General features: G+C 55.9%; 5 protein-coding genes across 6 annotated transcripts; 1 reads left to right on the top strand and 4 right to left on the bottom strand.

Annotated features, from left to right (window-relative positions):
* Window positions 1-14,610: 14,610 nt before the first annotated feature.
* Macrod1 (mono-ADP ribosylhydrolase 1) lies at window positions 14,611-154,716 on the top strand. Of its 2 annotated transcripts, XM_042675984.1 has the most exons (11): window positions 14,613-15,039; window positions 23,884-23,985; window positions 25,660-25,776; window positions 142,287-142,316; window positions 153,179-153,295; window positions 153,626-153,747; window positions 153,877-153,907; window positions 154,025-154,098; window positions 154,227-154,308; window positions 154,375-154,407; window positions 154,565-154,716. In XM_042675984.1, the coding sequence occupies exons 1-10, from the start codon at window positions 14,739-14,741 to the stop codon at window positions 154,377-154,379; spliced, it is 981 nt and encodes a 326-aa protein (XP_042531918.1). In that variant the 5' UTR covers window positions 14,613-14,738; the 3' UTR covers window positions 154,380-154,407; window positions 154,565-154,716. The 2 variants fall into 2 exon arrangements, with proteins under 2 accessions (XP_042531917.1, XP_042531918.1); XM_042675983.1 differs by lacking the exon at window positions 154,375-154,407 and having other exon boundaries at window positions 14,611-15,039.
* On the bottom strand, window positions 52,718-55,095 carry Flrt1 (fibronectin leucine rich transmembrane protein 1). Its single transcript, XM_042675982.1, has one exon. It carries the CDS (start codon window positions 55,058-55,060, stop codon window positions 53,036-53,038), a length of 2,025 nt encoding a protein of 674 aa, XP_042531916.1. The 5' UTR covers window positions 55,061-55,095; the 3' UTR covers window positions 52,718-53,035.
* Window positions 154,717-155,496: 780 nt separating the features above from the next.
* Window positions 155,497-163,991, bottom strand: Otub1 (OTU deubiquitinase, ubiquitin aldehyde binding 1). Its single transcript, XM_042675986.1, has 7 exons — window positions 163,885-163,991; window positions 160,509-160,570; window positions 160,159-160,257; window positions 156,507-156,625; window positions 156,300-156,384; window positions 156,000-156,194; window positions 155,497-155,864 (listed from the first exon to the last, which is right to left on the bottom strand). Exons 1-7 carry the CDS (start codon window positions 163,940-163,942, stop codon window positions 155,667-155,669), a joined length of 816 nt encoding a protein of 271 aa, XP_042531920.1. The 5' UTR covers window positions 163,943-163,991; the 3' UTR covers window positions 155,497-155,666.
* Window positions 163,992-172,050: 8,059 nt separating this feature from the next.
* On the bottom strand, window positions 172,051-175,091 carry LOC122104940 (cytochrome c oxidase subunit 8A, mitochondrial). Its single transcript, XM_042675975.1, has 2 exons — window positions 174,890-175,091; window positions 172,051-172,374 (listed from the first exon to the last, which is right to left on the bottom strand). The coding sequence occupies exons 1-2, from the start codon at window positions 175,001-175,003 to the stop codon at window positions 172,279-172,281; spliced, it is 210 nt and encodes a 69-aa protein (XP_042531909.1). The 5' UTR covers window positions 175,004-175,091; the 3' UTR covers window positions 172,051-172,278.
* Window positions 175,092-180,560: 5,469 nt separating this feature from the next.
* Naa40 (N-alpha-acetyltransferase 40, NatD catalytic subunit) lies at window positions 180,561-194,984 on the bottom strand. Its single transcript, XM_042676545.1, has 8 exons — window positions 194,859-194,984; window positions 186,572-186,667; window positions 185,985-186,037; window positions 183,822-183,917; window positions 183,574-183,732; window positions 183,332-183,415; window positions 181,758-181,835; window positions 180,561-181,556 (listed from the first exon to the last, which is right to left on the bottom strand). Exons 1-8 carry the CDS (start codon window positions 194,862-194,864, stop codon window positions 181,415-181,417), a joined length of 714 nt encoding a protein of 237 aa, XP_042532479.1. The 5' UTR covers window positions 194,865-194,984; the 3' UTR covers window positions 180,561-181,414.
* Between the last annotated feature and the right edge of the window lie 15,746 nt (window positions 194,985-210,730).

Genomic DNA, 210,730 nt, shown 5'->3' with positions numbered 1-210,730 from the left:
GGGCAGAGTCTTAGCCCCGGTCCCTCACGGGGGCGGGGGGGGGGGAATGGGAGGCTGGGGGCGGCGGGGCGGGGGGACCGAACGGTGCCCGCGGGATTGGTCGCTTCTACTTCCGGGTCAGTGAGCAGCTCCTGCGCGGTAGAGCTATGGAGGGCTGTCTGGGCCTCTGCTCCCCAACTCCAGCTCTGGCCGTGCCATTCCTCTCCAAGACCTGCTCCCCCCCACCCTCTGTGCCAGGAGCTTCCCTCCAAGCCTCCAGTCCACCCTGCGGCCTCGCCCATGTCAGCAAATGCAACTTCCTCGGGACCCTTCTGCGCCATTAAGGATCTCTTGGCTGCGGGGCACCTGTAATCCTAACTACTCAGGAGGCTGAGATCTGAGGGTCTCTGTTCGAAGCCAGTTCCAGCGAGGAAAGTCCATGAGACTCTTATCTCCAGTTAATCATCAAAAAGCCAAAGTGGAGCTGTGCTCAGGTGGGAGAGCGCCAGCCTTGAGGAAAAAAAAGAAACCTCAGGGACAGTGCCCAGGCCCTGAGTTCAAGTCCCAGGACACACACACACACACAGATCCTGGAGGAAGCAGGACGGGATGTAGGACCAGCCCATTGCTGGCGCATTGCTCAGCGCCTGGCACATAGCATGCTTTCCATCAATAGAAGTAAGCGCCCTATTTTGTGTTAGATAATTGTAGGCACTGGGGAAAATGTAATGAGCAAACCCAAAAATGGACACTTACTTTTGCTCATGCTCATTTAAATGAAAGAGATAAACTACAAGTTTTACTGTCATGGCAGAGGGAGGAGGATCTTGAGTTCAAATCCAGTCTGATCTAGATAGCAAGATGGCAACTTAAAAACATAAATAACAGTAAAAAATGAGTTTAAAGTATAGAGTATGTCTGCTTAACTACTGGAGAACGAAAAAAGCAGGGACCCTGAATTCTGGGTGCACTGGCCATGCAACAGTCCTGACTCTCAGTCAACCTATTTGTGGTACTGGAGCTTGAACTTGGGGCTTTGCCTGCTAGGTTAGCTTTTATTACTGGAAATAATAAAAGTTTGGTGCTTTATCACTTGAGCCACAGCTATCTCTGCTTCCAGCTTTTTGCTGGTCAATTGAAGACCAAGAGTCTTAGTTTTGTCTACCCTGGCTTGCTTTGGACCATGATGCTTAGATCTCAGCCTTCTGAATAGCTACTATGGGTCTTTAAAAATAAGAAAGCTGGGCTGGGAAGGTGGCTCAGTGGTAGAGCACTTGTCTTGCATGCTCGAGGCCCTGGGTTCAATTCCTCAGCACCACATAAGCAAAAAGAAAAAAGCCGGAAGTGGCGCTGTGGCTCAAGTGGTAGAGCACTAGCCTTGAGCTGAAGAGCTGAGGGACAGCACCCAGGCCCAGAGTTCAGGCCCCACGACCGGACCCAAAAAAAAAAAAAAAAAAAAAGAAAGCTACAGCATTAAAAAAAAAAAAGCTTGAGGGGCTGGGAAGGTGGCTCAGTGGTAGAGTGCTTGCCTTGCATGCTTGAGGCACTAGGTTGGATTCCTCAGCACCACATAAGCAAAAAGAAAAAAGCCCGAAGTGGCACTGTGGCTCAAGTAGTAGAGTGCTAGCCTTGAGCTGAAGAGTTGAGGGACAGCGCCCAGGCCCAGAGTTCAGGCCCCATGACCAGACCCAAAAAAAAAAAAACCTGACAGTAGCGCTGTGGCTCAAGTGGTAGAGCGCTGGCCTTGAGCCAAGAGCTCAGGGACAGCATCGAGGCCCAGAGTTCAAGCCCCATGACTAACAAAAACAAAAAAAAAAAATTAAGTGATATTATTCCCTGTTAGTATGTGGAGGGATGCACTATGGTAAGTTGAAGATCTTGGTAGAGTGCTCACCTTGAGCTGAATTGCTCAGGGACAACACCTAGGCCCAGAGTTCAAGCTCCATGACCTTCCCCCACCATCACCCCCCCCCCAAAAAAAGGTGAAGATTCTTGTATTTTGCTTCACTTTTTCTGAGAACTGAGTGTTGTGCTCAGGACCTTGTGCTTGAATGCAATTTAAAATAAAGGAGTATTGAGCAAGAAGGACCATGTGGCCTTTCAACAGGAACAAACAATCCTAGCAAGAATCCCAACTTTTGTGAGAAAATATGAAGAGAGGGTGAATGAGATTCATGGGAATCCTTGTAATGGCAAGTGCAGCAAGGGCTTGAGGGTGGCCAGAATGGCGGAGCTGGGCAAACAAACAGGAAACAAGGCAGGTAGGGTCTGCCAGGGAGACTGCTTAGCAGGACACTGAATAACCCAGGGAGCTGGCATGGTAGCGTGACCAGGGTGTGGGCAGAGGAGGGGTGAGAGTTGGCTTTTATGTGTGTTTTAGCTGAGCTGAAATGATCATCTGGTTCACTGCCTGATCCCTGAGGAAGGAGGGGTCAAGGGCCACCCTGTATAGCCTTTGGCCTTTTCTCCTATTGATTCGTTGAGGGTAACTGCTGATTTTTCTTGGCCTCGACTTTAGGCCACATACTTTGCTGCCCCAGACCAGCTCTGCCTCTGCTGCAGTGGCGCATACAGCCACTGTTGTCTTTCCACAGCCTCCCTCCCAACTCTGTCGTGGCCTGGTCGCCTTTCCCACAACCCCACCCCCCTTTTTTTTTCTTGTGGTTCACTGTTCTGAATAGAAAGCCTGAAGGAGCAAACAAGACAGCTGGCAAAGGAAGCTTATGTTCGTGTGTGTGTGTGTGTGTGTGTGTGTGTGTTTTGAATTTAGGGCCCAGGGACTTCCCCTGAGCTTTTGTGCTCAAGGCTAGTATTGTACTACTTGAGCAACTCCACATCTAGCTTTTTGGCAGTTAATTAAAGATAAGAGAGATCTCACTGACTTTGCTGGCTGTGCTGACTTTATTTTTTGTTTTGTTTTGTTTTTTTGGGTCTGATCATGGGCCCTGAACTCTGGGCCTGGGCGCTGTCCCTCAGCTCTTCAGCTCAAGGCTAGCACTCTACCACTTGAGCCACAGCGCCACTTCCGGCTTTTTTCTTCTTGCTTATGTGGTGCTAAGGAATCCAGGGCCTCAAGCATGCAAGGCAAGCACTCTACCACTGAGCCATCTTCCCAGCCTGCTGGGCTGACTTTGAACTGGGATCCTCAGATCTCTGTCTCCTGAGTAGCTAGGATTATAGGCATGAGCCACCAGCGCCCAGCTCAAATGCTGATAGTGGCCAAGTAGGGTAGTATGTGCCTATAATCCAGGTCCTCGGGTGGGGCAAGAGGATTGTGAGTTAAGGCCAACCCAGGCAAAAAAACAAAAGCAGTGAAACCCTGTTTTATTATCAACAAAACAAAGGTGAGGCGGGATCGAACTCAAATGGTAGGGCACTTAACTAGGAATGTAAAGTCTCTGAGTTCAATCCCCAGTACCACAACATAGCATAGTAGTGAAGGTTATAAAGAATAATGGCTAGCATATAGTTCAGCAGGAAAGTGCCTGCCTAACAAGCACAGGAGCCCAAATTTTATGCTGGCACTCTACCACTTAAGTCATGCCTCCTGCCCTGCTTTATTTTTGTGTGTATGCCACTGCTGGGGCTTGAACTCAGGGCCTTAGCTTTTTCAAAAGCTCAAGGCTGGTGTGCTACCACTTGAGCCACACCTTCACTTCCGGCTTTTTACTGGTTAACCAGACACACGAGTCTCAGATTTGTCTTCTTGGGCTAGGGCCAAACCCCAATCCTCAGATTTCTGCCTCCTGTGTAGCTAGGATTATAGGGGTGAGCTACTGGTGCTTGGCTTTTTCCTTTTTTTTTTTAGGTCCAGTCATGGGGCCTGAACTCTGGGCTTGGGCGCTGTCTCTCAGCTCTTCAGCTCAAGGCTAGCACTCTACCACTTGAGCCACAGTGCCACTTCTGGCTTTTTTTTCTGCTTATGTGGTGCTGAGGAATCGAACCCAGGGCCTCAGGCATGCAAGGTAAACGCTCTACCACTGAGCCACCTTCCCAGCCCTGGCTTTTTCCCTTTTTTCCAGTGTTGGGATGCAAGCCAGGCCTCCCACATGCGAGGCTAGGCAAGCACTCTACCCCTGCGTGTTTCTTTTTCCCCTGTCCTCTCATTGGGAAAGAAAGGAAAATTACAAATGAAACATGAGGTGTGGCTGAGGAGGGCCCCATCCCAGAGCCTCTGCTGAGCACTGCAAAATGCCATCTCCTCTGACTAGGCTTTCCCATCCCTCCTGGTGAAGCTGGAGCCCCACGGGAGGAAAGGGAGGCCGAGACCTGGGCCGGCCAGAGCCCCTCCTGTTCCCTTGATTTCCCTGCAGAGTCCCTAGGCCTGTGCATCAGGTGACAGTCCCTGTGTGATTCATGCTGCTATTCCAGTGTGGCAATGCAGGGGGGAGGGAAAGGACACAGGCTGAGTGGGGAGAACTTGAAACCCCGTGGCTCCTGCTGTGTGCGGTCACAGCCCAAAGGGGCCAGCAATCCCAGCAATTTCCTACAGAACAAATGCCTAGCTTTAAATTCCTCTCCAGATCAGACAGAAATAGCTGAAGCTCAGCATGGACAGCCATAGGTGGGAGAGAGGCGTGCAGCTCAGGATCCCGCTTCCTCCTTGCAGTGAGAACCAGATTTCATTGGGGTATGAGCAGGCCTAGAGAGGGTGGCCCTAATTGTGGCTGATTACACCCATGTATCTGATCTGCTGCTGCTGCCATAGTCTGCGTTCTGATTAGTAAAGGGAGGGGTGTTTAAAGTGGGGAAAATGGGTGGGGGGGCGGACAAAGGAGGGAGGGAGAAAGATAAAGGAGCCTGGAGGAAAAGAAAAATTCGGTTCAGTTGTATGAACTTACACGGAGAGCTGGGCACTGTGCCAGATGCTTCAAGGGCTGGGATGATGGTAATTATTATCTAATAATTATTAATCAGACAGCTCTGAGCCCAGTCCAGGACCTCACTACCCATGCTACTCTCAAGGCTATAAATACTAGTGCCAGTGACTCCCAGAACAGCAGCTTCAGCTCAACCTCAACTCCAACCCAGGCTTGTCTGTCCTACTGCCCCTATTATTTCCCCCTGGGTGGCAGACAGATCCAAAGTCTCCAAAGTCTCCCTCAACCTGTTTACATAGCCCAGGCTGGCTCTCAACTCTCCATCTTTGCGCCTCCTCTCCCCCAGGGCTAGGGGGGATTACAGGTATGTGCCACTACACTTGGGTTCCTTGACTTTTCTCTCCCTTTCACAGCTCTAAGCCATTAGCAAGTTCTGCCACTTCTTTTGGGGCCCACCTACTGTTAGCCACTCTCAGCTTTTTTGGCAATACCTAAAAATGACCAGGCACCTAGCTACTCAGAAGGCTGAGATATGAGGATCATGGGTTGAAGCCAGCCCAAGTAGGAAAGTCTGTGAGACTCTTTTTTTTTTTTTTGGTTGGTCATGGGGCTTGAACTCTGGGCTTGGGCGCTGTCCCTCAGCTCTTCAGCTCAAGGTGAGCGCTCTACCACTAGAACCACAGGGCCACTTCCCGTTTTCTAGTGGTTTATTGGAGATAAGAGTCTCCGGGACATTCCTGCCCGGCTGGCTTTGAACTGTGATCCTCAGATCTCAGCCTCCTGAGTAGCTAGGATTACAGGCATGAGTTACTGGCACCAGGCTCTATGAGACTTTTATCTCCAATTGAGCACCAGAATGCTGTATGCAGAGATGTGGCTTCAGTGGCAGAGCACTAACCTAAAGCAAAAAACCTCAAGAACAGGGCCTAGGCCCTAAATTCAAGGCCTAGAACTGGGTGTGAGTTAAGAATGGGGCTGTGACTCAAGTGGTAGAATGCTGGCATTGAGCAGAAAACAAGAATTCTCCCATCTCCATGTATAGATAGGATGTGCCATGTTGACTCTCTAACTTCCATTTTCTGCATAGGGAGCAGGAAGTTTTTGTCCCTTCCTTCCTTCCTTCCTTCCTTCCTTCCTTCCTTCCTTCCTTCCTTCCTTCCTTCCTTCCTTCCTTCCTTCCTTCCTTCCTTTCCTTCCTGTCTGTCTGTCTTTCTTTCTTTCATTTTGTCGGACCTGGGGCTTGAACTCTGGGCCTGGGCACTGTACCTCAACTCTTCAGCTCAAGGCTAGTACTCTACCACTTGGGCCAGTGCCACTTCTGGCTTTTTCTTGCTTATGTGGTGCTGAGGAATCGAACCCAAGGCCTCATGCAAGGCAAGCACTCTACCACTGAGCCCCCTTCCCAGCCCCCTTCCTTTCTTTCTTTTTTTTCCCTCCCTCCCTCCCTTCCTTCCTTCCTTCCTACTTTGTTCTGTTATACTAAAGGTCCTTGTTAAATCCACTGTGAGTAAGACACCAATAAATTCATACCTGTAATCCTAACCACTCAGGAGGCTGAGATCTAAGGATGTTGATTTAAGCTGGCCAGGACAGAAAAAGTCAATGAGGCTTGTATCTCCAATTAACTACCAAAAAAGGTAGAACTGAAGCTGTGGTTCAAATGATAAAGTGCTAGCCTTGAGAAACAAACAAACAAAAACCCCAACCCTTAGAACAATGCCCAAGCCCCAATTTCCCTCAGGCTTAGGAAAAACAATAAAAAAAAAAAACCTGTTGGGGCTGGGAAAGTGGCTCAGTCCTAGAGTGCTTGCCTTGCATACATGAAGCCCTGGGTTCAATTCCTCAGCACCACATAAGCAGAAAAAGCCAGAAGTGGGGCTGAGGCTCAAGTGGTAGAGCGCTAGTCTACAGTTGAAGAGCTGAGGGACAGCACCCAGGCCCAGAGTTCAGGCCCCACGACTCACACACACACACACACACAAAACTGTGAAACTCTTCTTTTCTTGGGCTGGGACTGGGGCTTGAACTCAGGGCCTTGTGCTCTCACTCATTTGGCTCTTCTGCTTCGGGTTGGCACTCTACCACTTGAGCAACAGCTCCACTTCTAGCTTTTTGGGAGTTAACTGGTGATGAGTCTGTGGGATGTGTCTGCCCAGGATGGCTCTGAAACATGATCCTCAGATCTTACCCCTTCTGAAAAACTAAGAGTACAGGTGTGAGCCATCCCACCTGATTTCTGGAATTTTTCTTGGCAAATGCCTAGACGTAGACAGTATGGGGCTGGAGCTGGAGGTCTAGCTCAGTAGTAGAAGGTTTTCCTAGCAAGCTCAAGACTCTTTAAGTTCAAATACCAGTACTGCCACCCCCCACCCCCCACAGACACACACATAATTGGACTGAGAGAGCTCCAAGTACAAAAAGTATCTTAGTAGCTGTGGGATACTGTATGGTCGAATCCTATTTGTAAAAGCAACTTATGTGTATAAATCTTATATAATGATTCTATATGCAGAGAAATTGTCTAGGGATCAGAGCCAACAGTACAATGATTAGATTACCGGCGTGATCCACCAGCACTCGGTAACTTTTTTTTTTTTTTGCCAGTCCTGGGGCTTGAATTCTGTGGACTGTACTGTAGAAGCCTGCCAAAACAAAGCAGCCTCATAGGGCACTGGTGGCTCACACCTGCATGCTTAGCTACTCAGGAGGCTGAGCTCTGAGGATCATGGTTCAAAGCCAGACCAGGCAGGAAAGGCCATGAGACTCCAGAAGTGGAGCTGTGGCTCAAGTGGTAGAAAACTGGCCTTGAGCAAAAGAAACTCAGGGACGGTGCCCAGGCCCTAAGTTCAAGTCCCAGAAGCAACACACACACACACACACACACACACACACACACACACACACACACACACGGATGGGGTTTGTTTTTTTTTTTGGTCAGTTGTGGGGCTTGAACTCTGGGCCTGGGCACTGTCCCTCAGCTCTTCAGCTCAAGGCTAGCAATCTACCACTTGAGCCACAGTGCCACTTTCAGCTTTTTCTGTGTATGTGGTGCTGAGGAATTGAACCGAGGGCCTCATGCATGCAAGGCAAGCACTCTACCACTTTAGCCACCTTCGCACCTGAGGATGAGGCTTAAACACAGGAAGTTTCAAGTTTAAGATCAAGGTATGGAGCTAGGCACTGGTGGCTCATGCCTATAATCCTTGCTACTCAGGAGGCTGAGATCTGAGGATGGAGATTTAAAGTCAGCCTGGGCAGGAAAGTCTGTATTTCCAACTAACCATCAGAAAACAGGAAGTGGTGCTGTGGCTCAAAGTAGTTGAGCACTAGCCTTGAGCAAAAAAGCTCAAGGATGGGCTGGGAAGGTGGCTCAGTGGTAGAGCGCTTGCCTTGCATGCATGAGGCCCTGGGTTCGATTTCCCAGCACCACATAAGCAAAAAAAAAAAACACCAAAAACTGTGAATTTTGGGGTTGGGAAGATGGCTCAGTGGTACAGTGCTTGCCTTGCATGCCTGAGGCCCTGGGTTCAATTCCTCAGCACCACATAAGCAAAAATGAAAAAAGCCGGAAGTGGTGCTGTGGCTCAAGTGGTAGAGTGCTAGCCTTGAGCTGAAGAGCTGAGGGACAGCGCCCAGGCCCAGAGTTCAGGTCCCATGACCAGACCCAAAAAAAAAAAAAAAAAGCTCAAGGACAACACTTAGGCCCCCAGTTCCAGCCCCACAACTGACAAAAAAAAAAAAGATAAAGGTGTGGGAAAGTCTGATTGTTCTCAGGCCCTTCTTCTGGGCTTGTATTGTAGGTAGCTCACTGGAATTACTTTTTTGTTGTTGTTGTTGGTCAGAGGGCTTGAACTCTGGGTTTAGGCATTGTCCCTGGGCTCTTCACCTCAAGGCAAGTACTCTATCGTTTAAGCTAATGCGCCACTTCCTGTTTTCTGGTGGTTTTTTTTTTTATTGGAGATAAGAGTCTCAGGTACTTTCCTGCCTGGGCTGGCTTTGAACCGCAAAGCCAGAACTCAGAGCTCAGAACTCAGTCTCCTTGAATAGCTAGGATTACAGGCGTGAGCCACCAGCGTTTGGCAACTTTTTTTTTTTTTTTTTTTGCTAGTCCTGGGGCTTGAACTGAGTGCCTGGGCACTGTCCCTGAGCTTCTTTTGCTCAAGGCTAGCACTCTACCACTTGAGCCACAGTGCCACTTCTGCCTTTTTCTGTTTATGTGGTACTGAGATATTGAACCCTGCTCAGGCTCTGGTTTATAGCTCTTCATCCATCCTTCCTTATATACAACTCAACATAATGACTGTACTATGTCCAATGAACAGACAGTAAAATGAAAGGGAGGCAGGTAATAAAGTAAAATATGAAGACATCTGTACATCTAGATGGATGGATAGGATGCAGGGAGGGTTGAAAGCAAAACTGGCATTACCTAGAGTGGACAGTAGAAGGACTTGAGAGGAAAAGAGGCACTGGCACCTGGATACTGTCCTTATCTTTACATTTTTGTACTGGTACTGGGGCTTGAACTTAGGGCCTTGTACTCCTTTTTATTTTTGTCACCGTGGGGCTTGATCTCTGGGCCTGGCGCTGTCCCTCAGCTCTTCAGCTCAAGGCTAGTGCTCTACCACTTGAGCCACAACTCCACTTCCGGCTTTTTCTGTTTATGTGGTCCTGAGAAATCGAACCTAGGGTCTCATGCATGCAAAGCAAGCACTCTACCACTGAGCCACCTTCCCAGCCCTCTCTTTTTATTTTTATTTTTTTGTGCTGGTCCTGGGGTTTGAACTCAGGAAAAATAGCACTCTATCATTTGACCTATAGTACCACTTCAGGCTTTTTGGTGAGTACTTGGAGATAAAAGTTTCCAGAACTTTCTTGCCCAGGCTGGCTTCAAACCTAGATCCTCAGATCACAGGCTCCTGAGTAGCTAAGATTACAGGTGTGAGCCACTAGCACCTGGCAAAACCTTGCAATTTTTTTTTATGGTTCTGGGGCTTGAACTTAGGGCTTAGGCACTGTCCCTGAGCTTTTGTACTCAAAGCTAATGCTCTACCTGTTGAATAACACCTCCACCTCTGGCTTTTGGTGGTTAATGGAGATAAGAGTCTTATGGAGGGGCTGGGAAGGTGGCTCAGTGATAGAGCGCTTGCCTTGCATGCCTGAGGCCCTGAGTTCAATTCCTCAGCACCACATAAGCAAAAAGAAAAAAGCCAGAAGTGGCGCTGTGGCTCATGTGGTAGAGTGCTAGCCTTGAGCTAAAGAGCTGAGGGACAGCGCCCAGGCCCAGAGTTCAAGGCCCACGACCGGACCCCCCCCCCCAAAAAAAAAAAAGAGTCTTATGGACTTTTTTTCCCAGGCTTGCTTTGAACAGCAATCCTCAGATCTCAGCCTCCTGAGTAGCTAGGATTACAGGCGTGAAACACCAGCACCTGGCCCCATCGTATTTTTTGTTTAGTCTATTAACATACAAAAGTTGCTTAAACGACTGGAAAACTAATGTGCTTGTTAGGTACAGATGTCTCTTCTGTTGTTGTGTGAGGTGTTTGAAGGCCAACTACTATATTTCAACTCTATGAAACGTAGTTTAAAATCTATTAGAGAATTTAATTACCTAAGTTTATCACTGGCATCCATTCTTAGAAAAATTTAATCTGTTGAACTTATGAGTTAATTAAATATTAATCACAGAATAGTGAAGCAATTGTTATTATTTTATAAAAATGGTAGATTTACAAATAGAAAACTAGATTTGCAAGTTGTACTTGGGTGCTTAAGAAAACAAGTTTTTTTTTTTTAAATTTATATATTTAATAAACACAGCATTAATTTAAACACAAGCAGCAGTAGGTGGCTTCTTGCTGCACAGAAGCCATTCTGCAGCATTGTAGAGACTTCTCTGCCTTTGCTTCTGTGGGTCTTTCTGCTTGTAATAGCCCCAAAACATGGGAAAGTTTGACTTTTCCCAAAAGGCCTGGCTCACATTCTTTTTTTTTTTTTTTTTGGGGGGGGGGGTGTTTGGTCGTGGGGCCTAAACTCTGGGCCTGGGCACTGTCCCTCAGCTTTTCAGCTCAAGGCTAGCGCTCTACCACTTGAGCCACAGCGCTACTTCCGGGTTTTTTCCTTTTTGCTTATGTGGTGCTGAGGAATTGAACCCAGGGCCTCAGGCATGCAAGGCAAGTGCTCTACCACTGAGCCACCTTCCCAGCCCCCTGGCTCACATTCTGTGAATACTTTCTCCCTAGCCTTATTAGAATCCTGCTTCTTAGCCAGAGGTGGTAGCATAAGCCTATAATCCCAGCTGCTTGGGTGAGGAGATAGGAGGATCATGGTCTAAAGCTAGCCTGGATAAAAAGGTCAGACTTTTTCTGAAAACCTAACTAAAGCAAAAAGGGTTGGGGAATGTGTGATTCAAGGGACAGAGTGCTTTCTCACAAGCACTGAGTTCAGTCTCCAGTACCATCAATCAATAAATAGATAAGTAAAACAATTCTGCTTCCTTGCTTACAATTACTTGTGTGTGTAGCCCAGGCCTCCTCTAGATCAGGCCATGGAGGGCTGCTGGCTGGACCATCACTACACGTGAGAACACAGCTGAGTCCTGGCCAAAAGAGAGAGAAGGGGCTGGGCAGCATTGGCTCATGCCTGTAATCCTAGCTACTCAGGAGGCTGAGATCTGAGGATCGTGGTTCAAAGCCAGCCTGGGCAGGAATGCCCATGAAGCTCTTATCTCCAATTAACCACCAGAAAACTGGAGGTGGTGCTGTGGTTCAAGTGGTAGAGCACTCGCCTTGAGCTGAAGAGCTGAGGGACAGTGCTCAGGCACAGTTTAAGCCCCACGACCAACCAACGAGAGAGAGAGAGAGAGAGAGAGAGAGAGAGAGAGGGAGAGGGAGACAGAGACAGAGAGAGAGAAGGGGGCTGGTACACAGTGGGCATCCATGGTACAAGGCCTTGAGTACAATACAGTTAATTTCAGTTATTTCAGTCCCTGGGTGGAAGGAAGCCTTCTCTCCTTTTTTTTTTTTGGTGAGTCATGGGGCTTGAACTCCAAGCCTGGGTGCTGTACCTGAACTCTTCAGCTAAAGGTGAGCATTGAGCCACAGTGCCACTTCCGGTTTTCTGGTGGTTAACTGGAGATAAGAGTCTCATGGACTTAACTACCCAGACTGGCTTTGAACCGTGATCCTCAGATCTCAGCCTCCTGAGTAGCTAGGATTACAAGCATGAGCCACCAGCGAGCTCCTGGCAGTAAGCCTTCTCTTTAGCCATCAAGATTTTCTTTGGCTGGGACCCAAAAGGTCCCCTCCTTCCATTCCCTGGGAAAGAGTGTAGCAGACAGAATAAAGGCCCTTCTGAGACACTGCCAACCTCAACCAACGGCAAAGGGCAATTAAGATTGGAAACCAGGTGAACCAAGTAAGAGAGCTGATCATGGATTATCTGAGTGGTCTTGAGAGTAAAGAGGGATAGAGAAGAAGCAGAAGGAGAGGTCTCAGTGCTACAAGAGATGGAAAGGAGATGCATGAAGCTGGCTCTGAGGCTGCAGGCAGGGGCGACGGGTCAAGGCATGTGGGTGTCTCCTGAAGCTGGAAAAGGCCCCGGAGGGTAGCTTCTAGGAACACAGCCCTGCTGATGCCAGGTTTCAGTGACTCATGTCAGATTTCTGTCCTACAGAACTTGAAGGTGATACAGTTGTGCTGTTTAAGCTGCTAGATCTGGGCTGGTATTACAGTACGACCCTAGGAAATGAAGTCCCACTGTCATTCTCTCCTGCCTCATTTCATGATCATGAATCGGTGACATCCACAGAGCTGCCCTGAGAGGCAGATGGAAGCTGAGGACCTCAGATCCTCAGGAGCTTGTGTCCTGCAGGTGTCAGGTATCTGTCGCCCAGGCAACCACTGCAATGGCTCCTCCTTGCTGAGGAGTGGAGGTGGGCACTCCTCCTCTCCTCTCTGCCCTATAAACCTTCCTAGCCTGAGTCTCTCATGTGACCTTTTTGGGACAGAGTGTGGGAGTTGCTGGGGTTCCTGGGATATAGCCCCTGTTTCTGGGCCCCTAAACTTCTGCCTTTGCTCCATCCCAGGCAAACTGCTCACTACCCTCCTCCTTGGCAGCTCTCATTCCCCAGGCACTGTCTCAATACCTCAGAGAGCACAGGAAGCTGGGGTGGACCCTAGGGCAGCGAAGCCAGCCCTGGGATCTTCTCTGAACCCTGGCTCCCTACTCCCAGACAGTGATTTCCCCTTCCTCTTCCAGGGCAATGCCGGAGGATCAAGCCCAGGGCTTCTATATACTAAGCAAGCTCTCTAACCCATACACATAATGTGTCTATTAAAAAGTTAGCTACTGAGTTTAGGCCCTACGACCAGACCCCCCCCCCGCCAAAAAAAAAAAAAAAGTTAGCTACTGGTAGAGTGCTTGCCTAGCATGCATGAAGCTCTGGGTTTGATTCCTCAGTACCACATGAATAGAAAAAGCTGGAAGTGGGCTGGGAAGGTGGCTCAGTAGTAGAGTGCTTGCCTTGCATGCATGAGGCCCTGGGTTCAATTCTTTAGCACCACATAAGCAGAAAAAGTTGGAAGTGGCATTGTGGTGCTGTAGCTCAAGTGGTAGAGTGCTAGCCTTGAGCTGAAGAGCTAAGGGACAGCACCCAGGTCCAGGGTTCAGGCCCACGACTGACCCCCCCCCCCCAAAAAAAAAAAAAAAGCTGGAAGTGGTGCTGTGGCTCAAGTGGTGGAGTGCTAACCTTGATCAAAAGAAACTCAGGGACAGTGCCTGGGCCCTGAGTTCAAGCCCCAAGACTGGCAAAAAAAAAAAAAGTTATCTCTGAGCTTGAGCGCTGGTGGCTCTGACCTGTAATCCTAGCTATTCAGGAGATTGAGATCTGAGGATAGCGGCAAAAAGAAAGTTCATGAGACTTTTACCTCCAATTAACCACCAAAAAGCCAGGAGTGGAGCTGTGGCTCTAGTGGTAGAGCACTAGTCTTGAGCAGAAAAAGCTCAGGGATGGTGCCCAGGCCCTGAGTTCAAGTACAGACACAAATGACATACAGAAAAGTTACTTTTCACCAGGTGTTGGTGGCTCCCGACTGTAATCCTAGCTACTCAGGAGGCTGAGATCTGAGGATTGCAGTTCAAAGCCAGTCCAGGGCAGGAAAGTCCCTGAGACTCTTATCTCCAATTAACCGCCAGAAAACCAGAGGTGGCGCCGTGGCTTAAGTGGTAGAGTGCTCGCCTTGAGCTGAAGAGCTGAGGGGCAGCGCCCGGGCCCAGAGTTCAAGCCCCACGACTGACAAAATAAAAATAAAAAAAGTAGTTTGCAAAGAGATAGGGAAAATGTCAAGAAACGTGTTACCCAGTTCCACTGGAGGGCTCAGAACCCTGGCACCCAGGTTTCTGACTTCTCATGCCACCATTTCCACACTGGCCTCCCCAGCAGCTCCCCAGCCCGGGGCCAAGGCCCGGAACAGGCCCTTCCCGTCCTCAAGTTCAGGGCCCCTATCATCTCCCCGCGGCCGATCGCCGGGACCCGCGGCTCCGGGGCTGGGCGCCGGGCGGCCCCGGGCAACACAAGCTCGGGTCCCTACAGCGGCCGTGGGAGCCGCTCGAGGACCGGCGGCAGCGCATTGTGCAGGAGGCCCGGGGAGAAGTTGGCGGCGCGGGCCCGGGCGCGGGCGGGGCGGGACAGGGCGGGACGGGGCGGGGCGCGCACGTGTGGAGACGAGTGCGTGTGCCCATCCGGCGGCCCGGACTACAAGTTCCAGGGTGCCCAGCGGCGCGCCCGGGTTCGCTGCCTGCGCCGCCCGCCGGTTCCAAGCAGGTCACCACCGGCTGGCACGAGCCGCCCGGTCCCCAAGTAGAGAAGGGAGCGACTCTCCCGAGCACCGGCCGCCGAGTCCAAGTGGGCGGGGACCCGCCTCGCGCCGCCCGCTCATGTCTCTGCGGAGCGCCGCGTCCGGCCGCCTGGCACCGCTGCGCGCCGCGGGGCAGCTGCTGGTCGTCGCCCCGCGCCCCCGGCCCGGCCCCTCGGCGGGGGCCACGCGAACCCGCGGCGCTGCGTGCGGCCCCCCGGCGTCCCCGGGCGCGCACGCCCCCCGCGCGTGGGCCTCGGCGGGAGTTGGGGCGTGGGGGGCGGCGGCGGCGGGGCGGAGAGCCGGGGTGCGCACCTGGGCCCCCCTGGCCATGGCGGCGAAGGTGGACCTGAGTACTTCCACCGACTGGAAGGAGGCCAAATGTAAGTGCGAGCCGCCGGCAGACACTTGGGGAAGTTGAGGCCCGCTCTGCCCTGGGATAGACACCCTCCCGCACTTCAGCCACGCTTCCCCTTCCCCAGAGTCCCCCTCCCCCCCCCCCCCCCCCCCCCCCCCCCCCCGCCCACCAGGTCTCATCTCCAGTCTGGGGCAGTGTGTAGCGCCTCACCCCTGCAATGAGTCCCAGGCACACACACCCCCTCCCCGCAGGGAGCACCCAGGATTTCTATCACCTTTACTCCGTCGTGCAGGGAGGGAAACTGAGGCACGGAGCCAGAGCCTCTTCACCAAGGTCACTCGGTGGGGTTAGCAGAAGGAAGTTCTGTAGGACTCCTTGACCAACCTCGGGCTGGGCCTGGAGTAGCTCTCCCGGGGTGTCTGAGTGGCAGGTCTGTGGCCTGTGGCCCGTGGCCCGCCTGGGTGAGGGGCAAGGTGGTTTCATGGGGCGGCCTCCCATGGCAGGCCTGCCCTGTACCCTCCCTCCCTGCCCATTCCCATGGCTGGCTTCGGGCCACCTGCTGGCGGTCTTTGCCCCATTCCTTCTGGACTGAAGTAAGAAGGCCAGGGGAAGGGAGAGCAGGTGGGAGATGTGTGTGTGTGTGTGTGTGTGTGTGTGTGTGTGTGTGTGTGTGTGTGTGTGTGTGTGTGTGTGTGTGTGTGTGTGTGTGTGTGCGTGCATGCACGTGACTGCCAGGACCTCTGTACCCCCAAGAAGCAAATTGCTTCACCTTCTGGGTGAGCAGGGGTGGTGGACCCGGCCTCCACTCCTGCACTGGCCAAGTCTCTGCCCTGGGGAGGGAAGAGCAGGGACCTGCCGAGCCCCAAATAGCCCTGCCTGGTGCCCAGCTGCCCCTGCCCTTCAGGCCTGCCTGCTGGAGCAGCTTCTGCCCTCTAGATCCCGTTTCCAGAGCACTAGGAGGGAAGCTCATTGGCTGGGCTGCTGGGGGGTGGGACCCTGAGCTGGGCAGGTGGCCTGACTGGCAGGGGTTGGGGATCAAGCAAGGTGGCCCATTTGGGACTGGTGACAGACGCTTTTGGCTCCGGGCCCTGGAGTCCTGAAGCACCAGATGCTATTCTGAACAGTCAGAACCTGTCACACTTTCAGTCCTGGCCCTGGAAAATGGCTCAGGACAGGAAGTGGGAGCTGCTGGTGGTGGTGGGGGACCCCTGGCAAGCAGGTGTCACTGTCTCTCCAGAGAATTTCTTCTTGTTGGAGACCAGCTCCCTGGGTTGGTGCAAGGGCCAGAGAGGTGGGGCTGACACCAGTTTCCAGTTCTGCAAAAGTTTCTATGACTCAGTTCCCCTTCTCCCAGCTCCCCCCATCTGCCTGTGACCCTAAAAATAACAGGACCCCAGGAAGCCAAAGGGGGGGGGGCAAGGGGTCCCAGTCTGCTGTGCTCTTGCTGTAGTTTTTCTCCTCTCTGCTGGAAGCTGAGATTCTTAACATTCCTTGAGCAAATTTGTGTGCCTCCGGTGTGGCCTGTGTGTGCCAGAGATTCAGCTCCTCTGGACGCCCAGGGCCGTCCCCAAGAAGCTTGTACTCTGGTAGGTGACAGGAATGTCTGGAGACGAGGGGCAGTAGGTGCTGTAAAGAAGCTGTTGATGATCTGGACGCTGGTGGCTCCCACCTGTTGACCTTTAGTGCTCAAAGCTAGTGCTCTACCACTTGAGCCACAGCTCCACTTCAGGTTTTCTGGTGGTTCATAAGGGTTTTATGGACTTTCCTGCCCATGAGATCCTCAGATCTCAGCCTCCTGAGTAGCTAGGATTATAGGCATGAATCACTGGCCTGGGCTATTCTCCTTTTTTTTTTTTTTTTGTTGGTTGTGGGCTTGAACTCTGGGCCTGGGCGCTGTCCCTCAGCTCCTCAGCTCAAGGCCAGCGCTCTACCACTTGAGCCACAGCTCCACTTCTGGTTTTTCTAAGTGCTTTATTGGAGATAAGAGTCTCATGGACTTTCCTGCCCAGGCTGGCTTTGCACCTCGATCCTCAGCTCTCAGCCTCCTGAGTAGCTAGGATTACAGGTGTGAGCCACCCGACACCTGGCTGGGCTATTCTCCTTTTGAAAGGCATTTTTGAGTTATATGGGAAGCTGCTCTGGCCCCACCCCACTCTAGGGCAAAGCCGAGTGCTAAGAGAAGAAAGGGTATTAACGTCTTCACACCTAGGTCCTGTTCTGCCCTCCTGGAGCCTGACTCCAGTCTAGGAGATGGGACCAACAGCACCTGCTATGGGACAGCCCTCCCGGGCCCACTTCTGCGTGGGGCCTGGCGCCCCTGGCTTCTTGCAGGCCTCACCCCCAGGGCTCCCATCACTGCTTACGCTGAGCTTCCCCAGTGGTTGAGGAGTTTGTGGGCTCCAGCTGCAGACACACTGGGCAGGGGTGACTGCCGAGTAGGTACAGTTTCCAGGCAAACCTGGGCAAGTAGCCTTGGCATTGTCTTGGTGTGGACTGTGGGGGGGGGGTGGTCCACGTGTCACTGAGTTCCGGGCACCCCCATCTTACTGGCCCTGCCACCCTGCATCCTGCGGAAGCGTGGCTCCCTGGCACCCAGCCTACCCTTGCCTCTCTCCACCCCATCTTGCATAGTGCCATAAAGATGCTTCTTAAAACACATCATTGAATTCCCGTTTGCCCGTCGCACTTTATGACTCTGGCGGAGCCTGCTTCTTCCCGCCCAGCTTTCGTGCCCAGAGCTCCTGGAAGCTTCAGCCCGGGTCAGGCCTCCCATCAAAATTTACTGCGAGCATCTTTTTACAACACCTGTCTCAGTGAGCTGTGAAATACACTTGCCTTTCCAAAACTGAAAGAACATGAAAATGCAGGTTTTACATCTTTTAGAAAAAAAAATAAAGTGCACTTGTGCTTTAAGTCCACATCTGTCCTGACACGTGAGAGGGCGGTGGGGCGCCGGGCTCCAGCTTCTTGCGGAGATGGAGATGGGTATGGGGGTTTGGCCCCTGACATGGGAAGTTGGGGTGATGAATGTGGTGCATGGTCCTCCAGGTGGAGAAATATCACAATTGGCACTGAGGTACCAGTGGCTCACGCCTGTAATCCTAGCTACTGAGGAGGCTGAAATCTGAGGATTGTGGGTGGAAGCCAGCTCAGGCATGAATGTCTGTGAGACCCTTATTTCCAGTTAACCACCAACAAAGCTGCAAGTGGAACTGTGGCTCAAGTGATAGAGTACTATCAGTGAGCAAAAAAAGCTCAAAGACAGCACCTGGTCCCTAAGTTTAAGTCCCAGGACTAGAACAACAAAAAGCCACAGACACCAGTAGCTCACGCCTGTAATCCTAGCTACTCAGGAGACTGAGATCTGAGACTCATAGTTCAGAGCCGGCCCAGGCAAGGAAGTCTTTGAGACTCTTATCTGCAATGAGCTACCAGAAAACCAGAAGCGGAGCTTTGGTTCAAAGTGGTAGAGTGCTATCTTTGAGCACAAAGGAGCTCAGGACAGTGCCCAGGATCTGAGTTCAAGCCCCATGACCACCAAAAAAAAAAAAAAGAATCACACTTGGCTTTTTCTTCTCCCATAGATCAGACCAGGCCAGAACACAGCTCCCGGCATGCCTGGCTTTTTGAGTCTAAGGCATGCACTGGGGCCTGGCCCAGGCAGGGACGGGTTGACTGATGTCCCCAAGGTCAGCACCAACTGACTGGCACCAGTGCCAGTGTGCAGTCTCTGGATGGCAGGGCCGACATTGGGCACTGAGGCCAGGCCATGGAAGACAGCCCCACCCCACGTTCCTTTCATTGCTGCGTCCAGGGACACGTCCCACTGCCTCGCTCTAACCCAACATGGAAATAGCTGACACAGGATGTCTGCTAGCAGACCTGGGGTGTCCCTGGGCATCTGGATTTATATCATGAGATGCCCAGGGCCTGTGCCAGCTGGTACCTCAGCATGTGTGTCTTTTGCTGTGCCTTGTTCTGTTGGCCCCATGGAGAATGGTCACGGGGCAGCGCCTGCCTGGTCTGTGCAGAGGTGAGGAGATGCAGCTGGAGGCTGAGCATCTCGCTAGTGTGGAGGGGAGCTCCGAGGTGGACTGGGCTGCTCTCCCTTACTCTGCAGCAGGTGTTAGTCTCCCTCCTTTTTGTTCCCCCCCCCCCCACCTCTGCACCTACACCTCTCTACCTGGGAGACTCATCTCTTTGGCCAACTTACCTTCGGCCTCACGTCTCAGTTCACCCATTTATTGATTCATCCTGCAATCATGCTGTGCATGGATTTGTCTGTCTGGGCTGGTTTTGATCTGAGATCCTCAGATCTCAGTCTCCTGAGTAGCTAGTATTACAGGTGTGAACCATTGGCACCTGGCTTTACCTGACTGAGAACTGAATGGTGTATGGCCAGGGATGGGGGGAGATGTATTTAGGAGGAGGTTGGGGACAGAAATAGGGGCGGTCACATGGGCCAGACCTTAAGCTTAGGGAGCTGGGTCTTACAGAAGAAGGGTAGGCTCTAGTTTGTAGTCCTAGGCTCACGCCTGTAGTCCTAGCTACTTGGGAGGCTGCGATCTGAGGATTGTGATACAAAGCCAGCCAGGGCAGGAAAGTCCCTAAAGCTCTTATTCACACTTAGCCAGCAAAAAGTCATAAGTGAGGGTGTGGCTGCCTTGATTGGGAAAAGCTAAGTGAGTGCAAGCTCCTGAGTTAAAGCCCCAATACTGGTAACACACACACAAAATATAGTCCTAGGCTCCCTGGGCATCTGTGAGGAAAAGGTCAAAGGGGAGATGCATGCTATGCTGGGGACAGATGGGGGACCAGGAAGTGACAAGGGGGCTCGCCCGAGGGGGTCAGAGGAAGGCTTGGTTTCTGGAGTATTGTGGGAAGAATGGGTAAATCTGCACCTGGATGAGCGAATTCTTCTGATCACCTGTGGTGAAGTGATCTTTTCTTTTGTGTGTGTGTGGGGGGGGGGGGGGATTTTGCTGGTTAATTAGAGACGATATTCTCACAGAATTACCTACCTGGGCTGACTTGGAACTGTGATCCTCAGATCCCAGTCTTCTGAGTAACTAGGATTACAGGCATGAGCCACAGATGCTGGCTCATTGTGGTGCTCTTGACTTTGACCTTGGTCTTGGTGGATCAAGGGGTGGGCCGCTGGGAGGTGGGAGGAGGAGCCGGAGGAGGCTTGGGAAGGAAGGAGGGAGGGAGGTAGCTGCCGCTGGAATGTGGGGCTGTTGGAGGGCAGTCAGGGCACCGAGGTGGGCGTGGAGCAGAGGCAGGGGAGCTGAGGGAGCACTAGAGGGTGAGCCAGTCTCTGGGAGGAAGGGTCCTCCTGCCCAATGACCTGAGGGAGGGCAGACAAGGTGCGGGTGGCAGGCAGGCTTGGGGGGCGGGGAGCGGGGGGGTGGGAAGTGGCCTCGGGTGACTGGTTTCTGAGTGTATGTCGGCAGGGGGTCCATTTCCTTGGCCCTGGAACTTAGAGGAAGGCTCTAACCCCAGGACCCCCTTCCCTCCTCCCCTCCCAGGAACCTGCCTGCACTCCTGGACACAGAGCAGAATGGTTGGATCACTTCTCTACCCTTCTCCATCAGGCCCCAGAACCTCAATTGTACCTTTGACCCCTAGACCTGGTGTCCAGTGGTGTCTCATAAATAGTTATTAACCGTTCCACAGGCAAACTGCCAGCCAGGGGCAGAGCCCCCGTGTGCCCTCCCCTGCACCGTGCGGCTCCAGCCTCCGACAGGTGCTGCCAGCCAAGCCCATCTGCTGAGAAGCAGGGGCAGGAGATGGCCCCCTCCACACCCCAGCCCTGCACCCCATCCCAGATCTGTACCCTGCCCCAGGAAAGGTGCCTTTAGGTGGGGCCTGGGCTGTTCCTCAGCTGCTGGGGTCCTGAGCCTCTGGGGAGGAGGGGCTCTGGATTTAGAGGTGCCACAGGAGCCCTTTCCTCACTGAAAGAATAAAAGGGTGGGGCATATGTACACCACACACGCACACACACAAGCACACATACACACACACACACACAGACACAGAGGGTCTGATCTTTGGGGAGCAATCTTAAGCTGTATCTAGTGAAATAATTTTGTTTTCTGGTTACCCATATTCGGACTTGAACTCAGGGTCTTATGCTCTTTTTTTTTTTTGGTCGTGGGGCCTGAACTCTGGACTTGGGCGCTGTCCCTCAGCTTTTCAGCTCAAGGCTAGCGCTCTACCACTTGAGCCACAGCACCACTTCCGGCTTTTTCTGCCTATGAGGAATCAAACCCAGGGCCTTGTGCACGCAAGGCAAGCACTCTGCCACTGAGCCACCTTCCCAGCCCCATGCTCTTTTTCTTTTTTTTTTAATTTAATTTTATTTGTGAACATACTGTACAGAGGGGTTACAATTACATGGGCAGGATAATGCGTACATTTCTGTTTTTTTTTTTTTTCTGTTTGGTCGGTCGTGGGGCTTGAACTCTGGGCCTGGGCGCTGTCCCTCAGCTCTTCAGCTCAAGGTGAGCACTCTACCACTTGAGCTACAGCGCCACTTCCGGTTTTCTAATGGTTTATTGGAGATAGGAGTCTCAGGATCTCTCCTGCCCGGGCTGGCTTTGAACCGCGATCCTCAGATCTCAGCCTCTTGAGTAGCTAGGATTACAGGTGTGAGCCACCAGCGCCCGGCTAATGCGTACATTTCTTACCAAGCATTGCAGCCTCCTCCTTTGTTTACCCTTCACCTCCCTTCCCAGCCTCCCCCCTCTCCCCCATCCCAATCCTTCTCCTTCCCCCCCTTCCCCCCCTCCCACCGACGTTGTAAAGCTCGTTTTGGACATGACAACTTGTACTTCTCATTGTTGCAACAGGTCCACCTGTATCCTTAAACAACTGGTTTTTCCCCATCTCCTCCACAAGTTATACTGACATCAAATATAGTGAAAGCAGGGGTTATACTGTGGGGGAGGGACATACAAAGCAACAAAGAGATAATCTTACAAATGCGTTAGAAACACATGCATGAAAGAAAAAAACATTAATCTAAGGGTTCATTTTCCTGACATCACATTATCTGACCTTTTCCGCTTGACTCATACATATACTAGATATTGCAAATAAGGGAAACCATGGGACCTATGTTTCTTTTCTTTTTTTTTTTTTTTTTGCATAAGGCTAGTGCTCTACCACTTGAGCCACATCTCACTACCCCTTCCATCTTTTTTGCTGGTTTCTTGAGTTCTGTTGGCTTGCTCCATCTGGACAGCCAGCCCATGGTGGAGGGGGGACGGGGCTAGCTGAGCCTGGGCACACAGGTAGCTTCAGGCCAGCAGGGGGCACCCATGAGCTGTATGTCTGCAACTTTGCTGGCAGAAGCCCTGGGGGGAGCTCGGGTTTCTCCGTCTGGTGCCCACAAAGGGAAGGAAGGGGACCAGGGGCCAGAGCTGCCGTGGGAAGAACCAACTTGGAACTCAGTTAGGGAACCTGTGGGGTCTTAACTCCCCACACTGCTCACTCACTGTGTGACCTGGGGTGACCTCCCAAACCCCTCTTTCTCCTTCTAAAGTGGGGAGCCACCTGCCCCAGCTGGGCAGCTATCCCTGGGGAGCCCTCAGCTGGTGCTGACCACAGGCTTAGGATCTGCTTGGCCCCTAATTTTATTTATTTACTTATTTATTTATTTTTGCTGGTCCTGGGGCTTGAACTCTGGGCCTGGGCGCTGTGCTTCAGCTCTTCAGCACAAGGCTAGTGCTCTACCACTTGAGCACAGCGCCACCTCTGGTTTTCTGGTGGTTTATTGGAGATAAGAGTCTCATGGACTTTTCTGCCCAGGCTGACTTTGAACTGCGTTCCTCAGATCTCAGCCTCCTGAGTAGCTAGGATAACAGGTGTGAGCCATCCCCCCCCAGCCCATGTAGATGTTTGGGACAGATGTAATGTGGTAACAGCAATGACCTTGTCACCAACTCATAACGATGCTTTCCATCTGCCTGGCTTTGCCTGTGTGTTTTGAAATTACTTCATGGATGGTGTAAATGGAGAAACTATGGGCTCAGAGAGAGGTGTCAACAGCCAGAGTGTGTATATGTGTGTGTGTATGTCTGTGTGTCTGTATGAGTATGTCAGTACTGGGGCTTGAACTCTGGGCCCTAGGCTCTTATTTGGCTTTTTTTCCATTCAAGGCTGGTGTTCTACCATTGAGCCACAGCTCCACTTCTGGTTTGCTGGTTATTTGGAAATAAGAGTCTCACCGAGCCAGGCGCCTGTGGCTCACACCTGTAATCCTAGCTACTCAGGAGGCTGAGATCTGAGGATCATGGTTCAAAGCCAGTCCAGGCAGGAAAGTCTGTGAGACTCTTCAATAAACCACTTAGAAAACCTGGAAGTGGAGCTGTGGCTCAAGAGGTAGAGTCCTCGCCTTGAGCTGAAGAACTGAGGAACAACGCCCAGGCCCAGAGTTCAAGTCCCAAGACTAACCAAAAAAAAAAGAGTCTCACTGACTGCTCAGGCTGGCTTTGACCAGTAATCCTCATATCTCAGTCTTCTGAGTAGCTAGCATTATCCATATGAGCTACCTATGCTTTGAGTTCTGAACAGGGTCTGCAGGGCCTAAGTGATTCCCTGGACCTCAGTTTCTTCTTCAGCAATGAGGGTGGGGTAAGATACTGGGCGGGGGCGGGGGGGGGGATGGTGGTGGTGGGGGGAGTGCTGCCCCTGTCCCCAGCCTACCTCCACTCACATCTGCTGTGAAAAGGTAGCTGGGAGGGCTGGCTTGCTTGTGGCTGGAGTGCTCAGGAGGAGGGGTAGGAGGAGGGGGCCTGGGTGTTAGCTGCCCTGGACCCTGATCCTCCCCAGGTGTCCTGACTCTCCTCCCCCGCCCCCCACCCAGCCTTTCTGAAGGGCCTGAGCGATAAGCAGAGGGAGGAGCATTACTTCTGCAAAGACTTCGTCAGGCTGAAGAAGATCCCCACATGGAAGGAGATGGCGAAAGGTAGGCCCGCCTGTGCTGCCCAGGTGGCCCCTTCACACTCAGGCTTGTAAAACTCTGCCGGGAAGACTCCAGGGGCATTGCTTGAGTGCTTGCCCTGCCCTGTCACCTCGTTTAATTATTAATACCGCCCGAGGCCAGTGCAGTTTGTATCCCCCCAGGACCCTCAGGAAGCCGGCCCTAGACCATGTAAGCCACCTGCTGCTGATTACCTGGTTGTTGGGGCTGGAATTAGAAGCTGTGGTGGGCTGGTTTGCAGTGGGAGGGCTTGGATGAGATACCAGGCCCTGGGATGCGGCCTGGCCCCCTCAGACCCTGGGGCAGGTCACTGCCCTCCCCCAGCCTCACATTCTCCTGTACTAGGGCTTGAAATCAGGGCCTGGGCTTTGTCCCTTAGCTTTATTTATTTATTTATTTATTTTATTGTTGTTGGTCGTGGGGCTTGAACTCTGGGCCTGGGCGCTGTCCCTCAGCTCTTCAGCTTAAGGGAGCGCTCTACCACTTGAGGCACTGCACCACTTCCAGTTTTCTAATTTTTTTTTTGGAGATAAGAGTCTAATGGGAGCTGGGAAGGTGGCTCAGTGGTAGAGCGCTTGCCTTGCATTGAGGCCCTGGGTTCAATTCCTCAGCACCACGTAAGCAAAAAGAAAAAAGCCGGAAGTGGCGCTGTGGCTCAAGTGGTAGAGCGCTAGCCTTGAGCTGAAGAGCTGAGGGACAGCGCCCAGGCCCAGAGTTCAGGCCCCATGACCGGACCCCCCCCCCCCAAAAAAAAAAAAAAAAGAGTGTCATGGATTTTACTTCCTGGGCTGTCTTTGAACCACCATCCTCAGATCTCAGCCTCCTGAGTAGCTAGGATTACAGGTGTGAGCTGCCTGCACCTGGCTTTTTTTTTTTTTTGCTCATGCTCTACTTTTGGTTTTCTTTTTCCTCCTCCTTTTCTTCTTCTTCTTCCTCTTCCTCTTCCTCCTCCTCTTCTTCCTCTTCCTCCTCTTCCTCCTCCTCTTCCTCTTCTTCCTCCTCTTCCTCCTCTTCGTCTTCTTCTTCTTCCTCCTTCTCCTCCTCTTCCTCTTCTTCCTTCTTCTTTTCTGGTTAACTGGAGATGAGACTCATAGACTTTCCTAGGCTGGCTTTGAATCTCAATTCTTGGATCTCAGCCTCCTGACTAGCTAGGATTACAGATGTGAGCCACCAGCACCAGCCTCACTTTGCACATTGAGTAATGGCATCAGTGTTTTTTTTTTTTTTTGGTTCGGTCGTGGGGCTTGAACTCTGGACCTGAGCCCTGTCCCACAGCTCTTCAGCTCAAAGCTAGAGCTCTACCACTGGAGCTAGTGTCACTTCTGGTTTTCTGGTGGCTTATTGGAGATAAGAGCTTCACAGACTTTCCTGCCCGGGCTGGCTTTGAACCTCGATGCTCAGATCTCAGCCTCCTGAGTAGCTATGGTGACAGGTGTGAGCCACTGGCGCCCGGCTGGCATCAGTTTTGTCCCTGCCCTGGCACGGTTAGGAAGGTCCCCAGACACCTGGCACCCAGCATGCGTGAACTCGGTGTGGGCTGTCATCATTGCAAGCTGCCCTGAGGTAGGGCTGGGCCTGGCATGGGGTTTCTGGCTGGGTCCTTTGGCAGGAAGAGGCCCTGTTTGTGACCCTCACATCCCCCTCCCCTCCCCATTCCAGGGATGACGGGAAAGGTGGAGGAGCCCCAGTACAAGAAGGACAAGCAGCTGAACGAGAAGATCTCCCTGTTCCGAGGTGACATCACCAAGCTGGAGGTGGACGCCATTGTCAACGCCGGTGAGTGGCTGGCTTGAGCCAGAGGCCCCGGGTGGCCGCTTTGTTTGCCTTTGCTGGGGTCCGCCGTGCCAGGGATGTGTGGGCGCCGTCTGGTTCCCCAGAGGCTCCGAGGTGCCGGGCGAGGATGTGCGGCTGGCGCCACGGGACCCAGCGTGGTGGCCACTTAGCTTCGGCATCCCTGGGATGCCTGACCTGCTGGGTCGGGGGCATGCTCTGCCTCGCCGCCTCGCAGCAGCTCCGAGACCCATTAGCGGCGGCAGAGGGGGGGCACAGCTGGATGGGGCGGGGCTGCCCTGCCAGGAAGGCGGAGGCCAGCCCCCCTTCTACCCCCCAGCCCGATCCATGCTTGGAGAGCTGTGACAACTCTCCTTCCACCGCCTTCCACCCGCCCTGCTCACTTCGGAGCTGGGCAGGTGTGGGCGCTTGTGGACAGAAGGGAGGGGCCCAGCACGCCCCCCCCTCCCCCCGCCCCCCTGGCGCCTTTCCAGCCCATGGAAGTGAGAGCTTCTCAGCTTCCTGCTGGCGGCCAGTCGCCTCTTGCTGGCTTGACAATTCATCGCGATGAGAAGTCGGGGTGGCTGCTCTGGGGGCCAGCGAGGGAGGAGGGGGAGGGGAAGGAGGGTGGGGAGGACGGAGAGGAGGGGGAGGAGGGCAGCTGCTCCTCCATCTATCCAGTGGCTGCTCCTCCGGCCCAGGTCACAGGATCTGAGGAAGGGCTTGGCTATGGGGTGTCAAGGCTACATTAGGTCCAGCAGGGGCTCAGGCTCTTCTTTGTAGCCACTGAGTCCCAGGCTGGAGTTGGAGCAGGCATCTCTCCTGGCTGCCCCAGGGTATCAGGACAGACTCAGAAGTTTCTGGAATCTCCTTGACTCCCCGTGGGCTTGTAATAGCGGTGTCTGACCCCCGTGTTGACTAGAGGGCCTGTGCCTCCACGGCCCCCATGCGGTCCTGCTGATGCTGTTGCTGTCCCCCTTTTCTCCTGAAGTGCCCAGGCGGAGGGGATGCCCGCTCTCTGGGTCCGCATGGCGTGCCTGGCAGTGGTATCATTGCGCTGTGTGTCTCCCGACTGGTATCCTACTGGCGTAAACTGTGTCCCCACCCCTGTCGGGCCTGCCGCAGGTGCGCGGTGCCGATCCACACACAGGAATTCATGTGTGTGTGGGGTGCACTTGGGTCATCGTGGTTCTCTGCTGGGGGTTCTCGTGTGCCTCCCTTGGGCCCTGGGCACGAGTGGGTGGGAGTGAGGTCTGCAAGCCCATGTGGAGAGACAGCTGAGGCGGCCACACCGGGGCTGGCAGCCACCTTGGTGGCTTTGTGGGGGAGAGAGTTGTTGTTTTTTGTCGGTTGTGGGGCCTGAACTCTGGGCCTGGGCACTGTCTCTCAGCTCTTCAGCTCAAGGCAAGCGCTCTACCACTTGAGCCACAGCACCACTTCCGGCTTTCTGAGTGGTTCATTGGAGATCAGAGTCTCATGGACGTTCCTGCCCGGGCTGGCTTTGAACTGCGATCCTCAGATCTCAGCCTCCTGAGTAGCTATTATTACAGCTGTGAGCCACCGGCACCGCACGGGAGAGCATTCTTGCTGCTAGGGGCAGACGGGGCTGGGCTGACTGAGGGACAGTCCCAAAGCCACGTGACTGTCCTGCTGGGGGCCAGGCATTGCGAGTCACTGGCAAGGGGGAGGGAGGCACCCGCCCAATGCTTTTCCTGCTGAGGCACAAAGGGGCCTGAGGGAAAAGTGTGATGTGGCTTGGGGTCGGGTGAGGGCCCTGGGACTGAAGATGCACAGGTTCCAGAGGTTCAGGCCCGGCCCCTGGCTCTTCCTAAGCGCCCCGTGACTGACCTGACTGGATGTAGTGCTCTCAGCGCCTTGCTGAAAGTGCGGTGGAGCTGGGGGAGCTCTCCTTCTCCCTGGGCCTGCCTGGCCTTTTTCCTCCTCTGCACAGAGGGGCTGCTAGGGAGTCAGCCATCGGGTTCCTGGGGCAGGTGAGCTGTGCGTGTTCACCCAGTGCCAGCCACCCTGTCCCAGGTTACTGAGACTAAAGCCATGGGCATTGTACTCACCAACTTCCCCCTCCTGCTTGCCTCAACTTACCCACATCTCTTGGTGTGTTTTCCCACATTCTCCCTATTCTAGAAAGGGCTTCACCTGCCTGGTAGTTGATGAAGCAGGTCTTGAATACAGATTCCTATCCAGAGCCTGTGTCCCCAGTGATCAGGACAGCCTTGGCCCTGGTCAGACCTTGGGGGCCCTCTGTGACTCCCCTCCATGTCCCCAGGGGTTCCCCTGGTGTGGACTCCAACCCCCAGCCCTGCCACCCACCAGGGGGCAGCAGAGATCAAGGTTCCCGAGGAGCTGTAAATCAGCCTGTTTATTAGTGGAATAAAAAGTCTTGGCGACGTGGGGCTTCTGGAGGCTGCATAAATCTGCGTCTGTGCCTCGTGAAACCCATATGTGCTTAATTCATATGTAAAGTTTCAAGCAGGAAGAGAATACGTGTCCATTAAATTCTATTTGACTTGATTATAATCATTAGCCATGAATAATTGCTTCTCAGCTCCAACCACGGAGCCACCACAATGGGCTGGAGGAGAGAGCAATTATCTCGGGGTGAGAATTTTCAAATTCTTATTTTTTGAAGCCAGGGGTAGCATTGGTCCCGTGGGGATTTGGTGGTCCATGGAGACGGATGGGGGCTCAGGAGGGGCTGGAGGCTTGAGGTCCAGCCGGAGCCTCTGGGTTTCGTGAGTGTGTGTGTGTGTGTGTGTGTGTGTGTATATGGAGGGAGGAGGTCCCTTTTTGTCCCTTCTGCCAAATGGGGATGGGCGTCACCACCTGGTCCTCACTCCAGCTGGGAGGACATGGAGAGGCGGAGCAGGGGAGTTGGGGAGGGCCTGTGATGTAAAGGGGGGGTCTGGGTCCCCCAGCCTGAGGAGCTGGGGGCGGGGCATGGGCATGTCCCTGCACCGTGGAAGGCCTCAGAATGCTTCCTATCTCCCACCTCATCCTTTCCTGGGAACTTGGAAATGGGACACGTGTGTGTGTGTGTGTGTGTGTGTGTGTGTGTGTGTGTTGGTTCTGGAGCTTGCACTCAGGGCCTGGGAGCTCTCCCTGAGGTTTTTTTTTTGTCTTGAAAGTTATTTATTATACTAGGCTGGCATTTTCCCTGAGGTTTTTTATTCAAGGTAAATGCTCTACCATTTGAACCACATTTCCACTTCCAACTTTTTTTTATTTATTGAAGATAAGAGTTTCATGGACTTTCCTGCTGCTGGGGCTGGCTTTTTTGGGGGGGTCGGTCGTAGGGCTTGAACTCTGGACTTGGGTGCTGTCTCTGAGCTCTTTAGCTCAAGGTGAGCACTCTACCACTTGTCTTTGAACCGTGATCCTCAGATCTCAGCCTCCTGAGTAGCTAGGATTACAGGCGTGAGCCACAGGCACTTGGCTGGGGCTTTCTCCCTGGTCACCTGGCATTTGAAGTCCAGGGCTGGGCTTGGCCTCTGCTTGCCCAGTGTTTGGGATGTGATGGGGCGGTGGAGGCAGGCGTGTGCTGGGAGATGCGCATGCGTGGTGTGTGGCTGGAGTGGGGATGCTGGGGAAGAGAACAGATCAGGGAGCCTGACAGGTGAGCAGCAGGGCTAGAGGTCATGGAGACACAACAAATTCACTGGGCCCTCCCCAGCTCTGTCCCCACTGGCTGGTGGCCAAGGCTGCTTGCCGGGCAGCACCCAGGAGAGTCACAGGCCCCTGCCATCTGTGCCGGCCACGGCTCCTGCCCACAGGGGCACGCCGCATCCATCTTAATTAACTTGGCCTGCCAAGCCATGGAGATAAGTCAGGGAGGCCCTGAGGCCCCGTGGTGGAGAGGGAGATTGCTAGAGGGTAGAGTCAGCTTCTCTAGCTTGGCCTGTGACCCCTACGGCTATGTCTGGGGAGAGATGGGCCTAAGGTCTGTGCACTGCATTCCTTTTTTGGGGGAATAGTCCTGGGGTTGAACTCAGGGCCTGGGCACTGTCTCTGAGCTGCTTTTGCTCCAGGCTAGCACTCTACCACTTGAGCCACAGAGCCACTTCCAGCTTTTTCTGTGTATGTGGTACTGAGGAGTTGAACTCAGGGCTTCTTGCATGCTAGGCAAGCACTCTACCACTGAGCCACCTTCCCAACCTGCACTGCATTCCTGACACAAAGAAAGAACCCCATTCTTGCTGGATGTGGGTAGCTCATGCCTGTAACTCTAGCTACTTAGGATGCTGAAATCTCAGGATTGTGGTTCGAAGCCAGCCTGGGCAGGAAAGTCCGTGAGACTCTTATCTTCAATAAACTGTGAGAAAGCCAGACATGGAGCTGTGGTTCAAGTGGTAGAGAGCTAGCCTTGAGCACAAAAGCTCAAGGACAGCGACCAGGTCTTGAGTTCAAGCCCCAAGACCAGCCCCAAAAAACAAAAACAAAAACAAAACAAAACAAAAAATCAGAGATTGCCATTCTTGGCCAGGCCAGGGGTCTGATTGGTGTTGGGCCTTCGAGATAGGAGACAGAGCAGAGGTGTGATACTTGAACAGACAGGAGTCTCTCCCTTCAAAGCAGGCTCAGGATGGCACCCAAGGTTCTCGGACACAGAGGCCAGGCTCCTGCTGGCACCTCGGAGTCTGGGAGGGGGGTGGGAGGGGAGAGAGAGAGAGAGAGAGAGAGAGAGAGAGAGAGAGAGATCTCCCCCAGTAAATTAATACTGAGGACGTCAGGAGCAACTAAGTAGACTATAATGTGCCAAAGCGCCGGGAGGAAGAAAGGTCTGAATAAAGTACGTGCGACGCCACAGGGACCAATTAATTCTGCGAGGAGGTGGCAGGCCGGCGAGGGGGGCCGGGGAGGCCTTTGAGGGGCCTGGGCACGCAGGCTGGGCCGTGAAGAACAGGTGGAAAGCTATGTTTCACCGCGACAAGCTGGGCGCACAGGGAGGCTTTTAAGCCGCTTATTTATTTAAAATAAGGCATGAGTGGCGCTCTGTTTCCTTAAGTCTTGGGGCTTTGATTTGTGAGAATCTGCCAGCCTCTTATCCGTGCCCCTCTTCTGAGCCCTCATAAACCCTCGCTTCCTGTCTTCCAGCCTGGCACGGCCTGGTGAGGAGCGGGCTGCCCAGCCGGGCCCCGCCCCTCCCCCGCCCCCCCCCCCCCCTGCGGCTGGACCCAGTGATTTAGAGACCGGCTTGATGGACTAGCAAGCTGGGGGCCACGGGGACGCGGGCTGCCTGGTGGGAAGTGATCTGACGCTAAACTGTCGTCGTAAATCGCTTTATCTGTCACTTCAGATTTAAATGCGTTTGCTGAGGCTTTCGGCCTCCAACAGCAGCAACACTTTGCGGTGCAGGGGGGGGGGGCGAGGAAGAGGGAAGGGGGCCCAGCCTGGCCAGAGGGAGGCCTCCGCCCACCCTGCTGCTGGACAGCAGCACCCACGGCCCCCACCTGTGCTCCCCCTCCCCTTGCTCCTCCCCCAGCCCCTCCGCCTGAGGCCACAAAGCGCTGACCCCTGACCACCCAGCCTGCGGGGTGATCTCACCATCCCCCCAGACAGAGGATAGTGGTCACACCCAGCAGGGCGCATGTGTTGAAGGGGTAGGTGGCAGAGCTGAATTAGAACGCGTGGCCTTTCATTCATCCAGCAAACCCAGATGGAAGGTCTTCTGGGCACCAGGAGTGTGTGTATGTGGGGGGGTCAGCCCGGGCTACCAAACACATAAGCTGTAATCCCATACAAGGGGCGGGCGGATGTGTGAATGAGAAGCAAAGCCAAGGGGGTGAGGCATGGGGGTCCGTCTCGCCTGATGGGGTGGGAGGCAATCTGGAAGGCTTCCTGGAAGAGGGGACAATTAAGTTGTAATGGGGGCTGAGTTGGAAGTTGGCAAGGCTGGCTGAGAAGGGTGAGAGGTAGGGTTACGGGGGTGAGCTCTGACGGGTTTGAGCGGTGTCGCTAGGTCCTGAGTTGTGAGGGGAGAAGGTGGTGGTGGGAGGGGTCAGCCAGGCCTGCTAGAGAAGTTTGCTGGGTGGAATTGGTAGGAGGTGGGGAATACAAGATGGTGAGGATGAGGGTACCCAGGGCGGAAAGTCTAGGCTGTGTTTATATCTCATGCCCACTCTGCACCATTGATATGATTGACTGCTAATGGGGGAACAAGCTCAGAGACATGAAGCAACTCACCTAAGGCCACACAGCATGGTGGTGGAGCTGGAGTGGGAGGTGTGCCAGACTCCTGAGCCCCCAGAGAATCTGTTGGTTCTTCGGTGAGGTGGGGTAGGGACACCTGCTCTTCATTCTCTTTTCCCTAGGTGAGAAATTTGGTTCTCAGACTGGGTTTTCTGTCCTTGTTGCTTGGAAGCCAAGAGTAATGGAGAGGGATGGGAGGCGTGGCTCAGGTGGTAGAGTGCCAGCCAATAAGTGAAAGCGTGGGATACTGAATTCAAGCCTGGGTTTGTGGGATCCATGGAACCTTGTGGAGGACACCTGCTGCCTGGTCACCCCTGAACACCTCCAAGTGAGGGCCCCCAGGGCCACAGCACCGGACAAAAGTCTGGGCCAGGAGTGAAATCCTGGTGCTGGCACTGGGAGGTGAGAGGGACATGGTCAGGACTGCCTTCCCTCTGTCTCCATCCTTCAGTGAGGGGTGAGTAGGGGGGGCTGGTCTGTCAGGAGGGGGGAGTTCAGACTCCCCCTCCTCCCCCCTGCTGAGCAGCCCAAAGCAGCCAGCCATAGCCAAGCCCTGATGTCCCCGCTCCGGGAGCAGCGTGGCTCACTTCCACAAGGTCGAGCGTGGTTACATAAATTCATAAATGATGAATCCCTGCTGAATTATTGAGGCTCCCTCCGGGCCTTCAGGACCTGGTCCAGTGAGCTGTGTGGGCCGGTGGGCGGGACTCGGGCGGCCCGGGAAGGTCCTTCCTCCCCAAGGTCTTGGCCAAGTGCCTGCTGATTGGCCAGAGTCTTCTTGTCATTTTCACAGGGATTTGGGCAGTGGGGGGGGGGGGGGGGCGGGTATGTGTAGGGGACCCTGGGCTCTGGGCTCTTGAACTCCGTCCTGGGTTTCAATCAGTGATTGGTGAATGAATGCGTGATCAAAGTTGGAGAGCTGGTCAGATGTCAGGACCTGCTGTGGGGGACCCCCTCTTTCCGCCCCAGCCTGGCCCTCTCCCCACTAGCTCTCTGGGCTGGAAGGGGGGCAGCTGATTTCGTAGTTGAGAATGTGGTTCCTGGGCTAGTCTTGGGGATACTCGGGGGTGGGGAGAGGTTACAAGGCAATCAGGAGCCTATCTGTAGCTCAGAGAGGTTTGGCAACTTGCTCAGGGCCACACAGCAGGAAAGCAACAAGACACAGCCTGAGACCCAGGCCTCCTGACTCTTGGCTGTGATCCTTTTGTCTTCTGGGCCCTTTTCTCCCATTCAGGAAAGACTCTCGGTTAGGAAGAGGGCAGCCGGAGCGCACTCTGTCCAGCGCCTCCCGTCCTTGGAGCTGCCCGGCCGCACCTGTGCGCCTGCCGTGTCCTCGCTGTCCGGAGCACTGGGCCATGGAGGCCAGAGCTTGTGGGAATGTGTGTGTTTTGAAATTAATGGGGGCTATTAAATTGGCCAAGCATGAAAGGGTTGGAGCTGCAGCCTTGGGCTTGCTCACCTGGCTGAGGCTGCCCGCTTAGCCACTGTGTGTCCCTAGGAGACGAAAGGTGGGTGGCTCCACCCAGCTGTGGGGCCCCTCTCCCCAGGGGCAAGCACCTGCCCCCATTCCACATAGCCTAGATGTAGGAGATCCTGGCTGCTCCCCCTCTCCCACGCCACCCACCACAGGCCGTCCACGGTGGGTCTGAGACCCAGTGTGGATCCCAGCCGCACTGCACGCTGACTCTGGCCTCCGGAAGTCTGCTCACCTCTCTGATTCTTCGTGGTCTTTGTCTGGAAGAGGGGTGGGTGTATGCCAGGCTTTGTCCCCCAGGGCCAGGAGTCTGAAGCACAACCCTGTGTATAAAATGCCCAGCACCGTGTGGGGGTGCACAGCCCCCCCCCAAAGGCAGCTTGTTCCCACTGCCCTTGCTGCATCTGGAGGCAGCTTTGCCCCAGGCAGTGGGGTTCAGTCAGCGGGGCTGCTCTGCTCAGCTCTATGGGGCTGTGGGACTGTGGGGTAGGGGTGATGGCCTCTTTATCCCCTGAGGACATTGTGGGCTGGTGTGGGGTGGTTAAGGGGATGGCGCCCCCTCCCCAACAACCACTGTCTTTCAAATTGGGGGTTTCCTGGCCATGAGGACATGGGGGTTGGGGGAATGCCCTCTGTCCCCTAGGTGGTATTTCAAAATGGCCCTTTGGCCATGCTTAATATTTTTTTTTTTTTGGGTCCTGTCATGGGGCCTGAACTCTGGGCTCAAGGCTAGCGCTCTACCACTTGAGCCACAGCGCCACTTCCGGCTTTTTTCTTTTTGCTTATGTGGTGCTGAGGAATCGAACCCAGGGCCTCAGGCATGCAAGGCAAGTGCTCTACCACTGAGCCACCTTCCCAGCCCCGGCACTGCTTAATTAATTAATTATTTGTACTGGTCCTGGGGCTTGACTTGGGGCGGGGCACTGTCCCTGAGCTCATTTGCTTAAGGTTAATGCTCTACCACTTGAGCCACAGCTCCATTTCCTGCTTTTTTGGTAGTTAATTGGAGATCAGAGTCTCGTAGACTTCAGCCTCCTGAATAGCTAGGATTACAGGTGTGAGCTACCCAGCTGCTTTATTTTGCAAATCACCTGTCTTGATGTGTCCTCAGACTCTGGTGACATCCAAGGTGGGTAGCATCATTGTAGCCCCTGCTCCTTGAAGTCTTACTAACCCAAGTGCAGCTTTCCAGGCGGCTGTGGGGGACATTGGCTGGGCTGGGGTGCCATCCCTGGGGGTGGGCACAGGCTGGCCTAAGATGGCTCTGGTGGCCTGGGCCATGACTGCTTACAAGGCACACTGAACTTTGGCAGTCCCTTCTCCGGGCCTTAGTTTCCCCATGTGGACCTCAGGATTCTGAGCCAAGAAGTAAGTCCTGCCTTGTTGCCCATTGTGTGCATAGGTACTGGGGTTACTGGTGAAGCCCACTAGACCAGGACCCCTCAAAGGACAAGGCTGGGCCTCTGACTGTGTCTTCCCTGACTGGGAGTGGGGGGGTCTCATGGTGGGGAGTCCCAGGTTGCCTGCACAGTGGGTCTCCAGGAAAAACGGACATAAAGGAACTGGGGGCTCCCCCCGGGCAGGCAGCCCGGCATAACCACCACACGTGGACTTCTCACCCACGCTCCCCTCAGCGGAATGGGGCGGGACCTGCTATTTATGCTGCGTAGGAAGACGGGGAGGATGAAGGGCAGAGTATCACTGTGGGGAGGCAGGCAGCAGAGGCTGAGAGCTGGGGGCGGGGGAGGGCGGTGGCTGGCTGGCTGTGGTGCTCCCCCTCCCAGTGGCAACAAGTGGTGATCACTGGTGTCCCCCTCCTTCTGCTCCCAGGCCACCTCCACCCTCTCCAGACGTTGAGATAGCCATCAAAATGGGAGTCGGGGTAGCAGGTGGGAGAGGAGCGCCTGCTGTCAGCGTCCTCGGCCAGCAGGGCCCGCGTCTGCTTTATTATTGCCGCCTGGCTGTATTTCACGTACCGCTTAAACACCATCAAACGCTACATCCCTTTTGAAAAGCAAGAGCTACCTTACTGAGGAGAAGCAGGAACATGAAAATCTACCAAGCAAATGGCCAGAATTGACATTGGCCATGGAGCTTCAGCAGCTATTGTCAAAGGAGCTAAATCTTTGCCTGCAGACAGAGGGACAGCTTCCTGGGAGGGAGGGGTCTGGAGGGCTCCTGGAGGGACCTCTGAGGGTCACCTCCCACCCCGTGGCCTCCGCGGTCTCCCCAGCCTTGGCCTCTGCTCAGCCTTGTTCTCATCCTGACAAGGAGGCAGGCACCCCACGGTGCAGAGTGGGGAGCCACAGCAGGGTCAGATAAGATAGGGCTCAAATCTTTCCTGACCTATCATTAATACACTTTCATGACCTGGGCCAGGATGCACCTTCCCCTGAGCCTCAGTTTCCTTGTCTGTACTCCAGAGAGAGGGAGGCTCAGGGTGAAGCAGTGAATGCCCGCCAGGTGCTTGGAATTCAGTGCAAGGGGGCTGCCGTGAGCAGGAAGTGGCATGTGAAATGGAATTGATTTTTGAAAAAGTGTTTAACCTACCGATTCCCATTGAAAAATAACCACAGTGAAACGAAGTACCATTAAAACAGCTCAGTGGTAGAGCGCCTGCCCAGCAAGCATGAGGCCCCGATCTCATCTCCAGTATCACATAAAACAAAAAAAAACTACAAAAAGCAAAAACAAAAAACCCAAACCTAACCCACAACAAAAAAAATCAGTCATTCAAGAGCTACTCAGGAGGCTGAGAAGGATGGGAGAAAAACTGTAAGACTTCCATGTCCAGTTAACCAATAAAAAGCCTGGCCTGGGGGGCATATTTCAACTGGTAGAACACCAGCTGGACAAGCAAATCAAGTGAGTGTGATCATGAATTCAAACCCTAGAACCACCAAAACAAAACAACCCAATAGATAAGGGCTCTATCCTAGGCATCTCTTTGGAACGTGGCCATGCTCTTGGCCATTCCTGGGACTCTTGGCCTTGGCATGTGCTTGCTGACCCACCAGCCTCTTGTCTAGTTGTGGACAGGCCCTCTGCTAGCTACAGACCCTGCCACCGCTGCATATGTAGGGCAGCTTGGTTCCCACCCAGATGACACCTTAGAACTAGGGACAGATCTGTTGCACCCGAAAATGAGAGGGGACTTGGAGTTTCCTAGCAGCTATCACAAAAAGGGAAACAGAGCTGGCCACCGAGGCTTACGTCTGTAACCCTAGTTACTCAGGAAGCTAAGATCTGGAGATTGGGGTTCGAAGTCAGCCTGGGCAGGAAAGTCCGTGAGACTCTTACTGGTAGCTATCAGAAAACCGGAAGTGGAGCTGTGGCTCAAAAGTGGTAGGATGCTAGCTTGAGTAAAAAGAGCTCAGGTGCCCAGGTCTTGAGTTCAAGCCTTAGTACCAGCACAAAAACAAAGGAAAACAGAATTTTAGATGTGTAATTCTCCATTTAGAAACCAATTTTAATTTTGGTGTAATAATGCCTTTTTTCTTTCTAGTCCTCATACCAACTGCTTTTTTTTTTTTTTTTTGTTGGTTGTGGGGGGCTTGAACTCTGAGCCTGGGTGCTGTCTCTGCGCTCTGCAGCTCAAGGCGAGTGTGTGTGTGTGTGTGTGTGTGTGTGTGTGTGTGTGTGTGTGTGTGTGTGTGTGTGTTGCTGGGGACTGAACCCTAACTGTTCCTTATTTCTTCCACAAATGGTTTATCCCTTGCCCCCTAGCCCGTCACACCTCACTCTTGAAGTGCGCCCCCCTGCACGGCTTTGCGGCTGAGTCAGGAGCCTCTCTGCCCTGTCTCTACCACTGTGTTCCTTGCCGTCCTTCTCGGTGGCTGGCCTCTGGGCCTCCGCCTTGCCCAGGCCCACAGGGTCTTGCTCCTGTGTGTCTCTCACAGGAGCCTGTGACTAATAAGGGTGCCCTCAGGGGGCCGGCGCAATCCTTCCCTCCTTAATATTGGAGTTTAAAAATGTGTCACCGTGGATTTGAAGGCAAGGCTTGTTCCTGCTGAGAGGAGCGGCCTGGAGATTGGTCTCGCCTTGGGAGTCGCACAGGCGGCTGCATAAATTCCAGCGCCTGGGAGGGGAGCCTTCCTCCTGGTCCGCACTATAGATAGCCCAGGCCCCTCCACAGCTGCCCCCCACCTCTCCAGCCCCCTGCCTCCCCCCGCCTGGCCCTTGGGTGCGCGCAGGAAGACGCCCGCTGGAGGACATCTTTGCAGTCAGGCTGGAGGCCATGGCTAATGCCATGTCATGCAGTTTTAATCTCAGGAGAAGATGAGTGACTTCTGGGGCTGGGGGGGGGTCCCCCACCCCTGACTTAAGGGCTCCCCTAGGCCTCCTGTTAGCTGTACAGCAGATGGCCCCAAAGGGGCATTTTTAGTCCCAGATGACTTCTGACCTCATCTGGAAGGGACAGTCGGGGGATTAGGGTGAGCCCCACCTCCAGGCAGACCCCCTCCCCTCTTCCCTCTTGCTGGGGGGGGGGGCACAGAATAGGACATGGACCGGTGGGTAGAGGATGGATGTGTGAGGGCTGGGGGCCCACTGCGTGTAATCTGGGGGCTCTGGTTAGTGACTTGGTGACAGCCCACAGCAGGTGTTGGGAGAGCTGAGCACCCGGCCCTTTTTGGCCACTGAGAGGCCACAGTGAGCAGCACAGGGCCATGTTCTGCACTCCCCAGCGGCCACCTCTGCACGCGGTGGGCCTTGCATGGCTGCCCCCCAGTGCTTCCTGGGCCGTTCAGCTCTGGCAGCCCACAGCTCTGGTGGTGGCAGAGGTGAACCTGGCCTCGGGGATGTGCCCTCAGACGGCCCCTGGTACTTGCAGGGAGCTGGTGGGAGGGTCGGGGGCAGCACTGGCAAGCTTCCAGGGCTGTCAGGGACCCGAGGCACCAGGAAAGAGGGTAAGAAGGCTGTTTGTAGGCACTCCGGCTTCTGCTGGCCCTGAGAGGGTGCCAAGTGGCCATTTACCACCTGGCACATGATGTCTGCAGGCGTCCAGAGAGCCACCCGGCTGCCGAAGGGGCCCTGAAGGCTCCCTGCAGCCTCTGTCTGGGAGAGGAGGGGCTTTGTTTTTCCTTCCTCCCTAAATGTTATTGCCTTTATAGACTTTGGAAATCAGTTTTATGGCCTGTGTTGTTTGTCTGCTGAAATCTGGGCAGCGCTGGGGGGTGGGAATACATGGCAGGCAGGCTTCGTTCTGGCCCTGAAAGGTTTGGAGACTCAGGGCAGGTATAGCTGTCCGCGCCAGGGTCACTTAGCTAGAGGTGGGGCAGGGGAGCTGTGGGTTGGGATTGGCAGGGGAGTTTCTTGCCAGTGTTGGCTTGAGCTTGGGGACCTTTCTTCTGATGGCTCCACCTGACTGGGAGCCTGAAGGTCTTTCTATTCTTGCTTTTGTTCCTTTCTTTTTGTGTGTGTATGTATGCCAGTATTGGGGGTGTCCCTTAGTGTTTTCCACTTAAGGTTGGTAGTGGTTCAGGCCACATGAGCCACAGCTAGCTCTACATCTTTTTTTTTTTTTTTTTCTTTTGTGGTTAATTGGAAAAAAAGTCTCATGGACTTTCTTGCCTGGACTGGCTGAGATCCTCCGATTTCAGCCTCCTTAGTAGCTAGGGTTACAGACGTGAGCCACCAGTGCCAGGCTAGCTTTCCTGTTCTTGATGTCTTCCTATGCTCAATGCCCCCCTAGGGCGCCATCTGGGGCACCCCGCCATCCACTAGCAGTTCAGACTTCCTATATAAGGAAGAAAGAAGCCTTCGGGGTTGGCGAGGCTGGTGGCAAGCCTGGCCAAGTACTCCATCTTCAGGCAGAGTTGCCTGTATTCCCAGGAGCCAGGAGGGGGACAGAAATCTGCCAATGCATCCAGAAACTCCCTCCCTGCCCCCCGTACCTTCCCCCCTTTCCCAGGACACCCTCTACTCCCACCCCAGGAGAAGTCGCTTCTCTGCCCCTTTCTGATGATGTGAAGAGCATCTGCAAATCAATAAGAAAAACGAGTGAGAGATGTGGACAGACGATTCCCAGGAGGAAGAAAACAAATAGCCTGTAAGCAAGTGAAGAGAGGCAGAATTTTGTCTGTAATCAAGAAAAGGCTAATTGAAATAAGGGGCATCTTTCTTTCCCTGCCAGGCAGGCTTTAGGGTGGGGGGAGAGGGCTGATGTCAGTTCTTGAAGCTCAGGTGCCATCTTGGGGTCACCCTTCTCTGGGTGTCTTCCAGGTGCCTCACCAAGCAAGTTGTAGATGCTCAGAAATACTTGCTTTAGCTGGGCGCCGGTGGCTCTCACCTGTCATCCTAGCTCCTCAGGAGGCTGAGATCTAAGGATCATAGTTTGAAGCCAGCCCAGGCAGGAACATTTTGTGAGATTCTTATTTTTAGTGAACCAGCAAAAATCTAGAAGTGGAGGTATGGCTCAAGTGATAGAGCATCAGCCTTGAGCAAAAAAAAAAAAAAAAGCTCAGGGACAGTGCCCAGGCCCTGAGTTCAAGCCCTAGGACTAGATATGCGTGCGCGTGCGCGCGCACACACACACACACACACACACACACACACACACACACACAGAACAAAGATAGATAGCGCCTTTGTACATGCAGCAGGACCACAGATGTCCAGGTGTCTCCCACCTGACATGCACCTGCTGGACATTCAGCACAGCCTTTCCCTGCCCCAGTTCTCCAGCCCCTCGCAGCAGAGTGCCACACTGTCACATGGGGTGACCTGCTCTGACCCTGGGGCAGACCTGCCTGGAGCATGGGGCTGGGGGCTGCCTCCCCCGGGGTTCCCAGCCTCGCCCTGGCACAGAGGCCAGAAAGGGGGCTGTGGACAGGCCCTGGTACTGCTCCTGCGGGGCCCAGGTGCCATCCTCGGCTGCGCCTAATCTGCAGAGCCCACTGTGCCCCCCCCAGGGGAGTCCCCATTGATGGAGAGTCTGGGGAGAGAGCAGGAGTCACACTTCAGTCAACCCCAGTCCTGGGGAGCGGGGGTCTCCAGAGTCTTTGAATCATTCCCACCCCCACCTCCCTGTCCACTGGAAATCAGACAATGGAGGGCTACTCCCGGGCGATGCCAGCGTGGAGCTCCGCAGTGGGGAGCCCCACAACTTCCTCTCGCAGCTCTAGTGTTCAACCTGCCGTCTTCCTCATTCAGGTCCTCCGACAGAGGCGGGCGCGGGGTCACCTTCCTCCTCATTTGGGGGCCCCCTCGCTGGTGCTCAGCTGTAGCAGGGTGGCAGGGTTACAGCACTGGTGCTCAGTGATGGATTCATGCGGGCCCAGGACTCAGGGTGGGGAGGGGGCCTGGCAGCCCGTGCCAGTGCCACCCCCGTCACTCCAGCCTTGGGCCCACCGCTGTCTGGGTCTCAGTTTGCTGACTTGGAAATGGCATAATCAGTCCTACGGTGCCCCCCGCCTTGCGGGTATAACACGGTGACAGCTGCCTGGCACCTGGCACCCTTGGGCCTCATACCCTGCCTCTCACAGATGGGCACCCCCTCAGGAAGTCCCCCCCACCTATGATGAAGTTATAGCTCCAGACGGTCACGTGGTAAAGATGCATGTTCATTAGGAGACCCAGGCGCACAGCCCAGGCTGTGCCGAATGTGTCTCCGTGCAGCAGCTTCCTGAAGACTGGGTTCAATAGAGAACACCTCAGCATCTTCCGGAGGGAAGTCCCATCTGCCCGTCCCCCCTCCCCAGGGAGCCCCTGACTGGGGCAGGGGGGCTGCTCAGAGGAAGTCCGTCTCCGGAGACAGCCACGGGGTCCATCACCCTAGGCTTGTAATCTCTGCTTTAAAGAGGACCCGGCCCCTCCCCCCTGCCCCCACGATGACTAATCCATTCGCCAGGGCCCCCATCCAAGAGAAAGCTAATTAAAGAATTTCTGCTCTAGGCTCAGCCTGAACTTTGAAGATTCCCCTTGGTCTTCTTGGAGTTTCTGAAAACAGGTGGGGAAAGGGGGTGTCAGATAAACCTCTAGAGCCTTCATAATAGGCTTAGTGCCCCCCCCCCCAAGCCCACCAGGCATCAAACAGCCTTCTGCCCAGTCCTGCTGAGCCAGGACCCCGGGCTGCTCCTGACCTAGGGCCCAGACCACAGGTTCCCTTGTTCTAAGCTCTTGGAGATCAGGCTCAGCCTCCTGAACTTTGGGGTGATCTGCAGCGCAGTGAAGGGAGTGGCTCCTGAGCCTCTCAGCTCTGGTGCGGAGATGTCCCAGGCCTAGGGCCAGGTTCTAGGATGCTCAGAGAAGCTGGGCTCTGCTTGCTACCCTTTCCCTCCAGGGCTCCCATGCCAGTCAACTGCTTGTTAGCCACTGGAGATCATAGCCTCTGTCTCTGTCTCTCTCTCATGCTGGGGATAGAACCCAGGGCCTTACACAAGCCAGGCAGGTATGCTACCCACTGAGCTACGTTCCCCAGCCAGATTTTCATTAACCAACCAGGAATATGTGTTTGGTACTTACTAGTAGAACGTGGCTCTGAGGCGTCCCTTTGCGTCCTGTGTCCCTGACCTGAGCAGAGCTCAGTAAGGACTTGATCCTGTGACTAGAATTTAGGCCTGTGCTTACTGACCTCAGACAATTTCCCGAGAGTCTTTGCAGGGGATCTCCGGGACCCCCAAATGTGGATGGGGTAGGGATCCCAGAACCTGACCATACGGTCCTTCTCAGCTTTGGCCAGGCATGGGGGTGGGGAGGTGGACCCACCCTCAGCTCCGCCCCCTTCTCTCCGCAGAGCCCCGAGGGAGTATTTAGACCCACGCTTCTCTGGGCAGAGATCTGGAGATGCGTTCTTCTGCATCGCAGAAATCAAAATGATAAAAAGCTGCCACCGAATTCTGGGTGGCAGTAAATTACTTAACACCTGAAACAGGTTGAAATGTGGCCACTGTGGCTTTTAATAAGCCCATCTCCGATGCGGCCGCTTCTTCGAGGAGCCGCCCGGGTCTCCTCTCCAGGCATAATTTCATCGCGTCCCGGCTTGGCAGCGGTGCAAATAAGATTTCACTTCCCCTGTAAATCCCGGCGGGGGGAGCAGGCTTTCATTCGCGCTGTCAGTTAGCGCTGAGAGAACCTATTTCCTTTGCTGCAGGGCGAGAGGGGCCCTTCAGAGGCACTGGGCGAGGAGGCTGGAGGCTGGGGCGGGGAGAGGCCGGGCTGTGTCAGCACTTGACCACCATGCGGGTGGAGGAGGCTGGGGAGGTGGCAGGCTGCTTAGCAGGGGGAGAGGGGGCGCTTTATTTTGGAACTGGATAAGCCAGCAACATCCACATCCGTTGAGTCTGAATTCTGGGGTTCACTGGGTGGCCTCACTTCCGGTCAGGACCTTCCTAAGCAGAGCACTGTGAATCAGCCACAGAACTTGGATGCTTATGAGACCAGAGATCCCCCTCCTAAGAAGTGGGGTCTGGAGAAGGGAAGTTCCAGAATCCCAGTGGTAACTGGGAAAGACCGAGGGCTGGGTACAGGGGAGAAGCCATGGAGGGGGTGAGGGTCACCCCCACTCCTCCCACTCCTGTTTGAACTGAGAGTTTATAAGATCTGTATCTTGTAAACGCACAGAGTGGGAGTCTGGGGTTTTAGGGCACCCCGTGGCCGGCAGGCAGCCATATAGAGTCTTACCCGGCTGCACCCTAACCATGAGCCAGTCTGGGAGATTTTCAGGAATTGGTAGGGCACGCTGAACCTTCCCGGGCCTTTGTGGAGAAGCCCAAGGACCAGAACCTAAGACAGGGCAGGGTCTGCCCAGAAATGATCGCTCCATGGGTCTGGGGGTGGGGTGGGGGCGCAGCCTGGGCCCCGGGCAGCTTGGCCCTCAGAGGCCTCCTGTCCCTGTCTCTACATCCTCCTCACCTGTGAGCACATCCTCTGCACTAACGCAACTCCCCTCGACCCCCCAGTTCCGGCCAAGACACCCCCCTTCCCACCTCGCCCCAGCCCTGGCCCTGGCCTGTAGTAGGTCCTAGGGAACTGGCACCTGACTGGTTGGCCAGCCATGTTCTAGAAAGATCCCTCAGCAGACCCAATCCTGTCCCCAATGGACAACAAGGGTACTGCTGGCTCTTTATTTTTTTGTGCTGTTCTTGGGTCTTTTTGGCTTAAGGCTAGCACTCTACCACTTTGGGCCACAGTTCCACTTATGGCTTTTTTGTTTGTTTGTTTTGGTCGGTCGTGGGGCTTGAACTCTGGGCCTGGGTGCTGTCCCTCAGCTGTTCAGCTCAAGGCAAGTGTTCAACCACTTGAACCCCAGAGCTACTTCTGGTTTTCTGATTCATTGGAGATAGGACTCTCACAAGCTTCCTGCCCGGGCTGGCTTTGAACTGGAATCTTCAGATCTCAGCCTCCTGAGTATCTAGGATTACAGGCCTGAGCCACTCGTGCCTGGCTGGTACTGAATCTTTAGAATGAGCTCTGCCCTGGCAGGATTGGGGGTGGTGGGGTTTGGGAGGTGGAACATGGGGTGGGGAGAGACATCTGTGGGGCCAGAGTGCCCAAGGTCACCCCAGCTGCCCTGGCCACCCCGCACCCAGGGACATGAAGAGAGAACTGCATCCTTGAAACCCAAGGATGAACCTCAGCTCCTCTCCAGACAGGAAGTCGGAGCTATGCAGAAGCAGGAAATTCTTATTTTATGTTAAATTTAGCAGAAATTGCTCTTGTTCACACCCCCCTGTGTGAGATACACAGATAAGATCTGTGGGCACAGTGGGTGTGCCCAGGGAACAGGGACATCTGAGGGACAGATCCGGGCCGGGGCAAGGGGGGGGGCGGCGTTCATTCAGGGTGGTTGAACGAGCATGTGTTCCCAAATGCCCAGACGGCTCTGCTCTTATCTGGGTGCCCACATGGTTGCTGGGGCCTCTTAGGGGATAATCCGCAGCTGTACTAATGAATCCTAGGTGGAGACCCTCTTGGAGGCCGCTCCCGCTGCTAGGCCTCCCCGCATGGCTGGGTTACGACAACTCATGTCCCTCCTTGGGCTGATGGTGCTACGAACTGCGCACTGTTTCCCCCACCCCCTGTACTCCCCCCGCCCCGCTCCCTCGCCCCCCCCTACAGCTGACCCAGTGCTTGCCACACCCTGTGGCAGTAGACCTCCCCCCTCCCCAAGCTGGGACTCCCCAGATACCTGGTCCCTGGTACTCTGGGCCACTGAACCAAGCTGAGTCGGCAGCCGAAATGACTGTAAAAGTTAAATCTTTCTATTTATTTCAAGAAAGGACGAGGCAGGTGGACTTGGACATTTTATATGAAAACAGACAAACAGAAAATAGGACCAAATAGTTAATCACATTCATCTCAACATTGAAGTTTTCAAGGCACCTACAAGAAGGAGGCCGAAGGGCGGTTCGCAGTGCACTTTGGTTTGTGTTGTTGTCGTGGTGGTGGTGGGGTTTGTGGGTCTCATGGCTGAGCCCCCCTGCCTGGTGGTGGAGTTGGAAACGAGGTGGGTGGGCAGTGGGCACCTGGCCTGGCTCCCCAGGCCACGTCAGCCCACCAGGTCTCAGATGGCGGCAGCAGCGGGGGTGGGGTGGGAGGTGGGGGATGGTCCCGTCACTCAGACCCTCGAGATTGCTTTGCCCTTGAGAGAAAAAGGAAACAAAAAAGACAAGGAGCATGCGGCCAGATGGTCCCACGGGGCTGACTTTGGAGGGGAGGAAGGCTTGGGAAGTTGGGGTAGAGAGGCCCTTCCCCGCCTATGGCATAAGGTGTATTAACCACAGGCCTGGGAGAGACCAGAGCCAGGCCTGCCCTCCCCCACCACCATGCCCTGGTGCCATCCACTGACAGAGGGCCTCATCCGTTGACCCTCCGTGGCCACTCCCTACCGCTTTACCAGTTGTTTTACCTCTGTACCTCAGGAGGGGATCGCTGATGCCAGCTGTCCTTAGGTGGGGGTGGGGTCCTGGTAGCTGACTTGCACTTTGTAGTTGACACTCTCTGTGCGTGCCTGCTGGCCACCCCTGCCAGCAGCCGCACACACATACAGGTGCATGCGCACACTCACTCTGGCCAGCCTGTGTGTCCAGCCCCATGGCCTCCCAGCCTTCAGCGCCCTCTCTTCCTGCTTCGTCTTGAGATGGCAGGCCTTTAGGCTGGGCCCCAGGCTTCCTCCCCAATATTCCCAGCCTCCCTGGGAGCTGGAGGGTACTGGGGTTCTCATTCTTTCTCCCACTCTGGATGCCCTGATGGCTTCTGGGATGAAGCCACTGGCAGGTGGCCATGCGGGCTGAAGGGAAATATCTAAGGCTACTTTTAGGCTTTGTGTGTGTGGCTGCCCCGCTTTGTACGCTAGCCTTTGGTTGGTCAAAGGTTAGCCAGAGGGGGGTGATCAGGAACTCTGCCTGCACATCTTCTGCAAGGACAGGTGAGACACCCTGAAGCCGAGCCCCAGGGAGAGGCGGTGGCGCGCCCCCCCCCCCCCCCCCCCCCCCCCCCCCCCCCCGCCGCTTTGATTGTCAGTTCATGTTCATGTTGCGTTTGTTTTTCTGTCTTGAGGAGAAAGCCTGATTAGCTCCTGTAGGCGGGTAGCTGGGGTGCGGGGACTCTCCGTGGAATGACAGACAAGGCTGGCTGTCGCCTGGGATCCTCTGCCTTCTGCCCCATCCCTGGACTCCTCCAGTTCTCTGCTGTCACCATCAGCAAGATTTGGGGAAGGGAAACAGAGTCACTTTGGGCCGAAGCCAGGTGCTGGTGTTGTTGCATCTTAAGCCGCAGATGTGTGGGGCAGAGGCAGCGGGCTGGGGAGCAGGGTGCTTCCAGGAAAAGATGCCCAGAGGAGACGAGCTCGCGTTGCTCCCGGCTGCCATGGCGGCAGGTATAGGACGAGTGAAGGCCGTTGGTTGCCAACCCTCGGGCCTTCTGCACGGGGATGTCAGTAGATAGCAGGGGGAGGTAAGCAAAGGAGAAGTGTGCCAGACGCTGTGTTGAGGCCTCTGTGATACAAGGGAGGGCAAGGCTCTGGCACTGAGGCCCGTGAAAGGAGCACAGGCATCTCACCCAAGTGGCCCCATCCACCTGACAACTGAAAAAGAGCTTTAGGGCCGGTGGCGGTGAAGACCTTGGTGGGGAAGGACCCTGGGGAGGGGTGGGGTGGGAGAGCAGAGTGGAGCACACAGCTTGCCATGCACTCTGATGGCTGGCTTGTAGGAAGCCCACCCACCAGGTGCGTCTTGTTCTCAGGTGTGCCATACTCCCGCCCTCCTGGCACAAGCTGATAAGGGGTGGGACGGGTGGACAGTGAGCTTGACTCAGGGCAGCTTCTGAGGCCAGGGTCGCCCCAAGCTGAGAGCTGCCTCCGGTGTGGTTCTTAGGCGAGGAGGAGGAGACCAGCGAGGCCCGCTCCGTGAAGCCTTGACCCCAGGGATAGGGGAATTTTCCAAACCGGGGCGGGGGGTGGGGGGGGGGGGGTGGGGGGAGGGATGTATATTACCATTCTGAAGGTAGGCGGGGAATGGAGATGGAGAGAGAAGGGAATCTTGGCAGTTTTGTGGTTTTTGTTTTTTTTTTAAGAAGCCAGCGTGGATATTTCAGGCAACTACTTGGAACATTTCAAAAGAATCAGTAAATGCCTCAAAACACAGAGTGAACGGTGCCCCGGGCGCTGTCAACTGGCCGTGATGGACGATTGCCTTGGCTGGTAGCCTTAGGGTGTTGGTTGTGGCCATGGGGTGACTTGGGCTCAAAGGCCCAGGCCCAGGCCCAGGGGGCAAAAGCTGGGATCTGGAGCTGCTGACCTGGCAGGGCCCTATTAGTCCCCTCCTTAATCCCTGCTGAGTTGGTATGGGGGGCTGTCTGTGTGCCCTCACCTGGGGGTGCAGACCTCCACTTGGGCAAGGAGGCTGTGCAGGTCCCCATTTAGTGCCTGGGAGCTTCTGGGGATGGGGGGGGGGGCCTCACTTCCGTCTCCTTTGCTGGACCAATGTTGCTTTCTCTTCCCTGCCTCAGTTTCCCTTTCCAGCCATCCACTCTTTCATTGACCACAGGGGACAGACTCAAGCACAAGCAGGGCAGAAGAGCTCTTTTTTTTTTTTTTTGTCGGTTGTGGGGCTTGAACTCTGGGCCTGGGCGCTGTCCCTCAGCTCTTCAGCTCAAGGCGAGTGCTCTACCACTTGAGCTACAGTGCCACTTCCGGTTTTCTGGTGGTTTTATTGGAGATAGGAGTCTCACGGTCTCTCCTGCCCGGGCTGGCTTTGAACCGCGATCCTCAAATCTCAGCCTCCTGAGTAGCTAGGATTACAGGTGTGAGCCACCAGCGCCCTGCCAGGGCAGAAGAGCTCTTTAAGTGAGGGCACTGGCCTCGCCTCCGCTGAGGCCTGAAAGCCTGGGCCACAGTAGTTTTAGAGGCCTGGGCACAAGGCTGTGGCTGGCACTGCTCAGCCCGAGTTTCCCAGCCCTGGTTGACAGCCCTCAGAGACCCCAACTGCCCCCAGAGTTGAGCAGGAGCAGGTACTTCCCCCACCCCAGCCAGCCCTGGAAAACTGCTGTATGCACGGCCTCTGGGACAGGTTCAGAAACTGTGAACCCCACCCCCCTTCTCTTTACCTCCAAGGAGTTTAATCTCTCCTAATCAATTTAGCCGACTCGCTTGGTTGTAAACGGTAATGATTTGCATTTTTGAGCCTTTTTATCTAACCTCAAGAAAAAAAAAAATGCCTCCACTCTCTGCGTGGTGGAAGGGCCGTGAATTGCTTGTTAGCGCTCACCCTGGCTCGCATCCAGCCTCCCATCGGCTGACTTCAACCAGCGACAAGGCACACGGGACACCTGCGGCTGACCCAGGCTGGCCCTGGAGCAAGGTCTGGCCCTCCCTCGGGGGCCCAGGCTGCTGCGCCTGCCTGAGCACCTCCTTTTTCTGCACGCGCCCCAGAGCTCCCCCCTCTTGCCTTTGCAGCCCTCGCGCTCCCCGTCTACTGAATCCAATTTTCCTTGTTGTATTTTTCATAAGCTCGAGGCTCAGAAGCCCAGGCCTCCTCCCTGGAGCCTCGGGCAGGAAACAGATTTCTGAAGTGGGCTGACTTTGGAACTTGAGCTGCCACTTGGGGTGGGAAGCTGTCCTGCGGGTGCCTCTGACTTTTGCCACCCCCCTTCCTCACGGTGGCACGGGAGGCTCTGGCCATGAGGCTGTGCTGGGTGCTGGGTGCTCACTTTACGGAAGCCCGGGCAGGCTGCACAGGCTTTGCTTTGAGCCAACTAGAATCTTCCAGAATCAGAGGGCAGGAGGGGCTGCATTCGGCTTTGGTAGTGCACAGGTGTCTGGGCTGAAGCTAGATCCCACCCCAGGACACCCATACTTTATAAAAATGGGGAACGGAGTCTCTAGATTTGCCAAACATACTCCCTGGCTTCCTCCACTTCCCCTTGCTGGGCCAGGCTATCGCTGAGAGACCGTGCATCCTGAAGCGGGAGAAGCAGCCGAGCTTTGGGTTCCAGAAGGGAAGTCAAACCCCTCCTGGCTGTTGCCATCTTCCTGATGACGTCACCTCTCCTACCAGCATGGAAGGGGCCGTGACCGTGCTGCAGCCCTCACACCTGCACCCCTGCCCTGTGGGAAGGCCCATGCGGTACCCTGTCATCACGGAGGCCACAGCCAGAGGAGCTGTTTGGGAAGATGGAGGCTTCCTCAGGAAGGGGGAAGCAGAACAGGGAAGAGAAAGGAGCTTTTGATGCATATCATGTCTGCAGAATTGAGTATGACTAATTAATAGATTTTATTCTTAGTAATCTCTTAAGTATTCCATACGTTGGGCCCCACGCCTGAGCTGAGCGAACAAGAGGCCTCATTGGCAAAATGCAAATGACAGGCGGCCCTGCTGCTGCCTTCGCGTCCCTCCTTGCCTTGCAAGCCTTTCCTCCTCCTCTTTTTTTTTTTTTTCTGAAACAGGAAATTTAAAGGAAAATTGCCATGTAATAGAAAAGAGATTCCAATCGCTACATCTAATTACCACGAAGGGTAAACCACTTAACCATAGAAGTGTCATGGGCTTTTTTCCCCCCCCTTTTAAACTTTAAACCTGCCTTAAATGTCACCAAAGAGCCTCATCACCGCCCAGGCCAGCGAGGTGGTTCTGGCTGGTTAGAAGCTGCGAGGGTCAGGCTGGCAGCTGACTTCGCTGTGCCAGTGTGGGCCACACAGATGGAGGTTTTAATGGGCTCTGTGGGGTCGCTGCAGGCCTGTGTCCCCACGCAGGGGTGGAGGTGGGGAGAGCAGCCCCCTGAACCATCTATCACGTGTTGGGAGGCCAGCTTGGACCAGGAGGAGATGGGTTTGTGTGTGTGTGGGGGGTGGGGTGGGGAGGAACCTGGCTTCAGGCCCCCTTTTCTGGCTTGGGGCAGGAGAGCTGTGCCATCTTCCCAGACAGGGAGTTGTCAAGACACAAAGGGACAGGACAGATGTAAAGAGCTCTGAGAGGAGGGCCCCCGGGGTACTGGCTGAGCAGAGTGGTCAGTATCCCCCATTGGTGGAGTGAGGAAAGACCTGGCCTCTCCAGCCTGGTAAAGAGGGGCTGAGCTCAGGGCAGAGGAGGATGTGGTGCCCAGGCCTGAATGGTCTGCCTGGGCAGCTGGTGGAGTTCTCATGGGCCCAGGGTATCTGGTCAACGTGGGAGACAAGCAGCACCCCTTGGCAGAGGCAGGAGGTGGTGGTAGTGACTTGGGGGCCAACTTTCTTTTTCTTTTTCTTTTCTTTTCTTTCTTGGTGTGCCGGTCCTGGGGCTTGAACTCAGAGTCTGCATGTTATCCCTAAGCTTTCTTGGCTCAAGGCTGCTGCTCTACCACTTGAACCATAGCCCCACTTCCAGCTTTTTTGGTGATCAGAGATAAAAATCTCAAGAGGGCTGGCAATGTGGCTTAGTGGTAGAGTGCTTGCCTCACATGCATGAAGCCCTGGGTTCGATTCCTCAGTACCACATACACAGAAAAAGCTGGAAGTGGCACTGTAGCTCAAGTGGTAGAGTGTTAGCCTTGAGCAAAAGAAGCCCAGGCCCTAAGTTCAAGCCCCAGGACTGGCAAAAAAAAAAAAAAAAAAATCTCATGAACTTTCTTGCCCAGCTGGTTTAAAACTACGATCCTCAGATCTCAGCCTCCTGAGTAGCTAGGATTACAGGCGTGAGCCACTGGTGCCAATCTCGGGGCCAACTGTCATGAGACATTAGAGAGGCCAGAGTGGGGTCCTCGAGGAAGGGGCTCTTATTTCAGAAATGGCAAGCTCCGGGCCTCCATCTCCCTGGCTGAGGGCATGCCTTACACAGTGTCTTGCCCCGGAGCTGGCGGCCGGGTGCCCTGTCCTCCGTCCTGAGCTGCCAGGGATGGGCTGTGTCGGTGATGATAGGATGTTTTCAGACCTGAAATTAGGGTTGTGGAACGTTTCTCCTCTAGGTCTCATTGCATGGGAGAGGAATTCAGGCCAGCAACGCTTATAAATGGTTGTGCCCACACTTCTTGGGGCTATTCCTTGGGGCTAGGGGGGGAGGGAGGAGTGGGTCCCGGTTCGGTTGGACATCCCTTTGGGCTGCAGTCAGAGCCTGCCCTTCCTTCAGCTTCTGTGAAGCGGCTGTTGGGTCCATTTTGCTCCCACCCCAGATCTTCAGTGAGGAGCCTTTGGCTCTGTCATCTAGCAAGCGGGCGGTGCCTGGGCACGTTGCGGGCATTCTCGGGACCACTGCCCAGCCTCTTCTTCATGCCTTTGCTTTGGTCAAAAGTGGCAGAGGCCTTTTGAAAACACCACTGCCAGGAGCCAGACCCCTTCTCGTCCTCCTGCCCTCAGACCAACGTCTCTTCTTTGATGACGCTTCTCCCCCCGGCACAGGACAAGCGGCGCATTGACAGATGGTGACCGCGCTTGCCGAGCGCAGGGCACAGCAGACACCGGAGCCCTGCGCCCGCTCTGCCCTCCTCCCCAGAGCCGCTGCCATTTCAACATCGTTTTAATCTCATGGCTCGCCACACCGCACTGTCGGTCGATGAATGAGGGCGACGCTGATTCCAGTGGGGAGGAAATAAAATCTCAGCTCTCTTCAGGGCCTGGTCAGAACCCTTTTGGAGACTGGCATTTTAACAAAGCCATCTGGTCTCTGGACAGCAGAGCACCAGGTATGGGTGCCGCTGCGGTTTTTTACATTGGTGTGTGTGTGTGTGTGTGTGTGTGTGTGTGTGTGTGTGTGTGTGTGTGTGTGTGTGTGTGTCGGGGTGGGGGGACTGCCACAGATTTTGTGAGAATTCTCTTTTTCTGGGCTTTGAGCAGCCATGGAAACCAATAGGTCTAAGTCAGCTGATTGACACATACATACGTGTGTGTGTGTGTGTGTGTGTGTGTGTGTGTGTGTGTGTAGAGAATGATAGATCCCTGCACTAATTACCTGTTCCAGGAGGAAGCATATAGTAAACGCTATCAAGGTGATTGTATCTAAGGAGCAGGGGGAGGGGATGAAGACACTAGCTGTCAAAAGTGGAAAGCCTTCTCTGTCTCAGAAAGGACCTTGGCTTCGGTGTGGCCAAACTGAAACAGAATAGAAGAGAAACAGCCTTGCCCCGCCCCCCTGCAGGCCACCTGCTGGCACTCACATGCCTCTGCCTCTAGGAACAGCAATACCCCCACCCAGATGAGGCTCCTTCCTCCACCTCCACTCCCGACCCCTCCCCAAACACATGGTCTACTTACTCAGTGATTTCTAGGAGAAATTACATGTTTGCAATTCTATTGTCTCAGGAAATGGTAAGAACTGACCCAAGAAGTACTGTAAAGATGGTGTAGGTCTCTACCCATCTGCACTGAGACATGCCAGGGACACGGGTAGAAGCACGCACCTCCGCGTGGTGGGTGGGTGGGCAAGGCTGCAGCTTCCATCGGGCCTTCTGTGGAGTGGAACTGAAGAGCATTCAGCAGAAGTTTGGGGGGGGAGTGTGATTATTTTTTTAATCGACTACATCATTGTTCCAAGAATGCAGCGAAAGACGCCCTATTTCTGCAAATCTGTAAGGGAAACGGCCTGGGAAGAGATGTCAGGACAATATCTCCATAGCAAAAGATCTTTTCTTTTCCTGGCTCCTTTGTGAGGAGCCTGTAAACCTTGTATCTCGTCCTCTCGTTCACCCTCACCGGCGAGCAGCCGGCTGTGGGATCACTGCATGGGGCTCCGCACGATGGCTGCTTCGCTCTGCGGTTCTTTTGTGACGGCCCTGAACAGAGTGTGAGGTGTACACAGACGTTGTACAGGTAGTATCTTTCCAGTTCAGCAATAAAAATAAAAATAAAAAAAATTCCCAACCCTTCCTGCAATATTATTTTTAGTCCTTCTCCTCCCCCACCCCCAGCTGGCATGGTTCAGTATAAATTAGGTCTCCAGCAATGTCGAATCTCCCTCCTGCCTTCTATCTGTTTAAAAAAAAAATTCTTTTTTTCCACTGTTGTGGTCTACAAAAAAAAAAAAATCGTCAACCCTCTCCAAACTTCGCTTCCTGCTGGGAAAGTCATCGCGGAGTTTCTCTTCCTTGTTCTCTCAGGTTGGCTTGGGCTGGACAGAGCCACGGGGCCCACACCAGGTCGGCCGCCGGCTGGGGCTGGGGCGTGGGGGCAGGTGGCAGCTGGCATCAAGTGTAGGAATAGTCTATGTCGGGGATGCCGCCGTCCCGGTAGCCCCGGGTGGTGCCGTAGCCGATGGTATGCGTGCCCTTGCAGAGACTGCTGCCGTTGGACGGGAAGATGGTGTGTACCACGTATTCCTCTTTGGCGCGGTACGGGTTGATGGGCAACATCTGGAGCCCGGGACCACGGATTTCCAGGATGGAGTTGTCCTTCTTTGTTCCTGACTCCATATAGTCATCCTTTTTCCTGCTGCCCCGGTTGTAGGCCCTCTCCCGGGTCAGCAGCTCGCCAGCCCGGTGCACGTACCAGCAGATGGCCCCCAGCACCAGGAAGAGGAAAACGAGAGCCACTGCCCCGCCGATGATGCCCGCCAGGGGCAGGCCCGCCATGGGCCCGGTGTTCTGCTCCTGGTTGAGTGTGGTTGTGGGGCCGTAGCTGTCGGCCGTCTCCGCCTTGGCACATACTGGGGTCTCATCGGCCACATAGGTGTTGCCCGTCTCCATGGTGACCATGCAGATGATGTAGGTGGACTTGGGCTCCAGGGCAGTCAGCAGGTACTCCGTCTTGTCCCCCTGCACAAGGGTCTCTGTGATGGAGCCTACGGCGGGGCTGTGACCCAGGCGTAGCCAGCTGAGGCGGAAGGAGGAGGCAGGAAGCGTGGCCTTCCACGTGATGCGGATGGAGTCTGCTGTCAGGGGCTTCACCTGGATGACCAGAGTCTTTGCGCCATCGCCCGTGGCCATGGGGTAGTCGATGTTGGAGTCGGGGAGGCGCAGCCCGGGCCTCTTGGCCTTGAGAGTGAACAGTGAGCCCTGGGGAGTGGTGGCTGAGGCGTGGTTGCTGGCTGTGGTCTTAGCAGCCGCGTTGGCGGCGCCTCCCTGATTCCCGCTCTCGAAGCACTCGTCCATCTCGCTGGTGATGTCCTTGATGGCCATGCCCCGGACCTTCTCCGGGCCCTGGCACATGAGGCCACGCACGTTGACCACGGCCGCCCGTGCCTTCACCCAGTCCCGCAGCCACATGAGGTTGCAGCCGCAGAACCAGGGGTTGTTCCGGAGCAGCAGCTGGGCCAGGTTCCCCAGGTCATCGAACAGGCCGCGGGGCAGCGTAGTGAGGTTGTTGTTGGACAAGTCCAGCCGCTCCAGCTCACGCATCTTGGCCAGCGTGTTGTAGGGGATGTGGCTGATGGCATTGTCCTGCAGGTAGAGCTTCTGCAGGTGGGCGCTGGGCAGGTTGAGGGGCGGCGCGGCCAGCGAGTTGCGCACCAGGGAGAGCTCGGTGAGGTTCTGCAGGCGGCTGAAGGTGTCGTCAGCGATGCGCTGATTGGCCAACAGGTTGCCATCCAGCACCAGGCGCCGCAAGCTGTTGAGGCCCTTGAAGGCATGCAGCGGGATGGTGGAGATGCGGTTGTCGTCCAGCCGCAGCTCCTCCAGCGTGCGGGGCAGCCCCGAGGGGATGCTGCTCAGGTGGTTCCGGCTGAGGAAGAGCAGCTTGAGCTGCTTGCTGTCGGCGAAGGCGTCCTCCTCGATGCTCACGGTGGACACGGAGTTGTCATCCAGGTGCAGCTTCTCCAGCAGCGGGATGCGGGCCAGCGAGTCGCGGGCGATGGTGCGGACGTTGTTGTCCTGCAGGTGCAGCTCCCGCAGCGATCTGGGCAGGTTGACCGGGAACTCATCCAGGTCGTTCTCGTACAGATAGATGACCTGCACGTTGACCTTGGTCTTCAGGTCCTGAGGGATGCCTGCGTTGTTGATCTGGTTGTTCTGCAGGTAGAGGGTGGTGGCGTCGTCGGGGATGTCCGAGGGGATGGACGTGAGCCCCCGGTCGTTGCAGTAGATGAAGCCGTTGTCGCAGCGGCACACCGAGGGGCACGTGGTGCTGTCGATGACCTCCGTCAGGAAGGCGATGAGCCCATAGCAGAGGAACAGCCAGTCCCGCAGATCCATGGTGGCTGTGGTCATCACGACAGTGGCCGTGACCGTGGCGGCAGGCGTGGCGGTGGCGGTGGCGGTGGGGTGTGCCACCACCATGGTGGATGGCAGGGGGAGCCTGACTCCCCTGACCTGGAGTCCGGACACCTGCAGGGAGCACGAGACAGGTGGGGTGAGGGCACCTCAGTGACAGCACCTGGGCAAGCGTCGCGGGCCTCCCTGCCACCGCCCAAGGGGTTGCCACAGCTAGTTGCTAGGCCATGAGCACAGCTGGTCTTTGTTCTAGTTTGTTAAATGACTGGAGTTTGAATTTAGGGCTGTGTATGGCTAGGCAGGTGCTCTACCACTTGAGCCATATTCTACCCTTTTACATATTCTGTGATTGTTCCAGTTTTGGGGCTTGAACTCAGGGCCTGGGCACTGTTCTTGAGCTTCTTTGGCTCAAGGCTAGTGTTCTACCACTTGAGCCTCAGCACCACTTCTGCCTTTTTCCGAGTAGTTTACTGGAGATAAGAGTCTCAAGGACTTTCCTGTTTGGGTTGGCTTTGAACTGTGATCCTCAGATCTTAGCCTCCTGAGTAGCTAGGATTACAGGCATGAGCCACCAGTGCCCAGCTTTCCTGAGCCTTTTTGTTCAAGGCTAGTGCTCTACCACTTGAGCCACAGCTCTACTTCTGTTGTTTTTTTTCTTTTTTGGTGGTTAATTAGAGATAAGAGTCTCAAGGTCTTTCCTGCCTGGGCTGGCTTTCAACCATAATCCTCAGATCTTAGCCTCCTGAGTAGCTAGCATTACAGGCGTGAGCTATCAGTACCACACACTTTTTAAAAAATTTTCAGAGAAGGTCTCATTGCTTTTCGCTTGGGGCAGCTTCAGACTGCAGCCTTCCTAACAATTCCTTCTGCACAGCTGAGATTCACCAGGGCCTCACCAAATGGCCATGCTCAGCTTGTTTGCTGGGATGGGGCCTTCACTATTTTTTATTTATTTATTTGCCTAGGCTGCCCTTGAACTGAGATCTTCCTGATCTCTTTAGAGATCAGGAGCCAGTGTCCAGCCCAGTGCAGCCCCATTCACACCAAGCTTATTAAGTCACAGTTCAGGTGACAGCTAGGGTTGGTCCTTGGAGCTAGTGTGCAAATCTCATCAGGAGCAAAGAACACAAAGAGGGGGCGGCCGACCAGCTGGGTGGGGGAAGCTCACTTCGTTGATCTGGCGTCAGTTTAGGCGGCTTGCCCCGGGATTCTGCCCTCTTCAGTCTTCCCAGCTTATGCGGAAGACGCTGGGCAGTATTTCTCACTGGAATGGGGGAGGAAGCTTCGCTTTCTGGCGTGGACCCAGGACTTGAAGGAAAGGCTTGTTTCTAGTGGCAGTGAGGACCTAGGGGGCGTGGCTAGGGCCCTGAGGCGCTGTGCAGCACGGTGTGGCTCCCCCCAGCACCACCTCCTACCTCCGGCAGGAGAGGTCACTCCTGCATCTTGTAGACAGGGAAGGAGGTGTGGGACGGAGCCAGGGCCTCCTCTACCTCACTGCGGTGTGCAAACTATTCCACACCTCGCCCCTCCCGAACCAGGTAACGTTCAGCTCTTTCGGAAAAGAAAGAGATGCGTATGTCTCTATCTCTCAGCGTCCTTGCGTTTCAGGGAAATGAGACACACAGCCGAGGGAGGTGTTGTCTCTGCTCCCAGGGAAATTGTCTGCAAGGTGTAATTTGTTTTCACAAATGGAAAAATTGCAGCGTACATTTTTCTCTTATTATTTTACTGTTCACCGTGGTTTAAAAAAATCAATTAAAGAGAAATTATCGTTCAATCTCAGTAGGCAAGACATTTTTACATGAGGGCCAAGGTCTGCTGTGAACCTCGGGGTCACCAAGAGTTCTGGTGTGGGACCGACAGCCTCTCAGCCCCAGTCTGAGGCCCTGGCCGGGGAGGGCGGCCCTGCAGCTTCCGTTCAGTGACCCGGCGGGGACCTCTCGTGTGCCCTCAGGAATGTGTCCACGTCTCCCCGTGCCAGTCCTCCTCCCTTCTCTATCCAGCAAACTCCTCCTCACCCTTCAGGACCCAGTTCAAATGTTCCCCCCTCTGCTAGGTCTTCCAGATGCCCCAAATAGAGCTGTCTCTGTGCTGTCCATTCATTCATTCATTCATTCATCAGTTTGTCCATCAAACCATCCAGCCACATGCTGCTCCTTCCATTCATCCTCCACTCATCCATCCTTCCATCCTTCCATTCGTCCTTCCCCACCTGTCCATCATCTGTTCATTTATCCATCGAGGCACCCACTCATCCTCCACCCATCATCCATCCGTCATCTACCATCCATCCACTCATCATCCATCATCCATACCTTGTCCACCCACCCATCTTCCACGCATCTTCCATTTATCATCCACCCTTCTTTCCATCATCCATGCCTCTGTTTATCCATCACATATCTGCCCACCCAACACATTTTTTTTTTTGAGCATCTGCTTTGCACCATCCCCTGGAGATGCCGTTCCCGTGGGCCACTGTAATGAAGATGTTGCCTAGGGTTCTCTGAGTTTTTCCATTTACTCCTCCCAGCAGACGGGAGTTGATGTCCTCCTCAGTCCCAGTAGGGCGCAGGGGAACACAGAAGCTTGCAGATGTCAATTTCCTCAAGAGATAAAAACAGTTGGGTGTCTCCCTAATAGGAGAGCCCTACTAGGGGGAACCCATGACCTCTGACCTTGGGGCTGGGCTGAGAGCCTCCTGGTGCTCTGGTGTGGTATCAGCACAGGGGGTGGTGGCAGGGACATTGGCGCGGCCCCAGCCTTACCTAACGCCTCACCTCTCGTTATCTTGGGATGGGGGGTTAGATGGGGGCTAGAGTAAGAGTGAAGAGGAAGGGTGCTGCTGACTCCCTGGTGCCTCCCCTCGCTGCACCTGTGATTGGCCATCACATAAACACAGGGCCTTGCTCCCCTTTTCCGGCTGCATAGCCCGAGGCTCTGATTGTGTGGGGGCCTCCACAGTCACAGCTGGCCTGGGTTTCAGGCGTGGGGCTTGAACTCTGGGCCTGGGCTCTGTCCCTCAGCTCTTCAGCTCAAGGTGAGCGCTCTACCACTTGAGCCACAGCACCACTTCTGCTTTTCTGGTGGTTTATTGGAGATGACAGTTTCAAGGATTTTCCTGCCCGGGCTGGCTTTGAACCGAGATCCTCAGATCTCAGCTTCCTGAATAGCTAGGCTTACAGGCGTGAGTCACTGGCTCTGGGCTTGGCCGGGTTTCTGATCTTACATCCCCCTTCGCCCTGAGTCAGGATGTAAAGGTCCCTGGTGGGCACCTGCCAGTGGGGTGGCGGGGCGGGGAAGGCTCAGGCCTGCTCAAAGCCCCCTCACCTCCGTCTCTGGGTCCATCTGAGCACAGGGCCCCTCTGCCTGGCTCCCAGGACACGAGGACACGAAGCTGCCTGGCCTAGCAGCGGCTGAGTCATGTCACAGGTGGCTTCTGCCCTTGGCTGTTCAGGGGGAGCACCCTGAGCAGGGAGCAGACTTCGTTCAAGCCAAAGCAAGGCCAGCCTTGGCGTTGTCTGGCATGGGCATCTGTTCCTGAGCCCGCTCAGCGCTCGGCCACGGTCCCTGGCCTCCCGATGCCCGCTATCATAATGGAGTCTAAATTGCACCTCTCACAGATGCTTGATGGATAATGGAGAAGCCTCAGGAGGCAGAGACCCAAGGCCTTTCCACTCCCCGGTCTGTTGGTCCATCCATCTTGCCTGAGTCTCCCCCACCACTCCCTTCCCCAAGGCCAGCCTGGGCTGAGCCCTGTGGTTCCAAGTCAGCCAGGGAGGGAGGAAGCAGCAGGCTGGACAAGCCCTTCAAACGTGCGGGTGCCTGGCGGCCCTTCTATTCCCTTGTTGTATGTTTGATAGTTCACGTAGCCATCAAATTAAACCTGGTAAATCGCCCATTTTTTACGCGATCCCTTGTCACCGCTGTGTGGATTCCACAGACTTCAGCCCGGGTGAGTTACGACCTGCCAGCGCTGTGACTGACAGCGGGCTCCTTGGCCCGCCCCCTGGGCTGGGGTGGGGGCGTGGCTTAGCGGACAGGGGCCTGGGGCGTCCTTCTTGGCTATCTGTCACTGGCTTCTGCCACCCTTTCAGAACAGAGAATTCTGGTTCAAGTCCTGTCTCTACCACCTCCAGGCTGTGTGCTGTTGAGCTGCGTGCTTGCCCTCTCAGAGGGCAGCTTTCTCACTGATGTAACAGTTGTTGGCACATCAGAATGAATAGCTGGGTGTTGGGCTTTGTGTGGCACTCCCTTCCTAAATGCAACCAGCATCCCTGATGCATTGTGTTTGAAAAGCTGCAGATTCCCTGGTCCGCCCTGTGGCGCTGCGATGCTGTCCTTCCCCGGCTATGGGGAAGCACTGGCCCCAGCCTGGGCCGCACAGAGCTAGCCCTGGCCGGCAAGCCAGGCTCTCATTAGGAGCCACCAGGCGCAAGGAGGGGAGGGAACAAGATGAGGTGCATAGCTTAGGTCTCCCTCCCCACACCCCCCCCCCCCCTCTTTATTCTGGGCCTGAGCTGTTTCTGAGCTCTTCAGCTCAAGGCAAATGCTCTACCACTTGAGCCACAGCACCACTTCCGGTTTTCTGGTGGTTCATTGGAGGTAAGAGTCTCATAAACTTCCTGCTCTGGCTGGCTTTGAACTGCGATCCTCAGATCTCAGCCACCTGAGTAGCTAGGATTACAGGCGTGAGCCACCGGTGCCGGCTAGCTTAGGTCTCTTCTTGGACCCTGGAACTCTGGCACCGGGCACACCCTCTCCTATCCCCTCTGCCTCCCCTGGGCCTTTGCACATGCCCATTCTACTGCTTCCCATTGGCCTCCGCAGCCAGTGCCCATGCCAGCCCCTCCCATCTCTTGGGGAAGCTATGACACGCTGCCCCTCCGCTGTTTCCCGCTCCACTGGCCAAGTGGAATCAGCAGGGGCTGAGCCATAGCTGACAGCCACCCAGCCGGACTCCCCTGCCTGCTGTCTTCCCTAGCCTGGGACATGCTGGGCATGGTGGCTGCCAGGGTCCTCTGCAGGCCGCACCCAGAGAGCTTCAGACCAAGGCCTGGAGCAGACTTGTGGTGCTTGCTGTTTGCTCTTAGCCCTGTGCCCACCCCTGCCGTGGGGGCAGAGAGAGGGGCCCACATGCACTCTCCCTGCAGGGGCCTGGGGCTGATGGGGGGGGCCCTCAGGCAGGCCTGCAGAGGGGCCTGTGGGAACAGCTCTGGGCAGCTGAGGAAGAGCCCCGTCTGCCAGACACTGGGGTCCTGGTGTGGGGGCGGGGCACTGAGCTGTGCAGCCCTCCTCTTCCACAACCCTTCCTACAGACAGGCCTCCGCCACCATGTTGCCTCCTCCTTTCCTCCCCACACAGCCAAGTCCTGCCCTCCCTCCGCGCTTCCACCTTCCCCGAGCCCTGATTCTACATGAGGGACCCCCTCTGGAGCCCAGAACTTTCTCACTTGTCTACCCCTGAGCAGACGCTTCCCTGCATGGAAGTGGGAGATGTATATGCAAAGGTCCTGGGGTGGAAAAGTGTGCTGGTAGAAGGCAGTGTAGCTGGAGTACCAGGGGCAAAAGAGAGGGAAGGAAGGGGAAGAGGGGACCATTAAGGGTCCATGCCAGGGGCAGAATCCACCTGCTGCGAGGACTCTGCTGTCTACTGGGGATGGTACTGTCCCCGCTTTTGAATACTATGGCCAGAGGTCCTCCCAGCTCACCAGAGCCCTTGGAGTTTGTGGGAGAGAGGGTGGGGAAGGGCTGCAGTCCAGGCCCCAAGTACATTTGAGGCCCAGCTGGGTCTCCTCTGCCTGGCAGCCAGGCTGGCTCCTGCCAGGCAGGTGTAGCCCTCCCTACCCCTTGACTAATACGTGAGCAGAGGTGGCCTGACCCCCTCCAGGACCGGCAGCCCCGCCCTGCCAGCCTGGAGGCCTCTGGGAGCCACGCGGGAGGGAGCCAGCAGGCTCTCCTGGTATTCCCGGTGCTAGGGTTTAGCAGGAACAGAGTGAGGGCATCCCACATCTGAGAAGCCATTGCAAGTCACTCCCAGCGTGTCACGCAACGCCTGTGCACCCGGCTCACCCTGCTTGGGCTGGGGGACACTGGCTGTTGCCTTTGGCTGTCATGAAACCTGCCATCTCTCTTTTCTTTCTCTTTTCCTGTCCTTCTCTTTTCCGCTCCCTCTATCTTTCGTGTGTGTGTGTGTGTGTGCGTGTGTGTGTGTGTGTGTGTGTGTGTGTGTGTGTGTGTGTGTATGCGTTGAACTCAGGGCCTGGGCGCTGTCCCTAAGCTTGAAGCTCAAGGCTGGTGCTCTACCACTTGAGCCACAGCGCCACTTCTGGCTTTTTTGGTAGTTTTAGTGGAAGAGAAGAGTCTTACAGACTTTCCGACATGGGCTGGCTTCAAACCTCAGATCTCAGCCTGCAGAGTATTACAGTATTACAGAGGATTACAGGTGTGAGCCACGGCACCCGCTCATGCTGCTTACTCATCACAGAGCCCATCTCAAGCACTTCCTGCAGCTGTGAGTAAGGAAAGCGCCCGGCTCTGGTCCTCTCATCTTCCACCTACATGAGGGCGTCAGCTCCGTGGCGTGGGGAGGGGAAGGGGTAGGCACAGGCTCCTGCAGATGCATCGTTTTAGAAGCTACATTGGCTTGTCCTTGCTCACCTGTCAGGGGCTCTAACCTCTCTACCAATCCCTAGGCTGGCAAATCCTGGGGAACCTGGCTGCCCAAGTGGCCCAGCATTGGCCCCGTGGCTCTGCAGATCCTCCAGCTCTTCCCACTGCAGCGCCACACCGGCTCTCCAGCAGGGGCCTTGCTCTCCTGGTCTCCCTGAGTCTGGGAGACTTGTCTCAGGGCAGGACAGACAGGTGGAAGCAGTGTTCAGTCCCCGAGGGGAACGGCTGGCAGGACCCCTCCCCGGGGAGCAGTGGTGGGCACTTGGCCACGTCCGGGAGTCCGTGCCTCTCCTCCGAGATGGCTCTGGGGGAACCTTTGTATCAGTTTCTCACCCACCAGTTAGCAGCTACTTCTGGGGACCAAGGACAAGGACCGGAGGCCTGCGGGAGCCCCTCCCTCCCAGGAGGCCCCTCGAGAGCCCAGCAGCTCCCGGCGCACTGGGTCCAGCTGTCCAGCCATCTGAGGGGTGGCCACCTCACGCCTCAGATCTTTTTGTCTGTGAAATGGGACCACACACGATCTAATTCTCTAGTCCGGCCCTTCTCTCCCTTCCCCAACTGGGGTTTGAACTCAGGGCCTCACTCTCTCCCTTAGCCTTTTGGTTCGAGGCTTGTGCTCTACCACTTGAGCCACGCCTTCATCTTGTCTTTTTGCTGGTTCGTTAGATTCGAGGATGGGGATTTGTCTGCCCTGGGTTGGCTTTGAATTTCGATTCTCAGATTTCAGTCTCCAGAGTAGCTGAAATGGCAGGGGTGAGCCACCACTGTTTCAAGGGGTGAAACACTTGGCGTGTAGCAGTTGACAGCAGGATTCAGAATGGGGGGAGCCATTCCATCATGAGCAAGAGGCATTGCCACTGAGCGTGCCAATGCCCCTGGGCCTGCAGGCACACAGCAGACGCCTCTCTGGGGCCCTGGGCCTTCAGGGACCTTCTTACCCTGGCTACCCTGTGGTGCCACCTAACCTCGGTGCCATCTCCCTGAACAACTTTGTTCTAGGATCCCATCCTGCGGGTGGCGCTCAGAACATGTCATGCATCGGGGTGGGGGTGGGGGGATTCTTTTAAACCCTAAAGTTAATTATTTTTCTAATTTCATGCTGCATGCATTATGCATCAGCTGTTATCGCTGGCAGTAATTGCAGACAGGTATGCAAATCCACTGCAAAAGCAGGGGGAGTTCACCTAAGCTGGTGGGCTGGTTGGGGGGGCAGCGGGGGGGGGGGGGGGGGGAATGTCCTGAGCTTCAGAGATTGTGAATCACTTAAAAAAAAAACAAAAAACAAGACTTTCAAATCTGTGTCTTAGGAGGTTAATTATACTGATAACAGGGTCCGATATTAAACCATGCCCGGCCAGGAAGGGGTGGGGGAGGGAGAAAGGAGACACGTGTAGTGTAATTTCGTTGCTTTCTCTCAGGTATTTAAGGAGATGTTCCCCCCTCCCCTACTTCTGTCCTGGTCCTTTTGTAGCTAAGCTTCCTAGACAGAAGACCTCATTCCTTCTAGAAGCCAAAAAGGAAGCCCAGTGGAGGTCTAGGGCTCGAGAGGAAAGAGACAGGAACAGAGTCAGATTTCAGCGGGGGCTTGTGACCATCCATAGACTAGGCCCTGTCCCTCATGGGGCTTGAACTCTGGGCCTGAACACTGTCCCTCAGCTCTTCAGCTCAAGGCGAGCGCTCTACCACTTGAGGCACAGCGCCACTTCCGGTTTTCTGAGTGGTTTATTGGAGATAAGAGTCTCATGGACTTTCCTGCCCGGGCTGGCTCAGATCTCAGCCTCCTGAGTAGCTAGGATTGCAGGCGTGAGCTCGGGCGCCCGGCTGGGAAGTCCTATTTATTTACCATCAGTTTCTTGGCCAACTACTGATCGGCACCTCTGCTAACATATGAACTCTTGCAGCCAGGTCTGTTCTGTTCCTGGCACAGAGCCTGGCATGGAAGGGACTCAGTCAACATCAGTGGGATTAACAAAGCCTGGAATTCGAAACTGAGAAGGGGGTAGCTGAAGGAAAGAGGCCAACCTGGCCCTTGGCCCTGCCACAGCAGCTCCGAGACAAAGCGACAGGTCTGAATCCTGCCGCAGGTGCTGGGGAGCCGGAGCCAGCCGGGCCGCAACCTCACCCGCCAGTGCTCCTTTCAGCAGCCAGGCCTGGCTGCCGCCCCCTCTCCCCGGGGGGGGGGGGCTGGCCTGGCACTGCCCAGCCTCAGACCCTTCCCTCAATCCTGGTCCCCCCTTCTCAGAGTGGAGTGAGGGTGCTATATGGGGGGAATAATGGGGTAGAGAGCGTGATAGAGGGTATATAGTAGAAACGTAGAAATGTAACAATCAAATTCTATCTGTATAACTAATACACACATCATGATGCTGCTGATGCTGATAGAGAGCAGAGAACAGGACCCTGGGATTGGGAGGTAAAGGACTGGTGGACAGTTTGCTTTTCTATTTTTTGTTTTATTTTTTGTCCATCATGGGGCTTGAACTCAGGGCCTGGGTGCTGTCTCTGAGCTCTTTTTGCTCAAGGCTGTTGCTCTCCCACTTTGAGCCGCAGCAGCACTTCTGGTTTTCTGGTGGTTAATAGGAGAAAAGAGTCTCATGGACGTTCCTGCCCCGGCTGGCTTTGAACTATGATCCTCAGATCTCAGCCTCCTGAATAGCTGGGATGACAGGCGTGAGCACCAGCAAGTTTGCTTTGTCCAGACAGGAGAGATCAATGCAGAGAGACAAGCCCAGCCTAGATAAGCCCCCCCCCCCCCCCCCCGCCCGGCCGCCGTGCGCTCAGCAGCTCTCTCAGCTGCCTCCTTGGGCCTTGACACCTTTTCCCAGGGGTCAGCATGGCAAGGTCCCGTGCCTGCTTCTACCTCTGGCACCCCCTGGGCCCGTTACCATCCACGGCAGCTGGCAATCACCAGAAGGAGCACCTCAGTGCACACTCAGAGAGGGGAGGGGCCCTGCCCACAACCAGAGGGCTGGTGCCCAACCCTGGGGACAGGTGGGCTGAGCAGATTCTCCATCACTACTTTGGGCTTTCAGCCTGGTTGGGGAAGTGTGTGTGTGGGGGGGGTTCTTAACCCCAGCTCCTCCTAGGAGGGGGGTGTGGGACAAGTACTGGGTGGTGGGGACCCAGGGCGGAAGACCGCGCGGGGGAGCTGGCCCGGGGCTCGGTGCACTCCCAGCCCTGCTGCCAGGGGCCGCCTCAATAATAAATAACAGCAAATAGCCCATCCGCAGGGCATCCTTCACGCCGGTGGCTAATAACACGGCTATTAATGCCCCCGCAGACGGCGTGCGCAGCTCGCGGTGCTGACGGATGTCCCGGGCCCTGGTGCAGTCATAAATCAGGCCCTCCCCTGGGGCAGAGCGTGGGGAAGTGTCATTTTCCATCTCGGTAATGAATTGGGGCTTCCCTGCCCTGCCCGGGGCGCCGCTGCTAGAGGTTGTTGAGGATTAGTGTTTGTGGAGGCCAGGCCCCTCCCTCCTGGCCCCCGGGAGCTGAGCGGAGTAGCCCCGCCCCGGCACCATGACTGTGGGGAGAGAAAAGGAGGCTCAGTGCCTGCTGTGTGATGTTGGAGCACTCACTGCCCATCTCTGGGCCTCAGCACACCTCCAAAAGAGACTGGCTGCCAGGGGAGCCAGGGGAGCTGGTGAGGACTCTGGATCTGCCCCAGCCCAGGGCTCCAGCAAGCAGGCATGGAAGGGGCTTGAGGACTCACACCAGTTCAAGGGTAGAAGGTGCCAAGGCCCAGGTCCCCAAAGCTCCAGCCCTAAGTCACGACCAGCCCTCCCCGCCACCCTCTCTGGGCAGGATAGTGAGTCAACAGCCCCGGCAGGGCAGAGCTCATTCCAGAAAGCTCTGCCCACACAGGGTAGAGCCCAGAACAAGGGGGCCACCAGGTAGCAAGTAATGCCTACCCCGCCAAGCAGTGCCTCCTGGAGACCAGGAAGCCCCCAAAGGCCCCTGGGAAGATCAAGAGCAGCATGAGTCCCACGCGCTGCCTGCGCTGGGTGCTCGGACCCCTGACCACTCTCACCGCCCTCCTTTTCCCACCCATCTCCCCCCTGTCCTTACCTGCTTTGCCGCTGCAGCCCTGGAGCCCCAGAGTCCAATGTGGGGTTGGTGGCTGCTCCCGGGGCCCCTGCTGATGTTCTTAGCAGTGCAGTAGGTCTGGGCTCCGCTCACATTCCTGGCCCCTGGGTTCTCCCAGGCCAAGCGTCACTTGGGGTACAGATAGCAGATGCAGGGCAGTGCTGGGGCATGTGAAGAGGGGGTCCTGTGCTTCTGTCTCCTCAGCCACCCCTGAAAACCACGTTCAGATCGGCCTGCGGGTCCCAAGCATCCTTGGTGCCCTAGGCCTGGGGCGCGGCTGGCATCTCTCGGGGAGTGCTGGGTGCACGCTCTAGTTACTCGCTGTACCCCTGCGGCCCCAGGCCATGCCCTCTGGCCTGCTCCCCAGAACCGTGGCCTCTCGCTGCTGACCACTTCCACGGCCCTTTGCAACTTTGCCCCTTTGTCTGCAGGCTGCCACCCCTTCTTTTCAGGCTGCTGTGTGGCTTTTACCCCTTTTTTCTTTACCAGTGTTTTCTTTCTTTCTTTCTTTTCTTTCTTGCTTAAATCCCTTTAAGTCACTTGGCAGAATGGGCTCGGTGCAGAGAGCGTTCTTGCGTGACAGAGCCGAGAGGGAGCCACTCTCCAAAGAATCAGTATTCCTGCCACTCAGGCTGAGTCTCGGGGGAAGGCAGGGGTCCGCTACCCCACCGAGGGGTTCAGATGTTCACTGCCGGGCTGGAGCTGCTGCCTTGCTGTGCACTGTTGAGCTGTCAGGCCGGGCGTGCGGATTTGGGAAGCGGCTGGGGGTGGCTGGGGGCTGGCTCCGCTTGGCTGCTCCTGTGTGGAGGCCGGAGGGGGCTGTTCCTGCTTCACCCCCTAGTCTTGCTTAGTCCAAAGAGGAGCCCTTCTTCTGTACTCCCTGGGCTGCCAGAAAAAAAAAAAAAGGTTTTAAGTGATGAAACTGGAGGAAGTTAGGAACATGCGGTGTCCAGCACCGTCAGGCAGCAGGCGGCCTGGGTGATCGTCCTCATTTCTCCCTTCCCTTCGCAGCCTGCTTGATTTTGTTTCTGCAGTGCTGGGAATTGAACCCAGGACCTCATATGTGTTAGTCAAGCGCTCTACAGCCACGCCCCAGATACTTTTTTTTTCCTTTTCTTTGCAGTACTAGGGTTTGAACTTGCGGCCTTACACACTGACTTGATAAGCTCTTTGGGCTTGTTTGTTTGTGGCTTAGATGAGACCTGCTAGCCCTAACAGCAGTCCTCCTATCTCTGCTGACTGCTGGTGTCAGCCAGCCAGCCCAGCTTCACACTAGCTCCTTCTGTGCAAGTGTGGTTGGTGCTGGGGTTTGAATGCAGGGTCTCATAGTTGTAAGGCAAGTGTACTGCCACTTGAACCACACCTCCAGCTCCCTAGTGTGTGTGTGTGTGTGTGTGTGTGTGTGTGTGTGTGTGTGTGTGTGTGTGTGTGTGTGTGTGTGTGTGTGTGTGTGAAGGTCCTGGGGCTTGAACTCAAGTCTCTAGGATTATTTTGCTCAAGACTAGTACTCTACCCCTTGAGCCATAGCTCTACTTCTGGCTTGGTTAATTGGAGATAAGAATCTCAAGAACTTTTCCTGCCTGGGCTGGCTTCCATCCATGATGCTCAGATCTCAACCTCTGGAGTAGCTAAGATGGCAGGCAAGATCACTATTTTCTTGCATATGGCTTCCCTATGTGCCTGGCAGGGGGCTGGGATTATTACTGTACCCCTCCCTGCCCCCTCCCCCCATCCCCCCCCCCCCTTCAAATCCAGACAAGGAGCAGCTGGCCAGGCCCAGTACCTTTTCTTGCAGCTACCTGTTTTCCTTTTCCTGGGGGGTGGGTTTGGAAGGATTTAAAAAGAGAAACATGAAGTTAGGGGAGCTGCTGGCCCTATCGGGCCACCCAGCCAGCCAGAGCTGGCTTTGTTTCCCTAGCACCTGCTCTTGCTAAATGTCATTCAAAGGCTCCCACTGGGCCACAGTGGCCTCCGCTTCCAGAACACACACTGCATCCCCCGTCCATGGGAAGTAGGATCGGCAGGGGGCCTGGCCCCCGTCTCAGGCCCAGGCTTCACCCTGCTGGCTGCCGCTGAGGTCCCTTCTGCAGAGAGCCAGGGCGGGGCGGGGCAGGCTGTGCCAGAATCCCAAACAAACCCGAGCCTTCCCATCCCTCTCATTAGTGTAAGCCGCTGCTGAACCGAACCACGCCGCCCGGTTTCCGCACTCCCCTGCAGGAGCCCCGCTTTGGAAGGGGGCTTTCATGACACATCTGAGAGCTCTCGCTCTGGTTTGAAATCAGATCCAGATGGGTTCCACTGCATCTGGGCCCTTTTTCTTTGTAGGGCTGAAGGTGGCTGATGTGAGAACTGCTCGTAGTCTGGGGTGGTGACAAATGGAAACAAGGACAGCCAGGATGCAAGGCCTATACTACACGCTGCAGCCAGCAGGGAAGGCAGCCTGGAGGAGGGGGGCATGCCGCCAAGGGGTGTGCAGGGGGGGCACAGGGTGGCGGAGAAGGGGAGAAGGGGGTCTTCTTACAACCCACAGCGGGCCTGAGCCTGCTTGTCCTGAGGGCCATTGGCTTTGCATGGCCAGGGCTCAGTCTGTTCTGTTAGGGTGTAAGCAGGCAGGTGGGCACAGCACCCCCCCCCCCCCGCCAGGGGCAGGGCCGGGATGGACAGGAGGGAAGAGGAGTGAGGACCATCCCTGCTGAGGGGGAAGTGGTGGCTGCGGCTCAAGCCCTTATTGCTATTACCACCCGCGTGATTTCATCCAATTATAAATTGTAATTTCTCTATGAAAGCGAGAGATGGAAAGAGTCCAATGAGGTCATCTGCCTCCCTGGCCGGGGTGAGGAAATTGTTTTAGATGGAGGGGGTGGGGGCAGGGTGGCTGCTTGTACAGAGGATGGCGGCGCGGTCCTCCCCTGCCCGATGCACGCACACACGCACACACGCCCATCCTCCCAACACACCCCCCCCACACAGGAAACCACAGCCGTCTTCTGAAACCACAGCCGTCCTGGCCCAGCAGCCCCGACACCCCCACCTCCCAGCTGAGACTCACTCCTGTACCCACGCCTCTCACACAGTGTACACATGCAGACACTCAAGCATGCATGTTGACACACAGGAATGTGCACCCGCGCATGCATTTACACCCCTGCCCACACACAAACACAATGTAGACACACCATTCACACCCACGCACATACTGAAGCACACACATAGATACACACAGGAATGGACCTGTGCATGCATAGTTGAAAGACACATATGCACGCAGTAATGTAACCACACACACATCAACGCCCACATTCACACACACTTATACACATAGCAATGCACCCATACAAACATTTATACACAAGCACACACTCATTAACACACATGCAGACAAACAGCAGAGCAAGAACACCTACCCCCATGCATACTACAAAGACTGGCACATGGGCACACATCTATGTGCACAGCTATACTTATGCAGACATGTGAGCAAAAACACAGTCACACTGCATAGAACAATGCTGCTATATAAAAACACACTGGCACACAAGAACACAGGAAGGTCCTCATGTAAGCACATCTCGGCAGACATGCATACATCCTTGTCTACATCCACACACCCTGCAAAAATGAACCCACATGCACACAGTTACAGCCATATGCATATGTGAACACACACACAGCTATACTCAGGGATGGACACATGTACAGTACACACACACACACACACACACACGAAATGTGAGGGGCCTTCTCTATGTTATTACTTCTCTCTCTCTCTCTTTGCCAGTCCTGGGCTTGAACTCAGGGCCTGAGCACTGTCCCTGAGCTGCTTTTGCTCAAGGCTAGCACGCTACCATTTGAGCCACAGCGCCACTTCCAGCTTTTTTTGTGTATGTGGTACTGAGGAATCGAACCCAGGGCTTTATGCGTGCTAGGCAAGCACTCTACCACTAAACCACATTCCCAGCCCCTCTATCTTGGGACACCATCCCTTTCTGGGTACCTGTCCCACAAACTACAACGGCAGTGGCATGATATGGGATAGAAAGTAGCTCCCTGACTTGCAGGGGGGACTCGAGGCTGGATTCCCAGCACCCGGCTCTGTGCCACAGACACAGTAGGTGCTTAGCAAGTGCATCCAGTCAACTCTTGCACTCTGCCTCATTGTTTAGAGCAGCCAGGCTCCGATGGGAGTTTTGAGCATCCATGGCCAAGGCCTCCTGGAGGCACTGTGTGTGGAGAGCAGGCAGGGCTTCAGCAGAGGTTGGGGTCTGATTTGGGGGCAGGCCTCTGGGATGTGTGCAGCTTTCTGAGTGGGCCTGGCTGGCAGTGGGGGGGGGGTTGTGGTGGGGCTGGCAGTGGGGGGGGTTGTGGTGGGCTCTGGGCAGCACTGTGGCTCTTCCCACATTGGGTGCATAATCATCATCATTAGTAGCCACCTGCAGTCACTGAACCAAATGTGGCCCAGGAATAAATATGTAAATGGGGCCGCCTGGCACATACCTTCCACCAGTCAGAGTCTCGGCGCCTGCAGAAGCTGCACCTAGACTGAGAGGAGCCCACACTGAGCAAGGTCAGTTTTCTATAGGGGTGTCGATGTCAGCCAGATTTGCCCAAAGCAAGAAGAACCTGTGTGGCCCCAGCAGGTCAGAATGGAGGAGGTCTCCTTGGTTCCTAGAGAGAGGTGTGGCTCTGGGCACTACTGCCCACCAGACAGCTCCTCTGAGCCCCTCTGTCCTGGGCCTTTCCTGTCCCCGTGGGCTCCAAGCCTAGTCTCTGCACCAAAGAGCCAGTTTTGGTATTATTTTGCCAGTCCTGGGGCTGGAACTGGGCATTGTCCCTGAGCTTCTTTTGCTCTACCACTTGAGCCACAAAGCCACTTGCAGCTTTTTCTATGTATGTGGTACTGAGGAATTGAACCAAGGGTTCATGCATGCTAGACAAGCACTCTTACCACTAAGCCACATTCCCAGCCCCTGTAGTAAATGCTCCCATTTGCTGGTTCTTTGAGACACTCACACATTTCTTCTTTTGTAACCAACAACATCACAACTGTGATGAAGATTCAAGAGGGAAGAGAGCCAAGCGCCCAGTCCCACAACTCCACTCCTTCCTTTGCATTCTGGTGGGATCTGCCCACGCAGACCTGCCTCTCTCAGGGAGACACGCCACGCCATCAGCCTCTTCCAGTGATTTCTGGTTGGCCCTCTCCTCCACGCCAGGGACAGCCCAGCCCAGCCCAGCCAGCAGGACAGGGAGGGTTGGCCCATTGGAAAAGTTGAGAAGGTGGGGAGGGATGTGTCCGAAGTTACACAACCTGCAGAAGAGCTGGGGCCTCATTTGCATTTGGCCAGATCTCTTCTCCCTGCACCATGCTAAGATCCAGCACAGATATACATTGGGTGGACCAGAAAAGGGTCCTTGATCTCCTGAAGCCTTTTCATGCACCCCTCTACTACCTCTTTTTTTTGTTGATCATGGGGCTTGAACTCTGGACCTGGGCACTGTCCCTCAGCTCTTCAGCTCAAGGCTAGCACTCTACCACTTGATCCATAGCGCCACTTCCAGGTTTCTGAGTGGTTTATTGGAGATAAGAGTCTCAAGGGCATTCCTGCCCAAGCTGGCTTTGAACCATGGTCCTCAGATCTCAGCTTCCTGAGTAGCTAAGATTACAGGCGTGAGCCAACCCCTTCTACTTCTTTATTCCTCCCTCTCCTTCCATTTCTCCATCAGTCCATCTTTTCAACCATCCATCCTCCATTCATCTAATCATCTGTCCATCATCCATCCATCCATTCGTCTCTCCATCTTTCCATCTATTCAGCCAGCCATCTCTTCATTGAGTAGACATACCTAGTCCGTGCTTTAGGCACTGTAAAGACATTGGGGACCAAAGAGGACCTTTATCTGTCAGGAAGTCTTAGGTTCGTGAGGAGGCCCCTAGGTAGCAGCAACAGCAGTGTAAGACGCAGACCACTATGGGAGCAAAGACCCTGCCTTGAGCATAGTAGGTGGGGAAGGGGACAGCTCCCAGGGGACTTCCTGAGGAAGATGGCACTGTGCTATGATTCTGGGCTCTGTCCGGCAGAGTGGGGCAGGCATGGCTTCATTTCCTTCTGTCTCCTCCCCTGTCTGTGTCCCAGAGTCCACCTCTGGCCCTCAGGGCTTGCAGCCCAAGTAGAACCAATCCTTCAGCTTTACAGTTCACGCTGCCTTAAAGACTGGTGCGCACAGATCCTAATTCCTATATTAGCAATTAGCCCTCCTGTTTCATCCCAACCTATGGCTCTTAGGGATGGACTTCTACATGTGCGTCATTAATCAGATGCCTGGTGTGTGTGCTGCTGGAGCCCAGGTGGGCTCTATGGCTGGTGACTTGTCGAGGAGCATTTGAAATGAACAACACATCACGCCCTCCCTGGGCAGCGCTGCCCAGTGACCAAGAGGGCGGAGTTTAGATCACTATGAGCAGGTCAGGGCTGCGGCAAGCCAGTGGAGCGGGCTCTGCTTGCATTTGGGGCCTGCAGACGGAGGTCAGTATGTCTGACCTTTCTAAGTGAAAAGGCCCTTTGTGATCAAATCCAGAGTTTGTTCTGTGATGGCCGACCCCTCCCCCCGATGGCCAGCCACAGGCCTTCCCTTTCTCCCCACCACCGAGGGGCCGGCCGGCTCTCCTCTCAGACCAGTCATGCTTCCTCTCCCCCAGGACAGCAGGGGCATAGGGCTGAGGCCGGAAGGGGGGGCGGGGGACGCACGTCCACTCAGGGCAGGACTGTGCCTGGAACAAGGAAGGTCAGCCGGCTAGTGAGTGGGGTGGGAAGAGCATGTGAGGCCACAGGAACAGAATGCACGAAGGCTCAGAGTGAGAGGGCTTGGCTCGGTAAAGCTGACTCCGTGGGGGCGGGGAGGGGGCAGTGATGAGCCGGGGCAGGGCAGAGCCCGGCCTTGGAGCTCAGCGCTGTGCCTGGAGGGCCTGGCCTGGTCTTCCTACCAAGGGCAGCCGCAGCCTGGCCTCCTCCCTGTGCTCTCCTTGCCCCCCACCCAGGCCTGGCACCACAGCCTGGCACCCAAGGAGGGGCTGAGAAGGGGCGGAGGCGAGAGCCTGCTTAGGCGGTGTGAACCTCTCAGCCTCCATTCTGCTAATTAGACCGCTTCCTGACAAAACACAGACTTTCAGGGGTGGATGTGCAGGCAAGTGTGCCAGCCAGGCTGGGGGTGGCTGCGGGGAGGGCCCACGTCGGCCTGCCAGCCGCCAGCACGGCAGAGTCTGAATGCCCAGGGCAGCTCCCGGGGTCCTCAGGGCCAACCCTTCCAGGACTTCCCAGTGTGGGCAGCTGTGGCCAGCAGTGGTCTCTGGGACTCAACTCCCTGGTGCTGGACCAGGCCGCACAGGTGATGGGCCTGTTTCTGCCAGGTCCTGGGCCCTAAGGTGCTGACCCACCGGGGCCGAGTGGCAGGACTCCTGGCATGGCTGCCCAGTGGGGTCCGTTGTCCTTGGGAAGCAGAGTGACAGGAGAGGGCAGGGGCCTGCTAGCTGCTCCTCTGCCTTTTACATCTCTGAGCCCAGGCTGCACCTGGATCTGGGGGCGGGGCTGGGCGGGGCTGGGCGGAGCCAGGCCCTGTGCTCTTCTGGCCTCATTAAGGGGATGGGCAGCTTCCTCAGCTTTTGAAGGAGAGGCCCTGAGGAGGTGTAGAGTAACTCCAGGCCCAACGGGGCCGGGTTGCAGCCTGCTGTGCGGCCTTCGCCCAGTGTCTGCAGGCTCCCAGGATGGAAGCTGCCCTGCTGGCTGGGCCCTACCCGGCAGGCCTTGCTGTACCCCGGCGCCAGGGCTCAGGAGGGTCTGCCACAGAACTGGGGAGCCAGGATGATGAGTTGAGGGCCACTGGCCAAGGTCAAAGCCTCCGATTTCAGGAAACCAGGCTGCCTTTGCCGGCAGGACTGTGACTTCCTGACCCCGCGCTGTCCGCCACGGTGCCCTTGCTGGGTCCCTCCGGCATCTGGGCCCTGCTGGCTGCCCTGGCTCTGAGCGCAGGCCCACAGCCCTGGCAGCCTGGGCTCTGGAGCAGGCCTGATGCTATCCACACACCCGCTCTCGGTCAGATGTTGGAACTGGTAGCTTGCCGGCCAGGGGTACTGACAGCAAAAGGCTAGGGGGTGCCAGGGACCTCTAGTTTGCTCTACTGTCCCCACCCCCTCTCCAGCCCAGCTCCTTCCAGAAGTGTCCCCCCTCCCCCACAGCCTCCCTTCTCCCCTCCTGCCCATTACTGTGCCAACCCCCAGGGACAGGTGTCCCCCAGCCTGATGCCCCCAAACCTCAGTTTCCCCTGTGCCACCAGGAGCCTGTGCCAAGGGATTTTTGCCTGTGTGTTGGAAATCTCCCGCCCGCCCGCCTTCCCGTAAGCATCGCTCGCTGCCCCGGAGATCTGGAACCCCGCGCCCAGGCCGTGCGGCCAGACTTTGTTAATATTTACGAGTGGCTCAGGAAGCTATTAGCTTCCTTTTCTTGTTGTTAATTGAAAGTGGAGAAAATGGTTGTAACACTTCAAAAGGACTTAAAGCACAGCCCAAGAGCCCAGCTGAACTGGAAGGAAGGGGAGAGAGGAGAGAGGATGTTTTAAATAACTAGTCCGTGCACGCCCTCGGGAGGAAGGATGGCTGCTTCCATTTTTGCCTCAGCTCCTTTTCCTCCCGTGCTTTCCCTATTGCTTCTTATTGTCTCTCCCTTTGCATCGGGGAGCCTGCTTCCAGGAGAGGAGGAAAAAGGAGAAGTGTTCGCTGCAGTTTTGTTAATCACGAGTCTCTTTGAAGCGGCAGCCAAGGAGGCCCCTGGTGCCTTCGCTCCGGAGCACAGGGGAGCAGCGTTGCCTGGCAGCTGCGGGCTCAGGAATGTCCCTGGCCGCGGTCACCTCCCACACTTGCGTGTGACCTCAGGAGAGCATGTTGGGATCCACCCCTTGTGTGCCCTGGAGAGAGTCAGGAGTGCCATGGTCTTGGTGGAGGTGGGAGGACTTTGAGGTCCAGCCTTGAGAGGCCTCTGGCCTGGGTGGTCAGCTTCCTGCTTCGCCTCCTCCTCAGCCCTCTTTCCCTCCCACCGCACCTGCGCACGCGTAGCTCCTGGAGGCTCTGCCCCGGGGTATGGTGTGGTGTGGCCCTGCCCAGGATGGCGTGGGGCTCGGGAGCTAACGGTCTTCGGGGCTGGGGAGGTGCACAGCGGTGGAGGGCTTGCCTGACGGGCTCAATTAAATTTTAAAGCCTCCTCCAGGAAGCCTTCCCTGCCCCTTACCTTGTTCCCAGCCTCCTTTACTGAGGCTGCGCAAGCTGCCCCCCACCTGCTCTCTGTCCACCTGGCTTCCCTGCTGAGCACAGAGGCCGCCTCCACCGGAGGCAGCCGGACGCCCTGGCCCGCTCTGGTTGCTGGGAAGGCTGCATTAAAGGAGGCACAGGCAGACCGCACCCCGAAGGAGGCGGTCGGTCTCCATCCTGCCTTAGTCTCACACACACGAGCAAGATGGTGTGTGTCCATGTGTCGTCCACCCCTCCTGGCCAACAAAGAACCGCTGAGCAGCCACTAGCGGAGACAAGGGTGAGCACCCCTGGAGCTCCCTTGGCCCGGGCCCCACCCTCTCCACTTGCTGGTCTTCTCCCAGGGGCCCGGGCACACAGACACTGGGCTTCCACAGACAGCAGTGCCTGTGGCAGACACTAGTCATATGTCCACATGCTGTGTCCACAGGCACTAGTAGTACTATTTCAGTTTTCCACCAGAGCAAACAGAGACACTCAAGAGCCTGCCCAAGGTCACACAGTGGGTCCAGCATAGAACCTGAAGGCAAACCCATTCCTGCCTCTCAACTCTGTGCCCTGGAAAGCACGCCAGATCTTCCTGAGTGGTCAGGGCTCAGACACCGGAGGCTGCAGGCCTAGCTCCTGCAGGTTCACAGGGCGCATGAGCAGCGAAAGGTTCTGAGAGCCAGGCGCGGAAGGCCACGCCTGTAATCCTAGCTGCTTCCAAATCTGACATCTGAGGCTTATGGTTCAAAGTCAGCCTGGGCAGTAAAGTCCACGAGACTCTTCTCTCCAATTAACCACCAGAAAGCTGGAAGTCGGAGAGGTATGGCTCAATTGGTAGAGTGCCAGTGTAGAGTGAAAAAGCCAAATGAGAGCGTGAGGCCCTGAGTTCAAGCCTCAGTACTAACATGCATGTGCACTCATGCGCGCGTGCATGCACGCGCACGCACACACACACACAGCTCTGAGAAGTCCCACAGCAAAGATAGCAATTGATGATGGCTTGCCCCAGCAGTTACCAGCTAAGTTTGTTTTCTGTGACACCCATTAACCTCCCAGGAGCTCTGTGTTCTTCCAAAACATGGTCCGGGGAAGCCAAGGGTTCCTATGTCCTCTTGCCCAGCCTTGGCAAGGCAGCGGCCCCAGGGGCTGTGACACACAGTGCTAAGAATGGCCTGTCCCTGCCTCTGCCTCCCTAGCTGATGCCCAGAATATAGCAGGTGCCCACACGCTCAGCAGGGGACGGCTGGGGCGGGGAGGCGTGGCCAGACAACCCGGGACGCATGTCCTGGTCCTGACCGGGGCCAGACACGGTTTCTGCCCCAAGCCATCCCTCCCCCCCCCCCCCCCCCCCCCCGCATACAATGGCAGCCACTCCGGCTATGGCTACATTTGACCTCTACCTCCCTGTTGTCTGTGCAGATCTGAAGCAGTCTGTCCCCCTGGACCCCCCCCCGCCCCCTCCCCACCCCCCTCCCCCTCTCCCACCCAGTCAGCGCTCCCTGCCCCAAGCCCGGCCCCAACCAGGCCAGCACCTCTGCCTCGCCCTCCCAGCTCTGGAGCTCCCGCCTCGCCATCGGAGCATATCCCAGCCCTGCCCGGAATACTAATTCTTCCTAGATGAAACCATCCGTGTTTAATTTTTTTAAGGACCAGGCAGAAAGAAAAGACGAGAAAAGGGGAGACATCATGGGCAGAAGCGGGAGCCTCCCTGAGGCTCCTTCCTAAAGGGTCTCTAGGAGGCTTGCCTGGGACTGTAGGGGGACACCACCCCGCCCCTGGCAGGGGCCACGGATGGAAGGTGGCCTTTTGAGTAAGCGATTGATTAGCTCTGGCTTGGGAGGGCTGTTTTGGTGGTCCCAGGCACCCACCTGTTTGCAAATTAGAATTTTTCCAGGTCATGGGGCTGGGAAGTTGGCTCAGTGGTAGAGAGCTTGCCTCACAGGCATGAGGCCCTGGGTTTGATTCCTCAGCACCACATAGACAGAAAAAGCCGGGAGTGGCGCTATGGTTCAAGTGGTAGAGCACTTGCCTTGAGCTGAAGAGCTGAGGGACAGCGCCCAGGCCTAGAGTTCAGGCCCCACGATCAACAAAGAAATAAAATTTCCAGATCTTATTAGCAAACAGAGCCCCGAGTCCCCCCAGTGGAAGCTGCTGTCACCAGGACAGTCCCCATCCCTAAAGCAACCTCAGCGTGGCCAGCAGGGTCTCAGGTGATCTTACCGGCCTTGGGGGGGTTTCTTGCAGCCCCTACATTGTGCCTGGGCCCAGGGAAAAGTGGGCAGAGGGAGGCTTGGCCAAGGAGCCCCTTCAGCCGAGTGACAAGTCCTTGGCCTCTCGGAAATAGGCTAAAGTGGGGAGAGCAGGTGAGCCTCACCTGCTGCTTCTGAAGCTGTGCTCCTGGGGGCCAGTGTCTTAAAGTCTCTGGTCATTTTCTTTATCTGAATGATGGGAGGGGCAGCACAGTCTGTGGGTGCAGAGGCTTATACCTCACGCACCCCTAAGTTACTACCCACCCCTGGCAGCGCCCTGAGCACAGCCCACCCAGCTGGCACTCATACAGGCTCCACCCCTCACTCCTCACACCCAGTCCCGCGTAACACCCTAGCGTCCCTGGAGGGACAGATGAAATTGTAACAGCAGAAAACATGACAGAACATGAAACATGCCGAAATCGGCCACGTAAATTATGAAATCCAGGTCAGCCGCTTCTCCTAAGGTGGGGGAGCGGGGGTCACATGCACCGCAGGCTCCAGCTCCACCTGCCCTTCCCTCCTCCCCCATCCCTCTTCCTGAGCCACCCACTGACCCAGACGTCCGACTGGCCTGGTCCAAGTACCACAGCAGGGCCCACCTTCCCCAGCCTTCCCTGCCTTCCTTCCTCCCATGCCCACCACACCTCAGACAAACCCCAACCTCTTTCTGGAAGTTCACTGCTACCCCCCCTGCCCCCGTTCTGTCCCTGCTGTCCCAGCCACCTGTGAGCCAGCTGTGAGCACGCACAGCTGGTCCAGGGAGGGTGAAGAGAAAGCTGGGGTGGGGGGGGAGGGAGAAGTAGTGGTTGGCCACCTCTCACCCATACACAGGCCCAAGTCATAAATTGTCATCGACCCAGTGCCAGCCCAGACTGGAGACGAGCTGGGGAAATAAAACGCTGGGCTCAGTAATTGTGCCCTGCTGCCTGGGTTTACTTATTTGTGGCTTTCCTACTCACCAGGAACGCCACGATAAATAACTGCTGACTATTAGACTCCCTGAGAAAAACACTATGTGATCCATTTTCTGAGGATGGCCAGCGCTCAAGCCCCACCCACCAGCTGCCCTCTCCCATCTGATCTCCCAGCCCCCTGTGCGCTGCACGCACAAGACCGGGGTTTGAGCCCCAGAACCAAGTCAGGCAGGGTTGAGTCCCGTATCCCCCGCCCCCAGGGCTCCTTTATAGAAGGTTCTGGGCTCAGAATGGCAGTTTTTATTGGGTCCCCATCACAGCTAAGTCTCTCCCTTTTGTTACTAAGCAGAAGATACTATCCCCCAAGTGCTGAAAGAACGAAGAGGTACCACCTGCTTCAAGCTTCTTTACCAAGAGACACAGGTTCAGAGAGCTGAGGTGGTTTATCCAAGGTTACACAGGTAGAACTGGGTCTCAACTCCGGCCTCCTCCTCCTCCTTCCTTTCACTTCATCCTCCCTCCTCAGCCCATGCCTGGGCCAGGCTCTCTCAGAAGTCTCCCTCCCCACTCAGGTGTGGCCGGCTAGACTGGAGCTGGGGCAGCAGGGGGGGTGGGAGAGGCTGCAGAGGAAGGGGCTTGCTCTGACCAAACAGGCCCGTTCAGCAAGTGAGGAAACGGAGGCCCGGAGTTTTTGTGTTCAGTGTTCAGTGGTTTGGCTGGGACTTATCAGGTTTGGTGACAAACCCTTGTGGCTGAGACAGCTGGTCACTGTGCCTTGGTCTCACAGTTGGTAAATCAGTGGTCTCAGCTCTGTGCTTCCACCCAGAGCCCTGGGATGCCTGGTACGGCCAGGTGTCACTCTTCACCACCACCACTGCCACTGCCTGCTGTGTCCCCCCCTCAACAACACCCCCTTGCCCCTCTCCCCCTTCAGAACCTGAGCCCAGTGTGATTCTGGTGGCCTGCTGATTTCCCTAGCCCCACCCATGACAGTGAGAGTTCCTGGGCCCGCCCCTTCCTTGGCTCCTCCCACAGCAGTGAGGACTCCTGGCTCCGCCTCCAGCCAATGCCATCTGATGAGCCAGCTCCTTTCTTGCTCTTAGTGACAAATGGAGACGTTCTGCCCCCCTTTCACAGACAAGGCAACTGAGACTCAGAAAGATTAAGTGACTTGTTCAGGGCCACACAGCCAAGATGATTATCCTGATTTTTTAGTCTGTGGTCCAAAAAAACTGTCCACTACTTAGGTAGAGGAGCCAGATCTACTCAAGAATGGGTGGGAGAAACCCCAAAGGGCCTTGCGCTGCCTGCAGATAAGAGCCCGCCTGATAGGAAAAGCTGAAGCTGTGGTTATTGTGTCGCAGGAGCAGGCTGGATAGGAAGAACCCACAGCTCTCTGGACAGTGGACTGGAGTTCCCTCTGGAGAGGTAGTCACGCCTGGCTACAGTTCCCAGGGCCCGTCCCAGAGAGGCAGTCCCCAGGTGGTCCAGCTCTGTGAAGAGCTCTGAGTCAAGAGTCCCCGGGCCCTGGGTGAGACCAGGGGATGCACCAGGAGCCAGGGACCCATGGAAGGAGCGAGGCACAGAAGAGATGGACAGTGGAGGGGCGGGGGGAAGGAAACAAAAAAAGAAAAGCAGCAACCACCAAGATTAACTTCTGCTAGGTGCAGTCTCACACCTGTCATCCTAGCTATTCAAGGAGGCTGAGATCTGAGGATTAGGTGAAAAGCCAGCCTGAGAAGGAAAGCCCATGAGACTCATCTCCAATTAACTACCACAAAAGACAGAAGTAGAGCTCTGGCTTAAGTGGTAGAGCGCTAGCCTTGAGCACAAAAGCTCACAGCACCTAGGCCCTGAGTTCAAGCCCCAGGACTGGCACCAACATAAAACAAAAACAAAGACAGCGGTAGGATGGCACCATCCTCGCCCACCCTCTACGGTCTCCACACCACACAGAGCTTGGCTTTCTTGGCTCTGCCTTGGGCCTCATAGTGCCTTCAAACTTAAGGGCCCTCCAATGGCCAAGGATGTTGGTCACCCCTTCTGACACAGCCCAGACCTCTGCTGCCTCAGCAGCGAGGCACCAAGCCCATGCCTCCTCCCTGCCTGTTCTTCTCACACAGCCTCTCCAGCAAAGTGGTCAGACAACATCGCACAAGGCAGAGCAGGCGGCTGTGGGCCAGGTTTCCAGCCTCCTGCTTAACACAGCCCAACACCTGAGCCCCACCTTGAGTGACGGGTTGGGAGGCATGGGAGCTGAACCCTGTCCTCGGGGAGCCTTGTGGCTCACAGGGCACAGAGGTCAGACAGATAATCACCTAGACAACTGAGAGAACAGGAGAGCAGATGAGAAAAGGGACTCGTGTGACCTGCCCCGTAAGGTGGCTGGACAGAGAACACCTGGCACAGAGACAGCACCAGCTGTGTGCACAGCCTGGAGCCCCGCTCCAGAGCTCCAGCCAGGGCAGCGATGGTGGGCCGGCTCTAGAGGATCACAGAAGACGACAAAGAGGCAGGCAGGGGTCCCCTCCCTTGGCCTGCCCCCGCCCCCAAGGACCCTGAGGAGGACAAGGGTTTGGGGCATGCTCAGGTTGGTGTAGGATCCGTAGCCCCAGGTGCCAGGCAGAGCACTGGAGATGAGCCTGACCTGGGCAGGAAGTAGTGGCATTGAGTGTCCCCCTCATGCCAAGGGCTCTCAGAGGGCCCCATTCTGCACTTGGGGCTCAGCCCCTCGGGAGCAGGAGGGCAGGTGGAGCCGTGGGGAACGTGGCCCAGGTGCACCTGTGCGCCAGGTACTTGAACCTGGAGCCTCAATGAACTGCACTATCGTTTATTTTAATGCCTTTGTGGCCTGAGTTTGGGTGCCAGTGAAATATACCCTTGCATTGGTTACCGTGTGTGTGCGTGTGTGTGTGTGTGTGTGTGTGTGTGTGTATGCACGCACGTGCGCACACCACTAGTGGAGGACCAACAGGAATTTGGGGGTGTTAGATCACTATGACAGCTACCCCAAAGGCCAGCAGAAGGCATGGCCTGGGGGCAGGATTTGGGGTACCTCAGGTTAGCCAGATGACGGATATGGGGGCTACCAGAATGCATTGCCTCTCATCCCCTATAAGGAACAAGTGGAGCAAGTGGGGGGGGGGAGATGGAGAAGTGTCCCCCTCCACCCCTGCATGCCTGGTTGATCTGTTTTCCCATGTGCTGTGGCATGGTAATGTTCCTCTGAAGTCTGGGAGACTCCAGCTCAAATTAACTAGCAAAATGCCAGACTGGAAGCAGAACTCAAGCAGTAGAGCACCAGCTACGAGCACAAAAGCTGAGTAAGAGTTCAAGGCCCAAAGTTCAAGCCCCAGCACCAACAAAAATAGAATAGATAGATAGATAGACAGACAGACAAGACAGACAGACAGATAGGATAGAAAGGAAAGGAAACTACAGCTTTGTCCCTACACAGAGGGCCTGGGGTAGTAGGGCCGGCCCAGGGTGCCAGTCCCCTGGCAGGCAGGCAGGGTGCCCAGCCACGAGGGCAGAGGGACAGGGCTGCCCTGTGCGCTACAGTTGACTATACTTGGAGGGAGATTTATGAGCTGGGTTAAAATTGAATTTGGGTAGAAGATCCCGGCTAGCCGAGCTGGCTGCCCCAGACAAATGGCCTGGTCCCTGCTGGCTTTCCTACCCTGTGCCAGCCTCCTCCTTCCTCCCCGGAAGGCAGCCCGCCACCCGCCCGCTGCCCGCTGAGAAATCATAGCACCAATTCGATTTGGGCAGCAGGGGCGGGCACTGGGGCTTGTTTGCACTTCAGTTTGAAATTGAACAGGACAGGGCGAGTGGCGGGAACTGCCTGTGCCCAGGCGGCCTCTCTGCGGCCAGGGGACCCCACCCTCCAGCCTCTGGAGGGAGGGAAGCCTGGGACCCCTCCTGTCCTCTCATTTGGACAGCTGCCATCTGACCCAGGCCCAAACCCTGTACCCCTGGTCCTCCCCGGGGCCTGGTGGCTGGGGCTTGACTCCCAGACATGCCTGGGGGTGGAGGGGGGCTCAGGCTGATGGTGAAGCCTCAGCGAGCCTCGAGTTCCTCATCTACAAAAAGGAGACACTAATAAGCCCAACTGTTATCAGATGACGTAGTGAGCCCGTCACAATCATGCCCCTGGATAAACACCTACACAACGATCATGATGCACTGCGGTCTTGCCCACACCCCCGGGGCCACGGCATCTTCTCGTGGGGCATAGCGGTACAGCTTTTGGTCTTCCTGGCCTAGAGTAGATGGGATGGGGAGCAATGCTGGTCCCCCCCCCCGGCCCCACCCGAGGGATGGAAGGACAGAGTAGCCCCTGGGTTCACCCTCTCCCTGCTGGCCATCATGCCTGAGGGCACCGTTCTCACCCCAACATTGGGTCCTTCCCGGTACTGCCTGCCCATTTCACAGATGAGGGAAAGTGAGGCCCAGAGAAGTGAGGCCAGTGCCCAGAGACTCATATCCTCCCTCACCCTGCCACTTCTCTGCCCCCCCCCCAGCTCCTGTCCACAGCTCCCGTGGGCAGAGCACGGGCCATGGGACGTGGCTGGAGGACAAGGTGCCCCAGGGCTCTTGCTGCAGGGTCCCAGGCCCGCCAACAGCTGTGTCACCTTCGGAAGCTGAGCGGCTGGGGTGGCTCTGTCCCAGGCTGGGGGAGGCAGAGGGAGGGCAGGTGGAGCTCTACCAGGCTGTGCAAGGAGGTCTGGCTCCCATGCTCACTTCACACATGCACGCTTGCGTACACACACAGAGGACACACCCCTGCATGCAGGACAGGGGACAGGCGGGGTCTCCTCCATCTGGCCTCTCACCTCCTGATTGATGGTCTAGAAGAAGACAGGCCTCTGTTAGCTACTCCCAGGTCTTCCAGGTCAGGGAAGAGGTGCCTGGTGGGAACAGGACACCCCTGGGCCCTCTGCTGCACCCTTGAGGGGTCCCTTTATCAGACACCCTGGAGTCTGGCAGCACCCCCCCCCCCCCCAGTTGTGCTCACCATGCCCTCTCCGTCTGGGCTCCTGTGGCTTGGGACAGCTCTGCTTCTCCCAAGTGCAGGGGTAATCCTCCAGAGCCCAGGAATTCAGGTGTCAACACATTCGCCCCCACCGTGCTCACCCAGCACCCTTCTGGGGCAGTCCTTCGCCTCTGCTGACCTTGCTTGACCTTGGCTGGTGTGCCAGCTCACCCCAGCAGAAGGCCCGGGGTGAGCCTCCCACTGGAGCCACCTGGCTCTGCCCCGTGTCGGCTTCTCGTTTGTTTTTTTAAACTCGTGTACTTATTTATGTATTCCCTGCTCGTTCTCCAAAGGATTTTCAGCCGCGTACAGAAATGCAACAGAGTACCCGAGGCTCCAGGGGAGGCAAGTGGGTGGGAAAGCCAGGCCTCGGAAGCAGCGTGGGGCTGGGGTTCAAATCCTGCCGCCTTTACTCATTCAGCCGCTGTGGGCAGAGTCCCTGTGCCGCTGCCGGCCATTTCCTCGTGGTGTGGCCTATTCCTCTAGGGTAGTCTTCCTGGCCTGCCCCCTGGAGGCTCCCAGCATCCCATCCTGCCTCCTGGGCCTCCCCACGTCACCCACCGGTGTCACCCAGGAGGGAGGAAGGCTGGGAGGCAGAATTTCCTGCCATGCCCTGCTGCCCCGTGCCAGTATTTTCTGGATGTTGATAGCTTAGGCTAGCCTGTCTGCCAGGGGCTCCCAGCCTAGCAGCCAGGGAGGGGTCTGGGGACCCAGACTGTCCCAACACCCCCATCCTTGCCCTGCGTCCTCCGCCCCAGCACATACTTGTAATCCTGTCATGGGAACCGAGCGGCCGCTCCGCTCCACATGCTCCGTGCGTGGCTGCTGTATTGACTCAGCTGTGGGGACCAAGCATCTATTTAGTACCCAGCAGGTAGGAAGGCAGCTCTCAGGGAGCCCGGGAGGCCAGTAGGGTGCAGAACGCTGCCGAGCCCTGGCTCCACCTCAAGCCCCAGCACCATGGCCTCAATGTCTGGGAACCGGGCAGAGTAGACCCACCTCAGCCCTCCCTGGCTTCTCTGCAGGCTTGTAGGGGCCACGGAGAGAGGCGCAGCCCCGTCCTGCTTAGCTTGGGACCTGGAGATCGGGGTGCCACGTGGCTCATCCCCAAGTGGGAACTGGCTGCCACCACCCTCTCACCTCTACATTTCTGGGGCACCAGCTGAACACTACAGGTCTCTACCCTGCGTAGTCTCCACCCGCCGCCTGTCTCCTGACACAGCCACCTGCTGTGATGTCTAGGGTTCCCATGACTTGGTAGGATAAAATAATTCCTGGCACTCAATTTTAAATAATAAAGAAGGAAAGAGCCGGGCGCTGGTGGCTCACGCCTGTAATCCTAGCTACTCAGGAGGCTGAGATCTGAGGATCGCGGTTCAAAGCCAGCCCGGGCAGGAGAGACCATGAGACTCCTATCTCCAATAAACCACCAGAAAACCGGAAGTGGCGCTGTAGCTCAAGTGGTAGAGCGCTCGCCTTGAGCTGAAGAGCTGAGGGACAGCGCCCAGGCCCAGAGTTCAAGCCCCACGACCGACAAAAAAAAAGAAGGAAAGTCCTGGCGGGAAGGGGGGGGAGGGGGGAACAATGGAAGAGGGTACAGTGCCGCCATTAATAATATCGTGGAATTCCAACTATGAGGAGCCCCTGTGTGTCTGCAGTCCCAGAAGCAGGGCCGGCAGACTCCCTGGGTGCCACTTGGGTCCACTCTGACCAGGGACCCACAGAGGCCTCCCGCCCTCCCCACATCATTTCCTGCCTCATTTCCCAGCCTGGGAGCTCAGCATCCTCAGTAATGTGGGTCCATGAAATGGACATGTGTGGAGGGAACTTCTACAGAGCCATGTGAGTGAGGGCCTCATTCCTGCACCATAAATGTTGCCCTCCCTTAATGAGTGCCTGCTGTGTGCCGTCAGCCCCCGCCTGCTTGTGATTCGTCCCCACGGTATAGAGAACAAGCCCTAGGGTGCCCTTCCGGCGTTGATGAAAATGTTCTGGCATTAGACAGGTGTTCATGCAACATTATGTAAACTCCAAAAACCACCGAGCTCTGTGCTTAGTGTATATAGTCAGTGCACACTGTGGTGAGCCTTGCCAGGCAGTGTAGCTCCTCCCAGGAGAGAAGGGGTGCTCACCCTTAGCTTTTTTCCTAGAGCCAAAAGCTCTACCACTTGAGCCACACCTGCACTTCCAGCTTTTTTCCTGGGTGTATGCCAGTCCTGGGGCTTGAACTCAGGGCCTGGATACTGTCCCTGAGTTTGTTTTTTCCTCAAGGCTAGCGTTGTACCATTTTTGGCCAAAAGCTCCACTTTTGGCTTTTTGCTAGTTATGTGGAAATAAGAGTCTCACAAAAAATTTTTTTCTCCCCAAGCTGGCTTCAAACCCTGAGCCTCAGATCTCAGCCTCCTGATTAGCTAGGATTACAGGTGTGAGCCATTGGCACCCAACTGGCTTTTCTTTATGGACACTGCCTCCCCCCAAGTCTGCGTGCTAGGAGGACATCTTGTTCTCACACTGGCCTCTACCCAAGTCACCTCCTCCCCACCACCTCCCCAGTCAGTGATCGGGATTCACTCTCCCCCTCCCCCAGTGTGGGCATCTCCCTGAGCAGACTCCCTGTCTGGCTGGGTCTGTGCACACCAGGCTGGGCCCTGGACTGAGGCTCTGTGGAGTAGTGGGATAAAGGAAGAAGAGGAAGGAGGGCTTCCCTGCCTATAGGAGTATGGCTGTCTCCAGAGAGGGGTGGTCAGCCCTGTGGCTCCCCGGGACCCCCTTGGGGACTCATGGTCCTGTTCTGCCCACCCAGACAGCACCCCCCCCCCCCCCCCGCCCCGGGTGTCCCGCCAAGCCAAGCCTGCAAGGGGAGGCGGCTGGGCCGGAATAACCAGATTAGCCTAAGCGGCTGCTCTTGTTTCCTGGCATAATTGGATTGAGGCCATGTTCGGTGCAGCTGCATTTAATATTGTAATTCTGCAGCCGCCGCGCCCCGAAAGCGGCCACACAGCTAGCTAGGCGGCCCGAGATGGGCCTGAAGTCAGGCAGGGCTCCGAGCTGTGGGAGAAGCTGGCCAGGTGGTAGGGTGGGGGATGGGCCTTGCAACCGGGCAGGCATCACCTAGAACCATGGTAGGGGCCGGCCACTTACAGAGCACCCCATGTCCCTGCCCCTTGCTGAGGGAGGGGCCGGGACAGGAGGCTGACCAGGCACAGGTCTATGGAGGTCATCAGCCTTCAGTTCACCAAGCATCTGAGGTCCTAAATGTAGAAGCTGTTGCTACTACACTGACACCGGGCAGCCAGAAGCCTTGGCCACCCACAGCTTGGAGTTCTTCCCTCTGCTAGATCAGCCCCATGTGGGTGACTTGTAGTGATAGACAGTGACCCCAGACACCTGCGCTTGAATGCCAGGGTCCAGGGTGGCTGCAGAGCTGCAGGGGTGCCAGCAGGTGTGTGTGTGTGCACATATGGCAGGAAGAGGGAGCCCACCTTTTGTACCCCACTTCTCACCCACAGCCTGATGATTTCTACAAAGCCCCCTCAGCACCTGGACTTGGGTCCTTAAACACAAAGGAAGTTGGAGAACAGAGAAAACTGGTCACAGCTGAGAAGGCAGAGGCAGAGGGCAGGCCTGGGACCTCCTGCTCGGACAACTTCTCTCCCTCCTGATGCCACCTGGGGGCTTCTGGAGGGGTTCCTGGGGGGGGCAGGTAAATGGCCGCGTTCCTATGGCTGGTACCCACCCTCAACAGCTCCTCCCAGAGGCTCAGGCCCAGCTCTGAGAACCACAGACACACAGCAGCTTCTGACCCACCTGGACTGGAAGGTGTCCCCTGAGAGGGGGCCCTGGGTTAGGGTCTGTGGCCCCAAACACTGCCCTCCCCATCCTCCCACCCACTCTGCACAGCTCCAGGGCCCGGCGACAGCTCCCATCCATCACTCAGCCCTATTTTTAGGAGGTGATAACCCAGCTGTGAAAATTCACTCCACGTGAGCAAGTCTTAGCCCCAAGCTGAGGAGATGAATGGGGGGGGGGGGGCGGGGAGAAGGGCGCTTGGGGAGTGGAAGGGAAGTGGCAGGGTGGAGTGTCAACAGGCCTGGTCCTGGGTGACTGACAGGAGAATGGGGGGGGCATCCCACATTAGCTCTGCCAGTGAGGAGCCCCTAGCTGCTCCAGGCCTCAGTTTCCCTGTCTGTCAAGCACACTGTCATCTTACATCCCAGCCTGGCCTTCACCTATCAGAGTCCTTTTTACTCCTTCCTTATAGGAGCCAGAGCCATAGAAAATACAGAAACCCACTTAAATGCATGCTTTAGACCAAGTAATTTTTTTAGTACAGGCTTGTCTCAAATCTTGCACCAGGTATACTTATACTGAAAAATCCTTTCACTTATAACCTGAAATTTAAATTTAGGAGTGGGGCTTCTGGTGTTTTTATGTAAAACCTAGCAACCCTGCCATTGCTCATGGCTCAGACCTGTCATCCTGGCTACTCAGGAGGCTGAGATCTAAGGATTGTGGTTTGAAGCCAGCCTGGCCAGGAGAGTTTGTGAGACTCTGATCTCCAATTAATCACCAAAATGCCAAAAGTAGAGATGTGGGTTGAGTATAAAAGTGAAAGGAGAATGCCCAGGCCCCAAACTCAAGCCCAAAGCTGGGAGTAATGCTCAGGGAGTGACTATACATAGAAACCAAAATTCTCTCCAAGCTGGGGCCTTTAAGGATACTAGGAGTTCAGCAGATAGAAAAGAGAGACACCTCTCTCTTAAACCTCACTCCTTGGTAGAGACAAGAGGCCCACAATCTGGATTCTGGGACCCTGTGGAAGCCCTGGCTTTCCCTGTGCCTCAATTTCCCCACTATGAAAGGAAACTGTTGCCCTCAACCAGCATCCGTTTGTGAAGCTCTAGGTGATTCTTCCTTTGGGCTGTTGGTTACCTGGTAGGGGCCAGGCTAGGATGCGGAGGGCTGGCCAGGCGAACCCCCTCCCCCCCCTTTGTGCCCGGGCCTCTAAGGCATCCCAAGGAGCCAGAATGGCAGTCAGCCACAGCCCAGAGGGGACGGGGCCAGATTTAGGACTCCACAGGGCTTTAGGGGTGACCGGCCCCCCCGGAAGCTTAGTGTCTCCTCTGGGGGAAGGCCCATTATGGGAGGCGGGGCGTGACACCCCGCAAAACATGTTTGGGAGGCAGGAAGCAGCCAGCGTGCGCATGCTCCCGCGCACCATCTGACACGCCAGGCTGCACAGGCTGGTGGCCCAGCGCAGATGTGTGCCCGGCGCCCGCCGTCTCTGCCCGCACCTCCTGTACCTGGGCCAGGGCAGGCGGCCTCAGCCCGGCAGGCAACTGGCACTAATTGTGAATTAATAAGTTAATTAATACGTGCCACATATGACCTCAGCTAATGCTTCCAAAACCTTCCAGTTCCATTCTGTCCACCTTAGGGTGCCAAGGTGAGGCTCCGGGCAAGACATAGCCAGCCGGGAAGCCAGGCAGGAGAAAGTGGGGGCCAAAGACAGATCTCCTGGTCCCCAACTCTGGCCTGGCTGCCTCAGGGGGATGGGTGTGAGGCACTGGGCGGGGAGGGGGCCTGCCCAGGTCACAGGACAGAAAACAGGCAAGGGCTGGGTAAGGGGGCATGGGCCACAGCTAGATTCCCCTCCCATGCAGGGGGTACACCGAGGAAGGAGGATGCAGCAGGGGGGCTATGCCCGGCGCCCGCGGCCCTCAGAGGCTCATGGTGGGAGCCCGGGCATGGCTCCGCCTCTAGCTGGAGGGGGTGGCTTCGCCCCCTCGGAGGCTACAGAACCCCTGAAACAGGGCAACTGGGCAGACCTGAAGTCTCTACTTTGAGGTCACTATGAGATCCTGCTCCACATAGAGCTGAAGGGAGTTAGGGTTCATGGGCCCCCAGAAGCTCAGGTTAGGGTCTGCAGAGCCGCATAAGGGGCAAAGCCACCACACAGGTCCGGGAGGACACAGGACCTTCCCTCCGCCCCCCACTCAAGAGCAGTTCTTGGTGCACCCTGAAACCTTACAGGTCTTTAATCTCAGCCCCTTGCAGCCAGGGCCAGGGCAAGGGCGCTCTCCCCGCTGACCCCACCCACAGCACGGGGACCCCACACAGGTGGGTGAAGAGCCAGCCAGGGCCGCACCACAGGAAGCGGAAGCAGCCGCCCCCAGTTACCCACTGGGTTTTGTTAGCATGGCGGGGTCACAGGGGCTTTGATTTTTCCGTTATGCTTCCTCATCTAGAGATGCTACATGTATTTGGGGGGGGGTATTTATCTAATGTTGTGTAATTATTTTAATTTCTTTTAAATAAAAGACTGGATCTGCTGGTCCTAATTTTAGCTCCTGGGATTCCTGCCTTCTGGCTCCCACTGCCTGCCAGGCAGCCCTCCTCCTCCCTCTCCCTCCCCCACCCCCCAGCACCCAGCAGCCAATGCGTGGCACCTGTGAGCCCGTGAGGAGGTGTGGCTGGGAGCAGCAACCCCCCCACTCTGGTGCCCTGGCAGGGCAGGCGTTATGAGTTCAGAGATTCGATTGGGGCCCACATCATCTTGTCTGCCGGGAGGATTTAGTGCGCTGGCTGCGGTCAATAGTGCGTTTGTTTTGCTATCGACCCACCAAGCAGCTCCCAAGCCGCCCGCCCGCCCCTGCATCCCTTCCGCTCAGGCGACTCCAGGTCCTGGGCCTGGAGTCATTGCTACACTACAGACCTGGGGCTTCTCAGTCCCCCCACCCCCCGGCCTAGGCCTCTCCCCACCACTGGTCCCTGGGTGGGCCTCAATTCTAACCCCCCCAAACATATCCTCCCAGGGTCTTGGATCGCCATAGCCCTGGGGAGGATGGGGTGGGCGGCTCCCTGGCTCTGACTCTAGGACCCCCAAACCACTAGGCTCTGTGGCATCTACTTCATAAATCGGCAAACTGAGCCCCAGAGAGGCAAGCTGACACTACCTGTGGCTGGAGCAGCGTTGCTGGTGTGCAACTGGTCTGGCTCAGTCCAGAAGCAGGAACTAAGAGAACTTTTCCTTGGCCACTCACTCTGCTCCGCCCTCTCCCTGGCCTTGGGAAAGGAAGACACTAGGCTTCACCTATGAGAGTCACTCAGTCAGTCAGCAAACAGGGTAGAACCTAGGAGCACCCTCTCACCCGGCGCAGCCCTGGGCTTGGTAGAAATGGATGTCGGTTCCCTGAGAGAGGGCTGGGGTGGGGAGTGGGGGCCTGGGAAGGCTGCAAGGGGAGCCTTTTGGAGGAGCTCTGAGGGGTGAATAGAATTGTGTGGGTGTGGGTATATATGCTGGTATATGGGGCTTGAACTCAGTTGAGGCTTAGGCACTATCCCTCGTTTGTTCCAGGCTGGCACTCTACCACTTGAGTCGCAGCTTCACTTCCTACTTTTTTGGTGGTTAATTTGGAAATAAGAAGTCTCACTGACTTTTCTGCCCCGCACTGGCTTTGAACTGCATCCTCCCAAGTAGCTAGGATTACAGCCATTAGCCATTGTCTCCAGGCTGAATAGAATTTGACAGAGCAGAAAGGCACCCAGTGATGGGCCCTATGGGAGCAAAAGCCAGCTGCACACCGCCCCCCCCTACACAGGAAGGAATGGATATGAAGATGGCCATTCCAGGCCACTCCATGAGCCAGGACAGGCTGTGGACTATGGACACGGTGTGGTGTGCAGAACACATACAACCCGTCCTGTCTCCAACTCCCTAGGGAACCAGAGACAGCCCCTTCCCCAGCTGTCCTAGAAGGGGCTCTGCCCCTCCCCTCCCCACGTCCAAAATGAGAAAGTGCCAAAAAAACAAAAAACAACGATTATCGTTCATGCCTCATCTCCCCCAAAAGTTATTAAATTTCATTCCACGAACAAATAAATCCATTTTTACTGCAGCAGGAGGCAACGGCAAAGGTTTGGCTGTTTTACCTTTTTTATTTTTCAAAGTCCTGTTAAATCTGCCCTGATCTGCTGGGAGCCCCCCTCTCCCCCAGCCCCAGCGCACCTGGGTTGCTTATGCTGTGTTGTTTTCTTCCTTCTGGCTGTAGCTGCTGCAGCCAGATCCCACCTGACCTGCTCCCTGCACTCTCCGGAGGCCTTCCCCATCCCCAGCCTGCCCACAGGGCAATGCTTCCCCAAACCCTGTTTGTTTGGCATTTTATAGTTTTCCTAACACTTCCCTGCACATGCCTCCCGCCCAGGTCCTGGTGGGGAGGTGTTGCCCACTCCCTTTTGCAGGAGAGGAAAGAAACAGAAAAGCCAGACGTTTGCCATCTCCGCAGCTCTCCCCCCCCCCCCCCCCCCCCCCAGCCAGTCGACATCTCTGACAAGTCACCTGAGGCAGCAGGAATCCACCTCCTATCTCTGTCACCTGGCAGCTCTGTCACGGTAGGCACAAGCCCTGAACCCACAGCCTCAACCTCTGTAAGGGTGGAAAGGGGCTTGGTAGCATCAGCTCCCCCTTCAGGCCACCATGAAGATGGCAGTAGTTCAAGAGCGCAGCCTATGGCTTGGTATTTGGCTGTGGCCTTTCTCCTTACTGCAGTCCCCCCAGTTTCCAGCCCCCCTGCTTGGATCCCCTGCCCCTCCACGAGAAGGCATGGATCTGGCTTGGGGAGGGGGCGTGTAGGCAGTATATGCCCTTTGTAGCTGAGGTCCGAGATGACTCCCAGGATAAATCCTCCTCCATCCCAGGATAAATCCTCCTCGCAGTTATTTTTTTCCCTCCCTCAACCATTTGCTAAAGACTTAATGACTGTCGATAAGACGCCTGTTGCTGAGCCTCAGGCGTCAGTGGCAACTGGCTGCAGGTTTCCTGGAGGAACATTAGTGAGCATGGGTGTCACCATGCCCCACCCACGTGTGCCAGGGCCCCTGTGGGCATCAAGGCCCGAGACTGCCTCCTTGTGCCAGGAGGGGGTCAGGCCACTGCAGGGCCCAGCCAGCAGCTGTGAGCCCAGCTCTACATCTGGGGTCTTGCTTAGGAGACAAAGCCCTTCACCTCCGTCCCGATCCAAGCTTCTCCCAGCTGTGCCCCCCCACCAAAACCCAGGACCAGCAACTTAGCAGAAATGGGCATGAAGACCCCCTTCCCAGAGACCAGACTAGGAGAGGGGAATCTGGCTCCATTCTCTTCATCTCCCGCTGAGATTACTGGGACTGGAACCAGAGAGGAACCCCTGGAGCCCATCTGCACCTCCAGCCCACCCAGCCTTGGCCCGTGACAGGGCTCCTGCCCCCCCACCCCCACACACACACCAGACGCTGACAGCTGACAGCCCATGTGCCACCAGGCCTGGCAGCACCTTCTCCTCTGGGTTGGGAGCTGTCTCAGGTGTCAGATGGGATTGTGGTTCCAGGTGACGACGTCCACAATGTGCACGCTCCTATACACACGCACACACACACACACACACACACACACACACACACACACCCCCCAAAGAGCCGCTTCTGGCTCTGCCCTTGTCTGGCTGGGGGAGGGGTGTGCAAAACCACCCCTCCCCCAGGCTTTTGGGCTCCCTGGGGATGCCCCCTCCTCTCCTCTCCTCTCCTCTCCAGGGCTGATTAGCACGCAGCGCTATCAGGCAAGGCAGCTCCAGATAGCGTTCCCATGGCTGGCTGGCTGGCTGGCTGGCTGGCATGTCCCTGGCTGAGGTAGGGACAAAGGGGCTGAGTTATTGCTTTTGAGAAAAGCCCGGAGGCTGACCCAAGCTGAGATGGGGAAGAGCTGCTGGGGGCTCGGCGTCATCTTGAGCACAAAGGTCATACCCTCGGTGGCGATGGGTTCAGAGTCCATTATCTGGCCACTCAGACTGGCAGCTGGCACCATGTGGCTTGCCTGTCCTCAGCTGCGGGACAGGAGCAGTGAAATCAGGACCTAGGGGACAGGCTGGAGGAGGCAGAAGCGCTGGGCCTCCCTGGCCTGTTTACCTGTCAATCAAATGGGAGCCGAGCCAGTTTGCAGGAATGTGAGGTTTCCCCCAGCTGTGAACGTGTGGGTAACCCTGTCACACACAGAAACTTTTGTGGGCTCTAGTCTGTGCCAGCTCAGCCTGTGCCCAAGCTCCTTTATTCTTGTCTCCCCCCTGGGACTCGGCGGGGGGCAGGGGGAGCTAACTCCCAGGGCATGCTGGGAGCTGGGTTTAAGGCAGGGATCTAAGCAGCTATGGGCCTGGGCCCGGGCAGGCCTGGGCTGAGCTTGCCAGGGCTGGGAGGTATGAATGTCCCCAAAGAAGGAACAAGGCAGGGACAGGCAGGTGCTGGGTGGGGGCTGGCCACCTCTTCCCGCTGCCTGGATTGAAGGGGTCCCTGGCACGACTCAGAGGTAGAACGTCACCTAACAGAAGGCAGACACCTTGCCAACAGCCCCCCATTGTGACTCCTGGCAATTCCAACGGCTCTCAGCACCATTAATTTACATTTTGATTCAACTTTCTTAATTTTCCTTCAACTTCATACGACTCCAGTTTGAGAATCATTTTAATGTATTTATCTGCAAGGCAATTTGTTAAATAACCCCCAAGACTCGGCGGTTTTCCGTCCTGAGCTTTTTATTGCAAGGCTGCTTTAAATTAAATTAGTCGTCAGGGCCCCTGAGTGCAGTGGAACGGGATGAGTTCACCGCCAGCCCTCTCGTAAAAGTTACGCAGACTGCCGGCTAAAAGCCGGCGCAGGAAATGGGTGCCCAGCTGCCACCCGGCCCTGGAGTCCATGGGGAGTGTAGAGGTGACGCGGATGCCTGCCACTTCTGAGCAACAAACAGCTCCAGGAGCCATCCCCAGATCACACATGGAGGCTGTGGGCCGAAGCTGGCGTGGGCTGGGACAAGCCCTCCCTGGACGCCCCATCGCCAGCCACCTGCTCAGCGACCCTGGCCAGCATGTGCCGCGCATGCGCCTCACCTGCCAGGGGCCACAGGGGAGGGCAAGCCTGTGTCCGGGTCTCTGTGCTGGGGAGCTGGGGAGGTGTGTAAGGCCCGTCCCCCCCCCCCCCCCCGGTCCCCGCTGTTCTCCCTTCCATCGGCAGAGCTGGCATCTGCGCTGGCTATCACCTGGGCCGGGGGCATGATTTGTGAGCTGAAAGGCGCAGGTATTGAATCTATATTTCATTTTCACGTCAGCAGCTGCTATTTTGCCCGATAATGGATTCCCCCCTCACCGTCCTCTGGAGACTGAGCGGTGGGGAGGAGGCTGACGCTCCCTCCCTCCCCCTCACCCCTTCTTTTCCCTCCGGCCCAGGCTCTTGTCTCCAGCTCCTGGGAGCTTCAATGGTCTCCTACCCCTGCCTATGCCTGTGGGGAAAGGGGGACATCCATCCTGCTGGGCCTCAGTTTACCCCTTCCTTGTGCCTCATGTTCCCCAGGTAGCCATTTAGCTCTGTGAGATGGCTCATGTTTCCTGTTGCCTGTAGCAGGACATCTCACGCCTTCCCCCGGTAGGTGAGTAGGGTGAGGGCTCCAGGGGGCTCTCTAGTATGGGGGAGGGGACTGTATCACGGCCCTACATCCTGGGACTTCATACTGACTTTGCTCCTCAGGCCATACACTTGGCAGTTTGTGCCTGTGGAAAAGGGGGTTCTCAGGAGATCTATTACTCAGGGAGTCACGGTACTCAGGGCACTGGTACTCAAGAGTCAGCCTCACATCGCCTTCCCATCCAGAACAAACATCGAAGGAGAGTGGTTACTTACTATGTATGTGTGTGCATGTGCCTACCTGGGCATGCCAGGACTACGGTGTGAACTTATGGCCTGGGCGCTGTCCCTTAGCTTTTTCTTTTCTTTTAGTCAGTCATGGGGTTTGAACTCTGGGCCTGGGTGCTGTCCCTCAACTCTTCAGCTCAAGGCTAGTGCTCTACCACTTGTGCCACAGTACCACTTCCGGTTTTCTGGTGGTTTGTTGGAGATAAGAGTTTCGTGGCTTTTCCTGCCTGGGCTGGCTTTGAACCACGATCCTCAGATCTCAGCCTCCTGAGTAGCTAGGATTGCAGGCCTAGCTCCTTAGCTTTTTCACTCAAGGCTGGTACTCTACCACTTGAGCCATGGCTCCACTTCTGGCTTTTTGGTACATAATTGTAAATGAGAGTTTCATAGGCTATCCTGCCTAGGCTGGCTTCAAACCTTGATCCTCAGATCCACTTAACTACTCCTAAGTAAAGATTACAGGCTTGAGCCACCAGTGCCAGCTATTTAAAACATCTTTCTAGCCACTTGGCAAGCTCCTATTCATTCCTCAAGACCCACACAAAGATCCCCTCTCCTGGAAATTTTTCCTGGGGAGTTCCCCCAGCACACTTGGCTGTGGGTGGATTCTTGCTGGGGCCTCCGTTCATGGTGGAGGATGTGGTCTCCATCGGATCTCTTCCGTGTGCACAGCTACCGGCAGCCAGGGAGCATCCTTAGGATGCGACTCTTGTCTTCCCCAGCCCCCTCGGTCTGGCTCCAGTGCCCACCCCGGGCTCCTTCACACAGCTCGCATCCCCAGCACATCTTCCATCACCGCCCAGTGTCTGGCCTGCCCGCCCCCCCCCCCCCCCCCCGCCCTCAGACAGTACTCTAGGTGTCTGGGTCACCACAGTGTCACCACAGCATCCCTCCTGCCTGGTGCCCTGCTTGCTGTGTCATCCCGGGCAGCGAATGGATGAATGCTCAAGGTTCGTGTGGAGCGGGGCTTTGGCCTCCCCGTGTCCGAGGTCTTGGCCAGCATTTCTCCACTGCCAGCCTTTGCCAGGCCCGGCTCCAGCAAGGAAGAATGGGACGGGGCGACCCCCCAGGCAGCCCTTCCTGCACTCCGCTGTGGAAGGTCTTGCCTGGGCCCTGGCACCTTGCATGCTGCCATTTAGGAGAGGACCAGAGAGAAGCCAGGCCCAGGTCAGCCAGCACGCAGGCCCCAGGAGAGAGCACGTCGTGTGCCAGCCAGGGCAGGGCCCAGGCCCCTGGTTCTGGCCAAGAGAAAACAGAGACTGACTGTCCTGATGCCCAGAGGCCCAGGGTCAGCCACAGCCTGTGACCCTGCCCAGCCTGGGGCCCCATGCGCCCCCCCCACCCCCCCGCAGAGCCTCCGTGGAGGACAGAGGAGTCTGCAGCGTGGCTCCGCGGCTTTTTGTCCCCGACCCTGGGCTACGCAGTTTGGGATTTTTCCCTTTGCTAATGTTTTATTCATGTAAACCCAGCCAGCATCTGTCCTCAGAAGAAGAGAGAAAAGATGCAGAGAGAGGGACTGGGGAAGCAGAGGCAAGAGAAGACCGGGGTTTATATGGGAGCTGCCCTTCCCAGCCAAGCAGCGGAGATGCGGTCTCTCCACACTCCCTGACAACCATCGCCATGCAATTCATTGTCACCTCTTCCGCTTTCACCGGCTCCTTTTCAAACCTCTCTGCAGCTCGCTGGGGACAGCCTGCTTGTCTCCTGCCCCCCTCTCTGGGGCCTGGGAGGAAGCGGGAGGCATTGTCTGTGCTAATTGCATTGTTAGACCGAAGGTGCTCATGTTCGGCTGTCTAATTTGGGGCCTTTATTAAACATGATTGCTGGCTGACAGCCGGCCGAGGACTGGCATGGCTGCCCTGGGGCGGGGGGAGTGCTGGTTTCACTGTATGCTGGCATGTTTCTTGCCACCCGTAGACACCCTGCTACTGCCTACAGCCCTCCAGCACCCAGCCACGGCACCCTGACCTCACTCCTGGGCGAACCTTATCCCCACGTAAGCTTTAAGAGGCTGCACAGCAGCAGCCGGCCTTTGGGTCCCTGGACTGTGCCAGGGTGCCCTGCCCCCACCCCTTGATGATTTCCTATTCATTTCCTCAAGAAACGACAGGGCTGGGCACCGGTGGCTCATACCTATCATTCTAGCTACTCAGAAGGCTGAGATCTGAAGATCTCAGTTCAAAGCCAGCCCAGGGAAAGTCCATGAGACTCTTATCTCCAGTGAGCCACCAAAAAGCTGGAAGTGGAGCTGTGTCTCAAGTGGCAGAGTGTCAGCCTTGCGCAAAAAAGCTCAGAGACAGCACCCAGGCCCTGAGTTCAAGCCCTACTACCAACACCAGAGGGAAAAAATCCCCAAAGAATAAAGATGTTAGCCAGGCACCGATGGCTCACGACTGTAATCCTAGCTACTCAGGAGGCTGAGATCTGAGGATCTCAGTTCAAAGCCAGCCCAGGCAGGAAAGGCCATGAGACTCTTATTTCCAATTAAACACCAGGAAACCAGAATTCAAGCCCTATGACCGACCAAAAAAAAGAAGAAGCCGGGCGCTGGTGGCTCACGCCTGTAATCCTAGCTACTCAGGAGGCTGAGATCTGATGATCGCGGTTCAAAGCCAGCCCAGGCAGGAGAGACCATGAGACTCCTATCTCCAATAACCACCAAAAAACCGGAAGTGGCGCTGTAGTTCAAGTGGTAGAGCGCTCGCCTTGAGCTGAAGAGCTGAGGGACAGCGCCCAGGCCCAGAGTTCAAGCCCCATGACCGACAAAAAAAAAAAAAAAAAGAAGAAGAAGAAAGAAAAATGACATGCTTTTCTATGAAAATAGTGTGTAACAGAAAATCCCATGAAACTATTGAGTCTTTCCTGTGGTTTGAGATCCACTGTGGCCACAGGCCCAGCAAGCCATTGAGAGCTCACAGCACTGGTTTTCTGAGAGACTTTGCTTCAGACCCGAGCTGGTGTGGTGCCCCACCCAAGTACACACACATCTCACACATCAAGGTGCAAACCCGTCACAGGTACCAACTCATCTCACCAAGGCGCCACACCCAGGTACACACGCCTCCTGTCCACACCCAAGTGTGCACAGGCCTCACGTTCACCCCAGTTTGGGTGTCACATGCAAAGGATGGGGAAGGGCAGGAGGACCAGGCTGAGATCTGTTGTGATGTTCCTTTCAGAGTCCTTTGAGATGCTATGGCTCCCCCCATTCCTTGGCTTCCTTTCCAGCATTCCCAGTTAGTCCTAGGATGTGGGCAGATCTAAGAAACTCAAGGCTTGGGAGAGCCTCTGAATAGCCCAAACCAGCCCACAAATTCAGGGCTTTGTCTGGGAGGCAGGCAAGGCTTATCCACAGATTCATACCTCTCCTGTTCACTGAGCAACTACCATGTGCCAGGCACCGTGCAAGGTACAGGGGTCACTGGAAGAAGTGATGGGGAGGTGCAGCCCTCATAGTGCCTCAGGACCAGGAGACTGTGGGAAATGATAGCATGGACCAGACAGGTGTCTGTGTGAAAAGACAACCATGGTGATCTCAGAAGTGCAGGAAGTTTTCATGGAGGAGGAGGCATTTGGGCGCAGCTAGGTGAGTGGCAGAAAAGGAAGTAAAAACACACCAGGCAGAGGCTTGTCCAAAGTTGTGAGCAGGGCAGGATTTAAAAATTGCCTTTAGAAGCCTGTGGGGGGGGGAGGCCGGGGTGAGGGGTATAAACCCAAGTTCAAGACCATCTTTAATTTCCCCTGGAAATTAAAGTTGGGACTTGTTGCACCCCCAAAGAGAGCATTTAAAACCGCAGAGAGAGCCAGCTACAGGTAGCATAACCCACAGAGCAGGGGTGGTACGCGGGACCCAGCATTTGGAGCCAGGCCTGGGTGGTGTGTGCAGGGCAGGCTCGGGGCCTGGCCTGGTGGGGGGAGGGGCCTGGCGGGAGGAGGCGGGGCCTGGCGGGGAGGGGAGGGGCCTGGCAGGAGGAGGCGGGGCCGGGCGGCTCGGGGTCTGACCTGGTGGGGCGGGGCCGGGTGGGGTGGGGCGGGCCGGGCGGGGAGGGGAGGGGCCTGGCAGAAGGAGGCGGGGCCTGGTGGGAGGAGGCGGGACCGGGCGGCTCAGGGTCTGGCCTGGCGGGGTGGGGCGGGGCCTGGTGGGGAGGGGGCGGGGCGGCCGGGCAGCGAGGCCCTGCGTGGAGAAGGGCGAGGGCGGACAGCCGCGGCGGAGGCCCGGGGAGCATCCATCCGCCCTGACAGCACGCAATTACACCGCGTGATCGCCAGATTACTCCAAATGCATTTATTACAGGGGTTAGAAGCGGGGGACTTATTTACTGGCAAATCCATACTCATTACAAGACTCAGCCTAGCCTGGACTGAAAACAGCTCAACTGAAACAAATAATTACCAAAGTCCTTCCAGCGCGAGGCTCTCAGGTGGTCGTGCGTCCGGGGAGACGCGGCCCCGAGCGCCCGCCAAGTGCGGGGAGAAGAGGGAGGCGGCAGCGGGCGGGCGCGGGGGTCGGGAGGGGAGGTGCGCATGCCCGCCGAGGTCATGAATATGCAAATGAGCCCGGACCAGCGAGCACGCCCCGCCCAGCCCCACTGGGGAGAGGGGGGCCCAGGGGGGGCCCACGGATGCAGGACTCAAGACTGGGCCTGAGGGCCGCCCCAGCCGGCATTTCTCTTTCTTTTGGAGGTGAACACATCAAGCTTGGCACAACACAGTCACTAGGCCACTGAATGAATGAGGCCAGGCCATGGGGGCTCACGCCTGGAATCTTAGCTACCTAGGTGGCTGAGATCTGAGGATTGTGGGGTTCAAAGCCAGCCTGGGCAGGAAAGCCCGGGAGATGCTTATCTCCAATTAACATTTTAAAAAAGAGCCCGAAGTGGCACTGTGGCTCAAGGGGTAGAGTGCCAGCCTTGAGCTAAAGAGCTGAGGGACAGCGCCCAGGCCCTGAGTTTAAGCCCCATGACCTGCACAAACACATGCATGCGCGTGCATGCACACACATACACACACTGGATGGATGGATGGATGGATGGATGGATGGATGGATGGATGAAAGTGAAGTCTAAGATTTCTCTCCAGATCAAACATGGGGGGCTACTGGCTGGCCCCAGGATGTCCCAGGCAGGAGTCTGCCCTGTCACAGGCTTACAGAGCTCTGCCCTGGGGTTGGGAAGGTGGCTCAGTGGTAGAGCTTGCCTCTCATGCTTGTGGCCCTGGGTTCAATTCCTTAGCACACATAAATGGAAAAGGCTGGAAGTGGCGCTGTGGCTCAAGCACTACAGTGCTAGCCTTGAGCTGAAGAGCTGAGGGACAGCACCCAGGCCCAGAGTTTAGGCCCCATGACCAACAACAACAAAAAATAAAGAGCTCTGCCCCGTAGGTTGAGAGCTGCCAGGCAGCTGGTAGGGCGTCGGGTTTGGGAGGAGGGGGTGCAGGTGGCACAGGCAGACCCCTAGCTCCTAGATGTCTTCCAATCCTCCTATAACTCCAGGACTAGCAAAAGCACTGGGTTTGCCTGGAGCCCTGCCTTCCATTTTACAGATGAGGAGACTGAGGTCTGTGTAGGCACAGGCCTGCACAGCTCCTTGGAGCAACAGGGTGGAGAGCTCGCACCTGGCAGTTGTGGGGCCTCCTAGCGGGCAGTGACAGCGATCAGTGCCCGAGTGCCCGCATGGGAAGCTGTCAGGCTGATTGAAATGTGGACCCGGCCTCTGCCCGCTGGGCAGATGCTGGCATTGCTGCCTGTGCCTTAAATATTCATTCACTTGACAGAACACTAATTAAACAAAGTAAGGTGCATTATTACTTGATTAAATTTTTTATTGGCAGCTTAATTGGTCTGTTAGTTGCCCCTTAGGGAGTTGTTCCACTCCTTCCCCCCCGAGTGTGGCCGGGGGCCCCTCACTGCCTGCACTGCCCTTCCCTGCCTGCAGCAGTGTCCAGGGCACCCAAACTGGGTCCCCCTCCCCTGCATCCCAGCGACCCCGGGCCTCCCTTGCCCTCTGCTTCAAGGGCAACAACCTCCTTGTTCTTTCAGGGGTAACCAGTCAGCACCCAGGAGTGAGCCTCTAAGGTCAAGCTCTCTCAAAAATGAACCTCTGAGACTCCTTGAAGAAGGCTTAGATCCAGACCTGAGGGAAGACCCTGCCCTTCTCAGGGACTGGGCCTGTTTCCCCAGCCACACCACGGAGGGCTGGTGGCTTTCCAGCCTTCAAACCATCTAGATTCCAAACTCCCTAGATCCTTACCCCAGCACAGATGCCTCCCTGGCCACAGTCTTGGTGCCATCTTTTCCCCAAATAAAAGTAGAAGTGTCAGCCCAGTGCTGGTAGCACACACCTGTAATCCTAGCTACTCAGGAGGCTGAGCTCTGAGAATCCAGGTTCAAAGCCAGCCAGGGCAGGAAAGCCCATGAAATTCTTATCTCCAATAAACCACTCAGAAAACAGGAAGTGGCACTGTGGCTCAAGTGGTAGAGCACTCGCCTTGAGCTGAAGAGCTGAGGGACAGTGCCCAGGCCCAGAGTTCAAGCCCCATGACCTACAAAAACAAAACAAAACTAGAAGTGTCTCCTGAGGTTGTTAAACAAATTACTTCCATCAGTATTAAGCCAGGAACTGAGGTTAAAATAACCATTACGATGCCTAGATCAACTATTTTAATAAACTGACTCAATTGAGAGAGGAGAGAGGAGACAGAGAGAGAGACACAGAGAGAAGTCTCTTGTAATCAGGAGTGGTCTGGGAGACCCTGAACACTCAGTGGGCCTTTGGAAGGGTCTGGAATGACCCCTAGAGCAAGTGAACCCGCCCTGCCCTGTCCAGTCTCCTTTCCCACTCCCCTACAGGTGGCAAGACAGGCTCTTAGGATGGGGCTCAACCCTTTCCATGTTGAGCCAAACAGACCTCTCTCCCCTTCCCCCTGCAGCTGGGAGCCACAGGTGCCTCTGTACCTGAGGCACCTTTACTGGGGCTCTGGCCCCCAGGGTGGGTGGGGCCTGACCACCACCCCCACCCCCCACCTTCTGGGGATGGCAAAAGGGAAGGGCCTAGGTGTCTGGGCCTTGCAGCAGTGGTCAAACCTGTGTATGAGCCTCAGTTTCCCCCAGGGCAAAATGAGTGTGGAAGGGAGAGGCATAGAGCCAGGCTCTGCAGGTCTGTTCACAAGTCCGCTCACCGGCCACTCAGCCATCTGGCAAACAGCAGACTTATTTAGGGAGAAAGTGGAGGCCTCCAGGGTGGCCTGGGTCTACATACCGGCCCCGCCCCACCTGGGCTATGACAGGTGCTCACAACAGACTGAAGTTGGAAGCTGCCCCATCTCGAGTCCTGCCCACTCCCAGCTGCCCTCTCCCTCCCTCCCACCCTCCAGAGAGGATCCAGGCCCCGCCGATGACAGAGGTATCGTCTGGCCACCCCAGAAGCCGCCGCTGGCGAGCAGGAGAGGCGAGGTAATTGGCATCGCGGCGGTGGGAGCAGGAAATGAGCGGCCGCAACCGGCGTGGAGCGGGAAGCTGTTCAGTGTCATGGGTCTTATCTGGGAACAGGCTGCCCAATTACAGGGCCGTGCCCGCTACACCCAGCAGCTGGCTGCCACCCGTCTGCCCCTCCCCAGCGTCCTCGCAGGATCTTGCAGGCCTGGGCCACCTGCTGCCCCTTCTGGAAGGCCCAACCCCACCCCCACCCCACCCCCCGTCCCCCACGTGCGCAGCCGAGGGTGCCCTCCCTGCCAGCAGGTGCAGGGGCCCGCCCAGGCCCGCCCCTCTCTCCTAGTCACCGAAAGAGGAGAGGATTGATAATTTCACGCGTGGAAAACACTCCTCCATCTATCTCAGAAAGGCCGCCACTGGGGGCTGCGATAGGGTGTCATATATTAGGAAAATAGGCCTGTAATGGGCTGGCAATTGAACATAACGCAGGCCCGTATTACAAGATTACACTGTGCATTACTAGCTGGCTCACAGATGGTGGAGGGACCGCTGTCCCAGGAGGGCTGATCTGAGGGTGCGGCTGGGCGGCTCTTCCGGGCCAGGCCGGGGCTGGGGAGGCGCTGGCAGCATTGTCTTGGAAGACAAAAGCAGCCCAGGGTGGCAGGACCACTGACTTGAGCATTGTGCTGCCTGAGGTCAAATCCTGTGACTTCGCCCATTCATGCCTCGGTTTCCATACCTGGAAAGTCAGCAGCTGTTGCCCATTCATGTGCGAATTATCTGGGCTCATGAGCACAGCACGAAGCACAGAGCAAGTGCTCAGCAAACCGTCTCCCTCACAGAGCAAGTGCTCAGCAAACCTTCCTCCCCACAGAGCAAGTGCTCAGCCAACCTTCCCCATCCTGGGCTTTGCCTGTATGCTCCTTGGTGAGAAAGTCTCAGGTCTGAGGACAGAAGAGCAGAGCAGAGACCATAGTGGCCTTGCAGTCCACTCTCCTGACCTTGACCGTCCAGGGGTCAGGACCCCTGGACATCAGGTCTGGCTCAGGCAGCAACAGATGGCCTCAGGATGTCACCCTGTCATCTGTACACAGAGCCCGGGAGGCTGTTTGTCCTGCAGAGCACTGACAGGTCTCCCTGCCAGGCTGCTTTCCTGGACAGAGTGTCCTGCAGGAAGGGACTGCTCTGGGTTGCTCTACCTCTGGGGGTGACAGGATCCTAGCTCAGCGTGGCTCACTCCCAGGGGAGGCTCAGTGGGTTGGTTTGTTGTCCTGGAGTTCAAACTCAAGGCTTCATACTTGCTAAGAGGTACTCTATTGCTTGAGACATGTCTTCAGCCCTTTTCTGTTCTGGTTATTTTTGAGATGGGGTCTTGCAGGTTCCCCAGGCCAGGCTGGACCATGATCCCCCTATTTGCATTTCCTGCAAGATCTGGAATGACTGGTGTGTGCCAGCATGCCTGCACTTTTCTTTTTTTCTTACATGGGCCTGGAACTGTAATCCTCCCTATCTTAGCCTGTATAACTGGGGCGACAAATGCATGACACGACTCCTGGCCCCTCCCAGGGCTTTTAGTTACACTTCAGCGGGCAGAACTGCCCTCCTCCCTCCCCCCTGCACCTGCTCCTGAGAGACCCTCCCTGCCCACCCTCACCCCCCTGTCCCCAGCCTGAGAAGAAGCTGTTCCATGTCTGCAGCAAGAAAGCAGCGCTGAGCTGCCCCATCCCTGAATTCAGCCCGCTACCAAGCCTGCCCCAGATACCCTGCACCTGTCCTTGCTCCCAGCCAGCTGTACAAGCCAGGGGCTGGGGGGAGGGGGGAGAGTAGCCTTGGGCTAAGGATGTAACTCCGGGGCAGAGCTAATAGGGTTTGATTCCTAGCATGGGGACTATTCAGAGTGGCCCAGATCTCCACCCGGGGGCCCCCAAGCGCGGAGGAGCACCCTGTTTGGTGGTAGCTGGTGCAGCGCAGCTGGTCTTTGGGGGAGACACTGGAGAAGAGCAGGGATGCTGGGCAGGCAGCAGAGAGCAGCCCAGAGCTGGGGCCCAGAGTGTGGGGGTGTACTGGTGATTTCTAGGATGGCAGGAAGCATTCCCGGGGGACAGCCCATCCCCGAGATCAGCAGCCCTGTGAGAGCCACCAGTGGACAGAGCCCCTGGTGGGCCTGTGTCTCCATCAGTCAGCCCTAGTGGGGAGGGCTGGGGGGGGCACCCACCTGGCCCCTGGCTGCGCCTCCACATGGAGCGCTGGGCTGCCTCTCCAGGCGTCTGTCCCTCTCTAGCTGAGCCTCCTGTTCACACAGCTGCTCCCTGTCTTCTCCTCCCCATACGGCTTGGCTGGGCTATGGTGTGGATTTCCGTGAGGAGGGGCCCTGTCCTTGCCGGCATTAAAGCAGAGCCAGGGGAGCAGGGAGTGGGAGGGGGCCGCCAGGGCTCCCTAGCCCCCCCCACCACCAGCTTGTCCGCAAAGCCCACCAGGAGAGGGCCTACCAGCAGCCTGTGGCTCCTTACTGCTGGTGGGGGCTAGGGAAGATACTGCCGAGTTCCCTCCTCCCGCTCCCCCTGCCAGCCTCCCAACAGGCAGGACAGACCACCAACCACGTCCTGCGGGAGGCTCAGGGCCCATGTCTGACGGCTTGTCCCTCCTGGCATTGGGCACAGGGATGGGGTGGGAGCCAGAGGGGCATCCATCCCACCCCGTAGCCCTGGAGGGACAGTGGCACACAAACAATCACCATCCAGGGCTGGGCTAAGAACTGGACCCTAAGGGAGGCTGAGCCTCATCAGTGCCCTGTCTGTCCAGGGTAAACTGAGGCAGTGTGAGGGAGCAAAGAATCCATCTGTTACTCCATTCCGTGCCCACTGTCTGTCTATCCGTCCATCCGTTCATCCATCTGCCCATCCATGGGTATGTGTTGCTTGTGTGACACCTGTCAGACCCTGAGGGACAGAAGACAGAGAGATGAGGCTCCAGCCTCCAGAGAGCTCACTGCCTGGTGAAGGCCAGTGGACAGAGAATGCCACGTTGTACCCCCTGCTGGGAAAGGACACGGGGGAGAGGCCCCCAACTCCTCCATAGTCCTCTTGGGGTAAGGCCCCTGGCCTGTGGACATTGGGCTTTTGCTCCCCAGTTCCATAGCTCCCCTCCTAGCCTGTGCAAGGCACTGGTCCTCCTGTCCCCTGGTCTCCTTGTCCCCGTCCCCCGTGGTACCTGCTAATGAAGGGCATCTCCACCCACCCAGAAACCGCCTGCTTCCAGCTGGTATTTAAAGAGGCGTCTCAGAGTGTGAAGATGGCGTTTGCTCCTGTTCTGCCTCCCCCCACCCTACAGTGTTCCTTTCAAGGTACATCAGAGACAGCTGCAGGCCTCCCTGCACCCCACAGACCCCCCCCCCCCCACTCTGCCAGGCTGCACTGCACACAGGCTCTGTGCCGGGCATGGCAGATTCGGTGACAGCACAGGGCCAGAGCAATGAGGGCCAATTTCTGGAGCAGACTGAGGGAAGCTGGGAAGAGATAGCTACAGTGGAAAGAGAGGTTCCGGGGCGGGCACTGTTCTGGGGGTCAAACCCAGGACCTCCTGCATGTTACGCAGACACGTGTCACAGCTCCACCACTGACATGGATCAGCTGAGGGGCTTACTTTACTTTTTTTGGGTGGGAGGCAGAATCACTAAATGCACCCCAGGCTGGCTTTGAACTTACTATGTAGCTCAGGCTGGTCTTGAACTTTATTTTTTTTTTCGGGGGGGGGGTTGATCCTGGGGCTTGAACTCTGGGCCTGGGCCCTGTCCCTGCGCTCTTCAGCTCAAGGCTAGCGCTCTACCGCTTGAGCCACATCGGCACTTCAGTTTTTCTAGTGGTTTATTGGAGATAAGAGTCTCACAGACTTTCCTGCCAGGGCTGGTTTTGAACCATGATCCTCAGATCTCAGCCTCCTAAGTAGCTAGGATTACAGGCGTGAAGCAACAGATGTATAACACCACCAAGGGGAATTATTTTTTTAATGAATGGCATTAGAAAGTCCCCACCTAGGAGGTGGGCACTTGAGGGTAGAGGACAAATGGTAGAGAGACTCACTGAGGCAAGGAGTGGTTGGCCAGGTGGGTGCAGCTAGACACAAGAAAGGGCCACTCTGGCGGGAAGAGTGGGGATTCCTGTGTTCCCTGAGAAGCTGGGTCACCTCAACCCACTTAGCCCATTTTCTTTCTTTCTTTTTTCTATTCTGCCAGTCCTGGGGCTTGAACCTAGGGCCTGGGCACTGTTCTGAGCTTCTTTTGCTCAAGGCTAGCACTCTTCCACTTGAGCCACAGTGCCACTTCTAGCTTTTTCTGTGTATGCAATACTGAGGAATCGAACCCAGGGCTTCGTGCATGCTAGGCAAGCACTCTACCACATTCCCAGCCCCCACTTGGCCCATTTTAAAGATGAGGAAACTGAGACCCACAGATGGTGGCTTGCCCTGGTCCATGAAGCTGCCCGAGGCTGCTGGTAGGCTGCCATTCTGCATGCTGTCAGGGACTCTGGGCAGACAAGAGATGAAAGGGAGGAGGGTTGCCAATGATTGTTTTGCAGGGAACCCAGCAGCCACTCTGTTGGTATTTACTGGAAGTGTCACCTGAATTTGTAGAACGTGTATTTTCTGAAGAGCCCCGAGCACACAGACTCCTGGGGGGGAGGGACACTTCCTGCCTTTGAAAACTTGTTAATAATCCTCCTTGTCAGGCAGTTCCTCCTCTGTCTAACCTAAATCTCTCCTGTCATGGCTTGAGCCAACTGTCTCTGCCATGACTTAGCGCATCCTCGCTGCTTCTGGGGACACAGCAGACAGCTGTCCCCAAGGAGGAGGGGCATCTTCTTTCCCCTGCTTCTCCAACCCCGGCATCTCTCCCTTTCCTGGGCTAGCCATGGGCTTCCTTCGTCTGGGAGAAGCTGGGCTCTTCATCCCCTGTCCCAGGCTCAGGTGACAGCTGTCTCCTCCTGCCACAGGACCAGAGCCTCCCTGCCCCAGCCCGGCTGGAGAGGAGCCGAGCAGATCACAGGATCACGGGGCAGAGCGCTCGGCATGGTGCCTGGCACACAGGAAACGCTGTGTGAAGATGTAACCGCGTGGTTCTGCCTGCGGGAAGCCAACCCCGTGCCAGCAGAGGTGGGCGGGTAGGACGCTGGGTAAGGAACCCAGGGAGACATGTCCCTGCATCCCCCGCTCTGCTGCAGCTCCCGGCGACCTCGGGCAGACCCCGGGGCTCCGGGTACCTTACCAGTCACAGGCTTTGCTCCCACTGGGCCGGAAGCAGCCAGGGCAGAGCAGCAGCTCCAGAGCCAGCAGGGCAAGAGAAGGAGAAACTGAGGACTCAAGCTCCTTCCCACAGACAGTGCACCTGCTGAGGGCCGCACTATAATCCCTCAGTGCCCAGCCCAGGGTCCCTGTCCCCTTTTGTGGCAGTTCTGGCCCCCATGGGTGCCAAGGAGACTATGCTGGGGGTCATTCCCACAGCCCTGGGTTCTTGGTCATACTCCATGGGGAAGTCTGACCCAGCACCTCAGCACCCCAAGGGACGCCTGTCCTAGCAGCCACCTCCAAACCCAGACCCGTAGGAAAGTGTGGGCTGCCATAGCCCCCCATATGCAGAGCCTGGCCTGGTTAATCTGCTTCATTAAAGGCACTAATTAATTGGCTTAATTAAAAGGCTAACCTCAAAGCCAGCAGAACTCCCTCCTAATGAGCAGGAGCAGCCAGAGATGGAGAAAGGGTCTCACCTACCTCTGTCCTCAGCCAGCCCAGCCTCAGCTCCCGGTATCTTATCCCAGCACCCAGGAAGCCCCCAGCCTGAGGCAGCCAGGTGACCGCTAGCCCTCTGGCTGGCTCACACACCCCTCCATGGGCCCTGTGGGCTGAAATAGAAGGTCCACATTCACATGTTACAATACTGCTTGGCTACAGTTAAGAGCTCAGACTGTAAGTGTTGTAATTAGATCGGAGCACAGGCAAGTTGCAGCCAATAAAGGTGACTGGGCCAGAGGGACGATGGCTGCCATAGGGAGGCTGAGGCAGGCCACGCCGTGCCTGTCTGGCGGGGAGCTGGGCAGAGCAGCACTGGGCTCCATCAGAGGCATTGCTGGCACTGTACGTCAAGAGCCTGCAGAAGGAAAAGGTCCTTGGATCACAAAGGGTCCAGGATCACAAAGCTCTGGAGTCAGGTTCAAATCCTGGCTCTACCCCCAGAGCTAAGAAGCTGTGTAGGTACTTTGCCACTCCCAAGTTCCAGTTCCTCGTGTACAGTATACCAGCAGCCAAGGGGTCCAGGCAGGTTCCTCTACCCAGTGTGCCCTTCCAGGCTCAGCAGGAGGCAGTGCTAGGGTCGATTCGTCATGTCTGCTAAGGGCAGAGGATAAGAAGTATAGGTTGGTATCCTGTTCTCATCTCATCCAGCCTGTCAACCCTCAGCAGAGAATGAACCTTACTACAGGCTGACGATTAAGCCTCTTCCATAGTCCCAGGGAATAATTCTCACAAATCCTCCAGTCTTTAAAGACCTCACAGCTCAGAAAGTTTCCTTTCCAGACAAGCTTCCTGCCACCCTTAACAATGGGATCTGAGCATTCCCAGGTTAGGACTGAGGCTCTAGGGAGTTGGCCTGGAGCGATCTTCTGCCCCAAGGTGGGTGTTTCTTACTGAGAAGAGTGATGCTTCCTCTAAAGTGGGATTTGCTTGGGGGAGGGGGGAGAGTCTCTGCCGCTTCCTCCCTCAGATGCCAGCCAGGTTCATGAGCAACCCCCCTCCCCCCCCCCCCCCCACGCCTCAGCTGTCCACACAGGAATGGCACAAATACATCACACAGTGCTCAGGGACCAAGTAGCTTAACATAGTCACTCCCTACCTCTCTTCTAGCCCTCCAGAAAAGAAAGACAGGACCTCAAGACAGAATGGCTCCTGGCATGTGAAAGCAGCCCAGTGAGGCCTTGTCCCCTGGGGGGAGAGGGCAGGGGGAAAAAGCGGGGGAGACAGGCAATAAGCCCAAAAACCATAGGCCCTATTCACATACATACATGGTACCCAAGGGCCTCAGTAGCCCAACTGATGGCCCATCTGGATGAACTGAGCTTGGGGGTGGCCTGGCCAGCCTCTGGGGGGAGGAGGAGGGGCCAGCCAACCTCAGCCCTGATAGAGAACCCAGTTGCTGCTCTGTGTGGGCCTAGGCCGGTGCTGGCAGCTGGCAGCCAGCAGGCCTGGCCATGCTGAGCCGGCAGCGGTTGGAGGCACAGCCGTCTGTCAGCCCTGTACAGATTCTGTCTCTGCACAAACAGCTGTTAGCCTGCCTGCCCGACAGCTCTGCCGCTCAGGATTGAGTTCCGGAGCAAGGCTCCCCCCGCCCTATAATGATGACACTCAAACAGCTCCAGCAGGGGGGGGGGCAGCTGTCACCACCAAGCATCAGGCTCAGCTGCCTACCCTGAGGAGGCCTTGAAAGTGCAGAAAGCAAGGCCTAGGGGTACAGCAGGCCCCGTTAGTCCTCAGGGTTTCCAGACCCAGTTTTCTTGTAAGTCAAAACCCTGCCCCTAGGCCTGGGTCCTCAGGTGGAGGTGGAGCCCTGGGTGCTCACAGAAGGCGGGGCTTACCCTGAGTCCCACCCACCTGTCAGGCTTTCCTATTAGAATTCTCCTAGGCCAGGCCAATCAGAACCCAGCACAGAGCAGGGCACAGACAGGGTCAGGAAGATTCCACTGCTAGGTTATAGTCACCAAATGTGTGACCTTCACTGTGCGCAGGACTGGCAGATCTCACCAGGGGATTGAAGCACAAAGCATACAGAGGCAGAAGGGCCCAGGGACACAGGGTTAGGACCAGCAGAGCTGGGACCAGAATCCAGGTCCTGGTGCATTACCACTATCACACTGGTGACTGCAGCAAAGTGAACGCCAGGCGGGTACAGACACTGGGGGAGGCCAGCCCTGTGCTGGCCTTGCCCGCTGCCCCTGGGTGGCCTGCGCTCTTATAGCAGGGTTAGCAGGAAGAACAATGCTCTTGGAGTGGAAGCCATAAGAGCTCGTCTAATGGGCAATGGGGTTATCAACTCTTGCTTCGCACTCCAGGTTGGCACCCAGGAAGGGAGGAGACGGCGCTGCCAGGGTGGAGGAGGGTGTGGGAACCTGCACCTGGCTGTCCCAGAGGCATAAGGGCCCAGAGCCTGGCTTCCCAGCCTCTGGGGAGAGGCTGGGGAAGAGTAGGCCGACCCCTCACCCGCACCATCATTTTATGAGGCTGCTCGTTATTAATATTAAGACCATTAATTATTTATAATCTAGCATTCAGACTTGGGCTGGCACAGAGCAGTCCCCGGGCTGCAAGGGCTCTGAAGGAGGCTTGGCCTCTTCCCCAGGACTACAGAGACCTGCTCCGGCTCAGAAGCTTTCCAGGGAAAGGCTACGAGCCTAGGAAGGGAGGGGGCTGAGAGGGCAGGAGGCACAGGGCAGCCAGCCCTGGCGCTCTCTGCGGAGGACGCCACACAGCCTCTGCACCCATTTCACGGAGGGAGAAACTGATCATGCCCGGCAAGAGCGGCTGAGCTCAGCAGCAACATACTGCTGGTCTGCAGCCCACCCTGCAGAAGGTAGCTGAGCTCTCTGCCCCCTAAGCTCCATCCAACCCCGGGCTCGACAGGCCCATGCTCCATCCCCGGGGATCCTGCGCCCGCACATTCCTCACCCTGCACCCACCTTCCCCACTACACAAAGGTCCTTACAGAGTGGGAGTAGCTCAGGCCTCCAGCACCTCAGTTGTTTGTTTTTTTTTCTGAGGCCTCGCCACATTTCTGTATCCTCTCCATGCTCCCTTATAAACTCTGGCTCATCCAAAAAGTACAAGCAACAGTTTCACCACCTCCAAAGCCAAAATCAAACAGGGCCTCTCCGCACCAAGCCCACCTCTCTGAGTGCTGTTTCCTTGGCTGTAAAATGGGGTGATACCCCCGCCCCATCGCTGCAGTCCTGCAGTGAGGGTCACGCCAGTGGCTGAGAGCTCTGAACGGTAGATGAGGGAAAGCTGTGGCTGTGCACACTTGGCGGCCGTGGTAGCAGTACATGGCAATTCAGACACTCCAGACCAGACAGTGCACGCCTGTCATCCCAGCTACGTGGGAGAAAGAGAAAGAATCACAAGTTTGAGACCAGCCTGTGAAAAGTTAATGAGGCTAGATCTCAAAAAAATAAACACAAAAGAGTTGAGGGCATAGCTCAGTGGTACGGAGCGTGGGCAAGGGAGTGGCTGAAGTGGTAGAGAATCTGAGTTCAAACCCTAGCATCACCAAAACAACAACAACAAAAAGGATGTGCTCAGGAAGGGACCCCACTCCAGCCCTAGCGTCGTGACTGGGTAAGTTTCCTATCCTTCTGGCACCTGCTACAGCTGTTCATGCACCGCACCCTGCTCCGCTTGCAGGGCTGCTGTGAGGGCTCGAGGCGCGCGTGGACAGTTTATCCGCAGCCCTGTCCTTAGAACTGCTGACATTGCCACGGTGACCATTAACCCTCCACAACACAACTTGGGCCTCTGTCTTCATGGCTAGATCTGTGACTGGAGCCTCCTGGGGTCCCCCGCCACGCCATCTGAGCCCATCCCAGGCCAAAGGCAGGTCCAGCACAGTCCTTCCCAGGACACCCCGGTCTCCCACAGACAGGGGGTTCTGTCCTGCTGACCCCAGGTCAAGGCAGGGGCACCAGCACTGGTACAAAGGCCGGGCTGTCTTTGCCTCTGGTGGGCCAGCTGCCCGTGGCCGGCCATCTTGCCACAAAGAGGCCTTTGAGCAGCTGTGGGCGGGAGCCTCGCTCTCCTTGAAGGCCCCCGGCTCTCACAAGCCCTGTCTGTCTGCAAGGCCACAGGGCAAGGGAGGCAGCTGCTGTGGGGGGCAGGGCCCATGCCCAGCCCTGCTCCTGAGCGTGCTCTCTCCCCAGCCTCTCCACGCTCCGCTGGGGATGCCAGCCTAGGCCCCCAGGCAGGCAGGAGAGCCAGGGTCCCGGCTGTGATGACCCCCGCCATGACGAGTGTGTGGCCTGGGAAAGCCCTGTCTTCACACAGGAAGTGCCCAGGCCTGGGGCTCTGCCTCTCTGCTTCCCTCCCTCCTGGGGTCAGTTTCCTCATCTGTAAAATGGAGGCTCCCAGTACACAGGGGCCGCTGTGAAGACTAAATGAAGCCAACTATAGTGGTGCATTCCTGAAATTGCAGCACTCAGTGGTAGGGTTCGAGGTCAGTCTGGGCCACATAGCAAAACTCTGTCTCAAAGAAAGTAGCTGGGTGCTTCTATAATCTTAGCTACTCGAGGCTGAGATCTGAGGGTCTCGGGTCAAGGCAGCGGGGTGAGTCCCCTGATCTGAGGTTTGATGCCAGCCCAGGCAGGAAAGCCCGTGAGATTCGAATCTCCAAGTAACCACCAAAAAGCCTGACAGTGGAGCTGTGGCTCAATAGGTGGAATGCTAGCCTTGGGCAAAAAAGCTCAGAGACAGTGCCCAGGCCCTGAGTTTAAGTCCCAGGACTGGCACCAAAAAAAAAAAAGAAAAGAAAGGGAAAAAAAAAAAAAACAGGCTTGATATCACCCATCCCCAGGCTGCAGTTCAGAGAAAGTAATTTATGAGCAGGCTTCAGCTCCGAAGCCTTGGGTGGGAGGAACTGGTGAATCTGATTAAACAGCACCTGTCTGGGGCCGGAGGCGTGGCAGTAAGGTGGGTAGATGTACGATGTGTAAATCTGAATGTGGAGCCTGCCAAGTGGCTTGCAGGAGGGCCGGGGGAAGTCTGGCCTTCCCTCAGTCAGGGAGGGCTGCACGTAGGAGGCGCGGTGAGGCGTGATGTTTGCAGATTCGGGGAGCACACAGTTGAGGGCTGAGATGCTGAGGGCCAGCGTGCCAGAGGGGCACAGACCGGCTGGAGATGAGGCTGAAGGAGGTCCGAAATGCCAGGACAAAGGCTTTGGACTGCAAGTTTTTCAGAAACGGATAGTCACAGAGCCACTGAGTACCTTGATTCCATTAGACATTAAAAAAACATCTGGCATTATCCAGGCAAAAGGATGGGGGTTGGGGGGCGCTCCTATACCGTGTCCCGTCTTTGCTGCCACTATGGTTTAGAGCAAGCAGACCCATGGGTCCCATCTACTGCGCGCCTCTGCTAGCTGGGGGACACTGCAGGCCTGGCTCCGCGCTCCCTCCCCCCGCCCCCATGTAGACGCCTCTCTGAGCCTCGGTTTCCTTACCTGTCAAAGGCAGCTATGATGACTGAGACTTTGTGGGGGGGAGGGGAGGTGCTGCTGGGGGTGGAACCTAGGGCCAGACCACTGAGCCACGTCCCCAGCTGACAACTGAGCTCTGTTTGGAAGGTTCTGCCCTGGGTGGCCCATCCCCCCCTCCTGGGGCTTCTTCACTTGGGAACTGGAGGCTGGGGTTGAGGAGCCTGGGGGGGGGGGGGGAAGGGGGTGTCTATGGCAGCGTGCTTCACCAGAGCTTGACATCCATCCATCCCAGCCACTTAAGACACTGCTTGACCCTGACCGGTCTGCCCCTGGGTTTCACAGACACGCTGTGAGTGACGCCATGTGACGGCAGGGCTTGGGCACGGCCCGCCCCCCCTCCCACCCCGTCCCTGCCCTTCTGGCAGTATTAGCTCTGAATTCCTCCCCACCCCTCAGAGAGGTGGTGCCTTGGGCTTTTGGTATTCAGGGTTGTGTGGATTTGTACACCTCTGACCAGCTGCAGGATGGTGATGCGCCCCCCCCCCCCCGCGTCGCCTTGTCCCCCCTCTTCCCCGCCCCCCCCCATACGTGTACATGCTGCTCCAGGAATCCTAGGAGCCTTCAGCCTCAGAACTCAGGCGAGGCTGCCAATTCCATGACCTGTGCCCAGGCTGGAGCCACAATCTGGGCAGCAAGAGGCCTTGGCAGAACTCGCATGCACACACACACACGCACACACGCACACACACACATACATACACACACTGAGCCATCAGTGAAACACAGTGGCTGGGGGGGGGGGGGCTGTCCCCTCTAGAGATGTTCCTGGCCAGCCTGGGCTGGTAGAAACTGCCGAGTAAATAATAACACTGCCCCCCCCCCCCCCCGCCACACACACACACCTCTCCTGAGTTCCTCACCCCTTTCCCTTCCACAAATAAATTATCAACGTGCCTAGGTCCCGGCGGAGCGGAGCAGATCGCAGGGAACAATGAAAAAGCTTTTAATAGGATTCCAGGAGCTGCAGCCACTCGCTCACCGCCCTAATGGAGATTGCTCTGTGACCGCAGGCTGCCAGCGCCCTCCAGGGCCCCCTCGCCTGCCCAGCACCAGCCCAGCTCCTCCCCAAAGCTCCAGTGGGCAATGCAGCCCAGTGGGACCACCTACTGACGTCATGAGCCAGGGGACACGGCAGACAGAGCACATGCCACCCCTATCCCTCCCTGCTGCTCCCCCTGCCCTCCAGGCCAGACCTCCTCTGATGGCCACATCTCTGCAAGGCTGTCCCCGCTCCCCTGTGAGGCCAGCCCTGCTGCCTCCTTCCACGCGTGTTAGATGAGGTATGTGGCCTGGCACGAAGGCCAGCACCAGGCCCACCCACTGTGGGGACTCAGGAAAGATCAGATCTAGGGCTCTGAGCAAGGCACGGTCACAGAAAAACAAAGGAGAAACCAAAGCTTTGGGTCCTCCATCATCTGTATGCCTCAGTTTCCCTTTCTGTTCTGTAAGGGAGCCCAGACAGCCTAGGACCAATTGCACGGCGATGAACCAGGAGGTGGCTCCCCTACCTCTTGCGTGATCTCAGGCAAGTCATTTCAACCACTCTGTGCCTCAGTTTATCCCAGGATATTTTCCTGGGATAAAATCAAGACCACCATAGCATCTCCCCCACAAAGCCTGCTGTGGCACCCCCAGCCGCCATCCCCACGGCAAGGGCAGGCCATGGTGTGGCTGCAGGAGAAAAGGCTTCTCCTTCTCCTGTGCACTGAGGAGCTGGTAGCATGTGCCGCGAGATGCCGCGTCCTACCTGTGGGACCCAGGTCGGGGTACTGTGTGTCTGAGGCTCGGTTTTCTCCTCTGTGAAACAGGCTGTGGGATTCTGCACAGGGGGCGTCCTTAGCCTGGCATCCCAGGAACTATGCGGTGTATGCAGTCAGCACTCAATAATAGCCTCTGCCACCCTCTCGGGCTGAGTGTGTGCAGTAGGAATAAAGTCACCCTGATGGCTGAGGCCCAGGACACAGGCAGGGCCCTGTAGACCCAACGGCATCCCACCTGGCCCAGCCCACGCCCGCCTGCCAGCCTTCCCACAAGTGGCCCGAACTCCTCTTCCCCTCTGCTATCTCCTGGTCCCCACTGCTTCCCAAAGCTCTCAGGAGTTCAGTTCCGCCCCTCCCCCCAGGTACTCACACCCCTACCTGCTTCTGCATGACATCAGTTTAGTGCCCCCCTTCCTGGATCCACCACACACACACACACACACACACACACACACACACACACGAACTGCTGTGCCCAAGCCCCCAGAAGCCCTACAGACACCCAAGAAGCTGTGTGTGTGGGGGGGGCGGGGAGGAATGCACCTCAGAGCCGGTCCCCAGGAGCCTGGGGCAGTCTACATCTCAGGCTGTAGCTCACTGGTTCCTGCCACACCCTCTCATGCCTTCTCTCTCCCTAGACCTGCCATCCGTCCACCCGCTTCACTGGCTTGGAGACTGGGGTACTGAGAGGGGGAGTGGAGTGCCCAGGGCACTGGGCTGATTAGTCCAAGGCCAGGGGCCTTCAGAGCCTGCCACTGTGCCCCACCCCCCGGAGCCCTGCTGCCTGGTATTGGAGACTCCCACATGACCTTGGACCAAGTTTTCCTCTGCCCGGTGCCTTCCCTCCTGCTCCCTCTCAGGGGAATGAAGTCAAGCCTAACAGTGGTACAGCCCAAAGGGCCTAGAATCTGGGGTGTGGTACTGCCCAGCCCCTCATTAGTCCAAGCCTGGGAGAGTCCTGGCAGGGCTCTGAGTCCTTAAGTCCTGGATGGTACTGTTGGACCACTACAGATCTTGTGGTCTGTCCAATCCTTGTCCAGCAGGGAAACTGAGGCATGAGGAGTCCCACTAGAGCTGGGTGCGGTGAGTAACCTATGGGGCTGTAGCCTCAGTGAGGTTTCCAAGACCCCCGCCAGCTCTCCTCAAAACCCCCTCTCTGCTGCATGAGCCTGAGTGTGCCAGAGTATGTGTGCAGTTGCATCCGGGAAGTGCAAGCACGGTTTGCACCGCTGTCCTGAAAGAGTGGGGGGGGGGGCTCTCCGCCTGTGTGACTCTATTAAACCTGAGCTCCCTCTGGGGGAAGGGGCCCCACCCTGCATTTTAACTAGACTCTATGTCTTTAGAAGCTTAGCTGAACTTCCATGATCCTCTGTCACCTGCCAGGCCCCTGGCACAGGGGGGCTTAAGTCACAACCATTCCAGAAAAGCCAGCAGGCAGCCGCTGGACAGGACCTGGGACGGCTCAGTCCAGAGGCGTCTCCACTATAACCAGATCAGACCTTCCATCATGATCACCCCTAAGGAGGCTAGGCACCCATCCATCCATATGTACACCCCCCCATCCATCTATCCCTCCCTCCCTCCCCCCATCGTCCATCTATCCTTCCATCCATCCAATCTTCCATCCACCCTGCCCTAAGCACAAGCCGGATCAGGGCTGCATCCCCAAATGCTATAACCAGGACCCTGTCCTCCATCGCTGCGGTCCTCACCGATGCCCAGGTGCCCTCCATTCCCCAAGCTCTCCACGACCTTGCCCTCCTCCCTCTACTCCACCAGGCAGCCCTTGGCAAACAACCGCCAGGAAAAGCCCATCCTGGCGCCGGCACCCAGCAGCGATTTTGAGGGCATTTTCCTGAGTAGCATTTCCCAGGCATCACTGGAGTTGGTGGGGGGGGGGGGGGGCGCCTTGGGGGACGGGTTCGACAAGAGCAATTTGCTTCTGTAGATAAATGCCATCTCCTCCGAAGTCACCCCCCCTCTCTCCTGACTCTCCCTCCCCCCCTCTCTGTTTGCTAAATCTGTTGTAATCTGGTGCCAACGATTAATTCAGGCAGAAGGAGGGAAAAGGCAGTGAAAAAATACTGCCATGGAACTGCTTCTCGGCAGCGATGAAGGCAGGTCTAGCCAGGACTGGGGCCTCGGCTCACCATCCCAACCACAGCCCTGGTTTTAATGAAGTACAAAGCCCTCCTGCCCCGGCCAGCCGCTGCCACCCACGCCACGCAGCCCGCCGCGCCGGATGCCTGGGTTCCGCACTCTGCCTGGGAGGCAGTGTCCCCTAGTGGTTAGCCGAGCCCCGTACAGCTGAGTCCTCCTGCCTCTGAGATACCCAGCCCTTGCTTGCTCCATTTTCCTTCTGCCATCCTCCAGCCCTGCATCCTGGTCCACAATCCCTTCTCCCAATAGGCAGCGTGCATTCACAAGGGGTCCACACGAGGCCCACCACGCCTGTCACCAGCAAGGCCAGTGAACTCTCGGCAGCCCCTCAGAATGTGGGTCAAGCTGACTGTGCTCCTGGGAACAGGAAACCTGCCCTCCCAGGGACGCTCAGTGCCACCTGGAGGGTCCTCAGGCTGGGAGTGGCCCAGCCCAGACATCCTAAGATAGATGGGATGGACAGGCCAGCAGAGACCTGCGAAGACCACCACTGGCTCCAAACGGTCCCTGTTCAGACCCTTCTGGGGCCTCGTGCCCTCTTCTCCTCCAGTACCTCACACACTTGTGGGGAGGGGGGGTGTCCTGTACACAGCCCCTCTGTCCCTTCTGCAGTCTACAGAGAAGCTGCTTTTGTTCTGCGCTCTCCTGTCCTCCCCGAGCCCAGCGCTATGCCAACAGCTCCTACTCACAGCTCTCCTGAGTAAAAAGTGAGTGAATGAGTAAGAGAATGAATGAGTGAGTGAATGAATGAATGAGTGACAGCTGTAGAGGAGGGGAAGGCAGAAGAGAAGGTTGCTGGGGATGCTGGGTGGGCTCCTCCAGGGTCCTGACCTCCCCTCCTCTTCCCAGTCCTCCCGGCTGGCCTGGCTCCTGAGCGGCCGGCAGGCAGCACACAAGCGCCCTGCTGAGGCTGTGGCAAACCCAGCAGGCATCTTCCACAAAGCGAGTAGAGGCCCCCAAATCTTGACATCATCTGCAGTGCCGCTGACCCCAGGGACCAGCAAGGCTCTAGGGGCCGCAGGCAGGCGGTGGTAAACAGGATCCACTGGGCTCACAGGCAAACACAGGCCTGCACAGACACGGCCAGCCCAGGAACCCTCTGTGCTCCAGCTGCTGCCGGGGAATGCCAGGCCAGCCAAGATGGGGAGGTACCCCGGGCCCTGTCCCTTCCCCCATCCTCCAGGGCAGGTGACCACTCATGGCATGAGACAGAATGTAGTTGCCTTGTGCCCAGACCACAGGCAGAGCGGGCTGGCTTCCCTGGTTGTCAGGGAAGACAACCCAGGTTTCAGGGAGGGGCACGCTGCCATCACACACTGAGGACCGTGCCAGCAGCCAGGACGGAGGCCTGCACCTGCCCCAGGCTCCCAGGCTCTCCCACACCCTTGCTGTACCTGAACACTGGCTCCACCCACACTCCTCTTACAACCTATCGGGGGCCTAGAGGAAGAACCCTTCCTACTCAGCCCAGTTGCTTTTGGACCTCCCCACTGTGGCTTGGGTCCAGATGCCCGCCCCGAGGGCTTCTACCACAGGAGTGAGATCCCATGGGAAATGGGCACTAGAGCTGGTCTGGGACTATGGGTCTGTCCTTTCCTGCTACCCCACAGCCTGAAGAAGCTGAAAACCCCAGCCCAGAATGAACCGCTCCAGCCCTGCAATGCTAGGCATGGACTCTGCCAGAAACCTGGCGGGGCCGGGTGAAGGGTGGCGGTGCAGGGGTTCACCTCTATAATCCTAGCTTCTCAGGAGGCTGCGAGCTGAGGATCTAGGTTCAAAGCCAGCCCAGGCAGGAAAGTCTGTGAGACTCTTTATCTCCAATTAATCACCAAAAAACTGTAAAGTAGAGCTGGCTCAAGTGGTAGAGTGCTAGCCTTGAGCAAAAAAAAGCTCAGGGACAGTGTTCAGGCCCTGAGTTCAAGCTCCTGGACTGCCACAAGAAAGAGGGGGGGAAGGGGAGAGGGAGAGGGAGAAGGAGTGGGAGAGGGAGAGAAGGAAGGAAGGGGAGAGAGGGAGAGGGAGAAATCTTGCAGGCATAGCCTGCTAGTGCTCCCCAGGCGGGTCCTGCTATTCTTTACAGATGAGGAAACTGAGGTCCTAGGAGGTCCAATGACTTGCTGAAGGTCATCAGCCAGGCAGAAGTCACCCTCCCCAGGAGCCACAGGTCCTGAGGACCTGGGACGACATCCCAGGAACACAATCCACTGGTGAGGGGTTTTCCACCATCCCCAGACCTTGAGGCAGGAAGGCCGGCCCAGCCAGACACCCCTTCGCGCAGCCCCAGACAGAGTCCACCTCCGAAATCAGCTTGCTCTCCAGTCCTAACTGTAAGGCAGCAGTCTGGCTGGCTGGGTTGCAGGTACCTAGCTCCCAAGGGACATGTAGTTGGGCCACCCATCTGCCCCTGACCAGCTTTCCCTGCCTCTGCCTATGCCCTGCCAGCCTGCACCAAGGCAGCTGTACCCAGCTGGCCCCTGGGGCTTTGTTGTCTCCCTGTACCCTCGGGAGTGGCCAGAGCCTCTGACTTGAGCCTCTTTCCTGCCTGCAGTCAGCCAGACCTAGGCCTGCCTCTCTGTCCCTCCACACCTGGGGCTCCAGGCCCTGTCTCACTGTGAATCCAGCGTCCAACCATCCTCACAGGCTGGGATGGCTGCTGGACCCTCGCATGCAGGCAGGGACTGGGGATTCCCCCGGAGAGGCTGCAGACCCAGCTTACGCAGCAGGTGACAGCGGCTTGCCTACTCAGTCTGCACAGAGCCGAATCCATGGGCCAACGCCTTCCCTGGGCAGCCTTAGTGGCCTGTGGCACGACACAGTAGCAGCACCCCCTCCCCTCCACCTCCTTAGAAACAAACCAGGAAGATCTTCCAGAGGGCGTTCCTCAGGAGGGGGATACAGAGGGTATGGCTAGTTAGGGGAATCTGACACCAACCCCTCCACTCCCCCCCCACCCCGCAACTTCTCATGGTTTCTACAGGTCCTTAGCCCTGCAGGACTCCTTCTCAGCCCAGGAGCTGGACCGGTCAGGACATGTACCAAACACAAATGCATGTCACAAAGCAGTATCCACCCCTAGCCAAGGCCCAGGAGGCCAGTACAAGTACACCTGTTTTACTAAGGGAAACTGAGGCACCGAAAGGCAGAAGGACTTGTAACTATAAATGGCAGAGTACGGACGCATGGGTGCAGGCAGGCACATAGACTGGGTCTAGGGGACGTCTGCTGCATCTGCCTAGGGACGTGGGCTGCTGAACGCAGCTGACCTGCCGGGTCAGAACTGCTGGAAGGGTTTGGGGTTTGGGGGGTTTTGTTTCCTTTGGATTTGTCTGTGCCTGCTTGAGAACTCAGGATGGAGTAGACACAAACACCTACCCTCCACCACACACACACACATACACACACCTGTACCTGTCTGCCTTCCTTCCCCTAAGATCAGCCCCTGGCTGACCCTTCAGCCCGGGGTGGCAGCGCCTCAGCTCCTCCTCAGCTCCTCCAGCCCCCTAGACCTCCCAGGGACCCTGCCCTGCCAGCCCAGCCCAGCTGCGCAGCGTCCCCTCCCAGTCACTGCCCTGGCAGCTCAGGCCATTTCCATTTTAAACCTTCTGAGGAAGCCCTGCACAGTCGCCCACGGAGCCCGAGCCGGCACCAGCTGACAGGTGATGTTTGCGCCTCTCCTCCTGGAGCTGGCAGGAAGAGACGCAGTTGGCTTTCAACTCCAGAAACCTGAGCCTGGAGCCCCTGAGCAGGCTGCGCCCCCCTCCCCACACGGGGCAGAGAGGGGGTACCCAGCCCACACCCCTCTACCAGGAGCATCCTGAGTCCTGCCAAGCTGTGTGTGCCCCCAAGCAAGCAGCGTTCTTTCCCAACTCCAGGGCCACCTGGGGAGGGGAAGGGGAGAAAGGGTGGGGCTGTCTCCCTCCTCTAGAAGCTGCGAGGATGGCCGTGAAGGGGAGTCTGGGTCAAGCCCCCCCACCCCATCTCTCCTGCCTTGACTTAATTCATTCCCAACAGCGCTCCAGCTTGGGCCTGGGGGGTGCCTGGCACCCTCCCCCCCCCACAAAGCTGGGCTTCAATCTCTTATAAACCACACGCCCCGAGAGAGCCCGGGAGCTCTCTCGGGGAGCCCCCCCCCCCCGGGAAGCTTGGGCCAGCTCCCTGATGTCGCCGGCTTCACAACTTTCTCCTCCTCTGAGAGCTCTGATGAGCCCCGGCTCCCTGCAGCTGGGCAACGGCGCTCCCCAGCCCCCCGCCCCTGGGCCTCCGGTCCCCGCGAGGAGGGGCCAGCGCTCGGTCTGTTGCTTCGCTGTCTTGAGAGCTGCGGGGGGGGGGAGTAGAAAGGAAACGGGGGACTGCACCCCCAGATCCTCTCTCCACCCGGCCCCCGCTTCCAGCCGCCAGGGCACGGCCCCAGCCTCGGGCCGCGCGGGGCTGACTCCGGAGCGCGCACAGGGAGGGAAGTTGGCGGCCGCCGGTGCCCCTGGAAGTCGGTTTAAAAATAAAAACCTGGGCTCTGACCGTGACTCACGCGGCGGCGGGGACCCGCGCGGCGCCCCGGCCCGGCCCGGCCCCGCCGCCCGCGCCGCGCGCGCCCCTCGCCCGCCCTCCGGGGCCGGGGCGCAGGGCCAAAGCCAGGGCTGACCTGGCCGGGCCGGGCGCCCCCCGCCCCGCGGCCGCCTGCGGGCCCGGCTCGGACCCCGGCGCCAGCCGCGCCCCCGCCCTTTCCAGCCTCAGCTCCCGGGAGCGGAGCCACCGGCCGCGAACCCCGCGCCTCCCCGCGGCGGAGCCAGCTCCCCGGGCGCCCGGAGCCCCCCCGCCGGACCCCGCATCCAAGCCCGAGGGCGGCGCGTTCCCCGCCGCCGCGCCGGGGCACCGCCGGGGCCGCTGGCTCCCCGCCGCGCGCCCGAGCCCCGCGCCCCCGTCCCGGCCCCGCGGCCCGGCCCGGCCCCCGCCCCGGGCGGCGCGCCCGCTTACCTGCGCCGGGGCCGGGAGGCGGGTCTCCTCGGGAAACTTTGCGGCGACGCTGGAGCCTCAGGGGTTATTCCAAGGGGCGGGCGGGAACCGGAGCCGGAGGGCGCCCAGGGGGGCCCGGGAGAGGCGCCCCCGGCGCGCGGCGGAGCTCGGCGGCGGGCCCGGGGCGGGGGGCGCGCGGCGGCGGCGCATCTGCCCGGCTCGGGCGCCCGGCGGAGCCGCGGGAGGAGCGCGCGGGGTTGCGCCCGGCGGCGGCGGCGGCGGCGGGGTGCGTGAGCCCGGGCGGAGGCGCTCGGCGGGGCGAGGGCAGCGGCGGTGCCCGCGCGAGCGGCGGCGGCGGCGGCGGCGGCGAGCAGGGCGCGGGGAACCAGGCTGTGCGGCCGCCTCTCCCCTCGCGGCGGCGGCGGGGCGGTGCGTGCAGGCGCGGAGCGGAGCGGAGCGGGGAGGGGGAGGAGGGGAGGCGGCGGCGGGCGGGGAGGGGAGGGGAGGCGGCGGGGCGGGGGCGCCGCGCTGCGCACTGGCCGGCGGGACCGGCGCGGGAGGCTGCGCCGCCGCGCGGGGGACTCCGGCCCAGCCGAGAGCCGCGGCCTCCGCGCCCCCGTCCTCGTCCCTCCGCTGAAATGACCGGGGGGGGGGGGGAAGGGAGCGGGGGGGGGGGGGGGGGACTCGAGTTGGGGAGCCAGGTCCCCAGAGAGTGGGGGAAGGGAGTCTCCCGAAGCCAGCCTCCAGTGGGGGGGAGGCCTGGATCACGCGCTGCCCCTCCTCTCTGCCCATCCATCCATCCATTCATTCATTCATCTGTCCACCTATGCATTCATTCATAAACAGGTACCCACCGCCTCCTCCGAAGGCTGCCCGGCACCTCTTCCTCGCCACAGGCTCCCCTCGCCTGCTGCTCCCCATCTGAGCCCCTAGACCCCTGGGTTTCCTCTGCGCACAGTGGCGCCCACCTGGGCCGCCCGGGTCGGATGCCAGCCCTTCCCCTCCCCACCTGACCTCGACCTTGGGTGAGTTATTTCACCTGGCCAAGCCTCAGTGTCCGGACTGTAAAATGGGAGCAGCAAGGACTTGGCTCCAGTGTTGGCCCGAAAGGTGGCAGAGACCTCAAATGGGAACGTGGCTGGCAGCCCTGGCACCCATTGGGGTCTCAGGGAGTCTGCACCTGTTGTATGTGTATGTGGGGGGTCAGGAAGTGGGTGGACAAGACCAGCCCCACCCTGGTAGCCTGGAAAGTTCCAGGCATTGTTTGGAGGACATTAGGAACCGCTCTATCTGCCCACCCAGACTCACCTGCCCTGTCAGACCTCATCCGTCCCCTTGTTCCAGAGCTCAGTATCCCTTCCTGGCTTCCCTTCTCCTGGAGGGCTGCTCTGAGTGACTCTGCTTCTGCCCAGAAGCTTCAGCAATGCTCAGGTCCGCTCCCAGACTCCACGCCCTCAGCTAGAGCCCTTCTCTGCAGACCCACTCCACTATCCCAACTCCAGACTTGTGTCAGAACCTTCCAGCAGCCCAGCCCACCCTGCTCTTCACTATTTGTTCTTCAGGACTTCTTGGGGACCACTTACCCTCAGGATGCTCCCCCACGTCCCTGCTGGGGGACAGATGTCCCCACAGACACCAGTCCCTCCCTCCCCATCTTGCCCAGAGTCAAGTCTTGCCTGGGGCTGCCACTTCCAGCCCCTCTGTGAGCCCTGGAAACGTCACCCTTCCTACCTCTCCCGCCTCACCTCCCGCCTCCTTTCCTTCCTTCTCTGGGTTTCTACTCAGTTCACCAAACAGCTATTTTTTTTCCTCCCAATTTTTATTTATTGCCCAAACAGCATTATACCGACAATAAAGGAAGGAAAAAATCAGCCACCGTGCCACCGCCCTGTGGCGTCAACAACTCCTTTCCTCTGCTCCCTTCCAGGCTGGTCCATGCAGAGATGGCTATAATTTTTTACAGAGCTGCGTTTCCCGTTCCGCCTTGCAGACCCCCAGATGGACATGGGGGGGGGGTGGCGGGTGCTCCGTCATCCCTCTAGGCGTCAGGTGGCATGTGGCTTGGAAATTACGAGCATGTCTTTCTCCTCTTCTGACCCCCTCATCCCCCCCACCCCTGTCAGGCACAGGGTTGGTACCCAGCAGACACTCAGAGCCCCCCAGTGCGGGGGATGGTACTGGCAGAGCTCTATTTGGCAGATCTCAAAACCCAGATCTCAAAATGTCACCTTCGTAATTGTGGTTTGAATAGCCATGTGATATTCTATCCAGTGATGGAAGGTAACTTGCTTTGCCACGTGGTTTATGGAATATTGGTGGAAGTCCGATGTATGGTGAATCAGGCCATGGTGAACTTCTCCCTGGCAAAACACAGGCACCTGCACCCTCGTAGCTTAGTGGGATCTTGCTGAAACGAATCTTGTGTGACACACACAAGGTCTCAGTCAGAACCTGCTGTACAGCTTCCCAGGGGCAATGGCTTTTGGAGAATCAGAAAGAAGATTCCAGGCAAGACAGCAGGAGGAACTCTTTTTTTGGTCCTGGGGCTTGACCTCTGGGCCTGGATGCTGTCCCTCAGCTCTTCAGCTCAAGGCTAGCTCTCTACCACTTGACCTACAGCGTCACTTCTGGCTTCTTCTGTCTATGTGGTACTGAGGAATTGAACCCAGGGCCACATGCATTCAAGGCAAGCACTCTACCACTGAGCCACCTTCCCAGCCCCAAGCAGGAGGAACTCTTTGCAGCCTGTAAGCACCATGCTAGGAAAGGGCTGGGCCTGAGTGATCAGGTTTGGAGGATTGGAGTCAGGAAAACTCTATGACAAGGAGTAGGGGGCAAGATGGCTGAAGTCAGCCAGGTCTGGTGTGTGTGCAAGGTCTTGGACAAGCCTAGGAGAGTCTGACTTTCATCCCAGGAGGAATAGAGCCCCAGCAAAGGACTGTAATCCAGGGCCATGGGACAGTCAGCTATGAGAGGTAGATAAATCGATTTTTGAGTTGACAAACATTGGCTTAGTGCTTGGGTGCTGTGTACTTCATGAGGACGCAGATGAGCAGTGAGAGAGTGACAACACCATCCAGGACAGAACTAGACCTGTGGGCTGATCCCACGCAGGGACCTGCTCAGCAATGAGGATCGTGCAAGTTACCTTGAGACAAGCCCCAGCTCCCAGAGCAGCACGAACCCACACAGCATCCTGCAGAGCGGTGCATGTCCTTCCTTCCAATAGACAGCCAAGGTCACTCTGGTCCCGCCTCCCCATCCTGGTCACCACGGCTACCCATGTACCCGGCTACCCACTGTCCTCTCCAGGAAACCGTGGCTTCTCACCAGTTCACTGCCTGCCAGCTGGCAACTCTAAATATGTCCCAGCCTCACCGCACTTCTAGTGTGTGTGTGTGTGTGTGTGTGTGTGTGTGTGTGTGTGTGTGTGTGTGTGTGTGTGTGTGTGTGTACGTGTACATGTGTATGCATGCATGTGTGTGCATGCACCCCAGTACTGGGATTGGAACTCAGGGCCTAAGACCTATCCCTTAGTTTTTTCACTCAAGGCTGGCACTCGGGCTGGGAAGGTGGCTCAGTGGTAGAGTGCTGGCCTTGCATGCATGAGGCCCTGGGTTTGATTCCTCAGCACCACATAAGCAGAAAAAAACTGGAAGTGGCACTGTAGGTCAAGTGGTAGAGTGCTAGCCTTGAGCTGAAGAGCTGAGGGACAGGGTCCAGGCCCAGAATTCAAGCCCCATGACCAACAAAAAAGAAAAAAGGCTGACACTACCATCTATGCCACAGCTTCACTCCTGGCTTTTTTGGTGGTTAATTGGAGGTAAGAGACTCATAGACTTTCCTGCCTGGACTGGCTTTGAATCTCAGTCTTCAGATCTCAGCCTCTTGAGTAGCTTGGGTTACAGGCGTAGCCACCAGCACCTGGCTCTTCTATGAACGGGGACACCACAGACTTTCAGTGGGTAGTGTGACAGTCCAGTTGAAGACCCAAGAAATACACTGTGAAGTGTTGTGACACTAGATTTGCCATTATCAGACTGTTGTCAGCTGAGCCTATGCCCCTCTTGGCCTCATTGGGAGCTGTTCAGGCCGGGGTAGGGGTGACAGGGTCTCCTCAATGGCCAGTAGGCATCAGGGACCTTATTAGTCCCTGTGTCAGGCACACAAACTGTTCTGGGCCAGTGGTCTGGGATGAGCAATGGCAGAGGGCATGACCTTGGGCCCTGACCTCCTCCTCAGGCTGCTCAGCCTCCTATGGAGGCGGACCCCTAGCCCCAACTTCAACCCAAGAGACTTCCTGTCCCCATCTCTGGGACCTCAGTTGGAGATCATAGTCCTCAAGGTTTCCAGGGTCACTGGATGCCAGAAAAATCACAAATTACATACCTGGGCCCCCCATGTGCCCCTCCAGCCCTGGGATCCCTGGTGATCCCCAATATATTCAGGGCCATTTGTATGGATTCGTAAACATGTGGCCCATGGGTGGGCTGTTCCAGGGACACCTGGCTGGCAAACCAGCCCACACCAGAAACTTCCAGCAGCTTTTCCGACTCAAGTCCCAACTGCATTCTGCACTTAACTTTCCCCGGATGCCACACAGAGAGGCGAAGCTTCTCTCTGGTCAAGGTCAAGAGTGGGAGGCAGGCCCCAGGGCAGAGCTCTGGGGAGATGCAGGACGAAGTCTCTGGCCCAGGAGAGAAGGTCTTCAGAGCAGGGGCTACAGGTCAAGGGCACAGATGGGAGAAAGCCAAGAAGGAGGAGGCCAGCAACTCCCCAGGGTGAACCCTGGGAGCAGGCTGGGTGGCAAGAAAGGGCTGAACTGAGCCACTGGCCTGGGGAAGAGGAGCAAGGCAGAAGCAGACCCACAGGGCCAGCTCAGGGCTGGCCCCACCCTGCTCCAAGTCGCTGAGCCCCTCCCACTCAGACAGAGGCTCCTCCATGCGCCTCCCCCTCCCAGGCCTAAACTCCTACTCAGTCCGGGCAAGCACCTGGCCACCCGGTCTTCCAGCAGTCTTCCTCTTCCCGTACCTGTTTGGTAATGCCCCTGTTTTTCATTCATTTGTTGTTGTTGCTATGACTGAAACCACAGACTGGGTAATTTTTTTTTATTTTTATTTTTATTTTATTTTTGTCGGTTGTGGGGCTTGAACTCTGGGCCTGGTCAATGTCCCTGATCTCTTCAGCTCAAGGCAAGTGTTCTACCACTTGAGCCACAGCACCACTTCCAGTTTTCTGGTGGTTAATTAGAGGTAAAAGTCTCATGGGCTTTTCCTGCCTGGGCTGGCTTTGAACCATGATCCTCAGATCTCAGCCTCCTGAGTAGCTAAGATCACAGACGTGAGCCACCAGTATCCAGCTTAACTGGGTAATACTTTTTATATGATCATATATACATAGCTATTGAGCCTTTGTCACCCACTCCTGTGGATATCCTCCTTTGGTCTCACTGTGCAAATGTTTGGTCTTTCAGGAATTGATTTATGTCTTTTGTTGTTTGCTTTATACCAGTCCTGGGGCTTGAACTCAGGTCCTGGATGCTGTTCCTGAGCTTTTTCTGCTCAAGGCTAGCGATCTACCACTTGAGCCACAGTGCCACTTCCTAGGACCAGGTAATATATAAAGAAAATGGTTTATTCAACTCAAGGTTCTGGAATTTCAGGGCTGAAGATCCACATTTGATAGCTTTCTTTTTCTTTTTTTTATTTTTATTTTTTTCGGTCTTGAGGCTTGAACTCTGGGCCTGGGCGCTGTCCCTCGGCTCTTCAGCTCAAGGCTAGCGCTCTACCACTTGAGCCACAGCACCACTTCCGGTTTTCTGCTGGTTTATTGGAGATGAGTCTCATGGACAGACTTTCCTGCCCAGACTGGCTTTGAACCGCGATCCTCAGATCTCAGCCTCCTGAGTGGCTAGGATGACAGGCGTGAGCCACCGGCGCCCATCATAATTTTAATTTTTTGTGTGGCAGGTGCTGGGGCTTGAACCCGGGGCCTTGCGCTCTTGCACTGTTGGCTTTTTCACTCATAGCCAGTGCTCTACTGCTTGAGCCACTCTTCCAACTTCTTCTTGGTGGTGAACTGGAGATAGTCTCAAGGACTTGTCCTGCCCTGGCTGGCTTTGAACGGTGATCTTCAGATCTCAGCCTCCTGAGTAGCTAGGAGTAGAGGCGTGACCTGGCTCATCGTCCTTGGATTTTTGTGAGACAGGCCTCTGCTGTAGAGCCCAGGCTGGCCTCACCTTGCTTGCCTCTGCCTTCCAAATGCTGGGATTTCAAGTGAGTGTCATCACAGCTGGCTCAACATAAGTTTTGGTATCTGTTGAGCCTTGCTCATTCTCTGTTCTTGTTCATGGCATGTAGCTCAGTTTGTGGCACTTATGATGTGTGTGACTCCTGTTTCCCGCCTGCTGGACACTTCCATCTCCCCAAAGCTCCCTCGAGGAGCTCCCTGTGAGCACCTTGGAGGCACAACGGGGACTGCTCTGGCTGCGTGTCCAGTGCCCAGGGCCTGGGCCAGGTACAGCCCAGCGCTGCTGAAGGAGTGTGTGGATGACATTGTATACCAGCAAGCATCAGGCTGAAAGCGCCCTTCAGGGCAACAGGGACAGAGCTGTCCCAAACTAGCCACGATTCACAATACAGGGCACCCAGGCCCTCTTCCAGGGAGGTGGGGGTGGGGGGGAGGTTCTCAATAGGTAGGAACCAATGTTGGGAAGAACATTCCAGAAAGAATCAAAATCCAAACCTGGCTCTGGACAAGATCCTGCCCACCCCCCAGGAGAGGAGGGGGTCCCTGTAATGCCCAGGTGGGACTGAGGCTGCTGGTCCCAAGCCTCGTGGGAGCCCGCGAGTGACATCACCGTCCCCCCCCCCATGAGTTCCAGACGAACAGGGCCGCCTCTCTCTCCTTCCCTCCCCCCTCCCAGCCATTATTCCCAGCAGAGCACATGCTTTTTATGGTGATTTAAGGCTCCCTCAACTTGGCCATCATTCACCTGTTACACATGGAGTTCAGGAAGGAGATGCAAGCAGTGTCTGGAGGGACAGCCCGGGCCTACCTAGAGGGGTGGCGTGCATCGGCAGATGGGAGGGAGATGAGACCAGAAATGTGGGCCGGCTGGGGCAGAGGCTGTGGGGAAAGGCTGCCACGTGGGAGTAAGAGGCAGAGTCCTGTCCAGGAGAGAGCCGGGCACTGGTGGCTCACGCCTGTAATCCTAGTTACTCTGGAGGCTGAGATCTGAGGATCACAATTTGAAGCCAGGCAGGAAAGTCTCTAAGACTTCCAGTTAACCACCCAAAAGTGGAGTTGTGGCTCAAGCGGTAGAAGGAGAGCCTTGAATGCAAAAGCTAAGGAAAAGTGTCCCGGCCATGAGTTCAAGCCCCAGTACTGGCACCAAAAAAAAAAAAGGAGGAAGCGGAGGATCCGGTCCCTGTGCGTGGCCAAAGAGGAGAAGGGAAAGGGAGGGGGATGTCAGAGGCCTCTGCTGGGCCTGGGCCTGCGGGGACCCTCCCGCCCCATCCCTGCGCCTCTCCCACCCCTGCACACCAGACTGCTCCTCCAGGGGCCTCAGAGGCCGTGGCTCTCCATCTGCTGTCCCAGTCCCAGTTGGCTTCCTGGCTCCTTCACCCCTAGGAGCCCCCCGGCACCCAGCTCAGCCAGCCAGAGCCCCTCCTCCCCTCTCCCACTCCAACAGCCCCTGGTGTCCTCCTCTGGGCCCTCACCCCCTCGGTAGAGTCTAGCATGTCAGGGCGGCTGAAGATGATGCCCTGGAAGGGGGGGGGGGGGAAGAGCACAAGGAACTGGTTGTGAGCCAACATTTCCACCCCTCCCAGCGCTCCAAGACACAGAACATCTTCTGCCCTCACCTGCCGGCCTTGCTAAGCCAGGGGTCCCCCCCTCCAAGTCCTGCAGGGGCAGGGCCCGGGGCTAGGGACTGTGAGCTCACTTCCAAGTCCCTTACCTGTCAGGCACAGGTGGCCCTGGCAGCCAGGCCTGGCAGAGTCTAGGCTCAGAACCCTGCTGAGGCTGGGTGGAGTAGGAGGAGGGGGTGGGGAGGAGGAGGAGGAGCCCTGGGAAGAGGGGGAGGGGAAGAGGACCAGCGCCAGCCTCAGGGGGCGGGGCGGGATGGGTTGCCCAGCAACCGGCACGCTGCTGAGGAGGGATTCTTAAAGAGCTGAGGCTGGGCCTCGCATACCAATGGCTGCCACACCGGGGGCTTTCTCCTCCCTCCTGCCTCCTCTCTTCTTCTCCTCCCTCCTCCTCCAAGAATGGAACTCAAGTTGGTAGAGCAGGACCGAGAAGAGGAGGAGAACCCCAGGCCAGTGCAGGGAGGGAGAGGCAAAGCACGGGCCTGGGCTGGGCCGGGCCTCCCCTGGGCCTCAGGCCCTGGTGCCTCATCCTAAGGGCTGATTGTGAAGTCAGATGCAATAGGCCTCTTGCTGGCAGAGCTGCCCTGAAGGGGCTTCATCTCCAGCCTCCTGTCCTGAGACTCCTGGGGGGTCACAGGGAGCCGAAGAAGTCTTTTCTGGTGTCTAACTTAAATTCCTTGTGCAGCAATTGGCTACCACTTTTCTGCTGTCCTTGCCGGGGTTGCGCCTCCGTGTGCATGTCACACACACACACGCACGCACGCACGCACGCACGCACGCACGCACACGCCCATCCAGCAAGTGCCCTGGGGGAGGAATTCCACTCTGAGGCTTCACTTTGTCTCCTTCCAGGGTGTCAGTTTCCCAGCTGGAGCAGGGAGGTGGGTTACATCAAGGGGGCTTGCAGGGGTCTAGGGGGACCTTTGGGGTCCCTGCCCTCCTACTCAAGTCTCGGGCAGTGTTTTGTGCATATGGATATCTGAGCAAGTGCCCAAAGGAGCTGGGGACTGTGACTTCAGAGAGTGAGGGACCCAGGCTGGCCCCCCTCCGCTCACTACAGAGGGCCATGGGAAGTGGGACTGGTGGATAGGGGGGGAGGGCGGGAGGGGGGGCAGAGCTGCCGCTGTCCTGTTAATTATTTATTTATGTTGCCAGTCCTGGGGCTTGAACTCAGGCCTGGACGCTGTCCCCGAGCTTTTCTGCTCCAGGCTATCGCTCTGTCCCCTGGGCCACAGCTTCACTTCCACCTTTTTGTGGTTCATTGGAGAAAAAAAAAAAAGAGTCTCACGGATTTTCCTACCCAAGCTGACTTCAAATCCAATCCTCGGATCTCAGCACACTCAGCAGTGAGTAACAAGCTTGCAGGCACCTGGTATACTGCTGTTTCTTTGCAGCTGAGCTCTAGGTTAGAAGCTGCTCAATCCAACCCTGCCCTCTTTGGGCCTACCGAGCTCAGACCACCCGTGGCCACTCCCCCTGCCCCCACAATCCAGCATCTGCCATAACTCCCCACATCCTTGAGGAGAGATCCAGGAGGACCCTAGAGGCCAGGGACACCCAGCTCCACAGAACCCCCTCTCCCCAGCTCCCCCTGCCTGCCTCTCGGGGCTCATTCTCATTCACCCTTCTGGACATGAGGCCCAAGCAACGTCTGCTGAATGAATAAGTGATCTGCGTGTTCTGATCTGCCGTGCTCTCAATCTCATGCCCAGGGCCTCAAGCATACGAGGCCAGAGCTCTACTGAGCTCAGTCCCCAGGCTGGCCTTGGGAATCCAGGAGTTAAGCAAATGAGTCCCTCCGACCACCAGGCCCCCACCAGGCTGGTAATACACCAATGAGCAAACGAAAGGACGAGGTCATTATGGGATTGAGCAGTGTGGACCCCAAAGGAAACAGGGTGATAAGAAGAATGGGTAAAGGGCACTTTGAGTGGTCAGGGAAGGTCCCTCAGTGGAGGTGACATTTCCACAAAGACTTGAGAAGAAGGAACCAGTCTAGAAAGAGCTGGGAGGAAAATATGCAGGATATTGGGGAGTCGTGTGCAAAGGCCCTGGGGCAGGAGCTAGCCAGACCTATTTAAGGAGGAGAAAAGGAGCCAGGAAATTGAGAGGGCGGGCAGGAGGAGGGAGCAGAGCATGGACGCAGTCATGCATTCATGGAGGGGAATATGGATTTTATTCTAAGTATAATAGGAAGCTATTTGAGAGTTTTAAGCAGGAAAGTGACATGATCTAATTTATATTTTAAAACGATCATCTGAACAACCACTTTGGAGAGCAATTTGGCAATAACTAGTAAAGTTAAAGATGCACATATACCACAGCCCCATTCCCAGAGAAAGGCTGGCACGTGCGCAGGCCATGCACGGATGCTACTGCGGTTTGTTTGCAAGAGGAGAAAAGCAAGGGCCCAACTGTTCATCTCTGGGTCTCTGGGTCTCTGTGGTGGAATTGGCTGGCTTGCTGTGTGTGGCTTACCCAGGACGTGGAGCAGCCGGGGCCTAGGCCCCTGGAGCAGCCTGAATGCACACGCACAGGCCTGTATTTATGTAAGATCCAGGGACTGACATACCCACCAACCCCAGGACACTCTGGGTGAAGCCCGGGAGAAGATGCATGCTAATCTAGGGGCGGGGCTTCCACTCCGGGAAGGGGGGCCTGGCTCTGCTTTCTGTTACTGTAACTGAGCACAGTGGGTCAGTTATAAAGAACCAAGCTTCACTTGGGGCAGGGAAGTCCAGTGTCCAAGTGCCAGCCCGGGGGTAGGGCATTGTGTGGACAAATGGAGCCCTGCATATCAGCCCTGATCTCTTTCTTGTTTTAGTCCATGATGGGACTTGAACTTGGGGCCTGGGTGCTGTCCCTGAGCTCTTTCTGCTCAGGGCTAGCACTCTACCACTTGGAGCCACAGCTCCACTTCCAGTTTACTGATGGCTCATTGGAGATAAGAGTCCCTCGGAGACTTTCCTACTGGGCTGGCTTTGAACCCTAACCCTCAGATCTCAGCCTTAGGCATGGTTCAAGTGGTAGAGCATCTGCCTTGAGAGAAAAAGCTAAGCAAGAACAAGAAGCCCTAAGTTCAAATCCCAGTACTGGCACAATGAATAAATAAATAAGCTGGGTGAAAGGTGTGGGAAGGAGGCATGGGGGGTACGGAGATAGAAGCTGGTCCCTGCCAGGCTGTTCAGAACCAGGGCTCACTTGTCACAGTTTCTTTGCTACTCAGGCAGCTCCTGGTTTTGTCCTTTCTGGAAAAAAAGCTGAGCCAGGTGCTGGTGGCTCACGCCTGCCATCCTAGCTTCTCAGGAGGCTCAGATCTGAAGATCACGGTTCAAAGCCAGCAGGAAGGTCCGTGAGACTCCTATCTCCAATGAACCACCAGAAAACCGGAAGTGGCACCGTGGCTCAAGTGGTAGAGCGCTCACCTTGAGCTGAAGAGCTGAGGGACAGCGCCCAGGCCCAGAGTTCAAGCCCCACAACCGACAAAAACAAAACAAAACAAAAAAACCTGAAGCTCAGAGAGGGCAAGAGGTTGCCCAGAGCCACTCAGCAAGCTGGGGACCGAGGAGCAGTGGGCCCAGGGGAGACAAAGCTGCCTTCAGATCCCCAAGTTGTGAATAGACTCCTTTCCCCAGCCCCCCATCTTCCCTGGCTGCCTCGGGCCTCAGCCCCTCATTCCTGCAGACATGGAGAGGACACCGGCTGGCTGGGGCCCAAGTCATCTCCTGGTAATTGGGTTTCAGGGACTCGGGTGGTTATGCTAATGGTGGGGTGGGCTGCTGAGAGTTCTGCCTGGGGCTGGGGGTGGGGAGGCAGCTGGGGGGGGCACAGCCCTCCTGTGCTCCACTGGAGCTCAGACTGCTGCATTTGGTCCCCCACCGCCCCAGTTCCCAGCTGTGAGGCCTTGGGCAAGTCGCTGGACCTCGCCGAGCCCCCCCCCCAACCACACCCCGTGCCTCCCCACCCAACACGCTCGATCCAACTCCTTATTAAGTTTTTTGGTTTTGATGGAAGTCTGGGCGGCTCTGGAGGGGTGGGCTCTGGGGCTAGCCCCCCAGCTGCCCACGATGAGCTAATGGTGACTCACCTCACTTTCGCTGTTGATGTATTTTATCCAATTTGGGGCAATGAGTTGAATGTGAATCTCCTGCATAACTGAAGACCAATATGGAGGGACGGGGTCTGTGGGGGGGGGGGCTCTGTGTCATCTGGGGTCAGGGTCTAGCTTGGGGGCCTACCTCTCCAGCCAGAAGGGAGCCCAGGAATCCAGGCAGGAAGGGACCAAGCAGAGAGCCTCAGCCAAATAACCTACTTCGAGCTCTAAACAGCTCCATGGATGGATGGATGGATGGATGGATGGATGGATGGATGGATGGATGGTGTGTGTGTGTGTGTGTGTGTGTGTGCGCGCATGCATGTGCATTTGCCAATCCTGGGGCTTGAACTCAGGGCTTGGGTGCTGTCTTTGTGCTTTTTTGCTCAAGCCACGGCTCTACTCCTGGCTTTTCTGGTGCTTACCTGGGGAGTCAGTTGGCTTTGAACCGCGATCCTCCGATCTCAGCCTCCTGAGTAGCTAGGATGGCAGGTGTGAGCCACCCCCCAGGCTGGATGGCTTGTGTAGGGACAGGATTAGGGGGTGGATCTAGGGGTGAAGAGCCATGAGGGGTGCAGGGGAAGCTGAAGAAGAGCTGGGAACCTGACATGGGCCCACCAGGAAAGAGGAGGCCAGGGGGCCCTCGGAGAGAAGGCCCCGTGGGGCCAGGCTCCCCGGCAGTTTGGACGATCCTGTCTTGCCTCAGGAAAGGTAGCTAGAGGCTCAGCACTGGAGGCCAACAAACCCAACCTCAGTGAGGCCCAGGCTCCAGCATCAGACCAGCAGGGCTCCCAGCAGGTGACCTCAGTTTCCCCATCTGACTCTGCCTTGGTGAGCCAGCGCCCACCCGCCGGAGCTGAATAAAGGACATTGGGGGTCACCACCCTCTCCCCCCGTGGGAGCTGAGAGCGCGGGGACCCGGGACCCCGGCTTCAGCATCCAGTGCCACAGTGAAGCCGGGCTGTGGCTGGAGTGTGTGTCCCCCAAAAGTTCATGTGCTGGAAACTCATGTGGAGGGAGAGCAGACGGAGGGGCCCCCGGTGGCGGGAGTGGATGGGGATGAGGCCAGAGCTGGCCTGGGCCCGTCCAGCACCGCCCGCGGCCGCCGCGCAGCTCCGGGCCCGCAGCCAGCACCCACACCCAGACCCTGCAACCCCAGAACCGTGACGCAAAGGGACCTCAATCCCTCGAAAAGAACCCAGTCTCTGGATTTTGATATCACAACCAAACACAGTCAAGGACGGTCCCATGGAGCAGGGTTGGATTTTGGTTTTTGGTTTGTTTGTTTTTTATAAGTCGCGGGGTTTGAACTCTGGGCCTGAGCACTGTCCCTGAGCTCTTCAGCTCAAGGCTGGCGCTCTGCCACTGGAGCCACAGCACTGGTGCTCTCAGAGCAGTTTTAAGGTCCAGAGTTCCCAGGATGCTTCGGGTCGTTGACCTCCCCCTATTCCCAAAGGAGGAAACTGAGGTCCCAGGAGGTTAAAAATTCCAGCCTAAGGTCACAGCCGGGGATTTCAGGACTAGGCCTGGCAAAAATATAAAAGCAAGAACAAGTCAGGTGCCGGTGGCTCACGCCCGTCATCCTAGCTACTCAGGAGGCTGAGATCTGAGGATGGCGGTTCAAAGTCAGCCCGGGCAAGAAAGTCCATGAGATTCATATCTCCAATACCTCACTAGAAAGAGCCAGAAGTAGCGCTGTGGTCCCAGTGGTAGAGCGCTTGAGCAAAGGAAGCTCAGGGATAGCCGGGCCTGGTGGCTCACGCCCGTCATCCTAGCTACTCAGGAGGCTGAGATCTGAGGACCACGGTTCAAAGCCAGCCCAGGCAGGAAAGGTCTTGAGACTCTTATCTCCAATGAACCACCAGAAAACCAGAAGTGGTGCTGTGGTTCAAGCAGTAGAGCGCTTGCCTTGAGCTAAAGAGCACAGGGACAGCGCCCAAGCCCTGAGTTCAAGCCCCAGGACTGGCACACAAGAAAAGTCAACATAGACAGAGGTTTTTCTGCTAAGGGCTAGATAGCCTGGGTCCAGTCTCCACTCAAGGCCTCAGTTTCCCCGTGTGTAATAGGTGATGTTAGGGTGACTGTTGAGTCCCCCAGAAAGCTTGCTGAGAATGCACTTGGTGGTAACCAGCCCAAACTCCTGCCAAGCTAGACAACCTCACCCCATCCCCCCCCCCGCCCCCCCATGCCTCGATCTCCCCCCTCCCCCGCCCGGTGCTCTTCCCCCCCCCCCCCCCCAGCTGCTGCATCTCTCAGGACAGTGACCTAGGCCTGAGGGGATGAAGCTTGTCAAACATGGCCACTACTTTCCCGGCGTGAGGTGTCTTTGAAGTGTCTGGTTTTATCTTCAAAATTCAGCACATTTCACATTTCATTCCACCTGTGGGGGGCTCTAATCTAAAACGTGTCTCTGGGAACATGGATTGCCCTCCCCCATCTCCTCCCAGCCCGCCTGCAGGAGACAGGGCAGCTTGTGACTTCTGGAAACCGGAAGTCGCTCCCCTCTGTCCCCTGTGAGCCGGGGGCCCGTCCGTGTGTCACCGTGGGGTGACGCGGAGTCAGGCTGTGGCTAGCATTAGGCTCTGCAGGAGGGGCTCGTCCACCTCCAGGCCCATCTCTGTAGCGCATCCTTCCTCTCCCCTAACACCCCATCCCATCTCTAACTGACTCTCAAGGTCCTCCATGGGCTCTCCCTGCTTCCAGGCCAGTTCCTGCCTCAGGGCCTTTGCACCGCCTTCCCCTGACCTGCACCCACTCCTCCAGGCTGCCTCCCGCATACAGCAGGTCCTAGGCTATCCCTTGGAGACAGCTCCCTCCTGCCTCTCCCTCTCCACTCTCTTCCTTAGATTTCCTTCACAACCTCTGGCACTCCCAGGGCTTCGGGTTCAAGTTGCTTCTCCTCCTGCTGCCTTTGACTGTCTCAAGCGCTCTCTGCCAGAGGGCTCTGCCCATCTGTATCCCAGTGCCCGGCACATGGTAGGGGTGGGATACATCTTTGCCAAAGCTGAGGTCTGGCTCACAGGAGGCTGGGCACCAAGGCCCGTTCCTCGCCCCCATCCGGCCCGTTCCCCCCCCCCCCAGCTCCCTGCTGCTCCAGGCCTGGGGACAGGGTGAGGAGGGAGAGCTGCAGGCAGGGGTGAGGGGCGGTAGTCTCCAGGGACATGCGCACGCCCCGCCTCCCCCAGCCCAGGCAGCTGCTCAGCGCTTTCCTTGGGTCACTGGTGGCTGCCTGTCCTCCCCGCACCGTCCCCCTGGGGAGCCCTCGGCCGGCCTCTGTCTGTCCCTGAGGAGCCAGGGCAGCTGGGCCCCACCACTGCCCTGGGCCCAGGCCCTGTCGTAGGCACTGGAAGGCTGGGGAGATGGGGGGGATGTGTTTGTGGGGTCCATGAGGGTGGGGAGCTGGCTCGAGCGGCAATTCTGAGAGTAGAGGGGGCCTCCTGTCCCACTGGGGCTCACGGAGGCTCCTGGGGTCCCCGTTGGGAATATTTAGGGGGAGATGCTCTACCAGGGCCCCCCAGCCCAGCCCTGGGAGGGTTTGAATCGGGAAGCTTGGGGGGAAGAAAGAAGTGAGAACAATTGTCCTGAACCCCAGGCAGTGGCCGGCCCTTCCCAGCGCCTCCCAGCCAGAACCAGCCGCGCCTGAGCTCCACCCAGCCCCAGCTCAGCGGGCCTCCGCCTCCTAGAAAAGCCATTCCACGTCTTCCCTTATGGCTTTGTTGGCATAAAGACGCATAGATTCCTATGAGATGCTAAAACATGTTCTGTGACCTAGAAGTCCATCTTTCCTTCTGATAGTGAAAGGAATTACATTGTCTTGGGTCTCGAGGCCCAGGTCCAGCGGGGAAGCCGCTCCCGTGAGCCAGACGCATCATCCATCGCCTGCCGGGCAGAAGCAGGAAGGGACCCCAGTGCTGGCCCCCCAGCCTGCCCCCCTTCCTTGTCAGGTGCCTTTGGCCTGCTCACCCCGCAATGGTAGCCAGGCAAAGGTACCCCTGCGACAGCTCAGCCTCTGCCCCATCTCCCCCCCCCCCCCGCAGGACTGTGCGCCCCGAGGCCTGTGCGCCCCGAGGCCTGTGTACCCCCGTATACAGCCCTGCACACAGCGGGTGCTCAATTAAAACGGGTCGTGATGAGCGTGGCCAGCCAGGGCTGGGTCTGCAGCTGTCCCTGGGCCTCCTCTGACCTTTGGTGACAATTGCCAAAGCCTCAGGACCGTCCCCGTCCCTCTCCCTGGGCAGTGGCCAGCACCCCAGCCGGGAGCAGGGACACAGGCCGGCGTGAGCCCGGCTCACCCTCAAGGGCAGAGCGGGGACCGGGGGCTGGAGGGGTGAGGTGGGGAGAGACCACAGGCAGAATGCTCGGGAGGGAGGCTGAGATCCCCCCTCCCCCCCCCAGGCTTCTCCCCCGCCCCAGTAGAGGACTTAGCAGTGACTGGCATTGGGGGGGCACCCAAGGTCACGGGGGCGTGTTGGGCTGGAAGCCAGCTCATCAAGTCCAGTGGGGTGTGGAGACGGGCAGGGAGGCTGCCCCTCAAGCCCGGGCGGAGGCCAAGAGCAGATAGGGGCGGGGGCAGGGTGGTCCACAGCCCAGCCCAGAGCCTGCACCCCACCAGTGCAGCCCAGAGCCCCAGCCCCCCAGTGCAGCCCTCCCCTGTGTAAGGGCCAGATGCATCCCTGAAACCCCAACTACATAGGACGCTGAGACATAGGAAACTGAATTGCCCAGGAGTTGGTTCAAAGCCAGCCTGGACAACATAACAAGAACAGTCTCAAAAACAAAGCCAGGCTATAATCCCAGCTATTCAAGAGGCTGATATCTGAGGATCACGGTTCAAAGCCAGCCCGGGCAGGAAAGTCCCAGAGACTGTTATCTCCAAGGAACCCCCAGAAAACCAACAATGGAGCTGTGGCTCCATGTGGTAGAGTAAAAGAGCTCAGGGAGAGCGCCCAGGCCCCGAGTTCAAGCCCCACGACTGACAACAAACGAAAGACCTCTGTTGACAGGTCTGGTTGATTTTGGGGAGACCCTGTCCTTTATTCAGGCCTCATGGGGGAGGATTGGGGCCGCAGAGGGCAGAGGCCGAGTCCCCTTCCAGCAGGGCCGTGCGGAGCAGCCGGTCAGCGCCCCCGCCCCGCCCACCCCGTCACAGCTCGCTGCCAACCCATTTGGCACGGTGCCCTGCTTGGGTGGGAGCCAGCTCGTTTGCAGGCGGTGTTAATTAAGAGAGAGGTGATGGGGCCGCAGAGGGCAGCTTCCGCCAGTGCGGTCCTGTGCCAGGGGGCTGGAGACACCCCAGTTTCTGCCCACCTCAGAGATCAAGGCCAAGGCCAAGAGGAGGCCTCTGTGTTCTGCAGGGTATGGGCGGGGGAGGCTCAGATCTCTCCAAGGGAAGGGGTGTTAGGAGTGTTTCTTTGGAGTCAGACCCGGTCATGGGGCTTGAACTCAGGACCAGAGCACTCTCCCTTAGCTGCTTTGCCCCAAGCTGGCGCTCTACCACTTGAGCACAGCTTCTCGCTTTTTGCTGGTTAGAGTCTCACAGATTCTCTTGGCCCAGGCTGGCACGGAATCCTGAATAGCAAGGGTTACAGGCTTGAGCCACCAGCACCACTGTGGGACTCATCTCTCTGAACCTCAGTTTCCTTCTTTGTCAATGGAGACAGGAGCCCCACCCCGGTGGCTTTGTCTTGGTGATAAGTGGGGTCAATTGTGCCCAGCAAGCCGTCTTCCCTAGGTCAGTGGAAATGGAGGTTCCTGGGGCAAAGGCAACATCCAAACCCGGTGGAGGGTCGGCTCTGCCCCGAGCCAGCCCCCCTGCCTGCCCGCCCAGGGCGCATGTGGCCTGTTCCCATTCTCTGGGCTCGCCGTCTCCCCGCGGCCTCCACCCCTGTTCTGGGAGCACCCGGCCGCTCCTTGCCTCTCCATCTTAATTAGCTGCTTGTATTAATCTCCCAAGTAACGTGGCAACTCGCAGCCCTGGGTTTTCAGGCTGTGGAATTAATTATTCCCCAAGCGAGGAGCTGGCAGGTCTGGGAGACCAACCACTCGGACTCGCCCGACACCATTTAGCGGCGTCCACAGCCTCCGCACAAAGCCCCCTGGCCGCAGCCTGGTGGACCAGTAGGGTGGGGACAAGGTTCTGGGGGTGGGGGGCTGCAGGCAAAAAGTCCTGGGCAGCACGTGAGCCGGGAACCCCTCTACCTCACCCTCGTTTCTCCCACCTTTTGTGTGTGTGTGTGTGTGTGTGTGTGTGTGTGTCGGTCGTGGGGCTTGAACTCGGGGCCTGGACGCTGTCCCTCAGCTCTTCAGCTCAAGGCAAGTGCTCTACCACTTGAGCCACAGCGCCACTTCTAGTTTTCTGGTGGTTAATTGGAGATAGGAGTCTCTTGGACTTTCCTGCTGGCTTAGAACTGGGATACTCAGATCTCAGCCTCCTGGGTAGCTAGGATGGCAGGCGTGAGCCACCGGCGCCCGACTCTCCCATCTCTTATGGGCGCAGGCTTGGGCAGAAGGGAACCCAGGCTGACCAGGGGGACTTTGACAGGCATCCTTGAGGAGGGGCTGCCAGCTTGGTGTTGACCACATGTCAGCCACATGGGCAGGTGGGAAGGGCAGCAGCTGGGCAGATCATGATGGACAGGGCCCCTCCACAAGGGGCCGTCCCAGGGGCCAGCAGGCCTCCTCCTAGTGACCCCCTCCAGCCAGGCAGGATGCGGGGTCTCCTCCTGCCTCCAGGCCCATCTCTGAGGACCCTCTCCCTTGACCTTCATACCCACCCTGTAGGATGGGGCTGCTCTGTCCTTTTTACATGTGGGGAAACTGAGGCACGGCCCAGTCACCCACCTGTTGGACACAGTGGTCACCTGACATCTGCTCATTCTGGGCAGTGCTTCCCATACCTGCTCTCTAGTTGTTTTCTGGTTGGCTTATGTCCGTCTGTGCCCCTGGCAGCCTGTGAGCACCAGGGCCTTAGAGGGCTCCAGGATGCCTTGTGTTGGTGGTGCACGCCTGTCATCCTAGCTACTCAGGAGCCTGAGATCTGAGGATCATGGTTCAAAGCCAGCCCACACTGAAAAGTCCCTGTGAGACTCTTATCTTCAATTAATGACTAGGAAACGGGAAGTGAGGCTGTGGCTCTAAGTGGTAGAGCGCTAGCCTTGAGCACAAAAGCTCAGGAACAGTGATCAGGCCCTGAGTTCAAACTCCATCACTGACAACAACAACACAAAAGATGCTATGGGGTAAAAGTGGGGAGAAGGATGTGGGGTACACAACACCTGACATCTGACCCCACGCAAAGCTGCTCCGGGGAGCGGGCAGCTCTCGGGACTCCCCTGTGCCGCTGCACCCTACAAACCTCAGACCCTTGCCAGGCACTGGTGGCTCATGCCTATAATCTTAGCTACTCAGGAGGCTGAGATCTGAGGATCATGGTTCAAGCCAGCCCGAGCAAGGAAAGGCTGTGAGATTCTTATCTCCAATTAAGCACCAGAAAACTGGAAGTGGCGCTGTGGCTCAAGTGGTAGAGCGCTAGCCTTGAGCTGAAGAGCTGAGGGACAGTGCTCAGGCCCAGAATACAAGCCCCACGACCAACCAAAAAACCCCCAAAACCTCAGGCCCGTAAGAGGGGGCTCTTCTGTACTGCCCCAGCTCGGAGCCTGGGAGCCCCTGTGACCAAATCTAAGAACTGGGTCCTGGGCCTGCTGCTCCAGGGACCCACTGAGCCCCCCCGCCTTATCCCCCAGTCCCACACAGCTGTCCGCTCTGGCCACTGGCCTACTAACCTGCTTCTCTTTCTCTCTTGCAGCCAACAGCTCCCTGCTCGGCGGTGGAGGCGGTGAGTAGATCTCTGCATCTCGGGCTTGGGGGTGGATGGGGGTGGGGGTGTTATCCCGCCTGTCCCACTGTCTCAGCCATGCTGTCCCCATAGACGGAGCTGGAGGCCAGCAGGCTGCGCTTCCCCCCCCCCCCCCCCCCCCGACCACTCCTGCCTGCATCCTGCTCTGTGATTAGAAGGGGCACTGGAGGTGAAGTGAGGTACCACAAGCCTCACCCCATCCATGATGCATCGGGGGGAGGGTCTCAGGAAGGCCTGTTCCAGTCAGCCTCAGTTTCCCCACCTGTGTAGGCAAAAATATTTCCCCTGCTCAATATCCTAGGCTGAAACCTCCAGGGATGGTACTATGCCCAGCAGTGTCAGTGCTGGCCCACTGCAGGTGTCCAGGTGCCAGGTGGGGGGCTGGTGAGGGAGGCTGGGTCTCCCACATACCCACGCGCATGCGCATGCCGTCCTGACATCCGCTAAGAAACACGTTTCCACAGCCAGGCGCCCGGGGCTCACGCTGTCATCCCAGCTACTCAGGAGGCTGAGATCTAAGGATGGTGGTTCCAAGCCGGGGCCCCCTAGGAAGGTTTGTGAGATCCTCACCTCCAATTAACCACTAAAAAGCCGGAAGTGGGGCTGTGGCTCGAGTGAGAAAACGCTAGCCTCGAACACAAAAGCCCAAGGACAGCGTGCAGGCCCTGAGTTCAAGTCTCAGGACACACACACACACACACACACAAAAGAAAAAAAACGAAAGAAAGAAAGGAAGGAAGGAAAGAGCCAATCTCTCCAGATCAGCGTGGTCTAACTGCCAGGGTTGGGAGTCAAAGTCACAAGGTCCCTTGGGGGAAGAAGGCATCCTGCGTCCCGATGTTCCCCACGCCTGCCCCCCCCTTCCCTCCCCCCCCCCCCCAGCCCCAGCCCCCTGCCAGCCACGGCCACTGTCTGTGCATCTGGATGATTGGTGAGCCTCAGGGCAGGGGTTAATGCGCCGTGGGATAAATCCCGGGGGCCGTGTTTATGGCAACTGTGGCGGGGCCCAGGCCAGGTTTTAAAAGGGGGAAAAATAAAAGGGGCGGCGAAGGTCAGAAATAAATAAAAGCAGTGCTAAGAGCTGTCGGTGACCAGCCAGGATGCAGGATGGGGGTCTGTTTGTGGCTAGAGATGTTTTCCCTCCCCCCCCTGCCTGCGTCTCCTCTAGCTGTCCCCGTGGAGGGCACAGCCACCCAGGACGGGGACAGGAGCCTCTGATTGGCCACCTGCTGCACTCCACCCGTCTATTCCCACCCCGTGCTTCGGGGCCCACCGTGTGTGCAGGGTGGATGGCGCTTGGTGTGGGGTACCATCCTGGCTCAGACATCGGGGGACATCTGCAAGGAGGCAGCATCTGTGCTGGAACCAAGGAAAGCGGGAGGGAGGGAGCTCCTGGGGTGACCTGGGGGGCTGTTCAGTTTGAGAAAGCGGATGGATCAAAAAGGAAGATGAAGCCGGGCACCGTGGCTCACAGCTGTAACCCCAGCTACCCAGAAGGCTGAGATCTGAGGATCTGAGCTCCAAGCCAGCCCAGGTAGACAAATCCAAGAGACTCTAGTCTCCATTTAACCAAACAGTAGACGCCAAGTGGTAGAGCACCGGCCTCGAGTAGAAAAGCAAAGGGACAGCGGCCAGGCTCTGAATTTGAACTCCAGAACTCTCTTTCGCTCTCGCTCTCTCTCTCTCTTTCACACACACACACACACACACACACACACACACACACACACACACACAAATGGAGAAAACAAAAAGCTGGGGGTACAGGCAGAGCCTCGGGGGTTTTAGGAAAGTCAGGGGTCACCGGACCTGGCTGGACTGGAGGCCACCAGGGGTCCCTCCGCTTTCCTTGGGGCTCCGGGGTGAAGGCTGGAGCGGGCCAGGCTGGCCTGACAGACGCCGAGATGGATGGCTCGCGGGCCCGGCGGAAGTGGGCCCGGAGTCCAGCCTTTTAACGCCGCCAAGATTTATGGAGGCGGCGGCGCGCCGCGGGCTGTCACTCTCTAATGTGATTGGAAGGAGGTGCAGGGGACCGCGAGGGGACCGGACTGGGACCCGTGGGGCCCAATGCCTCCTGGGGATGATGGATTTGAAACTGGAGCCCTAACACCTCTCCTGCCCCTGTGCTCCACCGCACCCCCGCCTGGCTGTCTGTAAGAACCCCGGGATTCACCCCCTGGCACCCCCCCACTCCTGCCCACTTCCGCCACGCCCCATGCTAGGCCCCTTCCCTTCGTCCCTGGCGTGAGCTGGGAGATGACCGGGTGCCTGGTGTAGGCAGGGTCTCACGAGCCAGGGCGGCCGGGCAGCCGTGGCTCACGCCTGTCATCCTAGCTGCCCAGGAGGCCGAGGTCTGAGGATCGTGGTTCAAAGCCAGCCCAGGCTGGAAAGTCCATGAGACTCTTGTCTCCAATTAGCCATCCAAAAACCAGACATGGACCTGTGGCTCAAGTGATAGAGCGCCAACTTTAAGGAAAGGGAAAAAGAAGCTAAGAGATAACAGTATCCAATATCCAATATCCGCCGGGCGCTGGTGGCGCACGCCTGTAATCCTAGCTACTCAGGAGGCTGAGATCTGAGGATCGCGGTTCAAAGCCAGCCCGGGCAGGAGAGACCCTGAGACTCCTATCTCCAATAAACCACCAGAAAACCGGAAGTGGCGCTGTAGCTCAAGTGGTAGAGCGCTCGCCTTGAGCTGAAGAGCTGAGGGACAGCGCCCAGGCCCAGAGTTCAAGCCCCACGACCGACAAAAAAAAAAAAAAAACAATATCCAATATCCGCGCCCTGAGTTCAAGCTCCAAGGCAAACATACCCAAAAGGGTGAAGTTGTGGCGGCGGGTTTTGGGGGCGGGAGCACACGTTTTTGCTGAAAGCAGGTGGTGATTTAGGCTTAAGAGGGGACTGCAGCCGCTGAGGAGCAAAGAGGGGTCCTCGAAGACCCCAGGCTCAGCGACATCCCCCAGCCCTGGAGACGCCCCCCTCTTCCCTATTCCTTCCTGAGGCTCCCTCTGAGTTGGGGACCAGGCCAATGCCTGAATTCAGGACTTGGCTGAGTGCTCAAGGTGGACCCTATCTGGTGGAAGCCTTGTCGGCAAGGGGACATTGCACGTGGGCCCTGAAGGCTGAATAGGAGTTCAGGGGGCACAGCCGGACGGAGTGGCACCCAGGCAGGGCCCAGTGCCAGACTTGGTGATTATCAGGTTCCCTCGCCCACCCCCCCTCCCTCCCAACTCCCTCCCCCTCCCAGAGAGCCTTTTATTGGCTCAATAAAAAGAATTTTTTAAAAAAAGAACAAAAAATCACTCTCCTATTGTATGGGAAGAAGGGAGGAGGGCTCTAAATCAGGACAGGAATCGACAGGGCCTCTCTCCTGTTTATTAGGGCTGAAATGTTTACTTGGCGACAAGGAGCCAGCTTTCTGGGGAGATTTGTGCACTCTTTTTCAATTACCCCTCGTCTTTCTCTGCCACTTTTGCACTAAAGGGATAATAAATGTATCGGAGCGTTTCAATTATTCATCTAAATCATGACTGCGTCTGCCACGGCCAAGCCTTAGTGACAGATTAATTCAGAGCCGCCTCTTCTTCCTGCGAGGTGGTGCCGTCTCCATTGCTCCGGCAGCGCCCAGGCCAGGGTGGGCCCGACACCCTCGTGGGCACCTCTGTGCCCGGGAGAGGCCAAGGTGGCTGTGCCGACTTCATGCCTGCCACAGGCCCTTTGTACCTGCTGTTCCTCGGTCCCCCGTCACAGCCTTCCTACCTAGCTATGGCCGCCCGCGTCCCTCCATCTCTATGTAGCCTCAGCCATGTGCCCAGCACTGAGCTTGACGCTGGGCCGCAGCCCCGCCCACCACTGCTGGCATTCTGTTTCCTGTGCATTCAACTTCCACCTGCTGCCCCCTGTCCGGCTAAGGGGAGGCTTGCCGAACAGGTCAAGGCAGGAGCGTGAACCCCGGCTGGCGTCTCCTCCTCCGCGACCGCGACCTTCTTCACACACGGGTGGTCCCCAGGCCGCGGGGACTGGCTGCGTCTCTCCCTCTCGCTGTCTCTCTGCCGCTGGTCTTTCCCTCCTCTCCCTCTCTCTCCCCTCCTCTCCTGCGCTGGCTTTCCTTCTCTGTCTCTCCCTGGCTGTGCCTCTCGCTCGTGGCCTCTGTGGACAGCAGTCTGGAGGGTCCGTGGGGCCTCTGAGCCCCCAGCCCGCGTGGCCTCCCCCTCCCTCCTGTGAGCCTCAGCTGTGGACACTTCTGTGGCCCGCGGGGAAAGGCGCTCGGCTGCCCTGGTGAGCTGCGGCCTGGCTGGGTGGGCGGAGGACGCGGCCTCTGTGGCCTGTGGCCACCAGGTGATCTGACCTCATGCTGAGGTCGGCTGCCCCCCAGCCACTCTGGAGGCTGAGGGCTGAGGATTGCGGTTGGAAGCCAGCTCTGGCAGGAAAGGCCGTGAGGCTCTTATCTCCAGTTAACTAGCAGAAAAGCAGAACTAGACGTGTGCAGCTTACGAGGTACAGCACAGCCTTGTGTGGGAGAGAAGACCTCAAGTTCAAGGTCCAATACTAGCATGCACATGCACACATATGCACACATACGGGGAGAGGAGGGGAGAGGAGGGGAGAGGAAGGGAAAGGGAAATCAGATAAGGAAAGAGGAGGGGAGAGGCGGAAAGGGGAGGTCAGGGGAGGAAAAGCGGGAGGACAAGGCAGCAATGTGGCTCAGTGGTCGAGTGCTTCCTTAGTGCGCACAAGCCCTGGGTTTGATCCCTCAGTACATACGCAGAAAAAGCCAGAAGTGGCGCTGCGGCTCAAGTGGTAGAGTGCTAGCCTTGAGCAAAAGAAGCTCAGGGACAGTGCCTGGGTCCAGAGTTCAAGCCCCAGAATTGGGAGGGAGGGAGGGAAGGAAGGAAGGAAGGAAGGAAGGAAGGAAGGAAGGAAGGAAGGAAGGAAGGAAGGAAAGAAGGAAGGAAGGAAGGAAAGCAGGCAGGCAAAGCAAAACCAGGAGGAACAGCAAAGCCCCCACCCCCACCCTGCTCCCACAGGCTCACCCCATTAGAGTCACCCCCAAACTCCTCACCTCCCACAGGTCCCAGGCTCTGCCTTCCTGCTTCAGACTCGGCCTCGGCCTGGGCCGCTCCTGCCCTGCCTTTCCCACCCCAAGCTTTCTGTCAGGGCTAAAGGCGCCTTCATAGCCCATTCTCAGCGCCTATTCCTGCCCGGCCCCCTTCTGGCACCTTCCGCTTCCTCCTCCCCGGCAGAGCAGGTGTGGGGTTGCTCAGAGGTGTGGCTGGCCTGGAGGACCTGATTCTCTGGCCTTGGGTGTGGAGTGTGTGCTGGTCGTAGGACTTGAACTCAGGGCCTCACACTGGCACTTGGCTTTTTCCCTCGGGGCTGGCACTCTACCACTTGAGGCCGATGGGAGATGCGGGCCTGAGGAGCCCTTCCCCCAGGAAAAGCGCAGGCCCCCTGCCCTCTGCCCTGCCTGACCACAGCTCTGTGCATGGGTCAGACCCCTGCCCCCACACAGCACTGGGCCCGCCACCCTTGGCTCCATTTTACAGATGAGGAAACTGAGGCTCCTCACTGGCGGCCGTGGCTCGCGCCCCGCCCCCTCCCGGCAGGCAGGAAGCCGCCAGGCCCCGCACAGCTGCCCAGGGATCTTTAATAACGGGAGTGATTTTTGCATGATGAATGAGGCACGGCCGTTGTGTACATAATGAAGTCCTAATGTTTTCAAATCCCCATTTAAGGAGCTGATCTCACCCCGTAATGAATTTCAGATCACATCTCTGTGCTGTCGTCCATCCGTCTTCTCCCCAGGGCACCGCCGCCTTGACACCCGGACGGTGGGGGCGTGGCCTGGGTGGACTGGGACCAGCTGGGCCTTTGAGCTCAGCCTTGCAGGGCAGTTGATTGAATGAGCGATCACAGGGTGTGGGTAGAGACCCCTCCCCCCCCCCAACCACCGCCCCAGGGTATTAGTCTCCAAAGCCCAGCCAGGTCTAAGAGGTTAGAGGTGGACCAGGGCAGGCCATGCTGGGAAAAAAAAGGAGCTTGAGACTTCTGAGGGTGGTCTGGATGCTGTGTGTGTGTGTGTGTGTGTGTGTGTGTGTGTGTGTGAGATGGGGGAGCTCAGGGTCTCACGCAGTTGGTATCCTCTTTTTTGTTTGTTTGTTTTTTGGGTCCGGTCGTGGGGCCTGAACTCTGGGCCTGGGCGCTGTCCCTCAGCTCTTCAGCTCAAGGCTAGCACTCTACCACTTGAGCCACAGCGCCACTTCTAGCTTTTTCTGCTTATGTGGTGCTGAGGAATTGAACCCAGGACCTCATGCATGCAAAGCAAGTGCTCTACCACTGAGCCACCTTCCCAGCCCAACAGTTGGTATCCTCTTGAGGACTCAGTTTCCCCATCTGGCAATGGGGCCTGGCCCCCCAGCAGCCCTGGCATGTAACATTTGAGTTGCTTGGGCAGCAGTTGGGTGTGATGGGGCTGGAGGCTGCTGCTAGCCTGGCTGGCGGTCCCAGGGTCCAGCTGCGTAGCAGAGTGTATGAGGAGCTGGAACCACAGGGCTCCCCAGCCTCCTGCCTGGGCCTCCACCTCCCCTCAGCCTCCAGCTCCTCTGGCCGGTTCCCGTTCCCTGCCTGCTCAGGGCTCAGAGCCGCAGCCGCCGCCAACCTGAACTGCATCCTGTTCCAATGGGCAAGGAGGCTTGCAAGCAGGAAGGGTTTGCAAAAGAATCTTTTCCTTATGCGGTCTAAGAAGCTAGCTGCTCTACCGCATAAACCACACCAATAGTCCTTTTTCCGCTTAAAAAAAAAATGTATTCTTGTTTTCGTTCTTTTTCAGGTAATCACACTTTTTGGTTTTTTTTTTTTGCCCAGGGTGGGCCTCTGACCATGATCCTCCAATATACAGCCTCCTATATAACTGGGATCACCAGCATGACCCACCATGCCCAGCTTGATTGAGACGGGGGTTTTCACTGGCCTCAAATGTCCATCTTCCCAATTTCTACTTCCTGAGTAGCTGGGATTATAGGTGTGAGCGACCACATCCAGCCCTAAAAATGAATTTTTTGATCTGTTGTCTGAACCTGTCTCCCATCCCCCCATCTGTGAAAACAAAGTGACCATATGATGGACAGGTGAAGAGGGACAGCTGAGGAAACTGAGGCACCAAGGGGAGGAGGTGACCTGGAGCTGGGGTGGAGCAGATCATCCTGGGGATGGGCGCGGCTCTGGGCCGCCTGCCCTCAGCCTGGCCTCCCCGGGCGGCCAGCACTGGAAGCTGGAGCCTTGGTCCCGCTGCGCTCACCTCAGAGGCTGTGGGGCACTGCGAGGGGAGGGAGGAGGTGGCCCGAGGTTGGTTCAGTTAGGGCCTGTGGCCCAGGCCTCCCTGCCCTGGTGGCCTCTTGAAGCCCAGGGCCAAGACAGGGCCTTAGAGCCCCCCTCTTTGTGACTCCAAGAAAGCGGCTCTACCTCTCTGAGCCTTTGTCTTGACTTTCGTCCGATGTGGAGTTCGCGGCTCAGGTCTTGGGCTGCGCCCGGCCCGTGTGCAGCAGGGGGACAGGCGGGGTCCTGTCCTCGCCTTCCGTTCTCCCGTCCCGCTGGCCTCTCCCAGCCGGCCAGCGCGGTCCACAATTCTCTCGAGATGGGGCTCCAGGCCGAGAGGTTGAGTGCACCCCCAGAATTTCCAGAGAGAAATCCCAGAAGGGGTCAGGTTCACAGGAGGCTGGTGCAGGGGTGTTGGGGGAGCGGAGGGCCAGCCCGGATGTCGGGGCTCCGGGGCTCCGTGTTCCTGTAAATAATTAATTAGCCCTGCTTGCTTGTTTGTTTAGCATGAGGAATGCTCCCCCACTGCGATGCATTTATTGCCGAATAAATTTAAATAGCTAATCTTCCCTTCATGAATATTACAGCTCCCTAAATAGTCGCCCACGGGCCTTGGTGCCCCGCGCGGGGTGGGTGGCCTCCATGGAAGCCGGCTGCCTGGCCCCTGGGCTGGCCAGCACCCCCTTCCCCTGTACCCCAGGACTCCCTGCCTTCTTCCTTCCCACTGTTGGCGGATACATTGGGCTGAGAAGGGCTTGGGGGCCAGCGTGGCCCAGCGAGATGTGGAGGAGCTCTGTCCACACCGGGGCAGGGGTAGCTAAGAATCAAGAAGAGGGTCAGGGCTGCTCAGGGGCCAGGGCTGAGGCCTAGAGAAGTCCAGGAGGGCTTGAGAGGGAGTTGGGGGGCCGGGGGCTGGGAAGCACCTAGTGACAGGAGAGCTGGGGGTACGGGAGGGGTGTGTGTGTGGGGGGGAGGCCCTGTGCTGCTTCGGACAGGAGCCAGGCTGCTGGTAAGGAGGGGCTGAGGGGCCGAGACAACAGGTGGAGAAGAACCTTCCGGAAGGATCTGGATGAAGAGGCGTGGAGGTGGGGGTGAAGGCTCTTTAGTGGTCTTAGGGGAAAGGGAGACCCTAAGTTCAGAGTAACTCATCTCTGACCGAGTTCCTTTCTCTCTCCTTGCCTTACTTTGTTTTTATTTTTTTGTTTGTTTGCTTTTTTGGGTCCGGTCGTGGGGTCTGAACTCTGGGCCTGGGCGCTGTCCCTCAGCTCTTCAGCTCAAGGCTAGTGCTCTACCACTTGAGCCACGGCGCCACTTCCGGCTTTTTTCTTTTTGCTTATGTGGTACTGAGGAATCGAACCCAGGGCCTCAGGCATGCAAGGCAAGCACTCTACCACTGAGCCACCTTCCCAGCCCCTGTTTTTATTTTTTGTACCAGGGCTTGAATTCAGGGCCTGGACACTGTCCCTGAGCTTTTGTGCTCAAAGCTAGCTCTCGACTGCTTGAGCCACAGCTCCACTCCTGGCTTTTTGGTAGTTAACTGGAAATGAGTCCCACAGATTTTCCTGCCTGGGCTGGGCTCAAACCACAATCCTCAGATCTCAACCTCCTGAATAGCTGGGACTACAGGTGTGAGCCACCGACTTCAGGCTTCAGTTTCTCATGCTAGCAGGGAACGGCAGTCCCTCCTAAGGGACTGAGTCAGTACTTAGTGCTCAGGGGAGGACTTCAAAGTGGAGGCTGGCAGAGTCCAGAGCTTCTGTGGGCCACTGAAGAGGGGCATTCCAGGCCTGCTAGACAGATGACAGGAGCCATCCCAGGTTTTCTGCTGACTGGGGGCAAGGACAGACTGAGGCAGGAAGATTGAGAGTTCAAGGCCAGGGTGAATTCACAGTGACACATGGTCTTAAAAACTACCCTGGTGGTGGCTCACGCCTGTCATCCTAGCTGCTCAGGAAGCTGAGATCTGAGGATCACAGTTCAAAGCCAGTCTGGGCAAGGAACACCCATGAGACTCTTTTTGTTGTTGTTGTTGGTCGTGGGGCTTGAACTCTGGGCTTGGGCGCTGTCCCTGCGCTCTTCAGCTCTAGGCAAGCTCTCTACTGCTTGAGCCACAGCGCCACTTCCAGTCTTCTAGTGTTTTATTGGAGATAAGAGTCTCACTGCCTTTCCTGCCCAGGCTGGCTTTGAACCGTGATCCTCAGATCTCAGCCTCCTGAGTAGCTGCTGTTGCACACTGTGCTGGATCACCAAAGATACCCCACTCAGAACAGATGTACTAGGGGTCAGAGTGTGAATTCTGGGCCAGCCACTGGCTCTCAGAAGTGTGGGGGGGGCGGGGTGAGGGGGGGTCTGCAAGGACCCCAACCCGAGCTACTCCCGGGGTTCCGCCAACCTCTCCATCTGCCTACCCCCACCCAGGTCTCTCTGGGAAATCACCTGGTGCCGGCTCCTGGGTGAAGTCACAAAGCTAGGTTTAATTGGGCCCCACAGGACCTAAGAGAATGTACCAGAAAAAAATAGACACCAGCCTGGCTGATGTCAACAGCTGTGCAGCAAGTCGCCGTTTTGACGCAGAAACGGCCTTGGCTGTGCTGCTCTAAAATGGGGATTCTTCCTTTCTTTCCTTTTTGAGTCGGTCGTGGGGCTTGACCTCAGGGTCTGGGTGCTGGCCTTAAGCTCTTTCTGTTCAAGGCTAGCACTCAACCACTTGAGCCACAGCCCTAGGGCTTTTTGGTGGTTCATTGAAGAGTCTCGCAGACTTTGCTGCCCCAGCTGGCTTTGAACCTCCATGCTGAGATCTCAGCCTCCCATTCAGGATTACAGGCGTGAGTCTGGAGCCCAGCTGTAGGTCCTTCCTTAAGCTAGCCGCGAGGGCAGGAAGGCCTGGCACACACGCGGGCGCCATCAGCCTTCCGAGGTGGTCATGCCCCTGTCCCCGTTTTGCAGGTGAGACGTCTGGCACGCAAGGGGGGAAAGGTCTTGACATTCAGGAAAACAGGATCTGCCCTCGGCCCGTTTGGCGGCGGCAGTCTCCTCAAGTTGTTTATCTGGGCTGGGGTCCCCAGGGTGGTTCGCCGGGGCCTGGTGCCGCCCTGGGATCCACGAGCCCCGGCCTGGCGGCAATTAAGCGGATGCGCGAGCTAACGAGGCGGCTGGCCCTCGTTACCGCGGGGTGCGCGCGCGCCCGCCCGCGCCGGGACACCTGCGCCGCCGGGCGCCCCACCCTCGCCGCGCCAGGCGGGGCCCAGGCTCGGCGCGGCTCATCGGTCGATTGCCACGAGGTGGCCTCGGTGTCCTCATCTGTGAAATGGCCCCGGAGGGAGCGGCGATTAGAAGCAGATGCGGGCGAGCCGCCGGGAGGAGCGGGCCGCGGCGGGCCTGGCGCGCCCTCTGCCGGCCGCCCCGCGCCGCTTCCCGCCGGGCTGGGAAGTGTCTCGCTCGCGGGCCTGGGCCTCGGTGAAGCGGAGCCGCGGGCCTGACGCCTCCGGACCCGGGGAGCCTCCGGCTCACTCCTCCGTCCCCCGCAGTGGACGGCTGCATTCACCGGGCCGCCGGACCCCTGCTCACCGACGAGTGCCGGACCCTGCAGAGCTGCGAGACCGGCCAGGCCAAGATCACCTGCGGCTACCGGCTGCCGGCCAAGTGTGAGTCCGGCCGCGCGGGCGCGGGCGCGGGCGCGGGCTCCGGCTCCCAATCCGAGCGGCCGTTCCCGAGCACCCGAGGCAATGCGGAGGGGCTGGGGAACTCGGAGGCCGGAGGCAAGCGGGGAGGCTGCCGCTGTCGGGGTCGCTTCGGGCCCCACCCATCCCGGCGGCCGGGCGGGCACCGGCGGACCGCGCCTCCGCCCCTCCCCTCCCGCGTGTCCTCCTGGGGAGAAGGCGGCCTTCTGCCCAATCCCCGGCCAGGACGGCGGGCGAAAACCAAGGAGCCAAGGGGCGCGGAGCCCCTGCCGTCCTGACCCGTGGTCCCCGCAGACGTCATCCACACGGTGGGTCCCATCGTCCACGGAGAGCCCAGCGACAGCCAGGCGGCCGAGCTCCGCAGCTGCTACCTGAACAGCCTGGACCTGCTGCTGGAGCACCGGCTGCGCTCGGCGGTGAGGGGCGTGGCGCAGGGGCGGGGGCGGGGCGCAGGGGGCGGGGCGGGCGCAGGGGGCGGGGCGCAGGGCGGGGAGGCGCGGCGGGCCCTGACCACGCCCCGCCCCGCCCCCTCTCCCCCGCCCCAGGCGTTCCCGTGCATCTCCACTGGGGTGTTTGGTAAGTGGGGTCTGGAAATGCGGAGGGACCCGGGTGGGCAGTGGGAACCCCCGAGGCGGGGAAGTGGCGGGAGCTGGAGAGTCCAGCCCGGGGCTCACGCGCCCTCCTCGCCCCCAGGGTACCCCAATGAGGCGGCCGCGGAGGTGGTGCTGACCACGCTGCGGGCGTGGCTGGAGCAGCACAAGGACAAGGTGGGACCCGGCGCCCGGCGGAGCGGCGGGGGAGGGAGCACAGGCCCGGGGGGCCTCTTGGGCTCACCCTCCAGAGAAGGGGCAGGCGGTGGGGGGGACTCGGGCCCAGCTGAGCTGCCCTGGTGCAGGTGGAGCGGCTGGTCATCTGCGTGTTCCTCGACAAGGACGAGCGCATCTACCGGCAGCGGCTGCCGCACTACTTCCCGGCGGGTAGGTGCCCCGCCCCCTCCCCCTCCCCCCTCGGGCGGGCGGCTCTCACTGTCCTCTGCCTTCCAGCCTGAGGCTCCTGCAGCCACCAGACCAGGACTGGTAAGCAGGGCCTGGCCCGGTGCCACCCGACACTAACCTGGTCCTCTAACGCTGCTCTGCCCTCCCGTCCCCCAGTGCAGGAGGTGGGGAGCCAGGGAGGGGCCCTGGGGGGCCTCCACAGCCTGGGCTCCCTTTGACCCCTCTGTTCTACCCTCAGACTCGCCTGGGCCTGACGGGCCTTGCTCCCAGCTCTGAGGTGTCCGGAGTCAGCCATTTTCGCAGCTGACCACCCTCTCCGTGCTTACCTTCTGCGCGCCCGGCCCAGCCCTGCCCAGCGGAGCCTGCTAATAAAGAACCGTTGCAGCCCCATCCTCGGAGTGCTGGGGCTAAGGGGGGACCCCCAAGGTGGGCCGGGCCAGGGGATGGGCCTGGCTTGGCTGAGCCAGGCGGGTGAAGGCACAGGCCACACGGCAGGGTGGCAGCACTTGGTATTTATTGAGGGCCTGCCCCAAGGAGCTCACAGCCTGGGGGTAAGAGCCGGCAGCTGCTGGGGTGAGAAGGGAGAAAAGGCAAAGGCAAAAAGGCAGGCAATGCAGACACTGGAACCCAAGCAAAGGGAGGTGCAGAGCAGGAACAGGCCGGGATGCAGGGGGAGGGGGGGAAGGAGGAGGAGCCCCTCCCACACCAGGCCAGCCCCACCCAGTGAGGGTGCCTAGCTCCCCCACCTGCCCTGAGCACACCCATCGCGGAGGCCCTCTTCTCCCTGGACTCCCAATGCAAATCCTCAGTGGAGGGCCGAGGCTGGGGTCCAGGCCTCTGGACGAGCAGGGTGCAAGCAGCCTAGGAGTGGCAATAAGGGGGGAGGGGGGGGAGATGGGCGCGTCGGAAAATCCCCAAGGAACTTGGATTCCTATGGCAGCCCCAGGGCCAGCTATTGAGGGAAGGGAGGAGGTCTACAAAGCAAGCAAGAACGACTCCAAGGAACCAGAAAGGGTCCCCTAAGGCCTAACCTAAAACTGCTCCAGGTGGAGAAGCTGGGAGGCCTGAAGGAAGGCAGAAGGATCCACCCGGGGGAGGGGGCAGCCAGACACACAGCAGCCAATAAAAGGAGGGGGGAGGGGGAGAGCAGAGCAGGGACACACACGTGACTCACCACCAGCATCCCCTTTAATAAAACATGGAAGGTTGTGACAGGAAGAGGGAGGAAGTGAAATATGACCATTTACAACCACAAAAAAAAGGAAAAAAAAAACAAAAAACCTCTGTACATGTCTAGCGCCTGGCAGAGGGGAGGCAGGCAGGGTGGCGGCAGGCCAGCCCTATTTGTAGAGGATGTCGTAGTGTCCCGGCCGGTAGAGAAGGTAGACCTTGGGCTCCGAGCCTTCGGGAAAGACATGTGGGTTGGTGGTGCCACCCTCTCCACGGTCCATGTACTCCACCTGGATGGACACACTGAGAGCCTGGGCCAGCGCGATGATGTGGATGTGGTCGCTCTCCTTGCACATGGGCTCCACCTCCTGCGGCACAGGTGCATGTCAGACCCCTTCCAACACCTCTCCCAGACCCCCAAACCCTGTCACCCAGATGCACCTGCCCCCAGCTCTGGCCGCCCTGAGGCAAGAGTGAATGGGTGAGGAGGGGAAGGGCGGCACCTGCTGGCAGAACTCCTTAACCGTCCGCCCGCCCTCGATGAAGTGCTCGAAGAACTTGCTCTCCCGCTGCAGGTAGCCGGAGGTGAGCAGTCGCAGGTAGACCACAAGGTAGTCGGAGGTGCTCTGGTCATTGAAGGAGGCCAGCAGGTCAGCTACTGAGGTCTGCTTCTCCACCTGCTCGATCAGGTCCATAAACTGCCCCACGGAGGCACAAAAGGCAAAATGAGGGAGCCGGAGGGCTCAACCCCACCAGGGGCCCGGCCTCCCCCGGGCCAGCGGGAGGCAGGAGCTGGGGCTCACCGTGTTGTGGAAGTCCTCGATTGTGAACTCAGTGAAGCCCTGGGACACCAGGTCCTCTTTGCTCTTGGCAGACACAGCCTTGAACCTGTGGAGGGAGGGGAAAGGAGGCTCACAGCCAGCACTGTCCCACCTCAAAGCCACCCCCAAGTCAAGTGGAAGTCCAGCCTCTGGCTGGTGAAGGCAGGGGTGGGAGCCCTCCCTCCTCACCGCTGCAGCTCCTTGCTGTCATCTAGCAGTGCCTCCAAGTGGGAGAAGCCAAACGCCCTGTAGAAGCAGTTCCCATCAGGCCTGGTCTTCCGGATGTACGAGTACTTTTTATGGAGGTCCTGCAGAGGGGCACCCCAACAACCCATCAAGAGCAACCAGAGCAGGAAGCAGGCCTGGCCCAGAAATCACCCTGACAAAGGCCACACCTCCAGGCTGCTAGATGTGATAGAGGGGTACCCCTTGAAACTGAGTCTCCTGACAGTAGCCCCGGAAGCAGTGCACTTCTATATGCACTAGCTGTGTGCAGCACCAGCCACAAGCAGCCCCGCCACACTACTGGCTGCATGATTTGCCCTTGAACAACTCAGTTTTTTGAGTCCTTCCACCCATGCAAGTCAGAGCAGGGGTGCAGGCTCCACCCCTGCTCCGCAGAGGTCTGCACAGCCACACCCTTTTCCCCAGACCTCTGAGGCCAAGCAGCTCCTACTTCCAGCCCCCCTGAAGCCACCTGCTGCTACCTCTCCATTCCACTCTTCCACTTTCCTCCCTACCCAAGTGGGATTTCTATCTCCTGCACCTCCTCACTCGGGCTGTTGGCACTGCCAGACTGCAGGGCACCTCCCCGCAAGCCCCTCCCTCAGACAATAACCTTGAATCTGCACACCTCTCCTGCCGGTCCTTCGGTCCCTGCTGCTTAATTAAGCTGGCCCACCACGGCAGTGGCTCTGCCATTCTGAAGCACCTCTGCTCTCCCTGCTGCCTCACACTGGGCACCACATAAGCACCAGCCAGGTCACAACTCCTCTGGGAGGCTTCTGCCCCAGTCAAGGTCACACATGTCCTCCCCAGGTCGGCCTTTCAGCAGCTCTGATGTCATACCACGCCCCAACTACGGGGTACCCCACTCTCTGCCTTCAAGATGGATATGCCACCTGCCTGCAGCCAGCTGTCCACCTACTGAGTGGGTGTGCAGAGTGCCCGCACCACGCCGCACTGCACTGCACAGCCTGCCCAGGCCCAGGCCGGCAGCTACCTTAAGCACCAGAGGGCTAAGGCTTAGTCAGTCCTCACCCTGACCTCCGCCCTTGCTCTGCTCTCCACCATCCCACAGCCCCATAGCAGCCACCTGCCCCCCTCACCCCAAGCCACGCTAACCCACACCTGCCAGACAGCAGATCCCTCTGGCTCCTCCTCCTGCACATCCAGCACCCACACTTGTCACTACTTAGGCCAACTCCTCCGTACCAATCCTGCCCACTCCACTCCCCGCCTGTTTGCCCTCTGCCTCCACTCGGCCATCTCCATGCTACAAGTGGCATGTGACACTCATCTCCCTCAGCCCTGCCTCTGCCCACATGTGCACACTCCACACATCTCCGAGCCAGTCCCCTGCACCCCCCCCCCACGGGCCTCTCCCCTCCTGCACTCACAGCCCTGTTGGCCGCTCCCTCCCGCGCCTCCCATCTTCGGTTCAGAACTTCAATGCCACCTCCTCAGGCAGGCCTCCCCCACTACCGCATTTGAAATTGCAACCTTTCCTGTCCCCAAGATGCTTTTCCTTATCTCTTGCTACAGCACTGGCAAGCAAACTTTTTTTGGGGGGAAGAGAGAGTAAGGGGACAGGGTCTTCCCATATAGCTCAGGCTGGCCTTGAACTCACAACCTTCCTGCCTCTGCTTCCTTCAAGCTGGTGTTACAGGCCTGCATAACCACACAAACGTTGTGGTTCCCACCGTTGTGGACTTCAGGTGGCTTAGTCCTCAATCCAGCATCCAGGAAGCACCGCGCGGGCGGGCAGGGGGTGGGGAGGGTGGGGGTGGTGGGGTCCTGTGTGCCATGGCGTGTCTGCAACAACCCTCGCTGCCGGGCACTGTGCGCACTCCTGCTGCATTCTACCACTCTCCAGAGGCCCACTCTGCACAGCAGCCAGTCTGTACGGGTCACTGCCCTCTGTCAGAGGTGGGCTGGGCACATCGAATGGGTGGACTGCCCAAGGAATTGGGCAGACACCCTGCTCCAGACATCCCACCACTTGCTAAATGGCTTAACAGGAAGAACTGAGGACCTACTGGTGGCTCACACCTGTAATCCTAGCCACTCAGAAGGCTCAGATCTGAGGAATGCATTCAAAGCGAGCCCGGCAGGAAAAGTCCATGACACGCTTACCTCCAGTTAACCAATAGAAAAACTGGAAGCAGAGCTGTGCCTCAAAGTGGTAGTGCTAGCCTTGAGCAAAATAGCTCAGGGACAGTGAGCGCCCAGGTCCTGAGTTCAAGCCCCATGACTGACCAAAAAATAAAGACTCAAGCCTCTCCTTGTGAGTCTTAGCAGGGTAGTGGTGGAAATGGAGCAGCACTCTGCTAGCCAGGCCACTCCCTGAGGCAGGAGACTCCTCTCACTGGAGAGAGAAGCAAACAGCTGAGGCTCCCTCAGTGCCCACTGCCCAGATGAGTGCAGAGGCTAGTACCTGAACTGCTCTGTGGGCTCCAAAGCTAGTGCCTTACATCTCCCACAGACCCTTTGGGGAACCCCCCAAAACACCCTGAGCAGGGAATGTGAGCAGTTAAGACCCCACACAGCCGCACCTTCAGCTTTGCCCAGGCTGTGGAGAGTGCTAGAGATGCACACACCACCACTGGGCTCTCAACACCCTCATCCCTACACAACACTGTAAACTTGAACTAGCTGCCAATGGCTAAAGTAACATTTCCTGAGTTTTGGCTTCTCTGGCGACAAGGGAAAGGCAGCATGGGCACTCCCTCCCATGTGTGGCTGCTTCTGAGCTGTGGTGCCCTCCCTAGTTGCCTCCTGGCCAACTTCACTCAGTTACCTGCCTGGCCACCCAAGGCTACTTGTCTAAGTGCAAGGATCTAAGCACTCTGAACTTCGGGGCTGGAAGAGTAGAGTGATGTTCACTGCACCCTGTGCTGTGCCTATTGGATCACACTTGAACCGACCTCCCCCCCGTGGCTCCAGGAGGAAGGTGGTGAAGCAGAACCTGGCAGAGGCCTATGGCCTAGCTTCTTTCTCCCCCTGCCTCTGCCTGCCCTCCACGCAGGCCAGGAAGCCACTCCGTGCACTCCTACTACTCCACCCAAGAGGAGCCAGCCAAGTGAGCTCCTTACTAGGCACTGAGAGGGTGGCTGCATCTGAGCTCTAACTCCCTCAAAATCAGACGCACTCCACAGACAAATGCTTTCCCTGCCCCTACTTTACAGAAGAGCGTGCCATGGCTCGAAGGGCCCATAGGGGACACAGCCAGCTACTGAGTAGAAAGCAGTCTGATTTGAATCCAGGTGAGAGCCCAGGTCCTACACATTTTAAGAACTACGAGCCGGGCACCGGTGGCTTACCCCTGTAATCCTAGCTACTCAGGAGGCTGAGATCTGAGGATCTCCGTTCAAAGCCAGCCCGGGCAGAAAAGTCCATGAGACTCTTGTCTCCAATAAACCAGCAGAAAACTGGAAGTGGTGCTGTGGCTCAAGTAGTAGAGTGCTAGCCTTGAGCTGAAGAGCTGAGGGACAGTGCCCAGGCCCAGAGTTCAAGCCCCATAACTGACCAAAAAAGCAGAAAAGAATAAAAAGAAGAACTATGAGTACTGTAGCCCCCAGATCCTAGCAGGTGCCTGCCACCTCCTCCAACCAGGCCCCACCTTGATCTTCTGTTGATAGATGTTGTCATCCTCGGCATACTCCTTGTACAGGACCGAGAGCTCCAGCCGCTCTGACACCAGAGGGTTCTGCACAGCGATCTGGAGGAGGCAGGAATCCATCATGATCTGGCAGAGAGCCACAGTGACCCAGGCCTACCAGCCAGAACACCTACAAAAGGGTTGCTGAGCTAGTTACCCAGTGGCACAGTGACTTCCCACCAAGGCATCCAGTGCCTAGCATACGCTGGAGAGGACGGGCTTCCAAAGTAGAGACAGACTAAGCCTCAGGCCCAGACAGTGCAGCCCACCAGGCATCCCTGGCTAAGCCCCACTCCCTTCCAGTCCCTCACCTCTTGCTGAATTCGGTCCTGCTGAGCCATAATGGCTTCATCATAGGCCAGACAGTTAACACCTAGAAAAGGGAGAAAAGTGCCAAGGGTTACTGGCTTGGCCATCTCCCCTGCCAACAATGAATTGAGCACCCCGGGAGCAGGCCAGCAGGTTTGAAATCTGGAAGCATGTGTCTTACACCTTGCTCGACCCTACTGGGTACTCTGAGCAAAGTTTCTCCCCTCCTGGCCTTTCATTTCCTCACTTTAAAATAAGGAGGTAAGGCTGGGCACCAGTGGCTCACACCTGTAATCCTAGCTACTCAGGAGGCTGCCAGCCTGGGCAAGAACATCTGTGAGACTCATTTCCAATTAACACCAGAAAACCAGAAGTGGCGCGGTGGCTCAGCTGGTAGAGTGCCAGCCTTGAGCTGAAGAGCTCAGGGACAACGCCCAGGCCCAGAGTTCTGACCACACAACTGGCCAAAAAAAAAAAAAAAGTTGGCACCAGTGGTGCAGGCCTACAATCTTAGCATCTTGGGAGGCTAGGATCTGAGGATTGAGGTTCAAAGCCAGCCCAGGTAGGAAAGTCTGTGAGATTCTCTCTCTCTTTTTTTTTTTTTTTGCTAGTTGTGGGGCTTGAACACAGGGCCTGAGCACTATCCATAAGATTCTTATCTCCAATAAACTCCCAAAAAACCAGACATGGAGCTGTGGTTCAAGTGGTAGAGCACTAGCATCGCACAAAAGCAGCTCAGTAACAAGCCAGGCACTGGTGGCTCATGCCTGTAATCCTAGCTACGCAGGAGACAGAGATCTGAGGATTTAGTTTAAAGCCAGCCCAAACAAGAAAGTCTGTGAGACCCTTATCACCCATTAATCACCAGAAAACTGGTAGTGGCACTATGGTTCAAAGTAGTAGAGTGCTAACCTTGAGCAAAAGAGCTCAGGGACAGTGCCTAGTTCCTGAGTACAAGACCTAGGACCAGCATCAAAAAAAATAAAAATTAAAAAATTTAAGCTGGGCACCGGTGGCTCATGCCTGTAATCTTAGCTACTCAGGAGGCTGAGATCTGAGGATCACGGTTCAAAGCTGCTCAGGCAGGAAAGTCCCATGAGACTCATTTCCAATTAACCACTCAAAAACTAGAAGTGGTGCCAAGGCTCACTAGCACTAGCCTTGAGCTGAAGAGCTCAGAGACAGCGTCCAGGCCAAGTTCAAGCCCCAAAACTAGCAAAATAAAAAAAATAACTGGGCTGGGAAGGTGGCTCAGTGGTAGAGTGCTTGCCTTGCATGCCTGAGGCCCTGGGTTCGATTCCTCAGCACCACATAAGCAAAAAGAAAAAAGAGCCGGAAATGGCGCTGTGGCTCTAGTGGTAGAGCGCTAGCCTCGAGCTGAAGAGCTGAGGGACAGCGCCCAGGCCCAGAGTTCCAGCTCCATGACCGGACCCAAAAATTTAAAAAAATAAATAAAAATAAAAATAACTAAGTAGGAGCCAGGATGCTGATGGTTCACACCTGTAATCCTATCTGCTCAGGAGGCTGAGATCTAATAACTGCAGTTCAAAGCTAGTTAGGGCAGGAAAGTCTGTGAGACTCTTATCTCCAATTTACCACCAGAAAACCAGAAGTGGAGCTGTGGCTCAAAGTGGCAGATCACTAGCATTGAGTGAAAAAGCTCTGGGACAGAGCCCAGGCCCTGAGTTCAAGCCCCTTGGTTGACAAAAAATAGTAAGTGGGAGCCAGACACCAGTGGCTCACGCCTGTAATTCTAGCTACTCAGGAAGCTGAGCTCTGAGGATCACAGTTCAAAGCCAGCCTGGGCAGGAAAGCCTGTGAGACTCTTATTTTCAATAAACCACCAGAAAACCAGAAGTGATGCTGTGGCTCAAGTGGTAGAACACTAGCCTTGAGCTGAAGAGCTCAGGAACAGCACCCAAGCCAATTTCAAGCCCCACAACCAAAAAAAAATTTTTTTAAGTGGGGTGCTGGTGGTTCACCCTTGTAATCAGGAGGCTAAGATCTAAGGATCGAAGTTCAAAGCCATCCCGGGCATGAAAGTCTGAGACTCTTATTAACCACCAAAAAGCTGCAAGTGGGGTTCCGGCTCAAGTGGTAGAGCACTGCCTTGAGCAAAACAAGCTGACAAAACCCAGTACCAGCACAAAGAAAAAAAAAATTTAATTAAAAATGCTCTTCCAGCTCTTAACGCCTTACTCTTCCATCCCACTTCCAAGCAGCCTGATAATGCTCATCCCGGAGTCCCCAGAGGAAAATAAGCTGAGGAGGTGGAGTCCTGAGCTGGATGGCAGTATTGTTAGCCTGCTCTTTACTGGGTCACACCCTTCCTCCTCCGGCAGTCCAAGCTATTAACAAATGTGTCCATTTTATAAGTAACAAACCCAAGGAGTAATCTGCCCAAGGTCATATGCAGTAAAGAGTTGCGGACAAACCCCGATTTGTCTGCTTGCAGCCTGAACTCTTCCCACACTTCTGCCACCTCAAAGCGAACCCCCTTGCCTCCCGTGTAAAATGGGAGTGTCCCTCCAGACACTGAAATATCACGAGACTCAAGACAGCAGGTGGTACCTGAGTACTCTAGAGTCGCCCACGATTGAGCGGGCCCACTGTGAAAGAGCAGGGCACCTGCTATCCAGTCCCTGGGACATGAACAAGTCTCTTCTTGTGGGGTGACAGTGTATGCTCAATGGCTTCTCAGGTCAATCCTTTTGGATCTGACCATCCCCGGTTCTCATCTGGGCCTGGACTCAGGCTTTCCATTAGGGACTGTCTGTACTCAGTCGGGCCCCAACTCCTGGGTGGAAGAGCAGAGTGAGTGAATGACGGGCTTTTGGAAGTCTCCTCGTTTGAAAAAGGGGCTAAGAAAACAAAGGCTAAGCCGGCTGGAAAGAGGCTGCAAGGCCGTAAGAACGGGCAGGGCGGCAGCCCCTGAGAGCCCGGGGCCGCCAGCGACAGCGGGCAGCGCGCTCGGCCTTTGGTGCTCCGCGGCCCCGCGTCAGCCTGCGGGCGCCGGCTGCTCCGCAAAAGGCGGGAGGCTCGACCGGGCCTAGGCCGCGTCAGGACTACGAGGAGCCGGGCGGCCCGATCCAGGCTCCCGCCCTGGCTCCGGCGCCGAGGGGCCGAGCGGAAGGCGGGGCGGCCTAGGCCCCGCCCCGGCGCGCGCCGGGGAGCAGCGGCGGGCTCGCCCGCCCGGGGGTCGCGGCGGCGGCGGCGGCGTCTCTTTCCATTGTGAGGGGGAGGGGAGACGACGGCAGAGGAGGACGGGGCAGTCCACGCGCGCCATTCCCGGCCCGCCGTCTCCGCTCTGCCTCCTCAACCTCCTCGGGAACAGTCGTCCGGGCCTCAACCCCGTAAGCCCGGGCCCTCGGTTTGTACCTTCGGAGTCGCTGCCCAGCGGCTCCTGCTTCTGCTGCTGAGGTTCCTCCGCCGCCATCTTTAAACAGCGCCGCACTGTCGAGAGCTTCCGGGTTACTAGTCGCTCTCCTCCCGGAAGTGAGCCCCTCCCCTTGACCCTTCGCTGGCAACGCCCCTAGCGACGGGATAACGTGAGTGGTTGTCAACTGATGGACATCCACTCGGTCCTATGGCTGCCGCCGGCCTGCGGGACCGCGCCTCCGTGAGAGCCCGGCCGCCCCGGCCCGCGCTTCCACCCCGCACAGGCTCCTGGGGTCCCCCGGGGTGAGTAGAGTCCGCTGAAGCCAATTCTCTTTTCTGTGCACTGGAGTTTGAAACGCGGGTCGTATTCCGGAGGTGAGCAGTTAACATCCCCAAAGGCCGCACTGCTGCGGGCTTCTGCGGCCCTCGCACGCGGCTGCAGTGCGGAGCGCGGGGCCAGGCCGACGGGAAGCGATGCCCGCGCCGTGACGAGCCCGCGCCTGCCAGCCCCTGCCCTCAGCACTGAGCCTGGCTTTCTCAGGCTTTAGCCACCTGCTCTGGGCTGAGGATTCTTCTTTGGGGCCTAAGCTTCCGGCCCAACTTTATGCTCCGTCCCTTCTAGTCGTGAGATGGAAGGAACGTTTCATTTTAACATACGTTAGTTGTACAGGGGACTTTTCACTGGGACATTTGCATACATACATACATTACATACATACATACATTACACACACACACACACAGTGCATACAAAGGATTTTTTTTTTGGGGGGGGGGTCCGGTCGTGGGGTCTGAACTCTGGGCCTGGGCGCTGTCCCTCAGCTCTTCAGCTCAAGGCTAGCACTCTACCACTTGAGCCACAGCGCCACTTCCGGCTTTTTTCTTTTTGCTTATGTGGTGCTGAGGAATCGAACCCAGGGCCTCAGGCATGCAAGGCAAGCCCTCTACCACTGGACCACCTTCCCAGCCGAGGATTTTCTTTCTTTTTTTTTTTTTTGCGAGTCCTGAGGCTTGAACCCAAGTGTTGGGCGCTGTCCATGAGCCTCTCTGTGCTCAAGGTTACCACTCTATCACTTGAGCCTCTGCGCCACTTCCATCTTTTTCTATGTATGTGGTACTGAGGAATCGAACCCAGGGCTTCATGTGTGCTAGGCAAGCACTCTACCACTATCACATTCCCAGCTCAAAAGGATTCTATTAAAAGCAAGGACTTAGCAGGGGATGTAGTTTAGAGATAGAACGTGAACTTAACATTTGGGAAGTCCTTGCTGGGCTCAATCCCAACACTAAAAGTAGATCATTATGTCAGGTGATGGTGGCTCATGCCTATAATCCCAGCCATTTAGGAGGCCGAGATCTGAGGATCACAGCACAAAGCCAGCCCAGGCAGGCCAGCAAAAATCCAGAAGCTGTAGCACAAGTGGTAGAGTACTAGCCTTGAGCACAAAAGCTCAGGGACATTGTTCTGGCTCTGAGTTCAAGCCTCGGATCAGCACACACAAACAGTTAATCAAGGCCTTACTAGAGACGGAATATGCCAGTTGTTGCTAGGCATCAAGAGAGGGTTGAAAGGAAATGGGTATAGGTGAGGAAAAACAGTGCTTGGTGTATGCTTTGTAATCCTAGCTATTCAGGAGGCTGAGATCTGAGGATCTTCATCCAAATCTAGTCTAGGCAGACAAATCCAAGATCCTCTTACCTCCATTTAACCACAGAACAATAAAAGCTTGAGCTGTGGCTCAAGTGGTAGAGCACTAGTCTTGAGCAAAAGAGCTCAGAGATATAGTGCCCAGACCTGAAGTTCAAGCCCCATTACTGGCACACAAAAACAAAAAGTAACAAGGATTGGATGGCAGGGATGCTGTTATGTAAGAGACAACCCCAGGTGTGCACTGGGGAGGGCCTTTTATGTGACATGGTCTGTCAGCACTCATGGACTCTCTGCCTGAGCTCCTTGCAGATTCTTGGCTTGTGAAAGGTTCATGGAAGGGCAGATGGAGAACAGGTTTGTTAGTCACTGCCAACCCTGACCACCTGGTGTAACTGGTGCCTGGGCCCCCACAGATACTTTGACTTCTCATAGCTAGGCTACAGACACCAAATGTTTGGCTCACACCATTACTTTACAAATGATTATTTGCTGGATCATGGGCCTTTGGTTTTCTTCCAAACTCTAGAAAACAAAAGATCCACCAGGCATTGGTGGCTGTCACCTATAATCCTAGTTACTCTGAGACTGAGATTTGAGGATTGCAGTTCAAAACCAGCACAGGCAGGAAAGTCTGAGCTAATGAGACTCATCTCCAATTAACCAGCAAAGAGCCAGATCTGGAGCTGTGGCTCAGGTGGCAAAACACTAGTCTTGAGCAAAAAAGCTCAGGGACAGTGCCCTGGCCCTGACTTCAAGCCCCAGGAACAGCACAGAAATAAATTAAATAAATGTATCTGGGTGCCAGTGGCTCAGTGCCTAAAATTCTAGCTATTTCGGATGCTGAGATCTGAGGATCGTGGTTCGAAGCCAGGCTGGGTAGAAAAGTCCATGTGACTCATCTCTAGTAAACTACTCAGAAAAAGCAGTAAGTGGTGCTGTGGTTCAAGCCCCAGGACCAGCAAACATAAAACACATACATACATATGTAAATACATAAACCCACCTGCAGATTTTCCAGGAGTCTTGCACAGCCCAGATACTTGTCTCAGCCTTCTAATTTGCCATCGTATAAATGGTTTCCTGCTATTTGCCCTGACTGCCCGGGGCCTATAACAAAACAGTCAACAGTCAGCATTGGTGAGTAGGTTTAGGCTGCTTGGTAACAGTAGCCATAGATAGGATCAAGATGGCATGGATGCCTCCTCTGCCTCCTCACACACCACACACTGTCTCCTGGGTTGGGACCTAGCTAGAGTCTCACGTCCCAGGAGGAGGAGGCCCCTTAGGGACCCAGGACTGTGAAGTTTCAACCACATATTCCTATGTGCTCTTGCAGAATATCTGCTCTGCAGCTGACACTGTCAGTGTAAGGGGGCATACTGGCCCAAGGCAAAGAGCATGACAGTACAAGGCTTGCCCATCCCCTGGCAGAGCCCTATTGTACCACAGGAGCCCTGAAATTGTGGTGTAGGGAGACTTGGATCTAGGGTGACATAGCTCAGTCGTAACTGTACTTCAGTGGAATCAGCTGGGTTGTCACAATCACCTGTAGGATCCAGGCCACCTAAGGCAGAAAACAAGCAAAGGAGGGCCAGAGCGGACAATGGGAGAGCCTCCCACACATACACAACAAACTCAGTGCCCACCCTCCTTGTTGGGGTATCCATCTTCCGGTGAGGGCCCGTGCCTGCAAGACTTTTAGCTCACAGCTCTGGAGGTCAGCAGTCTGGGTTTCAAAGACTAAAATCAAGGTGTAGGAGGCTGTGCCCCTCTCTGGAAGCAAAACCCAATGCCCATGGCTGTAGCCTAAAGTCCCCATGTTCTTGCTGGCTGTAAAACAGGCCTATTCCCAGTTTCTGGAGGCTACTGCATTCCTTGGCTTATGGCCTACTTCCTCTAGCTGAAATTTCCATCAGGGACCTGACCTTTGCAGGTCAGGACTGATCACACTGAGCTGGCCCTGATCATCCAGGATAATCTCCTGTTTCAAGGCCTTTAACCTTAATCACATCTGTAAAATTGCCTTTCCCATGTTAAAAACAACAACAAAAACCTATTCACGGTTTCAGAGATTACAGCTGGGAGTTATTTTGCCTACCACATGATCTTGCCAACCTGAAAACTGAAGCTAAGAGAGACTAGATGACTTGCCCCAAGTCATAGGTAAATGGACAGGCCAGGCCTCACACCTTAGCATACTCTTGCTAACATCACAACTTGTGCCAGGTATGTGAACAGGACACAAGATGCCATCCATGCTACTTGTACATACCTGTCATCTTAGCACTCAGGAGGCAGAGGCAGGAGGATAAAGAGTTGGAGGCCAGCCTGGACTACATGATAGTGAGACATTTATTTTTAATTTATCTTGTTTATTAAGTGCCTCTACTGGAACTTGGTTGAACTCAGAGTCTAGGCACTGTCCCTTAGCTTTTTTGCTCAAGCCTGGTGCTTTACCACTTGGGCTAACAGCTCCACTTGCAGCTTTTTTTTAGTAATTGGAATCTTATGGACTTTCCTGCCTTGTCTGACTTTGAAATTCGATCTCTAGATCTTAGCCTTAGGAGTCTGAGTAGCTAGGATTACAAGTGTGAGCCTGAAGCACCTGGCAACTGTTTTTTTTGTTGTTGTTGTTATTGTGGGGGAGGTTGTTTGTTTTTGGTTGGCTTGGGGCTTGAACTATGGGCCTAGGTGCTGTCCCTTAGCTCTTCAGCTCAAGGTTAGCACTCTACCACTTAAGCCACAGCACCACTTCTGGTTTTCTGGAGATAAGAGAGTTTTCTGCCCAGGCTGGCTTTGAACTGCAATCCTCAGATCTCAGCCTCCTGAGTACCTAGGATTACAGGTGTAAGCCAACCGCACCCAGCTGTTACTGTTTTTTGGGGGTTTTTTTGGTCGGTTGTGAGGCTTGAACTCTGTCCCTGCACTCTTCAGCTCAAGGTGAGTGCTCTACCACTTGAGCCATAGCGCCGCTTCCGGTTTTCTCATGGTTTATTGGAGAGAGTCTCACGGACTTTCCTGCCCAGGCTGGCTTTGAACCGTGATCCTGAGATCTCAGCCTCCTGAGTAGCTAGGATTACAGGCTTGTGCCACTGGCGCCCAGCCTGTTATTTTTTTTTTTTAATGTTGGTTTTTGGTATTTTTGTCTTTTCTTTTTTTTTTCTTTTCTTTATGTTTTTTTTGGTACTGAGGATTGAGCACAAGATGTTGCACTTGCTAGGAAAGCACTTTGCGACTGAGCTATATCCCATCTCTGTTTTATTAAAAGAAAAAAAAAAGCCAGGGCCAGGTGCTGGTGGCTCACATCTGTATTCCTAGTTCATCAGGATGCTGAGATCTGAGGATTATAGTTTAAAGCCAGCCCAAGTGGGAACAGACTCTTATCTCCAATTAAGCACCAAAACCACTCAGGAACAGCACCCACGTCCTGAGTTCAAGCCCCAGAACAGGCACTGCCCTCCCTCCGCCCCCCCAAAAAAGCCACTCAGAGCTCAAAGCCTTGCTTTTTCTCTAGGGAGCTGCTCTATAGTTCCAACTTAGTTGAGAGTGAGAGACCCCAAAAAAGCTGACCGGACTGCAGAGGAACACGAGGGAAAGGCCCCAGGCCTTAACCCACATGTGCTGGAAGAGCTAATAGGCTATCCAAAAATTTTCCCAGACCAGCACCTGAAGACCTGCCTGCAGCCACTGGCTTTCTACCATCTTCCAGACAGACCACGTTAGGCAGGAACATTCTTTGGGATGGGGGACTGTCACCCCCATCTTTGTATTCCAGGGGCACAAAAATGAGAGCCACCGCTGGACGCCATTGGCTCACACCTGTAATCCTAGCTACTCAGGAGGCTGAGATCTGAGAATCACAGTTCAAAGCCAGCCAGGGCAGAAAAGTCTCATCTCCAGAAAACCGGAAGTAGTGCTGTGGCTCAAGTGGTAGAGCGCTCGCTCACCTTGAGCTGAAGAGCTGAGGGATAGCATGCCCAGGCCCAGAGTTCAAGCCCCACAACACCAACAAAAGTAAGAGCCACCTACTCAGATCCTTGGCAGGACTGTAGCGTTACCATAGAAACTGAAAGGTAGCTGGCTTCTCTATATCCTTGTGAGGCAGCCCCAGGCTCTGAGACAACAGAGTCTGTATCTATAGCAGGAAGAAAGCAACTTGGAGTCCCAACCCCAATCCTCTCCTGAACAGTGGAAGCCGGGTCAGAATGGCTCAGGCCACCTCCACTCCAGTTCCACTACCCTACAAACTGGGAATCCAATCCAAGAGGTAATGGTGAGCACTTGGCTCTCTGAGCCAGGTGTACAGGACAGGCTCCTAGTGTGAGGTGTGCAGTAAGGGGAGACCTGTATGAGGGACAGTTGTAAGGCCACTTGCCCTGCTGCTGAAGTATCTGGATGGCAGATGGAAGCCCCAGCTCAGCATCCCATCCTGGCTAAAGCCGTTCCTTCAGACGGCCTGACCACCATGCAGGCTCTCCAAAGCAACAGCTCTTCCTAGCTTTCTGTGGCTTCACCCCATCAGCCCCAGTCACATGGCAGTTTGTGTAGAAACAAAGTAGCCTCCAGAAAGCAGGGAACCCTTCTTGCCCTTCAGGAAACAGCCACTGGCAGGAGCTAAGCTTGCTACAGTACTTAGGCCCTGGTCCCCAAGCATTACTGGATACCATACCGAACAAAGCTGGACTCCAGATGATCTCGCTTTTAATCCTAGCTCAGGAAGCCAAGATCTGAGGGCCAAGGTCTGAAGCCAATCCAGGCAGGAAAGTCCTTGAGACTTTTTTTTTTGTTGGTCATGGGTCTTGAACTCCAGGCCTAGGTGCTGTCCCTGAACTCTTCAGCTCAAGGCTAGCGCTCTACCACTTGAGCCACGGTGCCACTGGTGATTAATTGGAGATAAAGAGTCTCATGGGTGTTACTGCCCATGATCCAACCATGATCCTCTTATCTCAGCCTCCTGAGTAGCTAGGATTACAGGCCTGAGCCACCAGCGCCTGGCTCCTTGAGACTCTTATCTCCCAATTACACACACACACACACACACACACACACACACACACACACACACACACACACACACGGAGCTGAAATAGAGCTGTAGCTTAAATGGTAAAGGGCTAATCTTCAGGAGGGGCTGGGAAGGTGGTTCAGTGGTAGTGTTTGCCTTGCTTGCATGAGGCCCTGGGTTCCATTCCTCAGCACCACATAAGCAGAAAAAGCCAGATGTGGCGCTGTGACTCAGGAGCCCTAGCCTTGAGCTGAAGAGCTGAGGGACAGCCCAGGCCCAGAGTTCAGGCTCCACAACTCATCCCCCCCCACACACACACACAAAAAGCTCAGGGACCTGGGCCCTGGTGGCTCACACCTGTAATCCTAGCTTCTCAGGAGGCCAAGCCCAAGCTTGAAGTTAGCCCCGCAGGGAAGCCTGTGAGACTCCCAGAAGTAGAGCTGTGGCTCAGAGTGGTTAGAGCGCTAGCCTTGAGCTCAGGAACAGCGCCCAGGCCCAGAGGGACTGCAGCATCCTTGACATAAACAGGAAGCAAGAGTCTGCAAAATGCTTTCTGGGAACATTTGTGTTATAGTGAAACCCCACTTTGGATAAATAATGCTGCTAATAAAGAGTAAATAAAATCAACCAAATCGCCTCCACCAGGGCACATGAGGCAGGGCACAAGGTAAAGTGTGTCATCCTGAGTGGGCCTGACAGGTCCAAAAGTTCTGTTCCTTCCATTCTGGCAGAAGATTCCAGCTCAACAAGCAGGCTCCACAGGTCCCATCCCTGCTAAGGTGCGTCCAGCCCCTTCAGTAGTGCTGGGGTGGGGAGTGCAGAGAAAAAGAAGACCAGTTAGTCCAGGGGAATGTATGGAGAATGAAGTGGGGTCCTAGAATTGATACTAAACAACTTGCCAAGTGATGCTGGCTTACTCCTGTAATCCTAGCTACTCAGGAGGCCAAGAGCTGAGGATCATGGTTTGAAGCCAGCCCAGGCAAGAAAGTCTTTTGAAACTCTTATCTCCAATTAACCACCAAAATGCTGGAAGTGGTAGAGTGCTAGCCTTGAGCACAAAAGCTCAGGGACAGTGCCTAGGCCCTGAGTTCAAGCCCCAGGACCAAATCCCCCTCAGCTCCCCCAAAAAAGGGCTAGAGGCCAATGGTAAGCTATGAGAGGACTTTGGGTTCCAACCCTAGCACTTGGAAGATACAAGTATCCCACCCCCAGGCACCTGAGGACCAGGGAAGACTGGGCTCTGAAGGATTGATTCCCAACCTAAGCTGGCCCTGAGGGACAGACCTACATGTGTGCATGTATGGGCACAGATGCCCATTGTGCTTGGCACAGCCAACAGACTTAGAGAAGATGAGTAAGACTGACTGCCAGGCATAACAGGGTTTGTTTTCCCTTGTCTGGAAGGGAAGCACACAGGTACTGAGGACCTAACTGCTGGTGGGACTCTGCAATCCCTCTGGGTACCATTTTCAGCTCCTGTGTGGAAGTGAGAACCAGGCAGGAAGCAGGGTGAGTTTTTGGAGACTTAAATAGACTTTATTGTTACTATAGTGCCCCCCACAGAACAGAGCCAATCAATACACATGATTCCAGGTGTCACCACGGGGCTATAGTGAAGTCATGATTGCAGAAGAGATGATAACATGATCCAAGAAAGGCCAGCCAGAAACTCAGGAGCCATGATCAGGATGGGCTGGCGAGGGTAGTCTAGTCCCAGGTTCCAGGAGTACAGCCCCCTTCACTCCCGCTTCTTGTAGCTTTCCAGGTTTGACAGGACCCAGCCCGAAGGCAGGAAGAAACATATGAAGCAGGAGGTGAGTGCAATGGCGACATCCTACACAGAGCACAAGAAAGGATTCCTTAGGGTAAGGATTGATTTGCTCCAGGCACCTCAGTGACTTGGCAGTCCTCAGGCTCCAGAAAGCCTGGGTGCAGGCAGCTCACTCCTGTAGTTTTAGCTACTAGAAAAGCTGAGGACTGAGGTTCAAAGCCAGCCTAGGAAGAAAAGTCCCTGACACTTTTATCTCCAGTTTACTAGCAAAATGGGTTAAGAGGGAATGGGAGGGCCTGGGAAGGTGGCTCAGTGGTAGAGCTTGTGCCTTGCATGCCTGAGGCCCTGGGTTCGATTCCTCAGCACCATATAAGCAGAAAAAAAGCCGGAAGTGGCGCTGTGGCTCAAGTGGTAGAGCGCTAGCCTTGAGCTGAAGAGCTGAGGGACAGCACCCAGGCCCAGAGTTCAGGCCCCATGAGCGGACCCCCCCCCCCAAAAAAAAAAAAGAGGGAATGGGAATAGATGACACTATGAAAGGAAATGTACTTATTACCTGACATGTAAATGTAACCTCACTGTATATCACCTCTAAAATATCAATTAAAAAAAAAAAAAGGCAGGATTGAGTAGAAATATGGCTCAACTGGTAGAAGGCCAGCCTTGAGTGAAGGCTAAGGGACAGTACCCAGGCCCTCAGTTCAGGTCCCAATATTGAAACACAAAGGAAAGAAAGCAACCTTCAGTTCCCCCAGAGAGCCCAGGCTCAGAGGTTAAGTGGGAGGTCTAACATACCCACTTTAAAGAAGCCCACATGGGTTGAGGTTTAATTCCAAGCAGTAAAAAATAGACCCACAGGGCTGGGAAGGTGGCTCAGCGGTAGAGTGCATGCCTTGCAAGCATGAGCCCTGGGTTCGATTCCTCAGCACCACAAACAGAAAAACCCGGAAGTGGCGCTGTGGCTTCAGTGGTAGAGCACTAGCCTTGAGCTGAAGAGCTGAGGGACAGTGCCCAGCCCAGAGTTCAGGCCCCATGACCAGCAAAAAAAAAAAAAAAAAAAAAATAGACCCACACTAAGCTACAAGGAAGGGACACAACAGATCCAATGCCTAGATGTAGTCAGTTGTAAGCCAGGCACTGGTGGCTCAAACCTGTAATCCTAGCTACTCAGGAGGCTGAGATCTGATAATTGTGGTTCAAAGCTAGCCTGGGCAGGAACATTCGTGAGACTCTTTATTTCCAATTAACCACCAGAAAACCGCAAGTGGCACTGTGGCTCAAGTGGTAGAGCGCTCACCTTGAGCTGAAGAGCTCAGGGACAGTGCCCAGGCTGAATTCAAGCCCCATGACCCCCCCCCCCAAAAAAAAAAAAGTCAAGTTGTATAACCTGGAGCAGGTGGCTCACGCCTGTAATCCTAACTTCTCAGTTGGTTAAGATGAGGATTTGGCTCAAAGCCAGCCTGGACAGGAAAGCCATTAGTCTCTTACTTCACTAATCAACCACCAAAAGTTCAAGTGGACTGTGGTTCAAATGGTAGAGTGCTAGCCTTGAACAGAGCAGCTCAAGGACAATGCTCAGGCCCTGAGTTCAAACCAGAGGACCTACACACTCAAACAAAAAAGGTCAGTTGGGGGCTAGGAAGGTGACTCAGTGGTAGAGTGCTTGCCTTGCATGCATGAGGCTCTGGGTTCTATTCCTCAGCACCACATAAGCAGAAAAAGTCAGAAGTGGCACTGTGGCTCATGTGGCAGAGTGCTAGCCTTGAGCTGAAGAGCTGAGGGGCAGCCCCCAGGCCCAGAGCTCAGAACCCACAACTGGCCAAAAAAAAAAAAAAAGTCAGTTGTGGAGAGGGAGATGAGGGACAGAAAGGAGAGACAATTTGAATTAGGATCCGTGTAGAAATTGCAAGATGACAAAGTAGAGGATTTGAACCTGTTTTCAAGATGGCCTGTTGAGGCTCACACCTGTAACCTAGCTACTCAGGAGGCTGAGATCTGAAGATCGTTGTTCAAAGCCAGGTGGGACTGGGAAAGCTGTGAGACTCTATCTCCAATAAACCACCAGAAAACCGGAAATGGTGCTGTGGCTCAAGTGGTAGAGTGCTAGCTTTGAGCTGAAGAGCTGAGGGACAGCGCCCAGGCCCAGAGTTCAAGCCCCACAACCGACAAAAAAAAAAAAAAAAAAAGTTGAGTCCTGGAAACCTCACAATCCAGCTACTCGATCTCCCCTCCCTTCTGCCTAAGGCTTTTTCTTCCCCCGATTGCTCCTGCTGCCTCTCTGGCTCGATTCTGACGGCTGGCATTCTGAGCCGAGTTTTGCCACTGAGGCACGTATAAAGCTGTCCTCGGAGATGAACGCTCCTGAATTTCTGGGAGTCCCAGAGGCTGGCCGGGGTCCTCTCGCCCCTCCCCAGTAACCGCCATTACAGCCGCTAACAATTGTCAGGCGCCCCCAACCCATGGAAGCTTAACGAGTCGGGGACCCCAAGGTCGGGCCCGAGATCGTGGGGCTTCGGGGGAGCCGACCGCCCGCTCGGGAAGGCCGCGGCCAGCCCGCGCCCTCTCCCGGCCTGCTGCTCACCAGGCTCCCGATCTGCTCCCGCGCCGGCCTGGAATGGACCTGGGCGCGCGGCACCACCAGCCGCCGGGCCGAGCCCGTGAGGCCCCTCAGCAGCAGCGGCGTCAGGACGGACATGACCGCACGACGAGACCCAGACCGCGGGCGCAGCGACCCAAGGTCAGAAAGGCAAAATGGCTACACGAGCCGGAAGTCCCAGAGCGGGGCCGGACCCGGAAATTTGCTGGAAGTGACGTCAGGACGCTCGCCCCTATCCCTCTCTTGCAATGTTTTTGGCGCGTCCTTAAAACAGCCAATCAGTGCCGTCCTCCCGCCGGTGGGCGGGGCTCAGCGGAGCCCTCCGACTACAACCTGCCTGGAGGACGGTCTATTTTCGTGAGTGACATTCTCGACCACCCAATCAGGACAGCACTCGACCCCTCCCTCCATTCATACCCTTACATCTACTTAGAAATCCTTTGGGTACTACCCATCATTCCTGGGTTGAGCTGCCGCGCTGACACTCCTAAGAGAACTCTTCAATTTCTGTGCAGTGGAGCTAGCTTCATTCCTTTATGTCTCCATCCCCCTCCCTCCCTTTGCCGTTTCTGGTACTGGAACAGATAGGGACCCTGTGGTTTTAGGATCCAAGTCCAAACTCCTGAGATTTCCCTATCAGTTCTAGTGACTGGTCCCCATACACCAAATAAACATGACCTTGATGGTGAAAGGCAGAGAAAGGAGATTATACAGCATCAACTGCTGCAAAAGAGCTGAAGCAAACACTTCAGCCGTTCAGCTGTTTCCGGGTCAGAATGAGCTATAGGTTTAAGTAGACAAGAAAGGAGGATCAAAGAGGTATGAACAGCCCCAGTTACGTGTGGCCTGGCTGATCATCTCAGTCAGGTTCTCCCAGATTCTGGGAGTTATTGTGAGAAACAATCTGGGTCTTCTAAGATGTGGACACTTGCCCCACGTAATTGTGCAGCCTCATCATTTCAGTAATTGTTCTAATTTGCGGATGTTTTCTCCTGAAAGTGATGCTGGTCCTCAGTCCTGGTCTTTATTTTTGGTCCTTAGGCATAAATTTGCTATCGATCAGCCCTGACTTTCCTGGGTTCCAAGGTGACTGCAAAGTGAATGACTTAGAACAAGACATACAAAACAGGTGCTGGGATGACAAGCTTTTCCGCTTTTAGTTAATTCACAGGCCCAAGGAAGCAGTCAGTGCTTCTCAGCCAAAGCAGCTTTAAGCACCTATTATAAAAACATTATCAGGGGCTAGGAAGGTGGCTCAGTGGTAGAGCGCTTGCCTTGCATGCATGAGGCCCTGGGTTCAATTCCTCAGCACCACATAAGCAAAAAGAAAAAAGCCAGAAGTGGCGCTATGGCTCAAGTGGTAGAGCGCTAGCCTTGAGCTGAAGAGCTGAGGGACAGCGCCCAGGCCCAGAGTTCAGGCTCCATGACCGGACCCCCCGCCCTCCCCTCCAAAAAAATCATCAAAGCCAGGCACTGATGGCTTATGCCTGTAATCCTAGTTACTCTGGAGGCTGAAATCTGAGGATCATGGTTCAGACAGCCCAGACAAAAGACTTATTTTCAGTAAGCCACCAAAAGACCAGAAGTGAAGCTATGGCCCAAGTGGTAAGAGTGCTACTAACCTTGAGCAGAAAAGGCTAAGGGAGGGCTGGGAAGGTGGCTCTGGTAGTGTTTGCCTTGCGTGCATGAGGCCTTGGGTTCGATTCCTCAGCACCACATAAGCAGAAAAAGCTGGAAGTGGTGCTTTAGCTCAAGTGGTAGAGCGCTCGCCTTGAGCTGAATAGCTCAGGGACAGCACCCAGGGCCAGAGTTCAGGACCCATGACCGACAAAAAGAAAAAAGAAACAAGAGAAACCGGGCACTGGTGGCTCACGCCTGTAAACCTAGCTACTCAGGAGACTGAGATCTGAGGATCGCCATTCACAAGCCAGCCTGGGCAGGAAAGTCTGTAAGACTCTTATCTCCAATCAACCACCAGAAAATCAGAAGTGACACTGGGATCAAGTTGTAGACCACCCTCCTTGAGCTAGAGCTGAGGGACAGCGCCCAGGCCCAGAGTTCAAGCTCCATGACCAAAAAAACAAAACCAAAAGGCTAAGGGATAGCATCCACGCCGATTTCAAGCCTCAATCTTGGCATATACATAAACAGAAACATGTATATGGTTGTTTTTTTTTTTAATAAAAAAAGGGAAGGTGGCTCAGTGGTAGAGTGGTAGAGTGCTTGCCTTGCATGCCTGAAGCCCTGGGTTCAATTCCTTAGCACCACATAAGCAAAAAGAAAAAAGTCAGAAGTAGTGCTGTGGCTCAAGTGGTAGAGCACTAGTCTTGAGCTGAAGAGCTGAGGGACAGTGCCCAGACCCAGAGTTCAGGCCCCATGACTGACAAAAAAAAAAAAAGTAAAAAGGACTGACTGGGAATATGGCTTAGTGGTAGAGTGCTTGCCTAGCATGCATGAAGCCCTGGATTTGATTCCTCAGTACCACATACACAAGGCCAGAAGTGGTGCTGTGGCTCAAGTGGTAGGGTGCTAGCCTTGAGCATAGAGAGGCTCAGGGACAGTCCGAAGGGCTGAGCTCCAGCCCCAGGACTACCCCCCCACCCTACTCCCCCCAAAAGAAGCACTAATACTGATAAGCCTTGTTGTAAGCACTCTTTTGAGAGGCGGGGGGGGGGGGGGGGGGGGGTGTCCTTGGGGATGGGTCATGTGGTAGCCAGTGTGAGGCCTTGGATTCAATGCCTAGTACTTAAAACAAAAACAAAACTTCCCTTTCCCTATTTAGACCTTAACTTCCTCATCTGTAAAACAGGAGCATTAATGCAAAATCTAGCAAGAAAAAAAAGAAAGGGCTGGCTACCTTGGAAGACGAGCCAGGAAACCTAAGCAGGCGGTGGTGGGGTGGCATGAGGACAAGGACAACACAGCAACAACCAACCAGAGTGTGTGCTCTTCCTTGGGGCACAGCTGTCAGGGGTGGAGCGCGGGGGCAGCTGCTGCTCCTCTCGCAGGTGCAGCTGTCTGGCCTGGCTTCTCAAGGGGAATCCCCCAACCCCTTGCCACAGGAAGCAGTGGGCTGGGACTTGGGAGTGCAGGAGGTGAACCTTTGTGCCTGCAGTCCGCAATAGCCAGCTGTGATGAAGATGAGCTTTGCTGTGAGACAGTGACTCTGGCTTGAGGAAGCCCAGGCCATTTCCCTCCACCATGGTCTCATACCTGGGTGTGACAAGGTCTGGCTGGACTTGGGGAGGTGGAGCTGACCCCAGCAATCCTGGCTCTCAGGGGTACCGCAGGGGGTGAAAACTGGGACTAGGACAGTCTTCAAGGAACTTGGGGGGACAGACGAGTCCCACCCACCAGATGAATCCCACCCACAGGACAACTGTTAATTTCACTCCTCATGAGACCACTGCTCTGCCAGAGATCCAACACCCCATGTGAGTCTGGGGCCCCACTGGCCTCCCCTCAGCTTTCCAGCTTATGGAGAAGTTGAGTGGACCCCTCCCTTGTCCATTTGCAGCTTCTAAGCGCCAACTCACTCGCCCACTTCCGGTCTCTCCTCCCAGCCCTCTCTGGGGAGCCCTGCCTGGGGACAAGCTGCATAGCTCCATCTGTCACACAACAGGAGGTCACTTCATACATTTCTTCCTGCCAGCCTTTGTCCTCTGGGAAGGGAGAGGACTTTCTAAGAGACAAAGAAAATTCTGAGTAACCTAGTAAATAAAAGGGAGGAAAGAAACACTACTCAATTCCCCCACAACACTACGATGTGAAATGCCAGGATGCAAAGACGACATCCCTCAGGGCATCTGTGACCTCTGCCCAGGACTGCTGGGAAATGGTACTGACACTTGTGGCTCCCACTTCTGGCTGCCTGCCCCAGACCCTTGAGGCTTTCTTCTCAGGAAGGGTGTGGGTCCAGCACAGTACTTTCCAGGGCCTAGGCCCAACACCTGCTGCCATGGCACCCAGTACCTAGAAGCCATCCCAACAGGGAACCAAGTGTTTTTTATTAGTGACATACAAATACAACTGATGTACAAAGGGATTGCCTTTCCCTCTGATATCCAGTGATAACAAAATGCTAAAGATATATATGTATATATCTCCCAACAAGTTTATCTTCCAAGTTGCCTCTTAAAAAATAAAAAAAAAAAAAAACAAAGCAGAGTTAAAAAAGAACCATATGTATGTCATATAAACACATATGACATCAACAACAACCTGAAATAGGGTGGCCTAAACAAGAAACAACAAAAGCCTGATACCAAAGGCCTAGTTTGTCAAAACCAAGACCCACAATGGAGGAAGATGGAGCAATAGGCTCCACACCCAAAGCAGTGACCTGCCTGCTGTGTGGCCAGCACCCTCAAGGGGCCCTTGGGATGTGGCCTACAGGGGCTGAGGGAACTGGCCATGCTACCAAATGCCCTATGGGAGGCTTGGCAGCAAGTCTCACTGGTAAGTACACACTGAGCTCACATCACATAGGTTTACACTGGGAATTCCTGGTGGTCCTCTGGAGTGGAAGGCATCAGAAATGTATGACGCATACTTATCTTCTGTCTTTTGTTGTTTGTGTGCTAGTCCTGGGGCTTGAACTCAGGGCCTGGGTGCTGTCTCTGAGCTTTCATGCTCAAGACTAGTACTCTACCACTTGAGCCACAGCTCCACTTCCAGCTTTTTTGGTGGTTAACTGGAGATAAAGAGTCTCAGATTTTCTTGCTCAGACTAGCTTCACATCATGATTCTCATATCTTAGTCTCCTGAGTAGCTAGGATTACAGGCGTGAGCCATCGGTGCCCGTTGATTTGTGTCTTTTGAGAGATCAGTGGAAGAACTTCCTCAACATGCTCCTGCTGTTTCATGATTCTTGGAAGGAGTCTACCAATCCCTTTCTAGCAACCACAGCTCTCCACAAGGTAAAATCCCCAGGAGCCAGCAGGTGAGGCAAAGGTAGACCTGTTCCAGTGTAAAGCTGCCAGGTCCCGTGCTGATCAGGCTGAGAGCAGCACAGTGCACTAGATGGAGGCCAGGCACAAGAGGTTCTGTGTGCCTACCCCCTGTGTAAGCAAGGATCCGGGGAGAAGCAAGGGCTGTGGGGAGCCCTGCCAGGACAGACAGCCTGAGTCAGGGTAGAAGATGGGGGAGACTCTGAGGGCAGGAAGACCCACAGACCCCACGAGAGTAACTGCACAAGCGTGAGACTTCACCACACTCCCTGAGGGAGGCAGAACTCAAGGGTGTCGAAGCCAGGTGTCATGTGCTTCTTCCTGGGGGAGGATTTGGTTTTCCTTCCTTGGCAGAGGAACAAGGCCTTGAGAGCAGGATGGGTGTAAGTTCTGAGCCCACACCTTCTTCATGCTCGGAGAAGAGTGCCTTTCCTCTCTCTGCCACAGGATGATCCCAGAGAGGGAAAGCAGCTGTGAGTGCCACGGAAGGGCATTCCTGCTGTGGCCCAGCTGCGCCAAAAGAGCAGCACCAGTGCCTCACTGAGGCGGTGAGGGGGGCAAGGCTGGGGAGCACAGGCAGAGGGGCCTGCTGCTGGCTGGGCTTCTGAAGAGGAAGAGCTGGGGAGGAATGCCCCAGTTTCAGCAAGCTATCAGCACCAATAGGCGAGCGGAAAGAGCACAGCTGTACAAGGAATGTGGGGTCCTTCTGGGGGAAGACAAGGGCTCCCTGATGTTATTCCCCCTGGAGACTAAGAACAGAGGTGATTGGTGAGGCCAGCGGCAAGGCTGGGAGGCAATGGAGAGGACGGGCACACCTCTAGCTTTCCTCTAGAACAAAAAGCTCAAATCACTGTCATGAGATGAAGTGAAATACAGAATGCAGCGAAGTCCAAAAGCCCAGAGAAGCAGTCGGCCCCATGGCGGCCCCCTCTTCCTGGTGTCTGACTGACAGGATGAAGGGACAGCCCCCCCCCCAGACTTGGCTGTTCCCTTGAGATGACAGCACTCTGTGGAGTGGATCCCTAAGAACATGGCTAGCAGGTGCATCCTGCATCTTGGCAGGAGGGCTGAATGGCCTCTACCAAAGTGCTCAGTTCTCCAAGGACATATCCCAAGCCCATGTCCACTCCAGATCTTCTGTGGGTACCAGCAGCCCTCAGAGCAGGCCTCCAGGAATGTCAAAGATGGGTATAAACATTCCATTTTTCTGAGTTGGGAGGGGGGACTGTCAGGAAACCAGCTGCATAGTAGGGGGGATGGGACTTGTGCTCCAGGGCCCAAGAGCCAAGTGACAGCCATCAGGCCAGGATGAACTGCGCAGTCGTCCTGCCAGCTCCTTCACAGTACGTCCTTGCAGCCCTTCCTGGCACTTTGCTCTTCCAGGAGAGCGGTGGCAGGTAGCTTGGGCCACTGCTCCCCAGAGTCCTGTGCCCTTACGGAGCCGTCTGGCACAGGCAGGGCTGAGGAAGCCACAGCTGAGGTACCTGGCAAGTGGCATGGGACCAGGGGAGAAGGCAGGCCTCGGGAGATAGCATTTGTACTTGCTCGTGGCTCTGGGAGTTCAGTGGCAGCAGCCACCACAGTGACCACCTGCATGGGAGTGCTGGCTGTCCCCGAACTTGGTCCTCCGGCTCAGGATCTCATAGGAGCAATCCTCCCCACAGCAACCAGACATGCTGGGGGAAGAGTCATCGATTTCAAATCTGCAAAGGAAACAGGAGAAAAGCGCTGGGTGCTGGCCAGTGAACACCTGCTGGGGCCCTTCGGATGCAGGGGGCTCATCTCCTCTCACCAAGCTCAAACCCCACAGGCATGAGAATTAAGTAGGGACCAGGACCAGAAAAATGGCATCAGGACAGCACCTCCTACCACCCAGAAGGACCACACCAACACCAGCTCCTTACTGCAGTGCTTCTCTGAAGAACTGGTAGGCGCCATGATTGTGTTTAAATACTGTTAACATCACCTTCTTCATCTGTGTGCTGGAAGAAAGAGGAGCAATCGCCCCTTAGAAAGAGAAACACGAGTCCAGGCCTTTTCTTCCTCCTCTAGCCTGAGAGGCACTGACACCATGGCATGTAAGGGATCCTTGCCACTACCTCAGTAGCACCAATCCGCAGGTACAGAGGTTAGCTCACACCAGGCACTCAAAAGATGCTCTGAGCTCTGCACCCGTGGCTCATCCCTGTAATCCTAGGTACACAGGAGGCTAAGATCTGAGGACTGAGGTTCAAAGCCCACCCAGGCAGAAAAGTCCCCATAAGACTCTTACCTCCAATTAACCACCAGGAAATCAGAAGTGGCACTGTGACTCAAAGTGGTAGAGCACTAGCATTGAGCAAAAGAGCTCAAGGAGGGCTGGGAAGGTGGCTCAGTGGTAGAGTGACTGCCTCGCATGCATGCATGAGGCCCTGGATTCGATTCCTCAACACCACATAAGCAGAAAAAGCTGGAAGTAGCACTGTGGCTCAAGTGGTAGAGCGCTAGCCTTGAGCTGAAGAGCTCAGGGACAGTGCCCAGGCCCAGAGTTCAGGCCCCACACTGACAAAAAAAAAGCCGGGCACCGGTGGCTCATGCCTATAATACTAGCTACTCAGAAGGAGCCCAGCCCAGAGTTCAAGCCCCATGAGCAACAACAACAACAACAACAACGAAAGATGTTCTTTGCACCCAGCATAAGGGCAAAGCTTGAGGTCATATGCCCTTCTCCCCTAGGATTCTTCCAATGAGGAAAAAAAAAAAAACAGTGAACTTGCTGAAGGCCAGTGGTTTACACCTGTAATCCTACCTACTCAGGAGGCTGACATCTAATGGTTGAGGGTGTAGTCTAGCCTCAGGAGGGAAAGTCTGTAAGACTCTTATCTCCAATTAACCAGCAAAAGGTGTAAAAAGTTACTGCCTAATAAGAAATGTAGCTGGCCGGCGCAGGTGGCTCAAGCCTGTAATCCTAGCTACTCAGGAGGCTGAGATCTGAGGATCACGGTTCAAAGCCAGCCCAGGGCAGGAAAGTCCATGAGACTCTTATCTCCAATAAACCACTAGAAAACCGGAAGTGGCGCTGTGGCTCAAGCGGCAGAGTGCTTGCCTTGAGCTGAAGAACTAAGGGACAGCGCCCAAGTCCAGAGTTCAAGCCCCACAACCGACAAAAAAAAAAAGAAATGTAGCTGGGTGCCCAGTGGCTCATATCTGTAATCCTAGCTACTCAGGAGGCTGAGATCTGAGGATGGTAGTTCAAAGCCAACCCTGTCAGGAAAGTCTGTGACTCTTTATCTCCAATACACTACTCAGAATAAGCATTAGTGGCTGAAGTGGTAAAGCGCTAACCTTGAACAAAGGAAGTTCAGGGATAGTTCCCTGGCCCTTAGTTCAAGCCCCAGGACTGGCCAAAAAAAAAAAAAAAAAAGAACAGAGGACTCCTTAAGGGTCCTACTGAGCAGCAGCTCTTTCCAGCTCTGCTCTAAGGGAGTCCTTCCCTTACCTGTTGGCCATGAGCTGCAGGATCTGAATGAGGAACTTCCCCAGGCCTTTCCGCCGCACTTTGCTTTCCAATTGCACTTCGTAGCTGGGTGGAGAAAGCCAAGGGTGAATGTTCAGGTAACTTGTGAAGCTGTGGCAAGGCCCACCAGAGGACCCTGTAGCCATAGCAGCCCCTAGACCTAGAGGCCCACTGGGCTCTGCCACTTGGCCTCCCTCCCACAATGCCCCACTCCAAGCTCTTACCAGTATAAGACTTCATCCCCACATTCCACATCAAATCGGAAGTGAGAAAAGGCAACAGGAACAGAACTGTTCTCCCAAGCAATGAGGTACCAGGCCCGGTCATCTGTCATTTCTTCCCGTTTCTCTCGGTCCTTCCAGCCCCATTCACTTTGCTCATACCTGGGAATTTGGGGAGCAATCAGGTCAGGAGAAGACTAGGAGAAAATTGGGCTGGTGAGTAGACTACCCTCTGGCCAGGCCATGCTTACATGGTTTGCATATTTGTTTTGGTCAGGTCGAAGGCCCAATCCACAGTGGCAGGCTCCAGTCCAGATACTCGCTTACACTCAATGGAGACATTCAACCTGAGAACACAGGAGGGCATTAGCTGGTCAGGGGTCCAGTGTTCCAACCAGAGCCTAGGGCTTCTTCCTGAGAAGTCTGACAGGGAAAGGGAAACGTCCCTGTCTCAATCACTCTACCAGGGAAAGCTAAGTTTCTGCCCAACTAGGGAAGGTGCCGAGCATGTTGGGCCAAGATTAGCAACCACCACTGCACAGCCCACCCCTAAAACACAGGGATGGCTTCCTGCCTCCCAAGCCTCCCGGCACTGTCCACATCAGATTTAGCACCCACCCATCTCATCCATCTCAGCTACTTTTGAGCTCTTCTCTATGTTCCAACTTTTCTGTATTTTCTTAAAAACACTCATGTCTTTTTTGTCTCTCTTCTTGCCCTTAGGCATTTTTTCCTGTTGCTTCCATTTCTGTACTATAGCTGGGCTCCCATGAGACCTCTTCCCTCTTAGCTACCAATCTTATTTTCAAAACCACATAGGTGACCTGGGGCCCTTCAAAGTCATAGCTTCACACAAGGATCCTAGGGCCAACCCCAAAAATCCTGCCTGCCTCTCCCCTTTGACACTCAGTGGGTGATCTGAGCTCATTTAACAGAGGAGCAGGATTTCATGCACCACTCTGTTCCTAAAGTAAAAAGCAAGAGATATCTGCTCTTAAGGAAATTTAAGTACAATGAAACTCCGCAGGGACTCTAAAATCACATTCTCTACATACTACCACATTCTGAAAAAGACTATATAGGCAGGGGCTGGTGTCTCACACCTGTAATCCTAGCTACTCAGGAGGCTGAGATCTGAGGATCGCAGTTCAAAGCCAGCACAGGAGGGAAAGTCCATGAGACTCTTATCTCCAATTAACCACCATAAAACCAGAAGTGGTGCCATGGCTCAAAGTGGTAGAGCACTAGCCTTGAGTGAAAAAGCTCAGGGACAGCACACAAGCCGAGTTCAAACCACCATGGATAAAAAACAAACAAAAAACTAAGATATCACAGGACGGGGGTCTCTAAATCATGTCAAAGAATGTTAGAACAGGTACCAATGGCTCACACTGTGATCTTAACCACTCAGGAAGCTAAATCTGAGGATCCCATTTCAAAGCCAACCTGGGCAGGAAAGTCCGTGAGACCCTTATTTCCCATTAACTACCTGAAAACTGGAAGTAGCACTGTGGCTCAAAGTGGTAGAGCACTAGCCTTGAGCTCAAGAGCTCAGGGACAGCACCCAGGCCCAGAGTTCAAGCCCCACAACAACAACAAAAAAATGGGGTTGGGAAGGTGGGTCAAGTGATAAGAGTGCTAGCCTTGTGCTAAGGGACAGTACCCAGGCCCACAGTTCAGGCTCCAGGACCGACCAAAAAAAAAAAGGAAATACAAGAGATGGGGTTGGAGGTGTGGCTGTGTCAGTAGAGCAATAGTCAGTGAGCAAAAATGTCAAGTACCGAGTTTGAGTCCCGGTCTCCATCCACAAAACAAAAAATATAAAGAAATACCTAAAAATGAACTATACAACTTGAGTGAAGAAGAGACACTGTTCTCGGGGCTGGGAAGGTGGCTCAGTGGTAGAGCGCTTGCCTTGCATGCCTGACGCCCTGGGTTCAATTCCTCAGCACCACATAAGAAAAAAGCCGGAAGTGGCGCTGTGGCTCAAGTGGTAGAGCGCTAGCCTTGAGCTGAAGAGCTGAGGGACAGTGCCCAGGCCCAGAGTTCAGGCCCCACGACCGGACCCAAAAAAAAAAAAAAAAAAAAAGAAAAAGAAATGTTCTCATGGGCTGGGAATGTGGCTCAGTGGTAGAGTGCTTGCCTTGCATGCATGAAGCCCTGAGTTCGATTCCTCAGCACCACATAAACAGAAAAAGCTGGAAGTGGTGCTTTGGCTCAAGTGGTAGAGTGCTAGCCTTGAGCTGAAGAGCTGAGGGACAGCGCCCAGGCCCAGAGTGCAGGCTCCACAACCAAAAAACAAAAACAAAAAAGAAATGTTCTCATTACCTGACTTATGTAATTGTAAGCCCTCTATACATCATCTTTACAATAAAAATGAGAAAAGGAAAAAAGAAATACCATATAAGACTCACCCATTCCGGTCATATTTCTTGAACACTGGGAATGCCTCCAGAGGATCTCCAAGCTGTAGAGGGAAACAGAAGCAGCTCAGACAGGCAGTTGCAAGAGCCGACCCTGTCCAAAAGCCCTGATGCTCAGGCTGCCAGGGCCCAGGCTGGAGGTAACCCTCTCTCATAGCTGAGGCCTCCATCGGCCTCCACTGGCCTCAGCTCTGAACTCATAGGGACAATGGAGGCTGGTGAGGAGGTCCAAGACAGTTACAGTAGATCCATAACATGTTCTGAATGGGATGGGAGATTGAGAGAACTGTATGCCATATTTGACATAACTGTATGACATATTTGAGCTTTCCTTCTCAAAATGCAAATTCCCAGCTAAAGTTTCCCCAGCCTCTGTACAAGCAGTGAGGAGTCACTTTCCCTGGAATGCACCTTTAAGGGAGCACCAAAGTCAATTACTAGCCCACATTCAGCCTTAGGGCAAGGAGGCAGAGGCTGGGTGGGTAGTGTCACAAGTCTGCCACAGGGTGGCGCTGAAAGAAGTCAAATGAAAAACCCAGCTGAAGTTCCAGAAGGCAGGAAGGGGAAAGGAGAATCACCCTGTTTGCAGCGTCTACTTTGGCACACACAGCATCCATAGCTGCTCGCTCCTCCAACCGCTTCTGCTTCTTCTCCTTTGCTTTGCTGGACTTTCTCTGCAACAGGGAAAAGCAACACTGGCTGGAAGGGCTGGGCTTACAGAACACTTGACATTCCCTCTGAAGAATTCAGGAAAACCTGCATCCATGCCTGCTGGCCCAAGCTGCCAGTGAGCACTTAGCGTGTGATCTAAGCAGGAACACTGGTTCCTCATCCTGAGCTCTTGGAGGTCACCGACCTTTCAGCCTCCATCACTGAGAGGCCCCAGCAATGGCCAACAATGCCTGCAGCGCAGAGCTGAGCCATCAAGGATGGCTTCACCAACTGTAGGCCCGATTAGGGCAGCTTTCAGGAAGGAGGTGGCACCTTAGTTCCATCTGACTGTGTTCTGGCTGCAAGGGACAAAGACCCAGCCAGGCAGTCCTGCAGGAGCTGGATACTGGCTCTAAGCCAATACCAGGGTGCACAGATTAAAGAACTGGAAAAGCAGCTCTGCTCAGCCAAGGCAACAAGTGACAGACACATTGCAGAGGCAAGGACAGAGTAGACAGGTAAACCAAGGGGTCCACCTCAGGACAGAGGGGCCACAGGGCCAGAAAGACCAAGTTGCAGGCCTGCAGGGGCAGGGGCAGGGGCAGGGCAGAGGAAGGTCCTTGTACTGGGGGCAAGCACTAAGTTACTCACAACTGCATCTAGATCAGATTTTGTTTTGTTGGAGGCTAACCTGGGGTTCTTTTGGCTTCTGGTTAGAAGCTAAGCTAAGTAACCTAGGGAAAAAGCCAGGCTGGGTGTCTGACAGAATTCAACAAAGTGTCTTTGTATTCTCCATACCCAGAAAGTCCTAGGACAAGACACAGCCCTTCTCTGAGCCTCCTGACCTAAGTGAGGCCCCAATGCCATGGTGGTGCAAGCCCAAAGGATTATTGTGACAAATGCCCAAGAAATGACAGTTCGGTGGCTCATGCCTATAATTCTAGCTACTCAGGAGGCTGAGCTCCAAGGACCTTGGTTCTAAGCTAGCTTGGGCAGACAAATCTGTGAGACTCCTATCTCCAAATAACAACAAAAACAAAAAAAGTGGCTCAAGTGGTACAGTGTCAGCCTTGTGCTGCTAAGCAACGCATGCAAGGCTCTGAGCACGCACACATTCAGTTCTTATTCTCCCTAGGAAGACCAGACAGCACAGGCAGGCAGAGATTCTGGTCCATACAGCCCAAGTTCCCAAAGTCATGGGGCAGCTGGCTCTGCTTTTACCAACAGTAAGTACTTCCTTTCCAGAGTTGACTGGACAGAGGACTGACAGCCCTCAGTTATACCTGGCCCCAAAGAAGGGAACTCTGAACAATTAATATTTGCATGAGCTAAAAAAATCCAGCTGCTGGGAATATTTCTAAGAATAAATCCAAGCCAGGCTCGGGTGGCTCATGCCTGTAATCCTAGCTACTCAGAGGCTGAGATCTGAGAATCAAGTTTCAAAGCCAGCCCAGGCAGGAAAGTCTGTGAAACTCTTATCTCCAATACACTACCAGAAAACCAGAAGTGGTGCTGTGGCTCAAGTGGTAGAGCACTAGCCTTGAGCTGAAGAGTTGAGGGACAGTGCCCAGGCCAAATTCAAGCCTCATGACCAACAAAAAGAAAAAATAATAAATCCAGCCTAAATGTTCTAAAGAATGACATTCCTACCTCAAGCAACCAGAGGCAGAGTTCAGATATTGAGAACTCACAAGGCTGTAGCTCACACATGTAATCCTAGGAGACTGAGATCTGAGGATTGCGGCTCAAAAGCCAGCCTGGGCAGAAAAGTCCATTAGACTTTTATCTCCAATTAACTACCAAAGTGCTGGAAATGGTACTGTGGATCAAAATGATAAGAGTACTTGAGCACAAAAGCTCAGGGACAGTGCCCAGGCCGATTTCAAGCTCCAGGAGGGGCACCAAAAAATAGAACTTTCAGGGGTTAGTTGATCTTAAGAGACAAAACTACCTGCACCAGCTAGTAAGCATCCTCTAGCTAAGGGGGGTGCTAGAAGCCAGGCTGGATCCTATTTCTCACCTCCCTAGAGGAGGTGTCAAACAAGAGAACACACTGTCTTCAGAGGCTCTGATCTAGACAGCAGGTTTGTTTTCTCTGGGAATTTAGGTTTCAAGACAACACTGAGAGATTGCTCACAAAATTGTTCTCTGGGCTGGGAATGTGTCTTAGTGGTAGAGTACTTGCCTAGCATACATGAAGCCCAGGGTTTGATTCCTCAGTACCATATAAACAGAAAAGGCCAAGTAGCTCAAGTGGTAGAGTGCTAGCCTCAAGCAAAAGAAGCTTAGGAACAGTGTCTCCAGACCCTGAGTTCAAACCCCAGGACTGGCAAAAAAAAAAAAATTGTTCTCACAAACACTGTGTGGTTCAGTTCCTTTACACCTTAGGAAACAGAGGCTCAAAAGGATGATACAACTCAGGCAGAGTTCCCGCACTGTAAGTAGCCAAGAGAAGAAAGAAGCAAGTATGTGTTCCACCAGGCCATTGTCTCCAGTGGACGAACCCTGGTTTAGCATGCTGCTGAATTCCTACTGGGTCACCAAAGACCTCCTCACAGCCTGCCAAGCTAGAGGTCCCACAAGCCTCGGGACAACCACCCAGCAAATCACTTGTTATTGTCCACATACCTGGTAACCACTTGCCAAGACAGTGCCACCCCAGCCTCTACCCTACCCACTGAGGAAGAGGTGGGGGAAAGAAAAACCCCACAGAGAAAAACTCCTGGGCTGCCAGGTTCCCGTGGCTCACACCTGTGATCCTAGCTACTCAAGAAGCTGAGATCTAAGGATGCAGTTCAAAGCCAGTGGGGCAGAAAAGTCCCAGTGAGACTCTTACCTCTTACTCCAACTAACCACTCAAAAACAGGAAGTAGAGCTGTGACTCAAAGTGGTAGTGTTAGCCTTGAGCAAAAGAGCTCAAGGACAGTGCCCAGACCCTGAGTTCAAGCCCACAACCAACGAGAAAGCGAGAGAGCCAGAGAGGGAGAGAATGAGAGAACGAGAGACAGAGACAGAGAGGTAGAACAAGAAGACAGGCCAATGCCCTTCCTGCCACCCCAGGAAGCTATGGCTGCAAATGCTGGCCACACACCTACGGGAACAGTCAGCATCTAGAACAACTCCATGGTAGCTGTAAGCCTTGGCCCTCTCTGGGTGCCTCTTTGTCTCAACATGGAGCAGAAAGACTGAAGGTGTTTCAAAGCCAGTGTGACTCCCAGGACCCAGAAAGCAATGGAAAACTGGGTTCTGGCTACAGCACCTCATCTCTAGGCTGAAGCAAGCAAACCTAAGCACAAGCAGGAGGGCCAATCCCAGCCTCCAGATTTACAGGCTCATTCCTACAGAGGAACTGGCAAGCCAAGTAAGCCGCAGTGAGGCCTTGGGACTGCCATGGCTGGGATAAAGATAATAAAAGCAAGCGCCCCTTAAGTCTTCCCCTGCCAGCATGCAGGGTGGAGAGGTAAGAAGGAGGCTGTGCAGGCTGGACTGCTCCCTCTACCAGAAAGAGTGGTCCCCTGCTGCTCCAATTAACCTCACTCAGCTTGGTGGAGGTAAGGCTGTCCTGCAGGGACATGGGGGAAACTCTTCTAATTAAAATGGGAAATAAGCACAGAGAACAATAAAGCTCATTGTGGCTAAGTGTCATTCCCCAGGGAGCTTTATGTAATAAAGCGTGGGCTTTTGACTCGAGAGACCAGAATTTGAGTTAGGTCTTTCACTTAATAGCTCTGTGACTTTAGGCAAGTGACTTAAACTCTATCTCATCCAATTACTCAGTTTCTCTGAACCTCAGTTTGCTTATCCATAAAATGGGACTAATATGTCAGACATTGGTGGCTCGCAACTGTAATCCTAATTACTCAGGAGACAAGAGAGATCTGAGGGTCACTGTTCAAAATCACCTCAAGCATGAAAGTCTGTGACAGTCTTATCTCCAATGAACTACCAATTAACTATCTCCAATTAAAAAGCCAGAAGTGGAGCTGTGGCTCAAGCAGTAGAATGCTAGCCTTAAGCCAAAAAGTTCAGGGATAGTGCCCTGGTCCTAAGTCTAGGATTAGAACACTGCCCCCCTCAAAAAAAGAGGACTAAAATACTTACATGAATAATCATACTCTAAAGATTGTTAAGGACAAAATACTAAAATGTACTAGACATAAAAACATTACTGTAAATTCATTTTTTTGTTTGTTTTTGCAATGCTGGTGTTCAACCAAACTTACTAGACAAGCACTCTACTTACTAGGCAAGCACTCTACTACAGTTCCAACTCCACCCTAGAAATGGCTTTTGTTTATAAGGATACACTAATGTCAAACCCTCTGCCAGTGCTTTCTTAAAGATGATCTGCTTTAATCTTTCCAAAACCAGTAAGATGTACACACCCACATTTTCAATGAAAACTCCAAAGTACAGAAGGCCACTTTTCAGTCTCAGAGCCAGCAGGCAGAAAAGGTCTTCCTACACCCACCCCCACCCCATCCCACACTTCCAAGGCATCACTCTCCCTTAGCATTTTTTTGCACTCTACAATTTGAGCCACAGCTCCATTTCTGGCTTTCTGGTCGTTAATTGAAAATAAGATTCCTGACTAAGCCTGTTGCCGGTGGCTCACGCCTGTAATCCTAGCTACTCAGAAGGCTGAGATCTGAGGATCGAGGTTCAAAGCCAGACCAGACAGGAAAGCCCTGAAACTCTTATCTCCAATAAACACTCAGAAAACTGGAAGTGGCGCTGTGGCTCAAGTGGTAGAGTACTTGCCTTGAGCTGAAGAGCTGAGGGACAGCGCCCAGGCCCAGAGTTCAAGCCCCATGACCGGCCAAAAATTTAAGAAATAGTGGTAGAGCACTAGCCTTGAGCAAAAAGACCTTAGGGACAGTGTTTTAGGCCCTGAATTCTGGACAAAAACAAACAAAAAGGGCTAGGAAGCTTGGCGATGGTGGTGCATGCCTGTAATCCTAGCTACTCAGAAAGCTGAGATCTGAGGATCCTGGTTCAAAGCCAGCCCAGGCAGGAAAGTCCTTGACTCTTATCTCTAATTAACCACCAGAAAACTAGAAGTGGCACTGTGGCTCAAGTGGTAGAGCACTAGCCTTGAGCTGAAGACCTTAGGGATGGTGCCCAGGCCCAGAGTTCAAGCCCCACAACTGACCAAAAAAAAAGGGGGGGAGGCTAGGAATGTGGCTCAGTGGTAGAGCACTTGCCTTGCATGCCAGAGGCCCTGGGTTCGATTCCTCAGCACCACATAAGCAAAAAGAAAAAAGCCGGAAGTGGCACTGTGGCTCAAGTGGTAGAGCGCTAGCCTTGAGCTGAAAAGCTGAGGGACAGCGCCCAGGCCCAGAGTTCAGGCCCCACAAAAAAAAAAAAAAAAAAAAAGAGTGTTTGTCTAGCATGCACGAAGCAGCCCTGGGTTTCATTCCTAGTACCACATAAACAGAAAAGGCCTGAAGTGGTGCAGTGGCTCAAATGGCAGAGCACTAGCCTTGAGCAAAAAGAAGCTCTGGGACAGAGCCCAGCCTTGATCAAGCCCCCGAACTGGCAAAAAAGAAAAAAGAAAAAGAAAGAAAACAGAAAACAGAAATGGAGGGAGGCACCTTCCAGAAAAGGAATATGACATTGCTCCGATTTCCAGTATCATGCCTCTAGTCTAGTGTTTGGGATATAGAAAAGATCCTATTTTCAGTGGAGTGAGATACAAACAGCAGCTGGGGCAAAAGTTCTTTGAAGAGAAGGCACCCATCTGACAGCACTCTCTCGCCTGACATCAGGAGCAACACTCTCTACTAGAACTGATAACTTCCCACTACCCAGCTGAGGCATGATGAGGAATGAGGGCAATGAGAGGATCAAGATCTGACTCAGGGAGAATGAAAATCTTTCCATTGGTAGAAGCGGCCATTCAGAGGAACACATCTGTATAGTGCATGAGTGATGAGATGGGGCCTTGGGCTGGGAAGGTGGCTCAGTGGTAAAGCGCTGGCCTCACATGCATGAAGCCCTGGGTTAGGTTCAGTACCACATAAAGAGAAAAAAAAAAAAATCCACATTTGCCAAGATGGGCCTAGTGGAAGCAGTTCGTGGTACCTCTGGGCCCTGCTGTCAGCTCACCTGATGAGGAAGTTATTGAACATGTTATGCTTCTTATCAGTGTGCAGTGACCGAGTCTGGGTAGAGGATTAGAGTGACATAAATTCATTACTTAGTCACAACAACCCAGGGGGCCTGACATCTTTGACTAAAATCATATGCAAAAGGTGCTGGGCATTGGTGGCTCATGCCTATAATCCTAGCTACTCAGGAGGCTGAGATCTGAGGATCATGGTTCAAAGCCAGCCAGGCAAGAAAGTTGTTGAGACTCTTTTCTCCAATTAACCACCTGAAAACTGGAAGTGGGGCTGTGGCTCAAAGTGGGACAGCATTAGCCTTGAGCAAAAAAACACAGGGACAACAACCAGGCCCTGAGTTGAAGCCCCACAACTGACAAAAAGAAAAAAAGAAAGAAAGAAAAAAGAAAGTAAGTTTCTAAACTTGATTTTCTACATATGAAGGACATAGTACCCAAATTTTCTGTTGAAACATGACATATGTTTGTTTCAGAGATTGAACTCAAGGCTTGGAATATGCTAAGCACATGCCCTACCACTGAGCTATACTTCTAGACTTTGTTTGTTCTACCATGGATTATCTCAAGTGTTTTAACACAGGTTGAGCAACTATTTTGGTCTAGTAAGTTGATTTGTTCAGTCACTAAATTTTTTAGTAAAAGGGGGGAAAAATCTAGGTTAGAAACAGTTGGGACAAACCCAGTGGATTAAAAATAGCACAGATCTATTTTGGATCACTAAAGTGAAGGCTGACAATACAGGCAAAAATAATGGGCACCTAAGAGGCTACAGACATCCACTATCTCATTAATCTTCACTCTTGTCCTAAAGGACAGGTATCATCCTTATCCCATAGGTGAGAACATGAAAATTTGGATGGAAGAATTGCTCAAGTGGTAAAACACTTAGTGAGCAAAACAATAGACCTGAGTTCAACCCCCAGTACTGATTTAAAAACAAATTTTTTTTAAGAAACAAAAATCCAGAAAGGCTATAACAGTGACACACCGATTTGTTGGGAGCTGGTGAAGACAAGGTAGCTTTTAAGTTAAAGGGGGTGGAAGCCGGGTGTCAGTGGTTTACACCTGTGTTCCTAGCTACCGAGACTCCCAGTTCGATCAGGCTGAGCAGACAAATCCAAGACTCTTATTTCCAATTAGTTACAAAAAGCGGAAAGTGGGGGTGTGGCTTAGTGGTAGAAGGCCAGCCTAGAGCAAAAATGCCAAAGGGGGGCCCAAGCTCCTGAGTTCGCGCCCCCGTACCAGCACAGACAATACGTACAGTTAAGTAAGTTGTTGCCCATAAGTACTAACAAGCCAGGACCAGGGAAAGGCAATTATCTTTTTTAGCAGTGACCAGTACTTCTCCGCTGGGACCCAGTCATTCCAGCAAAGGACACTAAAATTAAACGCTCGTTCCCACGGCCGGCACCAAACAGGTGGTCGATATCCACCTAAGCCGGGGGGTCACGACCGGTGGCCCCGGACCTCCCGGCTCGCCCACCTGTACAGCTGGGAGGAACTTCTAGGAAGGGACGCTCCCCGGGGCGGGGGGCGGGGGTTCCGGAGGGCAGGGCGCCCCGCCGCGCGGACGCTCCCCGGGAACCCAGCGCGGCCCACCGCGACCCGCCGAGCCGCGAGGAGGGCTCTTGGCGCCCCCGCCGCGGCGGTGTGACCTTGGCCACGCGCCTCCCTGGCTCTCGGCCTGGGTTCCCTCCGAGCCCGCGTTGGCTCGGCCGCGGGAAGCCGCGGGACGGTGACAGCCGGGGGACGGGTGACCCCGGCAGCGGCGGGGTCACGTCGAGGACCGCGCGGGAGCGGGCAGGCGGGGAGGCCCGGGACGCATCCCGGAGGCAGGAAGGGGCGGCGGGACACGAGGGGCGGGGGACGCCGGGGGAGGGGCCGCGGAGGAGGCTCCCGGGGCTCCGGGGTTAGGCCGAACGTGGGGTCCCTAAGAATGGGGGAGTCGGGTCATGTGGGGCCTGGGGGTCACGTGAGGTCGGAGGGGGTCGGGGTCACGTGAGGGGGCTCAAGGAACAATGGGGGAGAGGGGGAAGAGGGTAACGGGAAGCACCTCTGGACCTCTCGCTTCCTTTCCCTGCCTCACTCACCCCCATGGCGGCGGTGGCGACCCTCGGCTCCTCTTCAGCTCACCCGCCGGCAGGGAGGCGGCAACGGCGGCACCGGCAGCAGCGACTCTGAAGCGGCGGGCCCCACACAGCGCATGCGCCTCGCGGGCTCCCCCGCGCGTCCTGGCGAGCACTGCGCCGGCGCAAAACCGGGCAGCGGGCGGAGAGGGGCGGAGAGTGCAAGCGGGGAGAAGGCGCGCAGGTGGAGCGCTCCCGGAGCGGACAGAGGGTCTCGGACCAGAAAGGCGGGAGGCTCCGACGAGCGTCGCGCAGAGAATGACGTCTCATTCTGGCCACGCCCCCTCCCCCAACCAGGCTGCGTCTGCAGCTATGGTAACGGTCGCGCCGCGCTCGCGCCCCAGCCTGAGGCGGCTCCCGGCTGGGCAGCCGGCGGGTGGCCGCGCGGCCTCCCCGCCCAGCGCGCCTGCAGCCACCTTCCCCGACGACGAATGGCGACGAGAACTCTGAAACACCGGCTCCTCCGGAGTCCTCACGGGCGCCGAGAGCCTTTGGAAGGGTTTGGAGATTTTGACTTTTGGAATTCCTTTTCTTCCGCGGTGCCGCCGAAGAAAGGGGGGCGGGGTCGGATCTAAGGCACCCCAAGCCGAGTCCGGCCGCGTCCCCTCTCCGTCCCCTCAGCGAGCGACCCCGCGCCCTCCACGCCGTCGCTCGCGCGGGGCGTTCACGAGCCCTGCCAGCGCCGGGCCGAGCGCGGCCCACGGCCCTCGCCTCCCAGACTCCGCGGTCGGGAGCCGGGCGCCCGACAGCTGCTCAGCCCAGCTAAGATGCTGATGCTCACATAAGATCTCATCCGAGGATCGTGGTTCGAAGCCAGCCCGGGCAGAAAAACTCCCCGTGAGACTCTTATCTCCAATTAACCACCAGAAAACCGCAAGTGGCGCTGTGGCTCAGGTGGGCGAGCCTTGAGCTGCGGAACTGGGGGACAGCGCCCAGGCCCGGAGTTCAAGCCCCACAACAACAACCACCTAAAATCTCTTAGTTTCTTAGTTTAAGGCCCAGCACTAGGCGCACTCACAAACATACATACACATCACTATGAAGAAAGAAAAGTAACAAAGAAACCTAGGAGACAATATTTCTTTTTTTTTGGGGGGGGGGGGCCGGTCTTGGGGCCTGAACTCTGGGCCTGGGCGCTGTCCCTCAGCTCTTTAGCTCAAGGCTAGCGCTCTACCACTTGAGCCACAGCGCCATTTCCGCCTTTTTTTTCTTTCTGCTTATGTGGTGATGAGGAATCGAACCCAGGGCCTCAGGCATGCAAGGCAAGCGCTCTACCACTGAGCCACCTTCCCAGCCCGGGAGACAATATTTCTTGGAAAGAAATATTGGAAAGGTTCCAGGTTCAGGGAGTGATGAAGCGGATGAAATTCACAGGAATACAGTATTAACCTGTACAGAGAGTAACAGTGAAATTTCCCCCTCTCCCCACATCCTGTAACTGTTATAAACCAATTAAAAGACAAAAGGAAAGAAGCCAGGCCCCGGGGGCTTATGCTTTCTGAGATCTGAGGATCTCAACTTGAACCCAGCCCAGGCAGGAAAGTCTATGAGAGCTTATCTCTAATTAGCCGCATAAAAACTGAAAGTGGAGCTGTGGCTCACAGTGGTAGAGCTCTAGCTAGCCTTGAGCAAAAAAGCTCAGGAACAGCATCCAGGCAGGCCCTGAGTTCAAACCCCATAACCTACAAAAAAAAAGGAAAGAGACCTCAGGTGTCCCAGGTAATTCTCATTCCAATCTATCTCAACAGATGAGTTTACAGTGTGACCCCCCACATGACCTGCATCACTTAGGGAGGTGTCAGTATGCAAGCCCCTGGGACTGCCCCAGAATCTCCAGAGGAGCCAGAGTCTTTGCTTTCTAGTATGCTTTTGTGTGTGTGTGTGGGGGGGGGGGGGGGGTTTGGTTTTTGGTTTTGTTTTTGGTCTGTCATGGGGCTTGAACTCAGGGCCTGAGCACTGTCCCTGAGTTTTTCCCACTATGGCTAGTGTTCTACCACTTTGAGCCACAGCACCACTTCTAGTTTTCTAGTGATTAATTGGAGATACAAGTCTCATGGACTTTTCTGCCCTGGCTAGCTATCAACCTCAGATCCTCAGATCTCAGCCTCTTGAGTACTAGGATTACAGGGGTGAGTCACCAGTGCCTTGCAAAAAAAAAAAAAAAAGTATATCTTCCAGAACCCTCTTTCCTCCTACTCACCCTTCAGGCTCCAGCTTAGATAGTGGCCACCTCCTCTTATTCCCCATCACTGGCCTGTGCACATCTATAGATCCTTCTCAATGGTCTCCCATCCTCCCCATTAGACTGTTGGCTCCCTGTAACTAGGCACTTTCTGCCCACTGCTGGTGGAAATGCAGATTCCATGCATAGGACAAACCAACTCACTTATTAAAATCATATTAATGGTGTCCCTGGTTTTGGTTTTCAGTTTCTTTGTCCATTGTGGGGCTTGAATTTAGGGTCTGGGTTCTGTTTCTTCAGCTCTTTTTGCTCAAGGATAGTGCTCTAACACTTTGAGCCACAGCACTATTTCCAGTTTCCTGGTAGTTACTGCTGGCTTCAAATCATGATGCTCAGATATCAGCTTCCTGAGTAACTAGGATTACAGCGTAAACCAGCAGTGCTTGGCGTCCCTGTATTTTTTATGTGCTAAGTTTGGCAACCCTAACTGCTGTACCCCTGGGGCCCTGGCAGAGACTAGGCATTCAGTAAACATTAGTTGGAGGAATGACAGGCTGGGATGATGGTGGGCACAGGTGCGGTTATGGAGCACGAAGGAGAGATAGAATGCTCCCTAGGTGCCTAGGTGAGGTGACACCTTAGCCAAAGCAGATCTCCCCCCATGGTGATTTCTCCTTGGTGGATTGAGAAGAGCCTCCTCCCCCCCCCCCAAAAAAAAAAAAAAGATAAATGCAAGCTGTAACCCTCTGATACCTGTGAATGTGACCTAATTTGGAAGGGAATCTTTTCAGATTTCCTAGATTAACAAAGGTTTCAGTTGGTCCCCAAAGAGTTTATGTTTTGGAAGCTTGGTCCCCAGTGTGAAAATATTGGAAGCAGGTGTGACCTTTAAGAGGGGGAGCGTAAGCTAAGCACTGGTAGCTCACGCCTGTAATCCTACTTTCTCAGCAGACTGAATTCTGAGGATCCAAATTTGAAGCCTGTCCAGGCAAGAAAGTCCCTGAGACTCTTGTCTACAATTAACTACCAAAAAAGCTGCAAGTGGAGCTATGGCTCAAGTGATAAAGTGCTAGCCTTGAGTTGAAGAGCTCAGCGAGGGCGCACAGGCCCAGAGTTCAAGCCCAACAACTGGCAAAAAAAAAAAAAAAAAGCATCTTGGGATGATTTAGGGTGAATCCTAAACCTATTGGCTTGTGTTTATCAGAGAAAAGAAAGATTCTCTCTCTCTCTCTCTCTCTCTCTCTCTTTCTCTCTCTCTCTCACACACACACACACACACACACACACACACACACACACACACACAATGGTAATGTGAAAACTCCTCCCTTTTACAAGCAAAGGAAACAGTATCCAGACTCTCCCTCAAATCCTTCAAATGGAACCAACCTTGCTGACCACCTACCCTCCAGAACCAAAAGAAAACGAAATCTTGCTTTGTGGTACTTCATTATGGTAGTCCATGAAAACTAATCCATGCCCCAAGTTCTATTTCCCAAACTCAGTTTATAATATTCTTCCTTCATGATCTCTGGCCCCCAGAAGTCCCTGATCTCATATCTAACCCATGACAACCAGTCACAAAAATAGCCCTAGTGACTCTCGCCTCCTGGTATTCACACCGGGTTTCCCTTACCACCTGAGATAGAGCCAACCTGTGTAACAAAAAATACTGCAGCAGTGAAGGTGCAAAGTCACCAAGATTAGGTAATTTAAAACGCATTGTGTTGGGACTGGGGGAATGTGGCTTAGCAGTAAAGTGCTTTCTCGGCATGCATGAAGCCCTGAGTTCAAAGTTCAATTCCTCAGTGCCACATAAACGGAAAAAGTCAGGAGTGGCACTGTGGCTCAAATGGTAGAGTGAGCTGAAGAGCTGAGGGACAGCACCCAGGTCCAGAGTTCAAGCCCTGGACTGGCAAAAAAAAAAAAAAAGGCAGGCGCCGGTGGCTCACGCCTGTAATCCTAGCTCCTAGCTACTCAGGAGGCTGAGATCTGAGGACCACAGTTCAAAGCCAGCCCGAGCAGGAAAGTCCATGAAACTCTTATCTCTAATAAACCACTAGAAAACAGAAGTGGCGCTGTGGATCAAGCGGTAGAGTGCTTGCCTTGAGCTGAAGAGTGCAGGGACAGTACCCAGGCCCAGAGTTCAAGCCCCACAAACCGACCAAAAAAAAAAAAAAAAAAAGGCGAAGTTAATCTGATTTATCTGCCCAGGCTCATTTCAAACTCTGATCTTCAGATCTCACCTCCTGAATAGGTAGAATTACATACTACAGATGTGAGCCCCCAGTGCCCAGCACCTAGCAACAATACCCTTATGGGAAATCCCAAGTCAGGACCACCCAGTTAAAATGCTCCCCGAGTGGGCTGGGAATTTGGCTCAGTGGTAGAGTGCTTGCCTAACATGCATGAAGCCCTGGGTTCAATTCCTCGGTACCACATAGGAAGAACAAACCTGGAAGTAGCACTGTGGCTCAAGTGGTAGAGTGCTAGCCTTCAGCAAAAGAATCTCAGGACAGTGGTTCAGGCCCTGAGGTCAAGTCTCAGGACTGACCAAAAAAAAAAAAAAAGTCTAAGACTCTTACCTGCAATAAACCACCAAAATGTTGGAAGTGGAGCTGTGACTCAAGTGGTAAAGCACCAGCCTTGAGAAAAAAATAAGCTAAAGGAAGCCAGGCGCTGGTGGCTCACGCCTATAATCCTAGCTACTCAGGAGGCTGAGATCTGAGGATTGCAGTTCAAAGCCAGCCCGGGCAGGAGAGACCATGAGACTCCTATCTCCAATAAACCACCAGAAAACTGGAAGTGGCGCTGTAGCTCAAGTGGTAGAGCGCTCGCCTAGACCTGAAGAGCTGAGGGTCAGCACCTAGGCCCAGAGTTCAAGCCCTGCGACCGACCAAAAGAAAAAAAAATAAGCTAAAGGACAGCACCCAAGCCCTTAGTTCATGTCCCAGTACTGGGACATGATCCTTACAGACTTTTCTGTTCAGGCTTTGCTTCAAACCTCAATTCTCAGTTCCTGAGTAGCTAGGGTTACAGGTTGAGCCACTAGCACCTGGCTCAACAATTTAGGCTTTGTCAAGGTAATTAATTCGTGTCCAATCTGAACGTACCTCAGGAGCATAGACCACAGGTGCAGGAGACCATTGCAGCAGGTCAGCTGGAACCAGGTAGCACAGACTTATCTCTCGGTTCTACACACTAGACATGGCAGGTCAGGAGACAGGCAGGGCTGTGAGGGAGGGGGCTGTTCCTGCGTCTCTCCTGGGCTGAGAAAGGGCAGTCCTCAAGCTCACATGGCATTCTTTGTACACACCTACCTGTGCCCAAATTTCACCCTTTCCTAAAGACACCAGTCTGACTAGATTAGCAGTGCCCGTTTCCCACCCCACCCCCTGCAACGGCCTCACTTTAAATGGTTGCCCCATATCTAGGGCTGGGTATACAGTGGTGCAGAGCCCAGAAGTTTGGGGGGAAAAAAAAAGGTCAAGGGGGCTGGGAAGGTTGCTCAGTGGCAGAGTGTTTGCCTTGGATGCATGAGGTTCTGGGTTCGATTCCTCAGCATCACATAAGCAGAAAAAGCTGGAAGTGGCCTTGGAAAGGACATAATTCAACATATAAAACCCAAGGACTCCATCTTTAGGGACCCAGGTTTTTCTGCACCAAATTTGTCCTGTTTCCAGCCTCTCTCCTACTGTCTGTCTCCTGCCACCCGATTTCGTGCCTGTGGCAGACATTACTAATCCCTCTGGCAGCCTTTCTTGCTGAAGCAAGCTATAGACTCAGAGTCCTCATCAGCACAGATTCAAGGCAATCTGCCAGCCAATATCCGCTGGATAAGACTTTGCAGAGGAGAGGAGACTGGATAGACAGACACTGGACAGGATGTGTTTGTTGAAGGAATGACTAAATATGTCTAAACTACTATTTGAAATCCATCCATTGGCCAGTCTATCCTGGATTATCTGTCCCTGAGCATTCACTGTAAGGTCTAATGTTTCTGTTTCCCATCAGGAGTTGATTTTGGCTAGGTGCTCATAGGTTATGCCTGTAATCCTAGCTACTCAGGAGGCTGAGATCTGGGGATCACAGTTCCAAGCCAGCCCGAGCAGGAAAGACTGTAAGACTTTTACCTAATTAACCACCAGAAAACAGGAGGTAGCACTGTGGCTCAATGTGGAGCACTAGCCTTGAGCAAAAGAGCTCAAGGACAGAGCCCAGGACACAACCTGAAACCAACAATAACAACAACAACAACAACAAAAGCTGGACACCACTGGTGCCTCACATCTGTAATCCTAGTTACTCAGGAGGCTGAGATCTGAGGCTCACAGTTCAAAGCCAGGCTGGGCAGGAAAGTCCATGAGACTCTCATCTCCAACCAACCACTAGAAAACCAAAGTGGCACTGTGGCTTAAAGTAGTAAAGTGCTAGCCTTGAGCTGAAGAGCTCACAGACAGAGCCCAGGCCCAGAGTTCAAGCCCCATGACTGATCAAAAAATAAATAAGATAAATAGTAAAAATGCCAAGTTGGAGGTGTGTCTGAAGTGGTAGGGCATCAGTTGTGAGTGAAAAGGTTGAGTGAGCCAGGCTCCTGGTGGCTCTTAACTCCAATTAGCTACTAAAAAATAAAAACTGGAAATGGCACTGTGCCTCAAAGTGGTAGAGTGCTAGCCCTGAGTGAAAAAGCTTAGGGACAGCATCCAGACCCTGAGTTCAAGCCCTAGGACCACCACGACCACTACCACCAACAGAAAAGGTCTCTAGACCTCGTGCTTTGGTGTGGGTGGAGGGAGTAGGGTTGAGCTGTGGAACTGAGGGCTCAGAACACCAGTCTGTCAGCAGCCAGAGTTTTAGCACCTACTGTGTGCTGTGCACCACATGCAATACCATCGGGTACCAGGTAGGTGGTTACACCATTAAAAAGGGGGAGAAAGCCGGGAGCTGGTGGGTCATGCCTGTAATTCTAGCTACTCAGGAGGCTGAGATCTGAGGATTGTGGTTCAAAGCCAGCCTGAGCAGGAAACTCCACTTATTGCTAATAATCCACTAGAAAATCAGAAGTGGCGCTGTGGCTCAAGCGGTAGAGCACTAGCCTCGAGCTAAAGAGCTGAGGGACAGCGCCCAGGCTCAAAGTTCAAGGCCCACAACCGAGCAAAAAAAAAAAAAAAGAGGGAGAAGTGGAGAGTCAGATGTCCTAAGCAGGGTGAGAGCTGAGCTTGCTTCCTTTTCTTTTTTCTTTTTCTCTACCAATATGGACTAGGACTTGAACTCAGGGCCTTGTGCTCTTGCCTATTAGATTTTTTGCTCAAGACCGGTGCTATGCAGGGTGCTGGTGGCTCTCCCCTGTAATCCTAGCTATTCAGGAAGCTGAGATCTGAGGATCATGGTCAATGCCAGCTGGGGCAGGAAAGTCTGTGGGACTCTTATCCCCAATTAACTACCTGAAACCAGATGTGGCGCTGTGTCTCAATTGGTAGAGCGCTAACCTTAAGCAAAAGAGTTTAGGGACAATGCCCAGGCCCTGAGTTCAAGCCCCATACTCTAAACCAAACCAAACCACTTGAGCCACACCTCCAATCTGGCATTTTTGTTATGTAATTGGAGATAAGAGTCTTACAGATTATTATTCTATGTAGGCTGACTTTGAACAATGAACTCAGCCTCCTGGGGAGCAAGGATTACAAGTAGATACTGCTGAGCTTTGAGCTTGTTTTTTTTTTGGTTGGTCGTAGGGCTTGAACTCTGGGCCTGGGCGCTGTCCCTCAGCTCTTCAGCTCAAGGCTAGCGCTCTACCACTTGAGCCACAGCGCCACTTCTGGCTTTTTTTTTTTCTTTTTGCTTATGTGGTGCTGAGGAATTGAACCCAGGGCCTCTGGCATGCAAGGCAAGCGCTCTACCACTGAGCCACCTTCCCAGCCCCATTGAGCTTCTTTTTGAAAGGTAAATAAGGACTAGTCAGCAGAAACTAAGACCCATACCTGTAATCCTAGCAACTCTGGAGGCTAAGAGCTGAGGATCTTGGTTCAAAGCCAGCTCTGGCAGGAAAGTCCACAAGCCTCTTATAGCCAATTAACCACTAGAAAACCAGAAGTGTCAGTGTGGCTCAAAGTGGTAGAGTGCTAACCTTGAGCAAAAGGAACTCATGGACACCCAGGTCCAGAGTTCAAGCCTCAGGAAGGGCAAAAATAAAAAATAAAGAGACTCAGTGAGTGCTTAGAATTACAGATTAAGTGTGGGTGAACCATTTGAAACATGGGATGTTCTGAGGCTGTGTGGAAGCAGACAGAAATGAATAAGGTTTAATCTAGGAAATGTATTGGCTCAATATTTACTTAGGTGGAAAAGCTTAGAGGTGGGGCTGGCAAGTTGGCTCAGGGGTAGAGTGCTTGCTTCGCATGCATGAGACCCTGGGTTCGATTCCTCACCACCATATAAGCAGAAAAAAGCCGGAAGTGGCGCTGTGGCTCAAGTGGTAGCGCACTAGCCTTGAGCTGAAGAGCTGAGGGACAGCGCCCAGGCCCAGAGTTCAGGCCCCAGGACCCACTAAAAAAACAAAAAACGTTTAGAGGTTTAGTGGCTTCAGGTGAGTTTGGCCCATGAGGTCAATTATGTTGCTGAAAACAAAACAAAACAGGTTTATTTCTTCAGCGTCTTCTGCAGCGGAGCATCTCCTGGTATCTTCTGCAATGATGTGCGGCATCCCCCCCTCCCATCCCTCCTTATCTTCTCTCTCCTGTCTTTTCTCTTCCCTCCCTTCCTCCCTCCCTTGTCCTGGGTGTTGAACTCTTGGCCTCCTGCTTAGAGCTCTATCATTAAGCCTTGACCCCGGCCCTTTTGCTGTTTTGTTTTTCAGATAGGGTCTTGTGCTAACTTTGGGCAGGGAGGCTGGCCTGGAATCCCTGTAGACCACATGTTATATAACCATACCAACTGCGTGCGTGCATATGCACATATAACACATGTACAGGTGCGCATGTGTGCACACGTACTAAGGCTTGAACTCAGGGCCTGGGCGCTGTCCCTGAGCTCTTCTGCTCAAGGCTAGCGCTCTACCACTTTGACCCACAGCTCCACTTCTGGTTTTCTGGTGGTCAACTGGAGGTAAGAGTCTCACAGACTTTCCTGCCCCAGCTGGCTTCAAACCATGATACTTGATCCTCAGATCTCAGCCTCCTAAGTAGCATGAGCCATCATCACCTGGTCTTTTTTTCTTTTCTGAGCTGTATCCACAGCTCAGGCTGGCCTTGAACTCTTGGTCCTCTGGCCCCAGTCTCCTTTATTGGCCCACACCTACCTAGCTAGCTGGCTATTCTTGAAAATCAAAGATGGCAGCTAACTCACCTGGGTTCAACTTCCTGTTCTTGGTCCCATATTTGCAGCCAGTTAATTGGGCTTGCTCAGGTCTCTAGGCTTCTTCTGAGTCAATCTTGATGTCCAGGGCCTGGGGGAAGGTTGACAGTAGATGCCAGAGCAAGAAAGGGGAAAGGGAGAGGGACTGAAGGGGAACAGATTTTCAAGGAGATTAATCCTACTAAGGAGCTTGGTGAGTAAAAGATGCATCTGCTCAGGTCTGGGTTTTGGAAAGTGCACCCTGGCTGTCAATAAAGAACAAATTAGAAGAGGGCAGATTAGAAGAGGCTCAGGAATAGGGTAAGGCCTGAGAGTGGCCCTGAGAGGCAGGGCAGGAGCTGGAGACTGGAGGACCCCAGCAAGGAAAGGAGAGGGAGGGTCCACCTTACCAAACATGGGGCTAGGGAGGGCTGGCTGAGCTTGTAGTGATGTGAGATCAGTGTTGTACAGACTCGAGAGACAACTAGAGACCAGGAGGCATTTGGTTGGATGTGGGGACCGGGGTCTGGAGCTGGGGGCCTACGATAGATGGATGGGGGTGGCCAGGCTTTGAAAGTCTGGAGACTTGAGGGATGTGGATAGAGCCTAGAGGACCAGGACCAACACTAAGGGTTTGGAGCTCACAGGGAGCGGATCCAGGGAGAAGCCAGCATCCAGTGCTGCTGTGGGGTGGGTGGGACCAGGCCCAGCAAAGCGATTTTGAGTTTAAAGATAAAGAAGCCCATGGCAGCAGGTGCAGATTCTGAGGAGTGGTTGGAGAGGGAATGGGAGGCAAGGACAAGGATGTTGGGGGGGGGGTGTGAATATGCGTGAGACAACCTACTGGAACTTGAACTCAGGACCTAGTCTGTTAATTTTTCCACTTAAGGCTAGTGCTCTACCATTTGAACCACAGCCCCCACTTCCAGCTTTTTGGTGGTTAATTGGAGATAAAAGTCTCACAAACCTTACTGCCTAGGCTGACTTTGAACCTTGGTTCTCAGATCTCAGCCTCTTGAGTCGCTAGGATTACAGGTGTGAGCCACCAGCCCTGACTGCTGACTGTGAACAAGTCTTTGGAGAAGCCCAGCTTTAGCAGAAAGGAGATGGGTTTGGAGCCATGTTGGGTAGGAGGAGGAAGTTAAAGATGGAAGAAACTAGACAGACTTGTCTGCTGAGGGGAAGGACAATGGGGTGCTGAGCTGAAAGGGGACCAAGGCATTGGGGGGAAGGGGGCTGGGAGGGAAGTCCTCTTCAAGTGGGGAAAGGTAGTCTAGAGGCTGAATCTGAGTGGGGGAAGATTCTGGGGTTTTCACAGATGCCACAGGGTCATGGGGGAGTAGTGGAGGTGGATCTTGGGGTGAGGTGTGGGGTGGGTACTCATTTCTGGCTCTGAAGCCCTGAGTGTGCCCTGGCAGACAGAGGTTATAGGCTGGGTCCAGCCGTCTGGTGGAAGAGGCTGGGCATGGAGATGGGTGGGGCCAGGGTTTTCAAGGTGTGTGGGTCCCAGTAGACGCTGAATGGATGTGTTAGGCTGGATCCAATGCAGGCTAGAAAACCCTGGAACCTGGTGCTAGTGGCTCATGCCTGTCATCCTAGTTCCTCAGGAGGCTGAGATCTGAGGATGGCGGTTCAAAGCCAACCCAGACAAGAAAAGCCCGTGAAACTCTTATCTCCAATAAACCACCTGAAAACCAAAAGTGGCACTGTGGCTAGCCTTGAACTGAAGAGCTGAGGGATAGCGCCCAGGCCCCGAGTTCGAGCCTCACGACCACCACCAACAACAAAAAGAGAATCCGTATTTAGCCAGTTAGTGTGCAGTTAGTAGATCTGAGGAACCACACTGAGGTCTGATCTGAGGCACCTGTGAGGTTAAATGGAGGATGTCATGGAGGCGGAGCTTCTTGCTCCAGAGTTCAGACCCAGAAACCCATCTGCTTAGGGCTGCAGCACAGTGCCGGGACACAGAGGGGAACAAGGAACTCACCTACAGCCACACAGCACAGAGCACAGAGCTAGGACTCACCCTAGAACTAAGCTTCTGGCTTGCTTTCGTCCAGGCTGTGCCTGTCTCCACTATGGTCTCTAGACTACCTGGAACTTTGCTCTGGAAGGTTCTTGGTAAATCTAGGGACAAGACTTAGCTGGGGGCTAGGGACAGATTGAAGGCTCAGTGATTCCAATGGCCTGGGATTGAATCGGGCAAATTTCAGGCATTCATCTCCAAAGCTTAATCACTTCAGAGTGCCAGGAAGGCTCAGCTTTACTCAAACGGACGTGTCCAGACTACTGTGGGACCCTCCAGTCTGCGCGGTCACCACTAGAGGGCGCAGTTGTTGCCCAGGTGAGGGAAGAGGAGCGCCCCCCCCCCCCCCTTCCCAGCTTCCTGAGAAAGGAAGGGGGTCTAGGTCTTGAAGCTGCCTCTTAGAGATTCAGAGAGGCCCCATTGCCTTCCTATCAAGGGAGGTCTTTTGGACCTCTCCTCCCCCTATTCCTGCCTGGCTCAGGAGTCAGATTTCCAGGCCACTAGCCTGGTGGAGTGTCAGGAAGCCTGGGGGCTCCTTTTGCTTGCGGCCTGGGCCTGGACTCCCCCAGCTCCCCCAGCGCCATTCCCAGAGCCACCCTCCCCCCCCCACCCCCCCGCAGATTCCTTTAGCCTCAGTGCTGAGCTGGTGCCAAGCACCGGATTGCCACCTCTGTCACCTCTCAGCCTTTTTCTTCACAACTGGGAGGCTGGCAGAGCTGAGTGGAGGGCAGGGCTCACCAGGGCACAAGGACTGGTAGGGCAGCACCCCGAGCCCCACTGCCTGCTGGGGGGGGGCTGTGCATGGGAGGGCAGAGGGGGAGCATGAGGGGGCCCTCGGGGAGCTCCCCCAAGTTCCTTCCATTCTACAGCATACATCACCCCTTAACTGCTCACCCAGGTTTCTAGCTCTCTGCCCAAGTTTAGCCTCCTTGGTGTGGTCACTGGGGGTCCCAGGCACCACCCCACAAAGATCAGCTTTGCTCAGGACAGTCCCAGTCTGTGTGGCAGGACTGGCAGGTTCTGGATTGGCTGGAACCCCTCCCCCCCATTTCAGGGGAGGAGGAGGGGGGAGGAGGAAGGAGAGGAAGAGGAGGAGGAAGGCCTGAGGCTCACCAAAGGTCACTCTCCTTTTCTTTCCCACCATTCCAGGGCGATCTTTGTACCCCTGCCTCACCTTGAAGCAGAGGAAGGCCAGCAGGGCTGAGAGCTCTAGCCAAGAGAAAAGCTGAGGGCTCAGCCTCCTGACAGTCACGCTGTCAGCAAATGCCGAGCGCTTGCTGTATGCCAGGCCCAGGGAACACAGCCGCCAACACAGTGGCACAGTCATACTAACCAAGTGCATGGGTGTCCGTGAGTGGTGTGGCAAATCGCCCAGAGAGGCTAGACTGGTGATCCTGGGGACCTGAGGAAGGGGGCACCTTTAGTGCCAGAGGCAAGCGAGACAGGCTTTGAGGCAGAGGCTTGTGGGGCCAAGCCCAAGCCTCAGTTTCTTCATCTGGAAGGACAGAGGATAAAGGCAGGGATTCGATCTCGGGCAGCTTGGACTGAAGATGCACAGGCGCCCTCCTTCAGTCATTCTCCCTTCCTGCGCATGAATAGAACTCATCAGTCAAAATGGAGGCCATTCCCTAGAGACCCGCACTCTCTCCAAGCTCCCAGGTGGCCCCAGGGAGGCAAGGCACCCCCCCCCCTCCTCCAGCTGGTCACCAAGCTTCCCTAGGCTGGAGGAGAGGGAGGGGCTGGTCCCAGGCGGCCTCTCCTCTCCCCTCCCACACCCTATGCTGCGGGCCATGTGGCACCTCTGCACCCCCAGGCCTGAGGAGGGCTGACGTCCAGGTCTGGGGGCACAGGCATTTAGGGGAAGGTGGGTGAGATCTGGGGTGCTGATTTGATGCAGGTCCTGTGACACTGCAGCACCCCACAGCCCCAGGGCAGCAGGGAGGGGGTGCTGTCTCTTTAAGAGCCTTCAGGCTGCTGGGAGCAGATGGCCAGGCCGGCCGGGGCCCCTTGTCCTTTGTGTGCCTTCGCACAAAAGAGGGGGCCAGCTGGGGAGGGGGTGGGTGAAGCAGGTGGGAGGGGTGGGGCTTTGCCCCTCCCTGCCAACCCTGCACCCTGGCCCCTAGAGGAGGAGGTTGCTTGGGGAAAATGCATCTCCTGACTAGACCCTGTGGCCCCCCATGGGCACCCTCCAACCCCTGTGATGGCCCTCCTGTGTGGGGGTGTCACCTCCGCAGAAGCCTTACCCAGGGCCTGAGATCGCTCCACCCAGGGGAGAAGCCTCTCCCTTCCCCCGACCTCCAGAGAGCAGGATCTTCTTTTTGCCCCAGTGTTTGGTTCCAGGGAGAGAACTGAGAACAGAATTAGGTCCTGGAGGGTGGGGTTGGGGTTCTGGGGTCAGCAGCTGAGGAATCCCCACCAGGTAGTGAGTGTGTGACTGCTGTGTGTGTGTGTGGTGGGGGGGGAGGTCCCTTGTGCAGCCCTGGTGGAAGGAGGCAAAAAAATAAGCATGATGCTGAAGTCTAGGGTGGGGGTGGAGGGGTGCTTGACTGAGCCCGGGATCCTAGGTGTAAGAATGGATGGAGCTAGTGGGGGATGGGGACCACGCCGAGGTCCTCCTGCCTAATGGGCTCCAGCCACAAGATGAAAGACCACCGCCATCACTGAGGAGGGTGGGGTGCGCCCTGGTTGCCAGCCAGGCAGAGGGGATGGATGAGGGGCGGGGTGGGGGGGCACCCTGCCACTCTGAGGGGTGGCTGGGGAGAGGCTTTGCATCTTGGAGAAGACCCCCCCCTCCTTGCACTCAGAATGCTTCTGGGTCTATGCAGTTGCCTCCTCCTTTGTCCAGACCTGTTCACCCCGGGGTTTTGTGCCCCCAAACCCTTGATAGAGAAGGAAAAAAGGCCCTGGAGCAGTGACCCAAGGTGTGGCGGGCAACGTGGCCGCTGGCTGGGTGGCCCTCTGTGGCCCGACGGGCCCGCAGCCGGGTGGGGTCGTGCCCGACTGGCCAGGCCCGCCCTCGAAGAGCCCCCACGAATGGGCGGTCCCCGGCCAGGTCGTGGCCTGACCGCAGGACCCCGGCCAGGCGGCCGGCCGGGGTGGGGGCGGGGATCCCTGGCTGGGCCCACGGCTGCTGCTAAATTTAGGAATCTGATTACAGAGTGGCCGAGGAGGGAAGGGAGTGGAGGGTGCAGGCTGGGCTCGATCTGGGCACTGCGGGGGGCCCCGCGTCCAGGTGGCTGCTGGCGCTGAGTCCGGGGGCCTCGGCCGGTGTGCTGGGCCGCACGTGCCCGGGCGGGCGGCGGCGGCGGCGGGGACCGCAGGGGCGCAGCGCGGGCTCCGAGCCGCCGCCGCCGCCGCCGCCGCCGCCGCCGCCGCCGCCGCCGCCGGTGTGTGCGCTGGCTCTTTGTGTGCCTGGCAGGGTGGCTGGGTCTGGCTCTGGAAGCCTCTGCCCACCCCCTCCCCCTCCCCGTCTGTGCCTCCCCGCCCGCTCCCCGGTCTGTCTGTCACTCTGCCCGTGCTTGTCCGCGGGGGGGGGGGTGACAGGAGCCCCCGGGGAGGAGACCTCCCCCCTCCCCGCACCTTCCACGCGCATCCCTCAGCTATTCATGCCACCGGGTTGGTTTTTTTTTTGGGGGGTGCAGGCTGCAGCAGTGAAGGGGAACTGAGGTGACCCGCTGGGAACCCCACCAGAAGTCAGGCTCTGGCCTAGTAGCTCTTGGAGGAATTCATTGCTCGCCGGTCCTGTCCGGCTTCCCATCCGCTTTGGCCCCTAAGGGCGCACGGAGGGGGGGTGTCCCCCTGCGGAAGGGGGGGCGGGGAGTTCCTTGGCAGGAAGGGAAATGGAAGGAAAAGCTGGGCTCCACCCGGGCGGGCGGGCAAGCGGCCTCGGGGCCCCGGGGCAGGCGGCGGGCGGCAGAAACCCGAGCCCACGGGTGTGGGGGGACCCGACCCGCGGCTGCCCCTAGGGGAACATGGGGGACGTGTGTGTGGGGGAGCATGAGGTCTCCCCCGGGGGCCAGTCCGGGAGGGGGGGGACGCCTCAGGGATGCAAAGGGGCCCCGCGGAGGGACGCGCGCCCCACCCGGGGCCTGACCCCACCCCCTGGAGGTCTAGCCCCGGCCCCGGCCCCGCCCCCGGCCTCCCTCCCACCCCAGGGCCAGATGTTCAGCTGGCGGAGGCATCGGCTGGGGGAGGGGTGCTGAGGCCGCAGCCGGCACTACTTCCCTGCCAGCAGCTTCATTGTGTGCGCGAGGAGCGGGCGGAGAGCGAGCGGGCGGCGGGGAGCGAGCGGCGGGC

Source organism: Dipodomys spectabilis, unplaced genomic scaffold (assembly GCF_019054845.1).
Source record: "Dipodomys spectabilis isolate Male_0828 unplaced genomic scaffold, ASM1905484v1 ptg000030l, whole genome shotgun sequence".
Classification (NCBI taxonomy): Eukaryota; Metazoa; Chordata; class Mammalia; order Rodentia; family Heteromyidae; genus Dipodomys; species Dipodomys spectabilis.
The sequence above is the reverse complement of the archived record's forward strand: the minus strand, read 5'-3'. Positions and strand labels throughout refer to the sequence as shown.

Excerpts from the sequence above, each read along its gene's own strand:
- Naa40 (XM_042676545.1), bottom strand. Across the intron at positions 186,038-186,571 it reads AAGTAGACGCTGCAAACAGG|CTTGGAGATCCTCTGGAGGC; the intron begins GTGATTCTCCTT and ends TTCCCTCTACAG. Across the intron at positions 183,416-183,573 it reads GGGGATGAAGTCTTATACTG|CTACGAAGTGCAATTGGAAA; the intron begins GTAAGAGCTTGG and ends TTCTCCACCCAG.
- Macrod1 (XM_042675983.1), top strand. The coding sequence starts at position 14,739 with ATGTCTCTGCGGAGCGCCGCGTCCGGCCGCCTGGCACCGCTGCGCGCC. Across the intron at positions 25,777-142,286 it reads GGACGCCATTGTCAACGCCG|CCAACAGCTCCCTGCTCGGC; the intron begins GTGAGTGGCTGG and ends TCTCTCTTGCAG. Across the intron at positions 153,908-154,024 it reads CATCTCCACTGGGGTGTTTG|GGTACCCCAATGAGGCGGCC; the intron begins GTAAGTGGGGTC and ends CCTCGCCCCCAG.
- Flrt1 (XM_042675982.1), bottom strand. The coding sequence starts at position 55,060 with ATGGTGGTGGCACACCCCACCGCCACCGCCACCGCCACGCCTGCCGCC.
- LOC122104940 (XM_042675975.1), bottom strand. The coding sequence starts at position 175,003 with ATGTCCGTCCTGACGCCGCTGCTGCTGAGGGGCCTCACGGGCTCGGCC. Across the intron at positions 172,375-174,889 it reads GGGAGCAGATCGGGAGCCTG|GATGTCGCCATTGCACTCAC; the intron begins GTGAGCAGCAGG and ends TGCTCTGTGTAG.
- Otub1 (XM_042675986.1), bottom strand. The coding sequence starts at position 163,942 with ATGGCGGCGGAGGAACCTCAGCAGCAGAAGCAGGAGCCGCTGGGCAGC. Across the intron at positions 160,258-160,508 it reads AGGACCGAATTCAGCAAGAG|ATCGCTGTGCAGAACCCTCT; the intron begins GTGAGGGACTGG and ends TGCCTCCTCCAG. Across the intron at positions 156,385-156,506 it reads GACAGCAAGGAGCTGCAGCG|GTTCAAGGCTGTGTCTGCCA; the intron begins GTGAGGAGGGAG and ends CTCCCTCCACAG.